At 41.8% G+C, this 288,358-nt stretch overlaps 1 protein-coding gene, 1 long non-coding RNA gene and 2 pseudogenes across 5 annotated transcripts; 1 reads left to right on the forward strand and 3 right to left on the reverse strand.

Moving 5' to 3' along the window:
* Positions 1-46,344: 46,344 nt before the first annotated feature.
* On the reverse strand, positions 46,345-48,147 carry LOC145517363 (small ribosomal subunit protein eS25 pseudogene; annotated as a pseudogene).
* A 5,162-nt stretch (positions 48,148-53,309) lies between these two features.
* Positions 53,310-56,688, reverse strand: LOC145517364 (exocyst complex component 3-like; annotated as a pseudogene).
* Positions 56,689-62,666: 5,978 nt separating this feature from the next.
* On the reverse strand, positions 62,667-207,369 carry KCNU1 (potassium calcium-activated channel subfamily U member 1). Of its 4 annotated transcripts, none has more exons than XM_081523432.1 (27): positions 207,173-207,369; positions 203,407-203,523; positions 192,288-192,349; positions 191,066-191,156; positions 189,699-189,810; positions 188,481-188,556; positions 186,515-186,590; positions 182,772-182,942; positions 181,283-181,374; positions 178,787-178,897; positions 164,705-164,810; positions 162,774-162,856; positions 161,620-161,689; positions 160,295-160,447; positions 152,150-152,262; positions 151,691-151,759; positions 148,099-148,188; positions 147,866-147,960; positions 137,837-137,945; positions 90,261-90,357; positions 86,587-86,811; positions 84,910-85,096; positions 78,313-78,384; positions 75,138-75,277; positions 69,138-69,332; positions 65,209-65,319; positions 62,667-63,313 (listed from the first exon to the last, which is right to left on the reverse strand). In XM_081523432.1, the coding sequence occupies exons 1-27, from the start codon at positions 207,359-207,361 to the stop codon at positions 62,900-62,902; spliced, it is 3,426 nt and encodes a 1,141-aa protein (XP_081379558.1). In that variant the 5' UTR covers positions 207,362-207,369; the 3' UTR covers positions 62,667-62,899. The 4 variants fall into 4 exon arrangements, with proteins under 4 accessions (XP_081379558.1, XP_081379559.1, XP_081379562.1 ...); XM_081523433.1 differs by having other exon boundaries at positions 62,667-63,311; positions 65,203-65,319; XM_081523436.1 differs by having other exon boundaries at positions 62,667-63,311; positions 65,203-65,319; positions 207,141-207,369.
* Positions 207,370-207,416: 47 nt separating this feature from the next.
* On the forward strand, positions 207,417-227,899 carry LOC145518644 (uncharacterized). Its single transcript, XR_014063074.1, has 2 exons — positions 207,417-207,713; positions 227,747-227,899. It is a non-coding gene; the product is annotated as an uncharacterized LOC145518644 (long non-coding RNA).
* Positions 227,900-288,358: the final 60,459 nt, after the last annotated feature.

Below are 288,358 nucleotides of genomic sequence, written 5' to 3' on the forward strand. Positions count from 1 at the left end.
CGAACAAGTCTTTGTAAAGCAGACAGACCCATTAATAAAATAGGAAAGAAAAACACCGTTAGAAAGAATGAAACAGGGATTTCCCTGGTGGTCTAGTGGCTAAAACTCCCTGCTCCCAATGCAGGGGGCTTGTGTTTGATCCCCGATTAGGGAACTAGATCCTACATGCTGCAGCTAAGGCTCAGCATAGCTAAATAAATAACTGACATTTTTTTTAAAAGAAAGAAAGAATGAAACAGCTGAGCTTATAACATTTTGGATGAGCTTTCAAGCTCAAGCACACTGCCTGCTCCCTTTCAACCAGCAGGATCCACAACCTAGAACTGGATTCCAGAGGTTTTATCAGTGGAGTCCACCCTTGGACTCAGGCCCACGGAAATGAAATCTAAAAGCTAGGCGCTAATAATACCTGCTTAATATATGGAGTTTCAGCATCTCTTTGAATTTTTTGTTAAAAGGAAGATATTTGTGACCTGGTTTAACATTATATTCCCAGTCTTGGTGATATGTCAGCTTCCCTGCCTGATTTTGAAGTTCAGTATGTCCTTCACATTTAACTGCTTGGGTTGTTGGTTAAAAGAATGTGGTTATATTTTAATTTCTAATGGTAATGTACATTGATTTCATGTTATAGCTCAAGAAACACTCCAAGAGATTTTTCTCAACAAAGAAAATGTGTGCATATGTGGACAGAGTCGGGGCTTCCCTGTTGGCTCAGGTGTAAAGAAACTGCCTGCAACACAGGAGAACCTGGATTCCATCCCCGGATCAGAAAGATCCCCCAGGTGGTGCGAGTGGTAAAGAACTCGCCTGCCAATTCAGGGGATGTGAGAGACACAGGTTGGATCCATGAGTGGGGAAGATCCCCTGGAGGAGGGCATGGTGACCCACTCCAGTCTTCTTGCCTAGAGAATCCCATGGACAGAGGAGGCTGGCAGGCTACAGTCTAGAGGATCACAAAGAATCAGACACACCTGAAGCGTACACACACACACACACACACACACACACACACACACACACACACACACACACACACACACACGGGGACAGGGTGATTAGATGCAAGCATTTCCACCTCGGGGCTGAGACCAAGTGTCTGTCTTCTAGCCAAGGAGCAGCTCTGCTTCCTGGAGCCCCGGCAGAATGTCAGGAACTCTGAAGGCCTCTGTGGGTGCACACACTTCTGAGATCAAATGAGTCCTGTCAAAGCAAAGAGGGTGTGTGGCTGGAAGAGCTAGGCCAGCTCACACTCCTCAGTCCCCTCCAGCAGCAGCCTGGGAAACAACGCCCAAACCCAACAGCAAGGAACCTAATCAAGCCATTCAAGGAAACAGAAGCCCTCTGCCCTGTTTGATGTCTTCCCATAATGATATAAAGTGCAGTTTAATGAAGTCAGAGGGGTCCCGGGCTGCTTGCTGTGTTCAGACATCAGGAGGCAGGGCTCTCAAGCCCACGGCTGAAATTCATTACCCGTCTGCCTCCAGCCCGCCCGCCCGACAGGCAGCCGGAGCTCTCAGCTGCGTTGAAGCTGGGGCTTTGGGGGGCAGTTTTCCGGTTGCTGCGGCCCCGCCTGCATTTTGTCTACATAAATTAGACCTTGTGCAGCATATTGGCCTGTCAGGGGACTAGGAAGAAACTGTATATTGTTTCTGGCATCCCTGAGCCCTTCTGCCCCTGACATCTGCTGCGCCTGTGACAGGGAATACATTCTTGACTCATTATCCGGGCAAGTGGAATCCCACCCTGACAGGACCATTAATCAGAATCAAGCAGTCCGGCAAATAAAAGAGAGAGCCAGCGTGTGAGTGAGAGAGCGACTCTGGGAAAGAAAAGAGACACTTTCTAACTTTGGCTTTCGGTGTCATTCCGGGGTCCGGACAACCAGCAATCTATCTTTCTGAGTGACAGGCCTGATGGATGGCATTATTTATGCTTTTGTGTATTAAAAGACAGCTCTGCCATGGGCTTGTCATTTTCACAGAGGTTTACAAAAAGTTGAAATTTAATTTGGAGGCAAAGGAGGGCAGGGATCAGAGGAGGCTGGCAATTTGACAGCCTGCAAGACAAGAGCAGGCGCTGAGGGCATCCGAGTCCAGGGATCAGCTGGACAGAGGTGGGCAGTGGATGCTGTGGTGTGGGTGGGGGTGCATGGGTGTGGCTCTCATGGGTCTGGATGGACTGGATCTCTCGGTGGGGGGGACACTTTGACATGGCATTCGGCAGGTGTTAATCATTTTATTCAGATGAATGGGTTTTTGATAAGAGAATAGGCAAATGGAAAATATCCTTGACGTATTTTCCACACATACCTGTGCGTTAACTTTCACTGATGATTTCCATTGCTTGACATGGGACCTTCATAAATGTAGCTAGTGATGCTGTCTTCCAGGACACACTGAGTTCTGGATAACAAGTACTGGTAATTTCCCTGATTCCACTGATTAAACCACCATGGTGGACTTGTGAATATGTCCAAGACTGTGAAAGACAGAGCTGGGTAAGGGATAAATAATTCTGTGGCACGAATTTCTCAGACTGTGTCATTCTTATGACCTAGAGTAGGACAGAAAAGAGAGAGGAATAAACGAATAAAGAGATTACAGGAAAACATATTAATTAATTAATTATTTTCCCAGGTTTATTGAGCGCTATTGGGTTGGCCAACAAAGTTCGTTTGGATTTTTCCATTATATCTTATGGAAAAACCCAAGAACTTTTTTGGCCAACCCAATAATTGGCATATAGCATTGTGTTAAAGGTGTACAATGTGTTGATGCATTTATATTTTGCAAAATGATGACCACTGTAGCATTAGCAACCATGTCCATCATATCACAAAATTACCAAAGCTTTTTTGTGGTGAGGACATATAAGATCTACCATTTTCACAACTTGCAACTATATACAACAGTTTTGTTAACTATCCAAGGCCTATAAATAACCTTCAGTTATAACTCTTTGCTCTTGAATCCCTTCTTCTTGGCTATGTCCACAGACAACCACGTATCATTTGCTTTAAATTAAAACTTAAAAGAACTTCTACTCTTTGGTTTGTTCTTTTTCTTATCCTGATCACACTGGCGCTGCAATGCTTCTCCCTGAGGGGTCCCCACCTTGGGCAGCTCCAGCACTGATGACGTTCCCTGGCAAGACAAGGGAACCACAGACAGAACAAAGCCTGCAGCTCTAGTGGGTCCAGCATCAGCCTCCAGCAGCTGTTCTTCCTCCCCTTGATTCTCTCTTGTTTCCTGAAAGGAGGTCTATGAGGTCCTGCTATTAAGCTCTGCTTTTGCCGGAATCTTTCTAGCTGTTGTCGGCTCTAGGTCATGACCCTGGAGGATCTTGGGGAGGTTAGAGGATCATTGATATATTGTATGTGTGTGTGTTAATCAATCAGTCGTGCCTGACTCTTTGTGACTCCATGAACTGTAGCTCGCCAGGCTCCTCTGTCCATGGGATGCTCCAGGCAAGAATGCTGGAGTGGGTTGCCATTTCCTTCTCCAGATATATTGTATTGGATTGGCCAAAAAGTTTATTTGAGTTTTTCCATGTTATCTTATAGAAAAACCTGAATGAACTTTGTGCCCAAACCAATATATTGAGAATATACAGATACAAATCCTGGAGAAGGGAATGGCAACCCACTCCAGTATTCTTGCTTGGAGAATTCCATACACAGAGGAGCCTGGTGGGCTACAGTCCATGGGGTTGCAAAGAGTCGGACACAACTGAGTGATTTTCACTCACAGACACAAATGGTGTGGAATCAGTGGGTGATGATGTTGTAAGGTAGACTATTTCAAGCTGGGGTTAAATTTAGTCTTGAAAGGAGGGGTTAGTTCAGGATAAAGGTCTACTACAAATGACTGTATCATAAGAGCAGCCTTCTGCATTTAGGATGGAGTCATTTACTCCTCTTGGAGAAGGAAATGGCAACCCACTCCAGGATTCTTGCCTGGAGAATCCCATGGACAAAGGAGCCTCGTGGGCTACAGTCCATGGGGTCGCAAAGAGTCGGACATGACTCAGCGACTAATGTACACACATTTACTCCTCATTCCAATTAACATGCTACAGAGGCACCAATTTCTGTGTCTAAAGTAACAGGCATTAGGCCAACAGTTGGCTAGTCAAGAAGCTGATGTCAAGTGCCAAGCTAAGTAGGACAACTATGACAGTCAAATAATTCTCTTTGGAGGGGGAGTTATGGTTTTGTGACAAAGACTTATTTAGACTTCCTGAGCCAGCCCCCTTGCAGGTTTTATTGTTAGACAGGCTTGGGTTCTAATGCCAACTCCATCGCTTTTTAGCTTTTCAATTCTCAGTGTTCTTATTGATAAAAAGATCATTGTAATTACTTCTTTGAGAGGTAAAGATGAAATGTGACAACATGTGTATATTATATCATAAAAATGCTGGCAAATAGCAGATGCTCAAGGAACATCTCAAATTAAAGGATCTATGGATCTGAAAGGAATAGAGTTCCCTCCTAGAGACTTCACTCATATCTCTGTTTCTTTATGCTCGGCCGGGAAACTATTTCTTTAAAAGACTACCCTGATCTTTCATTTATCATCATAAAATGTCATATAGGGCTATGAACTATGTCTCAATTTAAAACTAGAAAATTAAAGCTTGAAAAAGCTGAGAAAATAGAATGACCTGGTGGTGAGTATAAAAGCCATATACAGAGTGGCGCAGGCATGATAAGTCACTTCAGTCATGTTTGACTCTCTGTGACTCTATGGGCTGTAGCCCACCAAGCTCTTCTGCCCATGGGGTTCTCCAGGCAAGAATACTGGAGTGGACTGCCTTCTCCAGGGGATCATCAGCAATAGCTGAGTAGTTAAAAGTTGGTGTGGGTTTTTCAATAAGATGTTATGGAAAATATTCCATGATATGTTAGTTAAATATTCAGTTGGAAAGCACGGATATACATCTATTTATAGCAGGGTTTTTTTTTTTAAGGACATGGGCTGAAGACATTTCTTGTCTATAGATTCTTTCCCTGGGTCAGTGATTAATCCACTTGTGCACACCTGTTTTATGAGGGCCAGTCTGTGATGTTAATAGCAGACCCATTTATTTGAACACCCAACACTGTGCTCCAAGCACTGTGCTGGGTCACTTTCCATGAAACTTCTGTAATTTAATAACCCTCTAAAGAATACTTCCCTGGTGGCTCAGATAATAAAGCATCTGCCTACAATGGGGGAGACTCGGGTTCAATCCCTGGGTCAGAAAGATCTCCTGGAGAAGGAAATGGCAACCCACTCCAGTATTCTTGCCTGGAAAGTCCCATGGACAGAGGAGCCTGGTAGGCTGCAGTCCATGGGGTCTCAAAGAAGCAGAGTCGGACATGACTGAGCGACTTTGCTAGCTTCCCTGGTGGCTCAGAGGTTAAAGCATCTGCCTGTAATGCGGGAGACCCAGGTTCGATCCCTGTGTTGGGAAGATTCCCTGGAGAAGGAAATGGCAACCCACTCCAGGATTCTTGCCTGGAGAATCCCATGGATGGAGGAGCCTGGTGGGCTACAGTCCATGGGGTCGTGAAGAGTCAGACACGACTGAGCGACTTCACTTAAAGAAAATATGGTCCTGTCCAAGTTATCAGTGAACATTTTGACCAATCCAATAGATAAGACTGTAAACATTTGGATGAAGGAGGAGCCACAGGGGGATAAATCCTCTTGGTAACGGTATCATTTACCACTAGTGAAAAGATATTTGTACATATCCCACTGAAACTGAGAGCCTGAAAACCTTCTGGCATGGGGGCAGTGGTAGAGTACATGGGAACCAGAGCATGGCCAATAACATAGAATTAAACATCCGCAAATAGATTTTTGATAGTCTTGCTAGTATATTGTCTTTGTTTTTTTTTTTTTTTTTTAGCAAAGCCAAAAATGCTCTTAAAGTCTTCCATTCATCTCCCCACCCCTTCTTTTTTTCCCGTACTATTTTAAGTCTCTCATTTACAAATTCTACTATGGGGATTTTATGGCATGGAGAGGAAATACTACAGGCACCTATTCCATTTTTTTCCAGGTGAGATAGGTCTACAACTTCCTATTGAACAGATCACCCCACTATTAGGGGAATGAACAACTGTGTCACGAGTTACTCTAGATCTGCCCTGGGCTAGTCCTGTGACCTTAAGCAAAATCAGCACATCATTTAAGCAACCTCTCTGCCCATCCCACTTAGACCTGAAGACTCGGTCATATATTTTAAAATCTTGATATGCGGCTTTCACAGGTTATTGAAAAATGCATGCAGATTTCTTAGCACAGTGCCTCGCCCTTCCGATAAAGTGTTTCTATTCTTATTACTGCATCATATTCCTATGACAGCAGTGATCAAGCAAAAATGGAAAGTATAGTGCTGATGCATGTTATTGAGGAAGAGGAAGAGAAAAGATCACACGGAATTGGACCACAAGGCAGCTTTCTCAGGAAGAGTTTCTGTCATCATTTATTTTCACACAAGAGTTAGTCAATCTCTCTACTTGGTGCCGAGATGCAGAGGTGAAAACACACAGTGCTAGCACTCAAATGGGAGAGAATAAATGGGCAAACACATAATCCTTATGGAGATTGGCAGAGAAAAAGAGACAGAGCTGCAAAGACATAGTCTCTAAGCAGCCTCTGGAGCTGGTTAGCTGCCCATGTAGTCTCTTTGCTTTTTGAACCGCTGAGTACCATGGTCATTTGCTCTGCAGAAAAGAGAACTCTTTCTTGCTTTCAGTTCAGACATTGTAAGCCTTCAGTATCCTTCGAGGACCAATCTCTGTTAAGCAGGCAGTTCCTCTGGGGCCCCGAAGTTCATTTGGTGAACTCAGCTGTTTGTGAAACCCAAGGGAGTTATTCATTAACATCAGTAAGGAATGCCTGACTAACATCTGGCTCGTAGGGGGCTGGGCCTGGTTAATTCTACTTGGAACAACACCAGTATTAGTTCTGCTTGGATTAACACCAGCACTAATGATGACATAAGACTCTTACTTCATTAGCCTGATGAAGGGAAAATCTTGCATGTTCAGCCCCAGCCAAAGAATGGAGCTCAGGTCCCAGACTCAGGGGCTGAGCCTAATGAGTAAATCAAGCTAAATGGACAGAGGAAACGACCCTAGCACAGCGGAGGACTGCAGTGGTGTGCCACAAGGGCTACCCTGTGCCCAAGCAGATGTGTTGGTAATACCCAAGTATTTTACAGGTTATGGGGCCTGCAGGCATTACTGACCTGTCTCATTTTTTAAGGATGGTTAAAACAACTAGAGAGTTCTTTGGTTTTTATATCTCTAATAGTCAGGTGCCTATTGATAAGGGAAGAAGTGGCCTGTTCTCAGCAAATGAAACCATCAGCAGTTTGGTTTGGAATCCTCCTCTCCCTTCCTACCCCCACCAGTGGGCTCAAGCAAGTATATATTTATAGACACACAGTTTCTCTGTTATCCACTCAGACTCCAAATATTTCATGCATGTGCCATGAGCCTTGCCTGGTACCAGGGCAACAGCAGTAGATGAGGTCAACATCCTCCCTTCCCATGAACATCAGATTTGAGTTGGACACATAAGGACAAAGAAGCAGAAAACTGAAGATACTGAGGATACACATGGACTAGAGCTTCAATCAGCTGTGGGCAAAGCTGACAAAACCACTGAAGCTGGGTGAACAGAAGATATTCAGAAGGAGAAGGATGCTCTGGCAGAGGGAATGATGTTCAGGACCCTTCAGAAGAGGGAGGCTGGGGGCCAGAAGGGCTGAGAGACCACTAGTGTTTTTTTTTTAATTAATTTATTTATATTAAATTGGAGGCTAATTACTTTACAATATTGTAGTGGTTTTTAGCATACATTGACATGAGTCAGCCATGGATGTACGTGTCCCCCATCCTGAATCCCCCTCCCACCTCCCCATCCCATCCCTCAGGGTCGTCCCAGTGCACCAGCCCTGAGCGCCCTGTCTCATGCATCGAACCTGGACTGGCGATCTGTTTCACATATGGCAATATACATGTTTCAATGCTATTCTCTCAAATCATCCCACCCTTGCCTTCTCCCACAGAGTCCAAAAGTCTGTTCTTTATCTCTCTGTCTCTTTTGCTGTCTTGCATATAGGGTCATTGCTACCATCTTTCTCAATTCCATATATATGCATTAATATACTGTATTGGTGTTTTTCTTTTTGACTTACTTCACTCTGTATAATAGGCTCCAGTGTCATCCTAGTGGGTTTTGAAATAGAACTGGAAGCACAAGAGTGGAGAAACAGGCAGGCATCTAACCATAGCTTGCCCATTGTATTAAGGAGTTGTCAGCATCTCTGTTTCAGTTGACACCTTTGAAACTCTCTAACCTAGAAGAATGCCCTGCGATTCACTTTCAGGGAATGGTCAAGTCCTACTGGCCAATAGGCTCCTACTCTTCTTTCTCAGGTATAAAACATTTAGCAAGCTCATGGCTTTGTGATTTGTCTTCAGATTCCTCGTAACTCCCTTGCGTCTTCCAACCTGGAAATGACAAGTCTTGGGAGCAGTGACTGTGTTCTGCTCTCATTCTGACCCAGACATAACCAGGACACCCAGCCATGGTGGTCGGTCCAGGAAGAACCTTGGATGGGGAGGTCCTGGGAAGGAACCAGGGGACCCTTTGGAGACAAACCCCTCCTTGGGGTTCAGTTTGGCTGCCTTCACCTGATACTCAGCTGACGAGGGTCACCCCATACTTAGCCCCAACTTGATAGAGCTTTGTTCATCTCATTGTTGAACTAACACTTAAGCCTCAACTGCGGGTTTTTGCAAAGGTAATGGGGCCCCTGTTTAAGTGATGGCACCAGTGCTCCCGATGCCTCAGAAGGCACGTCCCCTTGTATTAAGTCCATATTGTATTCAGTGAGTCACATGTGGGTCAACTCTCGGTCTCCAACAGTCAGCAGGTCTCATCCGTGTAGTGAAAGGCTGCAATTTTATTCCCAAACCATGCATCTCCTTAAGGCAGAGTTTGAAGACTACAGCTTAATTCTCCAACGAGTAGAAAATGGTTTGCTAGTGAAACTTAACTGAGTTTATTACAATGGACAACATTAAAATTAGAAAAATGGTGTTTTGTTGGTTCTGCTTTCCACTGGCCTAACAAAATGGAAAGAGACAGGAGGCAAAAGCTGGTGATTGTGTTGTACTTCTCTCTGCGCCAGGAGAGCTGAGGTCCTGAGGCCTTTGCCTGTTCCCTGGGCAGCAAGGAAGCTTGGAGAGAGAGGCCGGGGCAGCCGCAGCGTGAATTCTGGGTTCTGAGTCCTCTCACCTGGTCTGCCCTCGGTTTGCTGACAGTCCCTGGTCACAGGAGGTTTTCAGTGCCCTGTGGCTACCCCTGGTAATGAAAGAAAATGGCTCTCGATGGTTAGCAGGGTCTTCGTAAATGTAAAACTTAATGAAGGCATCACATGAAAGGGCAGAGAGTCCAGTTTTAAATCTTTGAGTTTTTTTTGGCGTTAAGAAAATATGTTACATGAGATCTGATTCAGGAAGGAAATAGATCAGATTGAGATGTAGATTTCCCTGGAGAGCGAGAGGTTGGAGAGTTAAGCAGTCATTGCTGCTGATCAAGAAGAGCAGGGTAGGGGACTTCCCTGGTGGTCCAGTGATTAAGTATTCACCTGCCAGTGCAGGAGACACAGGTTTGATCCCTGGTCCAAGAAGTAAGATCCCACGTGCAGCAGGGCAACCAAGCCTGCATATCACGACTACCGAGCCTGTGCTCTAGAGCCCATGTGCCTCAACTACTGAAGCCCAAGTGTTCTCTGCAACAAAAGAAGCCACTGCAGTGAGAAGCCCGTATGCTGCAACTAAAGAATAGCCCTCACTCTAGAGGCCACTAGAGAACTGGAGAAAGCACTCGCGCAGTAAGGAAGACCCAGCATGGCCAAAACGAAATTAAAATAGAAGGGCAGGGCAAGTTCTGTATTCCTCATTTAAAGACGGCCACCTCGGATACCAGGTCCCATGAGATACTGAAGCCAATATTGCTTTCAAAAGGGGATCTAACGTGGATTGAGCGTATATTACATGAATTACATATATCACTTCTTTTGTTCTGAAACTACATAGGGTAGACACTGGCCCTACTTATAGAGAGAAAAGTGGAGCTCAGAGAGATAAAGTAACTTGCTTAAAGACATGCAGCTAAGTATTAGAACAGGACTTAATCTGTCTAAATATAATACTGGTTCCCTCTCTGCTATCCATCCCGAAGAGTGTGGGGAAAAGTGATGGGTTTTAATAAATACTTTGGTGTTTAGGTAAGATGCATAACCACCTTTTCTATGATGTTCTCTAGGGAGAGAAGTTAGAAGGATCAGCCTTATGGTCACTTCAATGTATCATGAAATGTGTATTCCTTCTTTTTTTTTTTTTTAAAGGACGTTCTATTTAATTTTTTCTATCTGTTTACAGGGGATTTAGGTCCAAGTGATTCTGATTGCATAGGTCTGAGTGAGAATCTGTATTTTTTATTCTTGGCCACATTGAGTGGCATGAGGAAGCTTACTTCCCTGACCAGGGATTGATTGAACCCAGGCCCCCTTCAGTGGAAGGCAGAGTCTTAACCACTAGACCGCCAGGGAAGTGCCATGTCTGTTCCTTCTTGGGCTGCATCACTAAAGTGATGTATGATCTTCTGTCCCAAGAATGATCCTCCATCTTGTCAAATCCCAAGGGCAATTGAACACACGTGGGCCTGAGAGTGGTGGCCACTCTCACGCTCTCAGCGTTTTCCTTTCTTTCTTGTCAGTCAGCTGTAGGATTCCAGGATGGAAAATAAGCCTGTGACCTGGTCTCTTACTCAAGGGTCTGTGATATACTGTATCTCCCCTTCCTGACTCATCCTATCCTTGTCCCCACCTAAACATGGGCAACTTCCCACAGCAACGCCATCCATGCAACATCAAACCTCACAGCACTAAACTGAGACGTTCTTTGGACATGGATGAGGAACATCAAGAAAGATTAAGAAAAGAAGCAACTTATTCATCATGGAATATTTCCATTTACCTTAAAACCATTGATTTCCCCTGAACATGAAGGCATTAGAAGAAACATGACGAAGATGTCCCATTCGTGGAGAACTATTGAGTCCTAGAAAAATTAAACCCTGGCTGGGGATAGATTATCATCCTACACAAGAAATTCTCTAAGATCAGGAATTGAGAAGAAGCACAATCGAGCAACAATCATTTAGACCTGGAATAAGGAGGCCTGGATGCTAATCTTAACTCTCTCACTAACAATATTCCAGGGAAAGTTAGTTTACTTCTGGACTTCAGGTGACACATCTGTAAAATGGGGTTAACAGCATCAGTTTTGTTTACCTCCCAGGGTCATTGCAAGGCTCAAATGAGATAACGGTTGTGAGAATACTTGGGGAAGTTGGAAACATCTCAGATACTGTGTGCCTTTCTTCTGGGAAGCAGACAGGAGCTTGGGCTTGTTTTATGTAGACTGATCTCAACCTCGACTTTGGGAGGGCTTTTGCCTCTCAGTCCACCTTTTGCTCGGTAAGTCACTGGATTTAGAGTCTGCAGACATCGCCTTGTTCTTAACATGCGTGAGATCCCAGGTAAATATTACTCGGTTTGAACCTCAGCTTTAGCATCAGGATTCTTCTTCCTATTTAACGTAATTGTGTGAAATTGCGTATTGAGAAAGCATTTTTTGAAATTACACCCCTGGTGGCTCAGATGGTAAAGAATCTGCCTGCAATGCGGGAGGATCCCCTGGGTCAAGAAGATCCCCTGGAGAAGGGCATAACAACCCATTCCAGTATCTTGGCTGGAGAATTCCAAGGACAGAGGAGTCTGGCAGGCTACAGTCCATGGGGTCACAAAGAGTTGGACACAACTGAGCAACTAACACTTTCACTCTCATACATTTTAAAAACATTTATTTGTTTATTTGCCTGCCTCGGGTCTTAGTTGTGGCACGTGGCTCTTTACTGTGGTGCGCAGCCTTCTCTACTTGCAGTGCACTGGTTTCTCTCTAGGTGTGGTGCATGGGCTTAGTTGCCTTGCAGTTTATGGGTTATTAGTTCCCCAAACAGGGAGGGAACCCAAATCCCCAGCATTGCAGATTCTTAACCATTGGAGCACCAGGGAAGTTGCAGAAGTATAGAAATTGAAGATGATGTTGAATTAATGTTGAATTGAAGATCACTGAACACCCATCATCCCTCTCTTAGTATGCCCCCAAATCGGGCCAAGCTATTGGACATAGACCTCTCACCCAACCTGACTCCTGGAGCTCAGGGTGCGTCCTGTTCTCTGCCGGTACTCAGTGTGACACCGGACATGGGGTGGGAGCAGAAGGACACGTCTAAGATTTGTTGTCGGTTGTGCATCTCACCCACAAGAATGGTGTCAGGATGGGACAGTTGTTGAAACAAACAACACATCTTAGTTAGCTTCATATAACTCGAGACTATGTGTCACTCACACTACAGCCTAAAGCTGGGTGAGGGAGAGGGCTGGGGGCTGAGCTCCACAGAGTCATTTGAGGCCAGGGTTCCTCCTGTCCTGTGTCTTTGCCATCGCCTTGAGCCTCAGAATCATCCATTTCATTCCATGCATCCAGCCTGTTGATGAGCAAAAGGAGAGAGTCCAGAGAACTTTGTAGGAGATTTTAGAGGCCAGTCCTGGAAATGGTGACTGTCAACTCTACCTACACCCCCACTGGCCAGAACTTGAGTTCCTGGTCTCACCTAACTTTAAGGCAAGTGGGAAATGTAGCCCAGAGGTGTACGCAGTATACAAGGTGGAAATACGTACATTGGTGAGTCCTCGAAATCTCTGCTGAAGTGGAATCCTATGGGCCGACTTAGAGACATTTAAATTAGAATCAATTTCACTTGGTCCACAGCCATTGACAGTAGACTAAATCTAAAAGACATCAGGCAATACTCAAAGCAAGTGGAGGTGAGTATGTGTGTACAATTAGGTACATTTCATACCCAATGGATGGATGTGATTCTTAGGATTTATGTGTAAGCTGATTGCTCAGTATTTAAAAACATTTCTTAAAAAAGCAGAGGAGGCTATAGAGTGTACCAATTAAGGTAAAAGACTTGGAGTCAGATAGCCTGGGTGCAAATCCCAACTCACCATAAGCTAGCTGAATAGTCTTGACAAAGTTACCTAGTCTAGTGGCTTTCAGACACTTTCAATTATACATAGGTACATACTCTCTCTCTCTATATATATATATGTATCTATATACACACATACATACATATATTACTATATGTAATACATACACATATATGCATCTATACATACATGTATCAAATGTAATTTTTGTTGTACTCATTTGGAATCAACTTAATTGATTTTATAGCAAGTAATGGGTCATGAGGGCTTCCCGGTGACTCAGTGGTAAAGAATCTGCCTGCAGTGTAGGAGATGTGAATTAGATCCCTGGGTCAGGAATATCCCCTGGAGAAGGGAATGGCAACCCACTCCAGTAATCTTGCCTGGGAAATCCCATAGAGAGAGGAGCCTGGTGAGCTACACTCCGTGGGGTCACAAAAGTCAGACACTAACCAACAAAAACAGTGGGTTATGACCTTCAATCCCAAATCCCTGATTTAACTTCTTATGACCTTCAATCCAAAATCCCTGATTAAACACCAAGCAAACTCATGCTCATAAGACACTTCACACATTAAGCATTGGCTACCTTAGCAATTATATTGTGTCATTTGTAAATAATAGCTCACCAAAATTTATTCCACTGGTAAGCGGTAGAGACAAAATTCAAGCAAAAAATTGTTGTCTCCTTTCCATGTTAGCCCAGTAGGATCATTTAATTATTTCTTCTTTTCTCTCTTCATTCATTCCAGTAAGAAATATCTAGTGTGAAATATGTCACAAGCACTATGGTAACTCTGGGAATAGAGGATGAATAAATCATGACTGCTGTTCTTACACAGCTGGAATATCTAGAACTGTAGTGTGCAATAGTGGCCACTCACCATATGTGACTGTTTGCATCTACATTTAAATTAATTAAAACGTAATAAAATTAAAAATTCATTTCCTTAGTCGCACTAGTCACATTTCAAGTATTCAACAGCCACAGGTGATTAGTGGCTACTATATTTATCACCACAAATATGAAAACTATCCGTCATCACAGAAAGTTCTAAAGCATCAACAAAGAGCCTTGGCAGGATGGATATCTACTCCTCAGATTTATAGGATGAAGAGGAAAATATCCGCTGGAGAAGGGATAGGCTACCTACTCCAGTATTCTTGGGCTTCCCTGGTGGCTCAGCTGGTAAAGAATCTGCTGGCAATGCAGGAGACCTGGGTTCAACCCAAGATGCATTATGGCTAAGGCTAATCAGGTGGGAGTGTAGTAGATTTAAATAAGCAAAACAAAATTCCAGCATTCTTGATTAAGTATGTTTTTTCTGCTCATGTGAAATGGTCTTTATCTTTCATGGGAACTTGAGAATCTCTCAAACATTTCAGAATGCCACCCACTGATACAGTTGAAACCTGCTTTCAGTTTGCCCTGGTCTCACATACCTGGGCAGGTGCCCCTTGCTGCTGCATCTCTGCAACTATACTTGGATTGGAAAATAGAGGAAGCAAGATGAACATGCTTGATTCCAAATACAGACATTAGTCTGAGCTGGATTCATTGCCTCTCCACCTCTGCCCAGCTGCTGGATATAATAAATCCCTCTCTCTGGATCCACTGAAAGGCAGACCTTTTTGGGAGCATCTTGTTTACTGGACTGAAGGTCTGGGGAGTGTCTAGCCCCAAGGGCCAACTGAGCATGGGACTATGGTCCCCTATCCATCACTGTGTGTTGACAGTCTGACTGGATCCTGTTTCTTGATGGTAATAAAGCCTGCCTGTTCATCTGGTGACCTTGCCCTTCTGCCTGATAACTTCCAGCTCTACTTTTGAGGTTAGATTTGCTTCGGATATTTACTGGTGAGAACCCACCTTAACTTGAACAATTTCCCCTGGACAGGTGGTCCTGACAGCCCTTTGCAGCATTATGTCTACTGAAGCCTAGAAGCATTCCTCTTGACATACTGCTGATATTAAGAGAGAACCATCACAAGAATTGCCAGAGAGCAGAAACGAGTCTGATCTGGACTTGACAACTTGGTGTGGATGGGATCCACTGTATTCAATGTAATGGAAAGAGTGAGACCTTTGGAAACAGTCCTGGGTTCAAAGTCACAGTCATTTACTAACTGAGATCCTGAAAAGTTACCCATTCATTCCCATCATCAGGACATTTGCTCTGTAAAACAAGATATGGAAGTAGACATACACATTGTCTAGGATTTAATGACATTAATGAAGGTGAAGCTTTGAGCTGGGTGAGGCTTGATTGCACTTAAGTGTGAGAGCTGTTCACCTCTGAAGGCAAGTTCCCTGGCCCCATGGAACTGATGACCTGGGGACCAGACAATTGTGAGAAATATGTTTCTACAGTCAGTTGGTTTATTTGCAACTCTGCAGTGAGCAGATCCTTCATGTGGGGATGAGGAACATATATGAGGGACTGTCACACTGAGTGGTAAGTCAGAAAGAGAAAGACAAATATCCTATGATATTATTTATATGCATAATCTAAAAGCATGATACAAGTGAACTTATTTGCAAAACAGAAACAGACTTAGAGAACAAATTCATGGTTACCAGGAGGGAAGAGAGGGATAAAGGGATAGTTAGGGAGTTTGATATCAACATGTACACACTGCTACGTTTATTAATATAATGGATAACCAACAAGGACCTATTGTATAGCACAGGGAACTCTGGTCAATATCATGTAACAACCGAAATGGGAAAAGAATTTGAGAAAGAATGTATGTGTAAAGCTGAATCACTCGGCTGTATACCTGAAACTAACACAATATTGTTAATCAACTGTGCTCCAACATAAAATAAAAGTTATAAATTAATTAAAAAATAAATGAACTTCCCCCAGGTGGAAACATGAGAGGGTTGATGGATGCATTTCCGAGGTCACGCTGGTCTGTTCAGCTGTTTTCTACTCTATGACCCTCACGTACATGCTCCTTTACCAGGAAGGCTTTTCTCCCTCCCAGTTAGTTTTTGACTGAGCCTCCCCTTTGAACACTCATTTCTCAGCTAACTGTAGAGCCATCCTTTATATCCTTCAAAGAAAAAATCCTTGCCACCTGCCCATTCTCTTCCCTAAGAGTGCATGATCTATTCATAACACTTGTGAAAATGTGGAATCACTGTATGTGTTCATTTGCACGATTATTTAAGTTTATCTCTTGAGCTGGACTAGAATCTCCATGAGACCATGAACCCAAGATTCAAGCATAAGCCTGTGCCTGACTTTGTCTCTCCTGCATGTACAGTGTCTAGCCTCATAGCATCATCCCTGTTCTTGAGGTGTGCTAGTTGATGATAGCAAGAAGATTGCGGTCCAGGTGTACACTGTCCCTGGTTCATTTACATGATGAACTCTGAGAATAGATACAAAACACTGAGAAGAGCTGAGCTGGGATTGGAGATTGAATGGAGGTAACCTTGCTTATTTAACTTATATGCAGAGTACATCATGTGAAATGCCGGGCTGGATAAAGCACAAACTGGAATCAAGATTGTCAGGAGAAATATCAATAACCTCAGATATGCAGATGACACCACCCTTATGGCAGAAAGTGAAGAGGAACTAAAGAGCCTCTTGATAAAAGTGAAAGAGGAGAGTGAAAAAGCTCGCTTAAAACTCAACATTCAAAAAACTAAGATCATGGCATCTGGTCCCATCACTTTGTGGCAAATAGATGGGGAAACAATTTTTTATTTTAATTTTAATTTTATTTTCTTGGGCTCCAAAATCACTGCAGATGGTGACTGCAGCCATGAAATTAAAAGACCCTTGCTCCTTGGAAGAAAAGCTATGACAAACCTAGATAGCATATTAAAAACAGAGACATTATTTGCTGACAAAGTTCCGTCTAGTCAAAGGTGTGGTTTTTCCAGTAGTCATGTGTGTATGTGAGAGTTGGACCATAAAGAAAGCTGAGTGCCAAAGAACTGATGCTTTTGAACTGTGATGTTGGAGAAGACTTTTGAGAATCCCTTGGACAACAAGGAGATCAAACCAGTCCATCCTGAAGGAAATCAGTCCTGAGTATTCATTGGAAGGACTGATGCTAAAGTGGAAGCTCCAATATTTTGGCCACCTGATGCAAAGAACTGACTCATTGGAAAAGACTCTGATGCTGGGAAAGATTGAAGGCAGGAGGAGAAGAGGATGACAGAGAATGAGATGGTTGGAAGGCATCACCGACTCAATGGACATGAGTTTGAGCAAGCTCCAGGAGCTGGAGATGGACAAGGAGGCCTGGCATGCTACAGTCCATGGGGTCGCAAAGAGTCACACATGACTGAGCGATTGAACTGTACTGAGGCTGCTGCTGCTGCTGCTGCTGCTAAGTCTCATCAGTTGTGTCCAACTCTGTGTGACCCCATAGACGGCAGCCCACCAGGCTCCCCCATCCCTGGGATTCTCCAGGCAAGAATACTGGAGTGGGTCGCCATTTCCTTCTCCAATGCATGAAAGTGGAAAGTGAAAAGTGAAAGTGAAGTCGCTCAGTCATGTCCGAATCTGAGTGACCCCATGGACTGCAGCCTACCAGGCTCCTCCGTCCATGGGATTTTGCAGGCAAGAGTACTGGAGTGGGTCGCCAGTGCCTTCTCCAAACTGAGGCTTTGGTAGGCAAATCTGGGGAAAGATTGTATGGAATATAAAATTAATGTGTAAAATCAATGAACTAAGAGGGCATTGACAATCTCCATTAGAAATTAGGAGGAGCAATATAATAACACATCAGTGAGATGATGTTGGGCCTGGCTTGCTAAGGGACCTGTTAAGTTTGCCTGCATTTATTGGTGAGGAAACACATTTCCCTGGCCATGTCCTCTTGGACTTGTGAATAAGCCTGTGTCTGGCTCAATAAATATTTGCTGAATAAATGGTAGAGTTCAGATAGCTTTGAAGTAAACTAAAAATAACTGTTAAAAAAGCACAGGGTAGTAAGTGTGTTCTATTTTACATGATTTGGTATAACCTTGTGCTACCAGCTGGCTTTTTGAGGAAGGCTGGACTAGAGGCTCTCTGAAGTCATTTCCAATCAAGAATCCGTGGCTCTTCCAGCAACATCTTACCTTCATTGTGAAAACTGCTTCGGTGAGAAAGGGATGCTGAGTTCCAACTGAGGAAGTCAGGACACATGGCCTTTCTGCTAAATAGAGGAACTGATGAGCCTTCTTCCAAGAGGAAGGTTATGCTCCATTTGGTTATAACCCTGAATTCATTACTCCCAGGGTGTTCTGAAGGATGAAGACCGATTTCTCTGGGAGTTGAGGAAGGGTGTAGGTGGAAGTGATAGGGGTGGCTCCTAAGATAAACTGATTTCTTTCTCTCTCAAGAGCCATTAACTTGGTGTTTGTGTGTCTGCAAGTTCCTCTACAAGCAGAGTGATGAACGTGTTAGCAATTTATATTCTTCACTGTCTGCTGTCCACCAAGGCTCCCTCTGGGACCCCAGGAAGCCAAGTTTCCTCTCATCCTTCATGATCCAGTTCAATTATCTTGTCTTCCTTCCGTGATGGCTCACCTAACAACTCTCAAATCAGATGTCCTCTCTCTCCTCTGGTATCTTAGCATTTGTTATATCTCTTGTTCTTTCACAGGATCTTTTTAAAAAATATTTATTTTTGGCTGCACTGGGTCTTCGTTGATGCGTGTGGGCTTTCCCTAGCTGTAGCAAGGGGTCTACTCTGTAGTTGCGGTACATGGGCTTCTCATTGATGTGGCTGCTCTTGTTGCAGAGCTCAGACACCAGAGCACAGGCTCAGTAGTTGTGGCATCCGGGCTTAGTCGATCTGCAGCATGTGGGATCTTCTTGGACCAGGGATGGAACCCATAGGGAAGTCCCTTTCACTGAATCTTAATCACATACAACCATGTTGCAGCCTGGTTGAAGTATACTATCCCTTCATCATGAGAAACACTGGGCTGGAAGAAGCACAAGCTGGAATCAAGATTGTCGGGAGAAATATCAACAACCTCAGATATGCAGATGACAACACCCTTATGGCAGAAAGTGAAGAGGAACTAAAGAGCCTCTCGATGAAAGTGAAAGAGGAGAGTGAAAATGTTGGCTTAAAGCTCAACATTCAGAAAACTAAGATCATGGCATCTGGTCCCATCACTTCATGGGAAATAGATGTAGAAACAACAGAAACAGTGTCAGACTTTATTTTTCTGGGCTCCAAAATCAGTGCAGATGGTGACTGCAGCCATGAAATTAAAAGACGCTTACTCCTTGGAAGGAAGGTTATGATCAACCTAGATAGCATACTAAAAAGTAGAGACATTACTTTGCCAACAAAGGTCCATCTAGTCAAGGCTATGGTTTTTCCAGTAGTCATGTATGGATGTGAGAATTGGACTATAAAGAAAGTTGAGCACTGAAGAATTGATGCTTTTGAACTGTGGTGTTGGAGAAGACTCTTGAGAGTCCCTTGGACTTCAAGGAGATCCAGCCACACCATCCTATAGGAGATCAGTCCTGGGTGTTCATTGGAAGGACTGATGTTGAAGCTGAAACTCCAATACTTTGGCCACCTCATGCAAAGAGTTGACTCATTGGAAAAGACCCTAATGCTGGGAAGGATTGGGGGCAGGAGAAGAAGGGGACGACAGAGGATGAGATGGCTGGATGGCATCACCGGCTCGATGGACATGGGTTTGGGTGGACTCTGGGAGTTGGTGATGGACAGGGAGCCCTGGTGTGCTATGATTCATAAGGTCGCAAAGAGTTGAACACGACTGAGTGACTGAATTGAACTGATCCCTTGAGGATGCCGCAGTGGACTGAAAAGTGTTCCCGGATGACACCCCCATCCTATTCCCTGGAATGTGTAAATGTGTCAACTTACATGGCTCAAAGGACTTTTCAGGTGTGTTCAGGATTTTGAGATGGTGAGATTACCCTGGATCATCTGCGTGGGCCCAGTGTAATCATAAGAGTCTTTCTAAGAGGTGGGGTCAGAGGGTAAATTCAGGAGAGAAGATGTAACAAGAGAAGCAGAGCTTGGCATGGTGAGCATTAAAGATGGAGGGAAGGCCACAAGCCAAAGGACACAGGTGGCCTCTAGGTGCTGGAGAGGGTAAGAAAACGGATATTCCAGAAACTTCAGAAGGAACGCAGCTCTGCTGGCACCTTAATTTTAGCACATAAGATCTATTTTGGACTTGGAACCTCCTGAAGTGTGAGACAAAAAAAAAATGTGTGTTGGGTTAAGCCTTGACAGTGGTGGCGATTTGCTTGGGCAGCACAAGGAAACAAATAGAGACTGGCTCAGCAAACACTTGTCTGTCCTGATTAAGGCCTTGTGGGACATTCTGCAGGCTGATAGAAGTTTGAACCTATTTGGAAAACAATGAAATGGCCATGAAATTTTTATGTAATCTGTTAGGAAAGTGTGGTTGTATTGCAGAGATCCTGAGAGGCTGGCTAAGAACGCCACCCCAGCCTGCTCTGAAACTAACAGTTGTTGGGCCTTAGCTGTGCTCTTAGCCTGAGAGGCACTTTGCTGGGTGGTTTGGAGCAGTTGACAAAGAGACTCTGTGTAGCCGCCAGTAATCTGGGAAGAGGAGAGAGTTTGTAATTTAGCTGAGAGTGGGCAAAGCCGCTGCCACTGACATCGTGGAGCTTGTCCCAGGCAGAGGGACCAGCCTCTCCTTTCCTGCTGGACTCTCTCCAGGCCTTCGGTGGAGGCAATGCAGTGATCCCTGTGGACCTCAAAAGGCAAACTACAGAAATGGTGAAGGAATCCAGCTCTGTCTGGCTCCTGGTTGAGATGGTGGTAGTTAAGCAGATTTCCTCCAAGCCAAGGAAGCACAAGTCTGCCAGGGAAATCAAATTAAAACAAGGAAGGTGGAGAAATGATCTTCATTAAAAGTATACCTGCCACACTATTTCTTCAAGCCAATTTGGCACAGAACCTAGCCTCTACTGCTTTTAATAGGTGTGAACTGATGTTTTATTTAACTGTCCACCTCCTCCAGGCTCCTGATGCTGCCTAGAAAAATAAAAGTTTTAAAATTTATTTCTGATTTAGCTGGCCATGAGTCCAAGCTTTTCCCAGTGCTACAGCCTCGGGAAAACATTAGAAAGAACACTCGTTTTTTCAGAATTAGGTATTTCATTCAAAAAACTACTGAGCTCCTATGAATCACATTGGGAAATGTCTGAACTCTGTCTTTTTCTTGGAGGGAATGCTATTTTTGTTTTTGCAATATTTTGATTTTTTCCCCCAGTGATATTCATCATTTAAATGTTATTTTTTTGAATGTTCTTACTTATAATTTGCATAATTTACATTTTTCTATAAAATCTTTAATTTTCACCCATTTTTATATTTCTTTTAAAAATGTATTGAGATATAACTGACTTATAATGTTCATTTCAGGTGTATCACATAGAGACTCGATGTTTTTGTACATTACAAAATGATTACTATGTCAAGTCTAATTACCATCTGTTACCATACAAAGTCATTACAACATTAATGACTATATTGTCTTTACTGTATATTACATATCATTATTTATTAATTTTATAGCTGTATTTTATCCACTTTTCAATTTTACTAGTGTAGTAGCAAATGAAGGCTTTTTAAAAAAGTCTTCCAACGTCCATTAAATCTGTAGATATATACCCTTTATCTTGTCCAGTAGTGTAATTGTAAACTTGTGTTTTATTTTTTATTTCCTGATAGATAAGTTAGTTCAGCTGTTTTGCTGCTAGATTTTACAAAACCCTAATTCATCGACTTTTGGAGTTTTTCTTTATTTTTAAAAGTTACTACAGAATATTTAGCAGAGTTCCTTGTGATATACATCAGGTCCTTGTTGGTTATCTGTTTTTGACTTTAGGTTTAATTCATCAGAATTTATTTCCTATGTTTATTTAGATCTTCTTACTTACACTTCCAACTTTTGGAGCTAAATATTAATTATGTATATCCATTTTGTTTAGAAATGATGCTGTTTAAGGCTATGAATGTTCCTCTGAGTACAATTTTGTTCACATTCACTAATTTCAAATATGAAGTTTCCTTTATTGTTGTTTGATGCTTAAGATTTTGACATTCTCTTTGACCTGAGGTTTTTATTCAGTTCCGTTCAGTTCAGTTGCTCAGTCGTGTCTGACTCTTTGCGACCCCAGAGGCTTTTATTAGTGTTTTAAATATTTCTGTTTATGAATTATTTGTACTTCTGTTATTCATTGATATTTCTTGTTGTGTTGCATTGTGGTAAAAAAAAGTGTCTAGTTATCTTTGGAATTTATTTAAATTTTTTTTCAAATTTTATATGATCAACTTTTTAAAGTAATGTAGCATTTACATGTAAAAGGTATTGATAAGTATATTTTTATTTATGAGATTTGAAGCTTGATATACAGAGTTTAAAATTATATAGTATACACCATTTACTTTTATTTTGAGATAATTTTCTTATTGCCTTGTGGTCTGTGCTTGCTTGTGTATCTTTTGCTATATGCTTACGTTCCTTATGTGTCAGTTTTTTGTGAACTGCACTTTGTGTCTTCTGATTGTGAATATTTGATGTGTTTATAATTATCGCTTAGTGAAATTGAGAAAGCAAATAATATTGATAGATCATTTTCTACTAAAGATGCAGAAATTAGATCATTTACATTTTGCTATCTGGATTTTGTTCTATCTTTGTTTGGCTCTTTTAGTGAAATTATTATTACTACTCTAAATTATTAAGTTATATCTCATTTATTATTCTCTATATTACATACTTGGACCTTGAAGAATTAGATATCTACAATCTTTTCCTTCAATATGATTAGCAAAATTACCTGAGCCCAACTTTGTGTTTATACACATTAAATTAGCTTATTCCAAATATTCTTCTTTGGAAGGTTTGTGTTTGCTTGCTTGTATTGTTTGTTTTCTGATTCATTATTTTTTTTAATTTATTTATTTATATTAATTGGAGGATAATTACAATATTGTGATGGCTGCCACACATCAGAGAAACCTTTTCTGGGCATGCAGTTTACCCAACTGAAGTGAGTTCTTCTTGTTTCTATTTTCAGTTGACTTGTATACCATTTTAATCTCCCCTTTAAATTTGATCTGGAGCCTGGATGATAGATTGAAATGATTAGTTCAGTTGTTCCATAGTCAGTGGTGGTGGAGCTACAGCCATCGGCAGCTAAAGAATTTGGTGCAAATTCAGTCTCTCTGCAGTAATGGAAACAACCCTACCAGGGCTGTTTCTGCTTCACACCACGTTCTTCACATTAAGAAGAGTTTGTCTTTGCTGCAGTCAGCCTCTGGCACCATTAGGAAGTCACGTTATAGAGAAAAAATTGCGGCATGACTATGCAAACTTCTATCCCCACTGCTGGGCTTCCAGGGTGTGTCTGACCTCAGTCAGGAAAGAAACAACCAAAGTAAGTTGTCCGCTTTTTTGCTTATGGCTAATTCACATACTCAATCTTCATTTTCATAAATTGAGGATCAGAGTCTTTAGAAAATTATTATACAGAATTTCTTGACAAAAAAAAATCGCAACTAGCTGTTGAACAACTGTGGACAGGAAGATACTGGAACCCACCAAAAAGAGATACCTTCCCATCCAAGGACAAAGGAGAAGCCACAGCGAAATGGTAGGAGGGGAAAAATAATGTTAAAATAAAATCCCATGCCTGCCGGGTGGGCGACTCACAAACTGTAGAACAGTAATAATACCAAAGAGGTTTTCGCACTGTTGTGAAGATTCTAGGCCCCACATCAGAATTTCTTAATCTTCCCAGACACCGCATAGATCTCTTAGGAACTGAAGATGGGTCGTCAGCATTTGATGACTCACTTCAATTTGGATCAGATTGTCTCTGACACATGTTTCTGACGGCTTAATGATATAAAGTAGATCACTCCCTCCATTCGGAATAATAAAGTAGTTTTCTCTTCTGCTTCTTTTGGGCTCTTTTCAGTAGTGTTTAGGATGGGAGTTTTGTAAAGTTTCATTTACATTACCATCCTTCCCCCAAATCCTCCATGCAATTCTGCTATTACTTTGCTAAGCAGCTAGTAACACAGTAATCTCTAGTGCTTTCTCTTTTCTTAGCTAAACTTATGCCTTTTCCTTTTCCTAGAATAACAACCACCTCTGTTCTGAGTTTTATATATCAAGCAAAAACCTAAAAGAGTCTCTCTCACTATGTAAAATCTTTCTTGAACATCACACCTTGCAGTAATCTTTCCCAGTTTACATAATCCTCAACATTTTACATTATTACTGGGTATAACATTTGGTACTTGGAACATAAAAAGATATACTATTTTTCTGTGTGTGTTATACTCTGTCTTCTCTCCAGCTGTATTTTAGTTGCCCAATGTGAGGTATTACACACAATAAGTTGCCATACATTTTTGATGCTTATTAAAAATGGCTTTTAAACAGCAAAAAGAAAAACTAGATCTTTATAGATCCCTCCTGAATAATGACCCCTGCCCAACCCCTTCCTAGTCTGACCACCTGGATTAGTTTAGAGTCCACAAAATAGTTTTCATTACTTTAAAGTTTATTTGGTTTTAAATTTTTCTCTGAAATCTCAATTTGAAGGGTCATCAGTAGGTCAACTGTTTAAATATCTCTACCAGCAATGTAAACAGTGAATCAAATTACCTATTCACACAGGAGCGCTTTAATTCCTCCTACCTACCCCCCTATCTTTTTATTGTTCTCACTATTTTATCCCTGTGGCAAGAAAAGTTAAATGAGACTGAAAAAAAAAATTGCAGCTGATTAGGGCAGATAAACAGAGCTCAGGGAACTATCTTCCTAAGCCCAATCAAGTCTTTAAAACAGATCAATTTTGTTTCCCACAGACGGCCCGGCACCTGATATATGGGTGATTTTAAAACTAATTTGTTTGGGTTTTCTGGCTGAGCTTTAGCTTTCTAATGCCAAATACAGGAACAGAGAAGAAGGAGGAAGAAGCAAGTTGTTAGAGGATTAGTATTTTCTTTATTTTCTATGCCTCCTTCGAAGATCTTTCAGTAAGTCATTTCCAAGAGGTCTTGGACATGGCAGCCTTGTAAAGGGAGGTGATGATTTAGAGCAGAAATAGAGAAGGAATGAAGCTGGTAGATCTAATCCTATATTTTACGTGCAACACAGACACGTGCAAACTCACACCACACTATAAAGCAACCCTATAAAGTATTGATCATGCTCTAGTCCGATAAGTCAAGATCAGTCCATGAGATTGTGGTTGCCTTTGGGCTTCCTTGGTGGCATTCAGGCACTTGCCATTCCTCCTGCACAGAAAATCTTTAGGAATTTGTATTCTGTCCCTTTTACCTCTGTCCCTGCCAAAGACTTGCACTAGGGCCCACCACTCTTCTAAAAGCAGTATGCCCACTGTTTTGCATGCTGTCTTTTTTCAGATGAGGGAGGGGTAAAGAGAATGAGACCAGGATCTGCCAGTGGTCACAGGTGCTGGTAAGGCCTGGAGCTGTTGACAGGGGAACCAGCAGAGACTCTCAAAGCCTTGTTGACAAACTGTATACAAAAAAACTCCAGCTCGGTATCAACACTTCAACACTTTCATATTGCCTAGATGTCAGGCGGTATGCTGGATCCTTCTGGAGAAGGAAATGGAAACTCACTCCTGTATTCTTGCCTGGAGGATTCTGGACAAAGGAGCCTGGTGGGCTACAGTCCATGGTGTCCAAACAGTTGGACACGACTGGGTGACTAAACAACAACAACATGCTGGATCCTTCAGGCACTCACGTGGGATGGAGGATATACATACATAGATAACCGAAGTATGCAGGTCAGTTCAGTTCAGTTCAGTTGCTCAGTTGTGTCCAACTCTGCAACCCCATGGACCAGCCTTCTCTGTCCATCACCAACTCCCGGAGCTTGCTCAACCTCATGTCCATCAAGTCGGTGATGCCATCCAACCATCCCATACTCTGTCATCCCCATCTCATCCTGCCTTCAATCTTTCCCAGCATCAGGGTCTTTTCAAATGAGTCAGTTCTTCGCATCAGGTGGCCAAAATATTGGAGCTGCAGCTTCAGCACCAGTCCTTCCAATGAATACTCAGGATTGATTTCCTTCAGGATTGACTGGTTTGATCTCCTTCCAGTCCAAGGGACTCTCAAGAGTTTTCTCCAACACCACAGTTCAAAAGCATGCAGGTAGCATGTATCAATACAAAGTAAGGGCTCATCAAAGCTATGTTTATGTGTGTAAAATTATGTTTAGGGTGAGAAAACTCATAAAACAAATAGAAAAAAAACAAACCCCCAGTGATAAAGTAAGATGTCCCATCCATCTGGAGAATGTCACTGTCCGTCTTGATCAAGGGCTAAGTTTCTGACTTAGCATCCTTGGCAACCCCACACATGGAGGAGCCATGATTAGGGGACTCTGGTGAGATGATGAGGAAAGTAGGATCTTCCAGGTCACTGATTTTATGAGACTATAGGGGAGGGAAAGGTGATTATGGCTAATTTTGTTGTCATCTTTTTACCTTTCAAGGAGAAACTTGAGTCAAATATCCCAGCAGGTTATAGGTCAGCAATTCCAATGGGGCCATTGATAGTATGTTAGAAGTAAGGAAGACATCAGATTTCAGCAATTTAGAGCTATAAAGTGTGGCCTCTGCTAATTCCACAAAGGCAGGTTGAGCAGGCCAGGGCACAACCAGGATCTCTTGAACAACAATGTCTAGGTTACATGATGTGCCCAAATGTACTGGAGAACTAGAACTCTTCCAAGGCTTGGGAGGTGAGTTAGAGGTGCTAGCGTATAGCATTCCCATCTCAATGGTTTGATGCTATTCTTATTTATCAGTTCTACTCTCTGTTGCCCACCCCGTCATTAATACTCACAATCTATTACTTTCCCTCTTTTTCCTCTTGCTCCTGTTTTTTCCATTTGCTTGTTGTTGTTGTTCAGTCTCTAAGTTGTATCTGACTCTTTGTGACCTCATGGACTGCAGCACGCCAGGCTACCCTGTCCTTCACTATCTCCTGGAGCTGGCTCAAACTCATGTCCATTGAGTCAGTGATGCCTTCCAACCATCTCATCCTCTGTTATCCCCTTCTCCTCCATTTGCTTAGAGCAAGAATTCTCAGGAATGATTTCCAGGCCAGCAGCATCAGTATCACCTGGGACCTTCTTGAAATGCAAATTATCTTGTCCCACTTCAAACCTCCTGAACAAGAAAGTCCTGGGCTGGGTCTCAGCAATCTGTGTTTCAACAAGTGACTCTGAAGTCTGCTAAAGTTTGACAACCACTGGCTGGGCATTGTTGTTCTTCTAGTCAGTAGCAGATGGTAGCACTCAGGAAAGGAGATGACAATGAACATGCATCAGTAGTCTGTCTGATGCTCCCTGTGGGAGATCCTGCTAGTTGCCTTTAAGTACTTGTCCTAATTTTCTCTCTCAAAGGAAAATTGATTTTTAGCCAGACACGTTGTGCCTTGACTAACAAATGTTTCCTGGCCTCCCTTGCAGCTAAGCATGACCATGTAAGTTTTCACCAAGCAACTGCAAGTAGAGAGGTCATGTGGAAGAGGGTTTGCTTTCCTGATTCTCTTTGTCCACCTTGCTACTTTGAAATAAATGTGATGCCTTGAATGATGACAACTCTCTTGAGCCAAGTGGACAAAGACTACATCCTGGATTTTATAGAAAGAGCTTAATTACATCCAGACAATTTAGAACTACTGTTTGAGCATTGGGCTTATCTTCTTTCAACTATTCTTATGTGAGAGGGAAATAAACCTTATTTAAATTACTCTTTTCTGTGTCCCTGTTACTTATAGACAAGCTTAATCCTAAATAATGTCATACTTACCAAGCCTGTGAAACAAGGCCCTTTCTTGTAAGAAGAGGAGGTGATTTCATATTATGCTGCTAGTTGCCTCACAGGAATTCAGAGCATTTGGCAGAAAATTGCTTAATTTATCCATAGAGTTTAGGTTTAGCTTATTGACTGTTAAATGAAGCAGTGTGTAAAAGGTAAAAATAATTTTCTCATGGGTTACTTTTCATTCTGCAATGCAGTACAGGCTGCTTTGACAACTAAGGGAATATTTAGCCTCTCACAAAAAGATGAGAATTGTTCTCTCTGTTTTGCAGATGAATCAAGTCTAAGGAAAGGAAGTCACAATTTAGATCACATGATTGTACTATGAGCTCCTTGAGGGTAAAGATTGCGTCTTATGACCTGCATGCCTGGAAAAAATGCTTGGGATACAGTAAGTCTTCAATAAATTTTGTTGAATGAGTTAACTAAATTAGAAAAATAGGGACCAAATTCAGCCTTCTTGCCCATTATCCTGTTTATGGAGATAAATCCAGTGGAGATGAATTCTGGGTTTTCAGTGATCTGAAATGTGCTTTAGCCTGAATTTAATTTTAATTTGGAATACTGGGGAAGGGGAAAAGGTGATAATAGGAAATGCTGAATTTCCAAAAGGGAGAGCATGGCAATTTCCTTATTATGACAGCTGAAGACTTCTTTACAGCCTTTTGTTTTTCCTGTAGTAAGCTCTAATAACTGAGACGATTCAAGAAAATTTGTTCTAAATTTTATCTAGTCAGCCAGATTCTACTCTTTGACTATTTATTGTGGACTATGTCAAGAAGAGGAAACATTTTGATGTTACTAATCTCATCATTAAACCCCAGTCTTCCCCACTGTGGACCCCACCACTAGCCTGTTCAACTCATCACCCCTTTATTTCTAGACTCTGTCATTGACATGACACCTCACCAAGCCTGTGAGTTCAAGTTTTTGGTTCTAATTAATGATCTAGTTGAGTGGCATCTGGTTGTAACTGCTAGCTTTGTTACCCTCTAGCTGTGTGTTGGGTGAGGTACTTAATCTCCCTGGACCTCATTCTCCCCCTATTTAATGTATGAATGATGACACCACGTTCACACGGTTGAAATAAATTTAAAATAAAGAGCATTTTGAATTACCCCTCGAGGAAGTTTTCATTTTCCTTAATGCCAGTAAACCCAGAGACTCCAAGTTTGACAAAATTTGTGACCCTGGAGTTCCCTTCTCCTTGAGGATTTGACCCTAATTTCTACTCCTACTGCCACTGCTCAATGTTAATTAATGCTTAACCCTAAACTGATAGGTTGAGTTATGTTTAACAAACCAAAGAGAGAGGGGGAGAGATAAGGTAAGGGGAATTTTTTTTTTTTAAATGAGGAAAATAAGCAGGGAGAGTAAGATGCAATTAGCTCATATGGGTCTAGCTCATTCATCTTCAACACATGCCCATGCTTGTCCCGTGTCCACTAGATGCCAGGCGCTATAGAGTTCATGGCTGTGGAACCACGTGGATGCGTGTGTCTTTGATCTTATAGAACTTACAGTCTGAGTATCTCCTTACCTCATTTCCAGCCTGTCCTTTGTGGGAGGGATCTTCTAGAAACAGTAAAAGTGGAGACTCGAGAGAGTGAGTCAGGGTAAGGTAATTTTCCTTTCTGGGTAGTTCAAGACTAGTTCCAGTGTCCTTTCTAAACCTACCTCTTTTACAGGTACTTGCCACTCAGGAAGTCTTCTACTAGGTAGAGACTTCACTTGCCCTCAGTCAAAAGGTTATGGGTCCTTCCCATAATTTTACAGTTGTCATTTCAGAACACAGCCAAAAGGAAAACCACAGGGTACTCTTTTTAAATCATGTCCTGAGCTTACCATGTAACCTGTATCATGGACTTCAGTTCTGTTGCTCATAAGAACATGGAATGCAAAGAACTTTTCTTTGGAGCCGTGGTTTTCTACTCTCTAGCATTACATGTCATTATTTCTCTACTTGAATTCTCTATTTTAGCCTAACTGGTCTACTTATTATCCCTAAATCAAACTGTGATTTTATTCCCCTCTTGAAAATTTATTTCATTTTTTGTTCATTTATTTAAGTCTTTCCTTTTCCTTCAAGATTAGCTCAGTTTCTACTTCCTCCAGGAAGACTTCCTGAACTACCTCAGTCCATTAAGGCCTCCTCCTCCTCAGTATTTATTATTACATCACCTGGTCAGTATTTATTTGTGCTGTGGCATGCTGCTGCTTATCTGTTATGGCCAAGTCTTACTTTTCTGATTTGATTGTATTTTCTCTGAAGCCAAATGGAGATTATAGGGTCATAAGAATAACTTATTCCCAGTAAAATCCATAAATGTTGAAAACAAATTCTTAATGAAATCTCACACTCTATTAAAAGTGTAGTGTATGGAATTTTGTTTTTTAAGTTTTTAAAATTATTTTCTAAACAACTCAAAATGTGGCATTATTAGGGTCAGTGGGCATTTTTTTCTACTGTTAAAAAGTAGGAGTTGTAAATCTACTATATAAAATTAAAAATAAAATCTTTAGCTGAAAAAAAGGGAGTAGCAAGATTCTGTTTCCAGGAAGGATAATAAGCTCCTATTGGGCCAACTACTTTATGGGTGAGAATTATTAATTCTGGACAGAATATAAAAAATGGCTACCCAAAGACATTTATGTTTTTCCTACCCAAGCCAGGAACTAGCATGGAGGTCTATACTTGACAGAAGGTGAATTGGATGAAATTTTTTTTCTTTTTTAAGGTTTGTTGGCTGAGAGTAGACCTTAGTTTGGCCTCATGTAAAGTAACCGAAATTCTGATAGACTCGTGCCATTTTGCAGACTGAAGAACCATAGGAATGACCACAGAAGCCAGGAAGTGAGAGGGCGTGCCTTAGAAAATAGATATAAAGAGAGCAAGAATCACAGATTCTGTACATAAACATCCCAAATATCCAGTTTGTGTCTGCCCTACACATGTACAGGACAGATTCCAAGTGTCAAGTAGGTCTAAAGAACTAAATGGAGATATTAGCTGGTGTTCTTACAGAGAAGCAGAGTTTGGTGATTGAGGCCTGAAAATTCAGACTGTTAGCACACAGGCAGAATATCGACATTCTTTGGAGGGATAGGAATACAAAAGCACCTTCAGTCCCTACAATTATCTTTTACAGTGTCCAGGATGCAATCTAGAATTACTAAACATGTTCAATAAGGAAACACGAGCTATACTCAAAAGGAAAGGTAATCGACAGAAGCCGTATAATGGCTAGCCTTAAATGAGGAGGCTGAGAAGGCTCTAAGGGGCCGGAGGGGGTCCAGTGGTTGGGATGACCACGGCAGGTTGTATCAGAGCTGGAGGTAGAGACCCAGCAAGAGCAGGGACATGGGAGGAAGGAAGTAGAAAGCAAGCGCCTCACAGAGATGCTGGACTATATATAACACAGGGAGGGAAAATCAGCATCGCTTAAGCCTTCTCATCATCGTGGGGTATTAGAGTCCTCGAATTTGTATATTATGAATTCCATCCTCCATTCCTATAATGACAGACCTGTCAGCTTCTGTGGGTGTTGGCAGGCACGTATAAGAAGGCAAGGAGATCTTTCATCAAGAGGGCACACCCCTGGGAGGCCTACACTCACTTCCCCACATAGAACACACTTCTCCCATCCGCCTACTTTCTTCCCTTCTCCACCTTGTCTACCACGCCTTTCTCCTGCCCAACGGCTCGCCTCTACCACCCCGAATGAATGCTTCTTTCAGCAATGGGATTTTTCCAGCTGGTTGACTTGATGAAAGCTTTATGAGTTGACATTATGGGAAAAAAGAACAAAGTGAAGTCAGTGTGTGTGTGTGTGTGTATGTGAATGTTTGTAGGGGCAGAGGTTGCAGCAGCTACAAAGAGCTGCTGAAAACTTTATTACAAGCTAAGAGACGTTAGAAGCAATAAATCACTCATGTGTCTGCCACAAGGCAGCAGAAAACAGGGCTGGCTTTCAGGTAGAATTGGACACACATACAACTCCTCTGCTAACAGTCAGGGGCCCTGTTCCCCCTAGAAGAGATCTGCACATGGTCACAGACCTTTTCCTTTTTCTATTTCTCTCTCTTTTCTTAAACCAAAGAATAAATAAAATCAGTCAAAAGTGTGGAATTAAAAGAAAAAGCCCTTAGCCACCCAGGAGGTGAGGTGTTTAGTTTCTCCCTGCCTGTTAGGGGCAAGTTAAGAAATTAGGCATTGGAAGCCAAGTTCTTGGATCAGATGTGGGTTTCTCAGTTTGTTTACATGTTTCTTGTTCTGAGGTCTTAATTTTTATCTTAACGGGGAAGGTGAACATGCTTTGCCCTTACATCATTGCAGGTTCTTTCCAAAGAACATCAGGCTTCCTCATGACCTTCACCAAGACCTTGGAATTGTCTGTAGCAGTGAGAGTACCACATGCTATTTTTTTTTAACCCTACTCACCCTCTCACTCCTTGATGATAATTGCATCTCTTTGCTCCGGTATTCTGGAGAGATCAACCCCAAGAAAGATTTTTGTAGCTCACCACAAATGACCATCGGTTATGTTCAAAGTTCCTTGGCACCTCATTCTCCAAGACACTTCTAAAGCTCCTGGGCATTTCTTGACTCTCACGCTGTCATCCCACAAGGCTCTGGACATTAACTAATCCACCTGTTTAATGAAACAAAGAGGCCATTAGACTGAGATGCCTTTCATGTCTTTAGAAGCCCAGCAAGCTAATCAAAACTTAGCCTGAAATGCCTCAAGGTTAAGAAATCAAAGCCGAAGGACAGCCAATCACAAACAGCCAGTGTGTTTCTTCCAAATAAGGCAAATGCTTAAGCTATAGCCAATCCAACAATTTCCTTGTTTTGCTTCTGTGGCTTTCTTATAAAATCTTTCCCCTAGCCCCTGTTCCTGGAGCACTCCTAACTACTTCTGGTTTGGTGCTGCCTGACTCAAACTGATTTTTGCTCAAATAAACTCTTAACATTTTTTAATTTGCCTCAGTTATCTTTTAACACACTTCAGGCTGGCTTCTCCCGGGTGTATTTAAGGAAATGGACACCTCAGGGAAAGACCATCCTTTGGATTAAAGGGCCACTGGAGCCTTTTAGTAAAAAGAGCTGTAATTGTAATTGAGAGAAAAGATTATGGGTGAACGAAAATGCTGCACTAACTAAATGATTGTTAGGGACAATTTTATTCTTTATTTTAGCATTCAAAAGAAAAGTATACACTCATTGAAGAAAACTTGGGGGAAAAATCATAAAGAAAAGATGCCAGAAATCATTCATAATTCCATCACCTGAAGCTATCCATTGTATCTCTGCAACATGTATTTATATATGACTGATGTGACACATATTTTCACCTGTGCTATACTTGGAATTGTTTTTGTGGCAACCTCATGAAAGACAGATCAGTTAGCTTCACCATTGTTTTGATGTCCACTGGAAACATTAAAAGAAGGCAAAATCACTCCTTGGTGGCCCAGGGTGAGTGATTCTTCACTAAGTGATTTAAAAAGCTGCTATGGGGGTCTGGTTCAGAACATTAACATTTGAAAATATCATTAGCAACTATTGTGACCAGAACTTGTTTACCCAGCAAACGCCATGGGAGAGAAAGTCAAGGAGAAAAGTCTTCAGAATCAAGAATAAACAGGTTTTTGGAAAATGTGGTTCCTTTTTCTTTTGAAAGAAAACTAATATTATTATTATCATCCCAATTCACCCTGTAATTGTTATTACAATTGTAATTCTACACTGCTTTAAAGTTAGGGAAGCCGTGAGTTAAGGAGAGTTGGCTATCAGGTCTCATTAAGTGCCAAGTGCAAAGCTAGATCATTTTTTGGAGGGGTTGGTTGGTTGGTTTGTCTTGTTTTGCTGAACAGCACAACATCAAGATCTTAGTTCCCCAAACAAGGATCTAACCTGCTCTCCCTGAGAGGATGCTCGGATTCTTACCTACTGGACCCCCAGAGAAGTCCCTAGATCTTATTAATGAAACAGTTCTTTTGTCTATAGAGCTAGGGCTTCTGCTGTGCCTTCTTTCACTGGATTAGCATACGACAACCTCCATTTTATGTCATGCAGTTCTTACAGAAGTTCTTTAAATTGTGCATTACTTAGCCTTCTGTCTGATAGAACTGTCTGAGAACACATGGTCCCTTAAATGGAAGGGCAAGTCGATGGCTTTTCCTCTCATGTCAAGGGGAGCTACTTGCCAGGGCTGTAAACACACGCACACACACACAAAATCAAAACAAAAAACAGCACTGTGCACAGGACCCATGAGGTAGGTAAGGAAGCCAACTTGCTCCCTTGAAGGATAGGCCTTAGTTCTCTGCTGGCTCCCCCAACTGTTCAAGAGAATCAAGACAGGGAGAAGCCCCTAGAACAGTGCTTTTAACCGCAACCTCCACCACCATCTCACTCTCAGCTTCCCCTGCCCTGCAATTATCAGCATAACCGAATTGCCGAGCAAAGCTTTTTACAACCCACAGACACGGCCCACTCCCGCTCCCTCCTCCTCCGCCCGGTCAGGCTGCTGTGCTCTGCATCAGCTGCGCCTGCTTTTGCCCTGCTCTGGTCTCTGGGGCGCTCCTCTCTGGGATGCATTTTGCAGCATAAGCTATTCTGCTGCTCTGTGAAGCAAAGCCAACAATTCAAGACAAGCCTGAAATTAGAGTTACCGCAGCACTGGGATTCAGAGAATCATAAAATCATAGAATTTTTTTTTTTTAGTCGGAAGGGACCATTGAGATCTTTTCAACCTGCTGATTTTACATGATGAGGAAGTGGAGGTGGGGACCCAAGAAAGAGAGTGTGGAGGAGAGCTGAGAACCGGAAGTGCTGGGGGTGATGCTAAGTGCTAGACCAAGAAGTGGGCGAGCCGGGTGGGAAGACTGAGGGTAAACGTGATAAATCTTAAGAGTTTTCTAGTCCACCCCTGAGTCTTTAGAACTAGAACCTCGGTCACTCTCTCCCTAAGCCAATCACATACCACGTGCCTTCACAAATAAGTGACATGGCCAAATGCTTTCATCCTTTAGATCTGGGCAGAAAAGGGACATTTCCCTGAAAATCATAGCATATTAAGTTTCAGCTCATTTATTCATATTTTCAAGCAAAGCCAGAAAAGTAGTAAAAATGCTCTGGGCAGGGGGGGTCTTCTGCTGTGCAAAGATACTTCGTAAAAATCCAAGGATCATCTGTACCATTTTTCTAGATTCCACATATATGTGTTAACATATGATATTTGTTTTTCTCTTTCTGACTTACTTCACTCTCTAAAGCAATTATATGCCAATAAATTTTTTTAAATCCAATTAGGAAATAAAAAAAAAAAATCCAAGGATCAATTTGTTTTTCTTGCAACAAGGGACTGAAGTCAATTTCAGGGAATGTGAATTAAAGTGAGAATGGCATCCTTTCCAGATGTTAACTCTTGCTAGGGGCTGACTTCTACAGAAATGTCTCATTCCCGCCCAAGGATTTCATTCTGCTTGTATTCCTGCCTATTGAAAGATCCAGTCCTCAACCAAGCTTCCAGGGGCCATAGGACGCTAAGAACCCATAGGTAGATCCTTGAGGCCATGAATGGTTTGCAAACTTTTGTGTGTTTGCATATTTTTTCAGAGTCCCTAGCTTTCAGCACTTTCTCAGAGGGGTGTGTGATCCTCAAAGTTATAAACCACGAACCTAGATTGTTAGGACTGAAAGAGCTTGGCCTCAACTTCCCTGTATTAGTTCGCTAGGGCTGCTATTTTGGGTTCTGGATCCAATTCCAATGTGTGGGAGCAAGTCCCCCCTCCACATACTACCAAGCAATTCTGGCGACACCAACTGGGCATCCTAAAATTCATCTCAGTTCTGAACCTGTCTACCTGGAGATTCCATGGGTAAAGAGCTCAGTCCCACAAGACCACCCTCCACTTCTTCTGATGCCAATTGCAAACTCAGGTTGCACCTGGGTTTCTGACTGAAAAGTGAATGTGAATGTCGCTCAGTCGTGTCTGACTCTTTGTGACCCCATGGACTATACAGTCCATAGAATTCTCCAGTCTAGAATACTGGAGTGGGTAGCCTTTCCCTTCTCCAGGCAATTTTCCCAACCCAAGGATCAAACCCAGGTCTCCCGCATTGCAGGTGGATTCTTTAACAGCTGAGCCACAAGGGAAGCCGGGGTTTCTGACTGACTGGCTATAAATCAGAGGATGCTCACTCCTTGGGTTCAATAATTTGTTAGAGCAGCTCACAGAGCTCAGGAACCCATTCGCTCACTAGATTACCAGCTTGTTACAAAGGTGTGTGGGGACAAGGATGACAGAGGGGCCACTTCTGCCTGAGGCCATGTGTCTAAGGTGCTTCTAAAGGCACAGTCCCTGGGTTCCCTTGCTCCACAGGGAGGCAGCATGTAGTGATGGAAAGAAAATTGGACCAGAAAATAAAGCATCTGTGTGCTGGATCCAAAACACACCTCTGTGACTGTACTTCCCGGAGATGGGATATTTGAGGTGGGAAGAAGCAGGCGCTCAGGGAGGCACAAGCCGGTCTCTGTCACCAGCCGGAGGTGGCACATTCAGACCTCAGGCTTGATGACAGGTCCCTGATTTCAGGAACCCATCCTCGCTTTTCTCGGGGTAAAGAGCTTCCGCCTCACGCTTGCGAACACTAACAAATGAAGCCAATTGCAGCTGGCTGTGGATCACCTTTTGATAGCAGGTTGACAGGGAGAAAGATGCACTTGCTGGCGGCTGGTGAGTCTTCGGGGGAGCGTCTGTCATCATCTTCGCGGTGAGTTTCAGAGGGGTTTCAGGCTCCCTGTGACTGGCAGGAGAGAGCAGGGGAGAGGGTTGAGTTCAAACCTGCTGACACTCCTCAAGTGAAACTCTCGGCTTCCTCTGCTTCCTCTGAGTCTCAACAGAAGCACATTCGATGCAAGTTCAAGAGACTTTTAAGGGCAATAATTGCATACTGCCAATTAGCATTTTCTCTTTTTCCTGGAGGGTAGTCAGCCTATAGGACACCTCTCTATTCCAGGCCACGTGCTGGAGAAAGGGCAGCTGCCTTCTATATATAGAAGTAGACATTGATGCCTACATAGAGCAGTCATTCCTGCCTTCATTTCTCTGTGGATATTTTCTCTGCTCGAGGTGGTCTTGAGCCTTTCGGAAGATTCATTTGGGCTATTTGGGAGGCAGTGAGCAGAAAAACATGCTCACGGCTGAGTCTCTGGTGAAGGTGCCCTTCTATTAGTGGGATGACCAGGTGAGAGGGCTGGCAGGGGTCTCAATTACTGGGAGATTTACCCTGAAGCACAGGCCATAACCTACTGACATGCACAGTCCTTGCATTTTTCAGAGGACGGGAACTTGACGGCACATGCAGGGCTGTGCACAACGCCCAAGGCAGGGACACATCCCTGTAAAATTTCCACCTCCAAAGGTTTACCTGCTTGCAACCCCCCAGAGGTGGGGTACAGGGGGCCTTTCTTAAAGTGGAGCCTCTTTCTTAGAGAGCCTGTTTCCCTGTGATGCTCAGAGGTGATGATGATACTACTTGCAAGTTGGGTACTAGGTCACGGTCCCCACTTTCAGGCACCATTTCTGCCAGCTTCCTCTACGACCTGCTCTTTGGCAAGACCATAACTCAAGCATTTCACAATTTCCATCCAGTTGGATGTGACGGTACCCACTTATAACTCAGGTACCATCATATCCATACAATGCTTTTTTAAAATAATGAACTTTAGAGGCAAGAAAAAAAAAAGACCATTTGAAGTCATTTAAATGAACCCCACACTTTTCTTCCCATCTCTGTTTATGGGGTCACCATCCAAAATAGACTTTTTTCCAAGTGAGATGGAAAGAAACCTTAAAAGCCCTCGGTAAGAGATTCGGCACCATGGAAAGGAGAACAAACACTGCGATGACCTAGGAGAAAGAGCTTCTGGAAATGAAAGGGGGAAAAAAGTCATTCCAGGATCCATCTCCTGCCTCTGGTTCGGGACTCCCTTGGGTGGCTCTCGGCCCACCTCCCACAGTGCAAACCAGAGATACTTTATCCTGCAGAGCAGCGCTGAACACGGAAGCTGCTGTGATTCCATTAGGCCAGGAGTGAGATTGTGCTTACTGTGTCTCTTCTGATAAAAGAGCAGGATGCAAAATCCATCTCCTGGTCATGCTTCCCCCTCACCAAAAACATGGCTACTCCCAGAGAACCATTCTGTGTTCTAAAAATCTAATGGTGAGCTTCCCTGGTGGCTCAGTGGTATAAAGAATCTGCTTGCCAATGCAGGTGACTTGGGTTTGATCACTGATCTGGGAAGATCCCACATGCCACGGAGCAACTAATCCAGTGCATCACAGCTATTTACCTGTGCTCTAGAGCCTGGAAGCCGCAACTCCTGGGCCCATGTGCCGCAACTACTGAAGTCTGAGTGCCTTGGAGCCTGTGCTCTGCAATGAGAGAAGCCACCGTGATGAGAAGCCCCCGTACCGCAACTAGAGAATAGCCCCTACTCTTGACAACTAGAGAACCATCCAAATAGCAACGGAAACCCAGCACAGCTAAAAATAAATAACATAATGACAAAATCCCCTCTCTCAAGCTCTTGAGACACTGGCTAAAGGTCCTTTGTCTACTCTTCACTTTAATGAAAAAGCATTCAATTAGGAAGTCAAAAGACTTGTTCTGCCACCAATTCATTTCAGGAAGGTATTAAATAACTCGGTTTTAAAGGATTTTTTTTTTTTATTGTAAAAATTCCATGAATTCCCCTCTCTGACTAGCATCCTCCAGCCCCACTTTTCCACTCAATTCCATTTACCCCTTTTCCATTAAGTTGCCCAAGGGCTGTGCCCTCCTCAGAGGCCCTTGGTTTGTCCTTTTTCCACGGGTCCTGCAGTGCATCTGTTCTATTGCATGATGAGCCTGCTGGTCATTGACATCTAACAGCTTTTCTGAACACGTCTTTGAGTGAAGGATTTCATGACTGATCCTCGGAGGATATGGTGTCAAAGTCTCCTGGACCAGCATCCTCTGTCCTGGCCTCCAAACTACAGCCACACTGTTTTCGATCTCAAGATCACTGCCAACTTCCCTCACTTATAAAAACTGATAGGAAGGACTCCCCTGGTGGTCCAGTGGTTAAGACGTCACCTTCCAATGCCAGGAGTGTGGCTTCGATCCCTGGTTGGAGAGCTAAGATCCCACATGCCTCAATGCAAAAAGAAAAACAAAACATAAAACAGAAGCAATAATGTAACAAATTAAATAAAAACTTAAAAAATGGTCCAAATAAAAAATAAATTGTGCATAAAAAAATAATACTGATTGGAAAAGGATTTTGGAAGCAATCTGAGACCATAGGATAACACATCTCTTGGACACAACTACCAATGAAGGTTGAGAACCACAACCATTTTTGAGGAGGGAGGGAAATCATGGAGAAAGCTTGGCAAAATGTCTAGATCTAGGAATGAGATAGGGACACCAGATGGTGCAGCTGCAGATACGAAAATATTGAGGATTAAGTCTTTCCTGGGCTCTCACTTATCTCTTATGGATGGAGGTAAAATATGAGGGTGCCAAACTGCAGAGAGATTTCTGATTGACACCCTGTGATGATTTCTGTTCTTTAACAGGATGCTGCCATTGCCTTTTAGAACTGCTGCTTCCCTGTGTGTCCGGATGGCCATAGGGGGCTGTTGGACCTCAACTCCAGTGACCTTTCACAAAACCAGGAACTTGCTGCTCTTTGGGTTCCGTGGTTGTCCTTGGGAAACACAGAATAATTGATTTTCACGCTATGACTCTAAAACCAGGCTATATTCTTCTACAGAAAACCCTTACAGTATTCTGCTAAGCTGTGCCTACTTTCAAAGGAAGGCAGTTTGATTGGAGAAATCCTAGAGAATAGGTATTGGCAAACTTCTCCTGTAAAGGTCTAGATATGAAATAATTTAGGTGTTTGGACCACCCAGTCTCTGTTGTAGCACAAAAGCAAGCATAGATTTTGTGGCAACAAATGAGCCTTACCATATTCCCATAAAACTTTATTTATGGGCACTGGTAGTTGAAGGTCATAAACTTTCCATATGTCCTAGTATGTTCTTCTTTTGATTTTTTTTTAAACCATTTTAAAATATAAGAGACTTCCCTGGTGGTCTAGTGGCTAAGAATCCACTTGCCAATGCAAGGAACACTGGTTGATCCCTGGTCCGGGAAGATCCCACCTGTAGCGGGGCAACTAAGCACCACAACTCCTGAGCCCATGCTCCAGAGCCCGTGCTCTGCAACAAGAGAAGCCGCCGCAATGAGAAGGCCGAGCATCACAACTAGAGAAAGCCACACGCAGCAATGAAGAGCCAACAATTAATTATTAAAAAGAAAAACAAAATAAAAGAGCCATTCTTTGCTCACCGGCCATACAAAAATTAGGCAGCAGAGCAGGCTTAGCCAACGGGCCGACCAACACTGGCTGTAGAAGGAAACTGTTAACCTGTGGGCACGTGTTCTTCCTAGCACTGAGTAGGTACTGACACCAGCTCTCGCCCTGATAGCCAAGGTAGGGTGTCTCTTCAAATCTGTGAGGCTAAATAAATGAGGGCAGGCCCCTCTTAGCATCTAGAATGCAGTGCGTGTACACTGGTGTGATTTCACGTATCAGATGCCTGCACGAGAAACACCGTCATGCCATTAATAACCTTCGGAGGAACACCTTGAAACTTGACTTGCCGAGGGCACGTTGCAAATGGGCTCTAATGGCTTTTATTTCTCATTCTTGTCACCTCAGATCTAATCAGCTGTTTTGTCATTTTTAATTCCTATTTGGCAGGATTCTCCTACTTCCCCGGCCTTTTAGATACAGGCTCAGAGGAGAACTAGGCCCGCAGGCGTCTGGGAGCGGGGAGTAGGTGGGGGTGATGGACGGCTGAGTAAATAAGGACCTTCAACCCTGGCTGATTCAGGAGGACCCAAGAAGGAACCAAAATTGCTGAATGACCCCTAATCCACCCTCTACCTCTCTTCTGGGGTTCACGCATCCTGACATCACTTTCTCTGGGGAAAAAAATCTTTCACTCCTCAATGAAGAATGAGATTCAAATCTCATATCATTCTAGGTTGGCTAGGAAGAAGATGAAGGTCTGACTTAGAGGCCTCTTAAATGGGTGACATTTCACTGCACAAAGCAGTTTAGCTGTGGTTCAGCTCCTCTACATAGGAATACTGACCCCCTCCATCTGGCCCAAGCAACCAAAGGCCACCCTTGGGGTGAGCCTACCTCCCTTGGAAGGGAGTAAGGAATTGTGAATAATGGAAAAGAATCCATTCCATAAAAATAAAATTACAATGAACTGCGTGATAATTAAAAATCAATAAATAAAACTCATAAAAGCTATTTTCTAGTGTTTGCATAGTGCTAATTATCTTACCTATATTAGCTCATTTAATCTTTACTCCGACTCAAGAACATCATTGGGTTCATTTTGTAAATCAGGGAAAAACTGTCAGAAGGCAAGTTGTTTCTTAAGGTCTGCAGCTGGTAAGTAGCTGAGCAGTTTACCAATGCAGATGTATCTTGCTTCGGAGTCTATAATCTTAATTACCTTCTTGATACCTGTGCATCTTTAATCATTTTACCTCTCTGAATCTCACTCCCCTCAGTTCTGAAATGAATTCAAGAGGATGAAATCTCTAACCTCCTACATCAAAATTCTGACTATTATTTTCACCCCTCCCCCCTCAGGAAGGAAAAAAAGTAGACACATGAAGTCATACACTAACTTGGTGAAAAATACAAAGTAAATTTCCAGGGTATATCTTTAGTATGATCTCCTGTCTGCTGTGCTTATTTGTTCAGTTGCGTCCTACTCTTATGACCCCATGGACTGCAGCCTGCGAGGCTCCTCTGTCCACGGGGATTCTCCAGGTAAGAAAGAATACTGGAGTGGGTATCTTTCCAACCCAGGGATCAAACCCCAGTCTCCCACACTGCAAGCGGATTCTTTACTGACTGAGCCACCAGGGAAGCCCACAAACTACTACTGGTTTAGTCACTAAGTCATGTCCAACTCTTACGACCCCATGGACTGTAGTCCGTCTGGCTCCTCTGGGCATGGGAATTCCCAGGCAGGAATACTGGAGTGGGTAGCCATTATACGCACCTTCTCTTTTAAAAATTTTTACTGGAATATAGTTGCTTTACAACGTTGTGTTAGTTTTTACTGTACAGCAAAGTGAATCAGCCATACACATACCCCCTCTTTTGGATTTCCTTCCCGTTTAGGTCACCACAGAGCACTGAGTTTCCCATGCTATACGGTAAGTTCCCATTAGTTATCTATTTTATACATAGTGTCAACAGTGTATATACGTCAATCCCAGTCTCCCAATTTATTCCATCCTCTTCTTCCTCCCTTGCTATCCATACTTTTGTTCTGTGCGTCTGTGTCTCTATTTATGCTTTGTAAAGAAGATCGTCTATACCAAGTTTTTCAGATTCCACACGTGGTGGGTTAGTCGCTAAGTCATGTCCAAGTCTTTGTGACCCCATGGACTGTATCCCGCCAGGCAGCTCTGTCCATGAGATTCTCCAGGCAAGAACTAGAGTGGATTGCTATTTTCTTCTCCAGGGGACCTTCCTGACCCAGGGATTGAATTGACGTCTCCAGCATTGCAAGCAGATTCTTTACTGACTGAGTCACCAGGGAAGCCCACATATACGCGTTCATATATAGTATTTGTTCTTCTATTTCTGCATACCTTGTTAATATAAAACTGTGAGGCAAGTAAGTAACAGTCAGAAAATAGTACCCACCCTCTGCTGGACTCAGTAAGGAAATGAAAAAGAGACCTATTCTGATCTGACTTGCAAAAAAACATAAAAACTATCTTGAAAGTATAAGATATAAATCAGAACAAAGAGCTTTTCATTCAAAAAGTCACAATACTGAATTACTTTTTAAAAGGCATTATGCTTATCACAGTATATTTCCTAATATGAACAAGACTTGCTAACAAGATCTTCCAGGGAGGATTGAAGCTCTAGGCACTTTGGAGGCTAGCAGAAACTCTGATTCCTTTAAACGAGGGGTATTACTGTTTAACTCTGAAACCCAAAGCAACCAATTAACTAAAGCTCCCATTCCTGGAATGTTCCAGTATTGAACGTAAGAGACAGAGGGAAGGATCAGGGCCGGGATGAGAAAATTCAAGGCCTTCCTCTGAACGCTTCCTGACCAGAGATGGGAGCAATTTCCTTCCAGCCAATTAAACTCAGAAAACTAGGATCTATCACAGCAGGGAGATGGGGGAATTGGCTAACCTCCAACCTGTAATGCTAGCCAATCAGCTCACAGGGAGAAACCAACACTGACCTCCCAATAGGAGGCAAGCTGTGGCCTTAAAAAAAAGAGTCAAGAGCAAGTATCTGGTAGAAGGCAGATTTCCTTCTTTGTCTTACAGACTCTACCAAGTGACCTGCTCCAACTTCATTTGTATGCTTCATTTTGGTCTTTCAAATATTGATTTTTAAAATATTCTTCAAGAGAAAGCCACTTGGGGATCTTTAAGTTGGGGTCTTCAAATGGTGCATGCCCAGATGTGTTTATTGCAGGATGGAAATATGGACTTTTCCCTCTCCTCTTTCCCCTCTACCTAAGTATCTCTTTATTCATTACTTTAATTACCTAATTGTAAATTTCTTTAGGGGGTTACTTAGAAAGAAAATTAGCATCAAAGCTTGGCAGTAAATTCAGGGTCTTTTGGAGACAGTCCAAGCAGTTTCACCTGTGATTAATTAGATGATTTTTTTCCCCCTTTAAGTGCCAGAAGGCTGTTGAGGTCTTTAAGCAGTTACATGACTGCTGGCACTAGTACAATTATGATTGATACACGCATCTGGAGTCTTAACAGCCCGGCTTTTGTTGATGGTGTGTGTGTGTGTGTGTGTGTGTGTGTGTGTGTGAAGAGAGACAGAGACAGAGACAGAGAGATAGAAGGACAGAGACTGACTTGGGAAGCACTAGCTTGGAAAACTCCAAAGGTTTCCAAAACCAGGGAGGTGCTTTTTTTTTTTTTTTAATATGCTTGCAAGCACAAGTCTAGAAGCTTCAGGCCAGGATCTTTTATCAAACTGCCTCAGCAATTTCAGAAATGTTGCTTGAGCAGGCCTCTTCCTTACCAAGAACCACTGCAGTCTTCGTGGAAACTTTGCATAAGCTCTTTATGCTGTGCACCAAGGAATGCGTATTTTCAACAAGCCTTTTGCCATATATAAAGCAGAACAGTCACATCTGTTTTCACATTTCACTCTGGTGAAATTCAACTGGGGGAGAATACAGTCTCTTTGCAAAATTCATCCTGTATAAAATTATCCCCCCAAATTGACATAAAATCAACATAACCTTTTAGTACATTTAGAAAAAAGTGAATCTTTTTCGGTCACCATGAACACGCTTTCAAGATGCAACAGAGAAATAGAAATTCAATGATTGCTTGATTGAGAGTGCATGATTGTCATTTTTTGTTTATACTCTGTATATGAGGGAGAGAAAGAATCCTTCAAGCTATCTGACTCAAAGTAGCAGAAAGTTCAGTGTTGGCCAACTTTTGCTGGTATCTATGTAATCTTACAAATGCCTCAGCACCTGAATTGAAGATCATCTGACATTTTCTCCACTGTCCCTAATTCCTGTGACAATGTTCATACAGTAAATTTAACATCTGCCACCCACCTGCCCTCTGAGGACTAACAGGAATGTTAGCCACATGAATTGGTGGCAGAGATTTTCTGTCCAGAACAGGGGTGGGCCAACTCCTCATAAAGAACCAACTCTTTATTTTAGGCATGTGGGATACAAGATCTCCATCACAACTACTCAACCCCATGACTGTAGCAAGAAGGCCACCGAATCAAGAGATCAGCAAATGGACATACTGAGTTCCAATAAAATATATTTGCTGCCCCTTGGCCTGGAGCGCTACTTCTCAGACTTTCACAGGCACATGGAACGCCTAGGAATCTTGGTAAACTGCAAGTTCTGGGACTTTCCTGGTGACCCAGTGGTTAAGAATCCACCTTGCAATGCAGGGGATGTGAGTTTGATCCCCAGTTGGGGAACTAAGATCTTACTTGCCATGGAGCAACTAATAAGCCTGCAGACCATTAGAAAGTCCATGCACTGCAATGAAGATCCCACGTGATGCAACAAAGACCCGGAATGCTGCAACTAAGACCCAACACAGCCAAATAAATAAATAAAAGAACATTAAAATGCAGATTCTGACTCAGCTGGTCAGGAGTGCATCTGGGGTCTGCCTTCCTGACCCTCCAACCAGATGGTGGTCTTGATGCTGATCTGAGGACCTCACTTTGAGCAGCGATCTTACAGTGTCTCCTTGGAACACGCCCTTCCTTTCCATGTCCTGGGCATTTCCAAATATGCTGAGGCTCAGAGAACAGAGACGGGCTCTGCGTTCATTAGGAAGATGGCTGTAGAACTAGTATTAGGTTTATACCCTTCAAATCCAGATGATTCGAAGATGCCTCCAGCCCGCGGGAGAGCCCATATTTTCCTCTCCTAAATATCCGCTTCCTTGTTTTTCACCTTCCAGGCTAGTTGTTTAAGGTCTCCTGCTCCTAAATGGACAGATGGCTTGGCCTCAGTGCAGCTGCACACAGCGCACATCGGAGCCGTTTGAACCTGACTGCCAGCACCTTTCCAGCCCCCGCATGGCAGGATCTAATGGCCACGCACAGGGCCCTCTGGCCCCTGCCTAATTGGTTGAGATGCAAAAGCTAATGCAGGTTGAGAGACCAATTAACTGGGCTTGTTTCTCCCACCGCCGCATCTGCACATCAATTATGCTAAACAACACACTGTATTAAGACGTTTCCCTGTCACTAGCATTTGCTGTGGGACATTCAGAGCAGGGCAGAAAGAGACCGCCTCTCACAACCTGCCTGAGGGATTTTTCTCTCTGTCAGCACAGACGGCTGGCAATAGGGAGCCCAGGCTTTGAACTGAGAAACGTACAAGGCAGGGACACATCTGACACTAACTGGTTACCTTCTCTGGGCCTCAGTCTCTATAGAATGTGGGGGCGACGGTTCAAGAAGCCAGAAAACAGATTGGGTGAGGGATGCTGATAACCCTGGCATGTCACCTGCTGATTCCACTAAGAAGCAGAAAGCCCAAGGCTTCTGGATGCTCAAAGGATACTTTCCCTAAAACTTGAAAAAAAAATCCATAACTGAACTGATGGGAGGGGGAACATCATTGTATTTTCTGCTACAGGTTGAGCCGTTTGTTTATTTTGATTTAATATAGTTTTATTTTGCCAAATTCAGTTGGTGGACTGGGTTCCTGCATCTTTACCCACAGCTGGGGCATCTCCACCCTTGTTGTTTCTGGAATAAATTACTTGAGCTCTATGCTTTGAAACCAGTGTACTAAGTCCTTTACTAAGGAGTTCCTGAAGGGCCGCCCTGGTCAGGGAACCAGGGTTTCTCAGTCTCTCAGAGACGACAGCTGGAGTTATAAGTTTATAGTTGGGAACTTCTTTCCAGAGTGTCATATGTTGCTTTGTCAAAGAAGACTAGGTTATTGAGCTCACTCCCAACTTTGCCTCTGGAACATTTCTTTTCAGGCTTGCCCCGAGATTTGTTCACTGGATCTTTGTCTTGTTTGGCTGACTTTCTGGCGTCTTTCTTCTTCTTGTCCTCCTTGGGTGGCAGAGCGAAGCTGGGAGAGCATCTGCTACCACTGTTGCCTCATTAAGATGTCAGACAGAAAAAAAGCTGTTTCTTTTAAAAACATATTTTTTATTTAACTGCACCAGGTCTTAGCTGCAGCATGTAGGATCTAGTTCCCTGATCAGGAATCGAACCCAGTTCCCTTGCACTGTGAATGTGGAGTCTTAGCCACTGGACCACCAGGGAAGAGCCTGGGTAGGGCTGCTTTTGTATTCCATTCGCCCCTCCTTTGAAGCTTCTCTCTGAGAATGCATTTCTTGATCTTTTACAACAACACTTTGGTTTCTAAGATGCCCAGTTCATTTTGAGGAAGCTTACCAACTTTAAGACACGATGCAGTCTACAGTTGAGTTGGGAAGGTGGGACTAATTCAACATCTACTCATTTACTCAATCATTCATCAAATATTTGTTAATTACCCAGTATACTTCAGGCAATCTGCTGGGCTAGAAGCCTTTTTTTTAAACTCTCAGTTTATTTCTAGATAGAGAGGCGGATAGTCAAATGAGTAATAGTAATTCTGGGTAAGATGGGCTATTATATCTATGACAGTACAGATGCTAAAGGGGGACTGATACATATAAAAAAGACAGAAAAATAAAATTATGTCTGTGCATTAGAGCATTAAACTATAATGTAGCCTTGAGTAGAGTGTTATGCCCCCTTCCCTGTGATGCTTATTTCAAAAATCTGCCACTCTCCTTAACTTTTTGGAACTTTAAGAGACTATGAGGCATAAGCTCCCTCAGTTTCCAGCATCCAGAAGCTATTTATATTTGCACGTATTCTCATATCCATATTTCTGGTCTTGCAGTAAGAGATGTCATTTCTTGTGTTAAGGCCATTCCCTCTTTAAGATCTAAGCTCTTGACTGACTCTGCCAGCAGTCCCTAACTGTTTTTGCACCAGGGACTCATTTTGTGGAAGACAATTTTCCATTGCCTGAGGGTGGGGGATGGTTTGGGGATGATTCAAGTGCATTACATTTATTGCGCATTACATTTATTTCTATTACTATTATATCAGATCATCAAGCATTGGATCCCAGGGGTTAGGGGACCCTGATCTAGACCTTACTGCATCTGTGTTCTCTTTTTCCCTCCCAAGTTGCCAACTTTGTCCCCATTGGTCCCTTCTGCATAGCATTCAACTATGACCAAGTCTGTGGGCCATCTTAAAAACAAAGTCCTCCCTTGACCCTACATTGTGCTAGCTACTAGTGCTTAGGTTTGGAAGAGCAAATAGTTTTTTTTACTATGTGTGTCATCTACAGTCTAATTGGGAATGACTCTCCCTAACTTCCAAGCCTAGAATTCCTTCTTTGCTTGTTTTCTGTTATTTCTACTTTCTGCTCACTTGTTCTTCAAACATCTTCGGTCTATGTTTGACTTCATCTTTTCTGATCATGGCCTGATATTTTGTTTTATTTTTTAATTAATTAAATTGGAGAATTATTGCTTTACAATACTGCGATGGCCTGATATTTTATTTTAATGGCTGTTCGATTCTATGACTTGTCTCACTTTGCTTCTTCCTAGATCTCTACTACTTCACTGACCAGCCTTCTCCTGTCATCTGCGGAGTCTTAATTCTCTGCATATGCCTTTTCATGTTGTTTTCAATGACTCCTTCTTCCTTGGACTCTTCTCATTTCACACCATCTCCAGGTGATACCTTCTTATCACCTGCTGTCACTTACCACCATGTTCTTTCTTTCAAAATGTTTTCAAGTTAACTCTTCTCCTCTGAGAGCTAGTTCCATCTACCTGCTTCTTAGGCTTCTCAGCTTATTCCAAAGTCATCAATTTCCCACCAAAATCTGCTATTCCTTCTGTGCTGAGGAATGGCAGAATGATAAAATACTTGGATGTTATCATCTACTCTTATCTTTTTCTCACCCTGACACCCCATCAATCAATAAATCCTGCCAGTTCTATTTCTCGAGCATCCATTAGGTCTGTCCTCTCTTCCCAGTTATCTTGCCTTAATTCAGGCCTCATCTTTTATTTGGATAAAAGCAATTACATTACTATCTGATGTCTTTGCCTCTGATAGGAGCTCTGATTTTATACCCTTTCAGTCTATCCAACACACTGTGGCCAGGGTCACCTTTCTAAAATACAAATCAGATTGAAGACAAAAGCATGCATGAAATATTCTGTGGTGAGCTATGACCTGTGGTGCTTATCAAGGTATAGAGGAGAGATTCAGTTGAGCCACCTGAGCAGCTGCTAGGAGAGGGGGAATAGAGGGTTAATTAAGGATGTTAAATTCTAGGCTCCTATTTCTGCCCTCTGCCCTCACCCAGGATTGTGCTGGTAGGTGCTTAACAACCAACTCTCACAAAATAAACAAACCCCTTATTTGTAGAGTGTACTGGGTTCTGTGGTGCAAATACTACCACTAGGGCCGGTTTCAAGCAACCGTCACCTGACTGTGGAAGACGTTCACAATTGACTATCACAACTTTTGTTCTCTTTCCTCATACTGGGTATTTCTACAGTGGGATCTAGGCTAAAAAAAAAAAAAAAAATTCCCCGGCCACTTCTGGTCCCTTGTAGGGGAACTTTCTGACAAGCCTCACCTGGAGCCAGCTGAGCAGTGGATGAGCAGAGCCTTGCTGGGGACTGTGCTGGACTTCACAGAGAGGCAGCGATGGGCAGAAACTGACACGCAAACTGACGTGATGCCTGGGCTCTGTAGGCAGAAGATGTGGTGGAATTGATGCTGACAGCCTCCTGTGCAGCTGTGGAGGCCCACTACTCTGCACAGGAGACCAGGAGGCTCCAGAAAGCACAGCCCTTGCTCTTGGGCCTGATGTGCTGTGGCCAGCCTGCCTGGAGCCCACCCTCCCCAGAGCAACACACAGATAACGTTTTTTTTTTTTCCCCATAACTGTGACCGAATGGATTACTCCTTTCTGCACAAGATTGTATGTCATTGTCAACATCAAAAACTTCCCCTGCTTCGCTCTGGCAGCACCTGCCTTATTGATTGGGTGCCTTCTGAACAACTCACTCACACAAAGCAATTAAACCTGTCTGACTTCAAAAGTAAGGTAAGACAAGCCACGTCGAGCGGTGCAGCACTCACCTAATATGATTATTTCTCTTCTTCCTGGTGATAATAGAATTATGCAAAAGCAGCCTTGACCCAGTAAGGATTTTTCTCTTCAGAATCAAATCTCCGCCTTCCCCCCCAACTCACAACCCTCGCAGCCCCCCTCCCTCCTTGTTTTCTAGCCGCTCCCTAGGCACTGTTGTCCTTCTTTGTGTACCAGCCTGCGAATCTAAGAGTTTCTTACCCCTGAAGCAGCACAAACTGATGACAGTGTGGCCGGATGCCTCTAGGAGGTAAATGGTGAAGCAAAAGCATCCATCTCTGGCTATTAATTCATTCTGAGAAGTTTATTGATTGCCTCTGGTGTGACTGCTCAGGTGACTAGATTTCATTTAAGGAATGAGGCTTTTTCCAGCTATTTCAGAATTCCCCTGTTTGTCATTATCCTCAAATTGTCTGGATTCTGGGCAGAGGGAGGCCCTGTCGTGGGCTCTAGTAATAGGAAGGGTAACAGCTGTATGAGCACTTGTATGGCAATGCTGGTTGATATATCATTAAAATAGTTCCCTTAAGGGGCTTCTCTGATGGTCCAGTGGTTAAGATTTTGAGCTTCCAGTGTAAGGGACCACAAGTGTGATCTCTGGTCAGGGAACTAACATCCTGGATGCACATAGCATGATCTAAAAAAAAACAACCACCCCAAACTTCGATGATGGTTGGTAAATAGTCATTGCCTTAAGTCAGGGGTCCCCAACCCCTGGAGACTGGGTCCACAGCCTGTTAGGAGCCCAGCCATACCACAGGAGGTGAGCAGCAGGCAAGCAAGTGAAGCCTCATCTGCCTCTTCCTGTCCCTCCCCAACTCTTGCTTCACCTACCTCCTGAACCTTCCTCCCCTACGCCCAACCCCCACCACCCTCTGTCCCTGTAAAAATCTTGGAAAAATCAATCGAGTCAGAGGATGTCCTTATGTGTAGCCTCTCTAGTGACAGCAGATCCGAACACCAAACACAGGAAAAAAATCCCTGTGTAAAATCAACTGACCACTCAGAAGAATTGTTCAACTATTAAGGTGACCTTTTCTGTTCAAAATAATGGAATAGTCCCTGCTAGGGTGGAAGACAGCCAGATACAGGGGCACTCAGGAGCTTGGTCCTCTCCTGGATGCAAAGGCACTAGTCTGGTCTAATACCAGCCCTGCTCAATCACCAAGGAGAGACCGGCAACCTGGCAGGTCCCAGAGGAGATGCAGGTAGTAGAAACAGGAAATATAATTTCCTTGCTTCTGTAATAGATTACCTTAAGTCACATCTTAAGAAAGGTAAAAGAAAGGGCATAGAAAGAGAAATTATATAAGAACTCCAGAAGCCAATAAACAATGTTATGGTATAAACTGTATATGTTCCCTCCCTACAGACAGCATCCAATCTGATAATGGAAGCCACTGAGCCACGATCTCTGCCAGGGAAGCCCTTCATAAGGATGCCAGTGTATGCACCAAGAGGGCCTTTTCCTACCTAGCTCCTTCAAACTGTAACTCCTCAAATGTCAGATAGTTTGGGAATTCAAGAACAGTTGAATTGATTGGCATCCATCGACACTGCCCGCGTCACTTCACACTTACACTCGGGCCCTGCATAGCACTGCTTTTGGCCAGAGTTCATTTGCTTTCCAGCCAAAATCAGCTAGGACTTTTGCTTCTGTCATTAGGGTTGATGGGTGTTCTGGGGAGGCCCTCTCACTGCAGAACAAATACACCCTGAAGAGGAAACGTGCTTTGAGGCATCGCTAGCTGCCTCTCTTTAGAAGTGACTGAGAAGGGGTGTACATTTTAAATGTTTGGTAGAATTCACTGGTGAAGCCATCTTATCCTGAACTTTTCTTTGTTGGACTATCTTTGTTCCCTGTTAGAATTCAAAGGGCATTTCCCACAGAAATTGAGCAAACAATTCTGAAATTTGTTTGAAACCACAAAAGAATGTAAATTGGTTTAGCCACTATTTCATTAGTTGGTTGTTATTGGCCTTAAAAAAAATTTTTTTTACATGCTTCTCTTTTTGATTAATCAAACTTTTTTTCCCCATTTTTCTCTTTTATCACTCATTATGCATTCCTTGTATTGTTCTCTTAATATTTATCCAAGAGATTATGATGTGCATCTCTCACTTAATAAAGTTACTAAAAAGTAGTATTTTCACCACTGTTTTCTATCAGTTTCCAGCAAGACACAAATGTTAGTTATCTTAAATTCCATTTATCTCTCTCCCATGTTTATTTTAAATCCCACAAAATGATATTAGTATTGTTTAAAAAAAAAATGCTAACTTGCATTTATCTATATATTTACCTTTTTCTACTCTTCATTCTTTACTGCATTTCCATTTATGAATCTTTTCTTTTTGTCTAAATAATTCTTTTTAGCATTCCTTTTAAAATATTTGTCTGAAGGTGATAAATTCACTTTCTGTTGTATGGTAATTTTTATATTTTACATTTATTTATAAATTATCTTTTCACTGAGCATAGAATGATAGGTCTTTAGCTTTCTTATTTTTAGAACTTTAAATGTCCTATTTCCCTGCTTCATTGTTTCTGTAGAAAAGTTAACCTTCAATCCTGTTGTCACTTTTTTGGATATGATATGTCTTTTTTTTTAAAAACTCCAGATGCCTTTAAAATCTTCTAGCTTAGTTTAATTTGAAGATTTTTCCTATGATGTGTTTAGGAATTTTTTTCATTAGTCATGGTTGGGGTTCACAGAGACTTAAATGTATGCATTGATGTCTTCAATTTATTTTTATTATTTCTACAAATATTTTTCTCTGTCCCACATGCTTACGCTTTCTCTCTCTCCTATTTTTCTTGGACTTTAAGTACATACATTTTTGCACCTTATTTCTATGTCTCATATGTCTCCTGAACACATTTATGCATGTTTGTCTTTTCCAAGATTTACTCTGCACTTTTTTTCTCTACTAAACTGTTTTCCAATTCACTAATTTTACCTTCTTCTCCACTCAAACAGCTGTTAACCCAACTTTGACATTTATAATTTTACTTCTTGTACTTTTAAAATACTTTTTTGATAGATTATCATTCTCTGGTAATTTTCTCCAGTTTGTTTTCAGGTCTATGGAGAAGTTTCGACTTTTTTATTAAGCAGCAGGGAAGGAAGACAGGGGCCTCTTCCCTCTCCACATGTCTTTTCCACCGTGATAAACTTTCAACCATAAGGCATTTTCCAGGAGAGTCCTGCCTCTCAAAGGATGTTTACACAGAAATGAGAGAGCTGGAGGAACCACAGGCAGTAGGCCACGTGTTCTTCAAAAAGCCGTGTGTTCAGACACCCTGTAGACATCAGCTAGACCCCACAGCAGATAAGCACGAGGACCTGAAACACCCACTGAGAACCACCAGAGTCTCTTTCGCTTTAGCACATTTCTGAGGGTGGGGGTGATGCGTGCAGAATGAGGTACGCAAAGGTGGAAACCATCAGGCTACTTGAGAAGTTACACCACGTTCAGACTGAGAGCTATGATTCCCTTGAAGATGGGCACACAGCTTGGATTTCCTGCCATCAGGCCCTGCTCCAGAGCCTCAATGATGGTTGACTTCATGTCCTGGCAGGTGTCACTTTGGGTGGCCAGCAGTGTGCCAATGCAGTCATCCTTGATGTCTGGGTATTTGCTGATCAAAGTTGAAACTTCCAGGCAGAGCACAGAGGGTTTGCTAGTTTAATGACTTCTTCAAGGGTGACAGTAGTGATACTGTGCCCACCTGCATCTTTACCAAATCTGGAGACTTCCAGAACAGGAAGTGGAGCTGCTCAGCCTCCCTGACTGTCTTCTTGGCACCCTCCTTGTGCTCCTTGGTGCTCCAGGATGAGATGTGCTTCTGTGTGGTGGCCAATAGGGACCCCACCCCTATTTGCTGTCACTCTCTTTTTATATGATTTTGAATTTTGGCAACATCATTGAAATATGCTTCCATGGTAGCACAGATGATGGCTACAGTATTTGAGCCTAACAGCCACTTCTTTGCCATTGGCTCATCTAGATGTTGCTCCAGATCCCAGAAGACCTCCTCCAGGTATCTGCTGCAGCCTCCTTGCAACAGCGGTGTCTAAAACCCCATCCATATTTGGTTCACTCTTCCATTTCATTTTTTAAGTTAATTTATTTTAATTAGAGGATAATTACTTTACAATATTGTGGGTTTTGCCATACATCGACATGAATCAGCCACAGGTACACATGGGTCCCCCCATCCTGAAACCCCTTCCCACTTCCCTCCCCACCCCATCCCTCTGGGTTGTCCAAGTGCACTGGCTTTGAGTGCCCTGCTTCATGCATCAAACTTGCAGTGATCATCTATTTTACACATGGTAATATACATGTTTCAATGCTAGAAAGACGGAAATACATGCAAGGCAACAAAAGAGACACAGATGTAAAGAACAGACTTTTGGACTCTGTGGGAGAAGGTGAGAGTGGGATGATTTGAGAGAATAGCCTCCATTTCGTTTTTAAAATACTACCTCTTCAAACTGACCAGGGGTTCTGTAAAGGTCTGGCAGTTGTGATGATTGCTGTTATATCCTGAACAAAACATAACCCATAACAGTGTGCGTGTTGCCAGGATTTCAGATGTTCTATCTACAACTGAGCTTCATCTCTATAAGAGTCAAATTCACAGAGTCAGAAAGTACATTGGTAGATGCCAGGGGCTGGGGTGGGAGTGTGGGGAGTTAGTGTTTAATGGGGACAGAGTCTCAGTTCAGGAAGGTAGAAGATTCAGGAAATGGATGATAGTGAGAGCTGCAAAACAATATGAATGTACTTTAGTGCTCCTGAACTGTACAGTTAAATAGGGTTAAAATAGTACATTTTATATTGTGTGACTTTTACCACAATGAAAAAAAAAATTTTTTTTAAAGAAAGAATTCATTTACTGAAAACACTAACTAGTACCTTTATTTTCAAATCTTCACTTATCTGAGTAACAACTTAAAGAATCTGTTAGAAAATCTAGAAGATGATGGCAGGGAGTGTTCCCACGTGGGTCAGCCCTGGGCTCAGTCTCTTTGGTGCCATCTTTAGTGTCTGCATCTGGTGATTTCTGCAGCCAGACAACGATGTTTGAAGTGGGAGCTGACATGTACATACAGAGCAGTTCAGACACCACATCTGAAGGAAGTGTAACCTCTAGGGCACTGACGTCCGTTTCTGGGACCAGCTCCATGTTCCGCACCATCTCTGCGCTTGTGTGGGTGTTTAAGACCCATGTCAAACAGGCTCATCATTTCTTTTGCTTCTAGATCTTCCCACGAGATTTGCATCCAGGTTCTCAGAGCTTAGCGGTTGAGGAGGTTTCTGAAAATCTCATAATGGGGAGGAAAGCACTCAATCATGGGGTTTTGGGCAGCAATGAGGTCATCCAGGACATGCTTCCATATGACTTCCAGGTGGGAGACGGATCACTCCTTTTGGATAACCTGTGGTCTGCCTATGTGCCCTCAATTCTAGCAGTCTTGATTCTGTCCAAGAGCACAAACGTTGTTGTTGTTCAGTCATGTCTGACTCTTGGTGACCCCATGAACTGCAGCACACCAGGCTTCCCTGTCCTTCACTATCTTCCAGAGTTTGCTTAAATTCATGTTCATTGAGTTGGTGATGCCATCCAACCATCTCATCCTCTGTCACCCCCTTCTCCTCCTGCCTTCAATCTTTCCCAGCATCAGGGTCTTTTCCAATGAGTCGGCTCTTTGCAAACATTTCCTCCTTCCAATTCTTGGACCTTCTAGGAAGAACAAAGCTAGTTTGCATTTTTTTGGTCAAATATGCACCAATTTTTCTTCCCTTTCCAGATATTGACAACAGAGACCAGCAAAATGGGGTCATGGGGATGGTGGCCAGGGACTTCTGTAGCATCATCCACAGCTGCTTGACCAGCTCAACTGAGAGCCCCTGTTTTCTCCCGAAGGAGCTATGGATGAGGGTCACGTCTACGTGGGGGTGCTTGTGCATCAGCTCATCCCAGGGGCACCCCTGTTTCAGGTCCCTCAGGTTCCAGGGGGGCCTGCAGGAGCACCCCTTGCTTAATAAAGTCCAGGGCCCCCCTCACAATCTGGGGCCCCAAGAAGATATTCTTGAGGTTCTCCACAGCTATAGTGAGCTGTCTGTGCTGCACGATTGCATGCTTCCTGTTTGGCTGTGCTGCGTCTCACTGCAGAGCACAGGGCTTCTCTAGTATGGCACAAGTGTTTCTGCACTGTGATGGCTTCTCTTGTGTTGGAGCATGGGCTCTAGAGCATAGGGGCTCAGTAGTTGCTTCACAGCACATGGGATCTTAATTTCCCAATCAAGGCTCAAAGCTGTGTCCCCTGCCTTGGAAGGAGGGTTCTTTACCTGCTGGACCACCAGGGAAGTCCCCGTCCTTCACTTCCTTGATGCTGTCCACCGATAGTGTGGATGCTCTCTCCCTCTCCAGTCCTTGCTGATCTTGGCCAGGGCCCTCGGGATGTCTGTGACTTCACCCAGTGCATTTTGGAGCTGGTTCCAGCTCATGTGGTACCCTGCGTGGCTCGCCATCCAACCACTACTGGATAGCGTCCTCAGTCCACAGAAGCCTTTCTCCAGGTCTCTCTTCTGCGGTACTGCTCCACTTTGTCCTGCTGCTCCAGGCCCCAAAGCACCCCAGCAACCTGTTGAATTTGTTTTTAATTGGAGGATAATTGTTTTACAATGTTGTGACAGTTTCCATTGTACAGAATCAGTCATAATAACTATGTATATATCCCCTCCCTCTTAAGCCTCCCTCCTTTGGGATCACTGTTGCACCAGCCTCCCAGACTGTCTCCTTCATGGTTAACAAGCAGGCAGAAACACCCCCTTCCCTGTGTCAGGATAACATTATCCCTCAGCTCCGCCACTGGTGTCGAGAAGTGGCATCCAGTTTCTTAGATGTGTTCATTACAGTTACTTGAAAGTCTGTGTCTTGCATAGTATATCTAGATCATCTGTGAGTTGTCTCCATTGTCTATTTCTTTCCTCTTGATTTGAGATCATTTGAGTCTCTCTACTATCATTCCTGGCCTTCCCCAATGGCTCAGCGATAAAGAATCTGCCTGCAATGTAGGAGCCACAGAAGAATCTAGTTCGATCCCCAGGTTGGGAAGATCCCCTGAAAGAGGGCATGGAGACTCACTCCAGTAATCTTGGCTGGAGGATCCCATGGACAGAGGAGCCTGGCGGGCTACAGTTACAAAAGAGTTACAAAAGGGTTACAAAGGAGTCAACATGACTGAAGCATCTTAGCTTCAGTAAATGGTAATTATTTACTTATTTATTGAAGGCAAAAAAGAAATAAAAGATACTGTGGACAATGCTGCCTCTCAGAAACCTGAAGGCAGCAAGTCTTGTTGGTCTGTCTGGAGGCTCGTTTATCTTGCTCAAGAAAAGCATCAAACAAGGCAGAGATGAGACTGACTCGTTATTTTTATTGAATGTTGGATTCTGTACATAAAAAAGTGTAGACACTCTGAATCATGCTAACTTCCAGCAGAGAGAATATATTGATTTTTTTACTAAGTTACTTAGAGTAGGGGTTGGTCCCCTTGATACAGTCCAGGAATGGGAGGCATAAAAGCTGATTTCAGGCTTTGTGAGGACTGGTCTACTTTTAGTTTGAAGTTGAATCCCAAAGAAAGAGCTTTCAAGAATCTCAACTGAGAACTCTGGGCCCATCACCCTCACCCAGCCTTGGATGTCAACTTCACCCCACCGGCACTCTGAGACTGGCCAAAGCTCTGCTTGGCTTTCTAGATTCTTCACTGGCCTTTTCTTTTGTTTGCTGAGCGAAATACTAGTAATAAACAATATCCTCAAGGAAAATAGCAGCACACTCACTGTTTCCATTCTCTTTTCTCTAAAACTTAGTCCCTTCAACTCCCACCTGCCTGGATAACCAGCACCTCCAATTTTTTCTCCATCTACCCCCCATGAGACTGCTGAATGCCCTTAACCTTGAATTCCAACCTGATCTCTTGCTTAGTCCCACTTACTAATTGGCAAATGCCCCGAGGGAAAAACATCAGAGAATGGTGAACTCACCTCAATGCTTTTCTTTTCTCTTGGATCTTAGCCTTTGAAGTTCTTACTGACTGTGTGGCTCTATGATTACTTCAAACAGGTATTTAAAAATCTTTTTTAACCAATTTTAAACTTTTTTCTTGGCGTAAGGGTTCATCTGCTACAGTTACTCTCTCATGACTATGAGAAACGTATTTAAAAGCATCATATTTTATATAAAAATCAGAATTCTCAATTTCTCTTAAAATTCTGGCCATCTGGGCCCATGTTCTTGCATAGAAATAATCGCTACAAGTAAGTAGTCCCTGTCGTCAAACTTCAGGTAAGATGCTCTTCAGTTTAATTATGTGGATCACTCACCGAGCCCTGAGAGGGAAAAAAGAAGTCCACAGTCAAGCTTTGAGTGATGCTAATACCTAATTATGTTGTATAAAAAGCAAGTTGAAGGGGGTGTTGAGGATGTGTAGTCAAGAAAGTGAACAGACGATTAAAAGATTGTTGTGTCATGCAACTTGAGAGAAGAAAATATTTCTGAACAGGGCAGGGGTTGGGAGGATCAGCTGTGCTGAGTTCCACCCAGGCTGCAAGTTGGACAGTACTTAATACTCTTCTCTACTGAGTGACTTCAAAGGAACTGATGATCTTCAGTCTTTTTAGCAGAATCATGGGGGTTGCAGCCAGAGCCTGGGGTGGCTTAAGCAGTGAATCAGAGCAGGGGGAATCAAGTGGTGATGTAGACGACTAGTGAAAAAGCCTGGCTGTGTCAGGAAGGCAAGAGAAAGACTGGTGTCAGGAAGGATGGCGGCCAAGGAATACATTTCAGAAACCAGTGGTCCTTCTTGGCTGTCTTCTTGATGCATCTGCTGGCCTTTCCCTGGTTTCCTGCAAGATGAAATGCGGCAAAGATATTTTCCTGAAGATGAGAAAGAGGGAAAGCTGATCAGCACGTTCATATCTCAGGCAAGAAAGAAACAAGGCATGCTGGGCTCTCTGGAGGCTCCCTGAGGTTGCTGGAGAACAGTGGAAATGAAGGCAGAGAGAAAAGCCTGACTCCAGCCACTCACCTGAGCTGAGCTGCCCTATATGCCTGGATGAAGTCATCCCGCCCCCGCCTTGACAGAGGTAATGATCAGAAGACAGCAGTGAAAAGGCTGGCTGGTTTTGCCTTTTCAAAAACCAGAGGAGGCCTGGGACATTTCCCTCCCCCGCCCCACCCCCTGCCCCGCCACCGTGAGCTTCAGGGGTCTGTTAATTGGCGCCCCAGTAAAATTACAGGAGCAGTCTGCCTGATAATGATTGTAAACGACAGAGACGATCAGGTTTACCTTGTGACGTCCCCAGGGGACTTGCGGTTAGTTTAGTCTGAACTTAGCATCAGCTGCTCGGGTTCCTTTCTTCTCAGCAGGCAGTGCTGGACTCATTCTGTATCCTTTCAAACCTCATTAGTGTGAGGGCTTTTCCTCCCTCTCTCTCACCTCTTCTCCTCTCTTGCCCGTGATCCCTAAGCATGCCAATCTAGGAACCCACACAGACAGCTTCGAGAGGTTGGGCTCTTTGCTTCACTGACCTGGAAGGAACCACCCATGCCTTGGAGCTGAAGGTTCTTTATTGTTCCTCCAGGAAAATATTCACCAACTTGACTGAACTTTAACCTCCCTTAACTCCTTTATGTTTTGAAAGGTACTCAGCTTAAGGATTTTATAACTAACTAGAGATGCTTGGAATATATTGTAGGTCTTAAATAGGAGTGAACACGCCAAAGAGCTAAATGTTGCAGGGCATAGTTTTCATTAAAATCCAAACCTCCAGATCTTTTCATTTGCCAGAAGCCAGAATGTGTGTATGTGCTTATGTGTGTATGCATATGTGTATATGTAGGTGTTTATGCGGGTGTGCAATTTATATTACAGATGTATATTACATACATCTTTGTTGCGCATATATACATAAACACATATATACTCCTCGAAAGCCCTGCTTCTCAAAGTTAGATGTATGGATCACTTACACATCTTGTTAAAATCAGAATCAGATTCAACAGGTCTGGGATGGAGCTCACCTTCAGGTACTGTAGATGTTGCTGGTTTGGGGACCACATTTTGAACACCAAATCCTAAAGAGATCATCACACATTGCCTTCCAGCTTCTTCATGGTAACCTGGTTGTCCTCCTTCTTAGTCCTTTAAATGTTGCTCCAGTGTTTCTCTAGGCATACGTGAACCATCCATTGGATAGGCGACATTTTTGCTGTTTCTCAAAATATCCAAAACAAGTACTCTGGTCTCTTGACTCCCATGTCCTTACTCCACTAGTTATTGAAGGTCTATATCAGGGGTCTGGGAAGATGATGGAGAAACTGTAGGGTGACCCATGACCTCCCTCCAATTTATATTATGTCTTTTATGTAATACATACGTCTCTTAATTTCCTCTGGGGAGGAAGACTGTAGCTTTCATACAATTTCAGAAAGGTCAACATCTTTTAAAAAAATCATAAAAACCACTGAGCCACATATTGTTAAATTCATTGTACATTTTATCTTGTCTTCATGTCAGTTCTTCAACTGATAAGAATTGAATCATCATTATGAACTAAGTATCTGCCATATTACCAAAGGATCTAATGTTATGACTTGTATTAAAATGTAAAGGGTACATTATATCTCTACATAAAGGGTTTGGTTCTAGAGTTATGGTGTCACTTGGCACATAAGTCTAGGAAGCCCTCTGCCAACTTTATTTTTCAAGACTGGGAACAGAAATGCTCACATACTGGCAATGGTTACATATACTTCAATATTTCTTTAGCCATAGTTTTGGTACCCATTCCCCTAAAATGCTGGCAAGTAAAGAACTTTTCATTCAAACTTCTCTGCTACATTGAAAGTGAGACCATTTGAGGGCTAAGCTTTTACTCTGGAGGTTCAGAGGCTAAGTTTAGATTGGAAAATATATAAAACTGTGAGTCTGTGGATTTGAATATGCATAGGGCTTGTCCATACCTTCCTAGGAATATTTTGTTTCTACTGAAATTGCTATATGGATAAAATGGCTTGGGGAAATGGGGCAAAGAAATAGTACTGCCTTTTCAGTAGACATTTGGTGACACCTCTTCCCAGGTCATGAACTAGCCTCCCATCCCTGAGGACAAGTCCTGCACTCAGAGGTACCCTGTTCCTCATCCATTGATAACTGGGATGGAGAAGCCAAAGTTGAGTCCTCTTCATACTTTCTTTTAGAAATCAAGATCTGATACACAGAAACAGGCCAGTTAAATCTCTGATGTGCCTACAACTCTAGCTGTAACTCCGGAAGTGCAAGGAAATATATTTTGCCATGTATACAGAAAAACAAAGTCAATCTGTAAAAAGAGAAAGATGAAGATGACTTAGCCAAGCTTAAAAAAATTTAAAAAAGGATTCTTGGTCTCTGACAACTTTTCTTTTAATCACCCTTTTTTTCCTACATATATTGAGCTAATTTCATTACAACTAAAGCTTTCCCAATACAAAAAAATTTTTTCATGGATGAATATTTTGTTTCATTTCTTCCACTTGTGTTCTTAGAGGCAAATGTTTACAGGTGCTGGAGTTGAATTAACTAGGTTTAAATATGGATTCAATCACTTACTATCTAAATTTAGCAATTTGGATACACTCATGCTAAAGTTCGTTGTTTATCTGAAATTAAAATTTAACTGGGTATCCTTTCTGGGAACCCTATTTGTGACATAGTTTCTTCCTTTGTCAAATGGAGGTAGTGATACCAAATCAACAAGGATGTTGTGGAAAATGTCAAAGATATCACAAACATTATGTAAAACCATTTATGAGAAATATGGTTTATTCTTCTCTTTCCTCCTCACTTCCCCCTGTATCGTATCTATAACACAAGAAGGCACTGCTTACAAGGCTCACCGTGAGTGTGTGCTAAGTCGCTTCAGTTGTATCTGACTCTTTGCACCCTATGGACCATAGTTTGGTGCCAGGCTCCTCTGTCCATGGGATTCTCCAGGCAAGAATACTGGAGAGGATTGCTATGCCCTCCTCCAGGGGGTCTTTCCAACCCAGGGACCGAACCCACATCTCTTATGTCTACATGCATTGGCAGGTGGGTTCTTTACCACTAGCGCCACCTGGGAAGCTCATGAGGTTCACCAATTGGGTGTAAACACTTCCTGGATGTGCTGAACTTTTACTCTGTTAACATAGTAACACCCAGGCAAAATGACCTAAAGATGCAATTTACAAGGAAGTGGACTGGTTCCTCTTGGAACACGGGGAAATGTTTTATTACCTCTCGTGAGCTGTCTTTGTTCTTCAATAAGAGAATCTGGAGGGTTATATATTTCAACCTATCTGACTTCACCCAGGTACCCCATTTGAGGATACTCTAATATTCATTTTTGCACCAGGCCATGCCTAGGCTTTCATTATACACAAATTGCTTTCTAGTTCAAACAAGTATCTCCCCAAGTGGCTGCTCTCATTTCCTATAGAAAGAGATGAAGGAAAAAAAAGCATGAGAGAAAAAGAGAAGATGATAATATACTAGTTCACTAGTTGCTTGTTTGAAGATAAAGAATGTAAGATGCTTGATTTGGGGCTCTTTATGTCTTGTCTCTTATGTCTAAGTTCTTCTCACTTTTATCTTGATGACTTATATTCCCTGTCTGGAGGAAACCCAGTCAAGTACTGAAGAACGTCTTTGACATAGCTCCAACCATCAGGTTTCCTGCCTAAGAGACACAGAGCAATGCACTTCCTTTTTAGAGGCATTTATCATCTATTTCTTTATTTATCACACCAGATCCAGCGGGATTAGATCAAACTTTTCTCTCTTTCTAAACAGTGTGGGCTTGCTGTTCTACCCTCCACTGAGCAATTGGCGCACAATGGCAGACTTCCATGGTTATCTTCCGTGTTCAAAATCACCATCTCTGGAGATGCCGTGTAAAGAGTGAGCCAGGTGCCCCTGGGGAATAGCGACAAGTCTAGTCTAATCGTGAAAGGCATAGGCATCTTCCCCTGCAGTTTCCTCCATGCTTTCTTTTTCATTTTCTTCCACAGTTTCACCTGGGTATGTGCAATGGTGATGAGATGAGCATTTACTGCCCAGAGTCAATATTGCTTGCTTAGAATCAGTAGCAGGGATTGGTTTTGTCTCCAACAAAGGGACTTGCCTACAGGGCAGTTGTGATACACTCTCTCTGGCCTGGTCAACCAGAGGTGTTTGGTCAGGACTTAGGTCTGGGACCATCTCTTCTTTCAGTGGCATTATATTTATAATTTCATATGGAGGTGAAGCTGAACTATCCTGTTTGTAACAAGAGGTGCTGAAAGGGATGGCACAGAACACAAGATCTGAGGGCAGCAGGCTGAACTCATTTTCTGGCCGGGTAATCACAAACCTGTAAGAAAAGCCAAACATGAATTCTGTACCCCTGCAGCTGGGACAGTGTGGGTGCAGGCAGTGACCAAAATAACGAAGTCATTTTGCTGGGGGACAGAAGAGGAAAGAGTTCTGTTTTGCCTTGCTTTATTTGGTTTCTGATTAATAATTAAAAAAAAAAAATCTTTGGTGTGGTGCAATAGGAGAGGCCCTGGACTAGTAATTGGGAGACTGGTGTTTTCATCCTTGCCTCTGAAACCAACCATCTTTGACCTTGGACATGCTGTCTCCCTTCTGGGTCCTGCTCTTCCCATCATTTTAATGGGCGTGGGGTAGGACCACAGTTTGGGCTAGTCATTTTCTAATGGCTTTTCTGACTCTAGGCTCTGGGCTTGCCTATTCTCCCAATCACCACAGTCCACAGCATTTCCAGAGGTGTTGGGGGAACCGGATGGAGCCCAGACATAGACAGACAGACAGAGATGGAGGGAGGAGGTGTCAGTATCATTCATGCTTTCAGTGCCATTTCCTGAGCATCATTCTTCTCTGCCATCTTTGTGGTCAACGCTCTACAGCCATACCACCCTCCCTCTTGACTCATCAGTGTCATCCACAGAGCTCCATGTTTATTTAAGCCTTTGGCACGTGGGATGTGTTTTCTCTCCAACTCCAGGGCCACCATCACCTGATGTGCCTGCAGTGCCTGCGTGATTTACGACTCCAACAGGCAGACCAATTTCTTTGACTTCCACTCCCCAGCGGTCTTTATCTCCTAACCACTTTCCCACCACATACTGATGTTATGACTTCCTGACATATCCTGCTGGCTACAATCTTACACTTCAATCAATCACTCTCTGCCCGCAACTTCCCATCACTCTTTCTCTCTCTTGTTTCCTTACTCTGAGGACCACTGATCTTGAATTTCATCAGGATTTCCCATCCCTCCGTCCTTTTGTAGTTTTGCTTCTACGAATCCACCATAAACTCCTTCTTCCATCCTTTGCAGCAATTACTGTAACTTTTACCTCTTTTTCAACTCCCTGTGAACTTCCCCCTCTCTCTTCTCTCAGCAGGGGCTTAGCCATCTGTTGCTGAGAAATCCTAGTGTTATGTTATGTAAACATTCCCGGAAGCTCAGCCCTCATCTGCAGCCAGATTGACCTTGGCATCCTTTCTCTCCCTTCTCTTCTCCTCTGAGCAGAGAAATTGTCTTTCTTTGTATTCACCACAACTCCACTTGGAGTGATTTGACTTCCTTCCCTTTTCTCCTGAAACAGTCCATTTCCACTCTGGTATTTTTAATTTCTCCTTCTCTACCAAGTCCTGCCCATTCCCACCATGAGACTCTCAGTCTGGAAGTCCATCACTGTACTGTCTACAAAACGCACGATCTTTTTGTTTTTCTCCTCCCTCCACATACATTTCCTCTGTCTTCCCCCCTGCTGTCACACTGATCTTTCTTTAAACTGAAATCTCTACATACATATCACTCCCACGACTTAGATGGACCAAGCACAGTGGCTAGAAGAGGCACTCAATAAATATTTACCCAGTGAGCCCAGCAGTAAACAAGTAGACCTTTCCAATGGGGACAGTGGCTTTCAACTTTGAAAAGTTGCACGGTCATGGGTCAGGGGTAACTTGCAAAATAACTCAGACTTAAAATCTGGGTGTATGTCTCAAACTTGACTGGGGATAACGATGCCATTCTCCTCACACGGCCAGTACTAACTGGATCCCAATCACCAGGGTTCGTTCCTATTACTTATACTGATCCTACATATCTACTTCCCCGCACCTTTCATTGCAACTAGGGGACTTGAGCTCTGGCCACCCCTCTCATTCTGAATGAAGTCGCTTTGGCCCTTATGCTTGGATGGGGGCCCAGCACCTTCCACACCAGCAACTTCCCTTTTGTGTTCTGGATTGTGCTCTTCTTTCTCTATCATGCGGTATAAGCCGAGACACAGGACTCCAAGATTATTTAACGAGCCACAGAATATTTGTCCAAAAGTCTTTCTTGGCTGAGGAGAGAAAAGAGAAAAACACAGGCCCAGTGGCACTGAAAATTAATCCACAGTAAGCATTGGAGTTGTCATCTGCCTTCCTCCCAGTGGAAGCCTGGAAGACACAAGAGCCATCTCCTAGTACCTTTGTGGTGGTAAGTGGTCTGGAAACCAGGTTTACCATTAGTCTTGAGCATCTCATACCAGCAACTATTTCACTGTGGTCTTTGAAGAGCCTCTGATGCATGGGTGTCGCGAGGTGTTATGCTCGCTTTTATCAATACTGAAACATTTTGGTAATGACTAACAAGGAACAATGAGCGCCAGGTTGGAAATGCTGTTTTCAAGGCATGCCATGAGCTGGGATGTTAAGTGACCTCCAGAGAGTGGTCTTCTTTTGACCCTGCTCTCAGGCCACTGCCAATAAGGCACTACAAGTAGACCTCAGGGTCCAAAGCAGCAGCAAATGGATCCAGGGAATTCGAAAAAGAACAGTCTGTTTAGGTCTGTGATTCCTCAGAGTAAAGAACAGAGTGAGGACCACACATCAGTGGAGAAGAAAGGGCTTACCAGTCCACTGCCACCTCTGGTACCAACAGGACGTGGCCAGCAGTAGCCGTCCTGGGCTTAGAATCACTCACAAGTAAGCCTTAGACGAGGAACCCAGGACCACAGAGATTTGATGGACTGGACCACAGAGGGAGCTTTGGAATGCTGGGTGCACTGGGCAATCAGATGCACAGGGCATGGGGTTCGCCCCTCTTGGCAGTACCTGCCAAGCCATGGCAGGCACAGAGGCTGGGGGGCCTGCTCCTTGTGAAGGAGGGGTTCTGCTCATATCCCTATAAATGCCGGACTCTGACGGTGACACTGGGGAGCCGAAGGCCACGCCACTCAAAACCAAACCCAGGGGCACGACACTGACAAGTGGATTCCTCTTTGCAGGGCTGGACTTGACTCAGGTCCCCAAAAGCCAGCGGCCTCATTGGAATTTTCCAGAATTATCTTTTCCTTGCTGCAATCCACTATTTGCTAGCTCTGAGGACTGAGAAAACACAGGCATTTTCCACTGGCTGGCCCAGTCAGATTCTTAGACCCAAACACAGAGTCCTTCTGCCTGATTTCAGATGACATGATCCAATTTCTTTAATAGCTAAAGTGTAGGGAGAGTGGGCAGGCCCTCGGTCAGAGTGCCTTAGAGGGACCCTGCTTGGCCACTGGTAGACAATATGGTCTCAGGTAAATACCTCAGCTTCTTGATCTGTTCAATGCAATTAAATAATGATACCTACCTTGTAAATCCTTGAATAGATTAAGTAAAAAAACAATAAAAAGCAGACAGGCCTAAGTAAATCTTATCATTAGTGTCCTTGTCAAAGGACAGAGTTGTTGAACCCCTCTGATGCTTCCAGGGCACTTTATTTTTTACCTGGAAGATGAGGAGCATATCAACTGCTTGATCTGTCTCAAGATAAATATAACATGTGAAAATCCACTGTAAATTGGAAATACAGTATGACTATGCTACATTAATTTTTGTTATCATTGTTATTATTTATATACCATAAGCGGTCTAGGAAAGCAGACGGGTTGGATCCTTTCCAAAACTCAGGGAGGTAAGAACATGGGAAACTATTATGACAAAGAAGAGCTGTACAGCCACTTTGGAGAACAGTGTGGAGATGCCTTGAAAAATTGGGAATAGAACAGCCACGTTACCCAGCAATCCCACTGCTGGGCATACATTCTGAGGAGACCAGAATCGAAAGAGACAGATGTACCCCAATGATCACTGCAGCGCTATTTACGATAGCCAGAACATGGAAGCAACCTAGATGTCCATTGGCAGATGAATGGATAAGGAAATTGTGGTACACATACACAATGGAATATTACTCAGCTATAAAAAAGGAGCACATTTGAGTCAGTTCTAATGAGATGGATGAACCTGGAACCTATTATACAGACTGAAGCAAGTCAGAAAGAGAAAGACAAACACTGTATATTAACGCAAATATATGAAATTTGGAAAGACGGTACCAATGATCCCACATGCAAGGCAACAAAAGGATATACAGATGTAACTATTCAAATCTTGAAAGATGATGCTGTGAAAGTGCTGCACTTGATATGCCAGCAAATTTGGAAAACTCAGCAGTGGCCACAGGACTGGAAAAGGTCAGTTTTCGTTCCAATCCCAAAGGCAATGCCAAAGAATGCTCAAACTACCGCACAATTGCACTCATCTCACATGCTAGTAAAGTAATGCTTAAAATTCTCCAAGCCAGGCTTCAGCAATACGTGAACCGTGAACTTCCAGATGTTTAAGCTGGTTTTAGAAAAGGCAGAGGAACCAGAGATCAAATTGCCAATATCCGCTGGATCATCGAAAAAACAAGAGAGAACCAGAAAAACATCTATTTCTGCTTTATTGACTATGCCAAAGACTTTGACTGTGTGGATCACAATAAACTATGAAAATTCTTCAAGAGATGGGAATACTGGACCACCTGACCTGGCTCTTGAAAAACCTGTATGCAAGTCAGGAAGCAACGGTTAGAACTGGACATGGAACACAGACTGGTTCCAAATAGGAAAAGGAGTACGTCAAGGCTGTATATTGTCACCCTGCTTATTTAACTTATATGCAGAGTACATCATGAGAAATGCTGGGCTGGAAGAAGCACAAGCTGGAATCAAGATTGCCGGGAGAAATATCAATAACCTCAGATATGCAGATGACACCACCCTTATGGCAGAAAGTGAAGAAGAACTAAAGAGCCTCTTGATGAAAGTGAGAGAGGAGAGTGAAAAAGTTGGCTTAAAGCTCAACATTCAGAAAACTAAGATCCTGGCATCCAGTTGCATCACTTCATGGCAAATAGATGGGGAAATAGTGGGAACAGTGGCTGACTTTATTTTTCTGGGCTCCAAAATCACTGCAGATGGTGACTGCAGCCATGAAATTAAAAGATGCTTACTCCTTGGAAGGAAAGTTATGACCAACCCAGACAGCATACTAAAAAGCAGACATTACTTTGTCAACAAAAGTCCGTCTAGTCAAGGTTATGGTTTTTCCAGTGGTCATGTATGGATGTGAGAGTTGGACTATAAAGAAAGCTGAGTGCCGAAGAACTGATGCTTTTGAACTGTGGTGTTGGAGAAGACTCTTGAGAGTCACTTGGACTGCCAGGAGATCCAACCAGTCCATCCTAAAGGAGATCAGTCCTGGGTGTTCACTGGTAGGACTGATATTGAAGCTGAAACTCCAACACTTTGGCCACCTGATGCGAAGAGCTGACTCATTGGAAAAGATCCCGATGCTGGGAAAGATTGAGGGCAGGAGGAGAAGGGGACGACAGAGGATGAGATGGCTGGATGGCATCACCGACTCAATGGACATGAGTTTGGGTGGATTTCGGGAGTTGGTGATGGACAGGGAGGCCTGGCGTGCTGCGGTTCATGGGGTCACAGAGAGTCGGACACGACTGAGCGACTGAACTGAACTGAATAGAATTTTGGACTTAACCGGAGAGGCGAGGCTGGGATGATTTGAAAGAACAGCATTGAAACATGTTCATTACCATATGTAAAATATATGACCAGTGGGAGTCCAGTGCATGAAGCAGGGCACCCAAAGCCAGTGCTCTGGGACAACCCAGAGGGATAGGATGGGGTGGGAGGTGGGAGGGGGCTTCAGAATGGGGGGCACACATGTATACCTGTGGCTGATTCATGTCAATGTAGGGCAAAAACCATCACAATATTGTAAAGTCATTGTTGTCCAATTAAAATAAATTATTATTTTATCTTTTTAAAAAGAAGAGCTGACTCACTTCAATGTCTGACAGGATGGTCTGGTTTAAGGATAGCAGCCCCAGCTTACACCGCATTTTTCCATGTAAAATTGTAGAGTGGCCAGTATTCAGCCCAAATAACTTTTCTTTATCCAGGTGTTGTTCCAGCTGAAGACTCATCCCTCCTGTCACTAGCATCTGAAGTAATTCTAAAACATGGTAGTTGTAGAAAGCCTGGAAAGCAAGGAGGAGGCACGTGCAAGATCAGAAGAGCTGCAACGTAGACCACGGAGGTGAGAGAGGTGGGAATTAGTGGGCATGGCTGTCTGAAATGGATCTGATGGTCCAAAGCTCCGTCTCTCGTTATCATCAGTTTTTTTAAAGATTTTTTTTTTTGGACATGGATCACCTTTAAAGTCTTTATTGAATTTGTTACAATATTGCTTCTATTTTATGTTTTTTTTTTTGGCCTCGAGGCATGTAGGATCTTATTCACTCTCCAACCAGGGATCGAACCTGGACCACCTGCATTGGAAAGTGAAGTCTTAACCACTGGACCACTAGGGAAGTCCCATCATTATCCTTATTAAGATCAACCAAAAGCTGGTGGTTTGGGTATGGTGCTGGGTTAGGCAAAGTGCAGAGAAAATAATCCTGACTCCATTCCCGCACCTGAGGGAGCGCTATAGCAGAAGAAATTAGTGGGTAAATGATACTGACCCCATGGACGTCCACACTTCCAAAAAATGATCAGAGGAGAATAGCAGGCCATAGATACCCTAATAATATCAACATGTATTTAAAAATATGCATCGAATGAGATATCAATACATTTTCCTTACATTGTCGTTCAGTTGCTAAGTCATGTCTGACTCTTTTTGACACCATGGACAACAGCAGGCCAAGCTCCTCTGTCCTTTACTATCTTCCAGAGTTTGCTCAAATTCATGTCTATTGTATCAGTGATGCTATCTAAGTATCTCATCTTCTAATGCCCCCTTCTCCTCTTGCTCTCAATCTTTCCCAGCATCAGGGTCTTTTCCAATGAGTCGGCTCTTTTCATCAGGTGGCCAAAGTACTGGAGCTTCAGCTTCAGCATTTCCTTAGGGGACTATGGATATTATTATTGTCTATTCTTGAATCTTCTGGATGTGGATCTACTTATATTCGTTTTGATTCTGACCTATGTGAAAACAGGTATTACCTCTCATAGCTGTTATAGAACACTCCAAAAACTGTATGTGTTGAGTAAATAAATGAAATTTTAGAATATTTGACATAAAAATGAAGCCAGAGATTAATGTGTGGGTCAACTTAGTTTGAAGCTAGCTTGAGTCAGAATAAGCATAGCCATTTTCTTAAGCTTCTTTTCCAAAGGATTGCTACATATTGTGTTGGCTAGGCAGTGACAAACATGGAAACATCATTGTAATAACTGCCCATGAGGTTTTCTCAAATCTATTGTTATCTATGTGAAGTTTTTAATTTCCTACCTTTGTCTTAGTTAAATTGGACTTTCACTCCAATAGAAATAATTTACGTGGCTATATAGCACTTATGTAAAAATCAGTACTTTTGTTTTCATTATAAACAATAGGAATGACTTCAATCGCTATTGAGAAATTTTACCATTGCCTTTCTCTATGTCCAAATTCAGGGATTTGCCTCCTGAAGCCTGGGTTGTGAGAGGGGCCTCTTTACAAGTCTTCTCATTTGCGATCTATCACTCAAAATGCTTGCAGAAAGATTGTCTAGAAACACAAATTTGGACTTTCACTATCAGACCCCTGCTGGAAAACCGAGCTCAGACTCATTTCTGCGGCATTCAAAGATTCACAAGATCTGACGTTCCCTCCAGGGCACACTGGTCTATCTGCAGCCGCTCAAGCTACACATTTACTCCTTCATGCCCTTGATTTGGAACATCGGCTTCATCTTTTCTCTATGAAACTGGCAGACTCTACACTGGCCTCCTTATCAGAGTGAAATTTGCCTTGCTTTGCAATCGCATGGTCACTGGCTTTTATTCTTCTGCATTTGAGAGCCAGCTGTTTGTAGGGAACACATCCAGGTTTGAATCTTGGGCTGGTGTGTTCTAGCAGAATACCTTTGGACAAGTCGTGCATTCTCTCAGCCACAGTTTTATGATCTTAAAGCTCACATGATAATACCCATTTTTGAGCACTATTTATGGGATTAAATGAGATACACAGCACACACAACTGAATTCTGTTATCTCTGACATTGGTTCTCATGTACCTAGATCACCTGGAGTGATATTTGTGAGAGCAGATTTCCAAGACCCCTGATCTACTGGATCAGAATTTCCAAAGAGGAATTGGAATCAAAATTTAAAGGGCACCTTTGATGATTTGGACACTGGTGGTCCTCATACCACACTGGGAGGGAGCAACGCTGCCTTAAATGAAGTGCTCTTTCAGACAGACATTGTCTACTCAATATTCATGTTCTCAGGAGTGCACTGGACCATGAAGGTGTAAAAATACTGAGTGCAAAGATGATTGCAAATAATTAATTATTGCAAATAATTTTAAAAATTGAGTGCAAAAACAGCTGTAAGAATATTGAGTGCAATTGGCAGCTGATTTTTAACAAGTAAATGCATACTGCTAGGAAAATGTAGAGACCACTGGAACAGGTAAGCTGGGAAAGAATATAGTCTAAGTCAATTAAGAGAAAATAAAAAGAATTTCTATAATATTTTTCAGACTAAAGATGACTTCAAATGCTTTCTCCATCCTCATGTCCAGACTGCAAAGATTCCCTAAGTGACATTCCTTTCTATTGTGTCATGTGACCACCCAGAAGGATGCTTACAGATCCAGCTCTCTGAAATCCATGAGGGTGCAGAGGTTGTAAATCCAGGCTGGGCCACAATCCGTTTAAGAACAAGTGGCCGCAGTGCAGAATGATCAAACATAATGCTGTTAGGATAATTCTCCACTGATTAAAGAAAAAGGTGTAACTTCTAGGGTTATCCTGGTGTCCATGGCTCTGGGGAAACGTACTTTACATATTTAATGGAGAGAGGCTTAGCTTTTGAATATATCATTTTTTCAGTGTTGACATCAAAAGGCTTGCAATTCTATACTGGGGGAAATAATGGGATTTACATCTCACCCTTACTCTGTGAGCTCGTCTAATATCCTCATTATTCAGGGTTTCACAGCACTACCCTTATGGGTCTCTTTCTTTCTTTCCTCCCTCCCTCTCTTCCTTCATTGTTTTTTTTTCTTTTTTTTCTTTTTACTTTCTCAAGAAAATATGCAAGTTGAAATGTGCCTGAAATAGTTTAGGGCTTCTAAACTTGGAGAGTGTTTCTAATATAATCAGATTTACTAGAATCTGGACTTCCAATGGTAGAAAATGTAGAAAAGGGTTTTAACTTTGAACTGCAACGAAGCTTGAGGTCTCGCTCATAACCCAGGATATCACTCCTTAACAACACAGATGCTAACAGCCTAGCTACTTGTTGCTTTGTATTCTGAGAGTTTCTCAAAAGGCCTGAAGACCAATATTTTTTGACTGATACTTCTAAGTTGAGAATGAGGCTATATGGGAGGAAAACTGAGTGAACTCCAGAAACCAGGTCACTTCCGTTACTGTATTTACCTTCTTATAAGTAAACGAAAATGCTCCCTCTTTCATGTCCAGTTCTGAAATTCTATTATTATAAAGTCCTGCTCCCGTGTGTGTTTTGGGGGGCGGGGAGGATCTGAGTGCCCCACCCGTAGAGTTTTTTATACTTTATTTTTTAAAAATTTGTATTTATTTTTGGCTGTGCTGGGTCCTCACTGCTGCATCTGGGCTACTCCGGCTGTGGTGCGTGGGCTTCTCACTGTGATGGCTTCTTTTTGGGGAGCACGGGCTCTTGGGCACAGGCTCAGTAGCTGTGGCACACGGGCTTAGTTTTTCCATGACATGTGGGATCTCCCCGGATCAGGGATCAAATCCGTGTCCCCTGCATTAGCCACCAGGGCCCCCTCCAGATTTTAATTTTTATAGCATCGAACTGACAGAGGATTAAAAGCGAATCTCAATTACATGTTATAGGCGTGTTTCTCCAGCTGGGCCAGGTGTTTATAGTAATATTCCAGGGGATACCTGAAGATACTGTGTTGGCTGAATCAGAATATTTGGAGGGGAAATCCATTATTTTTTATTAAAAAAAAAAAAAAAAGGTGTATCAGGGGATAGAAGGGGAAAGGTATATGAAAATCTCAAACAGAACTTGAGTGCTTCCAAGTAGGGACGAGTTCACACCACTTTCTTCAGGCTGTTTTCTCCCAGGACCTGTGAGTTTCTTCTCCCTGTGTTTCTCACTGGTGATTTAGAAACGCAGAGCAGTTTTCAGAGGACTTGTGAGGAGGAGGAGGAAATAGAGGTGACCGAGACTGGAGTCGAGGAGGGACCTCACCCTGTTCCAGAGGCTGCAGAGGCGTCAGCCCCCTTCATCCGAGGCAGCCTGTGCTGAACACAACTGTCGGTAGCCTCGCCCTCTGCAGAGGAGGGCCCCAGGGAAACACAGGTTTTGATTCTAATTATAACCTCTGACTCTGCAGTCACGGAAAACTGAACTCTTGGTGCATCAAGCTGGACAGCAAGCAGGAAGAGCCCAGTTTAGAAGATGCTCCTTGGGGAGAGAAATAATGGGACGAAATGGACGTGCGGCTGAGTGGCGGACAAGACTCCCAACTGGGACCTGGAGACATGACTCGGAACAGAGGCGAACAGGAATCTGGTTCTCTTATTTTCTGCCTCTCTGTTGGGCAGATTCTCTAACTTCTAGGCAGTGGGTTCTAAAGTCTCCTTAACAACTGAAATCCTAATTAAGCGGTATGCAGGAGCCTCATGTGGGATCCAGCTGTGAGTAGAGCTGTTCTGATTGGGGGAAAGTGGTGGGGAGACATTGGGAGGTGGAGCACCCTGGTCCCCTCCTCCCTGTCCATCCCGTGGGGGCTCTGGAGCACCCCAGGAGGCGGATTCCTCCAGGCACAACTTCACCTCAGTGTACTGAAAGCACACTCATCATCACAGAAAGAGACTTCCAGAGCGGCAGTGGATCTGGTTGCAAGATCGAACTCTGGAACCTTAGGGGTTTGTCATGTGTGAGTGCAATAACCTTTGGCTCCTTACCCCTTTAGGCTTCAGATTCCTGATCTAGGAAACAAGGCTAGTGGGACTTCCCTCATGGTCCAGTGGTTAAGAACTTGCCCGACAATGCAGGGGACACAGGTTTGATTCCTGGTCGGGGAATTGAGACCCTAAATGCCACGGGGCAACTAAGCCCCTGAGCCACAACTGCTGAGCCGGCACAGCCCAGAGCCTGTGTACCACAGTGAAGAGTGGTCCCCACTCACCACGACTCAAGAAAGCCCATGCCCAGCAATGAAGTCCCAGCGTAGCCAAAACTAGATAAATAAATAAAAAACAGGCTAGGAATTGTTGATGGGAGAATTAAACAGATAATGTGGTTAAGGCATTTAGCAGAGATCTTGGGCCTGAGGAAGAGCCTGAGGGATGATGTTATGACTGTTCCTACGGTGGGTTCCCTGGTGGTTCAGGTGGTAAAGAGTCTGTCTGCAAAGCAGGAGACCAGGGTTTGATCCCTGGGTTGGGAAGATCCCCTGGAGAAGGCAATGACAACTCACTCCAGTATTCTTGCCTGGAGAATACCATGGGCAGAGGAGCCTGGGGGGCTACAGTCTGTGGGGTCTCAAAGAGTCAGACACGACTGAGCGACTAAGACACGCTACAAGGTGGGTTCTATGCTATTGATGTGCATATTCCCCCTGGTATTGAGTATCCTGGCTCCAACGGTTTTAAGTTTTTAATCTTAAAACTGTAAGCTTCCCTTGCCATGTAGTTATGAGAAGAGGCAAAATAATGTCAATTGTTTCTGGAAAATCAGAGAATGCAGAATTGCGAGGCATCAGTTAGCATCATCCCTGGACCCCCACGTGCTCTCCCCTAGGCAAGGGGCTGGTCGTGCAGGCTCCTGGGCTTCACGGCACTCACCGTGGCCAGGAGGGAATCCAAGAAGCTGCCAGAAAAGACGGTGCCTGTGGCGAAGGAAGTGCTCAGATGCAGGTTCGTTCCGGAGAAGTTCCCTTCCATCCCACTGAGCTGTTCAATAAAGTGGATGTTGGAAGGATTTTCTGCAAGAAAAGAGGCAAAAGGGAAAGGCAGGCAGACAAGTCTAGGAATACAGGACTCTCAGCGCAGACTGACCAAGTGTGGGTTGGTGGGGGGAGGGGGGAATCATTGCTCAAAGGGACAGATGCCACCAGGGGGTCAAGGTGGGACCTGCCTCGATTTTAGTACTTTTTTTTTTCTTTCCAAGTATCTTCATCCCCTGAAGATGGGATATCCTCTTGGGTACCTTCATCATCAAGGAGTTATTATTGGATCTCAGGCTCAGTTTCTCCAAGCAAGTGTCCTGAAAGTTACCCTGTATAATCTGTCTTTCAAGCCAGGACACTTTGAGGGGGAGAGGGGAACACTTTCAATGATCACACGGGGATAAAAGACATAAATAGAACATCTGCTCACCCCTGTTATTGTCTTTTTCTCCATATACTGTCTCACAGATGGCTTGGTATTTACTGAGGTTCTTAGAGTCATGTGGGCCTAGACTGAGTTAATCAGGGGCTTCCAAAACTTAATGTGCAAAGTGAACTAACTGGGGACCCTGTTATGACACACCTTCTGATCCACTGGGTCTAAGGTGGACCTGAGTGTCCATGTGGCCAACAAGCCTTCCAGATGCTGCTGCTATAGCTGATTCGTGGACTACACTTTGAGTAGCAAGGGCTTCGAGAATCATCCTAACCAGACCAGGGCAGCAGCGGCCAGATTATCCATGAGCAAATCTGTGCTGGTCCCAGGCTACAGCTCAGACCCCTGTAGGCAACCTCTGCACTCAATGCAATCGGTCATTTCTGGGACAGTGGAGGCACTGACTGTCTTCGTTCCAAGACTATTGCTTCAAAAATGTTTTTGTACAGAGGACAGCATTGGCAGACAGCGATAATGTCTCCTACCAGAGCAAAGGGAGGGCATGCTTACTGCCCATTATAAAAGATTCTGGTTCCCGAAGCTCAGGGTTCCTCTCCAACAAAGCAGTTCATGGTGGATCCAGGTGTCACATGGTCCTCTTCATGCCCCTCTGTGGGAACTAAGGCTGGGGCAACCAGCACAAAAATGAGGATGCTACTGCTATCGCTGTGGGCACTAAACTATTCACTGTCTCTGACCCAACGGTCTTGTGTCTTCCATAAACTGGGCAGATTAACCTGTTATCATAGCTTGCAAGTTGCAAGAAGCCTTAGATCCTTCAAAGTTCTTGATTGTCCTATTACTGATCCAAACAAATCTATTGGACATAAAACTCAGAGCATACTCCTTAGTGAAATTGGATTGGTCCATCATTCTTAAAAGTATTCCTTAGTTAAGTTTGGGGGAAGCAATAGACTTCTGATATTAGGGAATAATTTTCTTCCAAGAACTATGTATATTTATAAAAGATGAGGGAAGTATGACTAATATCAACCCAAATTTCCTATGCCCACATACCTTCTTCTTCTTGTACTGCCAACCCTCAACACACACACACACATACACAAACACACACACACACACCAGAATCCCTTGTCTAGTTCTTGCTGTGTCATCCTAAACCAGTGGCTTCAGCGTTTCCAGTCATTTCCCTGCATTGTACACTCTGTACTGAAATGCTGGCTCTCAAATCTGCAGCTCTCATGTCACTGTGATCCTTCCTTGCAGTCAACGAACAGAAACGGGGTGAACTGGTAGGAGAACTGTTAGGCTAATTTGACAGGTGCTGCCAGGTGCCAGAAAGCCTTTTGTTGAACAAAGCTATATGTCCCTGGAGAGTGACCAGATACATTTCTGGGGCCAGTGAGAAGCTTGGTGGTCCCCTCCTAACCAGTCTAACTTACATGAGACTTAGGGTATATACACATCAGGGTGACAGATGGCTCAAAAGGGAATAAAAATAAAACAAAAATAAGAACTGCAGCGAACAGTTTTGGGGTGGTTATAGACAGACTGGCAGGTATGAGTCAGACTCAAGGGATCTGAGATCTTCCAACCTGGATTTGGAGAGCATGGGCTCCAGGGCGCAGGGACCAGACTGTTGCCCACCTTCCTATGCACAGCCGCTCCCAAACCACGTAGCAGTGTCACCCACTGGATCCTCTCTATGTTCACCTGCTTCATTTCGGGAACTATGAGGTCTGTTCATCTGTTTGGTTAAAGTTTCATTTGGCTTACATACTCTGAATCATAAAATTCCCACTAAAACATTTGTTAACACTCTTGAATCAAGTCAAATCTCATGCCCAGGGCCAACTTTAGAGACTGACTTTGAACTGATCCAACTTGTGTTAAAGGTACCACCCCCTCTTCCGTAACTTCCCCTTTTCTCACCAACTATTACCAGTATTAAATCCAGGGTCTCCCTGAGTGCCTTACAAATACCCCCACAATGTCCTCGGGCACCCACCTTCTCTGCCTTTCTTGCTGCCCCTGGGGCTGCTCACATCTGGGGAAGTTCCATATATGTTTGTTTTCCATAAGTTATTGATGAGAGGTAACAGCTTGGTCTGTTATTTCTGCTATGGAGCATTTCTGTTTTATAAGAGCACTGCTCAAGGCTGGGATCAAGAAGACACAGGGGACTCAGGGGCAAGCCTCTTCCTAAAGTCTGCACCCCGGGGCCTCACTAGCTTCACCCCAGTGCCTGCCCTGGGGTCACCACAGGGGAGGAAGGAGCCTGATGGGCAGATAAGCTGGTTTAGGGAAAGCCTTTCTTGCAGTTTTCAAATCAATGTCCCCTCCCCTGGGGGATTCCCTCTGAAAGAGGCTGAGCCGGGTGCTGGCCTCCTTCCCCCGGAAACTGCAGGAGTGGGGAAGGCAGGAGCCACTTCTGCCCCAACCACGCCCCCCCCAACACACACACACACACACACACACGACAGGCTCTGCTGGATGATGTCAACATCACCGATGGAACAAAAACCTAATATAACATCCTGCAAGCACAGAATGGTCTCTCGGCCTCCTTCTGGGTCCTCAGTCTTTTGACGGTGGATCCTAAAGGCAACCCCGAGACATTGAGCACACAGGTAAAGACTTCTCCCTTGAATTCTGCCCTTGAAACACAACTTACTCAGTTCGGTGATAATGGGGATCCTTCGGTACTTTGATTTCCTGGGATTGCTACTGAAGCACTGGGCAAACTCTGCAGAACAGACAACAGGGAGGAAAGGGATCGATAAACGTAAATGTGGTGGCTGGTGACAGACCAGGATGCGGAAGCACACTGTGGCTCTTGGTGCTTTATCTTAGCAAACTGACCCTCACGCCCAAATCCCAAATCCTTTTGTCTCAGCCTCTGCTTTACAGTTTAGTGGTGTGTGTGTGTGTGTGTGTGTGTGTGTGTGTGTGTGTGTGTGTGTTTCCTAAATCAGCAGTCCTCAACTTTTTTTGGCACCAGGGACTGGTTTCACGGAAGACAATTTTTCCATGGGATGGTTTCGGGATGATTCAAGTGCATTACATTTATCGCACACTTTATGTCTAATCTAAAGCCCCACCGCTGATATGACAGGGGATACCAGTCCGTGGCCCAGAGGTTGGGGACCCCCGTCCTAAATGACAGTTCAGGTGAATTGCAAAAACAGGTGGCTCTCTCCCCATAGTTGTTGATTGGCAAACAAAGTTTAAATACGATTGTTCTGCACCATGTGGGGTCCTGAGTGATGGCTCAGGCAGGCAGTGCCTCAAACCACATCTGTTTGCTTGTAGAACTTTCAGGAAACTGTGAATAAGCAGGAGTGCCTCCCCAGGAGCGCCTGGGGATACATGCCCACTGGGCCACTTCCGGCTCCTGGTGCTCCTGCCTCTTTGGGGTCCTCCGGGCCTGAGGCTCTGCCCACACCCTCTTTCTTCTTCAGCAAGACTGCCTGCCTTCCAGGTCTAGTTGGTCTTCCCAATCTGTAACGTCTCGGGAATGCCTTAAAGACTGGGACTGGAGGTCACAGGGGCCTCTGTCCTTTGCTTTCAGTTCCTGCCTTAGGAGACAAGGCCCTTCCTCTCTGTCCACGAGCCTCGAATGCCAAAGAGATTCGGTGCCCACCCCTGGCCCGGAACAGAGCCTGAGCTCGTGCTGACAAATGAGGAGTTTCAAAAACAAGAATGATACCAGAGTCTTGGTCTCCAAGTTAAACCCTCGAAAAAGGTAAAGAAAGAAAACGGAAGAGAAAAACAGGAATCTAGGATCCTGATTAAAAACAAAGAAACACAACCAAGCAAAACAAATACATGATGCTCTCATCAGGAGTTCTGCTTTAAAACTGCTGGTTAGGGACTTCCCTGGCGGTCCAGTGGTGAAGACTCTGGGGTCCCAATGCAGGGGGCCTGGGTTCGATCCCTAGTCAGAGAACTAGATCTCGCATTCCGAAACTAAAGATCTTGAGTGCCGTGTGCCCCAGCTAAGACCCAGTGCAGCCAAAACAACCAAAAAAATGCTCATTACCTTTCTTGAACTTTACTGAGAAAACTATGCATGTAAGAGGGAAAAAATATCCTGAAAGTTAACATTATACTTGTCATCAAGAGTCTCTGTTGCCTTGGAAGAAGGTGAAATATGTGGAGAATCTTTTGTTTCCTAAGCCAGGGAAGTGGTGGGGAGGGAGAGTGAGATGAACAAGGTTGGTAAGAGAGTCTGAGAAACAGACCGAGGTGTGGTGGTGGGAAAGCTGGCCACTGAGATGGGGTGGGGAAATGGGAAAATCCAGAGGGAGGTTTTGTTCCCAGATGGAATGCTAAGCTCTGCAATGTTTACCACCTCTCCCATCTCCCCCAGAAACAGTCAGTAAAAGGGCCACTCCTGGTTAATGCGGAGTAGAGCCGAATACATTTCTGATTGCCACCAAAATTCTGAGTAGATTTAGGGTGAACACAGAAGCGACACAGGGGGAAGCCAACTCATGCAGTTAACAGGACCGGAAGGAAAAGGCCTTAGGACTTTAGCAAAACCCTTTAGCTTTCTTGGGGGAAACAGACGCCCTGGGGCAAACCTCATCCACTCAGCTATTAAAGAGGAGGGTTTCCTCGATGGCTAGAGATCAGATATCCAAACTCACTGGGAAATCTTATTGCTGATGGGGCCTGAATACACTCAACTCTTTTTCTTAAATTTCTAGGATTGTCATAATGCAGAGAGGCTTGAGGGAACTGGGATTCTATTTGATTTTCAGAGCCACACAAGGTGTTTTATCTGCTTTATGTCCCTTTCCTTCCTTCCGTCCTTCTTTCCTCCCTCCCTCCCTCTCTTCCTTCCTTCTTTCCACCCTCGTCTCCTTCCTACCTGTCCTCTGTCTACAATTTTTTAAGGAGCGTTGGCTCCAGGTTAGAACTGTGAACAGTCCTTTCCCCAATTACTATGTGTTGCAAATAAACAAAATATTTTCAGATAGTGAAGAGCACTGTGAAAAAACCCCAACTTTCCCGGGAGTTGGTGATGGACAGGGAGGCCTGGCGTGCTGCAATTCACGGGGTCGCAAAGAGTTGGACACGACTGAGCGACTGAACTAACTGAGCTTTCAGGATTAGTGACTGACACGGGGAGGTGGCCTTACTCAGGGTTTGAAGAGGTTTCTCTGACATTGAAATGCCATCCTGAGTGACGAGCAAAAGACATCCAACCGGAGGGGACTAAAGGCAGGAAAGAGCCAGTATAAACAGGCTGAACGAGGAGGAAGTTCAAGCTCCTTACTGGCCTGCAAGATCCTACATGGTTTTCCTATAACTGTTATGGGTTGCCATTATAAGACTGAAGGGAGGAAACTGACATTATCCAATAAATATTTGTAACACATCCCTCTGGCTGCTGTGAGCAGTAGAAATGGCAAGGAAGCAAGAATGATGACATCAAATGGTGACATTGAATCTATAAATTATGTCGAGTGAGATCACTTTTGAAGACAAGGAAACTGACTCAGGGTTTATATACTTTGCCCAAGATTATATGGCTTGCAAAGGATGGATGGGTTCTTACACATCAGTTAGTACCTCCTTCAAAGCCCATGCTCTTTTCAGGGCTTCTTTGTAGCCCTATTAAAATATACAAGGTTTGGTTGGCATTTTCAATAAAACACTGAGATCAGTTTCTCTCAAAGGGGAAATGCTCCTTTGAATTCCACTTTCTGATTCCAATTCCCTCTAAAACGGCTTGGAAAATCCTGACTTTCAGAGGCAAATGTTCTTCTTGGATAGAGACATGTCCACATCAGCTGGTGTAACTGCGTAAGTATCTGCTCTGACACCAGCTGGGGAACAGAAACAGTTTCTGCCTGAACTCCATCCTTCCTTGTAAAGTAACGGTGAATGTGAATGGTAATTTGAATATGTATCTGATGACAGCCTGGGTACATTCTACTAATGTCAATATTTTTGCCACCTAGTAGTACACAGTATTATACCTGAAATCTTCCAGGCTGGCAGGGTGCTATTACAAAAGATTGCTTAATTGTAGATTACTGCTGTACGTTTAAATTTCAGTAGCATATTAAGTTGTCAGACTTAATTACCGTTATATGTTTAGATTATGCCACAGATTATTTAGTTCAGTACCTAGGTTTGCCAACCTGTTCTTGTTACATGACAGGGCAGTAATTAGAGCATCAGCTGAAAAATCTAAAGTTTTCCATGATGTCGTCCTTTAGTGAGACTTCAGTCTCTCTGTCCTTCCATGTCCAACGTCCCTTGGGGGACCACTGGATGCAATAGCCTTGCTGGTCCTAGATAAGTTTTATGTGTAACTTTGTCATGATCATGAAAATATGGAAAAGCCCGCTGATGCCACAAAAGGCTCGGCAGACATGTCCAGAGCAAGATTTCTCAGGCTTGATCCTATTGACGTTTTGTACTTGTACACTGCAGGATATTTAGCAGCATCTCTGACCTCTACCCACTAGATGCCAACAGCAACCCCCACCCCCCCCACAAGTCGTGATAACCAAAACTGTCTCCAGACATTGTCAGCTGACCTCTGGGGGCAAAACTGCCCCTGGTTGGGAACCACTGTCTTAGAGGAAGGAAAAAAAAATTGCCAGGATGCTAGACACATGTTGGTGCTCAGTGTGGAAGAGCTTTTCTCCCTCCTTGCCTTTGTCTCCCTCCCTTCTACAACTGTGAAATTGTAGGATCCTTTACACTCTCAGTTCTTGGAGGTGATAATTCCCATCACCACTGCTTGGTCTGGTGCAAGGCGAGTATTAGTATGAAATGGGAAGAATGGTTAAGAGAACCCATCAGGCTTCTCTGAGGGTTGGGAATTTCTCTATGCAAACTCCAGGGAGATTCCTGTGATGCCAGAACAACTGATGAGGCTTCTGAGTGACAGTCTTTGGCTATTCCCGTGTGCCCACAATGTGAGTTTACTGCTGCTACCTCTCTTAGGTAGCACAGGAGAGCCTGTCTGGACCTCTATTTCCTTATCACACAATGGGTGTATTGACAACCACACAGGAAACATGCAACGTCTACACAATATATTTTTCTCTAAACTGTCCCTTTTGTCATTGGGGAGAGCACCTACTCATCCTTCATGATTCGAACACTCTGACATCCCTTCATCGTCTCTTTCTCCCTCCCAACCCTTTCCCCCTCTCTCTTCTCTCCTTCTTTCTACTAAACCCATCATTTGCTCCTTTAAGGGTAACCTAGTCTGCAGCAGAGTATGTGACACATACAAAATGAATACATTCTTGTTGAAGGAATAAATGCATAAATGAGAGGATAAGAATCACCAGATACATAGTAAAAGAAACTAGAAGTAAAATCACAGGTTTATATATGTTTTAGCCTGTATAGGATGTAAGATTAAAAAATACTGGAAGGACAAGTCACCCGATGATTAGCTAGGTGGCTTATGACAGTCCACCCCCAGCTTTCACTGAGTGAGCATTCTCATCTGTATATTGATGACACTGCCCTCAGAGTGAATACTTCTCTGTCCAATTTTAGAAAGTAGAAAGCATGATACACACACACACACACAAACACACCATACAAATTTTGTGTAAATCTGAGTATCCTAATTGCTAAGCTAAGGACTGACGTACAGAACACAATGTCATTTTTATGCATCTCCAGATTAGCTCAGCAGAGGTATGGCTCATACTTTCTTAGTGAGGATTTTCAATGTAGTTTGATATCCAGAAAGTGCTTTGCTATCAGTTTCACTTAAAAAAAGCCCCTGAAACTCTGGTTTAGGTTGAGTGGTATTTGGCTGTGTACTGCAGGTCTATGCAGTAGCTGACTTAATTCACCCACCAAAGATTTGACGAGATTATTCACTCATTTCTTTGTCCCAAGAGCCCTCCATTTTCCTTCCTAGCAACAGTACTAGGGGTCAGAGAGTGTTTTTGTGGTTTCCTGATTGCACTCGTGAACGTGTCCATCCACTGTCATGACCAGGAAAGCCTTGTGAAGGCTGACTGTCTGCCCTGTTCAAGCTCCACGTGAAGTAGAACAGCTGCAGTCAGCAAGCCACGTGGTTGGAGGACGGAGCTCCCGATCTTAATACAAAGCATCCACGTCCCCAAGGGAAACAGCTGGATCTGGGGTGGGGAGGCATCTCCAACCAAGGGTTATGTTCACTTCATGAATTGAAAATCTGTTCTAAATACTGAAAATTATTCACCAATAATACTTTCATATTAGGTTAAGTGGCTAGTCGTCAATTTTCAGAAGTGGACTGATAGCTAAGCCTTTTCCCATTTCGGGGAGAAGGAAAGCCACGAGTCTGCCACAGGAACATACCTGAAGCACATTTTGGGCAAGTGAGGTGCATGGAAACTCCTCAGAGTCCACCTACTGGCTCACTCACTTTGATCTAATAAGTGCGTGTTACGCATCCACAGATGCTTCACAAGGGCTTCCCTTGTAACTCAGCTGGTAAAGAATCTGCCTGCCATGCGGGAGACCTGGGTTCGATCTCTAGGTTGGGAAGATCCCCTGGAGAAGGGAAAGGCTACCCACTCCAGTGTTCTGGCCTGGAGAATTCCATGAACTCTATAGTCCAAGGGGTCACAAAGAGTTTATGACTGAGTGATTTTCACTTCAGGCATCTACAGAGTGACCATAATTGTACCGAGAGGAGTACAAAGGAGACACAAACCCCATCCTGAAGAGATTTCCCCAGTTCTCACCATCTCTTCCCAACCTGAAGCTGAAATGTGACACTTTTAGTCTACAGAAATTGGAAAGGACTTTAGCGCTAATCTTCTAAAAATTCATGTAGTGAAAGTATCTTGAAGATTGAAATAGAGTTAGGCTTCGTTCTCTCCAAGCACAAAACTAAGAATAGTAACTTGAACATCTACTAGCTCCAACGAGAACTAACTGGCAATAATAATACCTGTTATTAACAATAATGAAATACCAATGGCTATATTCACTGATAATTGATTCGTAACAATAAACAGCACTTACGACTCCATGATTTTCCTTAATATGAGAAAACAGCGTTAGGCGCGTTCCAGTTAGGAGAGGCCCATCACTTTTCACTGGACTAGGGTTCCCCGGGGCTGAATGGTCCACTAATCCTAGTACAGAATTCTCAGAGCTGGACGGGCTTTTATAAGCCATCTGGCTCCATTTCTCCTCCTCCCTATCATTAGTGTGTTTTAGAGAGGAGCTGACTCTCTTTCCTCACCCTATCCTCTCCAGCCTCTTTCTATCAGGGTGTGGTCCTTACGTGGCCCTGAGGGTGTCTGGGCTTTGCAGCTAATTCGCATGGATCCGATGTTGAGCGTGGCCATGATGGGCTCTGTGTCCACCAAAGTCGGGCTGCTGGGTGACTTACAGGAGGAAGAGAAGACAGCACACATGGAACATTCCTCTATGTTGACGACGTGGAGGTCTACAGAATACAGTGCAGATCCCTAAAGAGAGAAAACCGGGTCGAGGGGACACTTCTCAGATGGTGGTGCTACACTGGGGATGATGCAAGCTTCTGAATCAAAGTTTCTCCAGCTTCTCCTGGCTTGGTTTTAAGATGGAGTTACCTGATATTTGCTCCTTTTAGCCTTATCTTCATGAATATCTGAGTATGACTAAATTTTGCAGACCCCTTCTGAGATCACATCTGGATGAGATAAAAGGGAGGGTGAGAGAGAAGTCTAAACCCACCTAGATGACTCGAGTGGGAGGAGAAGGGGATGACAGAGGATGAGATGGTTGGATGGCATTGTCAATTCAATGGACATGAATGTGAGCAAATGTCCGGAGATAGTGAAGGACAGGGAAGCCTGGCGTGCTACAGTCCATGGGGTTGCAAAGAGCCGGTCATGACTGAGCAACTGAACAACAACAGCTAAGGATAACAGTGGTGAGGAAAAACATCACATCTAAAGATTTAAAGGTTACCTCTGCATCCTCACAATTTTGCTTGTAGGTGGCCCCACCTGGAACCTGGATTAATTAGTAAAGTGGCAGTTGCTCCTTTGGTGGAGAAATAGGGAGAGATCTGGTCCCACCATTAGGTGGCTGAGATGCAGTTACTGGTGATTTCTGACACCAGCTGAACCTGGAGACTTCTGGTCATTTTCTTTCCTCCCTTTCTATGGACTGAGGTAAAGGGTGGTGCAGTGAATTTTATGGTGACTTTTTAAAAAGGAATACAACTTGCTTCCTGAGACAACTGCTTTTAAAGAATATTTCTGACATATTGTAGCATTTCTTGAAAAATCAAATGCTTTGGTGCATCTCACACTGCCTATGTATATTTTAATCCAGGAAAATTGGCATATAATGAGATACAGATCTATGTTGTTCAGAGTAAAGACAATTACAACGCACAATGCCACAGGTGCATAATGGACCCATTTCTCAGAATTCCTCCTTTTCATACATCTGTCAAGGACCACATGGCATTATATGCTCCATAAAAGATGACTTTGCAGAAACAATGAGAAAGTTAGAGCACAGCCTAGAAAGGCTGGATAGGATCAGCTCAGGTGTAGACACTAGGTCAGAATCAGATTCAGAAATGCAAAGAAACTCTTTATATAAAGGCCACACACATAATCATTAACATGAACATGAAAATAGGTTGATTTAAATCCTAGTCCAGCTACTTACCCACTGTGTAAACTTGGACAGGTAACTTTTCTGTGCCTATAGTTCAACATCCTTAAAATTTATACTATGGGGTTATTTGGAGGGTTAAGTGAATTAGTATGTGCAACCTGCTTCAAACCGTTTCTGGTACCAGTAAGCACTGTATAAGTATATAAAATACTGTATAATACATTATTGATGTATTATTATTATCATGATTAATCCTAACTAGTATTATTATAATAATATATATAATATAACGTTATTATTATTATTATTATAAACATTCACTATTCCTTACTGTGACACTTACAGGCAGAATGTATATCTGGGGAAAATTCCGGATAAATCGCCATTCTCTCTGCAGGTAATCCAGAGACCCAACGAACACAATGTCCTTCAGCTCCTGACGGGTATAGCTGCTAGCTCTCAACGGCATCACAAAATTCCGAAGTCCCATCAGTGTCGAGTGGGCATCTCCAAAGATACACGCTACAATGTGGTTCCGAAACTCGTATTTTGCCTTGTCAGTTCGTTTCTAAGCATAAGCAGGCATACTCTGGTCAGTTTTAGAGAAAAGATGACAGTCCCTTAAAGAAGGCTCCTTCCCCACTTTCCAACTCTTCCAGGTATATTAACACTAGCACTTTCATAATGGTAATCAGATTCTGCAAATTCTCCTAATAACATGGAACATGGGCAATTATACTTTATATCTTTTCATGGTGTTCCTGCTTATTTCACTTTTTCCAGCTTTATATTAGCTTGGAGTGCCTCGGTGAAAACTCAGATTGGTATCATTCCTCAAGTTGTGAAACCACTGAACCAAATGGGGAAAATAACTCTCATTTTCATGACATGTTTTTAGTCTCATATATGCTATGGTGGGCTTCCCTGGTAGCTCAGATGGTAAAGAATCTGCCTACAATATAAGAGACCTGAGTTTGATCCCTCGCTCAGGAAGATCCCCTAGAGAAGGGAATGGCAACCCACTCCAGTATTCTTATCTGGAGAATTCCATGGACATGGGAGCCTGGCTGGCTATAGTCCATGGGGTTGCAAAGAGTCGGACGTGACTGAGCAACTAACACACACACACACACACATACTATCGTACAACTCCCTGAAAACTTAAAACATCCCAAATCCTGTTGCTAAACTTCTGTTTTCTAGTGAACCTTGAAAATTACACCAAGTTGTATGGTAGGATGCAGTTTTCAGTGGATTTTCATACACATGAAAATGCATATATTAATTTGAACCATATGAAATTGCCTTCTTCTGGGTCAAAAATGGTTGACTATTGGCAACTTCATGTGGTTCCACCTGCTACACTGAATGGATTCAAGAGAACTCCAGAGTTGAGGAAATTTATCATGAAAAATGCACAAAATAAAAGGTTACAAACATTCTATTTCATCTCAATCATCTGAATATGTCCTCAGAATCTTATCAGCATGGCCGATTTTTAGCATCTCCCCTATACTTTTAAGCTGAAGACAAAATAATATATGTGACAGATATTTAGATCAGGTTTCTCCCACATTCACAGAGACTTTTAAAAACAGTAAGTGTCACTCTTATTGAAAGGAATATTTTTTAAAGGAATATTTCTGTGAGAAACATTTTAAGTCTCTGTGATTGATTTCAGGGAATGAGTCAATGTCATCTCTCATGGCGCTGGAATGGGTAGAAAAAGCACTGATTTTGTATTCTGGTCATCATTCATGTATGGCCATAAACTAGCTAGGCTCTCTAACCCCCAATTTCTTTACATTTAAATGATTTAAAAATAAAAGTTAATTCTGTTGTGGAAATTGAATAATAGGTTGAAATTTCAGTACTTCTGTCTTTAACTGTTTTCAATAACTATTTAACCCCATCTGAATCCCACTGAAATCCTAGATTTTCAGAGAAGGACTCTTGGAAACTGGTAGAGAACTTGTTAATGTATTGACAAGCCCTTTCTGCTTGAGAGTGTTCAACATTCCTGAGTAGACGAAGACTCAAAATATTTCAAAGGGATGTATCATTCATCCTTATGCCAGTTCATCACTGGTTAAAGGACAAGCTTCTGTGAAACAGGGGCTGTTGAAATTTAACAGGATGGATAAGTCACATCTGACATCTCAACAATTGGAGTTTGTTCTATTAGCATAGACTGGCAAATACTCTTTCTGAAGGGAATGGCCCCGTGAGGAGACACGAAGCTACTCATCTGGAGATCCTTTCTAGAGAGTGATATGAATCTTAACCAAATCCATTAAATAATTGTCTCTGGCTAATCTGATTCATTTTAACTTGAATAATGAAGCCTCTAACAGTATTTAATGGAGCAGGTCTGAAGTCCAGAAATTGTTCTTCTGAGTAGAACTAAACAATTAGGAACAAGATACATGGCACAGTGCATTAATGGGCACAGCTAGCAGGGCAATATCTCCCGGGAACTGTGGCACAAAGCTGTCTTCCCATTGAGAAGGACGGTGGCTTCGGTGGGAAAGTGCACTATTTGCTCCAAGTAACAAATTGACAACTTCCGCTGGACTTTTCTGCAAACTGAACCAAGTTCAAAGTAGGCCAGAAACTTGCAACCTATTCATCTCTCCTCTATGGTCACAGTTTCAAAACTCTTAGAACCTCTTAAACTAGAAGCCCGTCTAAATTCATCAGAAGACTTGGTTATATTTCACATCAAGTGCCACAAGGGGACATCTCTCAGAGCAACCTATCTGGGGACTTACTAAACAGGGGATAAAGAAACATCTGCTATTTCCATCTCTTGGTCTCTTGAATGCTTCCATCTGCAGTCACCTCCCACCCTTTCTAAAGATGTCCTTCCCACTGAGAACATGTTTGCCTTCCTGCTCAACGGATGTTTGTTTCGTTTAAAATAAGACATACTTGCTAAAATGGGTGAGCTTCAGCAGTCCTAATAGTTTTCCAGTTGATATGACAGCTCTGACAATTTTGTGCTTCTGATCAAATGATTGATTATGCTTTTTACAAGAACTGGAACATATTTTGTCAGGACATTGGCACTGAGCACAAGGATTGTGTGTGTGTGTGTGTGTGTGTGTGTGTGTAACAGAAAAAAGTGAACTAAACTATTTTTGGAAAGCAAGAAAAATACATAGTTATCAATTAGTCATAGTTGAACAAATTATACAGGGTTCTTACAACATGTGAGTAATCTTTTATTAGCTTATTTTAAATAAAAAGAAACCTAACTTTTTGTTAGTTAAATTTACCAGCTACTGCTTGAAAGTAAACCACTGAGATCGTACTTGAGTTTCCAACTCTGAGAATAGATGGGGGTTGAGAAAGTAGGTGTCAGAGCCTGGGATTAGGATCTGAGGTGTTTACATCTTGGTTGCTGGCATTTCAGTGAACTGAGTTAAGTTTGTCTCCTTGGGAGGACAGAGTCAAGGACGGAATTCTACATCTATATGGATTCACTCATGCTGTGTGGCGGGGGAGGACCAAGCACTACAGAGCCACATCCTTGGCTAATACATTCAGTATCAGCATAACCAGCTTTAAGAAAAAATACTATAAAAAATCCCAACTTTGAAAACAATAAAGTAAGGAAACATTTATCTACTTTAAAAAAAAGGAAAGACTGCAGAGTTCTTGTAAATAGTATGTTCCCCTGGTGCATGTAAATTAACCAGATTTACTAGCAAAACAGCAAAGTTTCAGGAGAACATTATTCTGAATAACTGACTCAGCTGAACTATCAAAGGAGGGAGAAGGTGGTTGGAGAATCTGAGCTAAAGTGTTTTAAACCCTGGCATATTACCCACAAGGTTGTTGTCAAATGCCCCATCTGTTACCTTGCATACATTTAGATGACTCGTGAGGTTGTATTTTTCATTCAAAATGCACAGTTTACAAAGAGAAAGGGCAGGTGCTTATGACTAGCAAGAGGACATCGTCTACCCTAAGAGGAGCTCTATTTCCTCTGAGATTTGGAACCAGGTCACCTACCAGAATCATTTTGCTCAAAGGAGTGGCTCTGCACCAGTGAAACATGCCGCTGCTATCAAGGCGGTCAGACTCCTCTTCCGTTTCGTAGGAAAAAGCCCTAAATGTGGAGAATGGAGAATTAGCCTGGGAACACTCGGGGCTCTGGTTAACAATGCCAGATGCCAAACTCATTAGAGCCTCGAGCCCAGAGTGAACAACACAAGGAAAGCAACCTTAGGTCTGTGAGATTCCAGAACAAATTCATGTCTGAAGGACTGCAAGGGTTCAATGTCTTCAGAGCTGAAGGCACATTAAGCACTTTGGGCAAAAGCCAACGAGAATTGTGTGTGTGTGTGTGTGTGTGTGTGTGTGTGTGACACACCAGTCTCTCTTTTTACCTTAGATTAGATGTGTTCTAAAGGTAGTTACTACATCTACTTAAGTATTGCCCTTAGTTTTGTTACTGTTGTGACGCTACTGCTGCTTGGGAGAGATCACGAGAGATGTTTTGTGCACCTGAATGTAGAACTTAAAGCGTTATGCGATCCAGTCATGAGTGGTATACCTCTCTTCTTAGCCTGTTTTCTTCTCCTCTCCTGTCCCGATCTTTTCTTATGGGTCTCGGTTGAAACATCCTTACTCATTAAATGCATTTTGCATCCTTTACAGCTTGCGTCACTGGCCTGCATTTGACTAAAACTTGCTCAAACCTTGGTCTAAGTCTTGGCAAAGCCTTCCATGTGATCGCCCCAGAGTGCAGTCAGCCACAACACTTGTAATGCCATACAGTCAATCACCAAAAAGGTTGGAGGAGGCTTGGAAAAATTCCACTTCCATCCTAAGGAATATGTGCCTGTGAGAGGTTTGGGTTAGAAAGGACTATTCAAGTTGAGAGAATCCAGGCACAGGCTGCAGAAACAACCTCAAAATCCCAAGGGCTTAACCCAACACGGGTTGTTTCTCACACACACTATTCATTTTACTGAGGTGAACAGGTGTCTCTGCTCCACACAGTCACTCAGAGTCTTAGAGGGAAAGAGAATCTACCATATTAAATTTATTGGCATGCCCCACCCTGGAACACATGTCCTCCTTTGTCATCAAGGCAAGAGAAGAGAAAGAGATGAGAGAGTCAGGCTCAGGCATTTAACTGCCTTGGTCCAAGTCAACCAGCCATTGTACCTCACATTTCACTGGCCAGAACAAGTCTCGGGGCTCCTGCAGGCTCTATGGGGCTGAGGAAATGGGAAGCATTTGAAATATCTGCTGAGCATTTCTGTCTCTTTCGAGACTTTACCCCTTAGTTTACGGATAAAAGTCAAAGAGCTAACAGACTGTAAACCCGACACTTGAATATAGTGACGAGGTTGAGATGACTGGTATTCACAATTTCCCATTCTCCTTTCCTGCCTTAGCAGATGGACGGGTTAGGTGAGGCCACGTGGTTCGTTCTGGCCAATGACATGTGAGCAGTGATGGCTGACATAGGGAGAAGTCCTCAGGTAAGCCTCCATACCTCCTCCTAACCCATTGCAGAGATGACCAGCCTCAGTAAATGAGTGACTATGTGGAGCTGATTCCTTGCCTTCCTGGCCCATGTTGGACATGTAACATGAACAAGAAATACGGGTTGTGCTAAGCTGCTAAGGTTTCATGGTTGCTACCACAGTATTAGTCAGCCCTATTCTAACACTCGGAGAAGGCAATGGCTCCCCACTCCAGTACTCTTGCCTGGAAAATCCCATGGACGGAGGAGCCTGGTAGGCTACAGTCCACGGGGTCGCTAAGAGTTGGACACGACTGAGCGACTTCACTTTCACTTTTCCCTTTCATGCACTGGAGAAAGAAATGGCAACCCACTCCAGTATTCTTGCCTGGAGAATCCTAGGGACGGTGGAGCCTGGTGAGCTGCCGTCTATCGGGTCGCACAGAGTCGGACACGACTGAAGCGACTTAGCATAGCATAGCATAGCATAGCATTCTAACACTATAAGCTTTTCCAAAATACTCCATAATGTGAACAACTGGAGAAGTCCCTAGGAAATGTTTTCTGTAGGCAAATAAATTTTGAGAACAGTAACTCCTCTTTGAAATTTACCCCACATCTTAGCATATGAAAGGTTCTAAAAAGTCTTGCAAAAGAGATATCATTTGAAATTTGTGTAATTCAGTGTTTCACACACTTCTTTGACCACAGAAACGTTACTATTTACTTAACTACTTATACTTATTTAAACATGTCTGTTACTATGCCTTTTCCAACATACTGTACCATGGCACACTATGGGTTCAGCCCTGGTAACCAGCAGCTTAAGACAGCATTCTCCTGTGAGATTTTACTATTTATCCATGGAGCAATATGACCTATTTCTCTTTGTGCTGAGGGGTTAGGGGTATTCTCTGTGAATTAATACAGCTTGTTATTCGATACCTGGTCAAAGACTCAGACTCCAACATGATAACAAGCAATTTTTGCTCTCTTTGACCAGGTTAATTTCTAAACTGCTATGTAAAACCATAATTTTTTCTGACAAAGGAACTTAGATTGGCATGTCAGATCTAAAGTGATGGGATAGAGAGAGGACACAGATAGAGAAGCTGAGGTAGGAGGTTTGAGGCACTGGAGAAGGGTTTGGAAAAGCAGAGAGGCTAATTGCTGATGAGATCAGCCAAGGACTAGGTGCAATTCTGAATTTTCTTCTCCATTTAAGCTCCCTACAAGCTTAGTGGTTCCAGTCATCTACCTAGCCAGAAGACATTGTAATATAAGCCTCAAAGTCAGCTTGACCAAAATGAGCTACCTTGTTCATTCAAATTAACGTGGATTTTTGTGGTTTCAATATCCATAAGTCATGAGCCCCAACCCAGAATCCTAAGAGCCAAACAGGCATGCTCTTAATGGTGATGGCTAAACAGGACCATGGTGATCGTTAAGGGGAACAGACCAAAGACCCATATCTGGTTTTGATTTTTATCAGGACTTGGAGAACGGGCTGTATTGCTCATTCATAGCATCTTTTTTTCCCGCCACGTGTAGCTTTCTGGACACTATGCCTTAGGTGCTAATATAACGTAGCTAAGTTAACTTCAGGAGGTGGCCCTCAGCGCCCAAGTCTACAACAACTGCCCCACTCTTCTGCTCACTTTCTTCAGCTCTTTTTTTTTTTTTTTTTTTTTTTGCCGCTTCCTCTAGTTCTTCCTCTCCCAAGCACACCCCATATAATGAATGAAGCGTCCTTGGTCTGGAAATGAAATGCCTTTTTGGCAAATGGAAGATGATCTCCTTCCAAGCACATTTTAACTTGACTCAGAGTAGCAAATAAGTCACTGTACACATTTCTATCATAATAAAAAGCATGATCTATGTACGCAAGCTGTCACAGACAACGTCTTTCTTCATTCCGACGTTATGGAAAACAGATAGGCCTTAGAGGAAACACCTGTTGGAGACCGGCATTAAAGAGAAGGGTGGAGGAGACCCGCTTCATCATAAAGGCATCCATCTGGTGTCTTCGCCAAAGCAAAACCTGATGCGATTCAGTTCACCACCCCTTAACTAAAGCTCCCTCCTGCCATATGCCTCACAAATGACATGATCTTGCAGAAATATACTTCCCTAAAGAGACGAATAAATCATCCATGAGAATGTGCAGCACCAGCAGTTTGAGGACTTGGAAACCAGGACGGGAACATTAAGGCCGGTTCTATTGGATGGAGAGGTAGCCGCAGGGCACCATCCAGGTTATCAGAGCAACCTGAGGAGCCTCTTGGGTGAGGGCACTTTCTGTGTAAGAGAGCCTGGCAAGAAACACGGTGGGAGTCCCCTGAGAGGGCCCTGTTTGGGACGAGGGTGGGAGTTTGGTCCCAAGACTGGCTTCTTGTTGTCCGAGCCAAATGGGAGAACTAACTTCCAGCTGGGAGACCCCAGGAGGCGTTGAACTTGGACAGGTCCTCAGAGTCAGGTCTCGCCTCCTGCCCTCGGGAGCTGATGGGTTTAGTGTGCTTGGTAAAAACAGGATGGCAGCCACCTACCTGGGGCATGCGGAGCGGTAGAGGGAGGAAGCCGCCAGCAGTCTTTGCTGACAACTGCCTTGCCTCAGGCTGCTTTGATATTCATGAAGCAAACGTCTTGTCTTGAGAACGCAAGCTTGGACCTGTCCCAGCTAAGGAAGGCAGGCTCTTTCCTCTCTGCTCTCTGGAACCGTTCTGAAGAAAACTGCTATTATGCCTGGGCCACAGCAACCTATCTTGTATGAATCCTCTCCCTTAGCAGCCATCTCCAATCTTTTTGGCGCCCTGGACTGGTTTTGTGGAAGATGATTTTTTCCATAGACTGAGTGGGGGGATGGTTTGGGAATGATTCAAGTGCATTACATTTATTATGCATTTTATTTTTAACATTATTACATCAGCTCCATCTCAGATTATCAGGCTTTAGATTCTGGGAGTGGGGACCCCTGGCTTAAAAGGAAAATAGAAACAAGGACCACGTGCCTTTGGTTTCCAGTGGTGGCGCCTGAGGTGACAGAGATCCAGCCGTGCAAGGAAACCTCTCTGTACAAGGTGGGCGAGGTTTCAGGGCCAGGTCAGGAAGCATGGTTTCCCAGAGTGTAAGTCAGCTTCCATGTGTCCTCCAACAAACATTCTTGACTCCGATTATTCTTGAAAATGATCTGCCACTAGAGGAGATCCTCCACTGATCACAATATCTATTAGAAAGTTCAAAAGGCACCCTCAGTTCCTTTTTTGGCTTGTTTTGGCAGGGTTCATTTTTAGATGTGTTAGGAAACTTTGGCTTGCAACTCTTCCACCTGAAACATCTCTAAAACTCCACAGGTGTCTTGTAAATTCTGAGGAGAGAGTTTGCTGGCCTGGATGCAGAACCATATATTTTTTTGCTCAAGACTTGAGTTGAATAAAAATAACATGCTTTGTCAAGTCTTAGCACAGGGAGAAGGACAAGTCCCTTGACTGAGTGTTGGGGAGGAGAGGAAGGATGGGTCCCTGTGTCCGGGAGCTCCAATGCCCTTCTAGGTTCAATCTTTGGGAAAATCCACTGCTACTGCTTCTTGAAAGCAGTGTTCAAGTTCTCACCAAAGGTGGAGGGGACAATCTTCAGTCCCAGATGCCTCTGGAGCTGCGGAGGATTTTAAATCTTGCGGGCTACAGCTGCTTTCTCCCCAAGGACTCAGTACAGGCATAGTGACAGGGTTTGCAGTTCATATTTAACCCGGAAATAGTCATTTATCGTCAATTCGGACTACCATCTTTTGTGTTCTGGGAGAGAGGAAATCACCTAAAATTGGGGAATGTGAGGGCATTTTGCCTACTCTCTGCTTCCCCTTGCCTCTCTCTCAAACTTACACATGTATACATACACCATACACACACACACACACACACACACACACACACACACACACACATGCTAGAGTCAAACTTCAGAATATGAGCCTTTATGGCCGTATTATGATTTCATTTTTCTCGGTTTCACCCGGTCGCCATTTACTCATTTCAAAGCATTATTTTCACCTTGGAGAGAAACTTAAGGTGTAGAAACATGGATAAAATTTGCAGTCCTTTCACCTAGGAACCTGTGTATGGGCAAGCAGAAAAGGGCTCCCGGGAGCACTGAGAAGCCTTCAGGACCAAGTAACTGTGGAGGGAGTTGAGGAAAGTGAAGGCTCTATCCCACCTTCCCTCGGAGAAAGGCCTCAGGGACTGCATCCTTTTCAGCAAGAAGCAGAAACCGTGCACCAGGTCTAAAAATCTCATGAGGTGTGACACACTTTGACAGCAGGCTGGTTATCTGGAAAGCACTAAGCCCTCTTGGTTCTCATGTGGGAACCTTAGGGAAGAAGGAATAAGAAACACGGAGGCAGAGGGATGAATTGGGAGATTGGGGTTGACACATACACGCTACTCTGCAGAGGGTCAAGAATCTGCCTGCAATGCAGGAGATCTGAGTTCGATTCCTGGGTCGGAAAGACACCTTGGAGAAAAGAATGGCTACCCATTCCAGTATTTGTGCCTGAAGAATTCTGTGGACAGAGGAGTCTGGCGGGCTATAGTTCATGAGGTTGCAAAGAGTCGGACACGACTGAGCGACTAACACTTTCACATATAAAACAGGTAATAATAAGGACCTACTGTAGAGCACAGGGACTACAGCACTCTACGCGATATTCTGTGATACCCTCTATGAGAGTATGTGCATGTGTGTGCTCAGCCGTGTCAGATTCTCTGCACCATTTCCTGCTCCAGGGGATCTTCCCCACCCAGGGATAGAACCCACATCTCTTGTGTCTCCTGCATTGGCAGGTGGATTCCTTACCACAAGCGCCACATGGGAAGCCACACTATATGAGAACAGAATCTTAAAAAGAGTGAATATATGTGTATGTATAACTGATTCACTTTGCTGTACAGCAGAAACTAAACATTATAAGTCAACTATACTCCAATAAAAATTAATAATAAGAAAAGAAACCCACTGTGGGGCAGCTAGGTTGACTGACTCTGGTTGGCTTAAGACTCTGGTGTCCCAGACAGGAGGCTTCAGTGTTAATACTGGTCACTTGAGAGCTAGAATTGGGATACTTCCCCTGCTAATCTGAAAAGCTCGTAGACAGAGAGGAAGAAGGAGGAAGGAAGAATAAAGCCTTGGAAAGCGTGAAAGCCCAGAAAGGCTTCCACGTTGCTGCTGTTGTTGTTTAGTCACCAAGTCATGTCCAACTTTTTCCCGTCCTCATGTGCTGTAGCCCACCAGGGTCTTCTGTCTATAGGATTTTCCAGGCAAGAACACTGGAGTGTGTTGCCATGCCCTTCTCCAGGGGATCTTCCCGACCCAGGGATCAAACCTGAGTCTCCTGCATCTCCTTCACTGGGAAGCGGATTCTTTACCACTGAGCCACCAGGGAAACCCTGAAAACTTTCGACACCTCGACCCATATATAGATAAGTCTGGCTGATGTTCAGTTGAAGAAAGGACAGTGGGGTGACTGGAGTCCTGAATGTTTTAAGACAAGTAGGTTCTGGTGAATTACACCTCCCAACTTCCCTCTGGTTCCTGTCTCCTAATTCCTGGCATATGTAAACTCTTCACAAAGTCACTGAAGAATGATGAACTTTAGTGGTAAAGAGTGTTGGTATGACTTTTTAAAAAAAATCTGAAAATGGTATTTTTAAAAAAGAGAGGTGTTAAACGTCAGGACATCAGCGTAGTCTTATTTCAGTCTACTCAGGAGAATGTAAACTGTGTTCTGATGTAAACCAAGCCAGCCGTGAGGAGGGCATTTTGTTTGCTTTTAAATGCTGCTTCCCAGATGGAGTTGACAAAATCCACGGCCTCTGTTTTCCACATGTACCATGTGAAATCTCCATGAAGACATTTCTTTCCATCCTCTTGCCTTAGAAGTTAGACCTGAGGTCAGAAGGGCCCCGGCCCAGGTGAAGGCAAGAAGGGGAGGGTGTTTCCATGAGATAAGCCCACATCTGAGCTCACAGGCGAGCATCTCTCTGCTAAGTTTTGCTTTATTTCTGATGAGTGTAAACGGACAGATTCTCTGCAGAGCATATTCTGTGAAAGCATTCATGCAGACATCTCAGAACTGAAAATTGTTACCAGACAGGAGATGGAGGAGAAAGATAAAAAAGGACAATTCCCTTCTTCCTCGCCCATTCCCCAGATGGACCCTCATTTAAATCTCTTTTTATTTTATGGATATTGCTTTTGGGATTTCCTACAATGTGAGGACAAATGAGGCCTGACCCGGAGCAGCGGATACCTTTAATAAAGGCTGGAGTCTGTGCCCTGGGCGGAGAAGCCTGGGGTGGGGGTGGGGGTGGTGGTGGCAAGCCTCACCTCTCCTGGGAACTATTTCCTTAGCTAATCTTTAATCTTTGCAGCATGAGGTTGTGTTTTCAGGTGCTCTTTCCAGCATGTTCTAAATATCAAATGACCCCGTAAACACAGAAGTAGATCGGAATGAAAAATACGTTCCTCCCTCAGACAGTTTGGGATACAATTTTCCCTGTTCAGTGGGCTAGGAACTGAATGATGGAGTCAGTTATTCGAATATTTTTGATCTTAAAAGGAAAACACATTACAGGGGAAAAAAAGCCCGTTAAAGGAAACAAATGCATATTTCAGGCAAAAGATTTAGTTTTGGGGGGGAGGATATACAAGTGAGAAATAGGAAATTGAAATATCTGAAAACTAGTTTGTTTTTCATTATATTGATGTACTTTCTGAGGTTTTAAAGGTTGAGCCTGGGCAGATTAGGGTGACAAAAATGCTTTCCTTATGCAGTGGGGCGAGAGGCGTGGCCTTGACAATTGCTAATAATAATTCTTCCCTCAAGAAATTAGAACTGGGAAAAAACAGCATCCATCAAAATGTTACAGTTGTGAGTGTGCACATATTCTTGAGTGTGTGTGTGTGTGTGTGTGTGTGTCTGTTTGTGTAAGAAAGAGACAGAAAGAGAGAGAGGGGTATTAAATTGAAAGGGACACAAATTGTGTAGAGGAGATAAAATAATTCCAGGGTATATGGATATTACTGGATTTATTTTCTGGAAATAGGGTGTTATTTGTGAAGACTTCTTATCTACATTCCTTAGTTTCTCTGAAATCCCTGAGGCTGAAGTTCAAGATGGAGACAAATTATTAGTGTGCTGGTGATTACAGACTTTTGGAAACCCTGGAAGGACTTAATGATGTGTCGAGGGCCACGGACTTTAGACTTTTCCCCACATCTGGAAGCCATCTCTGGAGGGAAGCCTGTGGCGTAAAGGCATTCTGGGTGCGATAACACTTTTCCTTAGCACCTGTGACCTGTTAGGAAGCAAGAGACGCAATGTAGACGGAGGCCACTAGGCATCTGTCGTGATGCGGAGCCCTCCTCCTGCGTTGTGTGTTATACGATGGCTATTTTTAAAAAGTGGTCTGTCTTGATTAAAGATGAAAAGTTAGGATTAGTGGTCTCAGGTGGGAGAGAAATGGCTGTGATTAAAGTGATTAAACTTGGGCTGATTTTAGTGATGAAAGCTAAGAGTCCAGTTTCTTTGCTGGGAGACAGGAGTCCCAGGATGAGAGGGGGGAAGACAGGTCTCGAGCATTGTTACTGAGATGTCCCCTGGGTGTTAGGTCTTTACATTAAAGATGACTGAGAACTAGGGGAAAGAAGGGGAATGTTGACTCCTTTCTGTTCACCTCTAGCTTGAAATTGGGGCTTTTCAGGTGGTGCAATGGTAAAGAACCTGTCTGCCAATGCAGGAGACACAGGTTTGATCACTGGGTCAGGGAGATCCCCTGGAGGAGAAGGAAATAGCAACCCATTCCAGTATTCCTGCCTGGGAAATCCCATGGACAGAGGAACCTGGTGGGCTACAGTCCATGGGGTCGCAAAGAGTTGGGCACGACTTAGCAACTGCGCGTGCACACACAGTTTGAAATTAAGTTTCTGCAGCACATCAAGTACTTGACTTTCCTTATGTGTGACTATGGAGGTGACACTTATCACTGGATTTCTGGAGTCTGAGGCCTGCTGTACCAGGAAACCATCCGGATAACCCATCACTTACCCCTACTGCCTAAGGTCCAGACGGAAAATTTGGGGAGTCATGCTTGCCTTCCCAATATTGTCTACTTGGGTGCGGTCATTTATAGGAAGGAGAAAGGGAGGGAAAGAGAGAGGGAGAAAGATTCTACAAACTTTCTGGAAACAGAGAACAGACATGTGGACATGGTGTGGAGAGAAGGGGGTGGGAAAAGTTGGGAGATTAGATTGACATACATACACTACCATTTGTAAAACAGATAGCTAGCAGGAACCTGCTGAAAAGCATAAGGAGCTCAGCTCGGGGCTCTGTGATGATCTAGAGGGGTGGGATGGTGGGAGGGAGGTTTACGAGGGAGGGATATATATATATACATAAAGCTGATTCATTTCGTTGTACAGCAGAAACTAATGCAATGTTGCAAATCAACTATGCGTGCTAAGTTGCTTCAGTCGTGTTAGACTATGCCACTGTATGGGCTGTAGCCTGCCAGATTCCTCTGTCCATGGGATTTTCCAGGCAAGAATACTGGAGTGGGTTGCCATGCCCTTCCCCAGGGGATCTTCCTGAACCAGGGATGGAACCCATGTCTCTTATGTCTCCTGCATTGGCAGGTGGGTGCTTTACCACTAGTGCCATCTGGGAAGCCCATAAATCAACTACACTTCATTACAAAAAACAAAAAACGAAATCACCACCAAATATACACACATTGGAATGCCTCCTGTCCCATGGAATCATGGTGAATACTGTAAGTGAGCTGTAACTTGCATTTTTCTTGCTACGTCTCACAGCAGGGACAAGAGCACCCAGTGGTCCATCACGAGTCCTCCAGCAGGAAGAAGAGCATGCATGCCCCTCTTCACTGCCCCTGGAGACCAGATGGAAGATCCCAAGTAACACACTGTCAAGGGTTCATCTAAGAAGCTTTGGCTTTTATAAATTAGAGTAAACTGGCATCTGTTTAGAATTATATGGTTACTTAACACAAACACAAGTAATATTTAACTACCCAGTGAGTCATTTCCGGACCATTTTGCAAGAATGCAAATTCTTTCTTATCATCTCTTTCTCTTCCATGTCAAAATGTCCATGGAAAAAGATTCTAAGTTACGGATGAGCTCTCATCACCCTGTGAAAGAAGAGAAAATAAACTACATGTTCTGTGAATTCTTCTCTCAGCCTCTTCTATTTGGTCACCTACCAGGAGCCCATTCTCCTTTACTCAGGATTCCAGAGCAAAAGTGTAATAAAACCACACCAAATTTCAGGTGTCTTGATGATTCCTTTATTTGACTCTTTGATTCTTATATCTTATGTATGTATGTGTGTGTGTGTGTGTGTGTGTGTTTTAGTTTTAGTGGGAAATTGAGGTTATATAATTGAGGAGTCTGACTCTTTGTGACACCATAGACTGTATTCTCCAGGCCAGGATACTGGAGTGGGTAGCCTTTCCCTTCTCCAGAGGTCTTGCCAACCCAGGGATTGAGCCCAGGTCTCTTGCATTGATGCTGAAGCTGAAATTCCAATAATTTGGCCATCTGATGTGAAGAGCTGACTCATTTGAAAAGATCCTGATGCTGGGAAAGATTGAGGGCAGGAGGAGAAGGGGACGACAGAGGATGAGATGGTTGGATGGCATCACCAACTCAATGGACATGAGTTTGGGTAAACTCCAGGAGTTGGTGATGGACAGAGAGGCCTGGCGTGCTGTGGTTCATGGGGTCACAGTCGGACACAACTGAGTGACTGAACTGAACTGAATTGAGGAGCCAATTGTATGTTATGACATGACACTCTTTATTCACTTCTACTCTTCCAAGCTATTCAACATCCTATTAATCTAAACACAAAACTTTTAGTAAGAGTTTGGAATGAGAATTAATGTCTTTGCAAAATTATCCTGAAATTAATTTGTGCCTATTGTTTCCAGACATCTGATGCAATAGTGGTCAACCTATCTAGAATGTGATCAAAACAATTTTTTTTTTTCTGTGAAGGGCCAGCTTTGCAGGCCAAGAGACAAAACTGATATTATGTAGGTATACAGCGAGACAGAACATAATTTTTCACAATTTCTCATTGATGATATTCAAAATATGATAATAATTATAAAGTGAAAGTCACTCAGTCATGTCCAACTCTTTGTGACTCCATGGACTGTCGCCCACCAGCTCGTCTGTCCATGGGGACTTTCCAGGCCAGAATACTGGAGTGGGGAGCTGTTCCCTTCTCCAGGGGATCTTCCCAATCCAGGGACAAAACCCAGGTCTCCCATATTGCAGGAGGATTCTTTACCATCTGAGCCACCAGGGAAGCCTCAATAATAATTATAATAAATATAATTTTCTATTATAGATCTAATAATGAAAAGAAATAGATTTTCAAAAGTACTTTGATTAACTGGCAAACAAAATTAGTGTTCTTATCATCAAAATCAATTGCAAATGCTCACATGCTAATGCTAACAAGATTTAATTCAAAGGTTTATCATCTTGAAAAAAAATTTTTTCACACAGATAGGTACTGCCAAATACTGATATTGCCCCATGAGCATATGATTCTAATTGAGAATATTCATCACTTAGGAGACATTATGAGGCCCTTCTCTCTGTATCTGCCTTTAGCATGTCATCATATGGCAAATTAATCACTTGCAACCTAAAGATAGGTGGAAACTCCTTACTTGCACTGCTAAATGAAATTAAAATACAGAAGTTTCCTTTGCCCTCACATCAAGGTCCAAACAAACACATGAACTTACTACTGGAACTGGTAGTAAGTTCTATGAGATAAGAAAATATATTCACTGCAAATATATGTGGAAATAGTGATTGCACCATTAGTTTTAACTTCTGACATCATGGGAAATGTATAAAGGAGCATGACATTAGTTGTGATTCAAAGAACAATAATTGCCATTTTAGTGACTTTATCACAAAATGAGTTTCATATATAAGCTGTTTTGTCTTTTAGTTTTATGTTAGATAGTTTAAGAAAAACAGTGAATGCTAGAGTCTGAAGAGATCAATAAAAGTGATCAAGGACAATTCTTATTCAGAAAAATTTCAGTCCTGACCAAGAGTTCAAAAAGTGACAATAAATCCTTACCACTACTAAGCTCTTAAATGGCTTTGCAATAGGGTAAGTCAGGATACTCAGCTTCTGTTTTTGACAAAAATTCACAGAACTAACAATGGTGAAGTCTGGAAGAGCCAATGAAGTTCACTACTGATGCTACTGACCTAATAACTCAGGATAAATTAAAACATTTTCCACAAGCTACTGGCTGATTAAAAAATACATATATTATATTCATGAATATAATAAATATACACAGTACACACCTTGCATTTTACAAGTTTTGAAAATTTGTCTATGAATTTCTGCTCCACATGTATTTTTATCAATATCACTATCAGTTGTAATACAACTTAGTAGATTCCACTTCAGATTGTACTGAATTAGTATTTTCTCACCTTTTCTGAATATATTTTCACATGGAAGTTGTGCCATGTAGACTATTCACAGAGGATAATTTTTCAGTTACTTCAAATTCGGCATTCGTTTTTTTAATAAGCAACAATTAAACAGTAACATTTACTGACTCATAATGAGCTAAGGGAAACCCCTCAAAATCATTTGTCATATATTTTAAATGGCTATTGATATAGTTTCCAAGGTCAACTATTCAAGCAACCATTATTGCTGAAAAATTAATGGTATTAAATGATTTCATTTTCTGTGACACACTTGTTGGTTGTTGCAATCAAACAATATAACTGACTCACAATTAGTGACTTCCCTTGCTTGGTTACCAAATGAGACACTTATAAATAAACTTTGTTTGCAAATTCTGTTGTGATGAGATAGTCTTTAAAATTTTTCTAATTGTAACAAGTGCTTTTGAATAGGAATATTGTGATAAGTGCCTAATCTGATACCATCAATATATATTTCATTCAGTCAGCACCATTAAATACGGTCACTGCAAATTAAACAAACTGCTTTGCTATTGCAAGCCATTATACAAAACAAGGGGTAGGCTGGGGATTTGGCCTGCAGGCCATAATTTTCTAGTCCCTGACTAGAACACATCGTGACATCATTTTAAAACAACATTTGCACAGACTAAAAATATCACAAAGTCCATGTAGCATTTAATGGTAAATTTTTGCATGTGTTATCTTTAATTCTAAGATGCTTGGGTTTTTTTGATTTGCAAATTAAAAATGTCAAATTATAGTTCAAGAGAGAAGTTTCTGCAAAGAGATAGTTTTATATCGACTTAAGTGATCACTGAAATTTTAATAGAAAGATTAAAAAAAAAAAAAAACTAGAAAAAGTAGCCTTGGAGAAAAGCACTTCCAGATGGCAGTAAAGGACCTCCAAAATGCCACTCTTCCGTAAAAGCAATGAGAATACTGATAAAAATTCTCAAAATCAACTTTTTCAGAACTCTGGAAATTAGCCAGGTGCCTGAAGCAATCTGAGAAGTGTACAATTCAGGAAAAGTGACAGGATCTTGATGAGAATGGTAAGTCCTGTTGCGTTGCAACTTGCCTTATTCCCATCCCCGCTCCCTTGCTCTATGGTAGCCTTGACGTCCAAAAGCTTCAGAATCACGGCGGGCAGGAAAACCAGCATTTCAGCCTCCACTGGAGGGAGAGGAATGGATCTGAACTTCCCCCCAAAGCCCGATGTACAGAAAATGTCACCATTTAGCTTATTGCAGCTCCCTGGAGACACCCTATCACAGGACTTGCCTCTATTTGACCTGACTCTGAGTTTCCTCAGTGGGAATAACTGGTTCTCCTGGGAAATTTTCCAAAAATGATGAGCAGCAGTTGTTTAAAACTGTAGATTCTTGAGGCAAAGATAACAGTGTGGCAAACAAGAGGCTAATCAAAAATCCTTAAAACAGAAAAGCTGGAGAATAAGCCCATGGGGGCGGGGGCTTTGAATTTATTCATTCTAGGAATCTAAAAGCAACCACACGCACGTGCAAGGCTCTGCACATGATATCCAGGAAACACCCGAGACATCTTTCAACCCTCATACCTGGGTGACTTTGAGACTGCCCAGGCAGGAAGTACAGGCTAAGGCAGAGATGGGAACTGCTAGGGTGTTGAAGGCATTCCCCAACATGCATACAGAGTACGTATGATAAAATATTTGCAAATACTATATATCTGATAAAGAACTTGGTCAGGAAAAATAAATAACTCTTAGAATTCAACAACAAAGACAACCCAATTAAAAATGGGTGAAAGACTTGATGGTCATATAAATGACCAAAAAGCACATGAAAAGATTCTCATCATTAGGCCCCAGGGAAATTCAAATAAAAACTACAGTGAGGTACCATTTCACTCCCACTGGCTATAATAGAAAAGACAGAAAATAGCAAGTATAAGAGAGATTGTAAAGACACTGGAGCCCTTATGCATTGTTGGCATAATCACCAATGGTGTATCAGCATTGCAAAATTATTTAGCAGCTCTTCAAAACGTTCTGAATAGAGTTATCACATAACCTAACAATCTTACTTCTGGGTATATATAAAAGAGAACTGAAAACATGTATCTATACAAACATCTTCACATGAATGTTCACTGCAGCATTATTAATAATGGCCAAGGAAATGAACAACTCAAGTGTTTATCAACTAATGAATGGATAGACAAAATGTAGTGGGCTGATACAACGGAATACTGTTGTTGTTCAGTCGCTCAGTTGTGTCTGACTCTTTGCTAATTCATGTCCAGTGAGTCAGTGATGCCATCCAACCACCTCATCCTCTGTTGTCCCCTTCTCCTCCTGCCTCCAATCTTTCCCAGCATCAGGGTCTTTTCTAATAAGTCGGCTCTTCACATCAGGTGGCCAAAGTATTGGATATACAGTGGAATATTATTCAGGCCTAAAAAGGAATGAAGACTATACATGCTACCACATGGATAAAAAAGCATTCTGCTAATAAAAGATGTCAAATGCAAAAGGTCTTATACTATCTAATTCGATTTTTACAACATGTTCAGAATGGGAAAATCCATAAAGACAGAAAGTAGATCAGTGATTTCAGAGGATGTGGGAAGGGTTGAATGGTTTTTTCCCAGAGGGATGAACCTGTTCTAAACTTAGATGTGCCAGCTGCACGATTCTGTGACTATAATAAAAACCACTGTACTAAGCTGTAAAGGGTGAACAGTATAGTAAGTGAATTCTGGGAGAATAGCATTGAAACATGTATATTATCATATGTGAAACAGAACACCATTCCATGTTCGATGCATGAGACAAGGGCTCAGGGCCGGGGCAATGGGATGATCCAGAAGGATGGGATGGGGAGGGAGGTGGGTGGGGGGTCCAGGAGGGGGAACACATGTAAACCCATGGCTGATTCATGTCAATGTATGGCAAAAACTATTGCAATGTTGTGAAGTGATTGGCCCCCAACTAAAATAAATAAATTTATAAAAAAAAAAAAAAAATATTCATTAAAAAAACAAAGTAGTCACAGAAGGGACAAAGCGAGGTATTCTATTTGTCTTCCTGCAGCGTCAAATTCTCCTCCTGTTCAATTAACTATAACTGTACAGTGTACTATGACACATCCAATTACTGACATTAATAATGATAACTGAATAATCCAGAAGTTAAATTATAGTCAATACATTCTTCCATAAAGAATCAGGAAAAGTGCCTACTATGCTCCTAGGAATATTTCAACCTAAAATTATAGGAACAGTAATGATGCTTAGGTAAGTTCTGGGAAAAGTTATTGAGAATGATTCATTCCAAGACTTTTGATTCACTGAAGTTGAAGATATCTTGCAACTATTGTGAGTATCTCATATGAAAGCGATCGATAGAATATAAAGACTATTGATATTTCCTCTCTAAGGCTTACAGAGAACTTCCGTATGCTTGAGTTGCATGAGAACACAGATCATGTGTGTGATCTAGCATATAATACGGTGTTTGGCACATTACGATTAAGAGGACATCCACTGAATTCCCAGCAAATATGTGTTGACTTACTGAGTAGAGAATGAGTAGCTGATGAAAGCCATTTTCTCTAAACTTGGCCAGTTGTGTTGCCATGTTACTGGTTTAAGAAAGTTACATAAGTCCAGGGCATCTCTCCTACTATCAAGAAATTCAAAAACAAAATTCAGCTGCTTTATAGTTTACATCTTCCATGATTTTAGGGAAATTCACCATCTACTTGTAGATATATGGTAATTACAGCAAGATGTGTCCCTGTCACCCACAAACTGGGAAAAAACAGGTGAATCTTAAAGTAATAAAATCCACATGATGAATACCATGCAACACACATGAGAACAAACCAAGGGGCTATCAAGAGCCCCCACATTCCTTGGGAAATGAAGGTTCAGGTTATAGCAAGTTAAATATGATTGTGATTTAGTAATGAACTTAATTAATACTACTTTCTACAAAATCTTCTCTAAACAAATCTTCCTTTGATCTAGGAAATGAGTAACTGTAACCAACATCACCTATCTGACATCTTCTGTCTTACCATAAGAAAAGTTTCTCTTCTTCTTGGGCTCAAACTCTTGTGGCAACAGGTTGGGAAGATGGCTCTGAGCCTGACGAGTAAATGCAACAGGCTGTTCTCAGCCTAAGGGTCCTTCAACCAACTCATTCTGCTCTAATTTCATGCTGATCAGGCACATTCAGAGGAGAGTCTCTTCCATCACAGGTGCCATGCATCGCATGAGCACTCCTGGAAAGCCCTACACTAGGTGCGTCATGCTTATTACGCTAATCCTCACATCAACTCTGCAGTTACCTAATTTTCAGATGACGAGAAGCTAGGTAACTTGATTAAGATCCTGTTGTTGCTCTGTGAATAAGGAGGGATGTGAGCTGGCCATGCCAACCCGAGCATTTAGGTTCGTAGGTGGTTTTATTGTAAAGTAATATATGACTGCTTGGCTGGTACATATCTTTTCCCAGAGGGCAAATCAAAGCCTATCAAGCTGAAAACCCGACTCTGACCTGTGGCAAGTAACCAATATGAATATCATCCTAGGAAAGGGCTTGAAAGCAAGCAAATATTGTTAACTTCTCCAATTTAAACATTCATATCAACATTGAGAAAGGCAAAAGTATTGGAAATTCCTTAAAAAAAACCCACCACATTTCTGCAGTATGATGAATTCATTAGCAAACAAATGGGACATAACTCTATAAATTTGATCTTGTTTATAAGCAACTATTTAGCCTGAGTTTTGATGGGTAGGTAATGGCTTTTGTTTTTACTATCATTATAGTCTGGCCTTTTCCAGAATGTCATATAATTTGAATCATACAATACATAGCTTTTTCAGGCTGACTTCTCAGAAATAGACAAAATTTAAGATTTATTCATGTCTTCTTGTGTCTCGATAGTTCAGTTTTTAAAATCGCTGAATAAAATTCAATTTTGTGGATATAGCAGTTTGTTATCAATTCATCTATTAAAGGCCATCTTAGTTGCTTGCATTTTGTGTGTGTGTGTGTGTGTGTGTGTGTGATTCTGAATAAGCTGCTATAACATTCACATGCACATTTTTGTGAGGAGGTAAGTTTTCAAAGGTCTTGTAGGTCATCACAGAACCATTCAACTTTAGCTTCTTTGGCATTAGTGGTTGGGGCATAGACTTGGATTACTGTGATACTGAATGGTTTGCCTTGGAAACGAACAGAAATAATTCTGTCATTTTTGAGACTGCACCCAAGTACTGCATTTCAGACTCTTTTGTTGACTACGAGGGCTACTCCATTTCTTCTAAGGGATTCTTGCCCACAGTAGTAGATGTAATGGTCATCTGAATTAAATTCACCCATTCTGGTCCATTTTAGTTCACTTATTCCTAAAATGTCTTTCCATCTCCTTTTTGACCACTTTCAATTTACCTTGATTCATAGACCTAACATTCCAGGTTCCTATGCAATATTGTTCTTAAGAGCATCGGACTTTACTTCCATCACCAGTCACATCCACAACTGGGCGTTGTTTTTGCTTTGGCTCTGTCTCTTCATTCTTTATGGAGTTATTTCTCCACTGATCTCCAGTAGCATATTGGGCACCTACTGAAAGTAGTCATGTATGGATTTGAGAGTTGGATCATAAAGAAAGCTGAGTGCTAAAGAATTGATGCTTTTGAACTGTGGTGTTAGAGAAGACTCTTGAGAGTCCCTTGGACTGCAAGATCAAACCAGTAAATCCTAAAGGAAATCAGGCCTGATTGGAAGGACTGATGCTGAAGCTGAAACTCTAATACTCCGGCCACCTAATGGGAAAAACTGACTCGTTAGAAAAGACCCTGATGCTGGGGAAGACTGAAGGCAGGAAAAGGGGACAACAGAGGTTGAGATTGTTGGATGGCATCATCAGCTCGATGGACATGAGTTTGAGGAAGCTCCGGGAGTTGGTGATGGACGGGGAAGCCTGGTGTCTTGCAGTCCATGGGGCTGCAAAGAGTCAGACATGATTGAGCAACTGAACTGAAAAGACAAGTTTTCAAAGAAGTTGGGCAAATATCTCAGAACCTGATTACTAGATTTTATGGTAAGACTATGCTTAATCCACCAGGGAGGCCTGGCATGCTGCAGTCAGTGGAGTCGCAAAGAGTTGGACACGACTGAGCGACTGAACTGAACTGATGTTTAATTTTATAAGAAACCTCTAAACCATCTTCCAAAGAACTTTGTCCTTTTTCTTTCACACCATCAATGAATGAGAGTTCCTGTTGCTATGCATCCTTGATCTTGTCAGTTTTGTTGAATTTTTGCTAAATGAATAGGTAGGTGGTGGTACTTCATTATTATTTTAATTTGCAATTCTGTCAGGACAAATTACTTGAGCATCTATTCTATATGCTTAATTTCAACCTGCATATTTTCTTTGGTGAGCTGTCTTTTCAGTTATTCTACCCATGTTTTAACTGAATTGTTTTCTTATTGAGGTTTATGAGTTCTTTTTTTAGTTTGGATGCAAGTCCTTGTTCAGTTATGTATTTTGCAAACATTTGCTCCCAACCTGTGGCTTATGTTTTCATTTTCTTAACGGTGTCTTTCGAAGAGCAGATTCTCTTTTGTTTTCCTATTTTCATTTTTATTGATTCATCCTGTAATTTTATTATTACTTTTCTTCTGCTTGCTTTGGGATTAAATTTTTTCTTTCTCTATTCTCTTATGGTAGAATCTTAGGTTATTAATTTTAGTTACTTCCTCTTTTCTAATATATGCATTCAATGTCATAAGTTTCCCTTTAGGCTATACCCCACCTATTTTGATGATCTGTATTTTCTTTTTAAAGCTTCCTTTAGACCTTCTTCTTGTACTTATGTGTTATTTAGAAGTTATTTCTACCTATTTGGGAAATTTTTTCATCTCCCTGTTACCAATTTCTTTTTGTTAGTTTAATTTCACTGTGTTCTGAGTAATATTTTTTAAGATTTCAATGCTTTTGTTTTAATTTTTAAATTTTTATTGAAGTATATTTGGTTTATAATTCTGTTAGTTACTGCTATACGGCAAAGTTAATCTGTTATACATATACATATACATCTACTCTTTTTTAGATTCTTGCCATATAGATCATTACAGACCATTGAATAGAGTTTCCTTGTGCTATATAGTAGGTCCTTACCAGTTATCTATTTTATATATTGCTTGTTGTCTAGTTGCTAAGTCATGTCCGATTCTTTTGAGACCCCATGGGCTGTCCATGGGATTTTCCAGGCAAGAATGTTGGAGTGCATTGCCATTTCTTTCTCCAGGGGATCTTCCTGATCCAGGAATCACACTCACGGCTCCTGCCATGTCTACTGCATTGTAGGCGGATTCTTTACTGCTGAGCCACCAGGAAAGCCCATTTTATACATAGTAGCATATATATGTCAATCCCAATTTCCCAATTTACCCCCTCCCAACCTCCCCGCTAACCATAAATTTGTTTTCTACATCTGTGACTCTATTTCTCTTTGATAAATAAGTTCATTTGTGTCATTTTTTTGTTAGTGTATTTTCTGTAGCCCAGGGTGTAGCCTATTTTGCACACTTAAGAATGTGCATATCACTACTGCTGGAGCATTCTAAAAATGTCAGTTAGAACAAGTTGATTGATAACGCTGTTCAGATCAACTATATCCTTTATGATTTCCTGCTAATTTGACCAATTACTGAAAAGAGGGCCATGAAGTCTCCAATTTTGAGTGGATTTATCTATTTCCCCTTTTATTAGCTTTAATAATTTTTTGCTCTGTGTATTTAGATGCTCTTTATGTATTTTTAGGTAAACATTTAAAAGGATTGTTAGCTTAAAGGATTGACTTCTTCATCATTATGTAAGTCCCTCTTTATCTGTGACAATTTTCCTTTTTTTGAACCGTCTTGGATTAAAATGAATATAGCCATTCAAGCTTTCTTTATGATTAGTGTTAGCATGGTTTATCTTTCTCCATCTTTTCATTTTTAACCTATGCAAATATTTATGTTTAAAATGGGTTTCTCATGGATAGTATGTAATTGGGTTCTATTTCTTTATCCACTCTGAAAGTATTGGTCTTTCAGTTATTTTATTTGTGTGCTGTGTTCAGTTGCTCAGTAATGTCTGTCACTTTGCAACCCCATGGACTGTAGCCCACCAGACTCTTGTCTATGGGATTTTTCAGGCAAGAATACTGGAGTGGGTTGCCATTTTCTCCTCCAGGGAATCTTCAGGACCCAGGGATTGATCCCATGTCTCCAGCATCTCCTGCATTGGCAGCGGATTCTTTGCCACTGTGCCACTTATTAAAAGTGATTATTGATCCATTAGATTGTCTACTATGTTTTATAATTGTTTGCTATTTTCTGCATTTAGTCTTCCCCTACCTTTTCTGCCTTCTCTAGTTTGAGCATTTGTATAAGATTCCATTTTATCTCCTCTCTCACTCATACTCTACCAAAAAAAATTTTTTTTGAGTTCTCCTACACCTTAAAAGTGCATTCTAGTATACATGAGGTGCAAATACTGTTTGATTCCACTTATACGAGGTACCTAGAATAGTCAACTTCATAGACTCAGAAAGTACATTGGTAGATGCCAGGGGCAGGGGAGGAGAGGTACAGGGGAAACAGGAAGTTAGTGTTTAATGGAGGTGGAGTTTCAGTTTAAGAAGGTGAAAAACTCAGGAGATGGATGATGGTGAGGGCTGCACGACAGCGTGATCGTCCTTAGTGCCCCTGAACTACACGGTTAAATGTGGTTAAGATAGTATGCTTTTTATTACGTGACTTTTACCACAATAAAAAATTAGAAAAAGAGAACACAGAAAAGAATAGGAGTTGTCTTCAAATGTGCAACATATATGTTTAACTAAATTAAGTCCATCTTCCAATAACACTACGCTGCTTTCTCGTTCGTGCTGGTGCTCATAACAGAGTATCCCCACTTCCTTGTTCCCATCTCTTATGACACTATAGTTCGTCGTTTCAAGTATTTATGTGCTATAATCATCCAATACAATTTTATTATTACTAACTTAAACACGTATATTTTAGTTTAATTAAGAATAAGAAAAATTAAATATTGTATTTTACTTGCATTTATCCCTTCTCTAATGCTCTTTTCTTTATGTAGATCTGAGATTCTGACCTATATCAATTTTCTTCTTCTTGGAAAGGCCTTCTTACTTTCTTACCTTTTCAATTTTTCTTGAAGGAGAGATCTTGTGGTGATGTAAACTCCTTAAGTTTTTGTCTGTCTGAGAAAGTGTTTAGTTTTCCTTCACTTTTGGACAGCTTCACTGTGTATAAAATTTTAGGTTGAGGTGATTTTTTTTTCTTTCAATACTTTAAATATTTCACTCCACTCTCTTCTTCCTTACAGTTTCTGACAAAAAGACCACTGTAATTCTTAACCTTGTTTCTCTTGAGGTAGAGTGTTTGTTTTTTTTTTCTCCTCCTCTGGCTTCTTTCACAATTTTCTTTTGGGGTTTGTCTTTTTTTATTTTTATTTTTTAGCAGTTTGAATATGATATGCACAGCTGTAGACATTTTCGTATTTATTGTTCTTGGTGTGTTCTGATCTTTCTGGATCTGTGATTTGTTGTCATTAATTTTGGAAAGTTCTCAGCCAATATTCACTTCAAATATTTCTTCTGCTGCATTCTTTCTCTCTTCTCCTCATATTCCAATGATGCATAAATTTACACATTGTGAGAAATTGTCCCATGTTTCTTCAATACCGTTCTGAGTTTTTTTAAATCCTTTTTCTCTTTGACATTGGTCTGGGGAATTTCTGATGACATATCTTCAAGCACTTACTCTTTCTTGTGCTTTGTCCAGTCCACAAGTGAGTCTATAAAGGCATTTTTTGTTTCTGTTACAGCGCTTTTATTTTCTAGCATTTCCTTTTGATTCTTTCTTAGAGATGCCAACCCTCTGCCAACATTACTCATTTGTTTTTCTGCACTGCCTACCTTTTTCTTTAGAGCCCTTAACATATTAATCACACTCATTTTACATGTCTTACTAACTCCAAGTTGATGACACCTATGAGTCTTAGTCTAACACTTGCTCTGTCTCTTCATATAGAACATTTCCCTTGCCTTTTAGCATGCTTCATGATTTTTTTTTTTTTTTTGCAATGGGATATGACGTATTAGATAATAAGAACTAAGGCAAACAGATCTGTAGCATGAGATTTTATGATATTCTGGCTAGCAGTTACACTCTGTTTAATATCTGCTGTAGCTGTAGTTTCCCAAGGATTCAAATTCCTTTAACATCTGTGCTTTTATCTCATCTTAGGATTTCTCAGAGAACTCTTTCTTAAATAGTCTCTACCTTGAAGCTCTTTTGTCTATAATTCACTGTTGTTATACTGGAGCCTCACAGTAGTAATGTTTGGGAGAAAGGAAGATTGTGTAATTTTGTGATTAAATCTCAGTTTTTCAGTGGCCCTGTATCTTGGGGCTGTCATTGTTAAGGGTGTATTTTATCTCTACTTGTTCCCCTCAGGTGAGATAGGAGGGCTAAAGGAGGCTGAGTGGGAGAAATGCCATTCCCTCACCATTCCCTTAGGTTTTAGATAAAGCATTAGAAAACTCTTTTCCCAGGGAGAGTAGGTCTTTGTTCCAGAGAACCCTCTGGGTGTATTTTGCTATAGTCACCCTTCCCCTCCTACTTCCAGAGTTACTGAGGGGATTTTGTTTGTTTGTTTGTTTGTTTGGTGTGAGAATTTGATAGAGCTCCTATAGGTGAAAGTCCCCCAAAGTGTGGAGGCCCCTCTAAGTCTCCAGCTCCCCAAACTTTCTCACCCTTCACCTAGGTCACACTCAGTTCAGTAGAGTCACTCAGTTGTGTCTGACTCTTTGTGACCCCATGGACTGCAGCACGCCAGGCTTCCCTGTCCATCACCAACTACCGGAGCTTGCTCAAGCTCATGTCCATTGAGTCGGTGATGCCATCCAACCATCTCATCCTCTGTCGTCCCCTTCTCCTCCTGCCTTCAATCTTCCCCAGCATCAGGATCTTTTCTAATGAGTCAGTTCTTAGCATCAGGTGGCCAAAGTATTGGAGCTTCAGCATCAGTCCTTCCAATGAGTATTCAGGACTGATTTCCTTTAGGATGGACTGGTTTGATTTCCTTGTAGTCCAAGAGACTCTCAAGAGCATTCTCCACCACTCAACCTCCAGTAATTAATGAAAATTACTATTTACATGTTCCTGCCACTTTGTGGCCCCAGCGGCCCTTCCCCCAGGAAAGCAGACCTCAGCTGTAACTCGCTGTGTTCCAGGGCGATGATCTGCTCTGTAACCTCTGTGTTCTCATGGGTGAAGAAAAGTCTCTAATTTTCAATTTGTTCCTGTTGTAAGGACAGAAGTGATGACTTCAAAGCTTTTTATATGTTGGAGCTGAAACTAGAAATTTAGTGATGCCTTTCCTTATTCTCCATAATGCCAGTTTCAGAGGCTGGTTCCTCCGTGTCATAGAATCAGGCAGCTCAGTTTTCAAAAACGGCTCACATTTCAGCACATCCCCTCTCTACCTGTCTAATCGGAGAACTCCCCCTTCAATAAGGAAATATACTTTCTTTATGGTTCATTATGATGTGATTTATGACACGTATGTAATTGTCAGGATTACTGTGGGTAATTAAAACATGAAGCGAAGGCTGCCAGAGGCTTCAGTCACTCTCAGTGCCCTCATTAATAATCAGGAGCTGACCAAATTATACACAGACTGGTTTGCACAAGTTTCCAGCAAAACCTAATTATGAAACTTATCCTTATTCTATCAGAACTCACTCCATTAGTCATGCAAATTCTGAAAATGATTAAGCTATTTCAGTTGCTGGGACTGCGGAATTAATAATAAAGAAGTGAGTTGCGGTAATTAGACCTTACTATGAAACTTTATTACATCAGGTCGCTCTGGGTCATACCACACCTTTTCCTGATCCCACACCCAACACAACATGCACACATATGTACGTGTGCATGCACGCACACCCACACATACCTGCAAGATGGTTTAATGAATAGCGTAATGATTTTAGCTGATTTATGATAACTTAAGCAAGAGCTAAAACTGGGAGGAGAAAGATTTGCAAATGCTGCATGTGCATTGTCTTGGAATCGATCAGAGAAAGATATCTGGTATTTATCATCAGAGGAAGCCTTTCTCTGACCAGAAAAAGCAAAGCACCACAAGAAGAAATCATTTACTGTGGGGATGTTTCAAGCTATGGCAGCTGGAGCAGGAGAAAGTGATAACTTAAATCTTGAAAGAGCTTTAGATGATCGTGTTTCATCTCATCTAGTTTTACTGATAGAGGACTTAGCCTAGAGAACATATGTGGCTGCCAGTGAATAAGAGAGCCAGGTTCCAACCTTGTCTGTTTTAATGTATGGAAGGCCCTGGATTGACGAGGAAATCGGAGAGCATCAGGGTTTTCTCAGCATGGGACTGGGTGAGAGAACATGGAAGGCAGGTCCACGCTTAGTTTGCAGAGTACAGGAAAGGTAAGCCACTGTCTAGCTTGGAGAATCGTGGCTTCAGCTGAGATAAGAGAGCTGCTCTATGGAAACGGAGATACTGCAATGCCTATCCAAAAGAGGCTGAGAACTTTGACTGAGTACATCTCTGGGGAAACAAAAGTAAGTAACAATTAAAAGATAAGGGAGGAAGAAGAGAGGGATATAAAAAGAGAGGGAGAAGGAGGGAGAAAGGAAGAAAGAGAAAAAAGAAAAGCTTACTTTATCGACGGATATAAAATTCAAGAGCTGATACACGTTTACATATCAGTTAGACGATGGAGGTTCAGCATTGCCCGTGTGGGCGGGTTGAGGGCGGGGCTGATGCAGGTGTCTGTGGGGAGCCATGAGGGAAACAGGGCAGGGGAGAGAGATGTGTACAGGGATACGGAAATCCAACTCTGCATAACTAACTGGCTGCCCTTATCAACTCCTGAACTACCTGAAAGTTACCCTTTTGTACTCTCTCCCGGAATTGAGGGCAGAAAAGTTTCTATGCTGCCGGACACAGAGAACTGAACCAAAAGACAGCGAAGCTGCGAACTCTGCCTAGAATGAAACAGTCCTCCTGCCGTCCTGCCTGTCTCAGATGTGCCCGGGTGTACCCAGATAGCATCCTCGTGCAAACGTGATACATCAACAGACAGAAGCTCATATGGAAGGACCTTGGGAAGATGACACAGAAGAAAAGGGGGACAAGGGAGTCAGAGGCGCCGCAGGAGAGGACGGGTCTGGTCTCTGCGAGCAATTGATGAAGCTCTGATGGCTTGTCTACAAATCCCTCCCAGGAAGGTGACGATGTTAAGAGGTGATGGAGGGAGGGTTTGACACAAAAGGGGATAAGGAGATGAGCCAGAGGGTGATAAACTCGAGAAAACACAAGGCTTCATAGGAGGGAAGGCAAGAGACTGGTTGCAACATGGTGGTTACAACTTTTGACACACAAAAACCCACTTCCGGCAGACGTAGGAGTGAGTAAACTTTAAAGTGTTGTGAGTGTGTGTGTGTGTGTTGTATGATTTGACTTTTTGCAGCAACATCGTGAGGTCAGCAGGAAAAACATCCTATCCACAATTTGGGATGATGCAGAATTAAGTGTCTCGAAGTCCCCAGATCAGAAGCAGTGAGTCTGGGTTCCAGTCATTCAGACTGTGTCTACTGCTCCCCTACAATATTGTACACTTTACAGAACTTCTCAGAACGGATGGAGTGGAGCGTAGGAAGGTACGTGAAGAAAATTCACATATGCTTCCTTTTAAAAAGCTGGTGGGCTTTTTAGCAGGTTAGTTTTCTCACCTCTTCCAGTGGTGGTGGAGGCTCAGGACTCTGAAGGGGGTCTTGTGTAACCATTAAGCAGCTGAGGAGGAGGGGGAGAAGACCTATGGGCTCCCCAGGGCACACCTACTTCAAAGTGTGCTAGGTCTTGGAGACTCTGTTCTGCTTCGTCCATGAAAGTGAAGGAAAATGTTAGTTGCTCAGTTGTGTTCAACTCTTTGTGACCCCGTGGACTATAGCCTTCCAGGCTCCCCTGTCCATGGAATTCCCCAGGCAAGAATACTGGAGTGGGTAGCCTTTCCCTTCTCTAGGGGATCTTCCCAACACAGGGATCAAACCCAGGTCTCCCGCATTACAGACTGATTCTTTACCAACTGAGCCACCAGGGAAACCTTGCCCATGACAGGCCTCAAAATCCCCATGGGGCTCCTCTGACTTCCTCTACACTGATTCCAAGGACCCCCCCAACAATTCATATGGCACAGAATCCTTTGTGAACCCCCATGCCCACCCCCAGGATGTATGCCCATCATCACTCACTCAAAAACATATCAAATCCTTTCAATGCATCTTTCTTTTGGTTCTCCTGGCTTTTTCTGAGGTTCTTTTTTTCCCCCAAATTTATCAGCTTTTTAGGAAGAGAGTATGATACATTCACCTCCAAATGGGAGCCGTCTCAGCAAGAGGCACTCTGAGAAAATAAAATGCCTCTGAAGACGGCATTTGTTGTTTCGCTGGAGCCAGATACCGCCACCTCATCTCTTGCTTGAAACCCAAACAGGGTGACTGCCAGTCAGGGATTCCAACCAGCTGGTGGAATTGGCCTGAACCATCTGACAAAGGGATCCCTCTTCCTCAACAGCAGCTTCTCTTCTCTTTCCACTTTTTTTCTTTTTTTGCTGGAGAATGCACAGTTTTGCATTTGCCCTTCATACAAATAACTGGAGGGTGGGAGTTATTCAGAGAGCTCGTGTTCGACACCCCATCTGTTCATTCCTGACAGCAATATATAATGTAAGGCTATAAAAACTTGAAAAATAATGCAACATAAAAAGGGATTGACTCAGCTCCAAGAGGCCATAAATGGTAACAAATACCACTGGATGATTTATTTCATGCTGTAATCTTTACAGTAAGTCATCTTTCAGACATTTCCTTGTGACAGGTTTTAATAATATTAATGCCCAGAGCAATCCAAATCATCGCCAATAGACGTATTTATCAAGCTGCCAATCCGAGTAAATGAAATTCTATAAGCAATAATGTAACATGTTTAAAGGAAGCTAATAAAACAAGTCAGCGGAGAAATATTACTTCAAAGTATTCTCTCTCTCTAATCCAGTCCTGTATGTTATACAGCCAAAATGCAAATCTTTCCGTGTTTGATTTATTGCTCCAAAAATACCAATGACCTTTTCCCAAGCTTCTGCATATTCGCTCTCACACACTCATAAAGCCTGCAGTGCATCCTGCCAGGCTGTGAACACCAGAGTGCTTAGCATTTATTGTTATGTTTGTCTTGCTTCGACACAGGTACTTGATTGGCAGCTGCAGTGAATAACATCTAAGTTTCTGAGCCTTATTAAAATGTAACAGCTATCTGAGCTATAAACCAATCTTTACGATGCCCACTCTAGGAGGCCCGTCAAGCACACCTAAGAAAGTGACTTAATGGTTTACCAGCGGTCACGTAAATTTCACGGGAGGGAAAGCCAAGCTGCATTTTCCTTCCATCGAGCGTGCTTTGTATTAATTATTTCTCACTCATGCGGGTTGCGGGGGTGCCAGTTGTTGAAGCATTTGGCGTTTCAAACCCAGCTCCAGAGCCACCTCCTGCAGGAAGACTTCCTTATTAATCTCAATGATTCTCTGGTCTCCAGCACAGTGCTTGACCCACCTCGCAACACAACTTTGTAAGTAATGAATCCTTGAGGGCACAATGCACATTAAAGGCACTCACCAGATATTAGATGGAAATATGCATTGCATTGATTTATTTGGTTCATTCTACAATTAATTGATGCCTATTTTTTTTTTTCTTGCTTCTCAGGCACGTGCTCCTTGAAGACAGATTTAGTGTGTTTAATGGGCACCACAAGTGTTTGCTATACCACTGGCTACTCCATAGGATCATATATGTATATATATATATTATATGTTATGATATATATATTATATTGTTATATGAGTATTTTATGTATCTCCATCCATATGTATCTATGGGCTTCCCTGGTGGCTCAGGTGGTAAAGAATCTGCCTGCAATGCAGGAGACCCAGGTTTGATCCCTGGGTCGAGAAAATTCCTCATAATTTTGTAATTTTATTCCCTAATTTGGCATAGGGACTTGGTTCCAGAATCTACCTACTTTTTCTACTTCTCTGTGTCTTCTCTTTCCTCCTCCTCCTTTCAACGTTAGCACTCCCATCACCTAACCCCTATGGTTAGGGGTGTGGCTAACCCACACACTATGAGGCTCAGAGTGAAGACAAGTCAGCCAAGGGAACTATGAAATCATGGGTCTGGGTTGGGAGACATTTTGAAGCTGTCTCTTGCCCCCGAAAGTCATATATCCATGCATCATTCCCCTGGAAATTAGTTTCCTTCCTTCTCTACTCTTCTGTTATTTCTTGGCTTGGAAAACGATACACCTGGAAAAGTATCATGACAAGATTCAACGGCTGAAATCATAAACTGACGAAGAGTAAAGAAGGAATAAGGGAAGGAGCCAGCCCCACAGACCTGGAGGTGGAGATGAGAGCATCTGGTGAGACAGTGGCTGATAACAGTCTTCCTTTACATTCCTTCCCCTCAGGAAAGAAAAAGGTACTAGGTGGGAAAGTGGACCTTGAAAAACCATCTAGTTGGTAGAGATACTCTACTTGTGTGGGTTATATATAAATAAATTCCTTAAATAGCTTTTAAGAGTTGGACTATAAAGAAAGCTGAGCACTGAAGACTTGATGCTTTTGAACTGTGGTGTTGGAGAAGACTCTTGAGAGTCCCTTGGACTGCAAGGGGATCCAACCAGTCCATCCTAAAGGAGATCAATCCTGGGTGTTCACTGGAAGGACTGATGTTGAAGCTGAAAGTCCAATACTTTGGCCACTTGATGCGAAGAACTGACTCATTTGAAAAGACCCTAATGCTGGGAAAGATCGAAGGTGGGAGGAGAAGGGGACGACAGAAGATGGGATGGTTGGATGGCATCGCTGACTCAATGGACATGAGTTTGAGTAAACTCCGGTAGTTGGTGATGGACAGGGAGGCCTGGTGTGCTGCAGTCCATGGGGTCGCAAAGAGTCGGACATGACTGAGCAACTGAACTGAACCGAAGATTTAGTCATCTGACCTAGAACTTTAACTTTGAAAGCAGATGAATGCAAACTCACCAGGGATGGTTTCTGCCTGTTTTACTCTATATGTTCACCATTTCCCCCCTACAAATTAACTGTTAAAAACAAAAACAAAACAACCTACCGTATCCATATGGAGAGGTCAGAACCTTCTGCCAGTAGCTTCACGGATTTTGTTTTGTTTTGTTTGGCTTCCTTCAGAAAGTCTTCCTGGATGAGCTTAAGGGTGCTGATGGAAATCAACTACTTTGAGTGGAGAGTGCCAAGAGCTGTTCCTGGAAGAGTGAGCTTACAGGACAAGCAGATACTGACCTGGCCCTACACATCCTTTCTGGGATTCCCTGGTGGTTCAGGCGGTAAAGAATCTGCCTGCAATGCAGGAGACCTGGGTTCGATCCCTCGGTTGGGAAGATCCCTTGGAGAAGAGAATGGCTACCTACTCCAGTATTCTTGCCTGGAGAATCCCATGGACAGAGGAGCCTGGCAGGCTACAGTCCATGGGGTCGCAAAGAGTTGGACATGACTGAGCGACTAGTGTGTGCACGCACACGCACACACAAATCCTTTCCAGCTATCTTTACCTCTGAGCCATCTCTAAGTCTCCTAAAACTGGTTACTAACACTGATCCACAAGGAGGATTTCTCAAAGGAGTAAAACAGAAGTGAGAAAAAAGGAAATGCCAGCCATTGTCCTGGAAGTTGAATACCTATGCTGTGGGATAAAGCTGAAACCAGGGATATTTAGAAAGGTCCAAGAATATTCAGATTTACCCCCAGTGTAAAAGCCAGGCACCAGGCTTGGCTAATTGCAATATCCAACAGAATATTTCAGTTCAGAAGAAAACCTGGCTAATCATTTTGGAGATGCTTTTTATGAAATATTTTAAGGACTAGAAATATTAATATGCTCTTTACACATAAAAAACGCAAACATAAAGGTATTAATCATGATAATCACATTAATAGATAAACAGAAACTGAGAGCATTTTAATGTTGGAAGAACGTTTGCACTGCTTTCAATTACGGAGCCTCACCTATGGATTACTTCGAATGAAAGTCTGTGGTTTGTCCCTTTTCACTTCAGTCTTTCCTAGAGCTTCCTGTAAACATGGACATCTGCAACGTATGTGTGTACAGGTGAGTATAAAGTATGAGTGTGTAAAGTGAACCATATACATATGCTGCTGCTGCTAAGTCCCTTCAGTCGTGTCCGACTCTGTGCGACCCCATAGAGGGCAGCCCAGCAGGCTCCCCTGAACCTGGGATTCTCCAGGCAAGAACACTGGAGTGGGTTGCCATTTCCTTCTCCAATGCATGAAAGGGAAAAGTGAAAGTGAAGCCGCTCAGTCGTGTCTGACTCTTAGCGACCCCATGGACTGCAGCCTACCAGGCTCCTCCGTCCATGGGATTTTCCAGGCAAGAGTACTGGAGTGGGTTGCCATTGCCTTCTCTAGGTGTGATACGTATAGACATATGGGATTTACTTTACCCACTGATTCCTGTGCAGTAACACCAGAATCTTCCCCCAAAGATTAATTTATCTGCAATATATGTGTTAGCGATTTTAAAAGATATGCATTAAAAATTTCTTCCTTATCTAAACTGAACATTTTAGGAGAAGTTTGAGTCTAGAAATGGCACCTCCTCTCACACTTACAAATTACTTATGATTTTTTTTTTAAACTAGCTTTTCCCCACTGGTACCTTAAACATGCATGAGATGTAATAATACCTTTGTTTCATGATGAGAAAACTAGAAAGGAGAGAGGGAGCAACCTGCCTGTGGTGATGGTGCTAGAATCAGAGTCTTGGAAAGAGGAGCAGAGCCTCCCTGACCCATGGAGGCTCCCGAAGCAGAGAAAGTCCAGCTCAGGGCATAGATGCCAGAGTCCTCTGACCCAGCCAACGCCAGTGGTGAACCCCATGACATCTTATCTGAAGAAAGAACTGCATTCTCAATACAACCTCAGGAGCAGAGGAAACTCCAGGTTTTAAAGTGAATAAAAGGGAGGGGGTATTTCTTATCTTGACATGAGGATTTTCCATCAAATGATATAAAATAATCTACTCATTTAGAGCAATAAACAGAATAATAGTTAGAAAAAATATGTGATGTCTACATGCTTTAAGGAACATGACTATTGTTAAAGAGAGATGGACTTGTAAATAAAAATAATGGTGACTTCTCAGCTTTTCCTGGGGCTCTGAGGCAAATAGAGTAGGTTCCTAGGGAGCCAGGTTATTTAGTTTACTTTTTAGCACTATCTGCAGCAATATTTCAGAACAAAATGAGTAAAATATCTGTTCCTTTTCATCTGGCAGCAGCAAAGATCTCAGGGAAAAAAAATAAATAAATAAGAAATATGTAATCCCCATGGTGTAATCCTAGGGTATGGAAACTTACTTTTCTTAAATACCTCCCTCTGGCGTAATTGACTTTTCATGTGCATTTTAATAATGATATTTCAGCAGGTTGCAAGCGAGTTTTTTTTTTTTCTTCTTCTGTTGTTGTTGTTGTAAATTATAGTTTGGAGGAAAAAAAAGTGTTATAAATCTAATTACATTTTCACTTATATTAACAAGTCAGCACAACCTTCTAGCACATTTACCAAGCAATTCCAATATTTACAGCTGATGTAATTGGTTGTGGGGTAGAAGCAATGTAAAATATTTTATCGTCCCAGTAGCCGCGCATGTGCTGAAGACAGCTGCTAAGGTAAAAAGCTACCTGGTGACTCTGAAGGTTTGCCTGCCTCGAGTCTGCCCTCATCAGCCGGTTACAGGACAGGAAAGAAAGTGGGAGGGAAAGAGAAAGGGGTTCTAGGGTGGGGAGAAGAGGAGCTTATTAAAGATGTCTTCTCTGAATCCTTTTTTGGTAAGAAAGTATTTTTCCAGTTACTTGGGGCTGCTACAGACTCAAAAGTTAACTTGCTATTGGCAAGTTTGCATGGAAAGGTATAAATAACTATATGAAAGTCAACAATATCTTGATGTTAAGTTGAGGCCAATCTTTGTCCTGCTCTTGAATTTTGCAGTCAAAGCCCGTGTGGTCTTTAGCAGGGGTCCCTAACCCCGGGGCCATGGACTGGTACTGTATCGTGGCCTGTGGGAAACCAGGCCACACAGCAGGTGAGCATGTTGAGCAAGCAAAGTTTCACCTGTATTTACAGTGGCTCCCCATCACTCGCGTTACTGCCTGAGCACCTCCTGTCAGCTCAGCGGCAGCATTCGATTCCCACGCGAGCAGGACCCCTACTGTGAACTGTGTAAGCGAGGGATCTAGGCTGTGTGCTCCTTAAGAGAATCCAACGCCTGATGATCTGAGAGGCAGCTGAGACGGTGATGCTAACCCTGGGGAGTGGCTGCAAATGCAGATTATCACGAGCACTATAAACGCAATGAACTTGAATCATCCTGAAACCATCTCCACCCCCATTTGTGGAAAAATTGTCTTCCACGAAACTGGTCCCTGGTGCCAAAAAGGTTGGGGACCACTGGTCTTTAGGACCCAGGCATGGGTCTAATATAAGTTGGAAATTCTTATATTCTTATGTCATTAGAGAAGAGGCTGGAAAAAAAAAAGGAAAGAAAGAAATCGCTTCTACCAGGCAAAGACCATACTGCTTCATAGGGAGACAGAAACTGGGTCTACCTCTCCCTTTACCTGAGGTGAGTTCTGCTACAGCTTTGTCACCCCTCAGATTTAAATGAAAATCTCATTTATCTTTACGTCCTCTATCTTTCCTTTTAATGCCATTGATGTGAACGCAGCTGTACAATGCCAGTACAATGTTAGCAGAGAGCTGCTTCTAGGCAAGTCTCCAGGCCATGGGTTCAATTATTTTGTGGGCAAGCTCTGTTTTCTGGGTTGTGATGATGGCTAACACTTACTGAGTGCTTATTCTCTGCTAGGAACTTCGCCAAGTAACACTCAGTCTTCTCATCAATCCTAGGGCATTAGTTGTTGTTGTTTAGTTGCTCAGTTATGTCGACTCTTTTGTGACCCCATGGACTGTAGCCTGCCAGGCTCCTCTGTCCATGGGATTTCCCAGGCAAGAATACTGGAGTGGGCTGCTATATCTAAAATGGATAACCAACAAAGACCTATTGTATAGCACATGGAACTCTGCTCAACGTTATGTGACAGCCTAGATGGGAGGGGGGGTTTGGGGGAGAAAGGATACATGTATATATATGGCTAAGTCCCTTCACTGTGCACCTGAGACTACCACAACATTGTTAACTGACTATACCCCAGTGCAAAATAAACAGTTTAAAGTTAAAAAAAAACCCAGAATATTGGAGTGGGTTGTTGTTTCCTTCTCCAGGGGATCTTCTCGACCCAGGGATCGAACCTGCATTTCTCGCATTGCTGGTGGATTCTTTATTTCTGAGCCACCAGGGAAGCCCCAGGACATTGGTACCACTTGTTTTACAGATGAAAAGTCTGGGTCACCATCACATGGAAGTCACAGGGTCACTGAGATCTGATCCTGACCCATTCACTTTTGGAGTCCCCACCACAGCCTTGGCAGTGGCGAGCCTCCTTCTTTATCACTCTTGCCTAAACCTGGAAACTAAGATGCCATCACACACAATAGGCTTCCAGGTGTGATTTTAGATGCACCCAGGAGGTCCTTACCAAACATTGCCTCGAATAACGCCTCCCCATCTGAAATCCCCCAGCTAGGTGTCTGCCCTTTAGTTGAAATCCCTGATCTTTGATGAAAGAAGAGTTGCCCATGGGAGGAGTAATAATTGCAAACTTCTGTTTTCATGAAGGATGCAAAAACCACACCTTGAAGCATGTTGTGTATAATGGCATCTTAGTTTTCAAGCTGAGGCAAGAATGAAAAAGAAGGAGGCTCCCCATGGCCAAGACTACAGTAGAGACGCTGAAGCATTGTTCAAATAGTAGATATTGATGAAAACAGGGAGTAGCTGGAGATTTTGAGTCCCTGAGCAGAGGTGATGGTGGACATCAAACAGAGAGCCCAAAACACAGAATGAAAAGTCTGTGGCAAATGCCTAAGTTGCATTACTTTTTCCCTAGAAATGATGACATCTCCCTAGTCCCTGCTTAGTTTTTATTAATCTCAAATAATTTCTTTTTAAATTGGAGTATAATTGCTTTATAATGGTGTGTTAGTTTGCTGTACAAAACACTGACTAGGGCTCCCACAATCTTCACCTCTCTGGTTGAGTTAGCTGGTCTTTTATATATGACGTTACACAGATGAGTTCTCATCCCCACCTTTTAGGAGATTATAAATAAGGAGAATGAAAACATGCAAAAACTAATTACTTAATTCAAATAAATAAATACATTCAGCAATTAATCAGTTGTCCTAGTATTTTTATTACTGGGTCCTGGACTGATTCCTCATCTTATCATCTAGCTAAATCAATGGAAATTTCCATACCCATAAGTCCTAGGAGAATTTGACTTCATTTTTCTTAAAACCTGTCCACATATTCACAAAGAGGTTTTAAAAAAGGCTTTTATCCTTCTTTGATTACAGCCTTCTAAGCTAGTCAAACAGTCAGGGAGAGAAAGACAAGAATAATGAAAGGAATATGTTGAATTGTCCATGGCATTACTCTGACACTTTTATGAAGCCTAAAGCTATTTTGTCTTCTAGTTTTAAGTAATAAGAATAAAATATTGTTTGTTAATGTAAAGAACTCATTTATTCAATACATATCTGATGAATTATTCCTGTATAGGTAGACCTCAGGGATATTTTCTGGTTCAGTTTCAGACTACCACAATAAAGCAAGTATCACAAGAAGGCAAGTCACACTAATTTTTTGGTTTCCCAGGGATACAAAAGTTATGTTACTGTCATTTATTAAGTGTGTAATAGCATCATGTCTAAAAGGTGTGCATCCCTTAATTAAAAAATATTTTATTGATAAAAAATTCTAACCGTCATCTGAAACTCCAATGAGTTCTAATCTTTTGCTGCTAGAGGGTCCTGCCTTGATGCTGAGGGCAGCAGACTGATCAGGATGAAGGCAATCTGTTAAAATGAAGCAACAATGAAGCATTTCTCTGGAGCAGGCAATGCTGTTTGATGATATTTTACTCCCGGTAGAACTTCTTTCAAAATCGGAGTCAGTTCCCCCAAACCCTGCTGCTACTTTATCAACTAAGTTTATTTACTATTCTAAATCCTTTGTGGTCTTTTCAGCCATCTTCACCAGCAGTAGATTCCATCTCAAGAAACCACTTTCTTAGCTCACCCACAAGGAACAACTCCTCATTCATACTAGTCTATCATGAGACTGCAGCAATTCAGTTACATCTTCAGGATCCATTCTAATTCTAGTTCTCTTGCTCCTTCTATCACATCTGCAGTGAGTTTCTCCACTAGAGTCTTGAACCCCACAAAGTCATCCATGTGGGCTGGAATCAACTTCTTCCAACCTTGTGTTCATGTTGATATTTTGACCTCTTCCCATGACTTGTGAATGGCTTTAAGAATGGTGAATTCTTTCCAGAAGGCTTTCAATTTACTTCCCCCCAGATCCATCAAAGGAATCACTATGTATGGCAGCGACAGCCATACAAAATGTTTTTCCTAAATAACAAGACTTGGAAGTCAGAATGACTCCTTGATCCATGGGCTGCAGAGTGGATGTTGTGTGAGCAGGCATGAAGACAACATGAATCTTATTGTACATCCCCATCAGAGCTCTTGGGTGACCCAGGTGCGTTGTCAATGAGCAGAAATATTTTGAAAGAAATATTTTACTAATAAGTAGGTCTCCACAATGGAGGAAATACTCAGTAAACCATGGAAAAGAAATGCAAAAAAGCAAAATGGCTGTCGGAGGAGGCCTTACAAATAGCTGTGAAAAGAAGAGAAGCGAAAAGCAAAGGAGAAAAGGAAACATATTCCCATCTGAATGCAGAGTTCCAAAGAACAGCAAGGAGAGATAAGAAAGCATTCCTCAGTGATCAATGAAAAGAAACAGAGGAAAACAACAGAATGGGAATGACTAGAGATCTCTTCAAGAAGATTAGAGATATAAAGGGAACATTTCATGCAAAGATGGGCTCGATAAAGGACAGAAATGGTATGGACCTAACAGAAGCAGAAGATATTAAGAAGAGGTGGCAAGAATACACAGAAGAACTGTACAAAAAAGATCTTCACGACCCAGATAATCACGATGGTGATCACTCACCTAGAGCCAGACATCCTGGAATGTGAAGTCAAGTGGGCCTTAGAAAGCATCACTACGAACAAAGCTAGTGGAGGTGATGGAATTTCAGTTGAGCTATTTCAAATCCTGGAAGATGATGCTGTGAAAGTGCTCCACTCAATATGCCAGCAAATTTGGAAAAGTCAGCAGTGGCCATAGGACTGGAAAAGGTCAGTTTTCATCCCAATCCCAAAGAAAGGCAATGCCAAAGAATGCTCAAACTATTGCACAATTGCACTCATCTCACAGGCTAGTAAAGTAACGCTTAAAATTCTCCAAGCCAGGCTTCAGCAATACGTGAACTGTGAACTTCCAGATGTTCAAGCTGGTTTTAGAAAAGGCAGAGGAACCAGAGATCAAATTGCCAACATCCGCTGGGTCATCAAAAAAGCAAGAGAGTCCCAGAAAAACATCTACTTCTGCTTTATTGACTATGCCAAAGCCTTTGACTGTGTGGATCACAATAAACTGTGGAAAATTCTGAAAGAGATGGGAATACCAGACCATCTGACCTGCCTCTTGAGAAACCTGTATGCAGGTCAGGAAGCAACAGTTAGAACTGGACAGGGAAAAACAGACTAGTTCCAAATAGGAAAAGGAGTACGTCAAGGCTGTATATTGTCCCCCTGCTTATTTAACTTCAATGCAGAGTACATCATGAGAAACGCTGGGCTGGAGGAAGCACAAGCTGGAATCAAGATTGGCAGTAGAAATATCAATAACCTCAGATATGCAGATGACACCACCCTTATGGCAGAAAGTGAAGAAGAACTAAAGAGCTTCTTGATGAAAGTGAAAGAGGAGAGTGAAAAAGTTGGCTTAAAGCTCAACATTCAGAAAACTAAGATCATGGCATCTGGTCCCATCACTTCATGGGAAATAGATGGGAGAACAGTGGAAACAGTGTCAGACTTTATTTTTGGGGGCTCCAAAATCACTGCAGATGGTGATTGCAGCCATGAAATTAAAAGACGCTTACTCCTTGGAAGGAAAGTTATGACCAACCTAGACAGCATATTAAAAAGCAGACACATCACTTTGCCAATAAATGTCCGTCTAGTCAAGGCTATGGTTTTTCCAGTGGTTATGTATGGATGTGAGAGTTGGACTATAAATAAAGCTGAGCGCTGAAGAATTGATGCTTTTGAACTGTGGTATTGGAGAAGACTCTTGAGAGTCCCTTGGACTGCAAGGAGATCCAACCAGTCCATCCTAAAGGAGATCAGCCCTGGGTGTTCATTGGAACGACTGATGTTGAAGCTGAAACTTCAATACTTTGGACACTTCATGCGAAGAGTTGACTCATTGGAAAAGACCCTGATGCTGGGAAGGACTGGGGGCAGGAAGAGAAGGGGACGACAGACGATGAGATGGCTGGATGGCATCACCGACTCTATGGACATGAGTTTGGGTAAACTCCGTGAGTTGGTGATGGACAGGGAGGCCTGGCGTGCTGTGATTCATAGGGTCGCAAAGAGTCAGACACGACTCAGCGACTGAACTGAACTGAACTGAAAGAGATGTGTTGCCATCCAGGCTTTGTTGTTCCATTTAAAGAGCACTGGTAGGGTAGATTTAGCATAATTTTCATGCTAAAAGACCTTAGGATTTTCAGAACAGTCAATGAGATTTATCATTAACTTAGAGTCACCAGCTGCCTTAGACCCTAACAAGTCAGCCTGTCCTTTGAAGCTTTGAAACCAGTTTGACTTCTCCCCTCCAGCTATCAAAGTACTAGGGCATCTTCTTCCAATATATATATAATTATTTCATCCACACTGAAAATCTGTCATTTAGTGCATTCACCTTCATGAATTATCTTGGCTAGATTTTCTGGATGTCTTCCTGCAACTTCTACATCATCACTTGCTGCTTCACCTTGCACTTTATGGGATGGAGATGGCTTATTTCCTTAAACCTCATGAACTAACCTCTGTTGGCTTCAAACTTCTTCTGCAGGTTCCTCACCTCTCTCAGCCTTCAAAGAATGGAGGGGAATTCTGGATTAGGCTTTAGCTTAAAGGAATGCTGTGGCCGGTTTGATTTTCTATCCAGACCACTAAAACTTTCTCCGTATCAGCAATGAGGCTGTTTCACTTTCTTATCAACTGTGTGTTCACAGGGATAGCACGTTTAATTTTTTTCAAGAACTTTTCCTTTGCATTCACAACTTGACATTTGGCACAAGAGGCTTGGCTTTTTCCCTGTCTCTGTCTCCCTCACTAATTTTAATAATTTCTGGGTTTTGATTTCAGGTGAGAGATGCATGGCTCTTCCTTTCACTTGAACCCTTAGAGGCCATTGTAGGGTTATTAATGGGTCTAATTTCAATATTGCTGTGTCTCAGGGAAAGGGAGGCCCGAGGAGAGGGTGAGAGATGAGGGGACAGCTGGTCAGTGGGACAGTCAGAACACACACGTTTATCAATTAGGTTCACAGTCTTATTGGTTGAGGTTCATGGTGCCCCAATTACAATAGCAGCATCAAAGACCACTAATCACAGATCAGTACAACAAAATAATAATAGAAAACTTAGAAATATTACAAAAATTATCAAAATGAGATACAAAGTAGGCAAATGCTATTGGAAGAATAGCACCAATCCACTTTGGTGCTAGGTGGCCACAGGCCTTCAATTTGTCAAAAAAAAAAAAAAAAAGAGAGAGAGAGAAAGAGAGAAAAAAAAAAGCAGTATATACAAAGCACAGTTAAAATATGCTTGTCTGTATTGTACTTTGCTAGAGTCCTGGCACACTGCAAGAAGTCAGATTTTCACCAATAGATCTGAGACAAGAACTAGAAAGGCACTGTTTAGAAATTCCAAAAGGACGAATCTACTCATTCTTCTCAAATTCTTATTCTTTTATTCCCTGAAATGCTCTTTCATCTATCTTTGACACTCAGGCTCATGATGCTTCAGTTCAGTTCAGTCACTCAGCCATGTCTGACTATTTGTGACCCCATGGACTGCAGCACGCCAGGATTCCCTGTCCATCACCAACTCCCAGAGCTTACTCAAACTCATGTCCAATGAGTCAGTGATGCCATCCAACCATCTCATCCTCTGTCGTCCCCTTCTCCTCCTGCCTTCAATTTTTTCCAGCATCAGGGTCTTTTCAAATGAGTTGGTTCTTCATGTCAGGTGGCCAAAGTATTGGAGTTTCAGCTCCAGCATCAGTCCTTACAATGAATATTCAGGACTGATCTCCTTTAGGATGGACTGGTTGGATCTCCTTGCAGTCCAAGGGACTCTCAAGAGTCTTCTCCAACACCACAGTTCAAAAGCATCAATTCTTCGATGCTCAGCTTTCTTCATAGTCCAACTCTTACAACCATACATGACTACTAGAAAAATCACAGCTTTTACTAGATGGACCTTTGTTGGCAAAGTGATGTCTCTGCTTTTTAATATGCTGTCTAGGTTGGTCATAACTTTTCTTCCAAAGAGCAAGTGTCTCTTAATTTGCTTAAATATATCATTTCTAGATGTGTCTGTGTCTATCTTTACCCCTACTCCAGTATCTATACCTATAATTGAACACAGATGTATTTGTACCACTGTTTTTTTTTTAACTTTTTATTGATACTTGATGAAGCTGCTTATTAAACTTCATGGCCAAAATACACCCCTGCTAGTGATTTCTATGTATCAATTGGATATCAATTGAAATGAGGAAGGCATCTTTAGAGGTTCTAAAACATAAGGCAGAAAACCAGAGGACTGGGAACATAAGAGCTACCTGGCCTCTGAAGAAAGGTAATTCTGGGAGATGAAATGCTGGCTACACAGTACTAAGCAGGTATGGATTTCTAGAAGGTGATGTGAAATCCTACAGTAAGGGAATAGTCAACAAGCATGTATGAAGGAAAGAAGCAAAGAATGCTTCTGATTTACCAGTTATGGGCCATAGTTTATGGGTCATATTTTATGTAAACATAAAAGTCTGTGCCTGTCTAGAGGGAAAGTTATTTTAAAAGCTTAATATGGACAAAAGGGAAAGAAGTACCTACTCAGATAATCTCACTTGGTTAGCTTTGCAGAAATATCAGACAAGGTGTGGAGAGAGAAGAACCACATATGGTGTTTCGTATCCAAGCTCCTTCCCCTGGAAAGACCCTGGAAGCTGGTCTTCAGTAGGAATTCAGACACCACTGATGTTAAAGGATGGCATTTCTCTTGTCTGGATCATTTGAAGCACAGAATTCAATAAATGTGAAGAGCTAAGACTAGAAAGAGAGGAAGGGCCCAGTTTCCTTGTGTATGTGTGTGTGTGTGTGTGTGTGTGTGTGTGTGTGTGTGTGTGCACGTGTGTGCGTGTGTGTAGGGGCATGGTACCTGAAAGTGAAAAGCTGTAGGGACAGACATCCTAGGAGCCATGGCGGGCAGAGTATGCATTGGCCATCCTGATGGACTATAATTTGCTGAGAACCTGAAGGCTGCTGTGGGATTAGCTGGAAGACCCTGGGAAAGAGCCAAGGAAGGAGCTGGAAGCACCACGGAAAGAGTGTTCTAGAGGGGACATGGCAAGCAACCGACAGACTTGAGCAAAGCAAAATGAGTGTGCCCATGGGAAGTACCACATCACAGACCTTCACTGGAAACCTTGATGACATGCTCTGCTAAGCAGATAGTCTATGGCTGGTGGGCCATAGACAGTGCGTGAAATTTGGGAAGATCTTAAACTTCAAGCCCTTCCCCCTTGAAGGAGAAAGAAACTAGTTGCAAAAGCACGAAAATCTACGAGCCAGGGAAACGAAGGCAGGGGGAAGTGGGAGGGGGAAGGGGCAGAATCTTGGCAAAGGAACCCTTTTTCACTTGCTCGATTTTTGCTACAATCCTCACAACATTTCAATTCGGTTCTGAGGTTATCTCTGCTTTGCAGATGAAGAAACTGATGGAGGGCTCAGGCCTGCCGTGGGGCAACGCTCACTTGCCTTAAAGAGCTAAGGCTGGGCTGGCCGTGTGGACACAGAAAGACAAAATAACGTGCATGGCCTCTGATATCTCTAAAAAGACATGGAGCGCATGAAGACAAAGCTGATAGTATTAATAGGACGTTAGCCACAGGTTTCACAGAGACAAAATGGAAAGGGAAGTTGGTGGAAACTTATTTGGGTTTCAACAGCATCTGTAAGATTTGAATAAGGCAGACCCAGAAGGAGGGCTTCTACGGAAGGGCCAATAGTCCCAAAGAAGACAAATCTTTCCATTAGAATTGGCCTCCTCTCCTGACCCAGATCCATCACACATTGCTTGAAAATTTCTACCTCTCCTTGTTTCAATGAGCAGCTATCTATCCATGTCCACTTGAGTTTATAAAACCCAACTTTTTAAAATACTGACTTAGTGTGGTTATTCTGCAACTGGTCAGTCACAACATAATACGAGTTAGTATCCAAAACATTTGTATCCAAATGTTTTCTTTCTAATATCCAGTCAAAGCCAGTTTTCCTGGAAAAGTGAATTTTGATAGAGACAGAGAATAATCAGTATTGGGTTTGATCTCTGTGTCGGGAAGGAGGAAATGGCAACCCACTTCAGTATTCTTGCCTGGAAAATCCCATGGACAGAGGAGCCTGGCGGGCTATAGTCCATGGGGTCGCAGAGAGTTGGGCACACCTGAGCAGGCACAGACATCATAGTTGTCATGTGCAACAGCAAAATGGACAGAACTCTCCGAAGCTCACCCAAGCGGGGTGGCCACGGGAAAGAAATCAGAAGTGAAGGCAAAGGGGGTCCAAGAGGGATTGGTATGCATTTCTATCTATCACCACATTGTGCATAGGTCTCATCTTTTCACTCTGAAAGGAACAAAGGAAATATTCACCTTCCCCCTTTTCAAATCACATGACCCCTTGGTTTAAGGCCAGTTTCCCTGGTACCTTAGCTGGTAAAGAATCCGCCTGCAAGGACGCAGAAGAACACAACTAGTATTTGTCTATTTGCTCAACAAACCATATTTATCTACCATCTATTAAACAGACTTTTGTGTGCTAGTCTGGGATCTGAACTGCTATTTATGACATTGCTTACTGTTGCTTTTTCTGTGGGGAAAGAAAGACACCAGGGATACAATGAAATATCGAACTATAACTTTTGAGTATGTTAAAGCTGTTTGAACTGCCTCGAGGACTAAGAATAGAAGACAGTATTTTCTGAACTTACCAGAAAACCCACTGGTGGTCTGAAGATTCCATCTTTAAAAACACCAACCCCACGGTCAGCAAACCTATAAATAACTGTATGCTGTTTTGGAAATGTGCATGTAATACTACTAAGGAAATGTGCATGTAATACTACTAACACATCAAAAATGGGTCACACGTTGCACCTATCACACATTTTATATTATTTCCCCAATAAGGCCTACTCACCTCTATTAAGCCATCAAGTCTATTTTACCACTGGTGGTTGTTTCTCAGGACATATGTTTGCTAGCTTGCTGGTTGGAATTATCTTTGCCCTACAAAAACAAGAACCACAACAAAACCCCCCAAACCAGAAAACAAAACCCACTCTATCTTGTAGTCCTAACTGGGAGCAAGATGTGTTGTGGATCCCATTAACACTGGATTTCAATCAACTGAGTTGACTACTCCCTTGATGAAATATCACAGAAAATTCACCCACAAATGGCATTTATCTATCGACATGCATACAGCCATCTATTCAGCAGTGTGTATTTGATCAGTTTCTTAAGCTCCGTAATTCATGAGAATTTGTCTTGATTTTTAATTAAGAGGTGGAAGATGATTAAGCATCATCTTTAGAGATAATCTGGATGGGACACTATCACTATCCTTGACCTTCTTTAGATGTAATCAGGAACCCCCAGTCATATAGAGGGCTGATGGGTCCAGTCTGCAGATGGGCCAGGCCATGTGGACTAATTCTCCTCTTTTAAAAATTGGGGACATATGTATACCTATGACTGATAGGTATACAGTCACACACGCATGCTAATGTGTGGCAGAAACTAACACTACATTGTAAAGCAATTATCCTCCAATTAAAAATAAAAAAACATTATTGGAGTATAGTTGATTTATAATGTGTTAGTTTCAGGTATACAGCAAAGTAAATATATATGCACACACACATAGATTGGCTCTTTTTAAAAAATTTTTCCCTATAGGTTATGAATTTTACATATATTTTACATATAGTGTGTATATGTCAGTCCCAATTTATCCCCTTCCCTTATCCCCTGGTAACCGTAAGTTTGTTTTCTATATCCATGGCTCTACTTCAGTTTTGTAAATAAGTTCATTTGTAACCTTTTTTCAGAGCCCACATATAAGTGACGTCATATGATACTTGTCTTTCTGTGCCTGACTTACTTCACTCAGTATGGGAATCTCTAGGTCCATCCATGTTGCTGCAAATGGCATTATTTTATTCTTTTTATGGCTGAGTAATATTCCATTATATATATATATATATATATACCACATCTTTTTTATCCATTCCTTTGTTGATGCACATTTATGTGGCTTCCATGTCCTGATTATTGTAAATACTGCTGCAATGAACACTGGGGTGCATGTACCTTTTTGAATTATGGTTTTCTCCTGGTTGCCCAGGAGTAGGATTGCTAGGTCTTATGGTCGTCCTATTTTTAGTTTTTAAAGGAGTCTCCATACTGTTTTCCATAGTGGTTGTACCAATTTAAATTCCCACCAACAGTGGAGAAGGGTTCAATTTTCTCCACACACTCTCTAGCATTATTTGTTTGTATATTTTCTGATGATGGCCATTCTGACTGGTGTGAGCTGATATCCCATTGTAGTTTTGATCTGCATTTCTCTAATAATTAGTTAAAAATTTCCTTTTAGATGCCTGCTTTACATAATTTCCTTATTTATCACAGATAATAAAGAAATTAAAGACAATGGAGAAAACATCTATGATTCTGTCCTTATAGCTGTGTTAAAGAATGGTGGGAAAAGTCAGTGAAACTCAATGGCTGAAATTGGATTTTCTGTGGGTTCTCATTATCCACAACTTGCCAATTCTCTTGTATCACAGAGAAGACACAGGAAAGAATAAATGAAAGTATAAACATGGTTGGAGCATTTTATGTGTTGTCACATATGTTGTCTTTACAGTCACAGATTGGAATTACGTTTTTGCAACAGCTTTGCATTAACACAAGTGTAACATACACACATATATTCACACGTGGGCAATACCAACAACCAAGAGTGTATTCTTGAGAAATCTGAGACATTGTTCCTCACTCTATCATACATTCCCACCTCTAGTCAGGCTACTCAGACACGGAGGGGTCCACGTGTTCCCCACGACTGGCCTGTGTCACGTCTGTCACAGGAATCGAGATCCCATGCTCTTATCTTTCTCCCAATCCCACCCCACTTCCTACAGGAAACACTTTGGAACAATCCACCCAGCCTCCACTGACCTCTTCCTCCTTGACCTCTTGCCAGCATCATCAGTGTAGCCCTGGAAGGGATGCTACCTTATTTGGCCTCAAATTAATTTATCTGAATTCATCTGGTATACCCAACTAGGTTGCACGGGGGCTGAAACATGATTTCTGCATCTAACAACACACCCAGCAGAGTGCCTACTTAGCACACAGAGCTATTCAATGCATAGTACGTTACCAACCATTTTAAAAGGAAAAGGGGGAGTTCCCTGGCAGTCCAGTGGGTAGGACTTTGCACTTTCATTGCTATGGTCCTGAGTTCCATCCCTGGTCAGGGAACTAAGATCCTGCAAACCACGTGGTGAGACCAAAAAAGGCAGAGAACTATCTACAAATGCCACTGCTAGCTTGTGAATGTGAATGAGGCAAAATTTCTGAAATTCCATAGAACTTTTCCTCCAAAAAGTTTATAATCCTTTCATGTAGATTATCTCACTTAGGTTTCACAAAATCCTGGAATAGAAGGCAATAGAATAGAAGAACAGAGAATCTAATTTCTAGACTTTTATGTTCGTCTCAGAAAGCACACCACCGAGAAGCGGCACCTACAGGGCTCAGATGCCTGACACCTGCCTCACCTGCTGGACAGGTACAGCAAAACCTCTGTTAACCAGACCCATCCATCCAGAATCCTCCATTAAACAGAAACTAGACCCCTCATGCATTAAAAGAAAGACATGAATTATAGCAAAATAAGATTAAGGATTTATTTCAAAATCCACATCCTTGGAGGGCTCTGCACCTACCATGTATGCAGTCCAATTTCATACACCTTCCCAGATACACGAACTGATCATTGCAATAATATGGGACATTTAACAAATGCTTACTCTTAGCCAGGAATCAAGTAAAGTGTTTTAAATATCTCATCTCATTCAGTCATTACAAAGAATGACTTAGGGTCTTCATCACTATTATACTCACTTAAATCAGAACTGAGACACCAAGAAGTAAAGCAACTTGCTCAAGATCACACAGCTTAGGACCAGTGTTTGCCCTTAAAATTGTGTGATGCCACAGCACAATTTCTATGCTCTGAAGAAAATGTAATATTTACTCACAGCCGATGACAATTCTCAATCGTGAAAGATTTTCCTGGTATATTACAGCTACTAAGTTGAAACGTTGCCAATACACTACAGAGTTATTCACAATAAAATCGGGGGTGATAGAACTTTTACATCAACCCTCTATTTAAAAATTAACTAAACAGATCACACACTCTTCATCTACAACCCTGAATTTGGCTTAATCAGGGTTTTCATGGACTAAAGAGATGTAGGAATCTGAGTAGGGGAGGGAAAATTTATTGGCCCTATTTTGCAGACCTAAAACCAAAGGCAATCTCATCATCAATTTGCTGAAAATAATGGTTGGATTAATAAGAGAAAAAAAAAAACTGGGAAAGAGCTCAAATCTTGCCCTGACACACATTTCCAGAGTACTTAGGGGTGATCTCAATGAAAACTGGGTGCATAACTTTTGGTTGCCATTGGTAAAAATTACTGGGACAATGCCGGGGACAGGTATATTTGCTTAGTTAAGTGATATTGGGAGAAGCTGGGATGAATTCATGTTGGTGAGGAACAACTGCATTAGTCAGGATAGGAGCTGATAAAGCTAATATTCCTGTTTAAGACAAATTTTTGTTGCCCAGCGATTCTTAAAAACTGATAGGGAACCAGGGTTCTCTGAGGCACTTACTTGGTGGTATTGCTCAAGTTGCTACAGAAGCTCATATGTGTTTCTGCGTAGGAGTCCTGGAGTCCACAGTATTCCTCCTGGCTGTTTCTCATCACCATGACCGTTGTCCCTGCAATGGCAGAGCCATCTTGGTGAGTTGGCATAACACCCCTTCATTCTGGACTATTCCTATTGACTGAGACAGCTCTACGTCCTTGACTAGGGAGAGGCTGAGAATTTCAAGCTATAGTCTAATTCTAAGAGGATGGTTTGTAGAGAGCTCTTTAATTTCCTTCTACAGAGTTAGAGAATGGGTGAAAATGATTGTGAAGGTGTTACTACCATATGGTCTGTTTAAAATAAGTACACATTGAGTACTTTCTTACCCATTCTGCACCTTTGTAATCCATCGCTCCTCCCATCTCACCCAAGAGGATAGCATTTGGGGAGCCTTCTGCTGCTAGCACAGTCTGCAGTCATTAGTGCGTACTAAGCTGCTTCAGTCATGTCCAGCTTTTTGCAACCCTATGGACTGTATCCTGCCAGACTCCTCTGTACATGTGATTGTCCAGGCAAGAATACTGGAGTGGATTGCCATGCCCTCCTCCAGGGAATCTTCCTGACACAGGGATTGTACCTGTGTCTCTTACATCTCCTGCATTGGCAGGCGGGTTCTTTGCCACTAGCATCACTACAGGCTCTAAGAAAAGATCTCAGCCAAGTCCCCTCCTCCCTCCCCAGATACTGGTCAGGCTGCAATTCATTGTCCTCCAATTCTGCCTCCTTTTACTTCATTTGTCCTTCAAGGCTTCCTTTCTTATTTTAACTTTGAAGGATCTTGATCTTCCATGGGCTATGTCACAAAACGGGTGAATTTCCACATTTGGAAACAACACAAAGGCAGATCACCTTCTCATCTGCAAAATGGGGATGAGAATGGGGCTTCAAAGGGGGGTTGAGGAGGAGGAACGCAAGGATGTGTGAGACATAATCATTAGATGAGCCACAGGAAGCTGCTTGGAGATGGAAAAAGCAAAAACCTGACATATGAGCCGTGACTCCTTCCTGCATCCACATGTTGATACTCCATCACGCCCCTCTTATTCCAGAGCAGAGATTTAACCTAGGAATCCTTTCAAAGCGCTGGGCTAGGAAGCCACGCTTGCTCAATAAGAATTAGCACATGGTACTGTGATGAAAAGCAGCATTCTAAAGGATACTGGAAGTTAAATGCTTTTCTATCATGATTCAAAAGCCCTGCATGATCTGCTTTCCTGAACCTGACTGCCAGATGATCGGAGATGGGGACATTGCCCGGGAAGAAGTTATCAAGGAGATGGACAAAGTCAAAGAAGAACCATCATGGGCACTCCTCCGCGGCCACCCACCTAAGTGGAGAAAGGATCCACATTTCCCCCTGGAAATCTAGGACTCTCCTGTACTGAGACTACTCAGAATGCAGAGTTCCTCTGGGATAATCCTTTAAGCCCACACCTCACCAGGTTTGGGACAATGGCAGACAGAACAAGCCACAGAAATATCCTACTATCCCTTTTCTTTTGATGTGATTCCTTCTGAGCCATGTTAATCTACAGAAAATATCAACTGAGTCAAAACACACTTTTGGAAGAAGAAGGACATCCTTTGCAGATGTGATCTGTCGGCTTAAGTCAGCAGTAATTGCGTCATACAGGTGTGCTAACAGCCAGGTTTGGGATAAGATCGCTCCCTGCCTGTAATCCTCAGAAAGCCTTCACTTTACATATGGAATTTTGATGGGGTTTTGAGGTTGACTCATGTTTCCTTATTCCTTGGTTACTTTTTTTGCCCTGGGCGGGAAAATGGCTTAGGAAGGGAACTTCTGAAGAAATATCTGAGTGAAGACTAGCGTTTTACCAACTGTCAGTCTTTAAAGGCTAGCCGGCTTAGTGCTCCTGATAGAAAGTGAGCTGTGGAATGTAAAAGGCAACATGCTGAAACTGGCTGGAGAACAATGGAACTTTCAGGAAGTCTCTGCTTTCTCAGAGTCTCACTCTCCAGCCAAGGACGTGTGCCAGGTATTAAACATAGGTGGGAGTGGGGTAGGTGGGTTCAGTGAGTACTAGGCATGGACCTCTCGAAATTTCTGCTAAATAAAACTTTGAATCTTCCCTTGTGTCCTTCTTGATAAAATCTCTCCTTGCTGCTGCTGCTGCTAAGTCACTTCAGTCGTGTCTGACTCTGTGTGACCCCATAGACGGCAGCCCACCAGGCTCCCCCGTCCCTGGAATTCTCCAGGCAAGAACACTGGAGTGGGTTGCCATTTCCTTCTCCAATGCATGAAAGTGAAAAGGGAAAGTGAAGTCGCTCAGTCGTGTCCAACTCTTCGCGACCCCATGGCCTTCAGCCTACCAGGCTCCTCCGTCCGTGGGATTTTCCAGGCAAGAGTCCTGGAGTGGGGTGCCATCGCCTTCTCGTAATCTCTCCTTAGAATACACAAATGATTTGCATAATGTTGGCAGCTTCCTGCATGGACACAGGGGCTGGAAGGCACAGTCTGCATAAGAATGGGTGGAGTCTCTAGCTGTGTGTTGTTGGCTCTGAAGGGAAAACAACTGGTCCACATGATCTCTTTGGTCCCTTCAAGTCGAAATTCTATAATCCTAATGAATTTCAAAAAGAGTCTGAAAGTGTTCTCTCTTCCAGGGGAGGCTGTTCAGAATGTGCAGCGATCTATTATTGCCTTTCCCCTCGGTTTCTTCGCTGCTTAAGCCATTTGGGGCGGGGGGAGCCCAGAATAAAATAAAACTGGGAAGCAAACCCCCCTTCTCTCAAGGCAGTAGACAAGCAATTGAGTTTTCTCTGATTTCACTTTCGAAGAGAGTTTGGCCACTTGATTTATTTATATTTTTATCTACAGCTGACAGTGTGAAAAAAATTATGTTTTCATATTTTTGGCAAGGGAAAATGAAACGAATTTTTGCCTAACGCTCCAACCTAAAGTCTTATTATGACTTCTTTTCTATGGATATTCTAAAGAAGGTTTCCTTATAAGCATTAGACATCAAAAAAGACATGGCATCTAAGATATCTAAGACCTGTGGGTGACTGAACAAAAAAATGAAAGCCCTGTGTAAGGCCAACATCTTGATTACCTTTCTCTCTTCCTCAAGAAATGATTCCTTGAGAATGACAGTCAAACATTCTCATGATAGAACTGCCTTTAAAACATGCCCCATACATGATTTCCATGTTGAGAACAATCATCTTACATCTTTCTATGTCCCTCAAATCTTACCAGAGTTCCAGTGAGTGAAAATAATTTCTGCCTTACTTGGCTGATTTTGAATCTGCTCCAATCTACTCAGTAGGTTCATTGTTAGAAAATTACATAATCTACTAGTCTTTGGGACACACCTAAGAAGTGATACCAGATCTTCCAGACAAGAAACACTGCTTTTAGGAGCTGCAGCGGCAGCAAGAGGACGAGCCGTCAAGCCCATGCCTTCCTCTTGCAAAAGGAGGGATAACATTCATCCATCTTTGATTTTTTATTTATATATCTGTTCATGATCAAAGCTTTAAGATTATTATAGCCATGAAAGATGGCATGGATTGGCTTGAAGAGAGGCTAGATACAGGGAAATCAGCAAGGATGCTATTGTAATCACTGGGATAAGAAATATGGAGAGGGCTATGGAGCAGGTGCGGAGAAGGAAATGGCAACCCACTCCAGTACTCTTGCCGGGAAACTCCCATGGACGGAGGAGCCTGCTGGGCTGCAGTCCATGGGGTCGCTAAGGGTCAGACATGACTGAGTGACTTCACTTTCACTTTTCACTTCCATGCATTGGAGAAGGAAATGGCAACCCACTCCAGTACTCTTGCCTGGAGAATCCCGGGGATGGGGGAGCCTGGTGGGCTACCGTCTGTGGGGTCGCACAGAGTCGGACACGACTGAAGCGACTTAGCAGCAGCAGCATGGAGCAGGTGGAGATGGACACAGAAGACTGCAGAAAAGGGAGCCCTATAGCCAACTGCAGGGTTGGCCACAAGAACAATGGCAACTGTCATGAGTATAGGAACACAAGATATTGGTGTGTGGTCTTGGTGGACTATTACTAGGTTGTTTTCCACTTTACTGGAATTGGGTGGACATATGATCCCTGACCCTGCTTTAGAGACGAAGAGTCAGTTGGGAACACCTGTGCTCTCTCCTACCTGCAGCCATTGGAGCTGCAGGAGAGCTCGGAAGACTTTTAGTCAAGCTAGAGAGATGAGCTGCTTGACTCATTACAGGGTGAGAACTCAGGCTTCTGGGTTTGGAAAGCTCATCCCTGGGGAACACGGGCTGGGCTGACTCCCTTCTTAAAGAGGTCAGTTAGTTTGGGATGCAGATGAAAAAGGTGACCCAAGGCCAAATCTAAAGAAAACTATGAAGTAGGGCAAATTTAAGTTAGGGCCTCCTGTTCAGAACGTTTCTCATCATTTCTGCCTGTCCCTGGGGGCTTCCCTGGTGGCTCCGAGTGCAAAGAATCCGCCTGCAATGTGAGAGACCGGAGTTCAATCCCTGAGTCGGGAAGAACCCCTGGAGAAGGGCATGGCAACACGCTCCCGTGTTCTTTTCTGGAGAATTCCATGGACAGAGGAGCCTGGAGGGCTATAGTCCATGGGGTCACACAGAGTTGGATACGACTGAGTGACAGTCACACCCCACACTGCCTGTCCCTGGCTCCGTTCACACTTTCTTTCCAATTTCCTCTTCCATCACTCCCCTCTTTTTTCTGGTGACTCCATCATGAACATTAACATTTTAAGGAGGAATATAAATTATCTCTAGGGGGTGGCGATTAGGGGAGTTTGGGCACGACTTTCCTAAGGCCCTCTCTCTCCACGCTATCACATCCAGAGAACCCCATGTGCCCCTCCCTGCCCTGGTTGGGGACCACCGTTCAAAAAATGAGGTATTAAGACAATTCAGTGCTGAAATGGCAGGCAGTGAACTGCACAGCTGGGGTTGGGAAAGTTTCTGCCCAGTAACTTATCTAATTACATAGGATTCCTCCTGCTCTGAGGGCTGGTCCTACCACGATCTTCATGCTTTGAATCCAAAAGACATTGAATAAGTATAACCTAACAGGACGTCTCTGCCAATTCTTATTTCCTCTGAATTTCATTGATGAGCAAAATAATGAGATTCTTTCTGAGTTTGTGTTCCCGTGGGTTCTGGGACTATTACTCTGTGTGTGCGTGTGTGCTAAGTCGCTTCAGTCTGTCTGACTCTTTGTGACCGTTTGGACTGTAGCCCACCAGGCTCCTCTGCCCATGGGATTCTCTAGGCAAGAATACTGGAGTGGGTTGCCACGCCCTCCTACAGGGGATCTTCCCAACCCAGGGACTGAACCCATGTCCCCTGCATTGACATGTGGGTACTTTACCACTAGCACCACCTGGGAAGCCCCTACCATATATGTAGTGCTTACTATTGGCCAGGAACTGGTCTTAGTGCTTTCTATATTAATATACTCAATTTGTAAACTCTTTATGTACTAATACTCTCATATAACCCTCTGAGACATGGAATATTATCGCCAAAAGATTATTTACAGAAATCTAAAGCATGCTGAGAGCTTAAATAATTTGCCTCAAGTCACACAGCTAAGAAGTGATCAGTGCAGTGGAGGAGGGATTATAAATCACAGAACATCAGAACTGAAATGGCCATGGTGGTGATGAAGACAGCTGAGTTTGGAAAGGAGGACACTGGGATCCCAGAAGTTGATGTGTCTCTTCTAAACCACAGCCAATTGGTGGCACAGCTGTGGTCAGAATTCAAGTCTGAATTCTCATTGAGTCCAGGAAGTGGAAGGGCTTCCAAGGTGACACCCATGCAGGAAACATAAGAGATGTGGGTTCAACCTCTGGGTCAGGAAGATGCCCTGGACGAGGGCATAGCAACCCACTCCAGTATTCTTGCCTGGAGAATCCCCTGTAGCCTGGTGGGCTACAGTCCAAGGGGTCAGGGTTGCAAAGAGTTGGACACAACTGAAGTGACTTAGAAGCACACACACATAGAAGGTTGAAGAAGTTGCTGGGGCCGAGTGAGCTTGATTAGCTCAGTGAAGAGATAATTCTGCAATGGGAGTGGACCAGGGATACACTTCATCTGACTCTGAAATGTAAAATATTCAACCTGAAATCTGTACTAACATGAAGTCGGTAAATTTTCTATTTTGTCATCTGTTGATACGTTCCTAAGTCCTTTTAGAAAGTTTAATCTCTGGGAGAATTTCCAAGACATTATCATGATTTTTAAATATATAAGGCCTAGTAGTCCCCTTCTACAGTGATGTCCTCTCTGGCACATTTTTGGTTGGAACTAACTCTCCAGATTCATATTTAAATTCAAGTCCACTTCCCTGAACTGCCAGCCCCTGAGTGTTTAACGGTACTCTGCTGTCACCGTCTGGCAGGCTGAAGTAAGAACAGCTGGCTCACTCACTGCCAGTTACTTAAGAATCTTGGTACCAGATTAATGAGGATTGTCCTGGACGCAGGAGAAGTGGTGATGGAGGAATCGTAGGGAGCAAGAAGAAAAAAAAATGATCCCATTATGAGAAGAATGAAACGTTCTGGGGAAGATCAAACATCAGATTATAAACTGAAAGTTGTACTGATTCCCTAGACACTATAAATTACATGTTATAGAAGTGGATGAGATTTGGCATATCTACAAATATGAAGGCATAGCCCTTTTCTTTACACAAAAATCTCCCCAATTCATACTAGATCACTTAACTTCCTGCTTTAGAATATAACAAAACACACTTAAAAGACAGCGAAATAAAGGGGAAGTTATTCAATTTATAAAACACTTTTTTGTTTTGCAAAATGCCTCGCAGCACTACATGCATATGAGTGTGTATAATTGATTTGCAAAAGTTTGATTCGTACGGTGTTTATAGGGATATGTCTACTTCATGAAACCATGCTGAATTTTCATAAGGGATAACGATACATATAATGATATGATACTCAATGTGTTTTTTTTCTTACTCACACCTCTTTAATCGGATGTTTCTCCACTTAGTCAGCCTCAGCCATTGCCTCAAGGATGATTCATATTGTTACAGAATCCAAAAGAGCCAATGTTTAACTTTTGAATCCCAAACAGGCTCTTGAAGTCCTTTTGATTAACAGTATTCTTTAGACTCAAAATGTTCAGTTGCAAATTCTACAGGTAATAGAGATTTCAGGAAATGATACAGGAATAGCTACTTTCTATGCCCAATACTGTCTAAGATTTTCAAGAAAAAATCCAAAAAGTCAGAGAAAATAGACAGGATTAAGATAGAGCCTTTAGGCTGGAATGGAAGCAGAAAAGATCCATGAACCTGCTCCTCCATGAAACAGCAGTAACAAGTGAAAATCAAAACAAGCACACACACCCGAGCCTGATTAAAGTCTCTGGAAATTGTCCAGCAGGCAATCAGCAAATGAAGGCAATTTATTTAAAACATTATAACAAATCCCACAGTGTAAAGAGACCAAAAGAACATAAGGAATGAAAAGACTAGCAGTATAGGAAAATGTTGTGCCATGCACGGATGTGAGAGTTGGACCATAAAGAAGGCTGAGTGCTGAAGAATTGATACTTTTGAATTGTGATGCTGAGGAAGACTCTTGAGAGTCTCTGGGACTGAAAGGAGATCAAACCAGTCCATCCTAAAGGGAATCAACCCAGAAGATTCACTGGAAGGACTGATGCTGAAGCTGAAGTTCCAGTACTTTGGCTACCTGACGCGAAGAGCCAGCTCATTGGAAAAGACCCTGATGCTGGGAAAGATTAAGGGCAGAAGGAGAAGTGGGCGGCAGAGGATGAGATGACAGGACAGCATGACCGACTCAATGGACATGAGTTTGAGCAAACTCTGGGAGATAGTGAAGGACAGGGAAGACTGGCATCCATGGGGTCACAAAGAGTTAGACCCAACTCAGTGACTGAACAATGACAATAGGAAAAGGAGGCTTTGTAGACCTCAAGACCAGAGGCTAAAAACTACAGTAAAAGGTACCACCTCACACTGGTCAGAATGGCCATCATCAAAAAGTCTACAAATAATAAATGCTGGAGCGGGTGTGGAGAAAAGGAAACCCTCCTACACTGTTGGTGGGAATGTAAATCGGTACAGCCACTATGGAGAACAGTATGGAGGTTCCTTAAAAAACTAAACATAGGGCTACTACAGGATCCTTCAATCCCACTCTGGGCATATATCCAGAGAAAACCATAATTTGAAGAGATACCCACACTCCAAACTTAACAGCAGCACTATTTATAAGAGACTAGTCATGGAAGCAAACTAAATATCTATTGACAGAAGGATGTATAAAGAAGATGTGGTAAATATATGCAATGGAATATTACTCAGCCATAAAGAAGAATGGAATGATGCCATTTGCAGCAACATGGGTGGACCTAGGGATTATTACACTAAGTGAATTAAGTCAAATAGAGAAAGACAAATATCATATGATATCACTTGTAGGTAGAATCTGGCAAAAAAAAATGATACAAATGAACTTATTTGAAAAACTGAAATAGAGTCACAGACATAGAAAGCAAACTAATGGTTACCAAAGGGGAAAGGTGGGGAAGAGAGATAAATTTGGAATTTGAAAGTAACATACACAAACTACCATACATAAAATAGATAAAATGAGGACCTACTGTATAGCACAGGAAACTATACTCAATACTCTGTAATAGCCTATATGGGAAAAGAATCTGAAAAGACGTGTGTGTGTGCGTGTGTGTGCGCGTGTGTGTGTGTGTGTTTGAATCACTTTGCTATACACCTGAAACTAACACTGTAAATCAACTATACGTCAATAAAAGATAATTTTTTAAAAGAAAATTCTATCTGGGAAAAAAAAAAGTCTAGAAGCTATGGCAGGGATGATGGATCTCAGCAACAAACAACAGAAGGTGACCTAAATCCAGGAGGAACAGTCACTCATTGCTGATGCAGAGGCCACAGAAGCGGACATATACAGAGCTCGGGAACCAGTAAGGACTCTCATCGCAGGATGCCCCTGTCCATGGGGCTAAGCAAGTTTACGCCTGCATTCAGATCGACTACCACTCAGGGGAAGAGAAGAAGCTTAGAGAGAAGAGTCCTGACAGAAAATTCAAATTCTGAATTAAACTTAAATGCTGAAACACTGGGAATTAACCTAAACCATCTTTAATGTACCTGAAAGAGACTAAATTTTAAACCAGAAGGGACTAAATTACTGTGAGTTCTCGAGGTTAGCTCTTCCTTCCGTTAGGTGGTAAGCGTTTGCTGGTGAGCTATCCAGTTCAATTTGAGTAAAGGGGGAAAGTTTCAGTTCCTGATTACTTTGTCAGAATGAGAAAATTTTACATTCCTGACAATCCGCAAAGGAACAGAGTCCTCAGGGAACAGTTCTGTTCCCAACGCTAGAAGAAATGATAACTATGCCCTGTGACAGGGGTGTTAGCTAATGCTACAATGGCAATCGTATATTGTGATATAAATGTGTCAGTCAGATCATGCTGTACACCTTAAACGTATGCCATGTTGCATGTCAAAGACATCTTAATAAAAATTAAAAAAAAAAAAAAAGGTAGAAATGGTCATGAGGGGTCACCCTTACGGCCCACCAAGCAGTCAAATAGAGGCTGAACTTTCAGACTGAAGGTGGGAAAATACATGGAGAAAACGCAACAGGCTTATCGCCCATGTGCCTGGGGCTGAGTGGGGAGGTGCCTCCAGCTGGCTCTATTATCTTGGATAAAATTACTGCATCTCTTCCAGAGCTCATATGTCTAGCCTGTGAATGGGTTGTACTAGAAAACTAGAACTAGTAAGGTTTCTTCCAGCTCTAAAAGACAGATTCTCAGGTCTGGGATGCCCAGTGGGGAAATATCTGTCCCTTCTTGGCCAAGTTCAAGCGGATCCCATCTTTTAAGAGATGAAGACCCTCCCCTTTCTTTGGCCACCCCCTGCCCCGAAGCTGGGCTGAGGACACAGAAAGCGCACTTGCCTGTCGCGAGTCGATTCTTGCTTTTGCAGTCACATTTTTCAATTAGCTCGGGAGTCTGCACATCGCTGTGACAGATGGCACAGTAAAAGAAGGCTCTGGACAATGAAAGCAAATCAAGAATGACTTGCGAGGTTTCACGCAGAAGCAGCACGGGGCTGACTCAGCCCGTCTGCCATTAAGTTGTATTTGCTTTAGGGCTTTCTCCCCGTAAAGTGATTAAAAAAAAATTTTACCTTTTGACATCCTTTGCAGATTCAGCGATAAAGAACCCCAGTGTGTTCTTACGGAGCTTAACTTGAGCAGGTGGATTTAGTATCAGCCCACTGGAAACAGAAAATAAAAATACAGTAATTTCCCCCTCAAAATTCTGGGGCAATATCTGTTTTTACCAATGGATTCTCTAAGTTGCAGAGTTAATAGGACTCAATCCCCTTTTACTGATGGAAATTTACAGTAGAAAATGTGGATTTGACTGCATTTAATTGATCCATTGCTGACAAATATCCTGAGAGGAAGCCAGGTCAAAACTCAGTACCTGAGCTGCATACATTCCCTAGACTATGCCCTGAATCAGAAATAGTCAAAGCAATGCAGATACAGGAAGCTTTGCTAATTTGAGATATCCAAAGCCAAAGAGGCCAAGGCCACACAGTTGCTAGTCTTACGGTCATTCTAGTGGTGTACATCCTTAGGCTATTTGCCCTTTAGATTAACTATTAATAGCTGGATTCAAGAGTTCCTTTTATTGGCCAGTACAATTTTTAAACTCATGTCTTTGACTTCGCTTTCATCTATCTTGATTGTAAGATTTTTGAAAGCAGGAACCACATGAACTGTTTCTATTTCTACACTACTTGAATATTTTGATTTTGTTTTATTATGGTTTCGGTGTTTGAAAACGCTGTCTTATAAATTTCAACCATGATATTTTTTGATGGGCTACTCCTTTGTGACTGTCTGAATTCCTCGATTTCTTCTGTTTGTCAGCTCTCCCATTTTTATTTCCTTTAATTTAGACCTCCAATATGGTGAGGTCTTATAACCCTATGCCTTCCCTCACTTTGTTTGTATGTGATCAAAGTTCTCCTTTTGTCCTTTAAAGCACACCCTTCCTATTATATTCACATTGGAAAGAGGTCAAGTCTTCGTCTGGGCAAACCTTAGTCTGTCGTTAGGATAGTCCAAAGTAACGTGCAAGTATTAGAGCCTTACAAAAATAAAAGAGCTTGTGCAACAAAAGCTCTTCAGCTCTATGCCGAGAGTAAAAGGTGCTGAATAGCTGTGTTCAAGTAGATTATTATATGAGACACCGTGTAGCGCTTTCTCTGAATACTGACTGACTAACACATACATGGAATGATTGCTTTTAAGTCTGAAAAGGAAAGTGCATGGATTTGTGCCTCCCTACTCCAATATCATGCACTGATGTTCACTACCCAAGAAGCAAATGCTCAAGTTGTATCTTAATATCTCCTTTTTTAAAGGCAGGGTCCTCTGAACTCAAATCGAATACTTAGTTATGAAGATACTGTCATGATAACTTCTCTGGTTGCATTTGCAAGAAAAGGTGAACTTTTTCCAAAGACTTGCCCCCATCTTCATGAATCACGACCAGCTGCTCTGTTAGAAAACGCTGCCCCCTGGAACAGACTCAGAAAATTCTTTGACTAGGGTCTGATCCAGCTTTACCGCTTACCAGGTAATAAATTATTCCCCAAGACAGATTCTAAGGATTACCCAGGGCTTTTGCACATCCTAGAGTCTACTCAAGTGTATTAATTAGAAAAGAAGAGAAAAAGTGAGGAGAGATTGGTTTCCCCCTAGTTTTTCAATATACTTGCCTAAAGCCCAGCTTTGAGTTGCCCTGCTTTCATTCTGTGTGATGACTGTGGTGGATTTAGCATAGCTAGGTGATCAGAAGAGCTCCGATCACATAAGTGCCCAGACTGAGTTCAGATTCTCGCTTGCCCCTTGGGTGTGGTGTGAGCTTGGGAAAACTGTTTACCTTTTCTTAGCTCCTCCTCCATAAAATTAAGCAAATAATTGTACCCTTCTTACAGCATTGTAGTGAGGATTAGGGAGTTCATGTAAGTGAAGTGCTTATAGCAGTGTTGGTCAGGAACCAGCAACCATGTAAGACTGCTATTACCAATATCTTTGCCAAATCAGGATTTTATTCTTTTGATGCAACTCTGATTCTTTGGTGAGAAACCAGAGTTAAATCTATGTCAGAGTAGGTGTCTCTCTCACTGGGGGTAGATGTCTGCTAGGAAGTACATAGCACCAGAACTTCTTGAATATACGTGGAACTTAGCTGCTCACTCAGGTTTCCGGTCCACAGTGTCCTAACAGTCACCCTAATAAAGTTGATAGAAATCTAGGATGTTAAATGTGGAAACAGTATTAAGAGTATTTGGCCCAGTCGTTTCTGACTGCCAGTGAACAAAAATGACTGTATCATGGAGATTCAAAACCAACTCACAGATTTGGGTTTTATAAGTGGTATTTTTGAATTCCATGTCTGTTTCTCAGAAGTGGGGTTTTGAATTCTCTGTCTTTAAAACTTTGCAAATAATTCTGATGCATAATCCCAGTCATTGAAAACCAAATATGTTAAAACCCGATCAGATGTTAAAACCCTGATCAAGCTTGGGCTGCTCTGAAACTCAAACTGCCCGGCCTGTGAAGTAAGACACCAACCTCTTCACTCGCATCTATTTCCAGCAGAAAGGGAACCTGGACATGGGTTTAGATTTTGAGATTTTCGTGAGCATGGTGGAATTGTTAAATAAAACACAGCAGCCAGAGGATACCAGTCTTCACTCTCCTTAAGGGACTTGCTTTGTGACATGCCCTGCTGAGTCCTTTCGCTCAGACACCTTCTACACTCTCTCTACTTGACACATTATTCCTTCTTTCTAACTTTTCAGATACTTACACTGATATCATTCAACATTACTGAATTTTTAAGGGTTTCCTATGATTCTAGGTTCCTGGTAATGTCAGTCTTAGAGCTGGAAGTGATTCGAGGAATTCATTAGCGTGACTTCCTCACTTGACAGGTGATGGACACTTCTCCAAGGCCACTACAGAATCAGGTTCTGAACTCAGTCTATTGAGTCCAATTTAATTCAGAATTAAAGGAAGTTTTCCACTAAAAAAACCACCGTGTTTCTTGTTTCCCATTCCATTTAAGCCCTGCTTTTTCTTGTTTTTCAGCATCTTTTATCTCTATATTATTGTGGCTGATTCTGGATTTTCTTTTTTTATTGTATGATCACTTCTCAACTTCTTATATTATCCTATACGCATTTTCAGGAAATGCTGATGGTCTAATAAGGGTACCTCTTTCTTTCATCTACCTTATCAACAGGTAGATGCTTTGCCCTGTAGGTCAGTCAAATCCCCATTTTTTTTTTTTCATATTTTGCAGATTAGTTTCTAAGGCTAGAGTTTGTGGGAACACTTTGATCACCAATAATTCTATTTCATGGTATGATCTATGGTCAAGCCTTATAAGATCTGGGACTATATTAAGAGGAACAGATCTGAGAAGGTGATCCTGTCCTCTCTCTCTCCTGATCGTGAAAGACACTGGGGCAAGACCACCGCAACAGACACAAAGCCCTTGCCCACCCACTAGGGTAACCTTTGGAACCCCAGTGTGTATAGACAGTATCAAATGCACCACAGCTGCCTGGGTGCCTGAGAGGCCAGCTCTCACCACAGGGCCACAAGCTTAGTTACGGCTGTGTCTCTGCCGAAATCATAATCTTTAAAGAGTGTCCTCAAAGAATCTGAAGAGATTCGAAGCCTCACTGATACCAGTAACCGTGACAGGCGGACTTGTGCTCGATGGCGATTAGCATGAGGTGCATCTTTGTGAAGCAGAGCCTAGAGAGAAGACAAGGAGGGGTGAGGTGAGAGAGGACAGCAGAGCACCGGTCCACAGTCATACGAGGGAGGGGTGACGTGCTGGCTCCGTGCCTGGGAGGACACCGCCCCCTCGGCCGGGGGAGGGCCTCTCCAATAGGAAACGTCCTCTGAACATCTGGACATTGGTGGAGAGTGAATCCCCCCCGGGGCAGCTCACAGCCAGGGAGCCAACTGGGACAGCCACGAAGCTGTCCCGCACAGACTGCAGCCCCCAGTCCAGGCGGCAGACGCTCCGCCTTACTCACCCTTAGGCCTTCGAGGCCTGCCACCAAGCCTACAGCGAGCCCTCCGTGAACTCGGGAAAGAGTGCCTGGCACGAAACCAAGGAGAGGTTTTCCCTTCACTTACTGGCAAGCATCAGGAAAGCTCATCCCAGCAAAGTCATTGGAGAGACGTTGTGTCAGGATTTTATTCTTCAGGCCGTTGCAGAAAAGCTTCTGCCAGGGCTCGTGAGGAGAGATCTGGAACACACAGCCAGGCCACGGGAGGCAGGGTGATGTGGAGTTCACGGTCTGCTAGTTCAAGCTGCATGTTCTGCCCAGTACCAAACCAGTACCCACTGGCATTCAGCTCCCGGGAAGGAGATTTGTCGGGACTTCCCAGGTGGTCCAGGAGTTAAGACTTTGCCTTCCAATGCAGGGGGTGTGGGTTTGATCCCTGGTCAGGGAGCTAAGATTCCATGCGACTTGTGGCCAAAAAAACCAACACATAAACAACAGAGGCAACAGTGTGACAAACTCAATGTTGATTCTAAAAGGGTCCATATAATTTTTTTTTTTTTTAATGAAAAGAAAGGAAATTTGTCCTCATGATTAGCTGGACAAATGTCAAAGGAAGAAGTAAAACTCCATCATACATCTCAATGATTCCCAGAACGAAGAGGGAGCATCATGATTTAATCATGCCTGCTGCAAGAAATGAATTCTTCTTCCAATTATTTCAGCAGGTAGACTGGTTTTTGAGTCAGGAACAACAAGATGGGAAGGGGAAGGTGGAATCTAACTTATCTCCTCCTAGGTATGGCTGTTTAAGATTATTTTAAAAAAATATTAGTTTCCTACTCACTGACTAATCATATACCACAAGGATGAAAATATTTATGACTTCTGCTCAGGATCAGAACTCTTCTTGGTTCAAATAAACTCAAAAAGCCGTCCCAATGCATGGAAATGACAATGTACAAATCAAGGACAGCAGTGGGTTTCTAGACAAAGGGGGATGTGATGGAAGGATTTCTTTGTCTCTCAGAAAAAGCTAAATGTTGTTCTCGTCTGTGCAAGACCCCCCGGGATTCTGTTTTTCTCTATTTGCATCCTCCTCTTCTTCCTCCCCCTGCACCCGTAAGAATCACCACCACGCTGCTCTGAGCAGGAGAGGCCCCTTAAAGCCCAGAATTTCCGATGAAGCCTGGAACTTCTAGGAACTGTGAAACACTTTGGCGCTGGAGAGTTAAGGCCAGCCCAGAAACATGCCTCAGATGGCTATCTTGTGGTTTACGAAGAAAAAAACAAAAAGAAACAGATGAACAAAAAAATTCTGCCCTGCTAAAAAGGACCACTCCTTTCCAGCATACCTCATCTGAGTCCCAAGCTGCAGGCTCTCCTGCGTTTTTCCATTTTCTTTTTTTTTTAAATTACTATTATTATTGGCTTCACTGGGTCTTCACTGTGGTGCACGAGCTCTCTCTAGTGGGTGCATGAGCGTCTCTAGCTTTGGTGCCCAGGCACAGTGTGGGGGGTCTTAGTTCCCTGACCAGGGACTGAACCTGCATCCTCTGCATTGGAAGACGGATTCTTAACCACTGGGCCACCAGGAAGTCCCCTCCCACTTTCTTAAAATCCTTTCGTGAAGACGGCTCACCTCCTTGGGCAGTTCAGGCCACGATTTAAGTCCTCATTGACTACAGAACCTGGCTTAGTGCTGCCAACCCAAAGGTTTCAGATTTTGCAAGAAAGTAAAACTCTGATGGCTTGGCAGGTACAGAATCTGCCTGCAATGCAGGAGACATGAGATGCGGGTTCGATCCCTGGGTCAGGAATATCTCCTGGAGGAATAAGTGGCAACCCACTCCAGTATTCTTGCCTGGAAAATCCCATGGACAGAGGAGGCTGGTGGGCTACAGTCCATGGGGTCACAAAGAGTTGGACACAACTGAGCACATGGCCTAAAAAATAACTGTAGATATGAAGATTTCTTGAGTCGTATTTTTTTAAATCAGAAAAAGGAACAGGAAGACAAGATAGACTTGGGATTTGGATAGTAGAATCAGGGAGTTCAAGTAAATCAGTTGGATTAAATCTAATCCAAACTTAAGTTTAAGGCAATGCTCTGCGCCCAGAACCAACCAGAAATGCTACTGGGACTACAATTTCTCACCATATAATCAATATAGATTAGGAGAGTCAGAATATGTGGTACTGACCCAAGGCTTTCTAATTTGACTGCTCAGAAGTTTTACAAATATTAACTCAATACCTGGGAAAAATCAGGTCACAAGTAGATTGCATGCTAAGTTCCTTCACTCATGCCCAACTTTTTGCAACCCCATGGACTGCAGCCTGCCAGGCTCCTCTGTCCATGGAACTCTCCAGGCAAAAATACTGGAGTGGGTTGCCATTCCCTTCTCCCTGTGATCATCCCAACCCAGGGATCAAACACACGTCTCTTATGTCTCCTGCATTGCAGATGGATTCTTCACCAGTAGCGTCACCTGGGAAGCCTATAAGTAGATTAGCAAGTCTTATTTTACAGATGCAGAAACTGTCAGAGAAAGTTTAAATGCCTCATACGAGCAAAGTGGGCCATAAGACAGTGGCATCCTGACCATTAAATCTAAGTTAATAGTTTAATTAATTTTAGTTAATAAGTAATTGAATTAATTTTAGCTAACTTAATTAATTTAATTAATTACAGAATCTAAAGTGCCAGAGCAGAGTACAACATGAGACAATTTTGCCCTGACCCTGACCAGTTTAGAATTCCTGAAAGGGGGTTTCAGACTTCAACCCCCTGAACAACAAAAGATCATGACCCCAAGTCTCCCTTAATTCCTAAGAAGCCACTGTATGAATATTGACAAGCGACCATCATCACTGAGGAGGTTCCAACTTAGACAAACAAATGATAAGAAAGACCAACAACAAACAATGACAGAAAACAAAGCCACAACAGGGCAAGTTGTTCATCTGTACCTTCTGTATTTCCACGAAGGAGACAAAGTCTTCATGTAGAGTTCACACTCTATTTTCTCCAGATACTGAGAGTAAAGTCATAGTCACCACAACAGATATTGCAGTTAATTCTCGCTTTTCTAAGCTTACAACTCACAGGCAAAGACAATGTCCTCACCAGCCACTTTCTGGGTCACACACAGTGACCACTAAGTGAAGGTTAAAGTTTGTTCACTGTAGCATCACCAAAGCTCATTCTGACTGCCTGATGGCCAGTTCTGCTTCTCCGTATGTGTGTGTGTGTCATGTGTTAAGTTGCTTCAGTCGTATCGGACTCTTTGCGACCTTATGGACTGTAGCCCACCAGGCTCCTCTGTCAGTGGGATTCTCCAGGCAAGAACACTGGGGTGGGGTGCCATGCCCTCCTCCAGGGGATCTTCCCATGCGGGATCAAACTCACACCTCTTATGTCTCCTGCACTGGCAGGCGGGTTCTTTACTACCAGTGCCATCTGGGAAGCCTCATGTCCTTATATTCACAGAAGGAATTCTGTGGTTTCCAGTGAGCATTTTGCTGCCAGAGTAGCTTTTGACTCTCACTTCTTTTGCTTTTTATTTACAGTACTGGTGAAGGAACCAGAAAAGGAATGCAAATTTTTTTTAAATTTATTTGAAAAAAGGAAATAAAGTGCAAAGAGAAGCCATAAATAAAATTGAGTATAAGAAGAGGCAAATGTGGATGCATAATTAGATGGAGAGAAAGGTCACTCCTGGAGAAACTTTGAGTTTTCCAGACCCAGCTGAGCATTAAGAATACCTTTCCTGGAGCATTTCATGGGGATGGCATTTGGAAGGCCATGCTATGTGGTATCATATTTCATCCTGGTAGTCCAATGAGCCACTTAATTTGTCTCAAGCAAAGGTATCAAAAGACCTGATGTAGGAGACTAGGAGTAGATATCCAACAACCAGAGGTGCAGGGCACAATAGTAAGATTGTAAGTCAGACAATTCTCTGTCTGCTATTCATAAACTTATTATACAGTCAGCTAACTAGCTTCCACAACTGGGATACTCCCTTGAAATACTGAGAGAAACATCATTTCAGTTCACTTCAGTCACTTGGTCCTCTCCAAGTCTTTGCGATCCAGTGGACTGCAGCACACCAGGCTCCCTTTCCATCACCAACTCCCGGAGCTCAAATTCATGTCCACTGAGTTGGTGATGCCATTCAACCATCTCATCCTCTGTTGTACCCTTCTCCTCCTGCCTTCAATCTTTCCCAGAATCATGTCTTTTCCAAAGAGTCAGTTCTTTGCATCAGGTGGCCAAAGCATTACGGCTTCAGCTTCCTTCCAATGAACATTCAGGACTGATTCCCTTTAGGATGGACTGGTTGGATCTCCTTGCAGTCCAAGAGACTCTCAAGAGTCTTCTCCAACACCACAGTTCAAAAGCATCAATTCTTTGGCACTCAGCTTACTTTAGGCTCTAACTCTCACATCTATACATGACTAATAGGAAAACTATAGCTTTGACTAGACAGACTTTGATGGGCAAAGTAATGTCTCTGCTTTTTAATATGCTGTCTAGGTTGGTCATATCTTTCTTCTAAGGAGCAAGTGTCTTAATTTCATGGCTGCAGTCACCATCTGCAGTCATCTTGGAGCCCAAGAAAAGAAAGTCTGTCACTGTTTCCACTGTTTCCCCATCTATTTGCCATGAAGTGATGAGACCAGATGCCATGATCTTCATTTTCTGAACGTAGAGTTTTAAGGCAGCTTTTTCAATCTTCTCTTTCACCTCATCAAGAGGCTCTTTACTTCCTCTTCGCTTTCTGCCATAAGGGTGGTGTCATCTGCATATCTGAGGTTACTGCTATTTCTCCTGGCAATCTTGATTCCAACTTGTGCTTCATCCAGCCTGGCATTTCTCATGATGTACTCTGCATATAAGTTAAATAAGGAGGGGGACAATATAGAGCCTTGACATACTCCTTTCCCAATTTGAAACAAGTCTGTTGTTCCATGTCTGGTTCTAATTGTTGCTTCTTGACTTCAGATTTCTCAGGAGGCAGGTCAGGTGGTCTGGTATTCTCATCTCTTTAAGAATTTTCCACAATTTGTTGTGATCCACACTGTCAAAGGCTTTGGTGTAGTCAATAGAGCAGAGTACAAAATGAAGCAGGGCAAAGGCTTTAGTGTTGTCAATGAAGCAGAAGTAGATGCTTTTCTGGAATTCTGTTACTTTTTTGATGATCCAGCAGATTTTGGTAATTTGATCTCTGGTTCCACTGTCTTTTCTAAATCTAGCTTGAACATCTGGAAGTTCTTGTTTCACATACTATTGAAGCCTAGCTTGGAGAATTTTGAGCATTACCTTGCTAGCATGTGAGATGAGTGCAACTGTGTGGTAGTTTGAACATTCTTTGGCATTGCCTTTCTCTGGGATTGAGATGAAAACTGACCTTTTCCAGTCCTGTGGCCACTGCTGAGTTTTCCAAATTTGCTGGTGTATTGAGTGCAGCATTTTCACAGCATCATCTTTTAGGATTTGAAATAGCTCAGCTGGAATTCCATTACCTTCACTAGCTTTGTTCATTGTGATGCTTCCTAAGGTCCACTTGACTTCACATTCCAGGATGTCTGGCTCTAGGTGAGTGATCACACCATCGTGGTTATCTGGGCCGTGAAGATCTTTTTTGTATAGTTCTTTGTGTATTCTTGCCACCTCTTCTTAATATCTTTTGCTTCTGTGAGGTCCATACTTTTTCTGTCCTTTATTGTGCCCATTTTTGCATGAAATGTTCCCTTTGTATCTCTAATTTTTTTGAAGAGATCTCTAGTCTTTCCCATTCTATTGTTTTCCTCTATTTCTTTGCATTGATCACTGTGGAAGGCTTTCTTATCTCTCCTTGCTATTCTTTGGAACTCTGCATTCAGATGGGTTTATCTTTCCCTTTCTCCTTTGCCTTTCACTTCTCTTCTTTTCTCAGGTGTTTATAAGGTCTCCTCAGGCAAGCATTTTGCCTTTTTGCATTTCTTTTTCTTGGAGATGGCTTTGATCACTGCCTCCTGTACAGTGTCATGAACCTCCGTCCATTGTTTTACAGGCACTCTGTCTATCAGACCTAATCCCTTGAGTCTATTTGTCACTTCCACTGTATAATCATAAGGGATTTGCTTTAGGTCATACCTGAATGGTCTAGTGGTTTTCCTTAGTTTTTTTCAATTTATGTCTGAATTTTGCAATAAGGAGTTCATGATCTGAGCCACAGTCAGCTCCTGTTCTTGTTTTTGCTGACTGTAGACGGCTTCTCCATCTTTGGCTGCAAAGAATATAATCGATCTGATTTTGGTATTGACTATCTGGAGATGTCCATGTGTAGAGTCTTCTCTTGTGTTGTTGGAAGAGGGTGTTTGCTATGACCAGTGCATTCTCTTGACAAAACTCTGTTAGCCTTTTCCCTGCTTCATTCTGTACTCTAAGGCCAAACTTGGCTATTACTCCAGGTGTCTCTTGACTTTCTACTTTTGCATTCCAGTCCCCTATGATGAAAAGGGCATCTTTTGGGGGTTTTAGTTCTAGAAGGTCTTGTAGGCCTTCATAGAACCGTTCAACTTCAGCTTCTTTGGCATTAGTGGTTGGAGCATAGAGTTGGATTACTGTGATATTGAATGGTTTGCTTTGGAAATGAACAGAGATAATTCTGTCACTTTTGAGACTGCACCTAAGTACTGCATTTTGGAGTCTTTTGTTGACTATGAGGTCTACTCCATTTCTTCTGAGGGATTCTTGCCCACAGTAGTACATGTTATGGTAATCTGAATTAAATTTGCCCATTCCAGTCCATTTCAGTTCACTAATTCCTAAAATGTTGATGTTCACACTTGCCATCTCCTATTTGACCACTTCCAATTTATCCTTATTCATGGACCTAACATTCAGGTTCCTATGCAATATTGCTCTTTACAGCATTGGACTTTACTGCCATCACCAGTCACATCCATAACTGGGCATTGTTTTCACTTTGGCTCCATCTCTTCATTCTTTCTGGAGTTATTTCTCCACTCTCCTCCAGTAGCATGTTGGGTAGCAACCAACCTGGGAAGTTTATCTTTCAGTGTCACATCTTTTTGCCTTTTCATACTGTTCACGGGGTTCTCAAGATAAGAGCACTGAAGTGGTTTGCCATTCCCTTCTCCAGTGGACCACGTTTTGTCAGAACTCTCCACCATGACCCGTCCATCTGGGGTGGCCCTACATGTCACGGCTCACAGTTTCATTGAGTTGGACAAGGCTGTGGGCCATGTGATCAGTTTGTTTAGTTTTCTGTGACTGAAACATCATATATATAAAATGTATGACACACAGTAGGCATTCAACATGTGGCTGCTATTATTATTGCTGCTGCTACTGCTAAGTCGCTTCAGTCGTGTCCGACTCTGTGCAACCCCATAGACGGCAGCCCAGCAGGCTCCGCCGTCCCTGGGATTCTCCAGGTAAGAACACTGGAGTGGGTTGCCATTTCCTTCTCCAATGCATGAAAGTGAAAAGTGAAAGTGAAGTCGCTCAGTCGTGTCTGACTCTTAGCGACCCCATGGACTGCATAGAACACCCCAAAAGAATCTGTAAAATGACATTTTAATTATTACTTGTGTAATTATTTTTCTTTGATGAAAATAATTATTTATTATTGTTCATTACTTTGTATTTAACTTATATTTTAATATAGAAAATCTCCACTAATAACATTTATTTTTATGTCCATTTTCAGTAATTCAAATTGTTTCTACATTTACGAATACATTTAGTTTCATAACATCATGGAGTACAAGGAGGAAGCAGAGTTATGGTTTCTATTTTGCAAGTAAATATTTTTAGACAAGGGCTTCCCCCGTGGCTCAGCAGCAAAGAAACCATCTGTCAATGCAGGAGACGTGGGTTCGATACCTGGGTTGGGAAGATCCCCTGGGGAAGGAAATGGAAACCCATTCCAGGATTCTTGTCTGGAGAATCCCATGTCCAGAGTTAGCCTGGTGGGCTACAGTCCACGGGGTGGCAAAAAAAAGCATCAGACATGACTTAGTGACTAAGCAACAATAAGAATTCTTGGGCAAGAATCAGGCAAATAACTTCTTTAAGCTCAGTGTGGTACCTGGGACTTCAGTCCAGATCTCTCAACCCCTTCTCAGCTCAAGTAGAAGTCAAATCTCATTTCTCGGGGCCTTCTTGCTTTCCTCAATTTTTATTTTCTATATCTGATTTTAAATTGAGGAGGATGTGGGGACAGAGCCAAGATTCAACATCAGTTTACAAGGTTACCTTCTTGTTTTGCTCAACAAATAGAGACGTCAGGAAGGTACACAAGCCTGGCACCAAGCAGCCCTGGGCGATGAATCCAAGCTTTAGTTCAGCAAAGCAGATGATGTTGTCGCCAGTGTTCCAGTTCCAGCTGGGGATCTTTGGCAGAAAGGCCTGTTTCAGGGTAGAAAGTAAGAGAAACAGTCTCTTGGACACAGAAAACAAGCTAGTAACAAGCTAGTGGCCATCAGTGGGTAAAGGGAGGGAGTGACAGGACAGGGGCAGGGAATTCTCTTAACATCAACTGCTGCGTATAGAGTAGACAAGCAACAAGGGTATGCCGCACAGCAGAGTGACATACAGCCATGACTCTGAAATAACTTTAAACGGAGTATAATCTATAAAAAGACTGAATCACTACATCATTTCACAACATATACAAACATTGAATATTGTACACCTGAAACCAATATGACACGTTACATCAACTGTAAAGTACTGCCGTCTATTTCTCCCTTGAGATTTCTTCACATGTGCTTCATAAATTTAGGTCCTCCTATGTTGGTGTCATAAATATTTACAAATGTTATATCTTCTTGCTGGATTGACCCCTTTATCATAGGCAATGCTCTTCTTTTAATCTGATTAAAGTCTTTGTTTTAAAGTCTATCTTGTCTGATACAGGTACAACTTCTTCAGATTTATTTTGTTTTCCGTTGGCACATAATATATTTTTCCATCCCCTCATTTTCAGTCTTGTGTGTGTCCTTATTTCTCCTTTTCATTAGAGTTTTTTTTTTTTCTGAGGTTTAATCTTGTTCTTTTCTTTGAAACATATTCCTCTGTTTCTTCCTTTCATTTGACTATCCGTGCTGGTTTCTCTGCATTAGATAAAATAGCCATCTCGCCTAGTCTTGAATGAGCAGACTTGTGCAGTAGATGAATTTCATTGTTCAACCCCGCCCTAGCCCTTGGTTATCTCTCAAACCTTTGTCCTTGTCCAATCTGCCTACTTATTTTAGTGGCTCTCAGGATTTAAGGCTGTGTCAAGACCTGTCAGTGACCCGAACGGAAGGATCTGAGTCGGTATCTAACTTCAGGATGACCGGATTCCAGACCATCAGGCAGCTTTTAAAGTATATAAACATAACCCTTGCCAAATTGATATTTTTATGTGATTAATAATCTTAATGAGACTCCCGGTTTCACCTACAACTGGCAAAAACGTTTTGTGTGTAGAGCCACTAGAAAGTAGTAAGTTCATATATTACTTGGAGGAGCTAAAGTTCATCTAGGTCTGCAGACCAAAATAGGAGGAGACTGAACAGGCTATAATGTTGCAGTACCTTGTTATGGGACTGAAGTATCTGTATGATGACCCTGGTGTTAGGGTAATAGTTCTTGATAGAGAGCACCCTACATAAATAACAAATATTCTCATTAGTGATGTGCCATGTCTAACATCTTTGTAATATAATTCAATTCAAAGTTAAACTGATGTGTGCATAAGTACAGGAAAAGCACATATTATGAAGTTCTTTGTTATGATCTTTAATAGCACACATGGAAGAATACTATGATTTTCGTGACTTAGCAACTTATATCTATTGTAAGGTCAGCTCTTGGTATTAAGGGACTGTGGTCATCTAGGACTGATTCTTGAGGAGGAATTTTCATACACTGTAGCTTTCAAACTCAAACACATTAATTAAAAAAAAAATAGGGACCAAATTGCTGTCTATCATTGAAGTAGCTCATAGACTGTCTAATGCAACTTTCTCAAAACAACTTTTACAAAATAAGAAACTAAGATTCTTCTCATATTTACTGCATAGCACAAGTTTCTCAGCTGTTCCTTGCTTTTTGTAGAGTCACCTTCAGCTATATACCTTTATTTTTCTATGAGGGCCAACAGGTTATCTGGGTTAGGTACAATGGCATTGCCATCACAATGATCATTTAAATCTGTTACCACAAATTAAGCTCCTGCTTATGGATAGTTCAGTTCAGGATGGTAACACTATCCAAAGCCATCTTGAAAATACGGCCAAGAGTCAAAAGTGCACCATACTGAACCACACACAACCTTTCACTAAGACTCCTAGAAAAAACCCCAGTAAATAAAGTCTCTGAATAAGGTTCACAAATCACACATGCTATCTTTATTTTTGAGGCGACGTTAGTGAGAAAGGCGCTATCTGAACAGTTTATCAGTTATCTGTATGTTTGCTTTTTAAATTTACACAGCTGTTATTCATATAGAACTCCAGGAAAGTAAGTGGAGAAGCCCATCAACATACAGGAAACTCTGTTTTGACTTCCTTTTTTCATACATCTGCAGCCTCTAGGGGCAAAAAATAAGGCAGAAACCTGGAATATGATGAATCCTCTATGCTATGATAGATGACACCTGTTTAGTCCTATGTACTGGGCTTTATTTTAAAGGAGAGAAAATGAAGAGCAGAATCTGAGCATGTAAGACACAGCACCGGCTTCTTACCTCATGATGTTTGAAGAGTCTTCAGCATGTGAATCACTGCACAGAGGGTTGGCTATGATCAGGCACGCTTCTGCAGAGTCCACCTATTCTTCAAGATGAAACGGCAGTCACCTTGTTAATTGCATGGACCATGCTTGCCTGTTCCCGTCGGGGTTTGCTTAGGGCTCCCTCACCCGGCGCATGCTTAGTCACCCAGTTGTGTTTGACTCTTTGCGACCCCATGGACAGTAGCCCGCAAAGCTCCTCTGCCCGTGGAACTTCCCAGGCCAGAATAGTGGAGTAGGTGGCCCTGGAGTAGAAGATCCCTACTCCGGGGATCTTCCCGAACCAGGAACTGAACCTGCGTATCACGCATCTCCTGCATCGCAGGTAGATTCTTTATCACTGAGCCACCTGGGCAGCCCATGGTTTTGTCATACAATTCCAGTGAGAAAGAGAGCACGCTCGAGAAGGACTGGGGATGAGGGTATCTGAGAGAGGTGCCTTGGATGGATCAGGGTCCCCGACACGATGGACATTGCTTTAAAATGGGAATAGTGCATAGTGATACTTTTCCTATCATCCAAAGACATCAATTTATGAGCAATAATGAGCAATAAGGCCTTTGAAGCAATTGCCTTTCAGGTTAGCAAAAAAAAAATTTACTGAAGAGGTTCTTATCCCAAGTTGCAGGGATGAGAAAGATTATTCTGCCTGTGTCAGTTTTTGTTTCACTTCTTTGTGTTGACTCTATAGATCTCTGCTTTAAAAACTGAAGGTCATCGCAGCACTGTTTATAATAGCCAGGACATGGAAGCAGCCTAGATGCCCATCAGCAGACGATTGGATAAGGAAGCTGTGGTACATATACACAATGGAATATTACTCAGCCATTAAAAAGAATACATTCGAATCAGTTCTAATGAGGTGGATGAACCAAAGAATACATTCGAATCAGTTCTAATGAGGTGGATGAAACTGGAGCCTATTATACAGAGTGAAGTAAGCCAGAAAGAAAAACACCAATACAGTATACTAACGCATATATATGGAATTTAGTAAATCAGTAAAGATAACCCTGTGTGTGAGACAGCAAAAGAGACACAGATAAATAGAACAGTATTTTGGACGCTATGGGAGAGGGCAAGGGCGGGATGATATGGGAGACTGACAATGAAGCATGTAAATTATCATATGTGAAATGAATCGCCAGCCCAGGTTTGATGCATGATACAGGGTGCTCGGGGCTGGCGCACCGGGATGACCCAGAGGGATGGGATGGGGAGGGAGGTGGCAAGGGGGTTCTGGAAGGGGAACACATGTACACCCACGGCAGATTCATGTCAATGTATGGCAAAACCAATACAATATTGTAAAGTAAAAAAATAGATAAATAAATTAAAAAATAAAACTGAAGCTTTTGGTGTATATGATTCTGTGAAACCTAAAACATGAAAGGATGCTGGCCTTGATCTTAAATGAAGGATGTCTAGAGGGTTTGTATCTGTCTTAGTGTCAGCTTAAATGGGATCTCTGCTATCTTCATTCATGCCCTTTCTATCAGAGGGCTTATCGGTGTGTTTAGAAGTTGGTGAAAGCTGCAGACTCCTTGAAATCTGACATCTGGTAAGTACCGTACTTGGACTTCTGCTATCCACAACTTTTCCAGATCTATTAGAATGATAAAATCAAACTGTTTTAGATAGAGATTTCAGTGAAATAAAAAATAAAAATATAAGTGTATGTAAACAGTGAGATTGGCTTGGTATTTGTCAAGAAGGATTTGAAGTTCAATTGCTAAAATTTCCCCTATGATCAGTTTTTTAAGTTGAGGAGGTCATATTTCCCCCAGTTTAAGAGTCTGGAGTAATACCTTCGGGAAGAGCAACATGCTATCATCTTAATCGCTGCAGCTGAGGGAAATGACAAGGAGGAGAAGAGCTAGATCTTACCGCAACTCGCCTCAGATCCTCCCACTTCAGCGCAGACCCAGAAACGAAGGTTGTATAGGCCATGTGGCGCTTAAATATGGTTTCCAATTCCAACGAAGGAAGGACCCTGGACAAAGGATGCCATGCCAAAGATGAAAAAAGAAGAGTGGCTTTGGTTTAGAGACTGTTATATTATTTAGTGCATTTAATAAAAACCCTAATACTCTTGGAAAATATCCATCCTCCATTACTAATTCCCATGCTCAGGTGATTCATGCTGCTGCTGCTGCTAAGTCGCTTCAGTCGTGTCCAACTCTGTGCGACCCCATAGACGGCAGCCCACCAGGCTCCCTGTCCCTGGGATTCTCCAGGCAAGAATACTGGAGTGGGTTGCCATTTCCTTTTCCAATGCATGAAAGTGAAAAGTGAAAGTGAAGTTGCTCAGTCGTGTCTGACTCTTAGCCACCCCATGGACTGAAGCCTGCCAGGCTCCTCCGTCCATGGGATTTTTCAGGCAAAAGAGTACTGGAGTGCGGTGGTGATGTTGATACCATTAGTCTAATTCTAGGAATAGGTCTGGAGCTCAGGTACATCAATCATAGTGATGTGAAAAAATACAAATTGGATTAATTCAAAAAAAAAAGGGGGGGGAAATTACTAAGAACAAGGAAATTCAGGATCAGATGAGAATATTTCAATTACTCAAAAAGACATAGCATTTTAAAACAACTAAGTAAAATAGTTTCTAAATATGCAAACATTTTAACAAAACTAGAGAGAGAAATAGATGAATATGCCACTGTAATGAAATATCTCAATGCATCTCTCTCAATTATTAACAGATCAAAGGGAAAAATGATAATCAAGTTTGATATTTATAAATTCTGCAAACAACTTTAGAACAATTTTTATTGAGGCAAAATTGACAATTAAAATTGTAGAAGATTTAGTGAATCTGCCTGCAATGCAGGAGACCTGAGTTCAATCCCTGGGTTGGGAAGATCCCCTGAAGACTGGAAAGGCTACCCACTCCAGTATTCTGGCCTGGAGAATTCCATGGACTGTATAGTCCATGGGGTCGCAAAGAGTTGAATACAACTGAGCGACTTTCACTTTTTCACTCTAGTGTATGACATGATTTGATAGATGTATATACTGTGAAAGATTCCTCCCATTTAGTTAACACATCCATCACACCTCACACATTTACCTTTTGTGGGGGTGACAACATTTAAATTTTACTCTCTTAGCAATTCTATTATCCTATTACACTATTCAATTATACAACAGTGTTATCAACTATGGTCACCATGTTTTATGTTAGATCCTCAGACTTTATTCAACTTAAAACCGAAAGTCTGTACCCTTTTACCAAACCTCTCCCTATTTCTTCCAATTCCCAAACCTTGGCAAACCATCTCTCTATTTTGTTTCTGTAAGGGTGACATTTTTTTAGATTTCAGATGTGATAACATGTTCTAATTTAACAATATGGATGAATGGAAGCTTAATATACAAAAGTCAATTTGCTTTTTTATACCAAAAGTAAACAACTAGAAAATACAATTAATAAGACACTGTTTCCAATACTATCAGAAAATATCAATTACCTATAAATACATGTCATATACACTTCAGTTCAGTTCAGTTCAGTTGCTCAGTCGTGTCTGACTCTTTGCAACCCCATGAATCGCAGCACGCCAGGCCTCCCTGTCCATCACCAACTCGTGGAGTTTACCCAAACTCACGTCCATCGAGTCAGTGATGCCATCCAGCCATCTCATCCTCTGTCGTCCCCTTCTCCTCCCACCCTCAATCCTTCCCAGCATCGGGGTCTTTTCCAATGAGTCAACTCGTTGCATGAGGTGGCCAAAGTATTGGAGTTTAAGCTTCAACATCAGTCGTTCCAATGAACACCCAGGGCTGATCTCCTTTAGGATGGACTGGTTGGATCTACTTGCAGTCCAAGGGACTCTCAAGAGTCTTCTCCAACACCACAGCTGAAAAGCATCAATTCTTCGGAGCTCAGCTTTCTTCACAGTCCAACTCTCACATCCATACATGACTACTGGAAAAACCATAGCCTTGACTAGATGGACCTTTGTTGGCAAAATAATGTCTCTGCTTTTAAATATGCTGTCTAGGTTGGTCATAACTTTCCTTCCAAGGAATAAGCATCTTTTAATTTCATGGTTGCAATCACCATCTGCAGTGATTTTGGAGCCCAAAACAATAAAGTCTGACACTGTTTCCACTGTTACCCCATCTATTTCCCATGAAGTGATGGGACCAGATGCCATGATCTTAGTTTTCTGAATGTTGAGCTTTAAGCCAACTTTTTCACTCTCCTCTCTGTTTCATCAAGAGGCTTTTTAGTTCTTAGTCACTTTCTGCCATAAGGGTGGTGTCATCTGCATATCTGAGGTTATTGATATTTCTCCTGGTAATCTTGATTCCAGCTTGTGCTTCTTCCAGCCAGCATTTCTCATGATGTACTCTGCATATAAGTTAAATAAGCAGGGTGACAATATACAGCCTTGATGTACTCCTTTTCCTATTTGGAACCAGTCTGTTGTTCCATGTCCAGTTCTAACTGTTACTTCCTGACCTGCATACAGGTTTCTCAAGAGACAGGTCAGGTGGTTTGGTATTTCCATCTCTTTCAGAATTTTCCACAGTTTATTGTGATCCACACAGTCAAAGGCTTTGGTATAGTCAATAAAGCAGAAATAGATGTTTTTCTGGAACTGTCTTGCTTTTTTGATGAGGATGTTGGCAATTTGATATCTGGTTCCTCTGTCTTTTCTAAAACCAGCTTGAACACTTATTATAATATAAATATGTAAAATTATATAATATATAATACACATCAGCAAGCTAGGAAATTTTGCCATATTATTAAGAAACAGTAATTGAGAACTAAACAAATAGATAAGTATAATATACTCAGAGTTAGAAATTATAACACAAAGAAGTAAATTTTGAATTAAAAATTCAATGAGATTCTCATCAATTTCTGCAATTTTTCATGGTTCATGATAAGACGATTATAAAACATATGGAAGATAAAGGGCCAAGAAGAGCTTGTCAATTATTGAATAAAGAAAAGCAAGGAAGAAAAGTTTGCCCTCAGATATATAAGGATTAATTATGAATCTTAGTAATTAAAAAAGTATGGTATTAATGCAGTGACAGATAAACTGATTAAAAAAAAAAAAACAAAACAGAAGAGACCTATTCATACTGGCAGCATGTCAGATCAGTGAGGGGAAAAGGGTTTATTCAAAAACTAGCATTGATAAAATCAGTGTCTATGGAAAAAGATGAAATTTTATTCATGTGTCATGTCACACAAAAAACAAATTCCAGTAGAATTAGGAATTTAAAACAAAAAATCAAAAATTCTTAATAGAAAATTCAGTTAAATATCTTTTAAAGGGACTTCCCTGGTGGTCCAATGGCTAAAACTCTGAGCTCCTGATACAGGAGGCCTGGGTTCAATCCCTGGTCAGGGAACTAGATCCTCCATGCTGCTACTAGGAGTTCGCATGCTGCAACTAAAAAGACCCCTAAAGCCACAACTAAGATCTGGTACAGCCAAATAAATAAATAAAAATAAACATTTAAAAAATCTTTTAAATACTGGGATAGGGAAAAATTCTAAGCAAAAACTAAGAAGTTTTTAAATATAGTTGAAAATACTGAAAATATGAACTATAATAATATGAAAACCTTTTGAATACCAAAAGATCTCTAATACTCTGAGAAAAGACAAGTTACAAACTGGAAGAATATAGCTACAGTTCACAGCCCTGATGAAGAATTAGTGTCAGAATATTTTAAGCTCTCCTAGAAATTAAGTAAGAAAAACCCCACCAACAATCCAGTAGGAAAATGGGCAAAATGCATGAATAGGAATCTCACAGAAAGATGAAACACGTATGGCTAATGAACATGAAGAGAAACTACACCTTTCATGATAAAGGGACATGTAATCAAAACCACAATGAGATTCCAGTTTACACTGATTGCATTGCAAAGATGAAAAAGTATGACCATCTCAACTGTTAGAAAAAAGCACAGATGTTTAGATACATAAAGTCTGTTACACTTTGCTAATAAGCTTCAAAAATGGTGTAACCACTTGGAAAAACATGCTATTATCTCCTAAAATGAACATTCACATTTTTTATACAATTAAACTACCACTGCTCCTCCCCCCCGCCCCCCCACATAGACAGACACTCTTGCACAGGGCCACTATATACAGGCCACGTTAATAACAAAACTACTGCCAACAGAAAAATCTAGAAACAATTCAAATCACACCAAGAGTGGATAAATAAAGTTTACTCTGTCAATGAAATCATATAACAATGAAAAAAAGTAAAAGTGTTAGTTGCTCAGTTGTGTCTGACTTTTTACAACCTTATGACTATAGCCCTCCAGGCTCCTCTGTCCACGGAACTCTCCAGGCAAGAATACTGGAGTGGGAAGGCATTCCCTTCTCCAAACACCAATTAACTACAGCAACACTCACAAATATGAGTGTATCTCAGAAATATAAAATAAGGAGAGTCTAAGTACTACAATATTCCATTGGTGAGATCCTCTTTCTGCAAAGGTAAATATATTTTAACATTTTAAAGAGTATATATAAATGTAATAAAACTACAAGAGAGATAAAGAATGATAATAATGATGGACAAAAAACTGAGATCAGGATGAAATGTGGGAAAGATCATATAGTTAGATACAGATTGTGTCCTAAATTTTGTCTTGATGGTGACTTCATACATGCTGTGCTGGGCTAAGTCATTTCAGTTGTGTCCATCTCTTTGTGACCCTGTGGACTGTAGCCTGCCAGGTTCCTCTATTCATGGGGATTCTCCAGGCAAGAATACTGGAGTGGGTTGCCATGCCCTCCTCCATGGGATCTGGAGTGGGTTGCCATGCCCTCCTCCATGGGACCTTCCCAACCCAGTATCGAACCCACATCTCTTATGTCTCCTCATTGGCAGGGAGGTTCTTTACCACTAGCACCACCTGGGAAGTCTGGTGAGTTCATGTACTGGGGCTTAGAACATTATTAAAAAGAATTAATCAGAAAAATAAATAACCAAAATGTGCTTATGTGTAAGTCAGTTACTAAGGTTGTTGTAAGAATTATGATAAACCCAATTCCAATTTCTCAACACTGAGAAAGAAAACTAAATCTGATCATGTCATCCCTCTGCTCAAAATTACCAAGAATTCAGAACTGACTTGGAGAAAAGGCAAACTTTCTTAAGGCCAAATCCTTATGATAGACTATATAACACTTTTATTATCTGGCCCACTACCAATTGTAATATTTAAAAATTCTCTGAGTAAAAGAGAATTATCATTCCTCTTGAGTAAAACTTCCTTTATTCCCTTAAAACATATGTGGACAGGTGAGAGCTTTGCATATTTCCATATATTAAATATCACTAGAGCTGGAACTTCTGTTTCCAGGAACAGTAAATTAGGTAACTTCAGCCAGTCTTCTACTAAGGATATATAAAAACGCTATATGAAATATGAAAACATTTCTTAATAAATCATAAGAGATAAAACCAGGCCATGAATAATTACCAGGCCAAAACTGAGAACAAATCAAGGTCTTGGAGGTTAAGTTTGGTTTTGTTTTTCCTTCTTTTTCCCCCTGAAAGCATTGAGTAATTCAGAAGAAGCATCGACCAAAATGAGCTAACATTCTGGTGGTATCACAGGGCAAAGTGTCCAAAAAACCCCCAGCTCTGCTGATGCACAAAATGAAGAGTTTGATAACGCCTCCAAATCTTAACCTGGCATAACTGAAGTATGGAGACATAGAAGTGTAAAACTGAATAAACTAGTCTTCAGACAGACTTCCACTCGTAGTTTGTCGCCTGCATAGTACAAAGAAACTCAAGCCTTGAATTGGGATTTATGTGGTCTTCAGGCAGAAGTGCCCCATTGTACTTGGAAGAAGTAAAGAAATATCCTCTCTGTAAAAAATGTAATATTTTTCTAGGCCACAAGTTATCTACATATATTTTTTAATATAAGAGTCAGCACGTATCTATCATAAGAAAGCACACAAAGAAAACGAGATACTATGTGTAACGTCCAGTAGAAATAACACACAATCAAAACCGAAGAGTGTTGACAAATACACACTATTGATACTATGTATAAAATAGGTGACTAATGAGAACATACTATATAGCACAGGGAACACTACCAAATGCACTGTGGAGATCTGAATAGGAAGGAAGTCCAAAAGGAAGGGGATATATATGCATATATAGCGGATTCATTTTGCTATAAAGTAGAAACTAACACAACATTGTAAAGCAACTATACTCTAATAAAATTAATTTAAAAAATTCCTATAAGATTGAAAAATAATAGATAAATAAACATGTGAAACATGCTGCTGCCTGCCAAGCCACTTCAGTCGTGTCCGACTCTGTGCGACCCCATAGACGGCAGCCCACCAGGCTCTGCCGTCCCTGGGATTCTCCCGGCAAGAATACTGGAGTGGGTTGCCATTTCCTTCCCCAATGCATGAAAGTAAAAGTGAAAGGGAAGTCGCTCAGTCTTAGCGACCCTATGGACTGCAGCCTACCAGGCTCCTCTGTCCATGGGATTTTCCAGGCAAGAGTACTGGAGTGGGTTGCTATTGCCTTCTCCATGCTATCACCATGCTAAAGGTCAGCTGAAAAAAAAACAAACCAACAAAGACCCTAGGCATTGAATTACTAGTCACAAATTACAACATAATTATATTTATTTTATTGAAACAAATGGTAAGCCTGGGAACACAAGAATCTAAAAACAGAATATCTGAAACAGAACCAAATATAAACTCTAGCAAACTAAAAAATACAATAACTGAAATGAAAAACTCAATGAGTGAGTTTGTAAACAGATGAAACACAGACAAAGAGAGAGTAGGAAACGGGAAGGTGGGTCAGAATAAATTATCCAGAATGTAACACCGAGATACAAGAAAGAAGGGAAATATAAAAAAGATCAGAAATATATTTGGTACAGTAAAGAAAAAGGACTAAAGTGAAGTCACTCAGTCGTGTCCAACTCTTTGTGACCCCATGGACTGTGGCCTATCAGGCTCCTCCGTCCATGGGATTTTCCAGGCAAGAGTACTGGAGTGGGTTGAAGGAGGATGAAGAACATAGTGACAAGGGCAATATTTGAAGAAGTAATTGAGAATTTGCCAAAAACGGTGGAAAACACTGATCCAGAGACTCAGAAAGATTCATGAATACCAAGCACAATCAGTTCAGTTCAGTTCAGTCGCTCATTCGTGTCTGACTCTTTGCAACCCCATGGACTGCAGCATGCCAGGCCTCCCTGTCCATCACCAACTCCCGGAGTTTAACTCAAACTCATGTCCAAGCACAACAAATTATCAGAAATTCAAATCTACACACATCATAGTCAAAGTATAACATACTTTCATATTAAGTACTACATATAATCTTTTATGAATCTGCCTGCAATGCAGGAGACCCAGTTTGATCCCTGGGTCAGGAAGATCCCCTGGAGAAGGGATAGGCTACCCACTCCAGTATTCTTGGGCTTCCCTGGTAGCTCAGATCATAAAGTCTGTGCTTGCAGTGTGGGAGACCTGGGTTTGATCTCTGGGTTGGGAAGATCCCCTGGAGAAGGAAAGGCTCCCCACTCCAGTATTCTGGCCTGGAGAATTCCACAGACAGTGGAGCCTGACAGGCTACAGTCCATGGGGTTGCAAAGAGTCGGTCACGACTGAGCGACTTTCACTTTACTATGATCTTTTAAGAAGATAATTCATTAAAGATCATTGAACAGACTTCTTAATAGCAACAACAAAACCGGGAAATCAACAGAATACTACTTCATGGTTCTTCAGGATGAAAGGTAGAGGCTTAGAACCCTATATTCATAAAATCATCTTTCAAGAATGAGAACAAAATCAAGATGTCTTTACATTTAAATAAAAGAATTTGTTACTGGCAGATCTGTATTTAATTCAGGATAAAAATTGGGGAAAAAAGCATAATGGAAACCAATATGAAGAAGAATACGTATATATATGTATAACTGAATTACTTTGCTGTCCCTGGTGACTCAGATGGTAAAGCGTCTGTCTACAATGCGGGAGACCTGGCTTCGATCCCTGGGTCGGGAAGATCCCCTGGAGAAAGAAATGGCAACCCACTCCAGTACTATTGCCTGGAAAATCCCATGGACGGAGGAGCCTGGTAGGCTACAGTCCATGGGGTCGCAAAGAGTCAGACACGACTGAGCGACTTCACTTTCACTTTCACACCAGAAACTAACGCAATGCTATCAATCAACTACACTCCACTTTTTTTTTTTAAAAAGGGCAGGATAACAGTCATTTCATAAGAAGGAATCCAAATGGCTTATACATTTGAATATATTCTTGACCTAATTACCAACCAGAAAAATGAGATGAAAAATCACCATGTGATACACTGTCTTATAAAATGCTATTCTGAAGAATGAATGGCTCAAATGAAAAAGACTGATGTATCCAAGTGTCAGGTAGGGTGGGAAGTTACATTTTAACCGGTAGTAAGGCTACAGGGCGACAGACACTCTCAGGGCTGCTGGTGGAAGTGCAGACCAGAAAAAACATTTTGGAAGACAGAAAAAACACTTTGGACAACTGACAGTTCTATTACAGGAAGATTTAGTACCCTGCAATTTTACTCCTGGGGACCAGGACACATATACAAGAACTTTCAAAGCAACATTCTTCATAATAGCCGAAATTGAGGAGAAATGTCAACCAACAGTAGAACGGATTAAGAAAAATTGTGGTGTATTCATATAATAGAATGCTTTACCACACAGCAATGAAAATGAATAGGTACCGCTATACCCAGCTGCAACAAGGATGGATCTCTCAAACGCAGTATTGAGGTAAATCAATCTGTACCCCATTTATGTGAGTTTAAAAACAGGAAAAATGTCAGGAGATAGGAATTAATAAATGTAAGGTATCAAGTCAAAATCATAACTACCCCTAAGAGCTAAAGATGGGGCCACAGTTGGGGAGGGTTTTGCTGGGAGGCTGGCAATAGAATATATCTTGATTTTGGTGATGGTTACATGGATGTTCGCTTCATAAGAATTCATTTTAATGTACACTGTAATTCTGTGTGATTTTTTGAGTTATAATTTAGGAAAAAGAGTTTTAAACATGGTACTTAATTATTAGCTATGCTCCAATGACTCATGCGCAACTCCTGGAAATTTTTCAATTAACTTTTACTCTTATGAGATTATTTAATATTGAAGAAATTAGAAAATATTTATTGCTACGCATGTGATACAGATATTGGAAAATATTTAATGATACACATACGAAAATGAGGTGACCACTACATACTGAAAAAAAAAACAAATTTGAGGAAATGTACTGTTATCATAAAACCAACATTTATTAGCCATAATGATATAAATACTCATTGCTGCTGTAATTACAAATTAGAAGATAACTCTACTGGGACAAGTGAAGGAGACAAAGCTATGCAGAAGGCTGGATAACGTTCATCTGAAAAATATCAGGTGATGAGTAAATACTGTGTACAACTGAGGAGTCCAAAGAGTGATAAAACATAAACTTAAACTTAAAACAAATATTAAATCTGAAAGAGCTTAGTTATCTCTGAGCAGCAAGGCTGGAAAAAATTGTAAGGGGTTAAATATTTGGTAGTAAGCATTGAAGTTCCAATACATTGGTCACCTGGTGCGAAGAGCTGACTCATTGGAAAAGGCCTTGATGCTGGGGAAGATTGAAGGTAAAAGGAAAAGGGGACAGCGGAGGATGGGATGGTTAGATAGCATCACCAATGCAATGGACATGAGTTTGAGCAAACTCAGGGAGATAGTAAAGAACAAGAAGCCTGGTGTGCTACAGTTCATGGGGATGCAAAGAGTCAAACACGACTTAACAACTGAACAACAACAACATTTTGCTACTGATGTGCACGTTCATGTGTTACCTTCTTGGAACAGTACTATCTTCTGGATTCCTACATGGATCTGCTTCCCTCTCTCAATAATTGTTGAATTAGCTGTCTCTTATATGTGATGACAATGTACCTGTGTGTACATGATTTTACATGTGATGACAATGTGCCTGTGTGTACACGATTTTACATGTGATGACAATGTGCCTGCGTGTACACGATTTTACATGTGACGACAATGTGCCTGCGTGTACATGATTTTACATGTGATGACAGTGTGCCTGTGTGTACATGATTTTCATTTATCCTGATCAGCATTATTGTACCTTTCCAATCTGACAACTGTTATCTTTTTTTGGTCCTAGGAAGGTTTTACTTTTTCATTAATTCTGAAAAACTGCACATATACAAAGCACATAGGATGTATGCATTCAATACAAAGAATAACAAATCAATATTTATGTTTGACTGAGCTCAACTGGGTAAGTCTTCTGCTTCATGTGGTTTCATTGGAGTCACGTACATGACTGCATTTAGCTGAGAACCCCAGTGGGAAGAATCGCTGAAAAAGTATCACTTACATGTCCATTAGAGCTGAAATTTGTGGCTCAGATGATAGAGAATCTGCCTGTAATGCAGAAGACCCAGGTTTCATCCTGGGTCAAGAAGATCCCCTGGAGAAGGGAGTGGCAACTCACTCCAGTATTCTTGCCCAGAGAATTCCCATGGGGTCACAAAGAGTTGGACATGACTGAGCAACTAATAAACACACACACACACACACACACACACACACACACACACATCCATTCCCTCAGCTGGACTTCTGGGAGCTGGCAGCTGGATGGGCCTCATTCCCCTCAGAGGAGTTGAACTTCTTACATAGTGTTCCAGAGCTCCAAAATACTGAGCCGAAGCTCCCAGGCTTCTTATGGGTTGGTTCTTTAACTTGCTTGGTCATTTACTTATATTTCACAGGTTAAAATGAGTCAAAAGGCCAGCTCAGATTAAGAGAAAGGAGAATGTGTGTAAACAAACAGCTGGGAGGTATTTCTGGTAGTTATCTTAAAAAAAAAAAAATCTACCACCATTTTCCCTCTGCTACATTCTCTTTATCAAGTTAAGTCAAAGGCCAGCCTGGATTCGCTGAGAGAAGCAGCATGAATGGACAGTAAGGAAAGGCAATGTGAACTTTGGCATCAAAGTAAAGTCCACCAGAATCACAGACTGTGATAATCGCTTTAAAGCAAACAAATGGAGTGATGAGATAGGAGGATTCCAACAGGCTAACTTAGTTTTGCTGGAGAAGGGCTCTGAGTGGTGGGGGATGAAAATAAATCATTCACATCCAGTAGGAAGAGCTTCTGAGCAAAAATAACAGATTCATAAAGCAGCCTTTACAGAAGTTCAGGAAAGACAAGAGAGGAACTTTGAATAGGGTTGTGATAGAGGAGCCTGGTGGGCTATATATAGTCCATGGGGTCAAAGAGTCGGAATGACTGAGCAACTAGCACTTTCACCTTCAGGGCAGACAAAACGATAGAAATAGAATTAGGACACGTACACAGGGTCCGAGGAAGAAAGGAATGTCCAAGACTACGTTTAGGTTTCTGTTTTAAGGACTGGCATTGATGAGATGCCACTTGCTGGGATAAGAAACGCTATTTCCTTTCTTTCTTGTTTTATTTTTAATTTGCCTTGTGAGATGGAAAAGCCGGACTTGACATCATGAATTTATTTTTGAAAATGCTGAGTCTGAGGGGTCTTTGAAACACTGGGGTGGAAATATCCAGGAAGCTACTAGTTGTGTGACTATGAAGCCACAAAGAATGTCCAGTGGAGATATCAATTTTGGAGTCTTCAGAAAGTGAAGTGAAAGTTGTTCAGTCATGTCCGATTCTTTGTGACCCCGTGAACTATACAGTCCATGGAATTCTCCAGGCGAGAATACTGGAGTGGGTAGCCTTTCCCTTCTCCAGGGGATCTTCCCAACCCAGGGATTGAACCCAGGTCTCCTGTATTGCAGGCAGATTCTTTACCAGTTGAGCCACAAGGGAAGCCCAAGAATACTGGAGTGGGTAGCCTATTCCTTCTCCAGCGGATCTTCCCAACCCAGGAATTGAACCAGGGTCTCCTGCATTGCAGGTGGATTCTTTACTAACTGAGCTATGAAGGGGAGTCTTCAGAATATAGATATAATTGACAGAAGTCTGGACAAGCCACTCCCAATGTTTAAGACATTTCAATCATTATCTTGACAAGTACCTACAATAACCTACATTATTCTATGAAAATACAGCAGCGGGTAAAAGATGTAACTTTCCACACATTTAATGATTTTCTCTCTGTCTCAACTGGATTACAATTATTAGCCTTTTATCACTGGTTTTAACACTCTGGGTTTTTTGTTTGTTTACTATGTTTTAAATAAGGGTCCTAGCAATACAAATTACTGAAAAGACAGGCATGACAGTGATTCTGAAGCAGAACTCTTGGCTATCTATCCACAGCACCATAAAGGAATTCAGAAGGCTTACGGGTCATCTCATATATGAGAGCCCAAGGTAACGGTGGTTGAAGGTGTCATAATGTAAAGAGTACAGTGTTCAGCTACGAAAGGCATGAGGAAGGCTGAGGTGACCCCACATGCAATCGCGGATAAGACCAAAACGTCATCTCATATCTGGCTGACTTTAGTGAGTGATGTCTGGATAATGGATTGACAATTTAGAAAAATAAAGAAGTTAGTTCCCTACACATTTGTGTGTGTGCATGCTCAGTTGTGTCCGACTCTTTGCAACCCCTTGGACTGTTGCAGACCAGATTCTTCTGTATCTGGGATTTACTAGGCAAGAATACTGGAGCAGGTTCCCATTTCCTTCTCCGTGGGGGTCTTTCCGACCCAGGGATTGAATCATGTCTCTTGCATCTCCTGCATTGGCAGCTGGATTTTTTTTTTAATCACTGACCCACCTGTGAAGCCCTCCTTACACATTACACAAAGTCAGTTCCAGAGAGCTTAAATACAAAATATTTCAATATAAAAACCTAAAAATGTTAAGAAATAGTTACTTAATTTTAGAACAGACAGATTTAAGAACATCAGAAAGGCAAGAAGTCAAAAGGGAAAGAGTTGATAGATTGGAGTCTGTGTAAATTGAATGCTTCTTCATTAAGATAAAAGCACACACAAAAATTAAAAGACAAAAGGGGAGGGAAATTTACAACATATGACACAAAGAAGCTAATATAAAAGAATACTAAGTGCTTAAAAGTCAGGAAAGTAACAAACAACCCTCCTTATATAAAAGAAAAGAAAAGAAATGAAGAAAATTCCAAAAAATCAGCAAACCATCAAAACACAAAAATTGCTCAACCTCATTAGGAACCAAAATTGTAAATACAGAACAATTAGAAACCATTTTGTCTACTTAAAACTCTTTTTGTGTTAAAGAGGCACTTCCCAGTGTTTCACAAAATATTTGACTTGGACTCTGGCCGTAAAAAGGTAAACCACATAGAACAAACACATCATTAAACAATGCTTTCTGCGTCTAGCTGAACACTGCGTTTGCAATTCTGAGAATTGACAGAATAATAATCATAAATTGCACCAGACTAGCGCACGAAATTATGGTTATACATAATAATATGTGTTATCGTTGTTGTTATTTAGTCGCTAAGTTGCTTCTGACTCTGTGTGACCCCACGGACTGCAGCACTCCAGACTCCTCTGTCCTCCACTCTCTCCCAGAGTTTGCTCACATTTATGTCCATTGAGTCGGTGATGCTATCTAACCACCTCATCCTCTGGTGCTCCCTTCTCCTTTTGCCTTCAGCTTTTCACAGCATCAGTCTTTTTCAATCACTTAAATAATATTAGAACCTGTACAGAAAAAAATCTGGCAAGATATAGTCCAGAATAATATTTTCATAGGTTAACTCTGGTCATGAACTGCTTTTTCTTTACTTTTTGCTGATTAATTACTTCCTACTTTTAAAGATCAATGCTGTAAGGGCAATTTTCTTCCATTAAAAACATTCACACATATTTTAAGTATTCCCTGCTCATGGGCCATACAGATATACTTACTCTCCCAGGAAAACAATCTCAGTGTTGATCTCCCCTGCTTTGTGGCGGAGAAAGTTCCTCAGGAAAGCTGTCACGCTGTCCACAGTGATGTTTCCACACACCACAATGAACCTAGAAAGTGAGAACAAGGTGGGGCGGGTCATCCCAGGAACAGTAGTATCTTCCAGTCTAGATTTAGAGATGGACTCCTAGCTTAGACAGCATATTAAAAAGCAGAGACATTTCTTTGCCAACAAAGGTCCATCTAGTCAAAGTTATAGTTTTTCTAGTGGTCATGTATGGATGTGAGAGTTGTGCTATAAAGAAAGCTGAGCGCCGAAGAATTGATGCTTTTGAACTGTGGTGCTGGAGAAGACTCTTGAGAGTCCCTTGGACTGCAAGGAGATCCAACCAGTCCATCCTAAAGGAAATCAGACCTGAATATTCATTGGAAGGACTGATGCTGAAGCTGATACTTCAACACTTTGGCTACCTGATGTGAAGAACTGACTCATTTGAAAAGACCCTGATGCTGGGAAAGATTGAAAGCAGGAGGAGAAGGGGACAACAGAGGATGAGATGGTTGGATGCATCACTGACTCAATGGACATGAGTTTGAGTAAACTCCAGGAGCTGGTGATAGACAGGGAGGCCTGGTGTGCTGCGGTCCATGGGGTCGCAGAGAGTTGGACATGACTGAGCGACTGAACTGAACTGAACTTAGCTTAAACTTAGTTTTAATAAAGCTGGCATTTGTTCCACCCAGATTTTAAGTTTAAAGACTCCAAGGACTGCATCTCCAATATACAAAAGCAGCTTTAGATTCTGTAGGGAATGACTCTACACTTCGAATTGCACCTAACTTTTTAGGCATATGAGGACAACTATTGCAACCGCTAGATTTTTCTTGCTTATTTACAACCTATGATGGACTTGCACGTGTGTTCATTAGACTTATTTTCCACTTGACTCCTGAGTGGCTAGTGTAGTCTTTTTTCACTGACGAACAACTGATCATTGGAAAGACTCACTGATTTTCCCACAGTCACATACTATGGTTGAGCAGCACCAGAATCCAGGTTATTTTGGTTTATCTTCTGTATCTAAAATTACCCAGGAGTCACAAAAAAAGGTGAGTCCAGTGGAGAGACACCTCAGAGAGGCCCACAGATCTGTGCATGTAACCTTTATGGTGAAAAAGTTTCCTTCGGCTTAGTATACACAAGGAAGCTATTCTACTCCCCACCCCCCATTAGTTACGTAAGAAAGCTGGAAGCCTAATTTTAGCCTCAAACTTAAATTTTCCAGACCTCACTGACTGACTTAGCATGTTTTATCCCTTTCTTCAGATGGGCCAGGTCAGATTTTGGCTTATCTAGTTCATTTCATTGTTTTCAATATTTGGTTTTCATTCATCTTGGTTTTTTATTTTTTCTTTCTACTCCTGAATCAATCTTGGTTTTAATCCAACTGTGTTAAGACATCATTCCATAGGAACTCATCTCCACTGTGCCTCTTTCCTCAACAGCAGGTAAGAATTGCTCCAAATTTAAGATCTGCATTCATTATCTTCTCCTTGTTCAGTCACTAAGTCATGTTCGACTCTCCATGACCTTGTGGACTGCAGCATGTCAGGATTCCCTGTCCTTCGCTGTCTTCCAGAGTTTGCTCAAACTCACGTCCATAGAGTCAGTGATGCTATCTAACAATCTCATCCTCTGCCACCCCCTTCTTCTTCCTTCAATCTTTCCCAGGATCAGGGTCTTTTCCAATGAGTCGGCACTTCGCATCACGTGGCCAAAGTATTGGGGTTTCAGCTTCAGCATCAGTCATTTCAATGAATATTCAGGGTTGATTTCCTTTAGGATTGACTGGTTTGACCTTCCTCTTAGGTGTGAAAAACCATGATGGCAATGGAGGTAACCTACATCCACAGAGAAATCGTGTAAAAGTAACTCTGCCTTCACTTTGCTCCTGGGAACAAATGGCTGCGGTGTGGACAGAACAGGTGATCTGGGAAGGACTGGAGGAAAGAAATTCCTCCTCACTCGAGCAAACCTCTTTCTGTCAATGAGCGCCACAAGCTTTAGGGGCATTTTGGCTGAGACAACTGAATTGAATTAATTGTTTTCAATTCAAACCATGACTTAAATTTGATTCACTATGTAAAGTTAGTCATGAGTCAACCACGTGATTAGAATGAATAAAACCATTAGTAATGGATCTAACAGAACAGTCATGATAAGGAATGTGCAAATACTGGCACAATCAACATTTGACACTGAATGAAAACATATCTGTAATAATTTTAACTTATTTAATTTTCTTATGTGTCTCTAGATATGTGAATCAAGTGGCAAATATCATCTTCTCATGATATCTACTCTAGCACAGCCCTCTTTTAGTGAGTGAGGACCTTGCCCATATATCCACCTAGGGCAGGCAATAGTGTTCAGAAAGAGACAGTGACCCTCAGAGTATCTCAAACTGCAGAAATTATACCCTAAAGATACCTACTTCTTCCCTTTGACCACTTCATAGGAACTGGTATATTTCCTCTCGTTGGCAAGAAGTTCCACCATTTCGGGGATGTAGTTGGCGAACAGTACCTAGAAATGATCAGCAAATAAAACTTTAGGTCTCACTATGTCCAAGGATACTCCAAAATTCCAAGATGACAAAGGAGAAAGAAGGTCCATAAAATGTTCTTTCTTATAATAAAGACATGACTATGAACCGTGCTTTTAAAAGCACAGTTTAAAATTTAAAGAAAATTCTTCCTTTACTCTAGGCTTTGGATTTGGTTAAAATTTAACAGAATGCATTTCAACCTTCAAAAAGATGAAAGCAAAGACAAGCAGTAGGACGACTTCCCCATCTGTCTGGTCCTGCCATCCCTTCTAACGGCCCTTCTGACTCTTCCATTTGATCCTATTTGGGGCTTTGGGGGGAAAAAAAAAGCACATGGGACAGAGTGGAACCCCACTAAGGGGAAATGATAGAAATGAGGGGATGTAACAATTATGTGGACAGGGGGATGTCAGAAAAGTAGACAGGACTGGATGGGAGGGGAGTATGGGGGAGAAAGGGTACATGTATATGTATGGCTGAGTCCCTTTGTGGTCCACCTAAAACTATCACAACATTGTTAACTGGTTATGCTGCTGCTGCTGCTAAGTTGCTCCAGTCGTGTCCGACTCTGTGCGACCCCAAAGACGGCAGCCCACCAGGCTCCCCCATCCCTGGGATTTTCCAGGCAAGAGTACTGGAGGGGGTTGCCATTTCCTTCTCCAATGCATTAAAGTAAAAAGTGAAAGTGAAGTCGCTTAGTCGTGTCTGACTCTTAGCGACCCCATAGACTGCAGCCTACCAGGCTCCTCTTTCCATGGGATTTTCCAGGCAAGAGTACTGGAGTGGGTTGCCATTGCCTTCTCCAGTTAATTGGTTATACCCCAATACAAAATAAAAAGTTAAAAAAAGAAAGGTAGAATGGAAAACTCTGGGATGGTCTTTAAAGAATTGAAATTAAAGTCACTAAAAAAGGAGGCTTCCTTTGTCCTGGACACACTCCTGAACCAAGCACAGATGTTCCCTTATCTATAGTAAAATGTTGGTGTGGAGAGAGCTTACTCATCTGAGCTGGAAAGAACACTACATCCAGCAGATCAAACCTCAAGTCCCCTTCCTCCTTGGAAGAAAGACTTTAATCTAATGGGCAAAAGATGAAGGAAGATGAGGTTGCTCAGACCAGTGTAGAGGCTAATTAGGAAGGCCTGCTCTCCTTTGTCTACTACCTTCATCCCTGGCAATCAAGCAATTACATCATGGGCTCCAGAGGATGCAGTCTGAAACACATGGGGTTCACTTATCTCTTCATTTTCATTTGACACCTGCTCTGAACAATGCAACACTTGCTCTTAAACCTACATCACTTTATTTCTCCCCATTAACCAAATGTTTTGGGTTTATGTAATGATATTCAAAAGATATAGGAAATATTCTTCACCAAACTCCCAAGGGTGAAGACTATGATGAAAGTCCGTCCTAGGGATGTCTTGGGTACCACATCTCCAAAACCGACAGTCGACATTGTTGCCGTGACCAGGTAAATTGACTCAAAGTATGAAATGTTCTGTGAATTTCTCCCTTTGAGCCAAGGATCACCGGAGTTTTCCACCTGTCCAAAGAGAGAAGACTCAGGCAAGGTCTGTAAGTGGACTCTAAGGGAAAGTTTATAAAGAAAAAGCAAAATACTGGATTTGTTTTGCTTAATTCAATCCAAATGCAATAGTACATGACTCCCAGGTTGCTGTGAAGGGTGTGCAGATCGTGGGTAGTGATTGTAAAGTCACGTGTTCCGTCCAAAGTTTTGCAGATTGTGGGTAACGATTGTGAAGTCGTGTTTCCTTTCCTTGTGATTATTGCTCAGATCTGACGGGGCGTGTAACTTGAGCCCACGATGGGATGCTCTCTGGAGAAAATGGCTGACAACCCCTCTTTTCCTTCCCTGTGGGTACATCATCCAACCGTGGAGCCATGGGACTCGGAGGCTGTCAGGCTGAGCACTTATTATTCATTCTCATTTTACAACAGGTCAGGATCATCGTGAGGAAATACACAGTTACACGAGCACTTCATTTCAGGGAGCTTACGCACATGGATGCTGGTGTATAAGGAAGAGCGAACAAACTTTCCAGATTTTTTTTCCTCTCTCTCTGGAAAAATATTTTCAGTGATTAAAAAGTAACTCTGAAATAAGCTGCAAGGATACACTGTATAAAATGGGGGATGTAGCCAATGTTTTACAGTAACTATAAATGGAGCATAATCTTTAAAAATTGTGAATTGCTATACTGAAGGCTTCCCAGGTGGCATTAACAGTAAAGAACCCACCTGCCAATGCAGGAGACATAAGAGACACGGGTTCAATCCTTGGGAAGATCTTCAGGAAAAGGAAATGGCAACCCACTCCAGTATTCTTGCCTAGAGAATCCTATGGACAGAGGAGCCTGGGGTCGCAAAAAGTTGGATATGACTGTAAATGGTGAATCATCTTTAAAAATTGTGAATTGCTATATTGTACACTTGTAAATTATATAATATTGTATGGAAACTATACTTCAATTAAAAAAAGAAACTCTGATTTTCCCAATTAGTCTTCATATTTTTTTTTTGTCCACACACATGCAGGATCTTAGTTCCTCATGTCTTCACGTTTTAAGGAAACTAAGTTTATCAGATTTTTTTTTTTACATTAAACAAAAAGAGTAATTGAGGCAATGGTATTTGTGCTAAGTCTTTTCAGTCATGTCCAACTCTTTGAGACCCCAGGCTCCTCTGTCCATGGGATTCTCCTAGCAAGAATACTGGAGTGGGGTGCCATTTCCTTCTCCAGGGGTCAAACCCTCATCTCTTAGGTCTCCTATATTGGCAGGTGGCTTCTTTACCACTAGCATCACCTGGGAAGCTTTGTGGTATGTACAGGGTGCAGATAATCAACTAGGACTGCCAGTGGCCTTCGGAGAGCAGGTTGCCAGAACCTTGTGTTTTTGCAAAGAACCCAGAAACCTGGGTTTTTAATGTGACTTCCTTTTAAAAAGTTTAGCAACATGTATATTATCATATGTGAAACAGATTGCCAGTCCAGGTTTGATGCATGAGACAGGGTGCTCAGAGCTGGTGCACTGGGATGACCCTGAGGGATGGGATGGGGAGGGAGGTGGAGGTGGGTTCAGGATGGGGGACACATGTATACCCATGGCTGATTCATGTCAGAGTATGGCAAAAACCACTACAATACTGTAAAGTAATTGGCATCCAATTAAAATAAATAAATTAAAAAAATAAAAATAAAAAGGTTAGCAACCAATACAAAAATAGCAAACACAAAATGCAAACATGTTAGGGCCAATAAATAGGCTGGTAGGCCCCATTCAGCCTGGTAATTGCTACTGAAAGCAAAAACAAACAAAACCAAACACCTGTTAGCATGATTTCTCCTTTAGCATTCTCTTGCCCTCTGTTCTGTGAGGGCCAACAGGTCTCTACAGGGACACTGGTGACTGCTTCTCCCAGGGTGGACCCACGCCCTTGGGCCGACCTTCCAGATGTAGGAATCTACCCTTACTACTGTGACATTTCTCAGGGAAAACCGTCTTCTGACTGAAAGAGGAGGAAGGATCTGGCAGCCTTCATATTTCTTTTCTTCTTTAATTGATGTACAGTTGATTTATAATATTATGTTCATTTCAGGTGTACATCGCAGTGATTCAGTGATCTTCTCCTGATAATTTTTCATTATAGGTTATTACAAGATATTGAATATAACTCCCTGTACTATAAAGTATATGTATATATTTGTATATATAAATATATAAATCTGCTCAGTCATGCCCAGCTCTTTGCAACCCCATGGACAGTAGCCCACCAGGCTCCTCTGTCCGTGGGATTTCTCAGGCAAGCGTACTGGAGTGGGTTGCCATTTTCTTCTCATGGGACCTTCCCAAACCAGGGGTCAAACTCACGTCTCCTTCATCCCCTGCATTGGCAGGTGGGTTCTTTACCACTAGCGCCTCCTGGGGAGCCCTATAAAGTAAATACTTCTTGCTTACCTATTTTGTGCATAGTAGTTTGTTTCTTGAAACACCAAACACATTTGGTGTTTGACGTTTTCCTTGATGAACTGAACATGGCTAAGTTTTTTTTTTTTTTACTTATTTTTTTCCTTTTTCTTGTTATTTTGAAATGGATTTTTGAGAGAAGAGCTCAAGTGGAAAAGACTTCTGCTCTGTTTTCCATTTTGCTTTGCTTTTCTCAAAGGCCTTTGCAAGCTTTTAGCAGCCCACTTTAACTTCTGCATTTTCTAATGACCTCTCCTCAACTTTCCTGGAGCAGTAAAGTCCAGGAGTTTCTTTCCTGTTGCTGAAATTCATTTATTATGTTTCTGATTACATGAGATGAGAATGACTCTTTCTTGTAGACAAAGGAGGCAGCTGTGTACACAGATTGATTCCAGGAGAACCAAGAAAGTCCCCAGGCTCCCCTTTGCAACTTAGCAACTGCTCCCCTCACAACTCTCCAGCTTTTCTAAGTACAAAATTCTCTCTGACCCTGTATTTCTTTATTTCTTTATCTATTTATTTTTTATAATGATATTTATATCATTTATTACTATTTATTGGAGAAGGAAATGGCAACCCACTCCAGTATTCTTGCCTGGAGAATCCCATGGACAGAGAAGCATGGCGGGCTCCATAGGGGAAAGTGAAGTCCATGGGGTCACAAATACATATTACTATTTATATTATTATATTATATATAAGTATACAACATATGATTCATAATTTATAATATTCATTATAATTTATAATATTATTTATTATGTCTTTATTCTTTATTTCTTTATCTTTTTATTTCTCTGATCCTTTATTCTTTTTCAAATTGCTGGAAACCCTATGATACAGTGATACATTTTACCTATTGCTTATACCTTAGATGAATGAGCTTATTAAATCCTTCTCTAAGAGCAGGTTTTGAGAGCTGGGAGAAGACATATCAATACTATGAGTGTAGGAGATACATGCTTGTGAGAAATATGGGGTGGAGAAAACCCACCCAAAGGAGGTGAAAAGATAGACCTCACGCTGATTACAATGATGGAGACAGGAGCTCAGGAGATTTGCCTCCATTCTTCACAGAAAAGACATTCATGCTCACCAGCAACATCAGGAGGTTGGATGAGATGCTCACCAGGTGAATGAATCCTGCAGCCGTGAACCAGGTACTCAGAACAACGGATAACAGCTTCCAAAACTTCACTGAATTGCTAGGGGAAGAAAGACAGTGTTGCTGGGCTCTGACAGGTTCCAGAACAATACAAATACCTCATCCTCTAAACTCCTGCTCCTCAGAGCTTGGTTCTGGACCAGGAGCAATGATGCACCTTCCCTGGGAGCATCCTGGAAATGCAGAGTCCCAGGCCCTGACTTGATCTCTGATCTGCAATATTCCTGGATCCCCTCTCCTTGACGCATATACACCTTATAGCTGGAGAAGCACAGCCCCGTGACACTCTCTTGTTCAAAACCCTTGGTAGATTCTGGGGGATGATCACTAGCCTGATATTATATTGACCAAAGGCAGAGTCCCAAGGAGCCAGAGAGTGGACCTGCAAAACGAAATTTTGAGTGGATCACAGAAATGAAGAAATGGATTAACGAAGAAATGGATTAAATGAAGAAATCGAAGTGGATTATAGAAATGAAGCTCCATATCGCTAAACTCACATGAGGATCCTTGGACGAAGAAGATCAAACAAGCTCCTGTCTCCTAAGGAAAGACTCCGAGTTTATCTGAAATCTCTGGGGTTCTCGGCAAGGCTGCCTGTCCCACAAAAACAGCCCTTTCTCCATAAAGCTCAGCTCTTAGTAGTGATACTCAGCTGGCCAGAACTATTTGATGATGCTTCTAGTGAGAATGCAGAGCTTTGGAGATGGTGTGTACGTAATGTTAGACCAAAATGCTTACATCTTTGACAGGACTGGCATTTAGAGGTGCTGCGTTGGCCAAAAGGTTTGTTCGGAATTTTCCATAAGATGTTACAGAAAGACCCTAACAAACTTTTTGGCCAACCCAATATTTGGATTTTTTTTTTTTTTGTAACTGTAATTTTAATTTTGTGGAGACATTTAAATGGTTCTATTTCTGTAAGAATAAGTTCATTGCTGCTACTGGGCAGCTCTCAGGATTGGAGAAACTGTCTTACATTCCTGGACAGCTGTGGTGTATTTCATGACAATGAATGTGTAGAATTAAAGTGTCTGATTTCTTTGCTGATCCACTGATTATTTAGTAAAATACTGTTTAGCCTCCATGTGTTTGTGTTTTTTATAGTTTTTTTTGTTTTTTTTTTCCTGTAACTGACTTCTAATCTCATAGCGTTGTAGACAGAAAAGATGCTGGATATGATTTCAATTTTCTTAAATTTATGGAGGCTTGATCTGTAACCCAAGATGAGATCTACCCTGGAGAATGCTCTGTGTGCACTTGAGAAGAAAGGGTACTCTGCTGCTTTGGGATGGAATGCCCTGCAAATATTAAGTCTATCTGGTCTAATGCATTATTCAAGGCTTGTGTTTTCTTATTAACTTTCCATCTAGATGATCTGTCCATTGGCATAAATGGGTGTTAAAGTTTCCCACTATTATTGTGTTACTGTTGATTTCCCCTTTTATGGCTGTTAGCATTTGCCTTAAGTATCGATGTGCTCCTATGTTGAGTACATACCTGTGTACAACTCATATCTTCTTGGATCGAACTTTGATCATTATCTAGTCTGTGTCTCTTTGATCATTATGTGATCTTTGTCTCTTACAACAGTCATTATTTTAAAGTCTATTTTGTCTGAATTGCTTTGATTTAAGAAAAAAAAAATTGGGGGGAGGGGGAACAGTTAAAGCCTAAATGAATGGACATATTGCAGGTCCAAGAAAGAAAGAAGAAACAAACTCTTTAAGATGATTGCAAACTTCCAGCCAGTGTGTGAGGTTAATGCAATGGGAAAAAAGTAAGCATTCGCTACCTTGGGAAGTGAGGGATTTCATGATGTTTGTGCTGAAGCTTCTGATGGGAAATGAGTTGAGTTGAAGGTTTAGTTAATATTTGAATTTCCTAATCCAAACGAGTAAGGCATACTTGGGACAGGGCTGGCATTTACCTGGTGCTGATGGCTTGCAGGATTTGCAAGATTTGAGGAAGTTCCAGCAGTCGCAATGCTCGTAAGAACCTTAAACCTAAAAGCGATCAAAAAAGAAAGCTGCAGTCTGAATTACCCCACACCTAGGCCTGTTCACGTTCTCTCTCTCCCTGAAATGCTCAAATATATGACAATATCATCAGTTTAAGACCATGAGGACTAGTTCAAATCCTGATTCACTTAAGGGCTATTATCATCGAAAGCAACACCCTTAGCTCCTCTGGTTCCTCATCTGTAAAATGGGAATTATAATGATACCCACCGCAAAGTGCTGCTGAGAATTATCATCGCTACAAAGCACGTAAGAAGCACAACTCACATTTTACTGTTTAAGTCTTTTTTAGAATGGAAAGCAAATGATCTGTAAACCACTTAAACTCCTGACTGCAGAATCTCTGTAATATGCTCCCCAGGGCTTGCACGCTGTTTGCATTTATGTGGTTTGATAATAGCATCAGTAAGGAATATTTTTGTAGATAATAAATAATACGATTACATAAAAACTGACACAGGCCACAGCATGCTCATGTACTGTTGATACATCTACCTTAAAGACAAAGTAACTAATTTAAAAAATCTGTAACAGGTCACTGCATGTCTGGATATGAGGATTTATAGGTTTTAGATCTGGGAGGCTTTTCACCTCTCCCAGTCATGTGGGATCCCAGCACAAAAGTGTCGAGGTGAGCAGGGATGCTGGGGTCCTCTCCCCCCAGGAGCAGATAATCCCTAAACAATAAAAACCTTAGATATCAGATGACATCAGGCCCATCACTAGGGGATGGGATTAAAAACAAATGAGCTCTGAAAATACATTACAAAACCATACAAACATGGTGAGGAATTTTTTTAATGGCAATTAGGCTTTAAATTGGGGCTTCCCAGGTGGCGCAGTAGTAAAGAATCCACTTGCCAATGTAGAAGATATAAGAGATGCGGGTTCAATCTCTGGGGCAGGGAGATCCCCTGGAGGAGGGCATGGCAACCCACTCCAGTATTCTTGCCTGGAGAATCCCATGGACAGAGGAGCCTGGCGGGCTACAGTCCGTATGGTCACAAAGAGTCAGACATGACTGAGCAAATGACTATACACAGGCTTTAAAAGAAAATAAAGAATACTTAGGAATGAATGTTGAGGGTTTTTTTGGAGATTGCTTCTGATTCCCACAGTTCACTTACCTAGCCAGTTACTCTTCAAATAATAAGAAATAAAGGTGGGTGGGATGGTAAAGATGTCTACGATCGAATTCATCTCCAACCAGAACTTGACCTTGTTATCTGCTGCCAGAAACTATGAAATAAAAGCACAAGACCCTAAATTCTGTTACCCTCAAAAATTTTACAATGAACACAAAAGCGGCTTTTTTCAGGTACTTTTCATTCATTAACTGAAGCACTGACCTCATTCTATCACATACATACACTTTATACATATATATGCATATACACTCATATGTATTTATATAACTATATAGGTGACACAGTGGTAAAGAATCTGCCTGTCAATGCAAAAGAGGCAAGAGATGCAAGTTCGATCCCAAGGTTAGGAGGATTCCCTGGAGGAGGAAATAGCAACCCACTCCAGTATTCTTGCCTGGAAATTTTCAACAGTGGAGCCTGGTGGGCTATAATTCATGGGGTCGCAAAGAGTCAGACACGACTGACTGAGCACATATACACAATAGGTAATGTATATTTATGTATGGTCATCAATAGAAAAGGTCTACAAATTTGGCTGGCCAAGGCTTGTGTTTATGAATTTCCCTATTTAGATTAAGAAAGGAAGCACTTCCAGAAGGGAGGATCTGCTATAAATATAAGATTGTGATGGCTATTGTGGTTGAATAAGTTTTGAAGCAAGGTCATAGAAATATATATATATATATCCTTAAATATACATGCATATTTCTACACATATACACATATATGTGTACATGTTTGCATGTATATATGTATATATACACATGTGAGAGAGTGTGTACATACACACACACACACACATATATATATATATATACACCTCTCTCTAAAAGATGGAATAGATAAATGTAAAATGTAGATCTAGGGTGGGCCCTCAAAAATTGCTTGTGGAAAGAGAGAACTACTGAATATATGAATGCAACGAAATTAAAGGCACAGAGAATTTTATAGTTATATGGCACATAAGCCATCAGTGGAGCTGATGACACTTTCAGAGGCTTGTTACCCAGGTTCTGCTATTTTGTGATTACTAGTTGCTCTTACTCAGTGACAGGTGAGAAGCCAATAAGAAAAATTCAGGGTGGCAGGGCGATGATATTTTCAAAAGGAATCCTTTCCACTCATGCTGAAATTGTTGGCCTGGTTTACAGGCTCAAGTGCAGGAGAGAGTTTTGGGGTCTCATTATAACTTTTGACAATTTAGGGCCCAGGCCCTCTGGCTGTAGAGCCTGAGAGCCGAGGCAGATTGTCTGAGGAGGCATCTCCTTGGATCACACAGATCTCTTTTTGACATGCCAGTCGAGTTCCTCTGTTTACGCCCACATTCAATAGGTATAGGTACTTACTCTCAACCCAAAATAGAAACTAAAGAAAGTATTGAAGGTCAAATCAATCGGGATGGTTTTGTCTTGGTATGAAGAACAGCTTCTTACTGGGCTAGAAAAGAAACAAGGACAGTTCATAAAGATGGACATTTTAAAAGCTGTGACTACAGAGGACACAATAAAGAGAACAGGTGGCAATTTTCTATTTATTTACCATGAATGGTCAACCCAGACTCTTATGTGCACATCTCAAGGAAATTACTTTTCTCTTGGGAGCAGAGGTATGCATGAACAAAACTACTGCACTGTGAATGGAGCTGAGAAAAACAGGAGAATTACCTGCTCTTCTTTTCATAGGGTTTGTTGGTTGCATTTCCATTTTATCAATGGGATTGAGAGGCACACAGGTTATGTGGCTTTTTATGGTTTGCAAGACCATCTACCCAGCCAGGCTTCAGTATACTTCTGAGAGAGAGAGCTACTCCAGGTCAAATGAACTGATCTGAACCAAATTCCAAGAAAATGTTCCTAATAGATCAGTAAGGACTTCACGAAGCAAAGATGACTAGTTTCTGTAAGATCTCTGAAGTTGCCTGACTTGTGTGGCCCTGTAATATCACTTTTACTTTAGCTGGAACCCAATATAGTTCCCAGAGGATCAGCATGGAGTTCAGATTATGTTGGGTTGTGTCCCAGAAGCTGTCCTGACTGTGGCAGAGGAGAGGGGAATGCCTTCAGGGAAGAATACAGGATAATGTGCTCCTATGACCCTGATGAGGTCTAGCATTTCCTTTTCTCAAGACCATCCAAAGTTGTCTGGAATCTATGAGAAACCCTGAAATGCCTCCTGAACTTCTGCTTCAACACCTAAGGAACCCAAAGGCACGTATGGCCCACCTAGAGGGTCCAAAGGAGGGGTAACAGCTAGACGCTTGTAGTCCCAGAAACTAAAACAGTCTTAGGCACAGCACCCCAGTTCCTAGCAGTGCAGAATGACCGGATACAGAGGAAACACATGCATGTGTGTGTGTGTGTGTGTGTGTGTGTGTGTGTGTGTGTGTGTGTGTGTGTGGAGTTGGGTTTAGTACTTTCTGGGGGAAAAGACACACTTATCCTTTTTTATGAGCTTCTGTGTGTGAGTATCTGTGAAAGTATATTAAACATTATTCCTGGGAGAAAATTCCAAATTAGCTGGCAGCCTACTGATATAAGTAGACAAGACTGACTGGGGAAATTTACTCACTCAGTGGAGTTGATGAAATAGATTATAAGAGACCCGATGCTTAGGACAAAGACAAGGATCCCCTAAAAACAAAAAGAGAGAGAGAGACAAATGTACAGATCCATTCTGTTAACATGAACATAGATGAATAAGCATACCAACAAAATTGTGTTTTCCCTTTTTCCCTTCCCTATATATCTGTGGCCATTTTTTCAAACATTCATTCATTCATTCAAGAAAAATGGATTGGTTCAGACAAATGCTGTTTGTGTCCACCTGTATGACATGCCTGGAGAAATTGAATTCATAGAGTCAGAAAGGATATTGGTAGGTGCTGGGAGTGGGGTGGGCATGGGGGATGGGGAGTTAATGTTTGATCGGGGCCGAGTTTCAGTTTAGGAAGGTGAAATTTTGGGAGATAGATGATGGTGAGAGTTGCACAACAATGTGACTATACTTAGTGCTACTGAGCTTTACAGCTGAGTATGGTTAGGATCATATGTTTTATGTTGTGTGAATTTTACCACAATAAAAAATTAAATAAATGAATAAAATTTTTAAAAATTAAAAAAAAAAATTTAAACAAAAACTGATTGGACCTTTACTATAGTTAATAAATGAACCTGTACCCTCCCATAACTTCCCTAATTTTAACTTTCACACATTTCAGAATAAACAATTGGTCCTTTCTGCTGCTTCTAAGGTTTTCTGAGCTCTGGAAGTCCTATCGTTTACTCTCTTACTCACCAAACATTTATTAAGTGCTTAATATGTGTTATGCACTTTATTACACACTGGAAAATGAGGGCCATGGGATATGGATTCTGAATTTGAATTGCTGGTGATGGTGGAGAAGAAACAGTCCCAAACCTGCCCCTCTAAAGGATTATCAGACTCTTGGCAGGAGAGAATGTGCTATAAAGTGAGAAGAGAAAATGAGTGCTTGAACTTGCCAACGTATCTGGTCTGTAAAATAAGAATTTGTGGAATGCAATGAGAAATCTACTCATTTAGAATCTTCAATGCATTTGGATGAAATCTTTTGCAGCCTCTGTGATTTTTCAGGTCAATTGTACATAACCAGTTATTTCTAGTTTACAAACATTTAAAAAAATATGTTCAGTCCAATGTAAAACTCAGAATTTTATTTACAATTAAAGCTTCACTCCCTTCCGAATCAGGTGTCCCTTGGACAGGCTACCTGTACTTGAAAAGCAGTCAATGTCTTTTCTTTGTTAACCTTGTTTTTTTAGTCCTACTAGCCTAGTGACTAGGCTGCCTCTGGCCTCTAGAGACTTGAGATTCGTAGGTCAGTGTCAGGGAGTGAATCGAAAGGGGAGGTAGGAGAGGTAATAGCCAGAAATGTTGGACTTGGCTGGTGTTAGATCACTAGCCTCTCACCCTTGGGCTCTCCAGGCAAGGCAGGTGTTTGTTTATTTTCCTGGGTTGATTCATTGCTCTGCAGAGATCCCAATTTAATTCCTATCCCTATTCAACAGCTATTTGTTTCATACCTGTCATGCCCCAAGAATCATTCTGGGGATTGGGATATATCCGTCAAAAATATACACAAAGATCCCTGCCCTTATGGAGCTTAGGGTCTGGACAATGAAGTAACTAACGCATACCTTAGGTGGTACGTGGGAGGATGCGTGCTAGGAAAAGAAAGGAGAGCAACTGGAAAGATCAGAAGTGCAAGGGGAGGGGGCAGACTGGCTGCCGTCTAGATAATATTTAATAGCTAAGTGTCCCCATTGTGGTTCTCCTGAGCTGAGTGGAAGCATCTTCTCTCACTGGCTGCTCACAACTTCTTTCTCAGTACACCTCGCACTCCTGTATTCTGCTGGGACTCCTCCCTCCGGATGCCTACTTAGGCAGGTTTGAGAAGACTCTCACCCATGACCCACATCTGGCCCACGGACCAGCTTGAGCACCCTTTGCCCCAAGAAACACTAGAAGGACAGATTATCTTCAGGGTGACTATCTCTCTTCACCAACGAACCAGACATCAGCATCTGCATCCTCAAAGTTCTAAGAGATGCAATCTGATCTTTCTAAGTGGTCTCTCACTTGCCAGGAGAGGAAAGCCCCACGCCCCCTGACCCTGCCACAACAAGAGCTTCCTCCAATTTCCAATTTACCCTAATTTACCTGGGATTGGTCAAGATGCTAAGACTTTCAAGTGGTTTTCTTCCAACTGCTTTGTAAGTAGCAGAAGCTGTAGCTTACTGGGAGTTACTTACATCTGTTTTTCTTGGGGTCTCAACTTACTGTCAGTTCTATTTTAACATGTGAATCATGACTCGATGGAGACATCACTAAGTTAGTGGGTCTTATGGAGATATTCGGTTACAAATGTAGTCTGAAGCTCAGGAAAAAATGTTGGGGGTGAATATATATAAAATATATATCTCAGTAGATAAACCATTATTAATAGTTTTCATGAAATATTTTTCTTCTCCTTACATATGATTACATATTCTTCTCTCAGGCTAAATTCCATCAGTGATTATTCATGTATAAATCATGTACTGACAAACCTCCAGAAACATGGTGTCAGGGCCATATATTTATAGCAACCCACAACATAGAAATTAACAAAAAAATAAATAAAAGAGGGAAATTTTAGCTTTATTCAAGAAGAACATCAACTTCATGCCACAAATGTAAAAAGGATGATCCAGAAATTACGTGTAACAAACAACAAAATGTGTACCAAACCAGAATAAGGCTCTGGGAGCTAACAGCTTGTGAAGGCTGTTCAGGTAAAAATGGGTGATATTCTGAGAAGAATTAGGAATTTCCCTTGGGTTGAAGGAGCAAAGTCTGGAAGTGCTGGCTGGCTGGGAGAGGTAGGAAGACCTCCATCTGGGCTTTGATTTCTACCTGCGTGTGTGCGTGCCTAGTCCAACTCTCTGAGACCCCGAGGACTGTAGCCCACCAGGCTCCTCTGTCCATGGGATTTTTCAGGCAAGAATACTGGAGTGGGTTGCCACTTCCTTCTCCAGGGGATCTTCCCGACCCAGGGATTGAACCTGTGTCTCCTGTATCTCCTGCACTGGCAGGCAGATTCTTTACCACTGAGACACCTGGGAAGCCCCAGGGGGGCTTAAAACCCCTGTTCAGCTGGTGGATGTTTATACAAACAGCTGCCAACGCAGTTGACAACGGGTGCTATGAAAACTCTAGATCTTCCTTTGCGAATGTGAGCAGACCACAGAAAACTGACAATTACACAGAAAGGATAAGATAACAGGAGGATCAGGCAGACAAAACAGATGAAACAACTTCCAGTGAAAGAGTGAACACAGAATATATAATTAAACATTTCAGAATTACAATTAGTGTTCCCGGTGAGATTCTAAAAATCTGTGAGAGGATTGGAAAGGCAGAGGAACATGAGGTAACACAGGCAGTAACTGCAAGAAGCTGCACCTCCAGGTGCTGGCAGATCAACAAAGAAAGGTCAGGATTCTCAATATTTAGCATCTTAAAAGAGGTGCCCTTTGGAGGTGGGCTTCAGACTTGGGAGGAGGCGTCACGGATTGGCTAGTGAGCTTTGGTTCCAGCCCTGTTGGCAAAACCTGGAAATGGAAACCAAACACGGCTGCTGGAATGAAAAAACACTGATGAAGTGAGGCTGAAAAAACCATGCAAGCATTGAAACATGTATATTATCATATGTGAAACAGAACATCATTCCATGTTCGATGCATGAGACAAGTGCTCGGGGCTGGGGCAATGGGATGACCCAGAGGGATGGGATGGGGAGGGAGGTGGGAGGGGGGTTCAGGATGGGGAACACATGTAAACCCATGGCTGATTCATGTCAATGTATGGCAAAAACTACTACAATATTGTAAAGTAATTAGCCCCTAACTAAAAAAAAAAAAAATTCCAAGCTAATAATAAAAAAAAAACAAAACATGCAAACACAGAAGAAGCGGTGCCTTCCCCTGCTCTAGAGCACAAGGCAGCTGACAAGAGACCTGTGGTTGCTGAGCACTAGCCTCATATTGCAAAGCAGAGGACAGAGAGGAGATTCAGGGCCCAGCAGCAAGGACATGGTATCTAGCAAGTATCCTTAAGGAGCTAGAACACTTTGGAACAGCACTTACAGAGATTTTAGGAAAAAGGATTACAAGCCAAGAACTCTAAACCCAAGCAAATCATAGTTTACCTCTGAGAGCAATGGAAAAGAATTTTTGGACATCCAAGAATTCAGAAAGTACACACCTACAATTTCCCTTGCAAATGAATATGTCAAGTACTCAAGAAAAAAAATTAGAAACTTAAAATAAGTTATGTAAGAAAAGTGATGCCTAATAAAACAGGTAAAATTAATGGAATTTTTAACTCTAAAGAAAATATTAAGAAGGAAATCTGGCCAGTTGTACAATGCTAAAAGCCAAAAAAAAAACAAAAAACCTAAAAAACAGTGGCAATCTGGAACTGAATGTTCAGATTAATTCAACAATTTCAGGAAGGAAAGAGGGGTGGTGTGGAGGAAAAATATGCCAATGGTCTCATGGGAGAGCAGTATACAGATATAAAACACGCAGAGGTATGACTGGAGAGAAATATAGGTGGGGAGTTTGTTCTGAGCTTCATTTACTGAAATGCTTATGATATTCTATTAAAAATGGAAAAACTCAAGTCAAAAGATGCAAAAGATGAAGAGGGACATGGCAACCCACTCCAGTATTCTTGCCTAGGAAATCCCATGGACAGAGGAGCCTGGTGGGATCCAGTCCATGGGGTTGCAAAAGAGTTGGACATGACTTAATGACAAAGCAACAACAACAACAACAATTTCAACACTCACAAGGCCACTTGTATATTGACTTAACCACAATTAATTCAGCCCAACTGCTAGAGGCTTGTCACTAACATTGAGAGGGGTTTAAACCAACAACCATAACCAAAACAGATAGGCAGAAAAGGTAGCTGAATTCCAGAAATCTGTCATAGAAATACTAATAGTGGGTCTGTTTGCTGTTCCATGGCTGCTTACAACATGGTCAAGCCAGTTGCAACACTGCGGTCTAAGTCACTTCACCTGGGAGGGCGGAGAGGCACCAATGGCTCCCCTTGATGCTGTGGGCTGATGGATTCAGAGCTCACAGGCCAGAAGCTAATGCTGCCAGGCAAACACAGGCCTCTGGGGGAAGGGGGCAGGGGCTGAGCCCAGAGCTAGGTAAAGCCCTCTGCCCTCTCTGGTCCAAAACAGCACTGCACATCCCTTCCACATTCTATCAAGTTCTTAAAGTGTGATCTGAAGACTCAGCCCCAGGAATCCCAAAGCCTTCTCAAGGGAAATTTGTGAGGTCCTTTATTTTCTAACTAGAGACCTACGTGAAGCTGGAGTTTCTTGGTATGTTTCAAAACAACATACTGCCTGTAGAAACAAATTTAAGAGTCTAGCTGTCTTGAATTAGACCAGACAGTAAAGACATTTACAAAATTATAAAAATAGTGCTACTCTTCTAATTAAGTTTTGGAAAAGTTTGACTTTTAAAATAAATGCCATTTGTATTACCCAAAAAATGCAAAAGAAATAAAATTAATAAAAACTAATAAATAAGGACCAGTTGGTAAAGAATCCACCTGCAATGCAGGAGACCCTGGGTTGATTCCTCGGTCACTAACATGTGCTGGAGAAGGGACAGGCTACCTACTCCACATTCTGGCCTAGAGAATTCCATGGACTGTACAGTCCACGGGGCCGCAGAATTGGATACGACTGAGCAACTTTCACTCGCTTCAACAAATAAGGAATGTACATATCAGCCAATTGTCAGTATTTAGTACACCCACGACCCTGATGCTGGGAAAGATCGAAGGCAGGAGGAGAAGGGGACGACAGAGGATGCAATGGTGGGATGGCATCACCGACTCAATGGACATGAGTTTGGGTAAACTCTGGGAGTTGGTGATGGACAGGGAGGCCTGGCGTGCTGCAGTCCATGGGGTCGCAAAGAGTCAGACACGACTGAGTGACTGAACTGAACAGAACGAAGGGTTTACAATACTCCCTGCAGCATTTTAAGGAAGGTTATTCACATTATATGAAAGAAGTGCAGTTTGGGAAAAATTAACTTGCTCAAGATGAAGCCAATGTTTTAAGTTCACGTCTTTCAAAATTCTCAATCACCATGTCATTTTGCCTCCCCAATAAGATAAGGAACAAATATGTTACAAAAATCCTAGTTGTTTATCGAATACCCACTCTCCCTTTCCTTACTAACAGACCTCCCGTTTGTTTGTTTAAGCCACAGATATTTAGATAGCTTATTATGCAGTAAATTCAATCTCTAAATATTATAAAGATCAATGAAACGGATCACCATAAAGGAAAATAATTAAATTCTCCTGGTAAATTAACAAATAAATGTATTCTTAAATCAATAAACACAAAAATCCAGCTACATGATATTTAAAGAGACAAACATAAGAGGAAATAAGACATAAAGACTGAAAGAAGCTGGGCAAAGACATCCCAATCAATTATAAATAAAAAGAAAGCAATGTTACATGCTAATATTATATCCTAAAATATCCCAGGGGTAAAAAAAAAAAAAAAAAAAAAAAAACCTACAAAAAACCCCCACTCAATGTGACAAAAAACACCCTATCAATGTGACAAAAATGGATATTTCATATTAGTAAAATGCACTATTGACCACAGAGATACAATAGGTAACTCTATGCATCAATTGATGTTATATAAAATACCTAACTCTAAATCTGATAGAAATGTAAGATATTTGATAAAACTATAAAATCACAAATGAAAAATTTTGCCATGCCCTTTTCAAGCAGTCAGCAATTAATTAAGGGTAGGGAAAATACATATAATTATAGTGCCTATATGTCAAACCATACACATTCTCTCAAAAGTCATTACACAGTAATAAAAATTGACCATATACTAGGCAACAAAGAATTTCCCCATAAATTTCACCAACTAGAGATCATAAAGGCAGTGATATGCTTGGTCCATCAATTTCACCAAAATAGAAAAGAGAGTCTTCCATTCCTAAGGAAACAAAAGTATGCACCCCTTTTCTCAATAGATTACAAATCCAACAGGAAATCAAAATTAAAACTTAAAACAACTTAAAGACGAATCAGGCATTTCTAAAAACCAGAACATCACTTGCCAAAGCCTATGAGATGTGACCAAAGATGTGTTCAGAGGGAGAAATTTTTATAAATGAAATTCAACTGAATAACCTGTTGAAAAGCACTCAGCCCAGACGACTGGCCAGGTGCAGGCTGCTCAGGCGCAGTGGGACCTGTGCTGGGCATGCGCAGTGCCGTGCTGTGGCTTCCAGGCTGCAACCTGCCAGGTGAGGCCGCCAAGGTCTTGGGTTCAGGGATCCCCAGATTGACAAGAAAGACGGCCGGTGGCCCTCGGCAGAGCTGACTGGGGAGGAAGTGTGAGCGCGAGCTCGGGAAGACCAAGCTCATCCAAGCTGCCCCAGCAACGAAAATAAGCCCAGTGATCAGGAAATTGACCAACATGATGATTTAGAAGGAAACGAGCTGTGAAATACGTGAACCGTGAACTTCCAGATGTTCAAGCTGGTTTTAGAAAAGGCAGAGGAACCAGGGACCAAATTGCCAACATCCGCCCGATCATCGAAAAAGCAAGAAAGTTCCAGAAAAACATCTATTTCTGCCTTATTGACTATGCCAAAGCCTTTGACTGTGTGGATCACAATAAACTGTGGAAAATTCTGAAAGAGATGGGAATACCAGACCACCTGACCTGCCTCCTGAGAAACCTGTATGCAGGTCAGGAAGCAACAGGTAGAACTGGACATGGAACAACAGACTGGTTCCAAATAGGAAAAGGAGTACGTCAAGGCTGTATATTGTCACCCTGCTTATTTAACTTATATGCAGAGTACATCATGAGAAACACTGGGCTGGAAGAAACACAAGCTGGAATCAAGATTGCCGGGAGAAATATCAATAACCTCAGATATGCGGATGACACCACCCTTATGGCAGAAAGTGAAGAACTAAAGAGCCTCTTGATGAAGGTGAAAGAGGAGAGTGAAAAAGTTGGCTTAAAACTCAGCATTCAGAAAACTAAGATCGTGGCATCTGGTCCCATCATTTCATGGGAAATAGATGGGAAAACAGTGGAAATAGTGAGAGACTTTATTTTTTTGGCTCCAAAAATCACTGCAGATGGTGACTGCAGCTATGAAATTAAAAGACCCTTGCTCCTTGGAAGGAAAGCTATGATTAACCTAGACAGCATATTAAAAAGTAGAGACATTACTTTACCAACAAAGATCTGTCTAGTCAAAGCTATGGTTTTTCCAGTGGTCATGTATGGATGTGACAGTTGGACTATAAAGAAAGCTGAGCACCGAAGAATTGATGCTTCTGAACTGTGGTGTTGGAGAAGACTCTTGAGAGTCCGTTGGACTGCCAGGAGATCCATCCAGTCAATTCTAAAGGAAATCAGTCCTGAACTCCAATACTTTGGCCACCTGATGCGAAGAGCTGACTCATTGGAAAAGACCCTGATGCTGGGAAGGATTGGGGGCAGGAGGAGAAGGGGATGACAAAGGATGAGATGGCTGGATGGCATCACCGACTTAATGGACATGAGTTTGGGTAAACTCTGTGAGTTGATGATGGACAGGGAGGCCTGGCATGCTGCGATTCATGGGGTCGCAAAGAGTCGGACATGACTGAGTGACTGAACTGAACTGAAGCATTGCAGGGTCCTCTCATCTCTACTCAGACCTCACTGTTCTCCTACCTCCTGGCCTCTAACACAGGAACCTCATTTGGCATTTGCAGTAATTTGAGCCCTTACTTCTACAAGTCTCTTCTCTCAAACAGGAAACTTGTTCCTTCTGCTCTTTAATCTCTTTGTTCTTCTGATTCTTCGGGACTCAGCTCAAATCTTACCTTTTCAGAGATTTCCTCTCAGATCACTGCATCTAATGTGGTCTAACTCCAAAACCACCAAAATTCTCAAACATGCCCTTCATCATTCTCTCACTGATAACCATCTGAATTTATCTTTTCTGTTTATGTACATATTTATCATTTCTGCCTCCACTAGAATTGAGTCCCATAAGTGTAAGTCTCTTGCCTTCATTTTTCACCACGTCTAGAATATATGCTTCACATGTAGTTGCAAACAATAAATATTTGTGGAAAGAAGGAAGAAAGGAAATTACAAAGGAAGGATGGGTGGAAGGAAGGAGCCACTTTTCCCCCCTCTTCTCATCCTTTCATTCACACTTGCTTGGAACCCTCACAGAGAGTCTCAATTCCATGTTTCAGTGCCAGACTATTCTGCTTCCTATTGTTTCAACGATTTAATCATAAACTCTGTCAGATCAAAAGAACAATTTTTCCGTCATTAAGGAAGTAATATATATGGCATGTACTCAACGCTTATTCCTTCCCACCCGCTCTCTATATGCAGTGCTTATATGGTAGATGGTGTAAGGTCTCTTCTGCCTCAATCTAGTCACCTTGACTACTTTAGTCCCAACACTGTCCACATATAATCTAACATGATTTGAACACTTGAAGAGATGCTAACCAACAAATCCTTGATAAAATTTTAAAAAGGAACCAGAAAATCCTTCTCTAACAGGTCTTGGGGACAAGGATTTCAAAAAAGAGACCAAAACTTTAGGAGAAAAAAAAAAAGAGAGGCACATTCTCAGATGATTCAGTATTCACTGCAGAGTTCATCAACGCAATTTTACTCATGTACTTTAAGTTTTAGAAGTTAGTTAGATCTAAATTAAGTAACATTGACTTTTCTAGAAAAGAACAATGTACGAGTCACAAAAGACGATCATCGTTGGTTCACATATATCTCCTTCCACTGTGCCACCACGTGATGGCAGCACACCCTCACATTACGGATTCTGTTTTTGAATCTTTAAGATCAAACAATACTATTGAAATGATGATCAGGGTGATATTTATTTACAGGGAGTCTGCTATTTCCAGACAATGGGGTATAAACTTTTCCATGACATGGTCTTTTTCTCTCAAGGAGCCCATGGAGCAGTGGGGGAGACAGGCTTATGCACAGATAATTTTAAGAACAGTGGAAATGATAGAAACTTAGAGATGGGGACTCTTAGCTTAATACGGTGGTTGCGGTTTAGTTGCTAAGTCATGTCTGACTCTCTATGAACCCTTGGACTGTAGCCACCAGGGTCCTCTGTCCATAGGATTTTCCAGGCAAGAATGCTGGAGTGGGTTTCCATTTCCTTCTCTAGGGGATCTTCCTGACCCAGGGATTGAATCCAGGTCTCCCGCACTGCAGGCAGATTCTTTACCAAGAGAGCTAGGAAGATAAGGTAAAATTTCCTTGATGAGATGATGCCTGGATTGAATTTTAATGCGTCAAAGTTTACCTGGATGAAAACAGGAAGTCAATGATAAATATTCAGAGGTAAAAAAAGACCAGTTTTTTAAAATTTATTTTTAATTGGAGGATAATAGCTATACAATGTTGTGTTGGTTTCTGCTGTACAACAACATTAATCAGCTATAAGCATACATACATTCCCTTCCTCTTCAGCCTCCCTCCCAGCCACCCCTCCATCCCAGCCCTCCAGGTCATCACAGAGCACTGAGCTGAACCCCCTGTGCTATACAGCAGCTTCACACTAGCTATCTGTGTTACATATGGTAGTGTATATATTTCAATGCTGAAGAAAGGAAGCTATTAGCCTCAAAGGAGGGGGAAATACCTGTCCCTTACAGAGCAGAGAATCCACTACAAACCAACATTACTTGAGCATCAGCTATATGCCCGGCATCCATCTACATTACAAAGAGAACAAACCATCTACATACAAGGAGAACAGAACGCACACAACCTTTGCCCCAGTAAAGTTTTTCTTCTGGTGGATAGACTGACAACAAATAGAAAATACAATGCCAAGTGATTCTATTCACTCCAAAGGAAAAAGCAAGCAGAATCATAAGTTGAGAGGGTAGACGCAGGGAGACAGCCATTGGGAGGTAGTGATGTTTTGGGAAAGGCCACCAGGGAACAGCAGACGCTTTCACGCGGACCATGCGTCACAGTCGTGGCTCAAGTCCTTTAGCAAGTGGTCACTGGGTACGTACTCACCAATACCTGTCCCACCAAGGTCTGTGCCGAGAGCAGCATTTCTATACTATCACGAAAGTGGCCCTGGAAGGTGAGACGTCTTGAACGTTTACGTCTCATGTTACCTGAATTGAATTCCTAGAAGCAAGAGAAAGAAATGGAGAGTGAGCTGGGTCTCAGAGGAGGTCATGGGTCTCATGCCTGGTTGATGGTGTCTCCTGCTGTGACATCAGCCAGAACGCTCTCCACTTTGTCCCACCCCGGGAAACTTGAAGTCCCTTCTTCCATATTTCACAGGATGAATTTGACTTGGTTTGCATTTTACTGCTCTTCTGCAGTATTTTCATTCTGAATCCTGCAGTCTTTGCCATGTCTGTCTCACATAGTCTCAGACCTTTCACACCAACACTGTCGTAATGATCAGGGTTGGGAGAAGCGAGCTTCTTTCTGCTCTGGGAATAAGTAAGTGTCTTATCCTTTTCCATCAAGATACATGGACAAAGAACAAAGATTACAAGTGGATTTCTAGGTGGTTACTTAAGTATCCTCTTTTTTTTTTTTTTTTTTTAGCAAGAAAGAAGAGGGAAATGTTTAGCCATTTTATGTTGATTTTAATTCCTTATCTGGTATCCTATCCTGTTGAAACTATGATCCTTCCTCACGTTTATAAAATGCCTTTACATATTATACAGTCTTTGGGTCCCACATCTGCAGATTCAACCAACATCAGATGGAAAATAGTTGGAAAAAATATTCCAGAAAGTTCCAGAAGACAAAGCTTGAATTTGCAGGGTGTTGGCCACTAGTCATACTGCATTTACATTGTATTTGGTATTATAACTCATCTAGAAATGATTTGAAGTGTAGTGGAAGATCTGCACAAGGAATGTGCAAGTACTATGTCCTTTTGTATAAGGGACTTGAGCACCCTCAGATTTTGGTATGGGGGGATGTCCTGCAACCAACCCGTTGCTGATACTGAGGGATGACTGTATTTGAAATTTATAATAATCTTATGAGATAGACAAAGTAAGTCTGATTAAATCCATTTTTTACTGAAGGAAACTGAGGTATAGCAAAATTAAATGACATGCTCGTGGGCAGGCAATGAAAACAGGCTGGAGGCTGAATTACCCTCTGGGTCTGTTAGTCTTGAACTAGTCCCCAAAAGACACAAGTGAATGGGCATTGACCTCACCATGCAGACTAAGACCTCTGACTTTTAGAAAAGCTCATTTCATGTGGAGCCAGGCTTTTGAAATGATATAATTTCTCTATCTGTATTTTCTGAATGGTAAGAAGTCTCATTAAATGACTATTTGATAAAGTTCGTATCTCCATCAACGATTGCCTCTAATACCTATGACTCATCCTGTGCATTCCTGGGAAGTTGTCTGGGCATCGATAATTTTTTTTAAAAGATATTCAATGGCATGAATATGGAACACTCATTTGAATTCCGTTATAAAATCGAGGTGCCTTCTGTGGGAAAACAAATTGGCCCTAAGATATAATAAAATCGTACTTATGAATGCAGTAAATCTTTTAAAATGCACATTTAAGGAGAAAATTATGACTCTCCAAATAATTTTTTTAAAAGAACTTTCCACAGTACCTAGCTTTGTGGCATTTTTGCATTAGGCCAATATTCCCAAAGGCTTAGAGAAAAATTCAACACTCTCAATTCAATTAGATCTAACAAATTATTAAGAAGTCATTCAATTGTTATCAAACTCTCTCCTCAGGATTTAAAAGCAGAACAGCACAGTCTGTTGGTTGCTAAGACCCCACTGATTAACATTTTGCAACATCTGCTTCCTATCTGAAATGAAAGGTACCTCTGGACTGGAAGGCAGACATAAATTATATCAAAAGAAAGACATGAAAAATATAGCAAATGTTTGTGGACAAATGGGTTCTCACATTTTTGTAAACCACAGAAAAATGAATATAATGGGGGAGAAGATACACTTCTGGAAGCAGAAGTCTAAGGAGATTAAGTAATTCTACCAATTCAGTTGTGCACTAAAAAAATAAATAAATAAAGATAGAAGGCAGGCTCACTATATCCACCACCCATTTGTGCATCCCATCAGTGCCGTTAAGAAGTCAGAACCCCAGGATCCTTTTCCCAGTTGTAATGCCACTGCTTGTTGTCTTTAATCTAGAAATAATTAGTAATAGCATTGGGGCTTCCCTGGGAACTCAGTGGTAAAGAAACTGCCTGTAATGTAGGAGACGGGCAAGGCTCGGGTTCAATCTCTGGATGGGGAAGATCCCCTTGAGGAGGAAATGGCAACCCATTCCAGTATTCTTGCCAGGAAAATCCCATGGACAGAGGAGTCTGGGTAGACTGCAAGTCCATAAGGTCACCAAGAGTCGAACACGACTGAGCACACAGCAGACAAACTCATTTATCCAAAAAAAAAAAAAACAAACATCTGTACACTTCCATTTGGGACACTTCTCAAATGCAGACATCTGAATTTCAAGTGATGACATTGCCAATGCTCTGAAAAAGTTACCAAGTTATAAATGCTTTTATGTCAGTGTTTAGCATCAAGAGCCAGTGCTTCAAGGAACTTTTCAGGATTAATTGCAAAACACATTTGAAATGTGTTCTGTTCTAGAAATCAGAGAAATGAAGCTGGGGAAAAATAACTGGGAGCATTCAACCACTGGTACTAGAATAGCCATTATGTAGCATTTGAGTGTTTCTGTTCCTTTAAGCCAGCTTCCCTGATGGCTCTGTGGTAAAGAATCTGCCTGCCAGTGCAGGAGACAAGGGTTTGATCCCTGGGTCAGGAAGATCTACTGGAGAAGGAAATGGCAACCTACTCTGGTATACTTGCTTGAAAAATCCCTATGGACAGAGGAGCCTGGCGGGCTATAGTCCATGGGGTTGCAAAGAGTTGAACATCACTTAGTGACTGAAGAAGAACAACAGTCTCTTAAGCAGAGTTTTCCCTGGATAAGATACCATGGCTCTTACCATCATCATTTTCCAGCTGTTATTCAACTTGCAAAGCCTGTTTGGGCATAAAAAAGTGTCTCTGCATTTGTGGCTGGATGACACGTGCAACGTGTGCATGGGTTTCTGTGGGTGCGTGTGTACAGCTCCATGTGTTGTTTTAACGTGTATAAAAGACAGTGTTTACTTCTGAGTAGCTGAACCTCTTGCACAAACGATCTGGGAAAGTGAGGTTGACCCTGGTGTCTCTTCTGCCTCCCGCATGGTACTTAACACGACTGTCATTTTAAAATTTGAAATAGAGGCATAGACACAGTGCTACGTGTGCTTAGTTGCTCGGTCGTGTCTGACTCTTTGTGACCCGATGGCCTGTAGCCCCCCAGGCTCCTCTGTCCATGAAATTCTCCAGGCCAGAATACTAGAGTGGGTAGCCATTCCTTCCTCCAGGGGCATCTTCCCAACCCAGGGATCGAGCCCAGTTCTCCCGCAATGCAGTCAGATTCTTTACCTTCTGAGCCACCAGGGACTCAGTGTTAGTAGGTGTTTTTTCAAATCAGTGACCTCTATTTCCAGAGCTAACATTCAGGGTCATCCACATGAGGCATTGCTTCTCCCAGAGGTGGGAGAGGAGGCCTGGCCTTGTAGCTGTGCCCTTTGGAATGACGGCCTGGGATCCTGCCCCTGAGTGGAGTGGACACCTTTCTCAGTCACTCCACCACAGCTCTTAGCCCGGAAAAACTGGGTGATGCCTTTGTGGTCTTCTAAACACAAACGCAAGCCAAACCTGTCTCTGATCTTCATAACAGGGGAACTGACCGGGAAAATTCCCTTGCTCTTTTTCCATTTTTTAAAATTCCTCCAGATGAACCTGGACATGAACAAGATAAGGAGTCCACAGAAGAAGATCACAATGGAGGAAAGAAGAAACACCGCCTGGATCTCAGCTGTACAAGATATTTTCCCCGTGCCTTCCCCAAGTTCATCCTTTTGCTTGGTTAGAAACATCTTGAGACAGAACTGTCCGGCGGCCTCCTTTGTGATGTCATGATCACACGGTAATGATTCCAGGAATTAGAGTTCAGTGCGTCAGGGTCTTAACCCCCTCGAGCAGCAACAGTGAGAGAGTCCGGTAACCAATGAGGTGCCGACTCACAGGATGCAACTGAATGAATAGCAGAAGGTCCAGGACGTGGGTCTTCGGAAGACTAGAATTCAAGATGGGATGCTGTTACTGACTTTCTCCATGACCTTGAGAAAACTGCATCCTTCGTGGTCACGGTCAACTGGCCATCTATCTGGTTTCCGCAAGCAACTTTTGGACAACTCTTTTTTTGAGTGAGATGACCTTGAACCACACGTGAGTCCACAGGCTGACTCTTCTGAGTGATACTACGGTCTCAGTAACCTCAGAGGGATGGATGAGAGGACTTCAGGATTTTTGTGTATCCTCTCAATCAGAAAGGCACAGAGTACAGGGGTTGCAGGAGGCAACTTTATGAGGGGGAATACTGGTTGATTGCTTTTGAGCTCAGGAACCCGTTCCCCCATCTCTTCTTTTATGGGACCCTCTCCTTTCTTGCTTTTATCCCTGCCCTGTCAGCAAACCCTTTGGTCCAGTAGAGGTACAGTTCAAAATGAGAGCAATAGCTTTTATTTCCTCTGGTGTTTCCAAAGGTGTAAGAAATGTCATGCCTTTCAGTGTGCACGAGTAGTGGGCAAAATGTCAGTGCCCGACGGAGGGGCTAGTTGCCCCCAGTTATTGTGACGATGACCTGACCTGAGGTCATATCGTCACAAAACTCAGGAAAAATGCTTGTCCTTTGGGGGCCGCTACCTGTGGCAAATGATAGTGATAGCTTTTCCTAGAAAGGCTGCCACGGGCGGATTTCCTTCCTTTCAGTTTACCTATGATTTTCACAAAGGGCTGTCATTAAGCTCACTGGCTGGCAGAGGGCAGCACTATGAAGAACTCTGTTCTAGGAGTCTGAAGCTCCGAGCTCCAGACACAGTGCTTCTGTCAAGTTACTATGTGGGGCCTTCCAAGTCACTTCCTTCTTATAGTCTTACTTTATGATGATACAGACTTGATGGCATCATTAAGGACTCAATAAGGTAGTGGGATCACACTGTGAAAAGTACAGAACAATACAAGAAAAGGTAGGCTTAGCTGAGAGAGTTCTTTTTATGCATGGCATTGATTCTAAAGAAAGGAGGAAACAGGCCGTTAAAGGGAGGAAGGGAAGGGAAAGGCGGAAGGACAGGCGGGAGGGAGGGGAGAGGGAAGGAAGGAGCAAAGGAGGGAAGGATTTTGCTCATATCACCCACTCATACTATACGCCCATAGATACGTGGAAAGTAAGATCACAGTTTCCAAGCCGAAGTTCACACATCATTGACTTAGTCTGATTAAGCTGTCATCACCAATGACGTTTTTCCACTTCCTGACGTTTGCCGTTTAATCTTGTCAAAGTATTAACTGTCCTCTGAAAGAAGTGCCATTGGCCGAGTGTGTATATGCACAGGACATGGTAGTGGTGTGTATGTGTACACAGTGACATGGTGTGTGTGTGTGTGTGTGTGTGTGTATGTGCCTCCTAGCATGCATGTTGAGCAACTACTATATTCCAAGAACTGGAAGCACAATGGAGAACAAAAAAAGACTAGTTCATCCCCTTCCAGGGATCCAGTTGTCAAAGGAAGACAGTTACAATTAAAAACTGGCCAGGTGTCCAGGGAAGAAGTCAAGTAAGTAGAAGGAGGACCCTCACCCAGCTGAGGCTCCCCAGATGTGCTCAGGAGGCTGTCTTGAGTATGCCGATTGTGTTTGAAGCTGGGGTCTGAAACAGGGGAAGCTACCTAGGCCCAGAGCCCCTGTGGGCTTGGGGGAGCTGGACAAACGCTGTGAGGCTGGGGGACTCTCGTGGGTGAAGGTGGGAAGGGAAATGGCACTTCCGCACAGGCTGGTTGGCTGGAAAGCAGTGGCCCAAGAGAAGGCAGGGGGTGTCAGGAAGGAAACTTTGTGTTCTAGTTTTTAATAAAAAAAAAAAAAATTACAAAAACTTCATTTTGGGACTTCCATGGAGGTCCAGTGGTTAAGAACCCACCCCAGGGCACACGAGTTGAGTGCCTGGCCTGGGAACACCACACCGCACACGGGCTGCAGAGCAACTCAGCCCGAGCACCGCAACTACTAGCCCACGGGCTGTAACTGCCGAAGCCCGTGTGCCTAGAGGCCGCACTCCGCGACAAGAGAAGCCACTGCAATGAGAAGCCCACGCATCACAACTCGAGAAAGCCTGCATGCAGCAACGACAATCCAAATCAGCCGAAAATAAAATAAATAAATCAAACAAAAACTTCATCTTAAGAGGAAACAGCTGAAGGGTTTTAAAGACGAGAGTTAAGTGAGCGAATGCCGATCATAAAAGGACGGTCCTGGCTTCCACGCAGAGAAAACACTGGTCCAGAGAGGAGGTCAGTCCAGGCAAGACGCTGGGCGGAGACAAGTGGGAAGGGGTGAATCAATGCAGGCCAGGGAGTCAGGTCTGCAGGCGGGGGATGAGGGCGTGGCCACGTCCAGGCTGACCCCGCCCTCTGCCTGGTACTTCCGGGTGGTCCTTGGGGGACCTTTCACTGCTATGCCTTTAAGATTGCACTTAAGAAATGAAGACTCTGCTACTGATGAACTTTTTTTTTTTCAGTTCAGATGAATTTTTTAACATACCAGTGTTTTCATTAGAAAAATAGCTTCACTTTGTACACATCTCTGTAATTTACCTCTGGGCACTCAAATATTCTGGAAAAATTATACTTTATAATGAGATTGAATAAATGTTTCATTTAAAAAATTTGCTCTCTTCAAGAAACATGCATCTGAGAAAGTAAGAACTTCATTTTTTAAGTGTACAGAGCAACACTCATGAACGTGTGTGTGTGCGTGCCTGTGCTTTTAATGCTTCTGAAAATAACAAATCATATTGCAATATTTATCTTTTAAGGGCCTAAAAGCATCCATCTCAGTTAATGATTCAACCCTGCCTTCCACTTTGACAAGCAAGGGTTTATTTCATACCCCCAGCTCCATCCACAGCAATGGTCAAACTGATCAAGATGTATTAGGCCTCAGTTCAGGCAGCTAGTCAATGACAAAACCAGGTCTAAAGTCAAAGATTCATCTTTGGATGGTTTTACCTCCACAGGACACTCACTCCACAGAAGAAGCTGTTTCACAGATAACCATCTTCTTGTTGACTTAACACATCCATCACTTTGGAAATGCTACACTGTCTCTCAAGATGTTTCGGAGAAGTTATTTCAGTCGCCAAATCTTTACCTTTCACCTTCTTCAATTTTCATTTTTGGTTTAATTCCTCTCCGTAAATTTGCATGGAATAGGCGAGATAGTAGATGAATCAATTTTAAGGAAAGCTTTCTTTTGAGGAAGTAAGATTTAATCCATATTCTATTCACATCTCTGAGCTATTGAAACCCACCCTTTAAAAAAGACATTGCACTTTTTTCCTTCACTCTGGTGTTCCCCATTTATTCTAAGTGGACAGAGCACAGAAGATGGTCCACTGTGGTAGGGATTTTAGCCCCACAGAATGCCCGTTCTATTTTTGGTGAGCATATGTTTTTAGGAATTATTGGCTTTTTTATTATATATTTTATAAACAATGTACTTGTATTTAAAATCTGACAGAAACTTACAGTTTTGTTTTTTGTTGAATTTGTTGGTTTACTTCTGAAGTGGAAGTCTTGCCATGAGCTTCTAATGCACCTCCAGTCCTAACCATTGCCTCAGTAATGTGAGGAGGCTGTTCTGGTGTTTAAGATTCTACCAGCTTTGACACATTATGAATCTTTAATTCTGTAAACCCAAATTAGTTCTCTAATAGATTGTAAACATCTTTCCATATTCCACTCGCTGACCTCATTTCCCATATGGATTCTTTTTTAAAAATGAACAAGAAACTCATACAACACAATATCAAAGAAACCCAAACAACCCAATTAAAAATGGGCAGAATATCTGAATAGATGTTTTTTCCAAAAAAGACTTACAGATGGCCAACAGACACATGAAAAGATGCTCAACATCAGTAATCACCAGGAAAATGCAAATCAAAACCACCTCACACCTGTCAGAAAGGCTATCACCAAAAAGAAATTGCCAAGGAATTTCCAGGCAGTCCAGTGGTTAAGACTTCACCTTCCAATGCAGGGGGTACAGGTTCGATTTCTGGTCGGGGAGCTAAGATCCAACATGTCTGACAGCCAAAAAACCTAAACAGAAGCAATGTTGTAACAAATTCAATTGAAAAGTTTAAAGATGGTCCACATAAAAATATCTTTAAAAAAAGAAATAGCAAGGATAAAAGGAAACCCTCAGGCACTGTTGGTGAGGATGCAGATCGGTTCAGTCATTATGGAAAACTATATGGCGATTTCTCAAAAAACTGAAAACAGAACTATCATATGGTCCAGCAATTCTGCTCCTGAGTATTGATCCAAAGAAAACACACTATATCAAAAAGGTACATACAAGCCTACATTCATTGCAGTATTATTTACGGTAGCCACAATATGGAAGCAACCTAAATGCCCATCAGTAGATGGATAGATAAAGAGGAAGTGGTGAAGGAGATGAGAAATAGGTGAGCGAAATTGAGAGGTACAAACTTCCAGATGCAGAAAACAATAAATGAGCCACAGGTACAAAATGTTCAAAATAAAAAAAAAAAAATGACCAAGAAATAAGAAGCATCATTTCTGAGTGACTTTTTTATTGAAAGGGTATCTCCTTTGATAAATTAATTTGGAACAATTTAATTTCTTTTCAGGTCTCAAGGAATTACTTTTCTTCATAGAGGAAATACAGTTACCTAAGCCATAATCTCTGATTCTATCTCTGAATCCAGAACCTCGTTCCCTGGGTAATTTGATTAGAAAGATGCTGTTTTGGCAGAGAGGCTAACTCTTCCTATCTCTGCCTGGTCTCCCATCCCTTCTCAATAATTTGCTTTCTCTGCAGACTTATACTTCATTTTGGGTATTTACAAACTGTATACATGGGTCAAATACATGGGGTAGGTAGGGTTACTTGGATGAACTGCTAGGTTCAAAGTAAAGAATTTCCACAATATCTTTATTTTTTTTTTGAATTTCTGATTTTTGATTTCCAATTATTATACTAGACATTTGGAGAGTGGTCTTCATAAATCCCAGTACAAGTATAACAACAAAATTGTTGGGACATGAGTCTTCTTTGTTTGGCCAGTAGATGGAAGTATTTCATAAAGAAATAGGCTAAAGCAGGGTTTTGGTTGGTTGGTTCTGGTTTCGTTGTTTTTAAGAGGATAGACAAAGATCTGGACAAAGGTCCATTTAGTCAAAGCTATGGTTTTTCCAGTAGTCATTTATGGATGTGAGAGTTGGACCATAAAGAAAGCTGAGCACCAAAGAATTGATGCTTTTGAACTGTGGTGTTGGAGAAGACTCTTGAGAGTCCCTTGGACTGCAAGGAGATCCAATCAGTCCATCCTAAAGGAAATCAGTCCTAGGTGTTCATTGGAAGGACTGATGCTGAAGCTGAATCTCCAATACTTTGGCCACCTGATGCGAAGAGCTGACTCACTGGAAAAGACCCTGATGCTGGGAAAGATTGAAGGCAGGAGAAGAAGGGGATGACAGAGGATTAGATGGTTGGATGGCATCACCGACTCAATGGATGTGAGTTTGAACAAGCTCTGGGAGTTGGCGATGAACAGGGAGGTCCAGCATGCTGCAGTCCATGAGGTTACAAAGAGTCGGACACGACTGAGTGACTGAACTGAAGAAGATGAAAGACTCGTCCCAGGAAAGAAGTAGAAAGGAGAAATGAAAAACAGAAGCTCAGAGACAAATTCTATAAAATACAGAGCTTCTAAACTGACTAAAAACCCATTTTCTGTTGAGGTTTTCTCTATCCTCTGTGACTCTGTCCCTTTTGAAAGAATAGAAGGATAAATTAAACAGTTGATAACTCTGGAGTTTTTGTTTTTTTTTTTTTAATACAATCTCTTTGGATTCTTGAGAGTCTGAAAAAAATCTTCTCAGGAGAGTGAATAATGCAATCAGCCTTTCCAGCAATCAGGCCAGCTGAACATGAAGCTGGTGACTTCACTGGAATGCTTAATGCCCACCCGCAAGAGTGATGTGAGAGTAACCACAGGGAGGCCTGTGTTGGCAGCTCCAACCAATGATTCTGGCTGGGGTTCCAATGAAGGAATCACAAAGCCATTGCTCTGTCCCTCCTCTCGCCTGCTCCTGTTTAGAACTACTGGTCTACCATGGACAAGCTAAGGTGGATAACCAAGCATTGTCCCAGCAGCTGGTTGCATGAGTCCTCTGGATACTATGTGAGTGTGTTTTCAATATCCCAATTTCAGTGAACTGCATGTTTGAGTTTCTAGGCAAAATCATATCCAACTTGGAAATTAGATTGAAAAACGGAGTTGTCACCAACAGCAGAGGAGATGAAAGCCATCATTTCTGTATCAGCTCCTGTTGCATTGGTGTACTCACCCACACACCCCTCTCCAAACACCCCAGTCTCCTTGTGAGTTTCAGCAGGAGATGAAAGGACTGGATTTTTAGCTCTGTCTTTGTTTTGGAGAAACAATCCAACAGTTTTCCATATCAGGAGAGAAATGAAAACTCTATAGATAAAAAATAACTTCTAGAAACCAAATTTCTTTTCATCTATATATTTTTAAAGAAAATCCCAACAAATAACAAGCATGCATGAGGCAAATGAAATGCTCTGAGACTGGTTAACATCTTCTAAAACAGAGCTTGGCTTATTCGCCCAGCTCTATTATTTCTCTCATCAAAGGGTAATGTTGCCCTCTTTATTAGTATTTCCGACTTTTTTCATCAGCCTTGTGATTTTAATTGCATTTGTCTAAAAACTGCCTCTATAAGCAATGCCCTTGATATAGAGTTTCAATGTAACTGCTGCATTAATATACTTATTTTCTTCTTGTAGTATGCCCTTGAAGTAAGGGCTTTTTAAAATATAATATGCAAAAACTATGTAGATAAGCATTGAGGTATAAGAATTATTGAGCATTAAATCTATTTATCCCCAAGTTCTTTTTTTTTTTTAAATGAGAAAATCGAGATCAAGGCAGAGGAATACATTCTTCAATTCATGAAGGCAAAATTACCACCCCACCCCCACCCAATCCAAATGCACGACATTTTGGAAGGAAAAAGATAAACCTACAAGGGTTAGTCGTCATCAATCTCCAAAGGTCAGTTTCTTTGGTAAGATCTTTGGGCCTCCTGAGTATTTTAAAACATCTTTTGATCTCACTTCTAGGAAGCATTGAATTTATTTGGAGGGTGGAGCAGGAGAATGCTATAGAAGAGTGACGAGTCGCAACCTTTCTGGCCAGGAGAGACAGGGAAAGGAGAAAGCAATTTGCTGGCAAGGTTTTATTTGCTGGTTGAGAAGGCCAAACTCCATGGAGCAGGCATTGCTGAGCAAGCTCCCTGGCACCTCCTCATTTACACTGTCTATAACCACTAGTGCCAAGGGCTGGGGCCAGATGCTACTGCACTTAACAGGCAGCCCTCCGTATCTGCGGATGTGAAACTTGGCAGATTTGAAGGGCCAACCGTCCCATGTCATTTTATATGAGACTTGAGCATCCGGGGTTTTGGTGTGAGTGGTCCTAGAACCAACTTTCTGGGGACACCAGGGACCACCGTACTCACCAAAGCAAAGGTGTGTGTGTGTGTTAGTCACTCAGTCATGCCTGACTCTTTGTGACCTTATGGGCTATAGCCTGCCAGGCTCTTCTGTCCATGGAATTCTCCAGGCAAGAATACTGGAGTGGAGTGGTTTGCCATTCCCTTCTCCAGGGGATCTTCCTGACCCAGGGATCAAACCCTTGTCTCATGCATTGCAGGCAGATTTTTACCATCTGAGCCACCAGGGAAGACCACCAAAGCAAAGGTGGCTCTTTGGAAATCTTGCCATTAGGGAGCAACAGTGACTAATTTTTCCTTGAAGGCCCTCCCACCCCTACTCCCCGCCCTCCTTTTTAAAAACAGGGTTAGGGTTTTTTGTGTGTGTGTTTTGTTTGTTTTTTCCACCTTGGAGCACAGGTGAATGAGCCCTTCTAAAATTACACCTTTGCAGCTTCCTGCTCAGAGTAGGGGAAGAAATGGAATCCTGAGAAACGGTGGGTAAAACAGAGCCTGTGTTTCTCCCTTTGTCTGCCAATGCTGCCTTGGCTCAGCTGAAGGAAGCTGGAGAGAGGGGATGTTTGGGGCCCTGCACAGGAATCTCATGAGTTTGGGAAGGGGTTGCTCTGGATACTTTTCCCCTCTGGATTTTCAGGAGTCAGACAACATTACTTAGGTTTGCAAAGTTAATCCTTGTCCTGAAGCACCATCCTTGGATTAATAAATCTAATAAAAGAACCAAAATAGTAAATCATTTTACTGCATTTCCACTCAAAATGTTTTCTTCTGCTTGGACCTTTCTTGCAACAAATACTATTTTATGAGTGATCTCAACCACAGATAATCCAGATTTCCCCCAGAAATTAAGAAATAGGAGAATCTTTATTTCAGGGCTTCCCTGGTGCCTCAGTCTTAAAGAGTCTTCCTGCAATGCAGGAGACATGGGTTCAATCCCTGGGTCAGGAAGATCCCCTGGAGAAGGAAATGGCAGCCTACTCCAGGATTCTTGCCTGAGAATCCCATGGACAGAGGAGCCTGGTAGCTACAGTCCACAGGGTCACAAAGAGTCGGACACGACTGAGCAACTAATACTTTCTAAGAATCTTTAATGAGAGGATATAAAACAAAGGAGAAGGATGGGGAAGAGGGATAGACTGGGAGTTTGGGGTTGACAACGATTTTATTAATTATTCAAAGTAATTGCACCCTTAATACATTTGCTAGTTGTTTCCTATTTTAGAATGCATATTTGGCTACCACACTGTGTGCTGTATTACCCACTGTAAACTATTAGACACTAGTATTTTCAAGGTTAAGAAGAAATGAGTTCAATATCTTCTCATCCCATTAAAATCTAAACATTCAAAGTGCATAAACAGAAATAACATAAGTGAGCTTTCCTCATGGCCCAGCTGGTAAAGAGAGTCTGCCTGCAATGCGGGAGACCAGGGTTCGATCCCTGGATTTGGAAGATCTCCTGGAGAAGGAAATGACAACCCACTCCAGTACTCTTGTCTGGGAAATCCCATGGACGTAGGAGCCTGGCAGACTACAGTCCATGGGGTTGCAAAGAGTAGGACACAACTGAGCGACTTTGCTTTCTTTCAGCTTCTCCATTTGAACTAGTTTCATCCATCCATCCAAACATCATTTCATCAAATAGAAATCTCTGTGTTCTCTATGCTTTTCCTCCTCCTGATGTTACACTAATATTAGGGATACTAGAATAAACCACAAAAACAAAACAAAGCAGAGAAAGGTAGAAGAAATTCAACAAGTCTCCCCTAGAAAGACAGGAGTGCTGTAAGAAAGATGGCCCACGACTCTTCCTTGGCTTTGGGAATCCTCCCTAATCCTTTCTGCAGCTGAAAAATAAGTTTCTAGGAGCCCTTTTGGTTTCCAGACTTTTTTTCTAAACCTGCAACACACTGGTGCCTATTCTTTCTCATCTTAAGTCCCCCACCTGCTTCTGGAGTGAGGCAGGAGTTGGCAGTAGAATCTAGTACCCCAGCCTGGCCAAACCACACTCCGATAACCATATCATTAACCTTGTGATTGGGTGTGGGGTTGGGGATGAGCCAGGTCTACTTCCCTGAGGGCTGAGGCTCCCTACTTTGAAAAACATGCATTTCTATCAAACGGGCAATCTGTCATTTGCCTTCTTATAGAAATCAGCTGCTCCTAGAATATTCATTAAACAAACTGACAGTGTGTGAGAGCTGGACTTCCCAGCTTCAATGCTGCCTGACTGAATCAAGTACATGGAATGAAAACAACCACAACACATCACTGCACATCCTTTAGAAACTCATTAGTCACAGGAGAATCACAGCCTCTGCAGATGCTGGCTCTTCCCCTGGAGAGTCCAGAGGTCCTTTGTGGCCAGCAGACAGTGCCCTGGACCCCAAGTGATGCCTTTGAGTCTTGACTTTGCCACCTACCAGTGCTAGGGCGAAAAAAGTCTCCTGGGAGATACAATACCTACCTCGAAAATGTCTATCTCATGGATTGCATGAGAGTCAAGTTAGCTGCTATGAAAAAAAGCATCTTGTGAATTTAAAGAATTAAGCCCTCAGTGCGATGGCAGTTTGGACACTCGATAATCACAAGCTGTCAGGGTTCCATATTAAACGCTTTATGTAGATGGTCTCACTAAATCATCACAACAGTGCCTGGTAGATATCAATTCCCCTACTTTAGAGATGGAAGATTTGAAGTCCAGAGAAATTCAACACTTCACCCAGGTCTTTGAACCAATAAGTGGTGATGATGATTCAAAGCCCACTCCACAGTCCAGCTGACTCCAGAATCAGTGTTCTCATTGATGGGGTTCAGGACAGGTCACCCCAAAATATGGCAACTTGGCACATTAAATATCTTATGGAATCCTTTTTTTTTTTTTAATGGGCAGAAGCAGTTTTTTTTTTAACTGCCTTTTCATCCTTCTTCCCTAAAACAGGTCATAAAGCTCCCCTGTGAAAAGTAACTCTCCCTATGCAGGGCAGGACAAAGACACTCTTATCACCAGAGACAGGAAATTTAGGGCTAAAACGTCTGTAAAAGCGAACCTTGCTAAAGTCACCCTTATCTTTCTAGTTATTTCTTCTCCATGAATCATCCCTGGCCCAAACCCCTTTGTGTCTTTTCCATTCTTCACAAATTCACTATTTCTTGGACAAAACAGCTTTTGGATCCGGTCACTTCCTCTGTTTTCATTCTTCGGTGATCGCCTTCATACACATGTAAAAATTCAGTTCTCTTTGTATGCTTTTCTCTGACTGTCTTGGTCAGATTGGTTTCCAGACCAAGCCAGGGACCCTAAGAGGACAGAAGGAAATTTTGTTCCTCCTCTACATCACTGTTTCCTCCTCTGCCTCACGAGATCGAGGGAACCTTGTCCTCTTCTGAATCACTGTTCAGCAATGCTGCCTGACAGTTGGCCAGTTACATACAGACTGCTGCCTTTATCTTGGTGGCCGGGGCAGATAAAACCCTTGGCTTCTGAGGCTGCTTCCTGCAGAGAGGTTAAACCTCCTTCCTCCTCTTAGCCCTCCTGATTCATTACAAAGGGGCACTCAATACTAATGAAGGCTCCTTAATGGCCTTAGAGAGCTATCCTGATTGCCTCCACTGCTCTGATTTGGAAATCTTGTTGTTTCTTAGGGGAGCTCTTCAGACTAAGGAGGAAAGAAGTGGCATGAGCTGGAGGCAAAGAGGAGAGGGCGCACTGAGGGGTGAGGCCAGTCCCCACACCTAATTAGCAGCATTCTGCAGCCGGCAAGGAGGAGAGCTCTTCTAAGGAGAAATCACAGTAAGATGCTGTGATGCTTTAAGGGCATGACCACCTCCTGGGAGACAGGAAGGAGAGGACTCTGCGTGACTGGCCCAGGTCCCGTAGAAATACTTTGATTTGAGGTCTCAACCCTGGAAACTGTTCGTAACAGGGAAAGAGCTCTCATATACTGAAATGCACTGGGCAGCAGGGCATATAACCTATCAAACATCATCTGACATTGAGTATTTGAAGTGCGCAGCTGGAATTATATATCATTACTTTTAAAGTAAATGATCCTTGTTTAGGGCAGGGTTGGCAGTAGGCATTTACTTCTTGCATATTTGTTTCATTTTGATAAAAAAAAAAATCAGTAAGCTGAGATTTATAGATCTTCTTTGGCTCCTCCACTGCATTTTGCAGAATCTGTTCACACTTTAAAAGATGGGTTTGGTGGAGGAGATGGCTGTGCAGAGAAGGCAGACACACAAAAAGCAGAGGGAAACTACGAAGAAGCTTTTAGTACTTAATTAGAACCTCAGGTGTGCAGCCCTATAGAGGGACGTGAGACCAGATGATTTTTCATGGAGGAGACAGTAATAAGGAGCAGGCAGAGTTCAGAGGATGAAGGAAATAGAGAAAATCATTTCAGTTGACAAAAGGTCATGAAATTCAAGAGTGCAGAGAGGAGGGGGAGCAGAAATATTGTAAGTGGACTCAGACCACTTGGGTAGCTTGGTTCTCAGGTCTGTCTGCATATGAGAATCACCTGGGATGCTTTAAAGTCAACGAATGTGCCCTCCCCACGGATCTTTTTGTTTTAGAAATTTATCTGCAAATCTCATTTCTCTTATATAGAATCTAGCACTGAAATTAAGAGGAGACACAGTTTAAAGAAAAAAAAAAAACATGCTTTGAGATCTAAAGGTCAGTGCTTCTATCCCTGACCAGATCTATGATTTTAACAACAAGGTAAAGAGCATCCTTCAGTAAACTGGGTGTCATCTAGGACTATTATATAGGAGATATTGGAAAATGGCTAGATCTCAAAGACACTGGCCTCTATTTAAGCTGTTTGGAAATGAAATAAGGTGTGTGTGTGTGTGTATGTGTGTGTGCTTTTTCACATCAGACTCTTTGCGACCCCATGGACTGTAGCCCACCAGGCTCCTCTGTCCATGAGATTCTCCAGGCAAGAATACTGGAGTGGGTTGCCATATCCTTCTCCAGGGGGTTCTTCCCAACTCAGGGATTGAACCTGTGTCTCCTGTATCTCCTGCACTGGCAGGAGGATTCTTTACCACTAGTGCCACCTATGGAAATGGAATAAACTATATAATAATAAAGACTATAAAGTATCTTTCTGGGAATAAGAACCACAAGACAATAAAACAATTGCTTCTTGACTTTTGCGGATAACATTTAAGATTTCGACTATTTGGGAATATATAGCTTCATCAGTAATTTTGCAGACCTTATGAATTTGAACTTGATGTTCTAGAATTGGCTAGGATACTGAGTCTCTTGGTAGGTGAGCTTAACAGATTCTCTGTATCTAAATCTTGACTCTGTTGTCTGCCTGGCCCTGTGTATTCACTACAGTTCACAATTAAAGTTAAAAATAAAGCAACATCAAAAAAAGCTACACTTTAAGATCTTTTGAAAAATGACCTTGAGAGAAAGTCAACAACTAAGTTTGGGATAAAAGCTAAGGTGCTCAAACGTTATGTTTCTCAGCCAGAAAATAATATTAAGGACTCAAATAGTGAGTTCAATTCAGAACTATAATGTACTCTACAGAGAGACAAGAGTAAGCAATCAGTGATAACTATCTCAGCAATTGCTTCCACCAGGATTAATTTTAATATCTGTATAAAAGGCATTAGTACTGAATTTACAGAATCAGTCATTGTCTAAGGGGGTTACTTAAAATTTTACACTATATTTCATAACATTTTATGGAGAGAATGATAGATAATGGTGGTATTTTCAAATTTGTGGATTTAAGAAGGTCTTGGGACATTTCCCATTGGAATGTATATTTCTTAAAGTATTGATGATATGGTCCAGATAAGAAGAATAAAATAATCTAGAGAAGAGAGGATGCAAAGAAGTTAGAAAAGAACTCTCTGAAGACTGTCAGATATGGATCTGGAGATAACAGTCTGAAGGACTAGAGTCCTAATAGGTTGATAAGGGTAATGCAGATGAAAAGACAGAAATGTGCTGATGCAGGTAGGAGGCTGGAAACTCCTACAAACGCATGACATGAGTTAGGAAATTTATGTGAGCAAACTCCAGTAGCTATGAATGGGGAATTTCCAAGACCAGGGCTAGAATTCTAGTCCAGTCTATTCCTAACTCTGTGACTTTGAAGAAGTCCTTTATTCTCTTTGATTCGTAACTTCTTTTTCAATTGGTTGTGACCCACAGTATGTGGAATCTAGTTCCCTGACCAGAGATCAAACCCTTGCCCACTGCAGTAGAAGCTCAGAGCCTTAACCACTGGACCACCAGGAAAGTCCCTTAATTTCTCATTTTGAACTTACATTTCTTTATGCATAAAATGACTGCAGGGGCCTGGGTGATATCTGAGATATAGTTCAGTGATTTTATGGCTTGTATATAATCATACTATATACAGGTATGCATCTATTTTTCTCCTTCTACTGTACATTAGATAGTGAATATTTTCCGTGTCACTGAAATTACTCTAAAACATTGTTTCAAAGACTGTGTAACGTGTAATCTATTAATTAGCCATTTCCTAGGTATTCAGGTTTTCAATGTTTTTTATTATAAAAATGCTACCATAAATATCTTTGTAAATATTTGTCCCCTACTGTAGTGAATTCCTTGGATTGAGTCTTAAAAGTGAAATTACTATGTCAAAGAATATGAGCCTTTTTTTAGATGTTTGGTATTTATTGTCAAATCTCTTCTTGGAAAGCTCTTATCATTTTTATTTCCTCTGGAGCTCCTGGGTCTTCTCTTTTCCATCTACATTGTTGTGTTTCACGTTTTCCGTATGTCAGTTCAGGTGATAATTTACATGTATCTTATCATTTTAATTTTTATTTCTTCTTCCATTTTTAAATGGAATGTTTATACACATGCATTTATAAGTCACGGTTCTTCATGCAGGGCAGAAAAATATTTTTCCTCAACCTTCTTAGGGTCCCAGGCTGGGTCTGAAAATTAAACTGACAAAGACAGTCAGAGAAAAGTAGATGCTTTTTATTGAATTTTTACATGCACAAGGGAGTCTTCACAAGAGAATGAAGACCAAAAGAAGGGACCAGAGCAGGAAGCTTTTATGACTTTTAGACAAAGAATCGATACATTTGCAAAGAATTGACAAGACAAAGGGTTTGGACTAGAGGTAGTAAACAATGAAGAAGTAACTAGGAAAATAAGGGCTTAACGAAGGTTTGTTTGCAGAGTCCACTGGTGCCATATCTGGGCTAATAAAATTCTATTTCCAGAAAGGAGAATTTGTATTCTTCCTTCAGGTGAAAACAGGAGAGCTTTTTCTGTGTTTACTGTTCCTTAATTGCCTTCAGCTCAAAATAATTTTTATGTCAAAGAGGCATATTTTGGGGGTGGCATATTCTGGTTTCCTATATTCACTAGTAAATTATCTGTTGATATTCATTGACCTTTTTTCCTCATTGGAAAGACAGTCCTTTGTTTCAGTGTGAAGAATACTTCTTATGTTACTGATAATTATTGTCTTTGTCTCTTCTGTTGGTAATCCATAGGTGCCTTGGTCTCACCTATCACTGATGACAGATTTTCTGCAAATCTTAATGTTCAGAGCCTCAAGCAGTTCTGGGGTCCCCCTCCCCCACATTATTCTTTAGGAACCTGGTTAGGGAAGGGGAGGAACTCACATAAGGATCAGACATCCATACCCTTTCTTGATGGCTGCTCCTTCTGTCTCCAAGTCCCTGACAATCAGCCCGATGCTTTTCACCATATTCCTGAACCAGTGTGGGGGCTCTTCTCTCTGGTCAGTCTGACAGGCTCCTCTACATTTTTACCTTGCTCCTTGGAGGAGGTTTCCCACTCCAGGGTAGTCAGATTCCCCAGTTATCCAGCAGGCTGGGGTCCCCCTTCTCAGACAGCACAGGTGCCAAGTGTGGAGGTGGTGCTGTGGGGGCCAGGCCAAATTCAGACTTTTCTTAGAAGCCATCTTCCTACTGATCTCAAGGTTCTGACACTTTCTTTCAGCAGACATACTCACACAATTTTCCCCTTTCTGTCCAGTCTACCTGCCAGATCTGCAGACACATTGCAATGTGTCCAACAGTCATGTTCTCCTTTCAGACTGACTCCCAGAGCCCTCCAATGCAAGGCAGGTTGCAGCATCCCTTTCCTCTCGAAACATCCCCCGGCAGTTGGGTAGCTTGTCCGCAGGTAGAAGCTGTTCCCTCCCAGAGCGGTGAAGGAAGAGCTAAGACTTGATGTCATGAGGACTCGCAGTATCCGTCTGACGCCTACTCAAATACTGCTACATAGCATGCCGAAGCTTCTCCCAAGTTTGTTACTGATTTAAAAAAAAAAAAATTGTGATGTGGACCATTTTTAAAATCTTTATTGAATTTGTTTACAATGTTGTTTCTGTTTTCTGTTTTTCATTTTTGGTGGCAAGGTATGTGAGGTCTTAGCTTTCCCACCAGGCAACCCCTGCACCGGAAGATGAAGTCTTAACCACTGGACCACCAGGAAAGTCCCATTACTGATGCTTTCCAAGCACAGAAGTTCATATTTTTATATAAACAAATTTAGGATCTTTCTCCCTTCATAATCTGTTCCACTTTCATTCTACACTGAAAATGCCTCCAAGTCTGAAATCTGTTGTTCATCTGGGAAAGATTTTCAATGAAAAGCTTAAGAGAGGAAAAGTAATAACTTGCCCCTGTCATTTACTGCAGGTTTCTTTGATGGCTCAGTGGTAAAGAATCAGCCTGCAAGGCAGGGGATGCTGGTTTGATCCGTGGGTCAGGAAGATCCCCTGGAGAAGGGCATGGCAACCCACTCCATTATTTTTGCCTGAAGAATCCCATGGATAGAGGAGACTTGCAAGATACAGTCCATGGGGTCACAAAGACTGAAGCGACTAAGCATGTAGCACATCATTTATTGCAAAATTTATCAGTTCACAGTGATTAAAATTGATCAGTTTGCCAGAACTATCAGGCATATGCATCCAAGTGACAGAGAGAAAAAAATCATAAAATAGATCGTATGTAAGCATGTAACGAGTGCACTGCATGTGAGTGAGAAGGAATCCTATTATTCTATGAATAGTATGGAAAATTGGCTACTTAGCTAAAACACCAAGGTAGAACTATGAAGTACATGTATAGCTATTTTAACCCAATTTCAGGTAGGCAATTTTACTTAAGGTATCAGATACTGCTTTGGGTATTGAGGGCACAATTGTGAAATAAATAGACAAAAACTCCGATTTATTCTAGCCAGAGAAATATAATTCAAGTGAATGAAAAAATAAGTTAATAAACAGGTTTACAATATAAATGCTACAAAGGAAATGAACGTGGTGAAGAGTTAGAGAAGAAGTGGGGAGGAGGCAGAATGACTTGTGATGAGGTGGTCCTAGAAAGTGTCTCTGAGAAGATGGAGCCTGAGCAGAGACCACAATAAGCACATCTTCAGTGAAGGAATGAGAAACAGCAAGATGTCTGCAGGTGACGGCAGCTGGAGGGGCGGCCCCTCTAGTCTGTGCTAAGGGTCTGAGTATCAGAGGGGCTGGGATGGTGCGAGAAAAGCAAGGAGAGCTGTGGAAGCGGCAGTGAGAAGGAGAACACTCATCGCCTCACTGCCCTGCAGTATTGAGGAGGAGAGGGAGATAAAAGGCCTCCATTGAAAAAAACACTTGGCAGAAATGGAGTTCTTTGGAGAAAGACGGTTTTCAACAAAGGTAAAGCCATGAAACTGGGAAAGATTGAAGGCAGGAGGAGAAGGGGATGACAGAGGATGAGATGGTTGGATGGCATCACCGACTCAATGGACATGAGTTTGGGTAAACTCCGGGAGTTGGTGATGGTCAGGGAGGCCTTGCTTGCTGTGGTCCATGGGGTCGCAGAGTCGGACACGACTGAGCGACTGAACTGAACTAAACTGAACTGAAAGCCATGACGAGTTAGAAGATTTACTTTTTCCAGAAAAGGAAATCCAAGGTGCACAGTAGAAGCTTTGTAGGGGCAGGAAGGTGTGAGGAACATACCGGATGATGAGATGGTCCAAACAGGAAGAGGATGACAGTGGAGACAGCAGTAAAGAGATGAGAGTACAGATGGTACTTAAGTAAGTAGGGAAGCAGGGCATTGTGGGATTATCTCTAATTCTCTCCTAGAGGAAAAAGTGAAAGTGTTAGTAACTCAGTCATGTCTTTGAGACCCCATGGATTGTAGCCTGCAGGCTCCTCTGTTCATGGAATTCTCCAGACAAGAATACTGGAGTGGGTAGCCATTCCCTTCTCCATAGGATCTTCCCAACCCAGGGATTGAAGCCAGGTCTCCTACATGGCAAGCAGAGTCTTTACCATCCAAGCCACCAGGGAGAGGAAGAGGAATGCTTATTTCCAGTTACAGTCCTAAGAAATGAACTGAATGAATTGGAGTGATGGTTCTCTGTAACTCCAGATGATGTTTGTATAATTTGTATAACAATCTTGACTGGGGCTCGGACTGAAGGACGAGGAGCAGGTTGGAAGATTCTCACTGAGAGGGAGAAGCAAGGTGTTGGTCTTAGGGTGCCTATTTCCCCAATCATCTTCTTTTATAATGGTCAGTCATGAATACAGCGATTATTTCATAAGCTAGAGTTATAGTCACTGATACCAGAAGTCTTAGGTAGAACTGTCCAACAGATAAAAAAATGCATAAGTTGTTAATTCTACTAACAAGACTATGAGTTGTAATAATTTGGAAAAGAATTTTAAACCTTAAGAAATGTCATTGGGTATTTGTCAACACTGCTGAAAATCATGTGTATCAGTCAGCTTTAGTTGCAAGAAACAGAAAACGATCCTTACAAAAAGAAAATGAATTTATATTAGAATATTAGCTACTCACAGTAGCTTGAATAGCTGAGAATGCTGGACCAGTAAGCTTGTGGACCATGTAGCCAAAGCAATAGTAAACACACACACACACACACACACACACACACACACACACACACCTGGCATGTTGGGAAACCAACATCATGGCCAATTGTAAGTGGCAAAATGGAGCCCCAATTATGTCCATATCCAAGTTCCCAGAACCTATAAATATAATACTTTATGCGGCAAAAAGGTCTTTGCATATGTATTTCAGGTAATGGACCCTAAGATAAAGAGGCTACCCTGTTTTATCCAGGTGGGTCCAGTCTCATCACATAAGCCTTAAGACAGAGAAGGTTTCTGACCAGAGGCAGGAGAGATGTGGCAGGGGAAAAGTCTCATACTTGGAATTTGACTTCTCCCCTGCCATATCTCTCTGCCTCTTCCACTCATAATGTGAGAAATCCCCCAAATAGTGAAATGAGATTCAAATTATCATCAGGAAGAAAGTGTTGTTACTGTTAATTATCACTCTTTTGTTTTCCAATACCGAGATCGCAGGCTCCAATGGTTTCCAGATTTCACTATTTCAGAATAGTGCTTCCACTAAGAAACTCAGTAATGGTCCCATTGAGTCTGAAGCTGTAACACACCTGGCTACCCTGAGCTTTTCCAGAAACTGACTAAACCAAAAGAAATGTCTGTGATATGGGAATATCGATCAAGAACATGGGTGTTGATTAATTCACTGTGCTACTGAATAAGATGAAATTTGTGAGATGGTTATTACATGTGTAAAACTAAGAGGGGATCCTCTCACTTTGATCTCTTGGATCCTGCACATGTGCCTTCAGGAAGGAAGAGCTCCATTTCTGGTTGTTGGTGTGGAGCGAATTCCAACTCCATGCACAACACCTCTGTTTTGTTGGGTATTTTCCCTTAGTTAACACAGAGTCTTCACGAAGCACTCAGCTGACTTTAACAGAGTTAGCTGCTCCTAGATAATGGATTGGAGGATAAGATCAGTAAATCCTAAGGGATTCTTTCACTGTAAACTGAATTCACTGAAAAGTGAGTTTCTTGGAGTATTACTCTCTTTTCTAAAATTTATTTGAAGTGCTTCAACTTCGCAGTGTGGGGTGAGTGTGCATATCTAAATTAACATTGATCTAGAGTGCAGGAATGGTCACATAGCATGTGAAGTATGCTAGTTGCTAACTTATGTTTCAGAATATATCAGAATGGGTTGGTTAGAATCTGAAAACCTTACTGTATAGTTCACACTCCGCTACAGTAAGTACCTCACATATCAGTCTGATTTGGCACCAGAGGGTTTATTAATTAACATAAAGAATATTAAATTATGTCATTGGAGAAATTAATAGTGTCAATATATGTCAGGCAGAAAGATTTGAACAGAAAAAAAAATCTATGCTTGTTTGGTTAACACTGTGACAATCCCAGCAGGCTAATAGTTTTGAGCAGTACCCTAGATTTCGAACTCTACTCATTCCCGAGTTCCCCACTTTATAGGGAATTCTTTGCTCTGATAAACTAGGAACATAGCCGTTCCTGCCATCAGAATGCTTGTTGGGGCTGGATGAGCCTTTAGTGTCAGTGCCTGGAGAGGAGAGAGTAGAAAGGGTGGAGAGGGGCTTCACTTGACCTGCAAGACCACATTATTTAGGTATCTTAAAGCCTGCTCACCAATCAATATTGGTACTTGTGGCAATATTTGCAGCAATATCGATGATACTTTTGGTAGCATCAACAATGGCACTTAGGTACGGTTTTTGCTTTCTTTAAGGCAATATCTGGCAATAATATTGCAGAGAAAAGAAAAAAATGGCTCCAACCATCACTGATCACTGGAGGCAACCAATATCCACCCAAAAGAACCTAACAACTCTGAACAGCTGATTAACCTAAGTCACCCTTAATAAAGGTACCATTAGGGTGAGTAATGCATTCTAGTAGGGCCATAGTGGTGACACTGGTAGGTATATGGTGGCCAGGGGTCAATTTTCTGGCTATTCCCTGGGTCGTTTCACTGATATACAGGAATGAGTTGGCTTAGGTCGATCCTGGTCTCCTTGTGGACAGTGGCTGCTGCCAAGTGTCTCAGAATAGGTCAGTTGTCACTTCCAGTGCCATCCTCCGTAAGATGCTGAATGCTTGATCCAGTCTACTAAGAGCCACCACATCCTTGAGATGCCAAATGAAGTTGCGTTGTCTTTGAGTCCACCAAGGGCTGGTGCCACGGGATAACTTGAGGAGCAGCAGAAAGATCGACAATCTTCCTGACTCTGTGCTGACGTTATCCTCTGGGCACTCTTTGGGCTGAGAATCTCACAAGATCTCTCAAGGAAATAACTCTTTTATCCTGTGGCTTTTAACACCCTTCTCCATGAGAACTGAAAACCCGCAGTTCAGGAAACACTGAGCGTGGGAGCCATTGTTCCAACGCCTTTTTATACCCAATGTCTCTACATAACATGACTTCCTCAAGCCAAACAAACATTCTGTGTATATAAACTCATGAAAATAGACAGTGAAAGGAAATAAGTGTTCATGCTTGAGGTTACATGTGGGGAGAGCGGTGTTGTGGAATCCCATATCAGCCTGTCTTTAGGATGAGGTCATATTACAGTAATGCATACCAAGGTGAAAAAATTATATTTTGTGAAGATTAGTCATTATTCAATCTAGTGTGATTTCCTTGTTGTGTCTAAGTCTTTTGATACTTGCAATACTTCAGGACATTTATTATACCTTATTTTTTATTTTATTCTTTTGCCATGCTAAACAGCTCGCAGGATCTTAGTTCCCTGACCAGGATTAAAGCCAGGTGCTTGGTAGTGAAAGGGGGTGTCCTAACCATTGTGCTGGCTGGGAGGTCCCAGAACACTTATTGCAAAGTCAACTCCTGCAAAGGCAACATCACATCTGCAGATACCCTAAGGTAGCTCATAGGGTTGTCTTGTTCAATCCCAGAGAAATATCCAGTAGGGTCCAAGGTCAGTGCTTTTAAGCTTTACAAAATAAGTTGTTAACCTTTTTAAATAGATAAATTTCACTTTAAAATATTTGGATTTCTCGATATATTTGAAAAACAAAAACCTGCACCCTCACTCCCAGATGGCTGGAATAGATTATGACTTTTATAAAGGGCTTTGGTCTCCAGTTTTTTTACACTTTCCACCTGCCCACTTCATTCTGTAGGTTTTTGTTTGTATTCTGTGCTTCAGAACCCCACTCATATGGTGCATTTATATGGAAGAACCCGAGAAAATGCTATAGCAATCAATTTACCAAAAGCTCTACAAATACCCTATGACTCTTGACCATAATTTCATATTGTCCAATGGGTTCCAAAAATCTGGTCAGGGAGCAGCACCTTGATGGCTGCAGGGAAACTAACTGGAGGAATTTTCTGAATTTAGATGATCAGGCTCCTGCCCTCAGAGATGTCCATCTTGTTTTAAAACATCTAGAGTAATTCTGTTGCACAGGTGTGTTGGGAATCATTGGTTTCCTCCAGCCCTTCTGACCCTGGAGGGAGGGAGGGTGAGATGGGAGGGGCATGGAAGCCCATTGATTACTGCAGCTTGACTGCCTGACAGGTACAGGAATAATGATACATTGAATTAAATTTACTGGCATTCAGTTCAGTTCAGTTCAGTCACTCAGTCATGTCCGACTCTTTGTGACCCCAGGGACTGCAGCATGCCAGGCTTCCCTGTCCATCACCAACGGCCGGAGTCCACCCAAACCCATGTCCATTGAGTTGGTGATGCCATCCCACCATCTCATCCTCTGTTGTCTCCTTCTCCTCCTGCCCTCAATGTTTCCCAGCATCAGGGTCTTTTCAAATGAGTCAGCTCTACACAGCAGGTGGCCAACGTACTGGAGTTTCAGCTTCAACATCAGTCCTTCCAATGCATATTCAGGATTGATTTCCTTTATTAGTAATTTATTTTGATCTGTTAGACGAGTCCACTGAATGGAAAGATCAAGATCTAAAAGAAACACGGCTGAAGTCAAAATGACAGAAGCAACAGCAGCTCAGAGGTCTGTGTTATAGGTCTCCTCTGTTTTCTCCAATCTATTCTCTGATAATGTAAGTACCTTGGCCTCTTGGTTTCCCCATACTTCTTGTGCATTTTCAAAACCATCGGCAGGGTGGTAAGCAATTGAGTGGTTACTGGGTTTGAAATTTCTCTAATTTTACCTCTTCTATTTTTCCTTTAAGCTCCTCTGTCCATAGGTTTTTTTTGAGGTCTTTGCACAGTATCAAGATGGAACACTGACATACTGATGGTAGGTCAAGTAAATATTTCTTATTTAAATGTTGATATTGATCAATTTTTTCCAGGTTTTTCTAAGTACGTTTTCTAAGTATTACCAGCTGAGCCACAAGGGAAGTCCAAGAATGCTGGAGTGCGTAGCCTATCCCTTCTCCAGCGGATCTTCCTGACCCAGGAATCGAACTGGGGTCTCCTGCATTGCAGGCAGATTCTTTAACAATTGAGCTATCAGGGTAGTCCAGATTTTTATATTAGTCAATTTTTCCAGGTTTTTCTAAGTATTTTTTCACTGGATAATGTTCCACATGTATTTCCTGATATACATATTTTTTCTTTATACTCAGAGGAAAGACGTAAGGAGGAGGGAGATAAAGAAATTAGAAGCTTCCGATTAGAGTCCAGGATTTCCGTGGTTTCAGGAACCTGATCAAAGTCTTTACAAAAGAAAAAATCTCCTCACTTACACCCCCATCAACAGTCTTAAAAAAGTAAAGCATCAGTGTCCTAACAGACACAGGGGAGCAATAGTGTTCGGGTATGCGGGCTTAGTCAAAGGAAAAGTTGCTCAGTGAGACCGAGTACCTACACTTTGATAGAAGCCAGATGCTGCTTCTGAACTAATGGCATATGAAATAACTTGCATATGAACTAATGGCAAATGAAGAAATTTCTCCTGAATTGTAATGTGTTCTTTTATCTGTATGAATGGGGTTTCCCTGGTGGCTCAGATGGTAAAGAATCTCCCTGCAACATGGGAGACCTGGGTTCGATCCCTGGGTCAGGAAGATCCCCTGGAGAAGGAAATGGCTACCCAGTCTAGTATTCTTGCCTGGAGAATTCCACGGACAGAGGGGCCTGGAGGACTACAGTCCATGGGGTCACAAAGAGTTGGACACGACTGAGCGACTAACACAGACAAACACACACACACACACACATGACTGAGAGATTAACACACACACACACACACACACACGTATGAGTATTTCAAATCTTGAGCTTGATAAAACAGAAGGAATGCAACATAACTTTTGGGACTGTGCTGAATGCTACCAATGCAGCAGCAACCCTGGTTAAAAATAATACAGGACGCAGGACTTCCATGAAAAAAGTGTCCATATGTTTAAGTCCTCTCTTCTTCCTTCCTGCCTAGTTCTCCCTCTTCTTCTTCTTCTTCCTCCCCCTTGTTCCTTGCATCACTTATCTTTCTCTCTGCCAAACACTACCCCAAATAGAGTAATTTAAAACAATGAACATTTATTTAGCTAATGGTTCTGGGCATCAGCACTTTTGTTTTCAGCTTGGTTAGGTAATGCATCTGTCGTCAGCTTCCAATCAATGAGGAGCTCAGGTCTGAGGTTTTGGGGACCACAGCAAGTACCTGTTAATACACAGCAGGCTAGCCTGTGTCTGAAAGACACAACAGGGGTTGCGAGGGTCTTAGAGAGGGAAAAGAGGCATGCAGGGCGTGTGGAGAAGGAGGCTCAGACCCAGTACAGCAACATTCCTGCCACGTCCTCCAATCAAAGCAAGAACAGCCCAGATGCAAAGACTAAGGAAGAGGTTCTGCCTCTTGCAGGAAGTCCCGTAAAGTCACATCGCAAAGAGGCATGGATAAAGGTCCGAGTGAAGGGTTATAGCCTTTTCGTAATCTATCATCACCCTCTTGCAGGTCTCATGAGTCTCTTGGTGACTTACAATTACTGCAGTATCTGTATTTGTAGGTGCTGTGTGTGTGCTCAGTCATGTCCAAGTCTTTGCCATCCCATTTACTGCAGCCTAGGTGGATTCTTTACCACTGAGCCACCTGGGAAGTCTGTGTAGGTGTTACAAGGAGTGGCAAAAGGAAGAAAAAATATTATTGCTATATTCAAGTTCCTAATAATCTACTGGGGAGATAAACATCCGCCTCATCTGAGATCTACAGATGCATGCGTCCCTAGCTTATAACCACCAACACACATGTACTAGGGAGACATGAATGAGAGGCTATTGGAAGTGGGGAGCATTTGAACCACAGTCAAATTTGTTTAGCTACTTCAGCTCCCTGTCTATTTCCCCCATAGTCTAAGCTCTTCTGAGGGGTTTCTGAAACCCTCTTTAATCCTGCTCCACTCAACTTAGACAACCTCTTGAATTTTGAGAAATTTAAACACATTTAAAAGCAAGGAGCACAGTATAACCACCCTCCACATACTCACCACCTAAATCAAGCAATTGTCAATATTTTGCCATATTCTATCATATATACATGCCACATAATCATACATACACAGATACATGTGTAATATTTAAAAACAAAATTCATATATACATTTTAAAAATCAGACATTTTCAGCTGAGAGAAATTCATAGTTCTAAGTGCTTATATTAAAAAGAACAAGTGTCACATGAACAGCCTAACTTTATATCTTAAAGATCTAGGAAAAAAAACAACTAAAAGCTAGAGGGAAGAACATAATAAAGATTAGAGCAGAGGCAAATAAAATACAGAATAGCAAGGCAACAGAGAAAATAATGAAACTAAGATCCTTGTTTATCCTTCAAAAAGATCACAGAATTGATCATCTTTAGCTAGATTAACTTACCAAAAAAAGAGAAAAGTCTCCAAGAAGTAAAATCAGAAACAAAAGTGGGGACATTACTACTGACTTTACAGATATAAAAATAATCATAGGGGACTACTATGAAGAATTACATGCCAACAAATTTGATAACTTGCAAGAAATGCACAAATTCCTAGATGCATACAACCTACTAAGTCTAAATAATCAAGAATTAGAAAATCTCAATAGACCAATAAGGAATATGGAGATTTTATTGGTAATTTAAAAAAAACCCTCCAACAGCAAAAATAGTTCTGGGTCAGATGACTTCATTACTGAATTTTTCAGTTCAGTTCAGTAGCTCAGTCGTGTCCGACTCTTTGCAACCCCATGAATTGCAGCACGCCAGGCCTCTCTGTCCATCACCAACTCCCGGAGTCTACCCAAACCCATGTCCATCGAATCGGTGATGCCATCCAACCATCTCATCCTCTGTCGTCCCCTTCTCCTCCCGCCCCTAATCCTACCCAGCACTAGGGTCTTTTCCAATGAGTCAACCCTTCGCATGAGGTGCCCAAAGTATTGGAGTTTCAGCTTCAACATCAGACCTTCCAATGAACACCCAGGATTGATCTCTTTTAGGATGGATTGATTGGATCTCCTTGCAGTCCAAGGGACTCTCAAGAGTCTTCTCCAACAACACAGTTCAAAAGCATCAATTCTTCGGCGCTCAGCTTTCTTCACCGTCCAACTCTCACATCCATACATGACCACTGGAAAAACCATAGCCTTGACTAGACGGACTTTTGTTGGCAAAGTAATGTCTCTGCTTTTAAATATGCTATCTAGGTTGGCCATAACCTTGAATTTTACCAAACGTTTAAAACGACAGAATCTCAGATTCTTCCAAAAAGTTGAAGGGGAAGGAACACTTCCTAATTCATTCTATGAGGCCAGAATTATCCTGAATCCAAAGCAAAAAAACTATAATACATACCAATATTGCTAATGAATATTGGTGGAAATATTCCCCCTAAAATACAAGGAAACTGAATCCATGTTAAAAAAAAATACCCATGATTAACAAATGTTTATACCTGGAAGGCATGATTGGTTCAATATACAAAAATTGACTGATGTAAAACACTACATGAACAGAAAGGAAAAAATCATTATTTAAATTGATATAGAAAAAAAAAACCCTGCATTTGACAAAATTTGAACATTTGAAAAAATTCAACACATTTTCATGATAAAGTCATTGAACTAACTAAGAATTCAAAGAAACTACCTTAACATGATAAAATTCATGTGTGAAAAACTCACAGCTAACATCAGACAGAGTCATACTTAACGGTGAAAGATGAAAAGTTTTTCCTCTTGGATTACGAATAAGACAAAAAGGCCCACTTTTGCCACTTATATTTAACATAGGGTTGGACATCCTAGCCAGAGAACTGGGTAAAAAAAATAAAGAAAATAAAGCTATCCAAATTGAAAAGGAAAAAGTAAAATATCTCAGTTTACCAATCATACAATCTTTAGCTAGATTAAAGATTGTATCTTAAAACAATTTAATAATTGTATTAAACGTTTATAAGTAGTTTATATTTGTATTCAATAGTTTATATGTAGAAGGCACTAAAGATTTTTTAAAAACCTGTTAGAACCAATAGACTAATTCAGTGAAGTTGCATACTACAAAATCAACATGCAATAATCACATGCATTTCTACACGAGAACGATGAATAACCCAAAAAGGAAATTAAGTGAACAATTACACTTTCAAGAGCATCTCAAAGGATAAACTACTTAATAAACTTAAGTAAAGTGTTAAAAGACGTGTACATTGAAAGCTACAAACCACTGCTGAAAGAAATCAAAGAAAACCCAAAGAAATGGAAAGACATTCTCTGTTCAGGGATTGGAAGGCTTTGTATTGCTAAGATGACAATACTCCCCAAAGCTGTCTACAGAGTCAATGCAATCTCTATAAATATCCCAACAGCAATTTTTACAGTAGAATCCAGTAGGTCCTTGTGGATTATTTCATATATAATAGTTTGTATATGTTAATCCCAAATTCCTAAATTACAGATGTATAAAAATCTATCCTAAAATTTACAAGAATTTTTAAGGGACCCTATGTCCAAAACAACATGGAAAAAAAGCACGATTGGCAGTCTCATCCTTGAAAGTGAAAGTGTGAGTTGCTCAGTCGTGTCCAACTCTTTGCGACCCCATGGACTGTAGCCCACGAGGCTCCTCTGTCCCTGGGATTCTCCAGGCAAGAATACTGGAGTGGGCTGCCATTTCCTTCTCCAGCTATATGGTAGGCTTTGTTGATTATTTTATATATAGTAGTTTGCATATGTTAATCCCAACCTCCTAAGTTTTCCATACCAACCTCCATGTTTCCCCTTAGGTAATCATAGGTTTGGTTTTGAAGTCTGTGAATCTGGTTCTATTATACAAATATGCTATTTTGTATCAATTGTTTTTAGACTCCATATATTAGTGACATCCTATGATATTTTTCTTTCTCTGTCTGACTTAACTTCACTAAAGACAGTGGGCGGTATGGTTGTTCCCAGTGTCTTGCAGAGGGGGGGACTGGGAAGTCGGTGTTTGGTGGGTACCAAGTTTCAGTATGGGACAATGAAAACAAGTTCTAGTGATGGATAGTGGTGAAGGTTGTAGAATAATATTGGCTGTGCTTAAGGCCGCTGAACTGTGTGCTTAGACATGGTTAAAACAGTTTTATGTTTTGTATATTTTATAACAATTTTAACAAAATAAGTTGTTGGTGATGCTGAGTATTTTATGTTGCATCACATCAAGAAGCACAAAATGACTAGCTGACCCATTATTCATGGTGGAGACAAACCATTTCTCCATTGTGAGGGGATTATTTTCCCCTTTACAAGTGGGGTTAACCTGAGTGGCAGTATTTTCAGCACAGTCACTTTTCACTTAATGATTTTAGCATTCATCAATGACCCTTGCCTGACTCGAGCTGGTCAGTGGCGGTGTTTTTCTCCCTGTGATTTCATCTATAATCATTAGCTGATTCTCTTTTATAATGAGATATTGTTCCTTCATAAATTAGGGCCATTTGGTGACATTTCATAGTCAGAAAAACAAAAGTATAAATGCCTAATTAATTCTTTCTTATTAATTTACTTTTAAAGTAAGAAGTTGGTATAGCTGCCATTTCCAATGAAAGCCTTTTTCACATGTGTGCAATTTCAATTTCAAATTTCAATCCACAATGTTTTATATATACATGTGTATATACATACACACACTTCCCTGGTGGCTCAGCTGGTAAAAAGTCCACCTGCAGTGCAGGAGATTTGGGTTTGATTTCTGGGTTGGCAAGATCCCCTGCAGAAAGAAATGGCAACCCACTCCAGTATTCTTGCCTGGAGAATTCCATGGACGAGCCTGATGGGCTACAGTCCACGGGGTAAAGAGTCGGACATGACTAAATGACTAACTTCCACTTTTTCATACACACACACACACACATATGGGCTTCCCTGATGGCTCAGATGGTACAGAGTCTGCCTGCAATGTGGGTGATCTGGATTTGATCCCTGGTTTGGGAAGATCCCCTGGAGAAGGGCATGGCAACCCACTCCAGTATTCTCAGCTGGAGAATCCCCATGGACAGAGGAGCCTGGAGGGCTGCAGTCTATTGGGTCGCAGAGTCGTACACAACTGAGCAACTAAGCGCGCACACACATGTATTTCAGTGGGCTGAAACTGTATATTCACAACATGCTACAATGAAATACATTTATTATGATTATTATTTTGCTCACATTGTTTCAAGTTTGAACAGTAGAATCTCTTTCAACTAGGTCCTGGGTCCTTTTGACAGAATTCCATTAGTCTTTGAATGCCTTTTTGCTTTCTGGTACAAAAAGATGTCCCAATACCTTTTCCTTGCCTAGCAGATCTGGAGACAGTCATTTTTAGAAAAGAACACTGTCCCCTTTAGTGGAGAATGGTATTGAGAAAACAAACTTTGGATACAAGTGGTACTCAATTTTACTTGGATATTACTGATCATCCGCTCTTTCATGAATGCCATAATTTTTAAAAAAAAATCTTGCATCCATCTATACAATTTTCATTTCAAGTATGACATAAGAAAAGAGTTACTTAATTTCTTGAATTAGATCTGTGTCTCTTCTCCCATACACTGAAATCATAATACATAAAAATAATATGGAAATAACTATTTGTTTGTAGCATAATACAATATTCACAAGAAAGTTTCAAAATAAAATAAATATTACTACTGAAATAAAACTACTGAATAAACTTTCAGATTCCTTGTACTTCTTTTTAAAATAAATTTATCAGTTTCTTAAAAATTGTGGTAAGAACATATAATATGAGCTCTACCCTCTTGGCAAACTTTTAAGTGTGTAATGTAGTATTGTTAATTATAGACACGATGTTATAATGATTCTGCTGCGACACCTCTTAGTAACCTCACACAGACTCAGTTTCGCCATAAAGTAGTCCAAGTCTTCTCCAGAAATCTCCAGCCTTCTCATGTTACTTAGAGTGCCGGGTGTTGAACACATACTTATGAGCTGTAGGACATCATTCCTCTCTGACTCAGGGCAGCCCTTGCTTTTCAACAACCTGTTCTGCTGGGTAACCCATGGAAAGAAGGGCTCATCAGTTCGCACCTGACATCCTCTGTTGCTTCTGTTCTTAGGAATCTGGAATTGGAATCTACATGATTGATTTCTACCTTAAAATATCTCACTGTTGTGAATCCTAAAGATTTTCTGAGCTTCAGGTTATCAAACTCTCTTCTGTTCTTCTACAGTTAATGGACAGAGCAATTCTCACTGAATCCTCACTGAGCCCAAACTGCCTAGTTCTGGGAAGAGAAGAGATATTTAAAGTGATTGGATCATACTGGTTCAGTAATACTCAAACACATAGGCATGGGTCTCAATCAAACAATGATTCAAACATTGCCTAACTTGCTGAAATAGTGTTTCAAATTTGAGAAAGGAATCACGTTTGGATTATTCCAAATGACTTCCATGATTCAATACCACGGAATCCTTGACTTGTTAAACGCTATATTTTGGGATACACGAATTTTGTTCTTTTTAATATTTACTTCACTTTAAACTTAAAGTGAAGAATATCTTAAAGCAAATTCTTCTTTTTTTCTGGGAAAAGGTGGTATGTATTGATATTTTAAACTAAGGGTTCGTTGTTCTGTCATGAATGGAGGCCCCTACCTCTTCTTATCAAGTTGTAATCTCAATCACATGTGGAACTTAAAAACACTGAACTTACAAAAACAGACAGTAGAATGGTGATTCCCCACAACTTGAGGTATTGGAGAAATGGGGACATATGGGTCAAAGGGTACAAACTTTCAGTTATATGATGAAAAAGATCCAGGGATCTAGGGTACAGTGTGGTGACCAAGCTAACAATAGTGCTTGTCTACCGATACAATAACAATACTGCTTCCCAGACTGTTTCTATGAGAGTATAGTTTTAATGTTCTCACTGTAACATGACGGAAACAATAAGAAAATGGTAATTACGTGAACTAACCTTGTTAACTAACCTTATTGTTGTAAGCATTTGGCAATATATACATATATCAAACCATTACCTTGTATAACTTAAACTCACACAATGTCATTATGTCAATTATATCTCAATAAAGCTAGAAAAAAGAATTCAGGAAACTTTAGGAAGATGTAAACACAGTAATTAATTTGGTCAATATTAAGGGACACTGCATGATAAATGCTCATAAATCAATTAACGACAGTGTAATCTCCAAGTTCGGAGTATTATTTCTTTAATAAAAAAGCAATCATTCAGTTCAGTCCCTGAACTCAACCCACTACCAAGAAAACAGAATTCACTCTGAGTAGGGTAGGAAACGTCCCCTAGAGAAGAGAATGGCAACCCACTTCAGTATTCTTGCCTGTAGAATTCCATGGACAGAAGAGCCTAGTGGGCTACAGTCCATGGGGTCACAAAGAGTTAGACACGACCGAGCGATTAACACTTTGGACTTCCCAGGAGGTGCTAGTGGTAAAGAACCTGCCTGCCAACGCAAGAGACATAAGAGACCCAGGTTCGAACCCTGGGTCAGGAAGACCCCCCTGGAGGAAGGCATGGCAACCCACTCCAGTATTCTTGCCTGGAGGATCCCATGGACAGAGGAGCCTGGCGGGCTACAGTCCAGAGGATTGCAAAGAATCAGACAGGACTGAAGCAACTGAACATGCATGCACAGGAGCTGCCCATGCTCTGAAGAACAGAAAATCTGTATACACTGGATGTGTTGATCCTGCCTGCTCGGTCACTCGACAAATCTGATCAAAATCCAAATGAATTCTGAGTCTGGACAAAAGGCATGCCACAACTCAAAGCTTCCACACGCCACACCAAAGACGAAAGATCCTGCAATTAAGACCTGGTGTAGCCAAATAAATTTTTTTATTTTAAATGCCAAGTGACAGAAAAACTCAGAACTGGCTCCCAGTTTGGCATCTGTTCTGGATTATCATTTCTTTCGGATCAGGCAATATACTGGATAAACCCCAAATCCCATTTTATGCAAGAATCTAAGCTCCTACCTTGGTCTTCCAGGTCCTTTGTTTCACAGCTGAGTCAGGAGACCAATGTGGAGGATTAAATCCATTCAAAGCTTGTGCAGAGACTATTTTCATTTTCCCCTGCTGCATTTTTCAAAAGAGGATAAGACCTATTAAGAGAGATTTATATTCTGTCAAGCTTTATTTGAGAGAATAATATTCAACATTCCAACCCATTTTTGCTAACATATCTGAAGAGAAAGAATTTTTCCCTTTTAACATGGTGAACTCGTCTCTTTGGTTTAAAATCTTATGATGAGGTCACAGATAGCTGATGGAATATTAGACCAAATTAAACAAAGGAAAGAACAATTTCTTAAACAGGATTATCTATAGTGTTTTGACTGAATGTATGTTATTTTACTATTTCAAACTTTATTTCATGCATCTTCTGTACCACATAAATTTTCTTCCCACTCATGCAGTCTTGAATTACAACATGGGACACAAAACACATCTCCTGGAATCCAGGAAGCTGAAGTTACATCTATAGATTGTTGCTGTTGTTATTTAGTCTCTAAGCTGTGTCTGACTCTTTTGTGACCCCAGGGACTGGAGCCTGCCAGAGTCCTCTGTCCATAGGATTTTCCAGGCAAGAATACTGGAGCAGGTTGCCATCTCCTTCTCCAGGGGATCTTCCTGACCCAGGGATCAAACCTGCATCTCTCGCACTGGCAGGAAGTTTCTTTACCACTGAGCCACAAGGGAAGCCCCTCAGCTAAAGATATTTCTCCTAATTATAAAAGCATCTTCTTCCCATCTTCAGCCCCTGACCTTTCATGTACCTAGAGAATCTAGCAGAGCTTCCGAGGAAAAAAATATGACCGTGGTCCATGGTTTCCTTCAAGTTAGAAGGACAACCAGGGAACTGTTGGCAGCCAGGGAACTCCTAACTCCTCCCCGCTGGGGAAGCAGGTCCATCCTGGCAGAAGTCTCTGGAGAGTGACAGAGTGCTAACAGCCCTATCTCTTTTCTCTAAGACATTTTATTCACCAGCAAGTGCTTTTGGATGAAGAGATTTCTTCCTTGGTTTCTCTTGTTAAATTTAACATCTCTCATAAGAATTAATTACAGTGACTCAGTACTAGCAAGTGATTAATGAATTACTTTGGCCACCTGATACAAAGAACTGACTCACTGGAAAAGGCCCTGGTGCTGGGAGAGATTGAAGGCAGGAGGAGAAGGGGACGACAGAGGATGAGGTGGATAGATGGCATCACCGACGCAATGAAGGAGAGTTTGAACAAGTTCCGGGAGTTGGTGATGGACAGGGAAGGCTGCAGTCCCTGTGGTTGCAAAGAGTCGGACATGACTGAGTGACTGACCTGAGCTAATGAATTACAAAACTATTTTCTGGGAAATTACAGAACGGAGAAAAAGGGAAAATTAGAGTGATGGACTCTGATTGGAGGAATCTGCTTCGCCCTGTCAGAAGTGCCTTGGCACAGGTGACCCACTCACCTTGCTGAGAGTATCAGCTAGCAGAGACAAGGCAGTCAGAGGAGGGAGAGATGGAAATTTTCCAAAGACAAATCGGGCAGTTGCTTCCCCCTCCATGGGATTGTGCACAGCAGTCATGGCATGTACACAAAGAGTGGAGTGCAGGATGGCTTTTTCCTATCACCCCAAAAATCAGGGTGAGAAGCCATCAGCCTAGGAGAGGAAAGGGCCCTTTAACTTAGTTTTCCTCCGGGGTTAAGAGAATATGGCCATTTTTGTCTAAAAAATCCCACGGATAATTTTTTCTTATTTCACCACTGTGGGCATTTTCAGTGGCTCGAATTGAAAAGCCATGAACAGTGATGAGAGGAACATCACGTTTCAGAAAATTGTGGTAAGAGATGAAAGAAACACGGGGACAGTCCGCTCAGGTGGATGACAGGGTGTGTGTCAGTGATATGATGACACCGGGGGACCCTGGAGCTGCCCTCCTGCGTCTCTGCTCTTCTTGAGCACTGGGCTGGATGCATCTTTGCCTCACTTCTTTTTTTTTTTGATTATTTTTTATTGGAGCATAGTTGCTTTACAGCGTTCTGTCAGTTTCTACTGTACAGCAAAGTGAATCAGCTATACATACACATATATCCCCTCCCTTTTGGATTTCCTTCCCATTCAGGTCACAACAGTGCATGAAGTAGAGTTCCCTGTGCTATAAAGTGTGTGCTCATTAATTATCTACTTTATACATAGTTATCAACAGTGTATATATGTCAATCCCAACCTCTTAATTCATCCCACCTGCTTTTCCCCCCCTGGTGTCCTTACACAAGTTTCCTATGTCTGTGTCTCTTTCTGCTTTGCAAACACAATCGTCTATGCCATTTTTGTAGATAACACGTATAAGTGTTAATATGCGATATTTGTTTTTCTCTTTCTGAGTTTTCTCTGAATGACACTCACTTCATTTTGTGCCTGGTGCGTCCCTGACCTGGACAGTAGCGTGGTTTTCTGTAGTTAGAAGGTGTAGGTCTGTTCAAGCCCTGACTGTGATGCATTCCCCACATGTAACCTTAAGGGAATATCTTTATCTCTATGAGAGATGATACCACATGCCTACCACTCATTGTTGGAGACATTAGGATCCTATCACCTGAACAGTGTTTTCTCATTGACAAAGTCTTTTCAAAGGTTATTTCTTTTCTTTCTGCCCTTGTTCCCCCAAATTGAGGCATAATGAAACGTTCTCTGAATTTATCTTTCACAAAAGCTCTGTTACATTAAAATCTATGAGTCAGGTAAATGCAAGCAATGGAACTAAAATGGTATATTTTACTCCACTGGTGCTTTATATTTTTTCTGTGATTGATGGATTGATTGATGCATTTTTGCTTTCAAATAAACAAAACTTTTCCTATTGCAGACCCCTGGCTTTATTGTGCTTTGCCTCGAAGATTTAATAAAATCATGCCTTTCAGCATTTGTTTTGGAGCTTCCATCCTGATATTGCACTGGTGTGGGTGATGCAAAGAAAGCAAAACAAAACCTATAAACCTTGTTCAAAATTGTTACAATATAAGTTTCTTCTTCGAATAGATACGCTTCTCTGGTTGATCAGTTGTCCAAGAAAACTTTCCAGCCTCTGCCCTACAGCTCTCAGCAGTGAGAAGTTAGGAGATTTAGGCTCAGAGAATGAGACTGCACTGAAATCAACCACAGTATCCTGAAGCTGATGAGAATTTGTCTCTTAAATATTCAGAGAAATGGGCTGGATGTGAAGAAGAAAAAAAAAAAAAGAAACACAGATATTTTCTCAGGGAATGGGACAAATTACCCCTTGGATATAAGATAATACCCATTCATATGAACCAGAATGGTTAGTAATATTTATTAAAATCAGTATATTTAGTTCTCCTCACTCTCCAAATTCTTTCCAAAGATAAAAAAATATCAAGGACATGTCTTTTGGGACCAATGCAAAAATTAATCAATTAGCAAATATTACTTAAGATAAATGTTGCATTAATTGTATTAAGTATGCACGACATGCTAGGCAATGTATACATGTTAAACATTAAAAAAAAATTTAAACAAACCATCACAGAGGAAAGTTTCCACTTAAGGTAGTACATTCCTAGTTAGTACATCCATTATTGTGTTCACAGTAACTGACTCTAAATAGCTGACACAGATAGAAGATGTGAACTTTGAATGATCCCAATATCCTAGACCCTTACTGGACCTTACTGGGCTTCCCTGGTGGCTCAGATGGCAAAGAATCTGTGTGCAATACAGGGGACCTGGGTTTGATCTCTGAGTCAGAAAGATCCCCTGGAGAAGGGAATGGCTACCTACTCCAGTATTCTTGCCTGGACAATTCCATGGACAGAGGAGCCTGACAGGCTACAGTCTATGGGGTCACAAAGAGTTGGACATGACTGAGCAACTAACATTACTGGACCTAACTGAAGACATTGTCCAGAAAAGTGAACAATAAGGCTTATTTCAACTAATCATGCTGGATCCATGGACTCATTCTATTCTATCTATAATGCTAGTCTTCAGTTAACAATTACATAGCAGAACCACCATTAACTCTGACTTTCCAACACTTAAAATCCCTTGATTTCTTTTTCCTAACCAATGAATAAATGAATTTCTTCATTGCTGTATGTTCCCTTGTTGGCAAGTTAATAGACTCTGATTTGCAACTTAGAAAAAAGATAAATTTATTTTTCTTCCCTTCTTTGGTAACTGGATAAACCAAGGTCTGCAGACTCTAAGCCCAAAGCTCTTGTATTCATCCTGTACTGCCTGAGTGCCCACCACTTCCATGGACTATGCATAAGGCACACATTTAAGAAATCCAGTCCTGATCCCTCAAGAGGTCACTGATCAGTTGAAGTAAATAGAGATGAAAATAATAACATGAAAAATATTTCGAGGAAACAAAAAAATGCAATTGCCGAAGAGTTCAGTTCAGTCGTCCAGTTGTGTCCGACTCTTTGCGACACCATGAATTGCAGCACGCCAGGCCTCCCTGTCCATCACCAACTCCTGGAGTCTACCCAAACCCATGTCCATTGAGTCGGTGATGCCATCCAACCATCTCATCCTCTGTTGTCCCCTTCTCCTCCTGCCCTCAGTCTTTCCCAGCATCAGGGAAAGCTGGAGAGTGGAAGATACCAAAAGCACTGGGGACTTGAAGGGAGAAACAGCAGAGTGAAGAAAGACTCTAGGCAGGAATGTAGAAAATATGCAAGTAACACCACGATCACTAATGCTCCTGTGTCAGAAGCTGATCAAGCTGAACAGGAGGATGTAGGGTCAGGTGTGGCTGAAGTTAGCACTAGGAATTTGTATTTCATTCTCCAATCTGATATACCAGGGGAATGTGCCCTATTCATCTCAATAACAGAAGATGACACAACAATGGTCCCTCAAAAAGGGATGAAATGGGAAGAAAGTGAAGTCGCTCAGCCGTGTCCAACTCTTTGCAACCCCATGGACTGTAGCGCACCAGGCCCCTCCATCCAAAGGATTCTCCAGGCAAGAGTACTGGAGTGGGTTGCCATTTCCTTTTCCAGGGGATCTTCCTGACCCAGGGATCAAACCCAGGTCTCCCGCATTGTAGGCAGATGTTTTACCATCTGAGCCACCAGGGATGTCCTATGAAAGAAAGTCCTATGAAATAGGAGAGGAGGTTAAAAGTTGACCACAGACTCACTGCTACAAGCCATGGGGATCTGCTGGATACCTTTGAACCAGGAATGACATATAATGACAGTGGTGTTTTATGAGATTAGTAAGAAAAGGAGCAGAGGGCAAAAGGAAGAGGGATGAAAAAAACTGATTGCATATTTTAATCAAATCCAAAATTTGTTCTGAGTTGTTTATATCAGTCAAAGAATTAGAGGATGGAATTAGAACTGCTAAAGCAAACTGAAAGAAATCCTCTGATGGAATGTGAGCTCTGTGATACATAGCTGGATGAGTTATTCACAGCTCTGTCTGCAGAGCCTGGGTCAGTGCCTGGCACACTGGCCCCTTGTCATTCTTACTTCATCTGATGAATACCTGTTTATTGTCTTTGTGACTCAGATTAGATCCATTTGCTCCATGACATTTACTCTGCTCTCATGGCAAGCTCTGGCATCATCCATGCCTCTCTATCTGATGCTGCCACAGCTCTCAGCTGACTTATATACCGTTGTCCATTTAATTTCCACCCCCCTGGGTTATGAACTCACTGAGGGCAAGAAACATAGTTCATTTCTGGTAGTATCCTGATCATTTGTCACTTGGTAAATAATTAATAAATATGTATTTGATGGAACCAAAATTATCTGAGAATATAATAGACAGTATGGTGGCAAGAATACACAGAACTGTACAAAAAAGATCTTCACGACCCAGATAATCACGATGGTGTGATCACTCACCTAGAGCCAGACATCCTGGAATGTGAAGTCAAGTGGGCCTCAGAAAGCATCACTATGAACAAAGCTAGTGAAGGTGATGGAATTCCAGTTGAGCTATTTCAAATCCTCAAAGGTGATGCTGTGAAAGTGCTGCACTCGATATGCCAGCAAATTTGGAAAACTCAGCAGTGGCCACAGGACTGGAAGAGGTCAGTCTTCGTTCCAATCCCAAAGAAAGGCAATGCCAAAGAATACTCAAGCTACCGCACAATTGCACTCATCTCACATGCTAGTAAAGTAATGCTCAAAATTCTCCAAGCCAGGCTTCAGCAATACGTGAACCGTGAACTTCCAGATATTCAAGCTGGTTTTAGAAAAGGCAGAGGAACCAGAGATCAAATTGCCAATATCCGCTGGATCATCGAAAAAGCAAGAGAGTTCCAGAAAAACATCTATTTCTGCTTTATTGACTATGCCAAAGCCTTTGACTGTGTGGATCACAATGAACTGTGGAAAATCCTGAAAGAGATGGGAATACCAGACCATCTGACCTGTCTTTTGAGAAACCTGTATGCAGGTCAGGAAGCAACAGTTAGAACTGGACATGGAACAACAGACTGGTTCCAAATAGGAAAAGGAGTATGTCAAGGTTGTATATTGTCACCCCGCTTATTTAACTTATATGCAGAGTACATCATGAGAAACGCTGGGCTGGAAGAAACACATGCTGGAATCAAGATTGCCGGGAGAAATATCAATAACCTCAGATATGCGGATGACACCACCCTGATGGCAGAAAGTGAAGAAGAACTAAAGAGCCTCTTGATGAAAGTGAAAGAGGAGAGTGAAAAAGTTGGCTTAAAGCTCAACGTACAGAAAACTAAGATCATGGCATCTGGTCCCCTCACTTCATGGGAAATAGATGGGGAAACAGTGGAAACAGTGTCAGACTTTATTTTTTTGGGCTCCAAAATCACTGCTGATGGTGACTGCAGCCATGAAGTTAAAAGACGCTTACTCCTTAGAAAGAAGGTTATGGCCAACCTAGATAGCATATTTAAAAGCAGAGACATTACTTTGCCAACAAAAGTCCGTCTAGTCAAGGCTATGGTTTTTCCAGTGGTCATGTATGGATGTGAGAGTTGGACGGTGAAGAAAGCTGAGTGCCGAAGAATTGATGCTTTTGAACTGTGTTGTTGGAGAAGACTCTTGAGAGTCCCTTGGACTGCAAGGAGATCCAATCAATCCATCCTAAAAGAGATCAATCCTGGGTGTTCATTGTAAGGTCTGATGTTGAAGCTGAAACTCCAATACTTTGGCCACCTCATGCAAAGGGTTGACTCATTGGAAAAGACCCTAGTGCTGGGTAGGATTGGGGGCGGGAGGAGAAGGGGACGACAGAGGATGAGATGGTTGGATGGCATCACCGACTCGATGGACATGGGTTTGGGTAGACTCCGGGAGTTGGTGATGGACAGAGAGGCCTGGCGTGCTGCAATTCATGGGGTCGCAAAGAGTCGGACACGACTGAGTGACTGAACTGAACTGAACTGAATGTCCAAGTTATGGTAAAGTCCCATCCAAAGTTTCTTTCTTTCTTTTTTTTTTAAAGCATCCTTTGTGTGTATTTTATGTATCAGGACACAGAACTGAAAACTGTGGGTCCTATTTTCTGGTCTGGATAGTCCTTAGATTTCCCTGAATTTCAGTTTTCTCTTCTTTGGAGTCAGAGAATGGTTTCAAGTAAATTCTATATTCTCGTTAATTTTTAAATCAATTCATAACTCATAGAATATAAAATTATGAAATCGCCTATTGGGGTGGTAAGAAAACACGCAACTTTCTGCTTGTAAGCTATTTATATGCTAAATGTGCATTCACCTCCTGAAATCCTATCTTCGTGGACTGAAACACTCTCTGAAGCACAGAAAATCAAGAAACGTGCTGCTCTGTCAACCTTTAATAACCCTCACTTAATGGATGCTTACCAACCCTCAGGAAATTCACAGCTGGGATGGTACTGTAGGTGACTACTGTACTTACTGATCATTTGTCTTCAAGCTACAATAGTATTAACATATGCTGTATTCATGCTAATAGTATTTGTTGGACAAGCAACATGGATTTATCCTTCATTACCCTAAAAAGATGAATGTTAAGTGAAGCTATTTTCAGAGGATCACACTATTTATTCTAAGAGAATACATGATTCCTTACTCAAGAACAGAGAATTCCCAGTAGGAGAATAATATGTAGCATTTACTGAGCACCTTCTATGTACCTTACATTGTACTTTACTTGTTCTCTCATATGTATAATTTTATACTCATTAACATGGCAAGGTAGATTTTTTTTAATTTTATAAATTTTATTGTGTTTCAAATTCATTTAAAAATTTTATAATGAAAAAAATTTAGACATGCAAAATAACAGTTTATTGTAGTGAACATCCATGTACCTATCACCTAGATTTAATACTTTGTTAATGTTTTTCCTATATCTTTTTTGTCCCAGGTTTTTAAAACTAGAGATATTATGGCATTTTACCCTAAATTCTTTAGTATTCCTCTCAAAAAAATAAGCATCATTCCTGAAACAATCATTCACAATACTACTACAGCACCAAAATACTGAAACGTCTCCTTCATATCATCTAACATTAAGTTCACATTGTATTCATGTTCCCAATAGTACTCAGAATGCGTTGTATTAAAAAAATACATGTTGTCCGAAGTAGCTCTGGGCTGGGCAGGAGGGGAGGAGGGAGCGGTAAGCACAGGGACCAAGTGCGTGCTCACATCCTTCTGCCCCACTTTGGGGGGAGGCTCGTCTGAAACAGGACTCCCCCTTTGAGTCAACAGCCTGCACGATTACTCCCACACCCACGTGCCACCTGGCACAGGGGAGACACACAGCACACACACCAGGCCAAGCCAGTCCCTGATAGGGGATATCCCGATGGGATGCTTCTGAAAGCTTGGAGAAAGCTAAGGCCACACCAAGTGAAGAGGAAATGCTAGAACTTCCACGGTGCACAGCGGAGGGCATGATCGAAATGCCCGGGGAGATGAGCATGCTAGAGAAAGCCCAGTTGCATTCTAGAAGGTCTGAAGGACACTGCAGTTGCCAGTACGATAAGGAATCCACTGGAGAATTGAGTGAACGTATCTGGGGACGCTGAGTGGTACCTGCCTTCTGAAGGCCAGGGAAGAAGAGCAGGCGAAGTCACACAGTTGGGCCCCTTGATATCAGTGGGTTAAGCTCTGATCTTATATATAAGAGCTGATATATAAGGTGGCTACACTTAACAGAGTAAAGTGGGCACAGTTATTGTGATGAGTGTCAAGATATGCGCAGTAGCTGAGAGTCCGCGTCTGCAGGGAGCTATGAAACGGTTACCAGGATACAGTATTCTTGGGGGCAAGACAGACAGGCAGCCACCAAGAACAAGACTTATTTCATACAACAATAAGTCAAGAATAAATGACCAGGAGGCTGAGGAAAGCTACCTCATATGCCAAATGGTGAGCAGTCTTGCTTAGTTTCCAGACATGAGCCAGTTCTAGGGCCCAGAATCCATTTAATGAAGAAGAGGTGAGTCAAAATGAAGGAGGATTCTGCAGCACTCCGGCAAGAACAGACGTAGGAATTTCCCAACCCTCCCTAGAAGGACCTACCGTCATTTTCTCAGGTTAATGTACGCTGAGGAAAGACAGTATGTAGGCCTTTCAAGAAAACTGTTAGATACCAGGTTCATCCTGACAGTGATATTCTGAGATATAAAGCTATCCTGTCCCCCATTAAAGTGGGATATATGGGGTTCTCATAATACATGGAATCTTGATCCAGGCCTGGCTCATAGTGGATCCACAAGGTTCTCATCATGGTTAAGAGCAGTATTCCCAAGCAGGAATATGTTGGCTTCAGATCCTGAAGAGTTCTAACAGGCACCGAGCTTCCCCTAGTGACAGAGGTCCCAGAGGCAAACTGTCTTCTACTTTGGAGAGAATTTCCTACCATAACCCAGACCAGTAGATCCCTAATAACATGACTAATAGAGGAGGACTTAGTGTTCATAGGGTTTATCTTCCATCCTCTGAAGCACATTCTTACCAAGACCTCCAATGTCATTGCCATGTTTTGGCTCACTTTGATCAATTAACATGTCAATAAGATGGACCAATGTAATATTCTGTGAAAAGGCCGGATAGTCCAGGGCCTTTCGGGATGAGGGTGGAAGGGATGACACGTGACAATGTAAATGTATTCTGTGGCCAGTCAGCACCAGTTGAGCCAGACCTGCTTCTGAATCTCCTTTCTAATAGGAAAAATAATGCATTTGCCAGATCAATAGCATGGATGCTCTCTGGAGGTGACCCCTGGCCATATCTGGGAAGGAAGTAAATTCTTAGGAGTGGAAGTTCCCTGAGGTCAAGGGCAATGCTCCAAGAGGTGGGCATCTATGAGCAACCAGGGCTAGTGCCCTCCTGCAGCTGCTGATTGGGTGATTGTCCTGACCAGGAGATCCGAGGGGGCCACTGTAACTATGCTGTGCTGTGCTTAGTCATTCAGTTGCGTCTGACTCTTTGTGACTCCTTGGACTGTAGCCCGCCAGGCTCCTCTGTCCATGGAATTCTCCAGGCAAGAATACTGGAGTGGGTTGCCATGCCCTCCTCCAGGGGATCTTCCCAACCCAGGGGTCGAGTCTAGGTTGCCTGCATTGCAGGTGGATTCTTTACCGACTGAGCCACTGTGAAAGCCCAAGAATGCTGGAGTGGGTAGCCTATCCCTTCTCCAGGGGACCTTCCTGACCCAGGAATCAAACCGGGGTCTCTTGCATTGCAGGTGATTCTTTACCTGCTGAGCTACCAGGGAAGCCCACTGTAGCTATAACAGTAACTAATCCCCACAGTCTATGGAAGAATAACTTATATAAGTTATGCAAAACCCAGAAAGCATTATTAAGATTTTAATATTACATTTAGTTGCTGGATTGGAGAAGAAATCTAAATCTATTAAGTAAAAGTGATTTTTTGGAAAGTTCTGTTGTTTCTATCAGTAACTTTTCCTTAGTGAAGTGGATCAGAAATGCAGAGTGTTTAGCAAGACCTTCTTCATATTTTTTCCAGTTGCTTTACACTCTCAGTGTGTGTATTTTAAGTTAATTTGACCCTGTCACTTGCAGAGAGTTCTCACTTGGATTGGAATCAATATATAGATGTGAGTAGCCTTGTCCATACATGGAATGCTGACACTTTCCAGCAGGGGAGAAGACTATTACCAACGAGAATTCCACACAGAGGACCTGGCCGACTTTTGTAGGTAGAAGCAGAAACCTAAATTAAGGCTTGTCTGTGATAGTGTTCCAGCCCAGACTAAATGCAATAATACACATATTGATTGACCTCGCTCCTCTAGCCTTGCAGTTTGTAGATGAGAACAATTTGATTTCTTTGTTTCTGCCTTCTATAGCGCAGACAATTTCTTTTGGCCCTTGGGGAACATTTCTAAGAGGGAGAACAGCTCATCTTAAATCTTATGATAGACTTTGCCTTGGTGAATAAAGAATAAAATTTTACTTTGCCCATTTTTCCCACATGCTTGGGATTTAAATGTTGGAGAAACAACTCATTTTCCCTAGGTCTCAGTTTCACTGTTTTTAAATGAGGAAGCTGAACCCGTGATAATTGTGTGCACTTCCATCTCTGCAATTGTTTCTGGGGTCCTGAGATCATCTTTCTGTACTGAGACTACCTGAAAATCAATTTTCACTCCTGTTGGCCAATGCATACCATATTCAATGGTGTTTGAAACAAAATCATATTATTATTTTATAAAAGTAGTATATGACTATCAGGAGTAAGCCTCTCTCTGAATCCAAACACTTAAAAGTAACAATTAAAACACAAAATTACCAATTGAAACTAGGAACAAGGGAAGTGATGTTCCTTTCCCCAAACTCATTTGTGAAAGGAAACTGGAAAATGCTGCTGCTGACTGTTCCATGAGGCTACATCTCTAGAGTGAGGATGAAAGGACATGGATATAGATTTAAGACCAAATCTAAAACCGTCACTCATGGGTTCAGTACAAGGTCTATGATTTCTTGACATCACCAATGAAAGACTTAAGCTCTGAGCTGGGAGCTTGGAAGAAACTGAGCAAAGAGATACTGCCAACTAGGAAGTGGGCATAGGTGAAAAGTAAAAGGCAGATATTCTTCCCTCCACGTGTAGCCACAAACCACAATTCCAAACACAAACACACAACTCACACTAAGAAAAAATGCAAAATTTCAATAACCAGAACATAAATGTTCTTTGGATAATATTAAATAAATAAAACATTCTGAAAACCTGCTATAAAATAATCATATAATCTAGGAGCTAAATGCATAGCAACTATTAATGGGAGGGAAAGAAACAGGCATGAAACAAGAACAGGTAGAAAATGAGAAATGTCATTACTGAAATAGATTTTTTAAAAAATATTTAAACCCCAGACTGAACGCAGGCATAAAACTAGCTAACTGAGAGGTAGTACTAAGGAGATTATGTAGAATATGTACAGAGACTTAAATAAAATGCAATTAGAGTGTGTTCAAGTTCTTCCCTTTCAGAATTTAGTTGTTGTTGTTAGTTACTCAGTTGTGTCCAAGGCTTTGTTACCCCGTAGACTATAGCCTGGCAGGTTCCTCTGTCCACGGGATTCTCCAAGCAAGAATACTGGAGTGGGTTTCCATTTCCTTCTCCATCAGAAATTAGATAGAGGTACGCAATAATTTAAGACTTTGTTTAAGAAATGTATAGTTAATTTCTCAGTCGTGTCTCTTTGTAACCCTATGGACTGTAGCCCACCAGGCTCCTCTTCCATGGGGATTCTCCGAACAGGAATATTGGAGTGGGTTGCCATGCCCTCCTCCAGGGGATCTTCCGCACCCAGGGATCAAACCCAGGTCTCCTGTGTTGCAGGTGGATTCTTTACCAGCTGAGCCACCACAGAAGCCCAAGAATACTGGAGTGGGTAGCTTATTCCTTCTCCAGGGGATCTTCCTGACCCAGGAATTGAACCGGGGTCTCCTGTACTGTAGGTGGATTCTTTACCAGCTGAGCTACCAGGGAAGCCCATATTTTATGGTAATAAATATTTATTATAGAAAATTTGGAAAAGAAAGTAATGGATGAAGATCGAAATGAAACTCTCATATAACACTGCCACACAGAGAGACAAAAAGATCAATATTTGATATAATTCCTTAATATATATGCAATTTCCTCCTGTGTTATTTAATCCTTTGATTTATGTATATGGATGTATATGAAGGAACTGGGGCTTTCCTGGGACTCACTGGTAATGAATCCACCTGCAATGCAAGAGCTGCAGGAGACTCAGGTTCGATCCCTGGGTTGGGAAGATCCTCTGGAGAAGGGAATGACAACCCACTCCAGTATTCTTGCTTGGAGAATCCCACGGACAGAGGAGCCTGGTGGGCTACAGTCCATAGGGCTGCAGATGATACAAATGAGCAACTCTGTAAAAGTCAGGCCATACTCCTGAGGAAATCATGTATATAAAGTATTAAAAGATAATTAATAAAGTCTCCCATGTCCACTTGAAATGTTAGAGTTCACTTCAAGGAGTTCTGTTATTATCCCATAAGTCTTGAAAGTTCCAAGTACATGTATTATTGTCAATGCATACCGTCAAACTCACCTAAACTTACGTGCTATACTAGGTTTGTAAGAAATATGAGTCCTGTCTTTGAGCAGTTTAATATAAAGAATAAATCTGAAGTAGATTTATCCAGAACCTTACCACTAGTACGTCTACACCTAGGGGGGAAAAAAAAAAACCAGGCATAAGTTAGTTTTTATGAGCCTTGTGGCCAAAAATTCATTTCACGTTTCATCCAAAAGAGATGATAAACAATCTTGTCAACAAGTTAGTACTTGTTAGCACTTCAGGAACTTTACATAAACTCTGATTATATAATGTTGGCAAAGCTTTAAAAAAGTATTCATTCCAAGAAACATTTGCCTTGTTACTAATAAACAGATTGGCTTTCCAATATAGGGTACAAATACGAGAGTTGATTAACTGCTCCCTGCTTCTCTTCTCACCTAAACTTTTCCCCCATAGTCAGATTACCATGGAAGTTGTAATAAAATTTGTAGCTGGTGTTTCATTCACATTTCAGTATTATTTTGTTACTATTCAAGCCAGTGAATAGAAAACAAATTTACATCATGATAAGAGCTCAGGCAGATGCTATCCATAATGTTAACTACTTGTCATACATGGAGATGTATTTTTCTCTCCCATGGGAATAGGATTTCTCATTTCTCCTAACCATAGAGCAGTAACATTTATTGTCTCTCAGCAAAAACTACAAGGCATTCATTGGCATGATGTCTCTTCTCAGAATAGAATTTTACAGCTTATAGCTTCTCTCACTGACTTTCTCTCCGCCTTTAGAATATGTGACAGAGATTCTCTCTGGTAAGGAGTCTGGATAGTGAAGGGAGGTTAAATCATGCAGCTACAATCTCCTCTTTCCTGTTACAGACCACAGGGACCCCGTATCAAAATGTTGGGTACCCTTAATAGAATTCCCTGGCAAGCAGGGGAGTAAGCCGTTAACCCTGCCAGAGGCCAAGAGACAAAACACACACACACACACACACACACACACACACACACACAAAACACTGGCAAATGGAGTTTTATCAGTCAACCCCAGTAGAAGCCACATACTTGAATTCTGTTCCTCAAAGTCAAGTTTAAACCCAGATAACAGTTTTGAGCACATCCAGGAAGTATTCCTGCGGACAACTGGGAGCCCTCATTCTATACTCTCCATGTCAATTCCCCTCAGTGACCATCAGTGAGACACAATAAAGCTTTTGAAGATGTTACTAAAATATTTTTAAGCAGGTAATGGGGATGAGTATCACAGTTCTGCATTTTTTTTGTAGCAATATTGAGAAATTTACCTCTCAGTCAGTCAGTTAAGTTGTTCAGTCACGTCTGAATCTTTGCCACCCCATGGGCTGCAGCATGCCAGGCTTCCCTGTCGATCACCAATTTTGTCTCTTTTTCTCTTTAAAGCACACCATGGCCGATTAGTCAACATGTTTTAGGTTCTGTGGATGCAATGATGAACCAGACAGTTCCCCCGCCTGCAATAAACTTGCATTTTGCTTGATTATGTATAGATATGAGGACAAGGATCACTTTTGATCCAAACTGAACTCAATCTTCTCTTTTAACTTCCACACAAAGAACTGCTAAGAAAGTGGCAAAAAGCAATAAAATTCATATTTGATAAAGAAAAAAATGACATGAATTTCACCTTTTTCCTGCTTTGTCCCCTTGCTGTGATACAGAGAGTATGCATAAGGTAGCTGGGGAAAAGCTGAAAGCAAGAGATCTTGAGGTTAAATAAGGAAGATGAAAGCTATCAGGATAGTGCATTTAAAAAGCTTGATGATGCTGATGGCACTGGTGTTCTTCAAGCCAAATCTTTGTAGAATTTTAGTTTCCTCTTTGTGTTTTAGTTCACTATTCAGCTTGAATCTAACTCTCAATTGCAGTCACTTGCACACACTTACTTCAGCTTACAGCCACCTTGCTTGTGACTTTCCTGGCCAGTTCCCAGCACTTTCAACAAATGTCTTTACTTGCCCATGGCTTGAACCTAAAAAGGCTTCAATCTTTAGCTTGGACCTAAAGAGAAACTGGTAAATTATTAAATTTCCAAGGCCACCTCTTAAAGGGTTTGGGAGATCTCAACAGGAATCTCTATGCCATGATGTGAACTGCCCAGCAATGTTATTAGAGCACCATGGTGCATGCATAAAGAAGTAAAGAGAAAATAATCACTTCTTTAATACCTGGACAATTGACACCATTGACAAAGCATGTGGATTCTCTTTATCCTGAGAGTTGGGCTAGCTTCTATTCCAGTTCCCCAAGAAACAGTGAAATATTCAGAAACTTCTGAGTCCCAGTCAGCATTCAGAGTGGGTGAAAGGGAAGGGGCTTGGGGGAGATAAGTTATTGAGCTCAATGGTGCTAAACTATTGTGGCTCATTAGGAATTATCAGAAGCCTTTCTCAGCAGAAATAATTTAACTTTACACTGAAGAGATTGTTTTTCTAAAACAACTCTCACTTTGGTTAAGTGCACACATGAGGAAGTGTCCTTTGGTCAGGGTTAGTGTTAAGGCTTTGCCCTAGACTTTGTCAATGCTGCCATGGTTGAGCAGTAACATAAAAAGGCAATTGCTACAGAAAGTAGAAATAAGATCACTGCAGATTTTACTTAAGACCAGTGATGACTGTGCAACACCCTTCATGAAACAATAAAAGTAATAGGAGTAAGATGTTACCATGCATTGAATGCCTACGATGTGTCAGATGCTGTTCTAAGTTTTCAAGTCTGAAATCACTTATTCTTCACAATATGCTTATGTTACATACTTTTCAGAAAAGCTTGGCACTACCCGGGTAGTCCAGTAGTTAAGACTTTGCCTTCCAATGCAGGGGGTTTGGGTTTGATCCCTGGGATAAGATCCCACATGCCTTGCAACCCAAAGTCCAAAACCTAAACCAGAAGCAATATTGTAACAAATTCAATAAGAACTTTAAAAATGGCCTGCAAAAAAAAAAAATCTGTTTTTTAAAGCTTTCTTATGGTATAATTGACATATAATACACTGCACATACTTCAAGGGTACAATTTAATAAGTTTTGACATATGTATACACCCCTGAAACCATCATCATGATCAAGATGAAAGAACACGGATCACTCCAAAAGTTCTTTCATGCTCTTTGGCAATTCCTTCTTCCTATATTTCCACATTTATATCTCATTCCAACCACTGATCTGTTTCTATCCCCATAGGTCAACCTGAAGTTTCCAGAACTTTACAGAAATTAAATCATATAGTTGTCTGGGGGAATCTGGCTTATTTCACTCAGCATAAATATTCTGGGATTCATCCATGTGGTTTGTGTGGAACTCATTCATTTTTATCACTGAGTAGTACTTTGTTGTATGTATAAACAAATTCTATACATGCAACTGTTGATGGATATTTGAGCTGTACCATTATTGGTTGTTACAAATGCAGCTGCTATAAACATTTGTAAACAAATATTTTTATACATTTATTTTTATTTTTATTGTGTAATAGCTAGTAGTCAAATATTTGAGTCCTATGGTTTGCTTACCATTTTAAAAAACTGCTAAACTTTTTTACAAAGTGGTCATACAATTTCTATGATAGAATTTTACTTTGCAACCATGCATAAGAGTTCCAGTTACTCCACAAATCTGTCAATGCTTGTTATTGTCTGTTCTTTTTGCATTTCAACCACTCTAATATGTGTGCTGTAGTGTGCTGTATTAGTTCCTCCTTGCTTTAATATGCATTTCCCTAAGGACTAGTGATGTCAGGTGTCTTTTTATGTGCTTATTTGCCATCTGTTTATCTTGGGTGAATTGTCTGCTTAGATCTTTGACCCACTTTTGGTGGTTATTCGTGTATTTGTAGAGTGCATAGTAACATACAAAAAAAGCTCTGGAAAAGAAGCAAACATACTTAGCTGTGAACAGTATCAGTGATATTGAGTGCCAACTTCCTTTATTCAGTTAATATAGTGCTACTTTACCCCCTTCTTCTCCAGATGCATTTGATAGACTTCATGGTATATGTGACAGTATTACTTTGGTCTTTTCTTGAGATGAGTTTAAGTCTGGGACCTTAACTGTGAGAAAATGTTGAATGGGGAGAAAACCTGTTGAACAGGACTGGCTTCCCTGATAGTTCAGCTGGTAAACAATCTGCCTGCAATGCAGGGGACACCTGAGTTTGATCCCTGGGTTGAGAAGATTCCCTGGAAAAGGGAAAGGCTACCCACTCCAGTATTCTGGCCGGGAGAATTCCATAGACTGTGTAGTCCATGGGGTCACAAAGAGTCAGACACGACTGAGTAACTTTCACTTTCACTTTTAAGTTTGAATGTTGGTTCTATCCCATGCTAGTTGAGTCACTGTGGGCAAATCCCTTATGTCTGAGTCTTAGTTGTTTCTATCTGGACAACTGGGGGGTCAATGTGGGGTGATGGCTCTCCCTTTACAGAGCTGCCATGAATATCAAAAGGAGCTAAGGAAAAAGAAGCATCCAGGACAATATTAAACTTGTGTTGTTTTCAATTTCTTTGTCTTTTTTTTCCCCCCTCTGTAACTTCAGTGGGAGACAAGCAGAGATGTGTACAGGGCCTGAGAAAAGAAATACATGATACACTTCAGGGAATTCTTTTAAATACTTTTTAAGTAGGTGCCTTTATAATTAGAACAGTGAAAAAATTTCTGTCACCTAGAACTATAGATGTCAGTGAGCAAAAGGTACATTGCACTATGCACCAGACTGTATAAATCAGCCCAGAGAATACATAAGATGAAGAATCTTATTTCAAGTATCTGAAGCCTCACTAGGGACACAGAATACATCCCCATAATTCTTCTATTTTATTATTTCAACTTATATGAAATGTTTACTTGGAAACAGAAGACCTCCTCTGGCTAATGCTGAGTGATGTTGACGTTTTTATGAAAAAAGGAGATGATATTGCTTGCTACAGCTAGGTGGGCGGTAGACTGGGTAATTGGGATTTGAGGATCTTCAATAGTACTAAGTATTTTTAATACATTTAAACCTGATCCAAAGTCCCTGTGGTCAACTGTATTATTTGTTCATAAGTAATTATGCATTTCTGAAGCTTGATTTCCCTTGATTAGAATACCCTTCTGCATAGTAGTTTCTAATGGAAAATATGTCATTTTAAGTCTTCAATGCTGCCTGAGTGAACAACAATTCAATTCAGTTCTGACACTAATAACCCATAGTTAGTATAGGTACCATGGGTTAAGGGCCCAGTCCTACAAAACTGCCCCCACTTCAATGTCAGCTGTAAATTGGGCCCCCAGGTGACCCAGACTTCTGCCTGCTGACTACCAATTCAAGAGCTCCAACAATCCCCTTGATCAGGTTCAATAATTCGCTAGAATGATTCACAGAACTCAGAAAACCACTTCACTTATGTTACTGGCTTATTATAAAGGATACACAATGCAGAGTACTAACCTAATCAAGAAAGATAGTATAGGACCCCGCGATCCCACTCTTGGTCATATATTCAGAAGAAAATATGGTTGGAAATGATAAATGCACCCCAATGCTCTTTGCAGCACTGTTTACAATAACCAAGACATGGAAGCAACCTGTCCATCAATAGAGGAATGGATAAAGAAGATGTGGAACATATATACGATGGAATATTACTCAACCATTAAAAAGAACGAAATAACGCCATTTGCAGTAGCATGGATGGACTTAGAGACTGTCATACTGAGTGAAGAAAGTCAGACAGAGAAGGAGAAATATCATATATCCTTGTAAGTGCAGTCTAAAAAGACATTATACAAAAAAACTTATTTACAAAGCAGAAACAGACTCACAGCCTTAGAGAACAAACTTATGGTTGCTGGGTGGAAGGATGGGGGGAGGGATAGTTTGGGAGTTTGGGATAGATATGTATACACTACTATGTTTAAAATGGATAACCAACAAGGACCTACTGTATAGCACAGGGAACTCTGCTCAATGTGATGTGGATATCAATATATATTTCTCCAAAGAAGACATACAGCTGGCCAAAAAGCATATGAAAAGATGCTCAACATCACTAATTATTAGAGAAATGTAAATCAAAACTGCATTCTGACCTCACACCAGTCAGAATGGCCATCATCAAAAAAACCTATAAACAATAAATGCTGGTAGGAGGGTGGAGGAAAGGGAACCCTCCTACACTGATGGAAGGAATGTAAATTGGTGCAGCCACTATGGAAAACAGTACAGAAGTTCCTTAAAAAACTAAAGATAGAGCTACCATATTACCCAGCAACCTGGGCATATACCCAGAGAAAACCATAATTTTAAAAGACACATGCAACCCCAATGTTCACTGCAACACTAGTTATAATTGCTAAGATAAGGAAGCAACCTAAGTGTCCATCAACAGATGAATGGTAACGAAAATACAGTACAAATATGCAATGGAATATTACTCAGCCATAAAAAGAACAAACTAATGACATTTACAGCATCATGGATGGACCTAGAGATTGTCATACTGGGTGAAGTCAGACACAGAAAGACACATATCACATGATATCCCTTATATGTAGAACCTAAGGGGGGAAAAAAGGTACAAAAAGAACTTATTTATAAAATAAAAAGTAGAGTCAGAGATATAGAAAACAAACATGACTACCAGGGGATAAGACAGGGGAGGGATAAATTGCGAGACTGGGACTGACACATACACACTACTATATGTAAAAGAAATAACTAGTAAGAACCTGCTGTATAGCGCAAGGGACTCTACTCAATACCCTGTAATGGCCTATATGGGAAAAGAATCGTAAAAAAACAAGAGTGGATCTATGTATCTGTGTACCTCGATTCATTTTGCTGTATATCTGAAATGAACACAACATTGTAAATCAACTATAGTCCAATAAAATATTTTTAAAATGATTGACCTAAGAAGTAATAAATAAATAAATAAAGGATACAATTCGAGAGCAGCCAAATGGAAGAGATGGGTAGGGCAAGGTGGGAGGGTTAAGTGCAGGGCTTCTGTGCCTTCTCCAGGCACACCATCCCAGCACATCAACGTTACACCAAACCTGAAGCTCCCTGAATCCATCATAGGGGTTTTTATGGAGGTTTTACAAGAGATGAAACCTTCTGACATCTTTGATTGATCTCAACTGCCCTCCTTTTCTCCCTCCCTGGGGGCAGGGCAGGCTGAAACTTCTTATGCTACATTCACCTGGCTGGTTTTTCTGGTGATCCATTCTCCTCCTAAAGCTACCTCCTTCCCTATGATTCACTTCATTAGCATATGAAAACTGAAAAGCCCAATAAAATCCAAGAGCTTGGGGAGTTGTGTACCTGGAACCAGGGACAACGACCACATATATATATATATATATATATATATATATATATATATATGTGGGCATATCCTCCAGGCTCCATTGACTTGGGGTTTGGTTATCTGACTTGCATGGAACAGTGAAATGCGGGCAGCTGCGACAGTGTGCCAGTTCCAAGTGAAGGATTTAAGAGGAATCCCATGGTTGTGCTCATCCTCTTGAATTTCTGTCCTCTGTCACAGGACAGCACGCCCTAGACAGTGGCTGCCCCTTGAGCCTGGCTCCCAGAAAAAGGACCAGTAGAGTGGACCCAAACCCAAACTGTAACATGGAGCCAAGTCACTCCAACTCCAGTTGGACCCAGCAGAACAATACTCAATTCACAGAGCCAGGAGTAAGAAAGACTTGTTTGTGTTATAAACTGCTGAGACCCGGACTTTGCTTGCTGCCACAGCAAAAGTTGACAAATGTATACATCAACATGCATTACTTCATGCTTATCCTTCGCTTACTGTTGGATTTTAAACACAGTTGTACATGTTTGAAATAAATCATGTTTCACTGAATTCAGAATTGCCATCCATTTAGATTTTTCTTTGCATTTTGGGATTTAAGCTGAACTTTATAAGGTTTCATTGTCACTTGCTCCTATGGATTCAGGCTTTCTTAAATCCACAAAGACCTGGAAATTAAAGGAATAAATAAGTAGGTTACCTGTGGGGCAAAATCCAATGCAAGTGTTGAAAACTCCAGTGTCTGAAAAATATATTCCTTGAGCCTCTCAGTCCAAATGCCACTGGCTTCCTCCTTCCCCAGTTGATAGTACATTATGTTCAGGACTTATCAAAAATGCAGCCAGTCTGCAATTCAAACCTGCTCGCACAGAGGCAAGGTTCCCAGTGGGAGACGCCTCGCAGAACTGAGTTATCTCTTGACTAAGAAAGGCTAGTTAGGAATGACAGCTCTAAGGAGGAAAATGTGTTCGGGGGTGAAATGCATGCTGAACAAATACAGATGAGAAAGAGGCAAGAAGAAAAAGGAGGGGAAAAAAGAGAAAAAAACCTGAAAAAAAAAACCCAAAACCTAAAATCTGCCCTGTAGAAATTCAACTTTGTGTGCATGTGTGCTGTAAAACACTTCAAAGCCTGAAGAATCAAAGCAGAGAAGGTGTTAGGCTACAGTGAGAGATGAACACATAGCCTACACTGCCTTGGTGCGAGGCAGGCACTGGATTGGACTAAAGAAGGAGTGAGAATTAACTAGAGCTCCTTCTGAAAGCCTTCCTTGGTGTTGCCTGTTTGGGCTTTTGTGGGTTTGATTTCTCTGTGTTCTTGGTGTTTTTCCAGCTACCAGGCTGCTGCAAACTCAGGTCTTGAAAGCAAATCTGACTCTCTAAGTCTACAGGAAAATGAGTGCAGCAATGTTTACCCCTTTGATTCGTACTCTGTTCACCATGGATCTGTTTTGTCATACAACCCAAAGACTCACAACAGTTAATGAACAGCCCATAATATCAAGAACACAGAATAAATTTCCCTTCTGAATCATTTTGATTTTGGTTTCTGCAAACTCATTTGTGGATCGCTGGGTCCAAACCTTCCTATTGTGGGAGGGGCTGCTTATTTTCAAAACTAAGCGTGAAGCTATTGATAAACTCAGAAGATGTTGGTTGACAAAACAGCCCAATATTAATATACTCAGCCTTAGAGTCTTCTCTTTGAAACTCATTATATCCTTTAATGTAATGCAATAGTTTAGCTTATCGTATACTTTGTTGTCTCTGTGGGCATATGGCAAATTTAAATTTTCAACCAGTTTTAACCTGAGCTATCAATGTTAGTTTTTTTCCCCCAATTTTGGTTGGGTGACTGAAATAATTGCTGGAACTTTGCAGGTTAGGATGGATTGATTTCCATGATCTATTATGCATCTACTACAAGTTACAGAGTTGTGATTGGGATGGAGAGACATCCTATTTTGCTGTCATTTGTCTTTCTGAACAACTTTTTAAAAATGCTTCAAGAGAGCTAAGAGTTCTTATCGTTGGTGCAGCATCTATGCATTAGAGAAAAGTCTTTAATTATTCGGGATAAATGAAAGGAGTTTCCTTCTGAAAGGTGGAGACTCTATGAGCAGACAGTTCATCACCGTAACCCTGGGATCCTGCTTGTCCTTCAATTTCAAGTTTGTTCCTTTATAAAAGGGACTTACTGGAAGCGGAGTCCAGGAGAGTGTGGATCTTGCCGAAAGCACACTCCTCTTAAACATTACCTGTCCATGGACAACCTAGGAGAACCAGCATCCCGTAAAGTAGGCCCATCGTTTACAGGCACTCTTCTTAGAGGTTATTTCCCTTGAACTTCCTAAATCAAACTCAGGCACAGGTGTAAACCATGGGTAAGTGTTGGCCTGTCTTCAGAGGAGCAGAATATATTAACAGATTTTCATACCATCTGACATTTTCCAAACTCGAGAGAAGAATGATTGTGGAAAAGCGGCTCCTTTGCTACCATGCAGCCAAAAGAGAAGAGATGAAATGAAGCTGAGAGCAGTCCCTGGGCGCTACCAAACTCCGCTTCCGGCTTCTTCCTCCCGTGGGAAGGGTAGATCATTAACACTGGTAATGTCCTCAGTAAATCTGCTTGGAGAAAGTGACAAGCCTCATTTGTTACTGACAGAAAGCCGGCTGGGAGTACGTTTAAAATGCATCATTCTTGCTCCTGGACCCTCTGAGTTGCTGTGCGTGGTCTGTCGGGTAGGCTTGGTATTTGGTTAAAGACTATCTGTGATCTCATCCATCTCCGCGGAGGCCTCCAGCAGGAAAGACCGGCTGCTACTGCTCCCTCCTTCTTTCTTAAGTTCCAGAAACAGCCTCTGCCAGCCAGCGGGAGGTGCTGTGACTTCAAATTCGGAACCTGGGGAGGGAGTCCTTAAGCCAGTAATTGCCATGGATAATCAATAGTGCTCAGCCTGACAAATAATTGCGGCAGATCTGGATAGGTTTAAACATGCGGATGTGGCAATGATACTGGTTTTCATGAACTAGAAAACATAGTTGGGGTCCCTTTTAATAAACTTTAGAGTGATTTTAAATTAAGTAAGGTAGAGTTTAAAAAACATGATGCAGGGGCTTCCCGGGTGGCTCAGTGGTAAAGATTCTGCCTGCCAGTGCAGGAGATGTGGGTTCGATCCCTGGTCTGGGAAGATCCCACGTGCAGCGGAGCAGCTAAGTCCGTGAGCCACAACTGCTGAGCCTGTGCTCTAGACCCCAGGAGCCACAACTCCTGAAGACTGCAGGAGAGAAGCTACCGCTCAGCGGAACCGGAGAAAAGCCTGAGCGGCAACAAAGACCCAACACAGCCAAAACTAAACAAATAAAACTACGTTTAAAAGATCTTGAAAGAAGTGATGCAGATGGGATCTCTCAGGAATGAAGATGAGTGTGCCTCATGAAAGAAAAGCTTAATCATGACCTATGACCTAAAATTAGAGTGAATTTTATGTGGATGATGATTGCCTGATCCCAATGCCAATGAAATCCAGAGCTATGGATTTTAAGTATGACATGGAATATTTAGACTCCACATTGGGAAGGCTTCCTCTAGGATGCAGATATTTAGCTTATAGAAGAAGCTACAGTGGAAACTGGATCAGGAGTAAACTCGCTATTTACCCCACACTACATGCCTCACTTCTAGTTAGAATGAAAGGTGCTGAGTCTTTGAAAGCCATTCATGGCCTTTGAGGACTGAAAGTGAGTTCCCCAAAATGTTAGAGAAACAACTATCTGCTGTGATAGATGTGGGTCACATTTAAAGCAAAATTCATGTTCTGTGATTTTACTCTTATTGTTCTTTTATTTAATGTCGGTAGTTTCTTCATTTAGTTTTAGAAGTGTAGTCTTTCAAAAGCATGTGCACCATGGGAATGAAATATATATACCAATAATCATCTACCCCCTGCTAATCTACCAGGTACCTTGCTAAGCCTTGTGCATACAAGATTTCATTTGATCTTCTAAACCCATGAAATATTTATATCTTTGCCTCAATTTTAAATAAGGAAACTGAAGTTCTAGATTTGGTATTTCAATAACTTGATAATAAAACAAGTAGAAGATCATGTAGGAAAATTGTAGCCACATAAAAGTAAAGTCTGGTGAAAGATCATGTGGGACAGCCCTGATGTGGAGATGGATACAAGGTATTCATTGTTTATTCTAAATATCAAGAATACCCAGAGAAATAAGAAATTATCCCCATAATTTTTTAAAGTATCTTTGATATTAATTTCTCACTTAAATGCCTTCTTCTCTGCAACCACCCTCTATGTCTTCTCAGTCTTCTAACTTGATTGAGGTTTTCATCGGCTAAGTCAAAGATCTCTCTTGGCAAATGTCACACTGCACTTGAAAATATGTGGGTTGCTTTCAAATATCTTTCAATATTGATCTCTAGCATAATTCCACAGTAATAAGAGAACGGACTCTGTATGATTTCAATACCTTTAGACCATGACATTTCTGCACCTGGTCTGATATCCCTGGATGTGTTTCAGCGTCTCCTAGTTTATGGTCTGTGGGAACTTGAATACAATTTGTATCCTACTGTTGTGTGAAAATTGCATAAATCTTAATTATGTCAAATTGGCTCATAATGCTTTTCAGGTCTACTATATTCTTCTACTTCTCTGTACATTCCTTCTATTAATTTCTGAGAGTTTGATATTGAAACTCTAACTAAAATTCTTAATTTATCCACTTAAACAACTATGATATATAGTGGAACTATATGTAACTTTGTTCTGTACTTTCCAAGTCTCCTGTAAATGGGTTATCATTTTTTATAATCAAAAAAATAAAAATGAAAGATAAAGGAAAAAACAAGAAGAAATGGTCCCCAACATTGAGAGTTGAGTACAATGGGACGGCTTGGGGGAGGGTCTGTCCCCAATGGGGTAGCTGTCATGTTGCGCTGGGTCAGGATTGTGGATGGGAGGATATCATGTCAATTCCAGGGGAGAAGCTACACTGATGGGAGGGAAGAGCTTAGCCCAGAGGGAAGGAAGAGAGCCTGATGTTTGTGCAATGGTGAGAAGCACAGTGTGGCTGGAACACAGATGGCATCAGTTTGATGAAGGGGAGTGGTGAGCAAGGCAAAGCAGGGGTCTAAATGGCAAGAAATGAGGTTGAGAAGTCAGGTTGCAGATGCTTAAGCAGTCTAATATGTAGCTACATTGCTCCCAATCCCCCTAGAAGAGCATGTCTTTATTTATTCCTTTTTTTTTAAATGTTAATTTTTTTACTGGGGTATAGTTGCTTTACAATGCTATATTAGTTTCTGCTGTACAACAGTGTGAATCAGCCATATATACATATATCTCCTCCCTCTTAGCCTTCCCTTCCACCCTCCATCCCACCCACTAGCTATCTGTTTTACACATGGCAGTATATATATGTATGTATATATATATATATATATATAGTACGTGTGTGTGTGTGTGTGTGTGTGTGTCTTTATCAATGCAATCTTCCCTTTCATCTCCGAGGTTGTCCAACCAGAGTCTTCCTTTCATTCTGAAGTGGGTCCACAAACCTTTGCTTTTGTTGAGGACAGAAGCTCACTGGTGGTGCAAGACCAAAGGATGGGTTGACCTGCTTCCCACACTGGAGAAATCACTTCTGGGCTTCAGGACACTGGTTAGCGTTCCCTCTTACAGCTTTATCTTCTCAGTTCTCGCTTGATGTCTAGGAGCACACACATATTGCCACTAGGGCCACCAGTGGTCTATACTGTTTCTGTGTACTTTGGAAAAAGCTGAACTTCCTCCTTCCCACATCTGCCCTGCTTCTCTCCTGTTACCACTGACAGCCCCACTGATACCTGGTTTGGGATTCAAAGGTGCTACTGTACTAGGAATCCCCCTTCATCCAGGTAGATGCCATCACTTGCAGGGCACAAGGCTACCATATTGGATTACAACTCTCTTTGCTCAGCATGACATAGTCCCCCCAGATTTCAAGGTGAGGATGTAATTGCATTTTTGCAGTCCTGAGCTCCAATTTCCATATCAACAGCATAATTTGATAAATCACACTGTTACAGGATATAGCTAGCTCTGCCACTGCAAGTTCTAGAACAGATTCAAAATCATCAACAACGCTTAGCAACATAGCAGGGAAAGTTTAGTGATGGTATAGATGGTCTCTTAGATCCTCCTGACCCAGAAATTCTGCCTATGCTTATAACTGTTAACAGATGAGCGGCCTGTTCCCATTGATTGAAGGTCTGTGAGTATGTTAGGCTGGGTGTGAACAGTGCTTGGAGCAGATGGGAAGAACAGATTTCTTAATGGTAATTGGTCCCCTGGATATCAGGGCTCACTTTCCATCTCGTTTTTGGAGGTCAGTACATCAGTATTAAAAAAAAGGAGAGAGATTTTTCAGATCTGAATTATTTTGTAGCCTCATATTGTCAGCTTTCAGTTGACTATCTTCATCCCCTACTTTGTCTCCTAACATCAAACATACAGAGGCAGAGAATTCAGAGATCCGGATAAAGTCCCAGATACGCCATTCACTAACTGCAATCTCCTGGAGGAGGGCACGGAGACCCACTCCAGTATTCTTGTCTAGAGAATCCCATGGACGGAAGAGCCTTGTGGGCTACGGTCCATAGGGTTGCAAAGAGTCAGACACGACTGAAGTGACTTAGCACACACACACACACACGCAAGTCAGATACACTACTCTTTTGGATCTCAAAATATACATATGCAAAATAAACATAACTGAGAAAAATGCCCCCAGTTCCCTGTTCCTATTTCCTACCACATCATGAGGACAGGCATCAGCCCCCCTCCCACTTGCCAAAGGCATCATCCTACAGCAGACTGGACCCCGAGGCCACTCACAAATCCACCTTCTTCCCCCTTTTCTGCTAGGAAAGCTAGTAAGCTGGTGCTCTGGCCACTCAGCCCTCTTCCCAGCAGCAAAAAGGAAGCTCTGCCTTAAACAGTTAATTCAATTGCTTGTGCTTTGCTCTGATTTAAAACTAAAACTAAGAATCAGTTATAGACCTCGGGAGGTTCTAATGGAGACTTGTTCAAATCATGTGCTCCTACATCTGTTACACATTTGCTTTCACACATTGCAAGCTCTTCAGACAGCAAGATGCTCCCCATCCTGTGGGCTTTACTCTGCAGAATGCCCATCACTCAGGTTGCTTACATACTCAACACTGGCTCCATCACCTAGGCATCCTTTTTGGCACATTTTGCATGCTCAGTATTCTGCTACAGATTGTCCCCATCACTTCAGTTAACTCAATTGGTCTTATTTTAGAGAATAAGTATAAATGTAGGTACACAATGTGGTGTACTTACATTCATGGGACATGTTTCTGTGACTGTGCATATTAATGACAACATTATTCAAGTGGTTCTTGTAGAGATGGGGACACACACTGTATACAAGTCATTTAAAGTTCATTTGGGTGGAAAATATTTAGATAAACTTAAAGTGGAATCCTGGTAAATGCAACATTGATTCTTAAATTATTCTAGTATTTACTTTCTGATTTTTGTAGCTAGAACACAAAAATCGAGGTATACATTGCTAAGCAAGAGAAGTTAAACTAAAGTCACCTTCAGTTTGCATGTACCAGAATGAGCATTAGGCTCTCATTACACTGGGCTTTTGTAAGTGATGTAGTAAGGATGAGAGTGGGGCGAGAGGTCACAAATAGGAGCCAGTACGAGCTTCCTCTTCTCCACTAGGGAGACTGGGATGCTCCAATATCCATGGACAAAGAAGTCTGGCAGGCTACAGTCCATGGGATCACAAAAGAGTAGGACACAACTTAGCAACTAAACAACAACAAAATGTATATACATCAATCCCAATCTTGGCAGTTCTTCCCACCCTCCCCATCACCCCATGTCCACACATCTGTTCTTTACATCTGTGTCTCTATTCCTTCCCTGAAAATAGGTTCATTTGTACCGTTTTTCTAGATTCCACATATATGTGTTAACATACAATATTTGTTTTCCTCTATCTGATTTACTTCACTCTGCATGACAGACTCTAGGTTCATCCACATCTCTGCGAATGACCCAGCTTCATCCCTCCTTCTGGATGAGTAATATTCCATTGTATATATGTACCACATCTTCTTTATCCATTCATCTGTCGATGGACACTTAGGTTGCTTCCATGTCCTGTCTTCTTAAAATGAAGAAGCAATCAGTTCTGACTGTACTTTAAATAGAAAGCAAGCTGGGCTAAGATAGTTAGAAAGAACGGCACTGCACATCTTGTGTTGTGCCCATTCTTCCCAGATATGTAATTAAAAATTACAAAACAACAATACTAAGATTTAAAATAAAACTAAGTTTAATAAAAAAAAAATCTCATCTTTTCCTCCAAAGAATTCTCATTTAATGCTTTGCTTAGGAAATAACATTGTTAAATTTAAGACTTTTTCAAACATCTTTCTGGTGCTCCTGCTTTGCAGAGGGCCCTACGCATGTGCTTCCTCTGCCAGGTGGGAAACTATGATCGAACACAGCAGGATACCTCCCAAGAGTGGTAGCATCTCCCTGGTAGTCTTTATTATTGTTTGGTGACCAATTTAAAGTCTTTTTTATTGAATTTGTTACAATATTGCTTCTCTTTTATGTCTTTGTTCTTGGCCATAAGGCATGTGGGATCTTAATTCCCCGCCCAGGAATCAAACCCACAACCCCTGCACTGGAATGTGAAGGCTTAACCACTGGACCACCAGAGAAGCCTCCTCTCTTGTACTCATGAATGGGAAAAGAGAATGAAGGCTCAGATTCAATGATCACTGGAGGGGCAAGAGCATGGATTTGGACGCCCATCGAGAAAAAGGTCAATCAAGGACTGAGCATTGGTCTCCCTGTACCTCTGAGTAAGGAGACCAGGCAGAGCTTCTCCAGGGTTCTGTGGCTGCGCTATCACTGAGAAGCGCTTCAAAAGGTAACTGATGAGCTCCGCAGCGTTTCCTTCTGCAAAGATGTTGGCAATGAAAGAACAGATGTATCTCTGCTCAGCTATTAAGTGTGAAGAATCAGCAAGCCTGAAATGAACACAAACGATAATATACATCGAGTCCTTCATGGAAACAAATATCAAGATCAAATCTGGCATCCTGGTCTTTTGCTTCCCTTAGTGTTCCTGATTGTGGCAGCAGGCTGGCTGGAAAAGACCTCCCAGCACCTGGTTCAGGGTAGAGTCAGCATACATTTCTAATTCCCTTCTTTAGTCTCAAGACCAAAAGTTACAATGGTTCATTTTTGCTGGGATTCTAGGGGGCGAGAGGCCCTGGAGATGAATGGGGATAAGACTGTGCATGAGGCATGAAAAGGAGATAAAGAGCAGAGAGCAGAGTAAAAATACAAATTATAAAATATAAACTATGAAAATACAGAAAAATAGTAGCTGGATAACCAAAGAGAAAGAAAGAGGAAAGAACCAGTTATTGGCTGAATTGTTTCCCTTAAAATTCATATGTTGAAATCTTAATTCCTTGTACATCAGAATGTAACTGTATGTGGAGATAGGGTACTTAAAGTGATGATTAAGGTAAAATGAGGTTGTATGGATGGGCCCTAATCCAATATACTTGAAATTCTTAAAAGAATATTAGATTAAGACACGGGCTCACAAAATGGGAAGACCTTTTGAAGATACAGGGAGAAGGCAGTCATCTACAGCCAAGAAAAGAGGTCTCAGAAGCAACCATTTTTGCTGACACCTTAGTCTCAAATTTCTAGCCTCCAGGATTGAGAGAAAATAAATTTCTGTTGTTGAAGCCACCCAGATTGTCAGACCCAGAAAATAAATAAAATCCTCCAAGGATGAACAGAAAGAATAGAGAAAAGTTGCAAATAGCTAGAAATCCTCAAGAAAATAAGATAGAAATAAACAAATAATAGGATACAAGTAATAAAGATGGGAAGAGAGCGGGGAGGGCAAATGAAAGGATATGGCGGCATTTTTTGCTGAATTTCTAGGGAAAGGAGGAAAGGAAATCTGGAAGACTAGCAGGCACAGAATAAATGAACACAACCAGAGAAAGCACACAGCAGGCTTCATGAGTGCATGATTGAGGTAACACTGGAACGTTTAGCTCAACTTCCTCACTTTGTGAAACACCAACTCCAGGAAAGCCTTGTAGTTAGTTCTTGCCAGGAAACTTAGATTGCTTGAGGAAATAATAGACTCATGAGATAATCTTGATTATATATTGTTGCTGTTGTTTAGTTGCTAAGTTGTGTCCAACTCTTTGCGACCCCGTGGACTGAAGCTTGCTAGGCTCCACTGTCCATGGGATTTTCCAGGCAAGAATATGGGAGTGGGTTGTCATTTCTTTCTCCAGGGGATCTTCCTGACCCAGGGATTGAACCTGCATCTCCTGCATTGCAGGCAGAGTCTTTACCACTGAGCCACTAGGGAAGCCCTAAAAGTAGAAGAGGCCTGCGTCCCCAAGATCTTTATGAAAGTGAAAGTGCTATTCACTCAGTCGTATCCAACTCTTCGTGACCCCATGAACTGTAGCCCGCCAGGCTCCTCTGTTCATGGAATTCTCCAGGCAGAGTGGGTAGTCATTCTCAGCTCCAGGGGATCTTCCTGACCCAAGGATCAAATCTGGGTCTGCTGCATTGCAGGCAGATTCTTTACTGTCTGAGCTGCCTGGGAAGTCCTCATATAAGAAGAATTTTAAATAACAAAGGGAAACTATCATGACTCTTTATTTCTAAAAGAACTGATTGATACAAAAATTGAGTAGGTAATTAAGAATTCTGTTAATGATGTCATTAATTGGGCTTATTTTCTGGTCCTTCAAAAGTGTTTCTAGTGGTTTGCTCAATAATATGTCACAGAAACTATGGAATAATGCCTGACATGGAGAGGCTTATAAGTCAAGTGCTGAGAAGGGAAAAAATGTGTTACAGATTTTCTGCAGATGTTCTCAGATCAAATTATGGTGTTGAAAAATTGTATAGTATGTTCAATAGAGCATCCAAGATGAAAAGACAGTTCAGTGGCTTTGTAATCTGGATAAAAAAAGAATCATGGAGCCGTGCTTATGTAGGGTGTAATTCACAAGTTCAGAACTGTCAATGGTGGAGGTAATGGTGAGGAAGCATTTGACTTTTTGAATAACTTTCACATAAATTTACATATAAAAACCTGGGTAATAGATGTGCCAGATTTTTTATTTTCTATATCTACTGAGTGAACATTTAGGTTTTATATTTTATCTATATTTATCAACCAGTACATATTCTGTACACATGAAATGCTGAGAACATGGGGTAGACAGAAGAAATTATCCTAAGAATCACAGAATATCAGAGTGTGGAACAAAATCAGGTGTCATGTAGTTTAGGTATTTTCATTTACATTCCCATAAAACTGAGGTTGTGAGATATTAGTGGTTTGAACCAAGTCAGTGCTGGAGACAATGGTAGATCAAAACTACAAGACAAATTTTGCTACTCCCAGATTTCTGGACATTTGAGATCTTTGTAAAAAGATGCTAAATGTTCCAATCAGCACTTTTGTAACTGTTTTGAAAAGAAAATAATCCCTTTTTAGACTGTTCCTCTGATAAGAAAGTATGTTTAGATATAAATCTGGGACATTACAGGATATACCAGAAGTGTTACAAGTCTTTATTTGGGGCTATCATTCCCTCACTTGTTCAGCAAATCCTTACTGAGCATCTATTATGGATCTAGGAGAAGGAAATGGCAACCCACTCCAGTATTCTTGCCTGGAGAATCCCATGGACAGAGGAGCCTGGCGGGCTACAGCTCATGGGGTCGCAAAGAGTCAGACGTGACTGAATGACTAATACACACAACACTATGGATAAAGCACTGTCCTACAAACTACAGGGACAGCAGTGAGCAACAGTCTGCCCTTAGGGAATTCATATTTTCATTGGGGAGACAAGAAAAACAAGACAATATACAGAATGTCAGATGTTAGCAGCACTATTGTTGACAAGAATGAATTGGAAAGAGACAGAGAGTTCAGGGGAGGGTTAAAAGGATCCAATCAGAGCAAGCCTCACAGAGAAAGTGATGGTGTGCAAAGCTTTGAAAGAGAAGAGAAAGTATAAGCCTTTCTACTAAAGTGAGCAGTTCTCTGGAGCCATGGAGTTAGGTATTCCCGGATTTTTATCATTTCGGAAGATCAAGAGAGGTGGCTAGTATTTATTACATTAAGGAGGAAATAAGGGTAAATGCCACTTGTCCTTTTCACTGTGTAAGGTGAAAATATTCTCAGGGCCCAAATGATCTTTCAGATTCTCCTGACATATACAATCTGGCTTGGCAAGGTGGATACATTTCATGAACTGGCTGGTTGAAGATGGTGAAAGGGCGCCTTTGCTGAATTCAGTCAATGACTAGTTTTCTTTCATGTCAGTTTTTAATCTGTGGATGCAGTATGATTGTTTGGGTTAAGAAATATAAATTGGGATACTACTTTCTGACAAAAGTATGATGGATTTATTCACTGTGCCACAGCCAGAAGCATAACCCTTCTGCAGAAATGAACAGTTTAGCATTTCTAGGTCACAGGACACTGTGAATTCCACCCTCTGAAGATGATACTTCAGACCTCTTTAGTAAAAATGCAAATCTTACCAAACAGTGGCATGTCAGCAGGGTTTGAAATGATTCCTTTCCTTAAAAAGCAAACCTAAGAATTGATCTTTCCTAAACATTCAGTTTTTCTGCTGTTAACCTTTACAACGACTTGATATGTGAAAAAAAATTGAGAACCCACTGCAGATACATATGAAAAGAAAACAAAAAGAGTCTCTTCTTGACACTTCCCTGGTGGTCCAGTGGTTAAGACTCTGTGCTCTCAAAGCAGGGGGCCTGGGTTCAATCCCTCTTCAGGGAACTAGATCCCACATGCCACAACTAAGAATTCGCATGCTGCAATAAAGATAGCAAATGCCGCAATTAAGACCCAGCGCAGCCAAATAAAGACTTCTTAAAAAGAGTCTCTTCTATAAATACACACACACACACACACACACACACACACACACAGAGAGAGAGACTCCTTGGTTTCTGTATGTTACAATGAATTAAACCATGATTCAGTTTACATATATCCAGTTTCCCTATCACTTGTTAAATAATCAGCTATCGAAGATACTGACGCTGTCTTCACTACTGAAATGGTACACACAAACCTATAGAATTTTCAGGGACCCTTCACAGGCTCTATTCAGAATGGGGACAGGTTAGGCATAAGTTCTGAAGTCAAAACAGGGAGCGGAGCCGGGCGATGGGCAGATGGAAATGCTTTTGAGCACCTGAAGCGTGAGAGCACGCTTGTCTTTGGAGACGCCTGAAAGTAAGACCCAGTGAGACTTACACTCAGAAACGGTTTTCTTTCAGATAACAATGCAGTGTCCCAGCTTTGTAAGCATTTTCTCTACCTATTTAAACAGAACTTCAGTTTCAAATCCAGAGGCATCTTGTGTAGAGACAGTGTAGGGTAGTATGCTCTGACATCAGACAAAGGGATTCAAATCTTAACTCTCCTCCTTACTTCTGGGACTTTGACCTCTCTATCTGGTTGTCCTCCTCTGTTTCCCTTTGGGATTATTGTAAATTTAAGTGACATAACAGATAAAATTTCTTTGAACAGTATTTGGTCCGGTGCAAAGGCTCATGCATATTAGGTATCATATCTATGCCTCAGTGGCCTCCTGGAATGAAAAAGTGGAAATTGGAAATACAGGACTAGACTCTAAACTGTTGCTTAACACTAATATCACACCAGGGTGTGATATAAAGCACGAACTTTACAGTGAGATCTGGATTCTAAGGAACTCCAGCTTTCAGTACATTGTGTGACACCTTTTAGTACACCGTTTGAAGTAAGGGCATCCATGCCTTTCTTATAGAGGCGTGACAAAGTGATAAGGATTAAATGCCAATACTCAGTGAGGAATGGCATTCCTCGTGTGTACCTTATGGATGTTTAACATCATAGCAGATTTTTACTGGATATAGTTATGATATCAAGAGTCAATTCATATTCTTATTTCATATCAAGATCTGTGAAATATTTGTAAGGCATAAAAAACATGGGATTTGTTAGCAGCAAAGACCCTGGAAATAATCTAGTTCGATCTTATTATTTTACAAGCAAATGAACGGAAACTAAGAAAAGGCAGGTGCGCTGTTTTTGAAGCCATGGTTAGTTTGTAGAAGACCTAAGACCACGTGTCTGTGACTACATATTAGAGCTATTTCAGGTTTATCACAGCTAAATTCCTAACAAGGCTTTCTAACACATTGAAGCTTTATTGCAATTGTCAATCTTTGAATCTGGGCTTTCCTGGCGGCTCAAATGGTAAAGAATCTGCCTGCAATGCAGGGAACCCGGGTTTGATCCCTGGGTCGGGAAGTTCCCCTAGAGAAGGGAATAGCAATCAGCTCCAGTATTCCTGCCTGGAGAATCCCATGAACAGAGGAGCCTGGCTGGCTACAATTTTGGGGTCGCAAAGAGTCGGGCATGACTGAGTGACTAAGCACACACATCACTGAATCTACATAGTTAAGATCTTGTACTTTAAATTGCAAACATTTTTCACACCACTTCATTTCTTCACCTCCAGTGGCTATAGATTTATATATTTAAGAACGAATCGCCAGTCCAGGTTCAATGCATGATACAGGGTGCTCGGGGCTGGTGCACCGGGATGACCCGGAGGAATGGGATGGGGAGGGAGGTGGAAGGGGGGTTCTGGAAGGGGAAAACGTGTACACCCATGGTGGATTCATGTCAATGTATGGCAAAACAAATTTAAAAAAAAAGAATATTAGATTTGCTTTGGGACAGATTTTGTTTTTGTTTTCAGGCAAACACTTTAGTGATACATCTCCAGGTGTCGCTTGCTGGGTTAGGGTGAGGACAGAGTAAAGGAGGGGCTTCCCGGGTGGTGCTAGTGGTAAAGAACCTGCCTACCAATGCAGGAGATGTAAGAGTTGCAGGTTCAGTCTCTGGGTTGGGAAGATCCCCTGGAGGAGCGCATGGCAACCCACTCCAGTACTCTTGCCTGGAAATCCCATGGACAGGGAAGCTTGGCAGGCCATAGTCAACGGGGCCACAAAGAGTCAGACACAACTGAAGTGACTTAGCATGCATGCATGGAGTAAAGGAGACATTCAAAAGGATGTGACAGGTTGAGAGCATTTGGAAAATGAAATACTGACTAGTGTCCACTCCCTGTGGCAGGGGAATCGAGGATCAATGTCTTACTTATTATATGGCAAATATCATGAGATTTTAAACATATCTTAGAGTTAAGTATAATCATCACTCTATTTCCAAAGCCAAGAAGACAGAATGGGTTTTAAATTGCAGCCTGAGGTACTTGCATTGAGTACATGGATCCTGGCACTGAAATAGTTATGAGATGTAATAATACATCCAGTTCATCCACTGGTTATATAGTTTCTATGGCATCTGCTTGATTATTTAAATAATGTCTGTATCTGAGACCAGTAACTTCTCAGTTCAAGAAACTCAGCGAAAGAAAAAAAAAGAGACAAGATTAGTTTGCTTGACAATTCCCACCACCCCTCCTCCCCAGAGACCTTATTTAAAATTTCTCACCTGGTAGACATTGGTATATTTTCATCAAAATAATTTTTGAATGGGAATCACAATTCCTGGTGTGAATGTTAGTTTACACTCTATGATTTGGGAATCTATATATCTTGAAGGTTCTTTAGTGAACCTAAAGAATTGGCAAGATTTATTCGATATATATATATATATATGTATGTATATTGCCATATATATAGATTTGTGTGTTTAAACCAGTGGATATTATACAGCATGGTGAATATTCAAAATACTAGTGTATTTTTTCTATATTCTCAGTTTAACAATATAGAGATAAGCCGAGCATACCACAGTCATGTTATTCAAAAAAAATGTCTTATACATTCACTTAACAAAAATTTATTGAATGCTTACTGTGTGTCAAGCACTGTGTAACGCCCTGTATTAAGTGACAGGTATATTCATAAAACTATTTTTTTATCAAAAGAGGGAGGAATGAAAGAGCATGGAGGAATTACTCAGCCATTCAATTTTTATGAAATATGTAAACAAATATTTTCTGTGTATTGGTTTTCCTCTGTCCTGCTTCAAGACAGGAAAAAGAAATTGGACAAAGCTCTTAAGTTACCTCCAGGGTTCACGTCCTCAGTTCATTTTGATACTGATTATTACCTGGCATAAGGTGAATTAAGCTTCTTTTCAGATGAGTACATAGGCTAGATACCAGGAATAAACTTCTCATCCGAAAAATTTATCAAGTCATAGAATCATTGTCTGTGGAAAACATCTGAAGCCCCATTTCTGCAGTCCTTTAAAAAGAAACATGGACAGGATGATGTTGCCTTATTGCAAACAACTTAGGCTTTGACTCTGTCTGGTTCTTTGTTCTGTAAAGAGCCTAGTACATTTTGGGGGGCTTAATAAATTTTGAATTATAAGTTAACATTCTTACACAGCCTCTGGGGATGGACTCTCCATCTTAATAAGACTTTTCCAACTCTCATTTTCATGATTTGCTGCCGTGCAGGTAACAGTCATGAATTCAACGAGATCTATAAATGCAAAGTATTTTGTAGTCTCAATATGTCAAAGATAAGATTTCATTGAAAGTAGCACTAGAACAAACACTATTGAGTACTTCTAAAATGTGGATCGAAGGACGATCTATAGAATTTCATATAGGGTGAGCGTCATATAAAGTGCTAACCCAGGTTACTTTTCAGCTGAGATTGATTGGGAAATAAGACGAAACAGAAACGAGAAAAAAGATCATTATCCTCCAAAATGAAAGGTACTGGAGAATTTATAGTGACACAAAAGCAGAAAATACCAGGACTAGTGAATCGTTTTGGTACTAATACATTTCTGAAAATAATCCTGATTTAGACAACATATGAAAGAGCATAGTGCATATATTTGGTGGTGAGACGTGAGGAACGTGTGTGTGTGGGGGGGAGTGAGGGTTCAGAGAAATTGAAGTAGAGGTGAAGTTAATGCATCTTTTGGATTAATGCAGTCATAATGTAACTGATGCAAAGAAAGAGCAGGCCATAAATTGCTTCAAGGGAATCAGGGGGCAATGGAGGTCCTGGGCAGACTCTCTGAATAATAGTTTCAGAGCATCTGCTGTGCAATATGGTTAAAACCTTTTGAAGCCCCCTTGTAGGACTCACTTGTCACTTGGCTTGAGGAAGAGATGACAGATCTGGCAGGAATATTCAGGAAGACTTTTTTTTTCCCCCAGGGAGAGGAACAAGCCAGCTGTTCTTGTTGTATTGATATTTTAACAAATGCAGGGATCATAGTCTTCTGAATGTACCTGGGATTTTAATATTTCATATATAATATGTTGAGGGAAAATACTGCCCAAACACCTAGGAAGGTGCTCTGAAGAGACAAGATGAAATCTGGTAGATGGATTTAATTAGCACAAAATTATTTCAAAGAAATACCTTGTTTCAATATTGTATATTGACGCATATATGTGGCATCTAAGAAATGGTATGGATGAACCTATTTCCAAGTCGGGAATAGAGATGCAGACGTAGAGAAAGGATATGTGGACGGGGGAGGGGAGGGAGTGACAAATTGGGAGATTGAGACTGAGATAAACACGCTCCCAGGGGTAAAACAGACCGTGGGAAGCTGCTGTATAGCACAGGGAGTTAAGCTCCGTGCTGTGTGATGACCCAGAGGGGTGGGGTACCAGGGTGGGTGAGAGGTCCAAGAGGGCGTGGATACAGGTACACGTATAGCTGATTCACTTTGTTGTACGGCAGAAACTAACACAACATTGTAAAGCAATTATATCCCAATAAAGAGAGAAATACATTATTTTATTTCCTGTGATAACGCTTCATTGTCTTTTCTTCACGTTTCCCTTCATCTCATGAAATTAATTCAGAAATCTGACCTTCCTTCTCAAGAATAAGATTGCTAAGGCACCACTTGTATGAAAATGCAGGGTTTGGAGAAGTGGCAACTGTACCTCAGCCACTCTCCTCCAATACCCCCACATGCCACACGCACAGCCACCTCTCTGCTGCCCACCCCTCCCCTCCAAGCTACATACACACAGACACTTCCCTGGTGGCTCAGATGGTAAAGAATCCCTGGGTCAGGAAGATCTCCTGGAGAAGGGAATGGCAAACCACTCCAGTATTCTTGCCTGGAGAATTCCATGGACAGAGGCGCCTGGCAGGTTAGAGTTCATGGGGTCACAAAGAGTCAGACACAACTGAGCAACTAACACTTACTGGACCTAACTGAAGACATTGTCCAAAAAGTGAACAATGAGGCTTATTTCAACTAATCATGCTGGATCCATGGACTCATTCTATTCTAGTTAATGGTTAACTATCACAGCCACCATTAACTCTGACTTTCCAACACTTAAAATCCCTTGATTTCTTTTCCTGTCCAATGAATAAATCAATTTCTTCATTGTTGTATGTTCTCTTGTTGGCAAGTTAATAGACTCTGACTTGTAACTTAAAAAAAAAGATGTATTTGCTTTTCTTCCCTTCTTTGGTAACTGGATAAACCAACGTTTGTAGATTCTAGTGCTTCCCTGGTGGCTCAGCTGGTAAAGAATCTGCCTGCAATGTGAGAGACCTGGGTTCAATAGCGCGCGCGCACACACACACACACACACACACATACACACACAACATCATTTCTACAAGTGAGCCATTTTCATGTAAAGGTGCCCAAAGACCCATGGTGTTGCCTTAGAACTCATCTAAGCACTGCTTTTTTAGCATCTCTATTTTCCAATCAATTGGAGCAGACGTTTTCTAAAAATGATGCCTGTTTATATCACTAATTCCCCTTAATGGATCACAGCCTTGTCATGGCAAAGGGGCTTGCATAACTCAGTGAAGCTATGAGCCATGCCATGCAGGGCCTCCCAAGATGGACGGGTCATAGTGGAGAGTTCTGACAAAATGTGATCCGCTGGAGGAGGCATTGGCAAACCACTCCAATATTCTTGCCTTGAAAATCCCAGGAACAGTATGAAAGGGCAGAAATCCATGACACTGGACGATGAGCCCCCCCCCCCAGGTTAAAAGGTGTTCAATATGCTACTGGGGAAGAGCAGAGGACAATTACTAATAGCTCCAGAAAGAATGAAGCAGATGAGCCTAAGCAGAAACAACACTTATTTGTGGATGTGCCTGGTGGTGAAAGTAAAGTTCGATGTTGTAAAGAACAGTATTACATAGGATTCTGGAATGGTAGGTCCATGAATCAAGGGGTTCCTTGGAAGGAAACCTATAATAAACCTAGTATTAGTTGCTCAGTCGTGTCCTACTCTTTGTGACACCATGGACTGTAGCCCACCAGGCTTCTCTGCCCATGGAATTCTCCAGGCAACAATACGGAGTGGGTGGCTATTTCCTTCTCCAGGCAATCTTCCCGACTCAGGGATCGAACTCGGGTCTCCTGCATTGCAGGCAGATTTTTTACTGTCTGAGCCACTGGGGAAGCCCATGACAAGCCCATAGAGCATATTAAAAAGCAAAGATCATTTTGCTGACAAAAGTCCACATAGTCAAAGTCACGGTTTTTCCAATAGTCTTGTACGAAGGTGAATGCTGAACCATAAAAAGGCTGAACGCCAGAGAACTGATGCTTTTGAATTCTGGTGCTGGAAAAGACTCTTGAGACTCCTTTGGACAGCAAGGAGATCAAACCAGAAAATCCTAAAGGAAATCAACCCTGAATATTTAATTGGAAGGACTGATGCTGAAGCTGAGGCTCCAATACTTTGGCCACCTGATGCGAAGAGCTGACTCATTAGAAAAGACTCTGATGCTGGGAGAACTGAAGGCAAAAGGAGAAGAGGGCGGCAAAGGATAAGATGGTTAGATAGAATCACTGCCTCAATAGACATCAATCTGAGCAAACTCCAGGACATAGTGAAGGACAGAGGAGCCTGGCGTGCTGCTGTCCACGGAGTTGCCAGGAGGCAGACACAACTGAGCGACTCAACAACAATCAATATCACCAATTTCCTTAAAAAACCTGGTGTCTACTCAATGTCTTTAGTCACTATGATATGGGTGTAAAATTCAGACAGTTTTGCCAGCCTTTCCTCTTCACTACCCTCTGTGAATTTTATGACTGGTTTCATGAGTTGGCTTGCCGTTTCTGAATATGCCAGAATTTTCCTGTCAATTCTTGTCCCAGGATTGCTGCATTCTATGCACAGAATTTCCTAAAGTTCCCCTAGCTCTCTTCTCTGTCAGGTTTAACCCCAGTCATCTGTCCTTCATGGCTTAGTTCGATAGTCATCTCTTCAGGGAAGTCTCTCTGAAAAGTAGAGGGAGTGGTCCCCTTCTGAATCCTCGGGACCTAGCACAGCTCTTGCTTATGGAAGATATTTGTTGAGTGGTTATTGATTGAGCATGGTTCCCCACCCCCTCAAATGAGCTTATATTTGGGAGTCTCTGTTACTTTTCAGGTTTACCCCTTTTAACATTCATTCTCCCATATCAGTCCCAGACATGCAGTTTAAAAACCTAACCTGGTTTTGCATCTCTATGGTCAATTCCAAAACTGCTTAATTCATGCATAACTTGTCTTATATGGCTTGCAAAACTCATACTCCTAAGATGTTAAATGATCCCTTTCATGCTGGAACCAAATTCCCCACTGTTTGCTTGTTATTAGTTTCTTCTTTTCATACATCTCAAATGCCAACTATCTTGAGTCTCTAATCTAAGATCTACTCCCCTTTATTCTCTAGAGGTGATTCATTTGTTCATTAAAGGGGGATTCTTCATGAAAAGCCAACCATACTACTAAATGCTAGGGATATAGCAAGTTTCTGTCTTCTTTAAGTTTAGAGTCTAGGTAAGGGATAGAAAAGCTAAAGAGACAATGGCAATACAATGGGATAAATGTTCATTTACAAAAAGGAAGGATGGCTATGGGAGCACATGGGTGGGCAATTCAGTGAGGCTTGTGGAAACAGTAAATCCTCCTTGCAGGAAGCAATGTGTACACTGAGAGTGGAAAACTAAGTCACGGTTAGTTAAGTAAAGAACTGGAAGAAGACCATTATAGCTAAAGGCAAGAGTAACACATGAGAAGGCCATAGAACAAAGAACATATGTAATTCACATTTTGACACAACACCAAGAGATAAGCCTTCAGAGCTAAGCTGGAGAGATCATCTACACTATCTTATACTCCATATTAAAGGAGTTTGAATACATCAAAGAAAAAATGAGAATCAATTAAAAAGTGTGAAACCATAGATCTAATTAAATTTGTGTTTTAGAAAGATCAATTTCCCTGAAGTATGGAAAACGGGTAGAAGGCACAACTAAATGCTAGGAGACCAGCTAGGCAGTTACTCTGGCCATTTCAGTGATAAGTGAGGGTGGGTGAAACTTAGAACTTGAAGTGGAGAAGAAAAGTAACAGAAAGATATGAGAAATACTTAGGAGTCAACATGATGCCCATTGATTGATTGTGTATGACAGAGGAGAAAAGGGAAGGTGAAGCTCAAGATTCTGCAATCAGTGATGATGATCATGTTACAAGCATGGGCAATTATGCAGAAGGTGGCAGTGATGACGACACTAAAAAATGCAAAACTGGGTTATAGGAAAGATGATAAAACAGACTTCGGAGATTTTGAAACTGAGGTGCCTATGGGCAGTGCAGATGAAGACCTGTGAATCTACCACCAGGGTAGCAAGAAACATTTAAGAGTCACTAGCACCATAATTGAAATCATAGAAGTAAATTATTTCACTGAAGAAGACAGAACACTGAGACAAGAGACAAGAACAAGAGGACTAGGACAACACTGATGGGAGAAAAACAAGGAATCGTCAAAGAAGATGGGTGAAGGGCACAAGGAACACCAGAAGCATTTGAGACCATACAGTCGAATGGGTCAGCACAGTTTCAAGAAGGAAGTGGTATCAAGCGCTGCTGAGATATCAAGAGAGACACATGTGTGCATGTTCATTCATGTCTGACTCTTTGTGACTCTATAGACTGTAGCCCTCAGGCTCCTCTGTCCATGGGATTTTCCAGGCAAGAATACTGGAGTGGGTTGCCATTTCTTCCTCCAAGAGATCTTCCTGACCCAGGGATTGAACTTGTGTCTCCTGCATTACAGGTGGATTCTTTACCACTGAGCCATTGGGGAAGACCATCAAGACAGACAAGGACTGAAAAATGTTCATTTCACTTAATTATAAGGAGGGCTTTGGTTTTAGTGGGGCTTCCCAGGTGGCTCAGTGGTAAAGAATCCGCCTGCCAGTGCAAGAGACACAGAAAACACAAGTTCAATTTCTGGGTCGGGAGGATCCCCTGGTAGAGGAAATGGCAGCCCACTCCGGTATTCTTACCTGGGGAATCCCATGGACAGAGGAGTCTGGCAGGCTACAGTCCATGGGGTCGCAAAGATTCAGACACAATTGAGCACTGAGCAAATTGGCTTTAGTGGAGTGATGAGGATGGAAGTCAGGTAAGACTGGATTAAATCGTGAATGCAAGAAGAGGAAGTGAAGATAGTGAGGAACAATTTTTTTTTTCCTTTTTCTTTTTTTGAGTGTGGCTGTGAAGAAAAAGACAGAAAGCAGTTGTAGGCTTTTGTGAGTTTTCTGGTTCAGAGACCCATCCAAGTTTCGACCACTGTAATTCTTTCCCCTGAACATTCTTCTCATTTTTGTGGCTATTTAAATCACTAGATTAAAAAAAAAGAAAAAACACACACCAGTGCATCCAGTCTAAGGAAGGATTGGAGGTTTCCACATAAAGCCCTAAAGGCACTATTTCAAATGTGTTCAAGCGTCTTTTTAGTAATACAACTGTTTTCTTAAAAATCTCATGAATAATTCTAGTATATTAAAAATAAATTAACTCGGAGCTGCTCTGATTTAAGCGAGTATGGAGAGCCTGGAGCCCTACACTCAGTTCCCTCCCCTGGTTTTCCAAGGTGGCCCCTCGTGGGCATTTCTAAAGAATCCTAACAATCCAGAGAGCTCACGTTTAGAATCACTCCCTAATCCAGAGGTTACTTGGACTGAAGGAGACTGCACATAAGCCTCTTTGTTCTGAAGTTTTTCTCACATGCTTCTCTTGGACGGTTACTGAGAAATGTCACTGCTGTCAACGCATCTCTTGGGACAGAACTAAATACCAGATTTTGAAGCTAACAAAGACCATAGCAAAATACGAATTCAGCCAAACACCATTTAAATGGCACCTTGGAATCAAAAATAATATCTTGATAAGCAGTTCCTTTTCTTCCCACATTTCTCTGCTTTGTTCTGTCTCTCCTGGTTGCGACTCCGTAGAAACTTGTGAAGGCAGGGCAGGAAACGGGAGCATGAGGACGCCCAGGGGACGGCTTAGCCCCATGTGGATGGCTCTGTGCACATCTCCAAGGATGCCCAGGTGTGTCAGCAGATGAAATCTGAAGGGTGTCCCTGATCTGACAAAAGTATAAGCTATGTGAAGTCTTATAGAAATGACAGCCACATAAATAATACAAAATAACAGATATTTGTGTGGCACAGAATGGATGAAAGAGCTTCCCAAAGTGGATGGAGTATTCAGGACCTCTTTCTGTGTGTAACTGCTGGCTGGCAGCAGAGAAAAATCAATCTACTGATCAATCTACTGGGTGAATGAATGCAGCCCTGAATACACAGAAAGGGAGTGAAAACCCATCTTGTACTGGAATAATAGCATACATGATGTCCTTAAATCGCTTACACCCTTCCTGACAAACACGGAAAAGCCCAGAAAGACAAAGAGGAAAAATACATCACACGATCCTTTAGCAACTCTTCTGTTGAAGATAGGGCTTCCCAGGTGGCGCTGGTGGTAAAGAACCCACCTCCAAAAGCAGGTAGACATAAGCGACACAGGTTCCATCCCTGGGTGGGGAAGATCCCTTGGAGGAGGGCATGGCAAGCCACTCCAGTATTCTTGCCTGGAGAATCCCAAGGACAGAGGAGCCTGCTGGGCTACAGTCCATGGGGTCACAGAGTCGGACACGACTGAAGCAATTTAGCAGCACACCGTTGAAGGTGTTGCTATCTTCATCTTACAGAGGAGAAAACTGAGGCACAAAGAAATTGAGTGGCATGTCCCAAGTCACAGAGCTGTAAAAGGAGAAGCCAGGGTTTTTCCCATGTAATTTTCAAAATGGTTTCATTATGACAGTAGGTTTCAAAACCAACATTCTTCAAAAATGTGACCAAGTGCTTATCATGAGGGGAACACAGGGCTGCCTTTCCTTCCACTTGACAGTAAGCTCTACAACTAGTACTTTTCAGGGTTCCCTTGTATTTGTTGATCAAAATTTGGGTCAGCTTAAGAGTTCCACTTTTTATCATGGAATTTCTTCTAGTGAGCAGAAAGACTAAGGGAACGGCCCCACAGAGCTAATCAGAAGAGTGCCCTTGGGGACGTCCCTGGAGGTCCAGTGGTTACGACTTTGCCTTCCGATGCTAAGGGTGCAGGTTCGATTCCTGGTCAGGGAGCTAAGACTCCACACGCCTCACAGCCAAAAAAAACCCAACACATAAAACAGAAGCGGTATTTTAAGAAATTCAATGAAGACTTAAAAAACGGTCCACATACCCCTAAAAAAATCTTTAAAATAAAAAAACAAAGCCTGCTCTCAACACATCCAACTCAAAGCCTAAAATTCCAAAGTTGTTGCCTGTTTCTACCATTAGAACATTTAAAAATCCTTGACTTTTCGGCTTTCGTCCCTTTTGGAAATGCAAAGATCTTTCAGTGAATTCAGCTAATTCATCTTTTGTTTAGATATCAGTTATCTGTAATCTTTTCTTGGGAACTATAGTAGAATTATCCACGACCAAGAATGATGCCTCCATTCCTTGTAGAGGTGACAGATGGGAGGTTTGGAAGGGAGCTGCCCTATTACTAACTGAAAAACAAAACAAAACTGACATTCACATGTGAGCAACCCATTAAAACACCTGGCCTTGTTACCATGGCAAATTTAGGGTGACCTCCCTACTTTTCCACATTTCCCCTCAGCTCCTTTTTGCTTACTCCTCTGAAAAAGCCTTCTCAATAACCATTTTATCTGGATTCTGTTAGGATAAAAATGTTGGCAGTTAACTTCACATGTACTAAATGTCTCAGGAATGCTTCTGGTCCTCAGTGATCTCTTGAGAGATTTATGTTACTGCTTCAGCGGCTCTAACTGCTGTCCAAGGTTCTGATACACACGTCCTGGAAAGTTACGAATGTCAAAGAAAACACCTCAGGAAATTCTGCTCTAATGGCCAGTCAGCTGAGATTAACGTTTTCATCTAAGTTTCTTCTCTTGCAGTATATTTCTATTTTGTATTTCACTTGAGTTGTGATTGAGACATGCTGTCCTAATAAGGAAGATGTCTTTTCTTCAAGTGATTCTCAGCAGGGGTGATATGGCAACATCTGGAAACATTTTTAGTTGCCAAAAATGGAGGTGGGAGGGAGCTGCAGGAGGAGTACTGGAATACTGCAGAAAGTTCTGAAAGGCACAAGACAGACCCCCACAACCAAGCGTTATGCAGGCAAAAATGCTAATTTTGCTAAAGTTGAGAAACTCTGCTTTAAATAAATCTTCAGAAAATGGGACATTACTGTTCTTTTCCTACTATGGTAAGGCAGTTGAGTTCTAACGTCAGATAAAAAACAGCTTCTAAAGAAAGGGGGATTGTGGTTAAAAGTTGAAGCTTTGAGCCAGACAGACATGGATTCCACTCCCAGATCTGCTACCTAGCTATGTGATCTTAAAATAAGTTATGCAACCTCGCTATGAGGCAGTCTTCTCAGGTGTAAAATTAGCAGTGGTATCACTTTATTGGATTACTATGAAGAACCTGTAAACGCACACAGAATGCTTTGGCACAGGTGCTACTAAACACAAGCATGTGTTAGCTATTTAATATGATGACTGTTACTCTCCAGTGAGAGTTTTATCAACTCTCAGTTCAATATTGGAGAAGGAAATGGCAACCCACTCCAGTATTCTCGCCTGGAGAATCCCAGGAACGGCGGAGCCTGGTGGGCTGCCATCTATGGGGTCGCACAGAGTCGGACACGACTGAAGCGACTTAGCAGCAGCAGTAGCAGTTCGATATACTCAGGCCAGACAGAACTAACTCTTGGTATAAAAGAAACCCAGAAGCATAAACCTAAGGATACCCTTCAGTCTATTTTATAGTATTAACTATTTCTTAGCTCATTATAGCTGCCATAAGCTCCTTTTTTTGCAAAAAAAAAAAAAAATAATATGAGGATGAAAGTGGCATGATTACTATAACTAGCTGTGAATATTTATTTACTCATTCATTCATCACATCTGACTAGGCTTGTGGCAGAAGGAAAATCTGAATGAGTAAACTGGTGATGAAGGTGAAACAAAGACAGCTAAGACTTTATATCAACTAAAAGACTCAAGGGACTGATTTAGAATGGAAGAACTAAGGCATAGACACAGAAGAGCTTGATACAAAGTAGAAAATGATAAAGTGCCAGGGAGACAAGTCCAAAGTGCAGAGAGCTTTACGATAGTTCCAAGGAGAAGAGACCACTTCTAGGTGGAGAAAACTTTGGCTCTCAGTTTCTTGAAGAGCAAACACCCTTTATTCTCTATCAATCCTTCTCTTTTATCAAGCTTAAAGGAATTTTTAAAATTCTAAACCGAGTGATTAATTAAACTGATTTCTGGTGTACTCCTTCTTTCTTTCAGTTTTGGTGGCAATTAATCATGACCATTCCTAGCTTTTAATAGCATCAAATTTGTGTTACTATATTATTTTGGTTGTCTCGTAGAAACTTAATTGTGTCAGCATACAACAATGCTGACAATAGGTTCAGAAATGTAAATTAACCTTGATTCACCCCACCTCTGAAAGAGAGCTTCCGAGTCTTTCAGGAGAATGCTTCCCATCATTGAATGTGAAGTCTGTCTGGATTTTTTCACAGTGTTTTCAACAGGAGGCCAGATTATTTGGGCCAAGAGAAACATGTACTTGAGTAATAGTGGACCATTTTCCTATTTAAATAGGCTTTAAGAGCCTCAGACCAAAGGGTAAAATCATCCATCAGGGAATACCACAAGGGCCTTGAATTCACTAACATAATTTACGTTGAAAAATATCACACATTTTAAGCCCTCTTTCAAAATAAAGTGGCAAGTTTCTCGTTCAAGATGGTGATTTTGCCATTCTCAATTCCCTCAAAATTCTTATGAAAATTTGGAGAAAGAAGAAAAGACACAGTTTTGATCAATCCCTAGTCAGGGAACTAGATTCCACATGACACAACTAAGAGTTTGTATGCTGCAACTAAAGATCTTATGCTGCAACTAAGACCCAGTAAAGCCACGTAAGTAAATAAAATAGTAAAAAAGAAAAGAAAAAGGACTTCCCTAGTGGTCCAGTGGCTAAGACTCTGTGCTCCCAATGCAGGAGGCCCAGGTTTGATTCCTGGTCAGGGAACTAGATCATGCATGCTGCAACTAAGACCTACTGCAGCCAAATAAATATATAAAATATTCTTTTAAAAGACATAACATAGGCTTCCCAGGTGGAGCTAGTGGTAAAGAACCCACCTGCCAATGCACATATACCAAATCAACGACTATAACAGTACATAATTTCCCAACATTTGGAAGGTCTATGGTGACATAAAGAGACTTACCATTGATAATAAAGGCTGATACACACATGAATGAGAATGAATATTCTTTCTTGAAGAACTTTAAGGCAGCACTTTTTTCCTCCTGCCTTGTTTGAATAATAGCCCCAAGATCCGCAGCAACAGAAAACTTTCAGGCTACCTCATACAGGATATTTGTTTAAAAATAGAAAGATAGGAAGTAGAAGGGGCTGCTGAT

This window comes from Giraffa tippelskirchi, chromosome 8 (genome assembly GCF_054371585.1).
Source record: "Giraffa tippelskirchi isolate mGirTip1 chromosome 8, T2T-mGirTip1v1.2.pri, whole genome shotgun sequence".
NCBI lineage: Eukaryota > Metazoa > Chordata > Mammalia > Artiodactyla > Giraffidae > Giraffa > Giraffa tippelskirchi.

What these genes read in the sequence shown, in the direction of transcription:
- KCNU1 (XM_081523432.1), bottom strand. Translation starts at nt 207,361, where the DNA reads ATGTTTCTAACCAAGCAAAAGGATGAACTTGGGGAAGGCACGGGGAAA. An exon ending in TTTGAAGAGTAACTGGCTAG is followed by an intron (nt 188,557 to 189,698) that starts GTAAGTGAACTG and finishes GATCGCTTTTAG; the next exon opens with GTTTAAGGTTCTTACGAGCA. An exon ending in TCTGCAAAGGATGTCAAAAG is followed by an intron (nt 147,961 to 148,098) that starts GTAAAATTTTTT and finishes TTCATTGTCCAG; the next exon opens with AGCCTTCTTTTACTGTGCCA.